The sequence below is a fragment of the Euprymna scolopes genome, chromosome 11 (genome assembly GCF_053919585.1).
Source record: "Euprymna scolopes isolate OS-2025 chromosome 11, ASM5391958v1, whole genome shotgun sequence".
In the NCBI taxonomy this organism is placed as follows: domain Eukaryota; kingdom Metazoa; phylum Mollusca; class Cephalopoda; order Sepiida; family Sepiolidae; genus Euprymna; species Euprymna scolopes.
The window spans coordinates 50,107,277-50,395,634 of NC_136492.1; positions in this window are offsets into that span (position 1 = coordinate 50,107,277).

Genomic DNA, 288,358 nt, shown 5'->3' on the forward strand with positions numbered 1-288,358 from the left:
CAGATATTTTCACAACAACCGACTAATAATTTATCAAGCATCTAGAAAGAATGTATGCATATGAAATGCTTCAGGCACATCATCGCTATTAGAATGGCATATGTTTGTGAGAACTATATGTATGAATTTACGAAATTATTCATCGGCCAAAACCAAACACTACGTCTTCTTCACAACTAGTGGTATATGTTGAAGGTTGAGCTTTGCATACAGTATCTTCTTTTACATACCTGGGCTCTGTTGTGTCTGATGATGCTAAATTTGAAAAGGACATCCAATGTAGAATTAATAAAGCTAGTGAGGCATTTGGTAGGTTTCGACACAAACTCTGGAAGAGCCACGGTGTGTCTCTAAAAGTAAAGGTGGCAGTCTACAAATCGGTTGTTATGACTACTCTTCTGAATGATGCCGAGACGTGGACCTTGTACCGCAAGCATATGAGATGCCTGTGTTTTATTTGCAATGTTGGATGGCAGGATTGTGTTCCCAATAGTGAATTACTGGAGAGATGTGAAATCACTGGTATTGAATCATTTTTGATCAGGATAAAAATGCGGTCGTCGGGTCATCTTGTAAGAATGGATGACTCAAGAGTTCCTAAGCAACTTTTTTATGGGCAACTGACAAATTCTTGCCATCCAATAGGGCATCGCCTGCTTCGTTACAAAGATAAAGAAAAAGACAATCTTAAACGTTGTAAAATTTCTCTGAGTTCCTGGGAGAGTGTAGCAGCGGATCGCAGAAAATGGAAAAAGATGTGTATCCTGAGGACCAAAGAATTTGAATCTAACCGCCTTTGTCATAGGGGTGCCCTTCGTGCAAATATGAAGGCAAAACGCAAGAAACATCCACCTAAAAATGAATATGTATGCCATTGTGGTTTCAGAACATGCAGCAAAGCAGGGTAATCTGTTCACTAGAGAAGCCATCTTGGACCGACGAGCATATGAAAGTTCACCATCTGCGGAGGAGTGTGCCTGACCTCTACAGGATTGCAATTACCCATGTGGTGTCACAGAGCATGGGAGCTGCTGAAGATTGCATACTGAACCCTCATTCATCGTCTTCGATGAGAGAATCCACCATATATATATATATATATATATATATATATATATATATATATATATATATACATATATATATATGTGTGTGTGTGTGTGTATGTGTGTGTATACATAAGGGAAATTGTCTGTGTGTATCTGTTCGTGTACATTTTCCTACTGAACTACTCGATCAACTGCCAGTTTACAGACTCAAGATCTGACATAAAGGGGCATTGAAATAAGGGAAACATTTTTATCGCTTTTCGGCCAGAAATTTAGCTGTCAATGGGGACAAATTCCAATGATTTGATCTTTGAAAACTCTACCAAACTCCTTCACCAATCTGGGGTGTAAACACTTGAGATTTTACATGTAGGTCACTTAGAAATGAAAAGAAAAACAATTTTTTAACCTAAAACCATGAATTTAAAGGTGTCAAAATTGGGTTCAAAGTTTTAAAAAGGTTGGCCTCTACGGTCTTTACCAAATTACTCAGCCAATTTTTAGTCTAATCATTTGAAATTTTACATAAAGTCTAATCCAAAATATGGCAAGCGTGTTAATTGGTTTTTGGCCGAAATTTATTATACCATACCTGTTCACACTGAAACATTATCGCAATATTATGTGAATCTATATCTATAAAAAAAACTTGTTAAACTTTGTGACATATTTCCATTCTATGAAGCTCAGGCGCAAACGAACACCCAACATGATTTTATTATACCATATTTCTTCAAACTGAAACCTATTATCAAAGTATACTTACGCAGATAAATATGAAAAATCTTGCGCATATTTCCATTCTCTGGAGGTCAGGCGCGAACGCAGACTCCACAATTTTATTATACCATCCTTATTCAAGTTAAAACATACTAATCAAACTATTATTATGTTCATCTATATAAAAAAAAAAACAGTTTTAAACGTTTTTTTTTAATTTTACATTTTTTTATTTCCATACTTTGTGGACCAGTTTTAACGAATTATCATTAACCAGATCAAACATACGCGGGCATGTGTCTCGATATATCTTCAATGATTATATATTATCATTTTTCTATAATAGTCAACCACATAGGAGACTATTCGTGACCAGACATACACACAGAGATTCAGCTTTATATTATATATATATATATTTATATATATATATATATATATATATATGTATGTATATATATATATATATATATATATATATATATATGTATATACTAGCATGGGTGCCCGTCGTTGCCCGGGTGTTTGGAGGTGTATGCTGAGCAAAAAACAAAACAAAACAAAAACAAAACGGTCAATTTTTTTTCTTTTGATTTGACCCGGATTATGACCTCTTAAAATGTATTGTTTTGGGTTCAAATTGAATTATTAAGTTAGATCCATGTCTAAGGAACCTATATCTAAAATTTCCAGTGTTTAGACCCCAACTTTTCGGAGGAGTTTGGTAGAGTTCTCACAAGCCAAATCGTTGACGCCTTAACAGCCACATTTTGGCCGAAAACCGATCACATAGATTTCCCAAAATCTCAGTACCCTGTATATAAAATTTCTTGTCTGTAGACTGAAGATTAACAGAGTTATGGTAAAGGAAAATGTACACAGACACACAGACAGCCGGACAGACATACAGATACACAGAGAAGGTCGCTTTTATATATATATATATATATATATATATACATTCACATAAAATTTTGAACAGAACATATGCCTCGGGTAAAGACGTGCTGAACTGCTAATATATATATATATATATATATATATATATATATATATATATATATATATATATACTAGACTACCCGTGACCTGTTTGTTCAGTATGTTATATTAGCTATGGAATTCATGTATGAGCACAACACTTGTAAAGTAAAGAAAATAGTTTTTGTGACATAACACAAACATTTCTATGAAAGTATATTAAAAATGAAAAAAGAATAAAGATAGATTTCTATGACTCATTCTGTTCATAATTGTTTATTTTAAAAAAAAAACTTACAGCCATTGAATTATAAGTGGTTTGCTATACTTATAGATAAATCTACACTATTCCAAATTGGATTCATCGTTTAATTTAAACGCGAAAAAAAAAAAACAACGAGGACGCTGAAAACGTACCCACTAAAACAATACGCTGTAAAATGTTCTTATTTTTGTTAAAAGTTAAAGTAAATTTATTATTAAGAAAATTGCATTACAATAGCTTAAACGTAATACGGAAATGGACGATGTAACAAATGCAGAAAGTATTAACAATTATTTAGATGATAAACCCGAAAAAAAAATGGGACGCAGAAAACGTACACAGTAAAACAATACGTTGTTAACGGGTCAAAGTTGATTTATTTTTAAGAAAATTGCGACAGTATACTTGTAATAGAGAATAGTTGCAAAATATCCTCACCCTTCCCATATTAAATAATACTTTTTAAATAATAACGTTAATATTTCGGTCCGCAGGTCAAACTCTGCAAAAATTGCGATTTGTGTTTATTTGTGTACGTTGTTATGGGTTAATGCTTATGTGTGCATGCGCAACTGGATGTCGATTTTTGATTTTTCCAGGGCTATACTTCCTCCCCCACTACTGACCATTTCAATTCAAAATCTTTATTATTTTTATTAAGTTCCCTGACCTTATGCAGTTGACTTCCTCCTTGTATTTCTAATGTTGTTTCTTGTACTTTCCCCCCTGCTATCGTTTACGCTTTCTCTACTAGTTTCCATTTCTGGTTCCTTTTTAAAGGATACGACATGGTTTCTATATATTTCCTTAAAACGCATTCCGTGACCCCAAGATATATCTTTCTAGTACTGTCTTTCTTAATCTCGCATTTATACACTATTTCTGAGGTTAGGCATTTCCCACCCAACGGATAAATTCCAGGTATTCTGTAATTACATTTTCTGCCTAAGCCACATTCATTCGATGCTAACTCGTTATTATTCCTTATTTTGCTAATTGTCCTATGGTTGGAGCTGATTATAGTGTAAGTTAAGTTGCTTGATGTCGAGAAAGATCATTTTACCTAGTTTCTATTGGTTATTTTGTTTTATCTATTCTCCGGAGGGATGTTTTTATCAATTATTCCGTAGAATTCCCTAGGTATATTATTTTTTATATGCTCGCTGGACGGTGAATTGAACCAAACCTGTCTCTTGCGTCTATTTCTCTTCTTAATGGTACCCCCTCGTCATTACCTGTTTTACTGTTATTAACAGTTTCTCACGCTCACTATATTCCAGACCTAACACCATGTGGCTTTCGCTTTTGCCCTATGCTGTAGGAGAACCTTAGTGTTTGTCGTCATTAGACAATCAAGTGGAGATAAAAAAAAGGCTGTGCTGGGTGTAACTGCGTTGCTTTCACGAGTGTTCTTTAATGGATCCTTACAGAATTTGTTGGAAAGTGACAACAAGTGTATTGATTCTGGATTAGGTTAATTCAAAGGGGATAAGAGTTGTAACCGTGTAATATTAATAAAAATACCCATACGAAAAAAAACGTCTATAACTTTATTGCAGACACCTCGTATATTATACAAATAAAGAAATCACTAGACTAGATACACAGTATAGAATATTTTCTCATAAAGTAACAGGTTTTGTAAAGAAAAATAGGTACTTTACTAAAACGTGGTGATCGTCAAGAAGGCCGTATTGGTTAAAGTTCATCTTATGTCAGGGCACATGTGGTGAACCAATTTTCATGTAAAATACGATCGTTGGAATTCGAAAATTCAAATTAAGAATGTGTTTCGTTGGCCAAAGAAGAAATAAAATATAAAAGAAACAATGAATAATGAAAATAAGTTAATACCTTCTTCGTTTTGTTACATCTGTCGATTGTAATGGAGCAAGCGGTTGTGACGCTGTGTTCAATTAAGTGCAATGTGTAATAAAATTTTAAAAAATAAGAATAATATTGCTTTTAAGACGTTAACTGCTGTAATAATTTGCTTTAACTCATTGAATACTTTAATGTAAATATAGCACTGGAACTTACAGGTAAATGTCCATTACAACTAGATTTTTGGTGTGTTGTACAATCATGAAATTCGACGAGACACCGGTAATATAACATAAACAGTTTAGTAGTATATATATATATATATATATATATATATATATATATATATATATATATATATATATATATATAGATATAGAGAGAGAGAGAGAGAAAGAGAGAAAGAGAGAGAGATAGATAGATAGATAGATATATACATCACACAGGCACATATATATATATATATTTATATATATATATATCTGTGAATATATATATATACTAGCGGGGTTACCCGGCGTTGCCCGAGTGTTTGTTTCCGGGACGGGGGGAGTTAAAAAAATGTTATGGTAGGTAAGTAGGAAGGATCAAACCCGGAGTCATGAGTAAAAGTAGGAAAATAAAGTGTAAAAAAAACAAAAAACATCTGCAACGTTAACAGTTAGGCCACCAAGAAAAGTCCATTCCAGTTGGTAGGTCGGCGCCAACGTGATAATGTGAATTGTCCAGCACGCTAACCACTACGCCACAGAGCACTGCAGCTTAGTTTAGTGATTTTAAATAACTTCACATGAAAGAACTACGAAGCCAAACCGGTGTTCTCTTCTCAACTGTTCCTTGTGAACGATCCCCAAACGGTGTTAAATGGTGGCAGGGGGAGGAGGAATTTATTAGAGAGAAAATATTTTACCACTACCATTGATCTTAATCGATTTTGGCCGTGACTTCTCAGCAGAAAAAGTATAGAAATCTAAGATTATCGAGGAATTTGAGAAATAATGAGCCTATAACACACCTCAGATATTTTCTGCCGTTTGTGCATGTTATATTTGCATGAAATATCTTGATTTTTAATCCTATTAAGGTCAAAATCAGACGCGAAAAAAAGAAGTTCATTTTATTTTTATAGAGAAGAAGAAGAGAAGATATATATATATATATATATATATATATAATTTAGGCTCCTATATGGTTGACTATTTTAAAAAAACTGATTACATATAATGATAGAAGATGTATCGAGACACAGGGTATGCTTTATCTGCCAAACGGCGGTTCATACAAAATTGTGGGGTATGCGTTCTCTCCTGGTCCACAAAGTATGGAAATAAAAAATGTAAAAATTTAAAAAAAAAAGTTTACAAGTGTTTTTGATATAGATGTACATAATAAGAATAATTTAACTTAAATAGGGGTGATATCATATAATTGTGGAGTCTGCGTTCGCGCCTGGCCTCCATAGAATGGAAATCGGCACAAACTTTAATAAAGACTTTTCATATCTATCTATGTAAGTATACTTTGATAATTATGTTTCAGTTTGATGAAATATGGTATAATAAAATTAGGGGGTGTTCGTTCGCGCCTGAGCTCCTTAGAAAGGAAATATGTCACAAAGTTTAGCAAGGTTTTTTTCTATAGATCTATTTTATTTTTACTTTCAATATATTTTGCTTTGGTTTTGATACCCCAAATTCGAAGGTATCCCTTTACACTCCTTCCTTTTCATAATTCATCATCCTTTCATAAATTATAGTCTATTTTCTGTAGGCTGTTCTTGAACGCAGTCAACGACGGGTACTTTTGCTCGTATATATATACGTATACATACATACATATATATATATATATATATATATATATATATATATATATATATATATATATCGGACAATTTCTTAGGTCTTTCCTATTCAGATACTACACCCGATGTCCTCTAAATTTCCGATTCCGATACGATTTCCGATTCCATTTGTGTTAAAGTTAATAAATTATTTCATCAAACACTTTTTTATAAGTCTAATTTTCATATATCGTCCAAAACACAAATGTTTAAAGAAAAATATTATTTCTACAATGTTATCTAGCGGATAAACATCAAATTACATATGAGAAAACATGTTTATTATTTTTAAAACATCCAACACCGGAGCTGAAGTTTTATTCTGAAACAAAATAAACTTTTTTTAATAAATCTCTGTTTGGCGTAACGTGAAAATATTTTTCTAACGGAAAAGGTAATAAACGTTTTTACTAGGAATTTGATCTATTGATCTAGCCAATAAACATAAAATTACATATGAAAAACACATGTATTATTTAAAAAAAAAACAAAAAAAACAAACACATTTATATTGCAATACTCGAAAAAATTGAAAAACACGATTTTCTATTTTTAGGCGGTTACATCTAAACAACTTGAAAATTTTCATGGTAAAAATGAAATACAACACAACCAATAAGTTTCGTATATAACTTTAACGAATAATGATCACATCTTGTTGATCAGAAAATTATTAAAGGATATGTAACCTAACGTATTTGTGTTTAGTCTAAGGAGTGTTAATGTTGGAAAAAAAATTCAGTATAAAATATGTTAACGTTAAAATGCATAAACACACTTCTAATTTCTTACTACTAACTGTGAGTTTGTGTGGTAGTACGAAGAAATAAAGCAATTACATATGAGTTTATGATTTTGCTGATCTGACTTAGAATTAGTCGTAAAAATTACTTATTGCTAAACAAGTTAGAATGTTCCGTAAATGGGAACATTTTGCCTCATATCACAACTGAGCCTCAATTCTAAATTCTAAAAAAGGTTTCAGTGTATTCACATTTACTCCCCCCCAAAAAAATCCCGAAGTATCTCATATGTTTTAGGGGTGTATTAAATGTAAATAAAAGTATGTGCTTTTTTTTGGTAAAATACTACTACATTTTGCTCTTTATGTATTCTATCCAAAGTTTTTATAAATTTGGAAGATTTTCATCATAATTTTTCGGTTGTGCCGAAACCAAGCAAACTATAAGAAAATATGAAATATTTTAGAGGATGTGGTGACCAGACCACACCAAGGTTAAAATATCGCTGGGAAAATGCCCAAGCATTTAAAATATTTTGATATTAATGTATGACGTCTGTAATAGGCAAAATATTGCTGTTTATCAAATAGGTGTGAACATCTTTTTACAATCTGTGATATTCAATAGAAAAGTGAACTGTAGGATATTCATTTTGCTTGCCATAAAAAACTAATAAAAACAAATTGAATTAGGCTTGTGGAGTATATCTACATATGGGAATGGGATACCCTTTTCGCAGTTTTTCTTCAAATATAATTTGAATAACAATTGACAGAGTTGCGAAGGATTTCCCGCCATTACGTTTGTAGTCATTCTGTCTATCGTCTTTTTACTTTGACACATTTCGACTCATTTCTCATCAATTATTTATCAATTTTCTATCATTTTTACTTCAGAAATTACCACTATACCACATTTACTCCATGAAATATCCTGCTTTAAATATCCCAAATTCATTTAATTGAATTTAATTTCATGACAGCAGGGGATCACTAGCACTGAAAAAAACCTAAACAATATCCTACATCTATCTATCTATCTATCTATCTATCTATCTATCTCATTCTCTCTCTCTCTCTCTATATATATATATATGTATATATATATATATATATATATATATATATATATATATATTAAGCAAAAATGATCATAAGGAAACCTGAACAGAGTGCTCTATACTATTGCAGAGCAAATATGCGTTTTATTTTTTATTACCTTTTATGTATTACCGTAAATATGGTCCGGTAACCGAAACATACGTAACTGCACATATCTGTGCAGTTACATATGTGCAGTTACATATGTAACTGCACAGATATGTGCAGTTATATATGTTTCAGTTGCCGGACCATATATACGATCCAGCAGACTCGGCAGACCTTACAGAAAAAACGTTTTTCCGTAAGGTCTGAGGGAGGCTGCTAGATTGTAAATATGGTCCGGCAACCGAAACATATGTAACTGAACAGAGAAAACGGTAAAAAAAAATAAAACGTATGGATATATATATATATATATATATATATATATATATATATATATATATATAAGATTTAAAATCTACTATCCTTAGCAGTTCGATATCTTTCGACTGTATTCGTAATTGATATTATTCATCTGAGTGTTTCTTTGGTTTTATTATACAATGCTTCGAGTATTTTTAATCTATTAACATTTCTGTCGACATGCAAACCCTTAAAATGTTCTACCCCCCCCCACACACACACACATATATATATATATATATATATATATATATATATATATATATATAGCTGAATGCGTAAGAGGACGAGAGAGAGAGTTCAATTTCACAAGAGGAAACTTATCTTGATAATACCCAACTCAACAATTATTATTGGAGTTTATACAATAAGACCACAAGAGTAGGAAATGATGACACAAAACTATATATTGGTCGGTATAGAATGGATCATTTATTGAATAATGGAATACAAGCAAAATTCGGGGGATAGAAGGGTCTCTTTATGCCAGGGCATTTTGAAGCCTTATGCTTATCATCAGAAGAGTAGAGAAGGTGCTAGGTAGCATGGGGAAGATTCGGCGTCTAGCGTATAAGATAACAACAATTATTATTGGAGCATATACAATAATACAACAAGAGTATAAAATGAACTCACAAAACTATATATTGGTAGGTATAGAATGGACGCCGCATCTTTTCCATGCTACCTAGCACCTTCTCTACCCTTTTGATGAGAAGCATTATGTTTCGAAATGCCCTGTCATAAAGTGTCCCTTCTATCCCCCAAATTTATCTTGTATTATATGATTCAATAAATGACCCATTCTGTACCTACTAATATATATTTTTGTGACTTCATTTCATACCCCTGTTTTCTTATTATATATATGTATATATATATATAAATATAAATACATATATACCTATATATATATATATATATATATATATATATATATATATATATATATATAATGGTATTTACAGGAACCAATGTCTTTTTTATTACGATTAATCTGTTCAAAATAATAGTACGGGACCTCTTCCCATATTACTATAACCCAATGTTACTAAATTCATGTTTAGACTTCCAATACAAAATTAAAAATTCGGGCCGGTCTTAATTATCATACCAATCATCATGACGGAGTATTCTTTTTACCTCTATCCTTATATGGTACTTGCACTTTTATATCCCTTATTAAAAAACATAAAACCTTATAGTAGAAGATTAGTCTAAATTAACATTTCAAGTTGTTAATTATTGGAAAGTTCTTATCAAAGCACCGAATTAAACTGCTGATTTAATAAAGTTGGACATTGATGCTATTTTATGCCATTATGGAGAAACATTGTAAATTCTTTCGCCTTATTTATAACGAGTCGAATCTGCCAACTTATTGCACGATTGCCAGAAGCGGGCCTGCAATTGTCTACATCACGGAAAGTAGCTCTGAATGAATACGCGAATAATACAAAATACAAAACAAAAAATTAATAAATAACATAAAAAGTAAAAAACACTTTATCAAATAGGATCGGCCGAGATATTGCGTCGTGATTCAAATTAATTTATCGATAGTTTTTATTTCATTTCGAACTATTCGATTTCAGATGCATCAAATGATTTTTAGTCACGAATGCAGATATAGAAAAATAATCGATTCTCTGTTCTCAAGATATCACGGCGAGATTACACATCCTGTACGAACGCAGTTGGAATTTACAATTATTTGGAAAGTGAATTCTCTAAATAACGGAGATAATTTACTCATAACCGCTCATACATAGCTACAAACAGACACACATTGTGAAAACATGAAAAGCTACTGCCTGCAATCATAGAAATAATTATTAATATTTAGGATTATACAATTTTAAAGATTATTATAGTTGACTTGTTAAGGAAATAAAAGACCAAAAGGTAATCAATTAAATGTATGTAATGTTAACGACTTCCATTTGTTAGATCACTCCTGATTATTTCACTATTTTGTTCGCATTTTATATTTACAGCGGTTTTATTTCAATTATTTCCGGTGGCTATTAATGCTATACCGGAGCGAACGTCATAGACATAGAAAGATACACATATCCTGAAGAGTTGTAATTGTCAGTACTTACTGCACTGATGATTTCTAAAGCATGGGACGTTTATACTAGTAAGTATAAATATACTGATTGACATATACATAGGCATGTATGTACGTACGTATATATATATATAAATATATATATATATATGCATATACACACATATATATATACACTTACCCCCCCACACACATATATATGTATATATATAAATATATATATATGTGTGTATATATATATATATATACATATATATATATATATATATATATATATATATATATATATATTAATTCAATAGTTGTTACTGCCCGACCAAGAGATGTATTTAATTTACACACATATGATTGTATTGAATATTTCGAGTGTTTCGTGGATTATCAGAATTTTACCAAACGATTTATAAAGGGACAATATTAGTCGTTAAAAACAGTCGTGTGTGAAAATGAAAAACATTACAATACAAAAAAAAAATAGGCTAAAATATAGTAGGGTGTTAAAAAGCTAAATGAAATTATAAGAAAATGAAACGGAAATATTCAACATCAACATCAACATCAACATGGAAGCATTTCGAATCGGTTACACTACTCAATTTAGATGCTAAGAAAACACGAATAATAAGAACACGTTTTCCCCATTTTTCAAAGAAAAGGCCATTTTACTAATGCGAGACTAAAGATTACTTATATTATGAAAACTGTTTCGTACTTTCCGGCTGATTTATATTCAAGTATGAAATGTCGGCGATTAACGTTTGAAATACACACCAGAATTGAGAAAAAAAAGAAGAAAGAAAATAATTATATCCAATATTTCAATTAACTGTAGTATTTTCAATTAACTTGAGACAAAAACTGTATATATATATATATATATATATATATATATAGATAGACAGATAGATAGATAGATATTTATATATAGTAGAAATGGTAATTAATAAAAAATAAAACGTATATATATATATATATATATATATATATATATAAGAGCTAATAGTTAATAAAACATGTTAAACATACTTTGTAAAAGAGTTAAATACACATGCAATCTGAAAAGGAAACACTTAATAAGTGGATAGTCCTTAATATGCGGAGTTTCGAAGAAATACTTTCCTTATCATCAGGGGGTAGGAATTAGCAAAATGCGGGATCGGATGTTGCATACAAAAGTATTTCATGAAACTGCAAGTAAATCAAAGATCTTTCTTGATAAAAAAATTGAAGCAGAGCGAATATGATGAAGGAAAATGTGATTACACGTGAATGGATAGTCTGGTGAAAGGTAAAGTATCCAATGACGTTAAAATCCAAAAATATAAATCTAAGAAAGTAAATTAAATTTCCATTTTCATAAGTAACATCCAAGGGAATCACCTAATTGGAAGATGGTCCAAAATAATCCAAAAGGCCAAAATCCATGGAATAAATCACACATATGTATAAGGAAAAGGGGCAAACATTCCAATAATATTAATAAACGAAAAATAAGATATACGTTTAACACGGCTGCTGAGAAAAAATGTAATTAATTTGTTTAAAAATTATATATATATAACTACTTAATTTACTCACATCAAATTAATATACGGAATAAGTATAGATTTATGCGTAAACTTTAAGTATTTACTTCAAAAATGGTCAATACGTAGGTAGAGCTAGTTAGTAATTTATGAAATATATATGGCGATTAAGCTACACTGAATATTCCACGTATTATCCACTTAACGACTCTTCAGGCTTATGCCCGAATTCTGTGATTTTATCGTTTTTATATGCCTCCTTCTATTGAGATTTTAGTTAGCCGATCAGCTTTGTAGTATCCACCGCACCCTTCCTATCAGCCAATGAGCATGAATTTATCGGACAAAGGCTTTATCGGCCTCTTGTTGACCTGTTCCTTTGTGTGTGCTCTATTTAGTTCTTTGATCTGTTTTAAAACTAGGTTAATGTTTTTTTTGTTTTTTTAATGTTAATTTATATATAAATATATATATATATATATTTACATACATATATACACATATATATACACACACATATATATATGTGTGATCGTTTATGCATCTTATTGTTTATATAATTTATTTATTTGTTTATTTTCTATCGTTTTTATTAGTTTAAAACTATTTTGTATTCGCTCTCCTAGAGTAAATTTTATCTTATGAACACAGTTGTTTGCTATTTCTCTTCTACAGTTTAATAGATGTTGGCGTTCTTTAAAGTACAGGATAATAACTTTTTCATGAAGGCATAATCTACATGGGTCGTCTAGGTCCCTACACGTTGTAGCTTGTCTTATTATTTTCCATTCGACTACCGGACATTCCGTTACGTCCAATACATTCAGTTTTTACATACTAGAAATAATTGATTTTTACATATATTTAGGATTTTTAGATTTATAGATTTAGTGTTTAATTCGATTTGAGATACATGTAATAAATACTGTTGTTAAGGTTTAATGTTATTTCCAAAACATCAATATTTTACAATTGCAAACTAATGGGCTTCTTTAACTCATAGATGTTTCTATTATTCGATCGCTTGAATTTACTAAAATCATATATAACATCTATATAGCTCGTAATTTAAACCGGTATATTTAATGCAACTGTTAAGTTTGTTATATAATGTAAAATATTTGTCGATAATAATCATAAAAAGATAATATTAATACAAAAAGAATAACGTAAATTATATCTAATATCTGTATTATTATTTTAGAATTTACATATAACATTTTTAAAAACTCTAAGTAATAATAAAAATGGGGATATATATATATATATATCAATTTATTAAATAGAGTAGATAAATTATGATGAAGGAGAAATAACTACTAGACATACTAGAAATTGATACATTTTTATCAAATTATTGATAAATACACAAATATATATTATTTTATACTGAAATGATTTAAATGTGTACATTTAATTTTAATATATAATACAATTCAATGCATAGTAAAAATTGTGTTGATAAAAAAATTATATATAATGAAATTATAAAAAAAAATGATAAATAATTTGTAAATCGATGTAATAAAAATCGTTTCATATAACTCTGTTGGAAGAATATATAGAAACAATTCATTTTCATGTAAAAGTGAATTGTTGATCTTTTCACTGTACCTAAACAAATTACGGTAAAATACTTAGTAATTAATCGGAATGATATATGGATATATAATTCAGATAAATCAACAATTGGTATTATCAAAAATAGAACATAAAAACACTTTGCTAATAGTTTCTTAAAAAGTATATAAATATATAGACACATGCTATATATATTACAATGTTAAATATTATCTAAGTAAATATATGTAGATAAATTACAAATAATGAACTAATAAACTATTAAATAGGATATGTTTATGGTATATCAAAAATAATGCAATTTATTAATACGTATATTTAAATTAGTTGACTTTACTTGCAAATGAAAAATGGCGATATACGAGAAAAAAAGATAATTGCAACTATTCTTATTTAGTTTATATTAGCATTTTTCTTTGTACCTATATTCTACATTCAGATTTACTTCTATGAACCGACTGTGAGTTGTTTTGGAAGTCGATTTTCATCAATGCAGACAAGCAGAACTGCCTTACGAAAATGGTGATCTTATTAGAAACGCTTCGAAGCTAAATATATGAAACGCCTAAAATAAATGAGATCTGAAAGACTATCTTTTCGTGTTTAACCTTATATACTGTGCGTGCCTGTTTTTTTATTACATTTCCACACCAAACACGGCACATTGCCACTTTGATGGTGGGGGCTACTGTCAGGGACATAAGCATCAGGGGTACTGTATAGGGAATTAGACAGCAAGATGTTGGTTCACGTTACACTTGAACTTCTGCATATTAGTACAGTTAGGGGAAACAGGGACCCGGAAGGGAATTCCAAAGTCTAGCGGTTGTGGGGAACAAACTACTGAAGCAGAAGGCGCTCTTACATTGAGGGATATGTAGTGTGAAGGGGTGGGATTAAGCTGCTTGTCGGGAGTATTTACGTCGAGGGGGCACAAGTCTTTGCAGTTCGTCAGAACATTCACCGTTAAAGTACTTGTAGAACAAGCAGAAAGATGGGTCTACTTAGGAACAATAAAAATTAGGTATATTTATCGTTAAAAATCTGGCTATTTTTTTTTTAAATTCGCGAGGAAATCAGGCATAATGTTCTTTTAGGGATTACAAACCAAAGTCTTAAATCCCAGACGCTCACACTTGATCACACACCAATAATGGGAGCTTAATTCTATCGTCGGATATCAGAAGATGATTTTTTTAGTCCAATACATTAATCTCTACAGCAGTTTGAATCCAAACGTGGTATTAAACTAGAAATCAATGAAGAAGAAAAAATCAGATGTGCAACAAAATGTACAAATTATTAACGCTATTTTGCTTTAGTGGACAGAAATCGCATGGCAACCTTGATAATGTTCGTTTTGTGTAACGTTATTTCAATTACTTGTAGCCTTGAGTTAAACAATACATTACTTTATATTTTACTATATTATTATATGTTATCGTTCACATTATCAACGATTCAAACTCTGATGATTATGAAAATCAACACTAAGAAAACAACCTCAACATGAAATCGATAAAACTGAATTACAAGCTGATAACTGCTCGATTATTAGCCGTATTCATTGTGAATATTTACTTAGCGATCACCTTATATTTTTGCTCTTGGCGTCTTAAAATATAAATAATACTTAATAACATTAAATAAAATAGAGTGAACTAAACTCGTTTAATATAATTTCAGATCATATATGGATATAAGGAATGCATAACATAAACACAAGTAAAATTCTTTACTGCAATTGAAGTCCTTAAAATTAAAAAAAATATATTGTAATTGAAACTATATATTAGACAATATTAATTGTTTTAGATGTTGAATTAGATAAGTGGAGTAAACTTTTATAATATAAACGCATTTGCCATTAGGATGCATATGGATATTTAGCGCAGATCGTGTGTGACAGTGTGGGAAACCTATATGCACCTATAAGTATACACATAAACAGTCACATGTTTACACACACACACACACACAATATATATATATATATATATATATATATATATATGTATATATATACCAAGTTATAGATGTTCAAGACAGAAAACTTATGCATTTAAAAAGGATATTAAATGTGTTGATTAAAAAAAGGCAAAATATATTTTTATGATATAGACAAAATTATACGATCGCGACACCGTACTTGCCAATATACATAACAGATTTACGGTCAATACCGCAAGTTCTTGTTGGGTGTCAGGTTGAAGGCAAATTTCATTAAATCGCCTGATGAGGACTTGTGGCCTAGAATGCTATCTGTCCGAAACAATAGCTTGTTCTGTCGTGAGTATGTAATTTTGTCTATATCAATAATATATATATATATATATATATATATATATATATATATGTATATATATATGCATATATATATATATATATATATATATATATTATTGATATAGACAAAATTACATGATCACGCCAGGACATGCTAATGTTTCGAACAGATGGCAGGTCTATGGCACAAGTCCTCAACAGGCGACTAAATGAAGTTTCCACCAAATCTTATTAAAAAACTTTCCCTGTGCCGTAATTCACTTCATGTAAAATGCCGAATATTTAAATAAAAAATTGGCTGAGAAGTCAACATTTTCTAACTTTGATCCCAATTTTGACCCCTTAACATTTGTGTGTGTTTTTTTGGCTCTAATTAAATTAGATTTGTTTGATCCTTGCCCAAGTAACCTACACCTTTAATCACTACTGTTCAGACCCAAAATTGCCGGAGGAGTTTGGTACAGTTTTCTTAGGTCAAATTGTTGAACCTTGACAGCTAAATTTCTGGCCGAAAAACCATTAACATGATTTTCCCAAATCTTTGTACCTCTTATGTCAAATCAGTATGTAGACTGAAATTTGAAAGAGTAATTTGGTAGAGAAATGTGCACACACGGACAGACACACTGGCAATTTAACTTATATCTACAACTATATATATATATAAATATATATAATATATATATATATATAAATATATATATATATATATATATATATATATATACTAGCAGTTCTGCCAAGCTTTACTCGGGCCCTATTTACTGTTCATTACTGTATAATCATATGTATATGCTAAAAAGTTTGAATATATGCAGTAATGTCATTCTATATAATAGGCTTCCTTACCTACTATAGAGATAGGTTAGTAAAGACCGCAGACGTCATTTTTTAAACTTTCACTCCAATTTTGACCACTTTAACATTTATTATTTGGGGGACAAATCAAGTTAACATGTTTGACGCATGCCCTAATAACCTACACCTAAAATGTCAAGTGGTTAGACCCAAAAATTGCGGAGGAGTGTGGTAGAGTCTTTAAAGGTCAAATTTGTAAACATGGACCTCGTTGCAGTCAAATTTTTGCGCAAAAACTGATTAAAAATGTTGTTGCCTGTCTGAATACCCTTCATGTAAAAATTCAAATACTTAGACACAAAATTGTCTTAATAGTTTCCTACAGACCGCAAAGGTAAAATCTTTTGAACTTTGACCCTTAGGAAGACAAATATTCAGCAAAAAAAAAAACGATTAAAAAGATAGCCCTATGTCTGAATAAACTTAATATAAAATGTCATATGTTTAGACCAGAAATTGACTACTTCATTGAGTACTTTAGTAGAGTCCGCAGATGTCAACTTTTATTAAACTTTGACCCAAATATTTACTCCTTAACATTTATTGTTTTGGTTTCAAATCAAATGTTAATTTTACATCCATGTCCAAGTAACCTATATTTAAAATTACAAGTGTTTAAACTCAAAATTGACGGAGGAGTTTGGTAGAACTCTAAAAAGTTAAATCGTTTAATTTTGACCTCTTAACAACCAAATTTCCGGCCGAAAACCGATTAACAAACTTTCCCAAGTATCAGTACCTCGTATCTCAAATCTCAAGTCTGTATACCCAAAACTGACAGAGTTATTTGGTAGGGAAGTGTACATAGACAGACACACACACATACATTTTCACTTTTATATATATATAGATATATATATAGATAGAAAGAGATAGGCAGCGGCAGAGTCAGAGGAGAAGTGGAGATAGGAGAGAGAGAGAGAGTAGGAGAAGGAACTGCAGGATTGAAGTGTTTTTACCTGCTAAGCAAGAAAATATTTGGATAAAAATTAATTGTATTTTATGCTGAGAAGCTTTCTTTTTAATTTTGGCAAAACAACAATGCTTTAGTTTACGAAGAGATAATGTCTTCAAGAATTAATATAATCATCTCATGAAATGAATAAGCAAGCAAATTCAGTGAACCCACGTCTATAATGTAAATATCTTATTTCGAAACATTGTATTGGTTTTAAGCATTATTTCTTCTTATTAATTAAGGATATTACAATATCATCATGAACAGACAGTGTTTTTTTTTCGTAATTAAATTGTTTTGACAAATCTCTTTAAATCACCGCGACTACGGTCTTAAAAAATAAACTAAAGAACAAAATTTTCCCCTTTCAATGTGCAAGAAAATCTGACCGTTATGTCGATGGCGACAATCACCATAGACATTTCTAATTACGATAAAAACACTTTCTCTCATTATGGATAATTTACTATATGAAATCATAATAGAAAAACATCTTAAATAAAATTGACAATGAAAGAAGACACTCATTTACACACAAAACATTTTTTTAGGTTCTGTAATAGTTCCTTATAACTCTCTCTACCGTTTTAATTTCTTTTTTTTTTACTCAAAGTTTCCGCCTTATCTGGTATAGTATGAATGCAGCATTCTCTTTTTATACTAGCGTTCCGATGCATTTGGTCATCTAATGGCTAATACAAAAAAAAACAGAATGCTTTCCCGAGGTAAATTAGAAGCAGCCGGTAGCAGCACATACAGTTTCTCAATTACATTTCCTTTAAAAGACGATCAGATTCCCTGCTCGCCTCTGATATCATGTAGAACCTCACATATCGATCTATAACTACCTATACTATGTAAGGCTTGCCAAGCTGATTCTTATATCTTATTTTGAAATGCTTATTAAACTTTCACCCTTAAATTGAAAAGCTGTTGCACAAAACTACAAGATAATTTGCAAAACTAATGATATCAATCAGGCATCAGATCAATGACACCTGAATAAAGTAAGATGTGTGTAATTCCAGGTAAACAATGTGTAAATGGATAGATTAACTGTACACGACGCCATTGAATGACATATCACTCGGAAGATCTATAACAAACTACAATTCTACGCAATTAAGACTGTACAGCTGGCATTGTCTTAATTCAACAGGCGTTACCACTATGGAGCCGCAATAAGCAAACCACAACAGGCTGAATTTATAGAAGCTATAACTCATTACAATAGTGAAACAGCCAGAAATGATATAAAAGACCATTTAATTGAAGAATCTAGGAACTCACAATATCTAAAAAATGTATGTTATAATACAAGCCTGTGTGCCTGGCGTTGCTCGGGTGTTTAGGTAGGTGCTGAGCAAAACAGAAAAAAGTTGCAGTAGGCAGGCAGGCTCGAACCCGTAGCGCGAAGGAGGAATAGAACTTGGGGAAAAAAACGTAACACGTGTTTGCTGCTGCGCCCATCGCTAAGCCGGAAGTGACATATGTTTAAATGAAGGCTAGAAAATCGAAAAGAGGCGATGACTTTCGGAAATATCGACGAAAAAAAGCAAAGCCTATCTGTAGAAAAGTGCTCAGTTGAAGGTGAAAAAAGTAATGTTTTGAACGAATTTTACAATATTTTTCGTCCGAAGGATCGGGCATCAAAATGATACAGATTGCGTGACAATCTGTCGCCTCTGTCAAAGGTTTTGCGAGACAGACATACATATATATATATATATATATATATATATATATATATATATATATATATATATATATATAGAGAGAGAGAGAGAGAGAGAGAGATTTAAACAGACAGGTTAGATTTACATCACAGACGAGCATTGGGGCCTGGCGTTACCCGGCTGTCTTTAGGTGTGTGTTGAGCAACAAAAAAAAAGTGATAGTAGGCAGTCAGACTCCAACCCATACCGCGAAGGAAGAAAAGAACGTGAAAAAAAGATATGTGTTTGCTGTTGCGCCCATCGTATAACCGGAAGCGACGAATATTTAAATTAAGACTAATCGATCGAAAAGAGGGGGTGACTTTCGCAAATATCGGCGAAAAAAGCGATCCCTCCCTGTAGGAACCTGCCCAGTTGAAGAAGTAATGGCTTTTAGCCAATATTCAATATTCCTCGTCCTAAGGGTCGAGTTCAAAAAATTTCGTGATAATCTGTCGCCTCTGTCAGAAATTTTAGGCAGACTTATAAACATACATACACACATAGATACATTTAAACAGACCGGTGAGATTGATATGACAGATTACGGTAATTATATTCATGCAGGCATTCTACTTGTATAATATTTGCATAAAAAGCTTATAGTAAAAATATACCTCTTTCTATATATATTTATGTATGTGTATATACTTTTGTTTTTACTTTTTTTCCTACTAAAACTTCTTCGTCAGATTTTGGTTGGTTGGTAGATGGTTGTTTGTTTTTGTTTTACGGCATGTCAATCCTTTTCAGGTTATTTAATGCCGAATCCAAAGATTTTGAAGAAATTTTTGTTTTAATAGAATATATTTTTTGTTTTCACGTCGGTTTCTATTTAATCCATAGTTGGGACCCTAACAGGTACTACCACTCCGGGCCAGAGTGGGCCTGGGAGCAATGGTAATTAAAGGGTGGTTCCACACTCCCCAAATCCCACAAGCTGGGGCCTCACCACTGGATATAACTTAAGGTCATATCCAGGATTTTACCCTCTGCAGGGGGGCAGTCGGCGTATTCTAATGCCCCACCGACAGGGCCGTCAGATTTTGGTCTACTTACATGAAACTTCATGAATAGCGTGTTCGAACCCATGCGAAAATTTGTATTTGGGTTTTAGCCAGTAAAAATCCCTGCAAAAGTGTCAAAATTTCAAAAAAATAGAATTGGCCAGGTTAAGGTCCAACGATGACATTAGGAATACGCCTGCGTTACGTAATAGGTACTGGATCATTTTTTTGAGTTTTTTGCTCTTATGCCTTTATACTAAACGGCAAAAAGTAACTCGTAAGCTAAACGTTTTGGTTTCAATTCTCGATGGTTGCGCACAAGTCTTTTTTAAAACTTTTTAATAATTACAATGGGTCCGATATATTATTATAATAAATGCAAAATATGCATTTATCAAAGTATCATAGTTAAGCATATTTTACGACTGGGCAATGCCGACCGGTCCGCTATTGTGCATATAATTTGTAATGTTATCTTTACCCATATTGTGGGGCAGTTAATACTTAAAAGAGACAATGCTTCTGTTGTAGTTTTTTTCTGTACACTGATTATTTTCATTCATATAAGAACTAACTCACAGCAAAATCGGCATCTCAACATTATTGCTTGTGAGAATGAAACCAGCACTGATGAGCTGTAAAACAGCGAAACATATATAAATGGTAGCATTAATACTTGAACAAATTAATACTTGAACAAATACAATAGCATATATAGAAGAGTTTAAATGCAAAACATGATGGATTCAGTTTCTTTAAATTAAGATATGAGACAATGAAAGGTCGAATACATCGAAGTTCAATTAAAAGATATCTATATAATTATATGATAGTGCGTGTGTTATTAACTCTGTCACGCTTACATCAGTGACGTTTAATTGCTATATTCTTTCATTTCTCGTCATAAATAATTTTACCAAGAATTCTTCATAAGTTTTGGATTCGGTTTCGATTATAGCTTATAGCACTTAATCAGCTATTCTTTTTATAGATGATTTTATCAAGAATTCTTTATAAATTTTGGTTTCGGTTTCGATTATAACTGACTATAACTCCAGTAATCATTTTTTACAAATAATTTTATCAAGAATTCTTCATACGTTTTGGTTTCGGTTTCAATTATGGCGGAAGGAACTAATCTTTTTTTTTGGGGGGGGGAATCGTAACTTTATAATATTTAAAAATCGATAGAACACTTACTCTATAATAATATGTACGAAATCTGCAAGAATTAAAATATCATATTTAAGCGTAATTTACGACCGAGCTTTGTCGGGCGTCCGTGCTCGCCTAGATAAATACATTTGCAGTTTTAACAAAAAGCTACAATAATATCAGAGCGTCTTAATTTACGCTGAACATCTTTAGAATGCCAACATGAATATATTACATATGAATTAGTCCCCTGTGGAATTTTCACAGGTCCCGCTAGTTTTAATTTAAAGCTAAGGAAAATGATGCCCTTCTAATATTTTAAGAATGATTGGGTAACACGTTGAAATGCAAAATGTTGTGTAGTGGTATTTTTGCGAATTTGAAAGTGGTGTTTATTCCGTTTTGCATCCGAACTGTTCTAGAATGAGAGGCAATGTTAAATCTTTCGTGTCATTTACAAGAACTAACCCTATTTGTCGAAATGCGTTTAACCAAAACACTGCCTTTTTTGTTATCTGGTCACTCAAGAAACAAAAAGATGATCTATCATAAGGAAATCCATTCTAATTAAGAATACCAAACTAACAACAATGTGTGGGGTGCTTTAGCTAGTAAAGTGGTGGATTAATGCGTTCATCAAGGGTGGCTTACGAGTTACTAACAACAAAATAATTGCAACAAAAAAGACAAAAGAATACGAGTGAAGTTAAGCGCGAAAAGAAGAAGATAAAGAAATATTATGCTATGGTGCAAAGATAATGTCGCTTTGACAAAAACTATATATATATATATATATATATATATATATATATATATATATAAACAGCAATATTTATTGCACTAACCTAATAGGTGGTCTAGGCTATGAGAAATTAATAGAATCTGGTAAAATCCGGGTTAAACATGGAATAGATTCTTAGTACAACATAATTGATTCGTTTTAAAATATTATTAATAGCCGATCTCCATGATTATTTTGAGTCCGAGATAAGTATGTTTGCCGTTGTGACTATATATATCCAATATATAGGAGTGGAAAACAAATGTATACATAGCCAATGCAATATCTGCAAACTTGTTAAATAAGCTTATTTCTGTAGTGGAATATGAATATACGAAATTTGATATTTAAAGTTCATACTTAAGTACTTTATGCCTATGTTTCCTTATCTTAAAACAACTGGAATAATACTTTTTATAAATGTCAAGTTTAAATGTTTAGTTATTCTGCTTCGAAGAAGACTGCCTGTGTCTGCTATCCACTATTATAAATCTTTCAATCTAAATTTTTCTTCAAGGTCTGTAACTTTATAATAGGTACTAATTATCTTTTATACTAACTTGATTATTTATAACTAACCATGTTGGGTCTTATATACACAGAGCTTTCAAACCGAATGCTGGGTTAACCTTCTTGGTGCTGCTGGACCGTGGATTTTGTCAGCTCATCCATCTAGAAGAGGGTAAACTCCGATATTAAACCGGTGACACTGACGTAATACGTCTTAGCACACAAAAGGGAGGGGGTCCTCCCTCCTAGCCCTGGTGACCTAAACTGCTTAAGAAGTATATAAGTTCTGTTAATCGCCCAGCTTCAATACTCCTTAGCCAAGAGCAGAAATGCTACAACAGGGACACATTAGAGACGCCTTATACTTGGCATGTTTCTGACTGGGGCAATGAACGCCGCCTTCCACATCCGATTCATTTCTCTGCCACTAAACTGGACATATTTGAGGTGCTTGTTTACTTTGTATGCTTACATGATTGAACTGGACCTCTCTTGTCTGACGATTTTGAAGGTACCGGTTTAGCAGTTTGCCTGGCTGGTGTATTCGACTGAGGGTACACGTGCCCTAACATGAAGAAAAGAACCTTGCACTCATCTCCGCTGGTCATTTTCTAGGCAACACTCATGTTGTCGAGGAGTCGCCTAATGGTATATTTGTGTTGCATGATGGAGGTTATGCACATTAAATTTTTATATAACGTCTCATCCTAAACTGACACTATAGAATAAGTGAACAGGCAGATAAATACAAAATAATGATCAAACCAGACGCACATTCTAACATCGATTCGTCTACTCGCTTAAGTCTCATATTTACAAATTTCCATGGGCTAAGAACAACATTAGATACTGTAGAATCATTTCACTAAGCGAATTGATATATTAGTACTAAGTAAAACTATCTTGCATTCCTCAATTCCTTCTAACTACTTTAACACTTTGTCGTAAGGAATCTGGCATACACAAGCACGGAGTTGGTGTCCATATTCTGTAACATCCTCCCTTGTCTAGAGAACCTAAACAAGAATCAGACTCCAGGCTGTCATGTGTTTTAGGCTAATATTACAATATTGCGTTAGCTACTTAAATTTACTTCACCGCACTTCCTCGACACAGGACTGTATTTTTATTTCGCACATCTCTGATAGCATAGGTGTAGAATTTCCTTAGACACTAGCACTGGAGTACATGTATTAAGTTGCGTTAATGTCCATTACATTGGTTGGCTTTACTTCTCTAACTACAGAGATTACGCTTAGAGTATCATCTCTAATTTTTCTATATTCCATTCCCCGACACAGATAGTAACGCTCCCAGCGTGTCTCCCAGATAATCAGGACCAATTGCCCACATTTCTGGACCTATTTCTGACTACAGTTCCTGTGGATTTTGTAACAAATGGCCACTGCCTTCTCGGGAATGCTGATAATCCTGTGATAATGGTAGCCATTTCTATAAACCCCGGACCTGAAGTTGAAGATCCATTGCTCAAAACTACAAAATGCTGAAATAAGGCTGAATAAGATGCCGTCAGAAAACACATGAGGGATACTTTATGGAAAATATATTTCTTTTCCTGTAGAACAGTGAGCAAATGAGACCACTGAAAGGTTCAAAGCTACAATTACAGCACATCATCCCACACGGAATATCTATAGCAAACCTCACTCTTCTTACTTCATTGTGTTATTCACTTGTGCTCTTTTACTTAAGCAGTTCCCTTGGTTCAAAGTCAGCATGCATACCGCAGATTGATCCAACGTACATATAGTAAAAATAGAAAAAAGTGTATAGAAGCTAGAAGATACTGTAAGAAGGAAACAGCTACAACTAAGAGAGAATATACCGATACCACAAGAAACCGCATTGAAGCAGAAATTAGGAACTCATAATTTCTGTAAAATCTAATGTCGTAAATAATGGGTAATCAACAATTACCTTACTATCCAACAACCCTGAAGTTGTTTGCAGGGATACCAAAGAGGCTAACATGCTTACCCTTCAGTTTGCTTCTAACGCTTATTTAGTCCCAGCAAAACACTCCCTCCAAGATTTTCCTTTGTTGACAGAAACCACACTGGAATGTTTGAAAACTACCCTTCTCAAGTACATGATATCATAAAAACTGATCTCCCCCCGAGTGTACGTTAAAAGAGCTCCGATGACGGTGCCCTAGTTCTCTCTAAACTTTTTAAAAATTGCCTAACGAATATTGCTTCCTGCCTGCTGGAAATCTGCTTTCGTGTAGCAGTTTACAAAAATTCTGGTGAATAAACTGACCAATTCAATTATCGCCCCATTGGTCTCCTCCCTCTATTCGCAAACACATTTGAGTCAATTATTTATCATTCCTTAGTAAACGACCTCACACTATCTAAAAGTCTGTCCGACCAACGGTATGGATTTAGGCAAACCAATTCTACTACAGACATTCTGACTCTGATTTCTAAATGTATATGCCATGCACTGGATAAGGCAGAGAAAACTATGGCAGTAGCCCTAGATATATCTAAGTCTTTTCAAAGGTATGGGACGGTAGTCTTCCCTGGAAAATCAGATCATATTGTACTACTAGACGACTACTATATATAATAAAATCATTCTTATATAAGAGAAGAATCCAGTTTCCTCTCTGAAATACATTGTTCAAACTCCTCGAATTAACATTCACAGCCACATTAGTTGAGACAGATACATCGATGACATTGCCAAGGCTGATGCAAAGTCGCTGGGCTCTCTCAAACGTTGTATACAGTTACTTACGCCATATATTATTCTGTACTTCTACAAGATAACCATTCACCCATATAGAGATATTTGTTTCCACATTATGGCTTATACCTCTGCTACTTAGTATCACGATTAGGTGCACAAGATGAAATGGTGATTCCATCGATATTATCAGAAGAATAACATCCATTTTTAAACTATAACAAATACGGCACATTTAAAGGCCGGACAATTACAACAGTCTACTACCAGAAAGATAACACTGCTGGCTGTGTAAATTAAACAGAAATATTTAGACTTACAAAATAAACATATGCATTTGGTGGGATGGAACAGATACACGCATTATATGCTATGATTGTCGGAGCATTACCACATTTAATGCGCAAGCGAAATGCCGGAAACAAGAAATGAGCGTTTAAGAATGTGTAGATCTTAACATATTGTTTAATCATAAATATTTATTTAAACAATACGAAGTAACTTCTATCGTACAGTCTTGTTTTTGTAAACCAATACATTACTGATCTTCAATAATTTCACGCCTTCGTCCTACTAAGAAAAATAATGATATAATGGCATCTGTGTTCACTCAACAATAATTATATTGTAATTTACGCACATACACCGGTACAACAATAATAGATTAAATGAATTCGAACTAATATGTGTGAATAAGCGTATAGGATTTGTTTTTAATACGGCCAAAAAAAGCAATTTCGAAAACTTAGTATACATATTTTACTGTCTAATAACTTAAATCACGCTAGATATTATGTGCTATATTGTCGGTGTTTTCGTACATTACATATAATAAATTACTTTCTGTATTAGCTAATATATAAAATACTATATGTCTGTCTGTATGCCTTCATATTTTCCAACTCAATCTTTTCCGTAACTAAAAGTCACAGAAGACATTTTTAGTGGTCATTAGCTAGTTAAAATAGTTTTTGAGGGATCAATACTGTGTAAAATTTGAAAAAAATCATTATTGCTTCTGTACATTCATCTTAGTTTATTCATTAGTTTTAATGCGTTCTATAATGAGTACAAATCAGACAGCTGTAATGTCATCAGCTTTGAATATTTCAGTTTTGCTTTCGATTTCGATTTCAGCTTACTGCACCTAAATACTTTTTTAAACTTTTGAAATAACGACTATATAATCATGTATACGAAACCGGGACGAATTAAAATATCATATTTAACAGTACAGTGCAACTCTGGGTGTCACCTTTAGGATTATATATATATATACACATATATATATATACATATATATATATATATATATATATATATATATATATATATATATAAAATTTTTGCATCACGCACTTATCTGAGGACAAGAGACAACGTGTATTGTAACGTTCAAGAGGTAACAATTAAGAATATGAACGATATGAAGTATGATTTAAGGAAAATAATACTTTTCTTTATTTACAATAATAACGAAACAAACGAAAAGGGGTAGTAAACAAAATATGCAGTTGGTTAAGATTAAGAATTATCAATGCTAAAAAATAATGACGTCTTAGTGAAATTCAGTTAAAAAATAAAAACAGGTCGACGGAGTGAAGGTTACGAGGGAGAATGAAGGTTAGGCAACATTGATAAAAACCAGCAGGCAAGACTTTGAGTGACTATTACCTCTATTAATAACGAAATCCATTGACAAGAAGATTCATTTTTTGTTTTTGTTTTTTAAATGCTTGGTCAATGAAACAAATTCTAAATCCCATTTACGACTGGTCCAGAAGGCATTTGTTGCAGACGTGGGTTGAGGGCATGTATTTTCATTTTATTTGTTTTGGATTCTTTCGGCTGGCCTTATCCCCGAATCAGGGACCGGAGTTACCTTATCAGTTTCAAGCAGATAACTGATCTGCTTTCCTATTCCACATCTATTTATCTGGCACCACAGCCCATTCTAGGTTATTGCAGACACCTTTGGGACCTTCTAGATTATTCTAAAACTTCTAGATCCTTCTAAAATTTATATGACTATATTCTGTTTTTTTTCTTTAACTATTTTCTGACTGAAAAACTTTTGGAATTTGATTATTAGAATACCCAGAATACTTTAGAACACATTTGAAACTGTTTTATTTATTTTTCATTATTATTTAATAAAACTGCTCCCTCGTAAACACATGGAAACCAGCATGCTAAGCATAATAGATACTATTTAATTATCCTGTTAGCATACTGATCATTTATATATTAAGCATTAAGCAAATATTTACACATTTATAAACAAACAATGCTTACATTATAAATTGAACAAGAAAAGAAATTAAATAGAATGTCCAAACTAGAATCCCAGAATATGCGTAGAGCATAAGTTAAAATTAATCAAGTTCCTTGAACACGGCATGAGGTGCGAAGTAACCTGATACAATTTTAACTATAAACTTAGATATGCATTAGAAATTACAATGATTACATAACTGCAGATCGATGAACTAACATTGACCGTTAAAGAGATTTATACATCAGACATTTGTAAGTTTCTTTGCGCATATTCGGCTATAAAGTACATTTCATGAGAGAAAGTGGGTGACAATCTTTGGAAGAGTGCTTATTTATTTCAGAATTTGCTGTGTCATAGTCAAAATCCATATCTTAGAATTGTTATATTGCAATGTATATTCTTTCGTTTGTGCATAGAGTATTGTTTTTAATGTATGATTTTCCTTTGCGGAAAGTCATGTTCTAAACAATGACAACCAATGCTACTATATGTATACGCAGAAATAAAGACAGCAAAACTATTGTTATAATATGAAAAAAGTTTGAGTTCAATTAAATATCTTCGGTAATTATTGATCTCGAAATCGCTTATAGATTGATGAAAACAACTTTTTGTGAGTAAATGATGGTAAATCATAGCGTAATCTTCTATTGATAATAACGAACAAGAACAGAAATATTGATATAACCCTGATATGATCCATCTGATGATTACATCTTCATGAACTGTACTTTTCACCTTAATGTATATTAAACTCATGTACCATACTAACTGGTAATCAACTTTTTAAATTTTGTTAATCCCTCGTCGATAATGCCTTATTGACATACACAAATAATTCCATATATAATTCCACAATCTGATCAACTGCTGGATATAAAATAACCGCTAAATCCAATAAAATAGTTTTGTATATATATATATATATATATATATATATATATATATATATATATATATATATATATATATATATATATATATATGATGATGAAAATAATGGAAATAGTACTCTGACAAAGTAGAGAAATAAAAAGGAACAAACCGTGGTGTGTTCATCAACTTTTCGTCTCAACCATATATCACTGATAATCTAAATGTCGTAGAACTTCAGACTTTCATTAAATCTTGATACGCATTCGAATTATTGATTTTCTCAACGCAATGCCAGTATCTTGCAAATTATTAGTACTATTCAATTATCATTTCTTAACCATATACCACTGATAATCTAATCCTTCTTAAATGAAATTATCACATATAAACATTTTTAATTTTTGAACATCGGGGCGACATATTTCTATTCTATATTTGAGATATACGGCAAGAATATCACAGCAAAAACTCATCTCGACTCATAAACATCCCAATATTCTTATCCCTAACAACTTCCCTTGAGTAACTAAATAACGAATATCACCACTGTATCTTGGACGTCTTAATGACGAATATGACTTACTCCAAACTTTGACAGATATGCATATGCTACTATAAAAACTGTTATAAAAGGTAATGTATCTATCTTAGAAAATAAATTATATGCTTTACATTATTTATATGCATACATGTTTCATCTTTATTCTCTTATTTACTGTATTATTCTAACATTCCCCCTATTTTGAATACGTTTTCCTTGTTTTTTACACTCGTTTTTTTCGTTTTTCTACCCTTCCTTGCCTTCAAATATCAGCATGCATTATTCAAGTATTATTTCATCCTATCTCATTCCTCGCTTCGCTCCCGCTAGCTACCACAACCGCTCAGTTATATTAACGCCATGCCATTTCTGCTTTTTGAAGGTTTACTTCAAGATTTATATGTTAGATTTCAGTCATCCTCTCTTTATTATATTTTACGTTTTCATCATAAGATATCCTAAGATGGATGTCACATTTACTCAGCTTCATGCTCTTCTTCCGAATGGAAGCATTATGAACTAAAAGCGTTTATTATATGACTTTCTATTTCATACTAGTTCTTTATGGAAATAAAAGTCATATAAAGATTTCATTTATTTTGTCTTAAATTTTTTAATATATATATGTGTGTGCGTATATATATCATTATATATATGTATATATATATATATATATATATATATATATATATATATATATATATATATATATGATGTATTCCAAATTTATAGGAATTGTTCATTCAACCGTTGAGTTTTTCGCGATGTTAAAATGTTCAATTACTGGCATAACCTGCTTATAATGACAAAGACAACCAGATCATACTTGTGTCCATATTTTAGTAATCTTCGCCATAAGTCATTTAAAGAGTTGTAACTTATTAACTTTGAAAAGAAAAGAAGCAAGAAATGCTATACCATCCTAGTCCGGGATAAAAGCTACAACCATCTTTTTGCTAATCGGTAGTTCTAATCTATGGGGTCAAGTCTAACCAGATGAAAATACTGAACATTCAATTTAGACAGTGCGTATGAGAAAGGGTGTATTTTTGGTATTGAAAACATTTCATTTTGCATTTAAAACATTTATCATTCTGAACAAGCGATAGAGATTAGATACTTTTCTTTGCTTACGTCGTATTTCAAAGTATAGATCTCATTTTTATGGGGAAATAGTTATGTAAACTCCATGAATATTTACTAGGTAAAAGTATATATATATATATATATATATATATATATATAGTGATCCACATACAGTACTGTTTCGCTGTTTCACAGCTCATCAGTGCGGCTAGATATATATACATATACATATATATATATATAAATATATATATTTATATATATATTTATATAATACATACATACGTATATATATGCATACACACACACACACACACATATATATATATATATATATATATATATATATATATATATATATATTTATGTCGCATGTGTGCCCGGCGTTGCCTAAATGTTTGTAGGTGTGTGTTGATCAAAAATAGTGGTTCGAAAATATCGGCGAAAAAGCGCCCCCCTCCCTGTAGAAAAGTGCCCAGTTGAGGGTGCAGAAATTAATGTTTTAACAAATTCTTCAGTATTTGTCGTCCGAGGAGTAGACTTCAAAACAATACTGATGTTGTGAAAATCCGTCGCCTCTGTCGAAAGTTTAAGGCAGCTATGCAACCATGCATACATACGTTTTTATATTGGTAGCTCAAATTTTCTACCCGAACCGATTAAAAGCTTACCCCGTCTCTAAATACATTTATGTAAAATTTAAAATGTTTGGACCAGAAATTGTCTGAGTAATTTGGAAGAGACCGCACAGGTCATTTCTTTTAAGTTTGACCTCTATTATGGCCGCTTAAAATTTATTGTATTGGCCAGTTGTTAAGTAAGAGTAATGTCCAAGGAACCTTTATCTAAAATTTCCATTGTTTAGACCCAAAATTGGCGCAGGAGTTTGGTAACGGTCTCAAAGGTCAAATCGTGGAACTTTGCCCTCTTTACAGCCAAATTTCCGGCCGAAAACTGATTACAAATATTTTCCCATATCTCCATACCCTGTATATGAAATTTGAAGACTGTTGCATGAAAATTAACAGAAATATTGCGTAGGGAAATGTTAACAGAAAGACAGACAAACAGCCAGACAAACACTTTCTCGTTTATATATATATATATATATATATATATATATATATATATATATATATATATATATATTTGAACATTTTTCGTGGGGTACAGAATTTAAGATTGGCTAAATACAGATCAATAACCATGATGATTAAAAACACAAAAAGTGAAAATAAAGGTTAGCTAACTAGGTTTCGTTCCTCGCTCAACAGAGCTAAATCGGGGAAAATACGATTTAAAAATCATGAATATGACGGGGGGGGGGTAAGCGAGAAATAAACGGTGGAAAAATTACATAGACACTAAATTAAATCCTAAAATATTTTATTATTGCTTGCAAAGAGAATGTCTAAAATACTTTAAAAAATAATCTCTAGAATTTTTAAATGAAAGGGCGAGTACGACTTACTCAAGATCGTAAACATGGCAGCACTGAAATCCATGGCACAGCATGGTTATTTATAAGGAGATCGCAAATCGCAGAACCATACGTATTATTCAGAACATCAAATGGGGAATATTATCATAACTAATCTTCCATGGTGCATATTGTTTCAAACGGAAATCCAATCTTTGCGATGTTCGCCCAACATAGTGCGCACTGCAACTACATTTAAATATATAAATACTAGAATTATTATGGGGGGTAGAACATCTTTGCCAATGGATCACAACATAGGTCTGTCTTTAAAAAACAACACATGCATTCGATGCAAAATGACACCGTTGGGTGGATAAAGAAATTTGCTTCGCAAATCGGTCACTGATATGAGCTAGCCAAGGTGGACGTAGGTCAACAGGGCATATATTAACTATAATTTCTTAAGGTTTATAAAAATTGAAACCTTTCTTATTAATAGTAGTTTCAACAATATCTAAGAAGTAACCATTATTACAAAGGATCTTAGTAATAAATTTAAGCTCGTCATCCAGATTAACTTTAGAACAAATCATCAAAGTCCTATGTGCTAAAGTCTTAATTAAATTGTAGTTTTGGTTTGTAGGACAAAAAGAGTTCCAACGAGTATAGAGATCGGTAAAGGTTGGTTTACGATAAAAAGAATGAGAAAACACGATGATGTCTATATATATATATATATATATATATATATATATATAGAGAGAGAGAGAGAGAGAGAGAGAGAGAGAGAACGAGAGAGAGAGAGAGAGAGAGAAATAGAGAGAGGCATCCTCGTGTTTTCTCATACATATATATATATATATATATATATATATATATATATATATATATATATATATATACTCAGGTTTTTTTATTCAAAAGTAATGGACTAATGAATTCAACGAGGTTGTTAGATAGTGCTCAATAAAAAGAGCTGATAATACTTGTTTATTGTTATATAAACATGGTCACATCCTGCTGCTACAAATAGCCACTTGTTTCAATCAAACAACAGATATCATCAGGCAGCGACTTGACTATTCAAAAGTTCAATGAATAATGGATTTTTATTTTAGGTAGGAACTCTTTAAAAGTTGGAGTTAAAAAAACTTACAACACAGAACTTTAATTATAAGATATAAAGAGGGAAGGGGCAATTTAATTAAAGTTAAAGATTATAATGGAGAGAGAGAGAGTGATTAAGAAGAGAAAAAAAAAGAAATAGAGAAAGAAAATAGAGAGAAAAAAACCTATACATTATAATCTTTTAACTTTATTTAAATTGTCCCCTCCCTCTTTATATCTCATAATTAAAGTTCTGTGTTTTAAGTTTTTTTAACTCGAACTTTTAAAGAGCTCCTACCTAAAATAAAATTCATTATTCATTAAAGTTTTGAATAGTCAAGTCGCTGCCTGATGATATCTGTTGTTTGTTTGAAACAAGTGGCTATTTGTAGCAGCAGGATGTGACCATGTTTATATAACAATAAACAAGTATATATATATATATATATATATATATATATATATATATATATATATATATATATATATATATATACTAGCATGGCTGACCGGTGTTGACCGGGTATTTGGAGGTGTATGTTGCGCATTAAACAAAGAACGATCATATTAAAAAAAAATGATCCCTATTATGACCCCTAAAACTTTTATAGTTTTGGTCTCAAATCAAGTTATTAAGTTAGATCTATATCCAAGAAACCTATATCTAATTTCTCAAGTCCTTAGACACAAAAATGGCGGACGAGTTTGTTAGAGTTTTCAAAGGACAAATCGTTGAAATTGGACCCCTTAACAGCCAAATTTCTGGTCGGAAATGGACTCCAAAAATTTTTCCAAACCTCAGTACTCTGTATATCAAATTTCGAGCCTGTAGACTGAAAATTTACAGAGTTATTGCGTAGAAAAATGTACACCCACAGATAAACACACACAATGCACGTTCACTTATATATATATATATATAAATATATATATATATATATATATATATATATATATATATATATATATATATATATATATACTAGTATGTGTGCCCGGCGTTGCCCGTGTGTTTGGAGGTATATGCTGAGCAAAAAAAAACACACAAACAAACAAAAATAAAACGGTCGATTTATTAAATTTTGACCCCTCTTATTACCCCTTAAAATTTTCTCGTTTTGGGCTCAAATCGAATTATTAAGTTATATCCAAAAATATTGAGTGCTTAGATCCAAAATTGTCGGGGGAGTTTGGTAGAGTTCTGAAAGGTCAAATCGTTGAACTTTGACCCTTTAACAGCTAAATTTCTAGCCGAAATCCAATCACATCGATTTTCCCAAATCTCTCTATCCTGTATATCAAATTTCGAGTCTGTAGACTAATAATTACCAGAGTTATTGCGTAGGTAAATGTACACAGACAGACATACACACACACAAACACGTTCATTTTATAGATATATAGATATAGATATGCGTATACATATGTATATATACATATATGTGTGGAAATAGATGTATATATATATATGTATATGCATGTATATATATGCGTATATATATGCAATTATATGTGCATATATATGTGTATATGTATGTATATCTATATGTAAATATATATGTGTGTGTATATACATCTATATATATGTATATATGTGTGTGTATATATCTGTATATATATATATAAATATGTGTACACACGCACGCACACACATATGTATATATATATATATATATATATATATATATATATATATAATTATACAGAAGTTTAGAAAACATTGCTATCGTCGGATTCAAGCCCAACATAAAGGGGACGAGTTATGCTGGGCTTTAAACCGACGGTACCGATGTTTTTTCTGAACTTCTGTACAATTAAATAAATAAATATTAAGCTCTCATATCGAAAAAGTTTGTCTTTACTATCGAGCACATTGTTGGAATTTTTTCCCCAAAAAACAGTAAACAAATATATATATATATATTTATATATATATATATATATATATATATATATATATATAAATATATATACATATATATATATATTTATATAAGGCACTTTGTGTGTATGAGTTCGTCCCATATGAACCCCAAAACGGTTGAACCGAATTTCTTTTATTTACACAAAAAATATACTTGTTTTATAGGCCACAATTTGAGTGGGAGGCAATCATTCAGTCTTTGGCAGACTATGGATACTCACGAAGAGGTGTCTGCTCGTTAAATTTTTGCATGAGGAAGTGTACAATCTCCAACAACACCTCTTTAGTCGACATTGTGAAATACCAGTGGTAAGTAAAGTGTATTTACAGGATGACTGGAAATCAATGCTTAGATAAGTGGAGAGCCCATACAGCGCCTTGAATTCCCAAATGATCACCAATCTGGCACGAACCAGGCTCAACGTTGATTACCATCGGTGATCTGATGAGAACCTATGTGTCAAGGCGATTATGCAGTGTAACCAATAATGATTTATATAGAAAAATCGATAATCGAAATGGAAAATACAATTAAATAAGAGACCAAAGTGAACATTCTGATACAGCCTAACATCAAAAGTGCATTTTAGAACTTTTAGCACCGCCCAAGCGGAAAATTTAAGCATATAAAATCAACAGAAGGTTCTTTGATAAGACAAGGGCGCGTTCGAAATGAATGTTTCAGTATAGAGCACCATTTAATGATGACGACTTTTTTTATTTTAAAATTTAATTACAGCCATTCTATTATCAAAATTATAAAACCAACAGTATGTTCTCTGCAGTGTAATGTAGACTATAATACATTGTAAACTAAGGTACTGCACGGAGGCATGTGTCTCAGTACATCACGGTGGGTCCTCAACTGGAGTAGGAAATCAATCGATTCGATTGAAAAATGGTCAATTCCACTGATTTCGATGACACTAAAAGTATGGGAGAGTAGAAAATGTGTTGATCCTTATTCAATCCTGTGCAACGTCGTGTCTCCCTGCTGTATCCTATTACTTCGATTCTAATGTACTCATTGCTGGACGTCACATTTCTAATCAGTATCCTAGCACCCCTCTCTTTTCTGATTAAAAGCACTAGTTTAAAAATACCTAGGTATAAAAAGCATATATGTTCCGTACTCCTAATCAGTTAATCTCTCTTTTGATTGAACGATAGATTTATAATCATTAATATTTATCTATATATTGTCATTTTTTTCCTTCCGTATATAATGGTACCTAAAATGTGCAGCTTTGTAGTATCCAGATATGTCTCCTTTTAAAGAATTTCTCTAATTCTTTCTTATTCCATATATATATATATATATATATATATATATATATATATATATATATATATATATATATATACATATATATATATAATTATTTACTATAATAATTATCAAATACCTACACACACTAGTGTTTCATCCTTTCGGAAATCTTCAGTGCAGGGCGTCATGATTAAACCAGTCGATAGGTTCGAACCCGGCAACAGAAGTTATCTCTAGCTTCTTTAGCAAGGACTATATCCATTCGGCTACCGTTAACCGCCAGAAATGTTGTTGAATTTTAAGCATTTAATTTATCAAATATTTTTCATGTAAGTGATCAGAGTGATCTGATCATTATATGATGATCAGCGCATAAAAACAAAAATAACACTTAAATAAAAAAAATCCGATTTTGACAAAAATTAACTTCTACAACAAAAGATCAGAAGTGCATTTGAGAAGTGTTATCACCGCACGATAAGAAGGGCCAAGTGTATAATATCAATAGTAGTTTTTTGATGAGACAGAGGTGCCTTCGAAATGAATGTTCTGTTTATAGTGCAATAAAATAATGGTACTTTATTTTGCCTTTTAAGATTTTTTTTTCATAAAATTAACCAAAGATTCTTTACAGGGCAATGTAAGTGCAATGTATTGTGGAATAAGTAACTGTGGGGAGGCATGTGAAGCTTCCTTCTGGTGCACCGCGATGGGTTCCCAACTAGAGCAGATAATGAATCGATTTGATTGAAAAATGGTCGATTTCACCGAGTTCAATGACAATAAAAGTATTGGAAGTGTGGAATATTTGTTGATCCCTATTCAATCCAGGATAACGTCGGGTCTCTCTCCTCGTATATATATATATATATATATATATATATATATATATATATATATATATATATATACAGAAAGTTGTTAGTTGAGACAGATCATTGGTACCGTCGGTTTCAAGCCCGATAATAAGGCCCGTTTAAGGTATCCTTATCAAGCTCTCTTCAGCCAATATTCGTCTATCTTATAACCGGAAGTGTGAAGTATATATACCTCGCGAATTTACGTTCAAATCTCGTTTTGTTTATTCCACCCCTTTTTTTATATATCGGATAATGTAATACCCAATTTTAAACTTGGAAAGATTATGGGATCCGATTTCGGCCAGAGATTTGGCTTTTAAGGGGGCAAAGTTCAACGATTTGACCCTTGAGAACTCTACTTAACTAATCCGAGAATTTTAGGTCTAAACACTTGAAATCTTAGATATCGGTCTCGTGGACATGAATCTAACTTAACTTAATTTGAGCCCAAAACAATAAATTATAAGGGGGCATAATAGGGGTCACATTAAAAAAAAAATGACCGCTTTTTCTTTTTTAGCTCAACATACACATCCAAACACCCGGGCAAAACCGGGCTGAAATGCTAGTATATATATATATATATATATATATATATATATATATATATATATATATATATATATATATATATATATATATATATGTATATATATATATATATATATATATATATATATATATATATAGCCAGTAGAGTTTAGTTTCCTAGAAGTACATCCAATGAAACAACACGTGTCTACCAAAATAGTGCTCAATGAGTGAACAGAGCATGTATATTAATTTTATTTATACAAACATTAATGGCTACATTATGAGGATAACCCTATGAACTTCATGCTGAATTCAATATAAATTTTTACGTAGTGTCAATTTTTACGGTAAAAACCTACAACTTAAGCAAGTGTAACAAGCAGAAGGGGCCATGAAACATAACTAGAGATGTGGAATTTGATAGAAAAAGTGAATTTATACAGTAGGTGTATTCATGTCTGTTTCTACTTTAGATGTATCATTTGGTGGCACGGTACATGTATGCATGTCTATATATATATATATATATATATATATATATATGTCTATATTTGTGTGACTTTGGATATATAGGTGTATTTTACGTATGCATGTATGTTTGTATGTTTATATATATATATATGCATATCTGTATCTATGTATCGGTGTGTATGTTTGTATGTGGATGTGTCTCTGTGTCTATTGTATGTAGATGTATGTATACACACGTATATTTCTGAACTATTAGAATAGGCTGCCTCGTATAGAATTGTTGTAACAATATAGATTACAAAAATGTATGGATGTCCGAATGTTGTTTATATATATGTTATATATGTATGTATGTGTTGATATGTATATGTATGTCTGTTGTGTGTGTGTTTATATGTATGTATGTGTGTATATATATATATATGTATTTATGTATGTATGTATGTGTGTGTTTGTGTATATATGTGTATATGTATATATATATGTATATATGTATGTATATGTGTATATATATGTACGCCCGTCTGCAGTCGGGTAGCATAATATTGCATATACGAAGATGTTACCACGCTGCATAAGTAAAGAAAAATACTATTATTTGTCTCTGTATGTCTGTAATGTGTGTGTGTATATATGCGCGGGTGTAGATAAATGTTAGACATTTATAAGTGTATTGATATACGCATATAGGTACATGTGGGGTTTAGAAAACTTTCGGGTTTATATTTATTCACATTTTGTTGGTTTATTTGTTTTAATTTAATTTTATTTTATTCTTATTTATTTATTTTTTATTTTTTATTTTTTTTATTTTTTATTTTTTTATTTATTTATTTTTTATTTTATTTATTTTTTTTATTTTTTATTTTTTATTTTTCTTATATTTTTTATTTATTTTTATTTATTTATTTATTTATTTATGTATTTTATTTTTATTCATTTATATTTTTTTATTTACCTTAATGTAACTTTTACTTTATCCTCTATGTAGTTTCAGAATCATTGTCTAGTTTCAGTAAATAAAACAAAGAGTGTTCAGCATGGATTCGCTTTTGAATATATGGATTAATGTGTGTATGTGTGTGTTGGCAGTGTCTGTGTATGGATGTGTTATGTGTGTATTGCGTGTATGTGTGGGTGGAGGTAGATTAAAAAGGCACCGGTCAGTACTTGGTTGACCATAGCTAAGGTTATTAACTTACAGACTCTAAGACAAGAAAACTAAACTCTCAAGTACCCTATGCCATAAAAAGCCAAAAGTTAGGTTAGATGGGGGAAGGGGAAAAGAAAAAAGATGTTTATCATCTTCAAAGACCTCACTCATCCTTTTACCGTTTTTTGTTTTTTTTTTTACTCCCACCCAGGTTGTATTTTTAACTTGATAAACGAAGTAGAAAAATGTATTTGGTGGAAATGTCACTTTTGAAGGTAGTTCTTGGCCTGAAGACGTAATTCCCCAACGTGGGTGATTACAGAAACATGTATGCACATATGTAGTCATTAATGTTTGTATAAATAAAATTAATATATATATATATATATATATATATCATAAAACTATTGGCCTACCTTGAGTGTTTATCAACCTCAACTCTGCACCATTTCAAATTTTACAGGCGTTTATCTTTAATATTGCTTTTGTGATCTGAATGAAATGGGCTTTTAAAATGCAATTTCATATTTAATCTATATATATTTACCTCCGTTTACATGGTGAATTAGATAGATTTATTGAAGAAGCACGAGTCCGTATTTCACTTACAAGATTTAATCTTCTGTGTAATACGAATGGTGTTTATTAACCACACACCGTTTTGAATAAAAACTTGAAAATAGCCGAAGTATAATGATCAGTGTCCTTTCATGCATTTCTTTGTGTTGTTTACGTTTCAATTTAAATTTGTGTTTAATTAGCCGTATACGAATATCTTTAACCATCATCAGCGTTTAATTAAATACACCAGACTATTTCATATCTAAAAACAGTAGGGAGTGATCATCATCTGATGTGCTATATGTGTTATTTTTTTTAATAAATGCCGCTAAGACTGATAATAAACCAGGAGATTTAAGATTATAAAGCAATAAATATTTGTCGATTTAAGAGAATGTAAAGGATTACGAAAATAGGCATAGCAACAATATTATGCAAAAGCTAATAGCAAAAAAAAGATTCACTTTCATTTTATGCACAGGTCAATTGGTCTTCTAAATCCCAGACATGGTTAAAACGCAGCCGTATGATTCACGAATAACATTTTGATCACGATATTAGCCTTCTTAGAAAAAAATAAGAAAACATTACGAAAAAAAGTTTTTTTTTTTTTTTAATTTAAGCTTTGGACATACCACTCTGTGTACGAAAAATACAAAACATGCCATATATATATATATATAAATATATTTGTAGTCATCGACATATATTCCTGTTTCGTTGTATCACAACTAACTCATCAGTGCCGCTAGACTAGCATCTCTCCAAAGCCTAGGTTGAACCGAGAACCGTCGTGTTGACAGTCGACAGTTCTCCCACTCGACCACAGAAGGGACGCCCGCAAATAACTCGTCGACATGTCTATTTAAATATACATCCGCCACCACTCTTACAGTGCTCAAACCGCCCGTTTGTAAACAAATACAACAACGAGCTTCGCATTTTTTCAGCCTATTAAGTAGCGGGTGTGATTATTTATGACAGTACTCTAATATATATATTTGTAGTCATCGACATACAGTCATGTTTCGTTGTATCGCAACTCATCAGTGCCAAGGATGGAACCGAGAACCGCTGTGTTGACAATCGGCAGTTCTCCCACTCGATCACAGAAGGGACACCTGCAAATAACTCGTTGGAATGCCTTTTTAAATATACATCCGCCACCACTCTTACAGTGCTCAAAGCGCCTGTTTGTAAACAAACAAACAACGAGCTTCGCATTTTTCAGACAATTAAGAACAACTAATTCACAAAACATGTTAAAACACACACGAAAAAGAGTTAAAAACATGCTTGATTTTAAAAGGGAAGCACAAAATAAGTGGATAGTCCTTAATCCAAGGAGTTTCGGAGAAATATTTCCTTCTCATAAGAGGGCATGATATAGCAAAATGCGAGATCGGATTTAGCTTGCAAAATATTTAATGAAACTACAAACACGTCCTATATCTTACTTGGTAGCACATAGTAAAGCAGTGATCGTCTACAGAGATGAAATTATTAGGTTTTAAAACAAAACTTGTGAATCGTAAAAAAATAGGATGAGAGATAAATAGAATAGGTGAAGTCATAAATGATTGTGTTAGTGAGGTAAACAAATTGACCTCAACAAATTAAATCGAAGGAAGAAGATCGACTAAAAGGGTGAGGAAGAGAAAAGAAAAGGGGAAAGGTGAAGAAACTTGAAGTACTTTTCGCCGACTATTTCTTCACCGTTCCCCCTTTTCTTTTCTCTTTCTTCCTCTTTTAGTCGATCTTCCTTTTCAATTTATTTTTCTTATTTTTAGTCGATCCTGTTTCTTTTTACATTATAATCGATCTTTTTTAATAAGGTTTAAAAAAAAATGTCCCACTTCGCTTATAATATATATATATATATATATATGTATATATATATGTATATATATATATATATATATATATATATATATATATATATATATATATATATATATATATATTCGGTGCTACATATTTTCTAAGCGATGTTCTTTAGCCTAATAAACTTTCCTTAATATGTAATGAAGAAAGTATATAATAAACAGGATCACAAAGTAGAGTTCTAATCCCCCAACCTTTGTCGAGTCATTGTGCCTGTCTTACACGTACATGAAAGGAATGTGTTTCGATGAACCATGACACGTGTGTCGTATCGTTAATAAGAATAAAGCGCCACAATCTTTCTAATTAAATATTTCATCATTAGGACTTCGAGACTTTGAAAAGCCGTCCATATTTTCTGCATTCTGTGCTCTAATATCTTACATTCGGTTTGTTGTAATGTGTACAGACATCCCGCTTCTAACCTACCAGGACTATTAGCTTAGTGATGATCATAATCTATAGGCTCTAATGTTCCAAATGTCAATATGTCTTATTTAAGTAAAATAAAATTGCATGACTTATTATAAACGCTAAAAAATAAGAAATTGGGAAAGAATCGACGGACACATAAGCCATTGAGGAATAACAGTTACTGGAAAGTTATTTACCACTGAACAGTCGTCATATTATTTCGGTTTTCACATAAAGTTCAAGTGTTAGTGAGACTAATTATTATCTTTCTATACATTGAAAGAAGTGTGAATATGCGTGAATTTCTTAACTTATATTCACATCAAATGTTTGAATTACATACTTGAAATTTGATACATAGATATTCATACATCATTCTTTTTTTCTCTGGGTTAACGGGCTGCTGAGGGATCAAAATTGTAAAATCGGTACTTGCAAAAGTGATCTGTTCGTCAACTGTTTCACGAATGCGCATGCGTGTATTTATCACCTGACAGATTACTTATATTAAGGATAAGTATGTTTCAAAACACGTTTAAAAGACTGTGTCAAGCATGCCTAATCGTTATCGTACTTGACTCACATTCGTTAGGTTTTGATTTCGATCTCATTCCGTATATATATTTTTACTTACAAGAAGTGAACAGTTTAGAGAAATCATAACATACGCATCCACGTGCGTCAGTTTCCATTCGTATTACTTTACTTCGTTTTTAATAATTAAGTTAACGTTACGTTTAATACTTGCAGTATTTCTGTTTATAAGGCATAAGAGTCCTGCATAAATAAGAATATAGTATTAAGTTCTGTTTTACGATTGGGCGACGCTGGGCGACTTGCTAGGTATAATATAAAAGACTGCTGAGATGCATTATTTTGATCGCTTCCTATTATTAGACGAATTTAATTAACTATTTTCTGCGGCTTTCCTTTAAGTCACCCTTCCTAGTCCGGTCTTTCTCATATTCTTTCTCACACAGATTTCGCACGCATAAACTTGCTAATTTTTCCATGCAACTTCTTTTTGACAACTATAAGAACGACTACATATACTTTTTAACCGATATGTTTTTTTATATATTTAATAAGAAAATTAATTAAATAATTTCGATTTCTGCGGACAGAAATTGATCGTTTTTTTTCTCCCCGTAAAACGCCGACGAAGATTTAGTTTCTTTAGAAAAGGTCACAGAACGATCACAACGCTATACAACATACGCGTTTTCGGCTATTTTCTTTGAAAAAGCAATTTAATTTCACACGCCTATATCAGCGACGTTTACATCCAGGTGTTGCTATAGAACAGCAATGCGCACGTGGGCACGAAATCGCACTCGTTCACATGCATTTATATACGTCTCAATCCTATTCATGCATACTAAGATACACCTGACTGAACGCATAAAAGAAAAGGTAATGAGAGTAAAAAGAGGAGATCCCATAGCTTTTTTCATTTCCTAGTAATATAATTAGTAGATACATCAATAAATGTCTATAACATCTCTAGAAAGAATATTTTTACTCGTGTTTTATGTATAATATTATGATATATATATATATACATGTATATATATATACATATATATACATGTATATATATACATATATATGCATATATATACATATATATACACATATATATGCATATATATACATATATATACATATATATACATATATACATATATATGTATACATATATACATATATATACATATATATACATATTTATACATATATATATATACATATATATACATATATATGTATATATACATATATACATATATATACATTTATATACATATATACATATATATATATATATATATATATATATATAAGCGTTATGGTCATGTATCATATACTTACAATTGATGCACCTGTTATTCATATACGATCAGGCATTATTTAGGTGTTCACGTTTCTATAATAACTGTCATTTTTTTATCTTAGTGAGTATCATATTATCAAATCCAAAAGCCACTTGAGGGTTTATTTGATCATCAGACTGTTACGTAGTGCAGCTAGAGACGACTAATAACCTTGCGTTAAAAGGGTGAATACAACGATTAAACAAATTCCACTGGATATTGTGCTTGCAAAATGTCTGTAATAACCAACAATAGCAATTTTTACGAATATCTTGTCTTATTTAAGACAGCCAGAAGATGTTTCTTGTATTCATGGTTTCTAGAGGATATATTGAAAGGATCTTTTTTACTTGCTTGAATTGTACGATGCATTAAAATCCAAATCAACTATGTGTCAAGTTCCAGTCGTTTGAGACAATGAATATATTGACGCTTCCAGAAGAACAACAAATGTTGACAAATAATTTTGTATAGTGTGTTTTCTGATCGAGTAGTGAAGAGTGTTAACACATAAATCTGAGCTGGATGATATAATATGAACATCAATATCGTTTATACAGACTATTTTATTTTTAAAACATGAGAAAATAATCGAAGTTATGCAGCGATATAAGATATATTGTAATAAATCTCTGTGGTCGGAATTTGTGTGTATATTTTAATTTTTAACATGCAAATGAACTAAAACATATGCTCTCCATTATAATGTGTTTTATTAATGTTTAGATCAAAATAATACATATACAGTCCTGGTCCAAATCATACGACCACAAAAGAAAGTAAGCGTTTATGCATATTATCGAATTTTTAATCAAACAAATGGTCGAAACCATTGCCAAAAGGAAAAATATGATGGAAAAAAAATGAAATCTGCTTCAATCGAATCCTTAACCCTGATCTAATAATTATTTAAAAAAAAAAAAAAACATTTTCACCTGATCAAAATGATGAGACCACTTTAATAAAATCGGCTAGTTTTGAAAAAATGAATACGAAAAGCTTTCTATGTTACTAAAAGCAACTTGTTAGTGGATAAAAAACATCTTACGAAATTATAAATGGCAAAAGGGAAACCATTATCAGAGTTTGAGAGAGGAAGGATCTTTGAGCTTAATAGGAGTGGACTCATAAATCCATTGCAAATGAAGTGAATCGTAGCAAAACGGTCATCACAATTTTTTTAAGAAACCCAGATCAATATGGGCACAAAAAGAGTCCAGGTCGACCAAAAAATAACCCCATCAATGGATCGCCGTATCAGAAGAAGTTTTTAAAAATCCAGTATGAGCTCAAGTCGATTGAAAATCCAAACAGCAGCAGAATCTAGTCCTAAAACCATCAGAAGGCGTCTGAAAATGAAGGGTTTCAATCATTTAAAGCGACTGCAGAAACCACGTTTTCTTGAACAGCCCAAAACTAACCGACTTAAATATGCCGACAAATACCAGACTTGGGATGAAGAGAAATGGGAAAATATAATTTTATCCGATGAGAAAAAGTGTAATCTAGATGGTCCACGTGGATTTCAACACTATTGGCATGATAAAAAATTGACCAAAGAGACTTTTTCAACTCGGCATAGGGGAATAGGGTCTTTAATGATCTGGGGTGCTTTCTCGTCAGCTGGGACCCTAAAGTTGCAAGTAGTGAATGGTCGGCAAACATCATTGAATGCTTGAAAATGCTTCTATCAGGAGGTCCACGTCTGTGTGGAAGGAATTGGATTTTCCAGCAGACAACGCTGCGATACAGACTTCTCGACAAGCACGCGAATAATTTTCTTCAAATAATATAGAATTGTTAGATAATCCAGCATGTACTCCGGACATCAATACTATTGACAATCTTTGGGGATAGATGGCTAATGAAGTGTTCAAGGATGGAACCCAGTATGATTCGATAAAGGAACTTTCTGATTCAATTTTCAGTACATGGGATAAAATTCCTTCGCAACTGATATAAAACTTAGTCGCAAGCATGCCGAAGAGAATTTTTGAAGTAATTCGTGATAATCGAGGATATACTAAATACTGAACCCCGTTTTAGTAATTTATAATTGCCTTTCGTTATATAAATTATCAGTGGTCTTATCATTTTGACCAGGTGAAATTCGATAATATGCGTAAACGCTTACTTTCTTTAGTGGTCTTATGATTTTGACCAGGACTGTATTTCGTTATTAATTATCCCTCCCCGCCTAAGATTTTCAGATGGTGGACTTTATGGGTTGGAAAATATCTACTTTCATTTCTAGCAATCGTTTGATTCAGTAAAATATCTAGGTTTATTTATTGGCGCCTCGATATTATTATCAATTACGTGAGATCGTAGCGGTGCTCCTTTTCTCAGTTTTTTAGTCGGGTGCATGCGCCTCTATAAGTTACTCATTCAATCCTCGGTCGGTCGGTCGGTCGGTCGGTCTATCGGTCGTTCGGTCGGTCGCTCTGTCGGTCGGTCTGTCCGTAGCACTTTTGTGCTTGGCCTTTTTGGTAAAGATCAAAGGTATGTTGTTAATAGATGCTGTTCTTAGCTTTTTAACTTTCTCTTGTTCTTTTTGGCTAAGGTGAAAGGGTAGTATCTGTTCACGCAGATACTGCAAGCAAAGACCATATGTGGGGGCAATCCCACATATAAGACCTTGGTCAATGTAGGGGACACCCTTCATATCAATTGTCACTATCCAGCTCCTCTACATCCCGGGGAGTTGGTGCCATATCCCCTTCACTCCTCACATTAAAATTCGGCCTTTTGCCTAATTTGCTCGGTGGGAGAGCAAATAAATATTCTTTTCTTGGCATTTTGTACAAGATAAAGTGTAGTATATGTTCCGGCAGATAGTGCAAGCAAGACCATATCTGGGGGCAACCCCACATATAAGACCTTGGTCAATATAGGGGAAACCCTTCATACCAATTATCACTATCCAGCTTCGATACTTCTCACATTAAACATCGGTCTTTTGCCTTATTTGTTCTTTGGGAGAGCAAACAAATACCAACCCCAAATATATATATATATATATATATATATATATATATATATATATATATATATATAGAGAGAGAGAGAGAGAGAGAGAGATAAATAAATATAGATATATAGATAAATGGTAATATATAGTAATAATTAGTAATAAATAAGGATATGTACAAAAACCCCTTACGAAGTGGTGAGAATACTTGGTAAAATCTATTGTAAAATGTGATATTCTCCTGAAGGTTGTAGGTATAATCCTCAGTGTGGGCGACCGAGAAGTTCAAATGCAACTTACTATCCAGTCATGGCTGACGAAACAAGAACATGCAATCCCACTCGAAAATTCCGTCGTTTGACAAAATACACTAAAATGCACAGAAGTATGTGACACAAGGGCTTTTAAAATGTTATAATACTATTTTGTACATGCCTTTTGAAATGTCGTAGACTTTTGAAAATCCAGTAGATTATTTCTATACATCTTATGAGATAAGTGAACAAATTAAAATTGAACGCTCAAATAAACAGCTACAGTAAGCATTGGAATACACACTACTAAGTCTAATTGTCACCGCTGATGAATTTCAAAAATGCAATCTGAACATAAGGACACATTAGAAGAAGAATATGCAGTAAGGTTTTGTTTTTAATGTTTTTAAATGCTAAGGAAATGTAAGGAATGCTTCACAATGCTATTAGATATTCTTGCATGAATCTAGCATCAGTAATGAGTGGCATAAACGATTCAAGGAAAGCAGGGGATCTGTGAAGACAAGTGTTTAGGGGGGAGTAAGGAAGATAAAAAACTAGAGTTGATTAAGAAAATAAATAATTTGATGGATAGGGACCGTTGTATGTTTATAGAGGCCATAGTCTAACCGTTTGATGTCTGTGTTGGAACTGTACACACAATTATTCGCGCGTAATTGGAAATGCGTAAGAGTGGCTCGATGTTTTTTCCAAAGGTTGCTTCATTTTTCTCACAAACCATTTGAATAATATGGGCATCAAACAGTTTCTCACTCCCCACACAGTCCAGACTTTGTTCACTAACTTTTTGTCATTTCCTAAGATAAAGGAAAACCTTAGAGGCTTTCGTCATAAGAGCAAACAAAATATGGTGTGTCGAAGGTTATTTAAACGCTCGCACAAGATAACCTGCATGGAGCTTTCCAGAAATTATCTGCACGGTGCAACAAATGCATATTAAATCTATATATCAATGAATAATTAATTGATTTTTTTTCCTTTTAAATTAACAGTGAAACATTGAAATAGAAGCTATAAAATATGTACTACAGATCATATTCGCATTAAATATTGACCTAGGCGACGAAAAATGAGTAGAGAATTTACAAGAAATAATAATTGAAATAGTATAGGTAGAAATATAAATACATCTAAATATATATTGGCAAAATTACAGAATAAAATAAATTGATGATATTTATACGCAAATTGTTTCTTTTACGGTAAGAAAAGATCTCGTCGATTGACTCTTATGACTTATCTGTGGTAAATTCCGCTTCCTTACTACAGGCAAGTTTCAAATCTTTGCAAACTATATCAAAGGTTTATTTTCTGTACGTCTGGTTCTGTTATGTGCAACCTCCAGACATATCCATCGTATAATCTTTCCCGCCGCGTTGACACAAGACAGTGGTCACTGATAATTCAGAATTCGCTTCTTTTATGTACAAATATTTCATGTGTTTATGTCTTTAAATACGTAGGATGAAACTGAACTTTCTAGCTAATATCTGGTGACATAGTTTATTTAGACTTACCGAGATATTTTATATATATATATATATATATATATATATATATATATATATATATATATTACACAGGCATCACCAAATTATCAAGACAAAGATGCCACTCGAGGATATGGGTTAAAAGTGTGTACAGTGGAAATTGGACAATATACTAATCATTAGTAATGAAAATTCGATAAATTTGTTAACTTATATGGAACGGCTCATCCAGAACTTATTTACATTAGACTTGAAGACAACCATATTGTAGTCAACCGGAAAACAGGAAAACGGAAGACGATTCCACAGTCGTGCAGTTCTAAGAAAGAAGCTTTGATCATGGAATCTCCGTTTAGGTTTAGGCACAGATAAAGAGTGGGGGGAATTATTGATAGTGTTTTCAGCTAGACGAGTGTTTCTTGTGAAAGTTTGGCGAAGGGGGACCATAGACTGAAGCTAAGTCGAACACTTTCTGTGACAATAACGATACATCAGAGACAAACTCGCAAGTGAAAGTGTCTGTGTATCTGTGTATCTGTGTGTCTGTGTGTCAGTGTATATTTCCCTATGCAATAACTCTGCCGATTTTTAGTCTACAGACTCGAACTTTGATATACAGGTTACTGTGATTTAGGAAAATCGATGGGATCCGTTTTTGGCCAGAAATTTGGCGATTAAGGGGTCCAAGTTACAGGATTTGACCTTTGATAACTGTACCAAAGTCCTCCGACAATTTTGGGTCTACGCACTTGATAGGGTATAAGTTCAACGATTTGATCTTTGAGAACTTTACCAAGTTCCTTCAACAATTTTCAGTCATAACACTTGAAATTTTAGATATAGGATAACTGGACATGGATTTAACTTAATAACTTAATTTGAGCCTAAAACAATAAATTTTAAGGGGTCATAATATGGCTCAAATATTAAAAAAAAAACTTGACCTCTTTTTTTTTTTTTGCTCAACATACATTTTCAAATAGCCGGGCAGCATCGGGAACCCATGCTAGTCTATCTATCAATCTATATATCTATAAATTTGAAAGTGTATGTTTATCTGGGTACCTGTGTGTGTACATTTTCCTACGCAATAACTCTGTCAATTTTTGTCTACAGACTCGAAATTTGATATACAGGGTACTAAGAGTTGGGAAAATCTATGTGATCAGTTTTCGACCAGAAATTTCGCGATTAAAGGGTAAAAATTCAACGATTTGACCTCCGAGAACTCTACCAAACTCCTCCGACAATTTTAAGTTTAAACACTTGTAATTTTAGATATAGGTTCAGTGGGCATATATCTAACTTAATAACTTAATTTGAGCCAAAAACAATAAATGTTGAGGGGTCATGATATGGGTCGAAGAAAAAACAATTGACTACTTTTTTCTTTGCTTAATATACATCTTAACTTATCCGGGCAACGCCGACCACCCATGCTAGTATATCTACAAAAGTGAACGTGTCTGTGTATCTGTGTGTATGTGTGTCTGACTTTGTGTCTGTGTGTGTAAATTCCCTACGCAATAACTCAGTCAATTTAAAGTCTAAAGACTCGAAATTTGATATATGGGGTACTGAGATTTGGGAAAATCTCTGTGATCTGTTTTCGGCCTGAAATTTTTCTGTTAAGCAGTCAAAGTTCAATGATTCGACCTTTTAGAGCTCTACTAAACACCTCCGACAATTTTGGGTCTAAACACTCGAAATTTAAGATATAGGTTCCTTGAACATGTATCTTACTTAATAACTTGATATGAGCCCAATACAATAAAGGTTAAGGGGTCGTAATAGGGGTCAAATTAAAAAAAAAATTGACCGCTTTTTTTTTTTTCGTCAAACATACACCTTCAATCACCCGGCCACGCCGGGATTAAATGCTAGTGTATATATATATATATATATATATATATATATATATATATATATATATATATATATATATATATATATATATGATTAGATAAGCCTAGTTATTTTTTGTGTGCAACATCTTAACACTTAATTTTCAGCAAGTGTAGACTTTCCTTTTCAATTTCATTAATTATATTTTGATTTCAATGTGCAATATATAATATAATTGGTATATGTATAAATATAAGTTCTATTATCTGTTGGATAATCTCTGGGTCAATTTATATTTTTATTTTAATAATTGTGTTAACGGACCAATTCCCGAAAGATCACCAGAGTTAAACAACATTTAGCGTAGTGGATAACAGATTACTGAACATTTTAAAATGCCAAGGATGTTATTTGGAAGAAGACGACACTACCTACAAAAACTGAAAATAATCTAACGTTGCATCTTTTCCTCAGACAAGAAATTAAATACTATTGAGGATTGTCTGTGAAATACAATTCCCTAGACATTACACCGAAAGAATAAAATCAGTCTAACACGACTATGATGAATGACGCTGTCGTAATTTATATTCATCTCAATCTCTGCCTAACTCTCTCTTCTTCTATCTCTCTCTTAGTCTCTTTCTCTCTATATCTTTCTATCTATCTATATATCTATCTATCTCTCTCTCTATATATACATATATACACATATATACACATGTATATACATGTATATACATATATATGTATATTTCTCTATATATATGCATATATACACATATATATATACATATATATATACATATGTATACATATATATATACATATATATACACATATATATATATGCATATATATAACTACTTAATTTACTCACATAAATTTAATATACGAAAGTATAGATTTATGCGTAAACTTTAAGTATTTACTTCAAAAGTCCTCAATACGTAGGTAGAGCTGGTTAGTAATTTATAAAATATATATGGCGATTAAGCTACACTAAATATTCGGCGTTTCATCCACTCTAGGACTCCTCAGGCTAATGCATATAAGTTTGAGGAGTCCTAGAGTGGATGAAACGCCGAATATTCAGTGTAGCTTAATCGCCATATATATTTTATAAATTGCTATATATATATATATATATATATATATATATATATATATATATATATATATATATATACAGCCGAAAATTGCCAATATATATATATATATATATATTGTTGCCATATATATATATATATATTTATATATATATATATATATATATATATATATATATATATATATATTCAGCCAAAAATAGCAAAAATCGTCTTTATATGCTAACCTGCATTCTGTATTATCAAACGTATTCTGACCAATCGCAGAATCTGAATTATTGGAGGTAGGGTTAATGAGAGTTTAATTTTAATTTAAATTTTTATTTGTATTTCGAAAACCTGTACGTACATGTTGCCTGATTTTTGTTTCAAAATGAACGATGGTTCGCCACCTATAGACAGCATAAGACTGGATTGGAATATGTGTATATATGTATATATATATATATATATATATATATACGTATATATATACATATATATATATACATATATATATATCATATTGCTAAGTTTTGTGTGAGACAAAGTGTTTTTTTTAAAAAAAGAAAATGCACGTTTTGTATTGAAAAGTATATGGCGTAAAACGAACGGGAAACAATTGTTAAAAGTCTGTTGAAGTTAATTAATGGGGCGAGCACATATTTCTCGAAGTAACGGCAATTGACAAATAACAAATAACCAAATTCCTATGTACTAATGATTGATGTAAATCAACGCCATTTATTATATGAGTCTGTGAAGGTTGGTTTTCTAGATGAATATGTACGAAATATGGGTCTTGAAATTTCGACTAGAAAATTGAGGAGGGAGAATATTATCCTTTTCACTTTTATAATCAAATACAGAGCGTGATGTGACGAATTTAGATCATCCAAAAAATTCTAAAGCAAAGTCCAAAGAAAGGAATGCTACAAACGTATATTCAACATAACGGAAAAATAAAACCGAGATTTTATGTAGTTATATTTAAAAAGGTTTTAATTCATAAAACCCGACAGAATCCTCACTGAAAATATAGAGCGCGATGTCTCTATCCTTGGAAACTCCATCAATGTGTTTATATATCATATTGTCGAAACTGAACTCAACGGACTTTGTGCAGAAAGAAAGGAGTTTATTATTATTTTTTCTTGTAATGATGGAAGATAAAGTTGATTATGATAAAATGCGTTGCAACAAATAGCAATAGTCTTACCAATAGCAACGTTAGAAATAAACTGGGAATGTCAAACGAGCAAAGAAATAATTATTTAGGTTAGAGGAAGTATGTCTAATAATTTTAGAAAAGTAAGGGAATCAGAGACACAATAAGTATAATAAAATGTACGAATAGGTAAAAGTGACTCAGTGAAATATTAGGCGAGTGTTTGCTTAGCGAAAACAACCAGGGACAAAATAGGTATTCATGAATTTTCTGGAAGCTCATAATGTTGAGGTGTTACTGATTCAATGGTCGTATTTTCTGATAAACTTCTTTATAGAGATAGTTTTTAGTAAATTAAAAGTGCAAAATGATCTAAATCTACATGGACTCTGAAAGAAACAAACATTATACCTTTTGTGATATGAGTAACTGGCTTAATAAAAACAGATTCTTCATAAATACTTAGAAGCAATCCCTGGAAGATCAAGTTGTAACGAAATACAAATAGCAGACATGAAGGGAACAGTATCTATTCTGAAAAGAGCCCGCGCATATAAATCTAAATCATAACAGAATCAGGTGTTCGCTCCAGGAAGGACCCCCTTGATCTCTAAAACTTACTGGGGTAAAATAAAAAGAAGTGTTTTACGTGTCACTGTATATTCTCTCAGCAACTACGGTGTGGATGGGTATGGGCATTGAGATGGCATGTCTTTGTTAAGACGAAGCAATGGCCATACGTATATATACACACACACCACACGCACACACACATATACAAACACAAATATGTGTGTATATATATATATATATATATATATATACGTTTGTGTGCGTGTTCGTGCATATTAATGTAAATATATTATGTATATATTCATATACTTGTAAATATATATATATATATATATATATAATACATATTTATACGCACAAACAATACATCTATAAAGTATAGCAAAACCACTTTGTTTACTCAATCTGCAAGAAAAATCAATGATGTAGGACACGTAATAGCATTTTCCATATATTGTCTTTAGGCTCATAAAACTATTTTCATATTCTTTACTATGTATTTATATACACATTAAATCAAACTATTAACGAATACACTATAAACAAATATAAGCGAGCAACATAGAAACCATTGTAGATTAATTCAATGTAGCAATTAATATCTATACTTGGTTTTTGTGTGTATGGATATTCATATTAATAACCCTATTTTATTTATTTAAAAAAATAAAACTTTGTTATATATGGATAATGGAATTGCATGATTCTGCAAAAGATCTAGTTAATTTGCAATTTTTTCCAACATTTATTTGAAATAATTCTATTTGTACTGTAGGTTTTCTGATCGCATGACCATCGTTAGTTTAATAGTACGTGTAATTATATTCAAGCAGATGTTCTACATTATTTATACTTGCCTGATAGTTGCGTAAAAGATTTCTAGTAAACAAAAGCCTGTATATATATATATATATATATATATATGTGTATATATATACACACATATGTGTGGGTGCGTGTGTGTGTCTGTGTGTGTGGTTGTATCTGTGTATGTCTGTGTGTGTATGTGGGCGTATATATATATATATATATATATATATATATATATTTGTTTAATCAATTTTGCCTACCAGACTCCTCTGTCGGTTTTTGGTCAACAGACATGGAACTTAATATGTAGAGTATTTTACTCGATTCGAAATATTATATTCGGCTCTTACCCTGGTAAATTAAGTGCAAAACAGTTAACACTTTTTAGAAAATGGAATTTATCAGGTGAAGGGTGAACGGCGGTATTACGATTATGCATGTGTAACGTAATGACTATTTCATTATTTAATTTTTAGTCTTGCAGCTAACATGTTTTATAGCTCAATCTTTAACGTCATAAGCTTAAAGTATTATTTTCAGTTCTTAGAGGTGATCCACGAATATTGTTTTAAAACTTTATAAGCATTACTATATATTGGACCCAATAAAATATAATAACGGATATGAAAGTTGCATTAATCGAAATATCATATTTAAGCGTTTTTTTCGACCGGCCACGATATATGGGCCGTTATCATTAAATAGAATACGAATAAAAGTTACACAGACTTTTTTTCTATCAAAATATCTGTAAGGAATGAACTGAATCAAATACTAAGAAAATATATATTTAGGCTTTAACTATTCTCAAAGTCAACTCCCGCCATCAAAAGAGGAGAATGACCAGCATTATACAAAATATGAGATATAAATATAATATGCGGAAAAACATTTGCATTAAAAACGAACAATGTGTCTATTGTTTAATCCAAAAATGTAAAAAAAATATATTTTTATAAAGAAGGAAGTGGGCACATGTGAATATGGTATAAATTAAAAAAAGAAGTACATACATATACAATAGTAAGAAAATATTTAGGGAAACTAGGAAATAACAGGGAGTCTTAAAAAAAAAAAAAGAAACGAAAGGAAACAGTAATGAAAAAAAGAAGAAAAGGTAAAATCTAGAAATAAAGAGAACGGAAACAGTAATAAAGAAATATAGAAATATAAATAAAATTGAAATAAAGATGTTAATAATAAGAAGTACAGAATACTATTTCTAAAAAAGAAAATGTACAAAATTAAGATCCAAAAGTTATATATAACCAATACCTAATAAATAAAATAATATTCCGGATAAAAATGTGTACGTGGCGGCGACAGCGACTTTGAAACAACTACTGGTGCATTGGAATCGTTTTAACAGTAAGCAGTGTGAGAAGATTTGTAAGGGCATGATATACGATAGGAACATTAAACAAGATACACTACTTGTTAATTATTCTAACTTTAAACAAAATAAAGAACGATTTTGTGACGTTCAGTCAGCTGCAGACATAACACGTAACTGTGGACTGCAGAACTGTTAATCGACACGAGACAAAATCAGAGATGCTACTACTGTCCTCAGTTATAAACGTGCCAGGGGGTTGGTTATGAAATAACTGTTTTTAAATGTATTTTCCATTTACGGATCAAACGATTTAGTTGAATTATTTTCCTTTATTTATTTGCGAAACGTTTATACACAGCGTAGGATGCGTGTTGAGATGTTACATCCACTTTAAATAATTTAGCACCGTTAAGACGATGCCTTTTGCGTCACGGAATTTCCAAATTGAAACTCACGTTACTACGATGTAGAATAAGTTGCAAAGAAGGATGAAACAAGCAACATAAATCATTTCAGTAGCTTGCGTGCCACTGAAGATGGAGAGAGGATCACTAATAATGAGCCGGCAAATGCGTTGACATTTTTCTTTTAATCACATGTTCAGTTTAGCATATTCACTAAAACGGTATCCATTGGGGATCTTAGTTCACCGTTATTAATGTTTAAGAAAAACATTCTGCTATTACGAATCTGTTACACACTATAATAGGGAAATAATTCCACTGTATTTTACGTATCGTATACCTTATTTGATTCAAAATAAGTAATCTTAAACACATCTTATACTTTTGAATTTCTATTTTGAGACTGCAAATCATATCGGACTCCTTTTTGAGAATGCTAAATACATCAGTTCTTTTGTACGGATTATTAATTTCTTAAATTTAAGAAACAACAGACTTGTCCAATTCTTAGCACTGTTATGGTGGGTCCCTTTTCTTTATAAATTTTCTGTGATATAAGTAAGTTTTTACATAGTATTTGGTGCGTTAATTTTCTGAGTTTTGTAACTTGGATTTAAAGAAATCTAATATCGACCATAGAAATATTCTTCTTTAAGTCATTTTCAATATTAATATTAATGGCAAGCAAAATAGCTCGCCGGTCAAGTAAGAAACTTCAAGTAAACGGAATATTATTGTTTAATTCTAGAACTAGGACGTTTTATGACAATAATACGCAGCTATTGTATCACGGTTGTGGTAGAATGATAAGTATCCACCAACCATTTAAGGCGCTTACAGTCCTCGGATACCGAAAATAAAAAAAACAGCGAAAATTTTATCATTAACAATCTGAATGTTGCTGAGCGAATTCATGCAATGATTATTTTTTCACAATGATGGAACGTCGTACAGTTATGAGTGATGAAAGGGAAATGGGAGTTAGCAATTGGATTTTAAAGGAAAGGTTTACAATGATGCTTGGTGAATAGTACTTGAGCAAATAGATATAAAAAGTGAATAGACAAGGCTCTTTAATTGATTAGAGGACTTCCTAAAAGAAATACTTAAGTTTAACCCCATAACGGCCAGGTTGTTCTGAAATGTAGTGGCAATGTAATGACAATGTAATAACTTTTGCATATGTTGATATCCAATTAAGTCGAGGCACTGGTAATGCCTCCGGTACTTAAAATCGAATTCAGCGGATAGGAGACAAACTGGCGCAAGACTAAACAAAATTTAAGATTAACTAGTGTTTTCTTTAATAATATTGACAAAAAGGAGTCGATAGGTAGGAATGATTACAGTGTCATGAAAAAAACCCAGAAAATACATAAAAACACTTATTCGACCGAAAAAAAAAATATGAAGAACAAATGTTTGGGTATATTTAACAGAAAAAACATATCTCTCGTGAAGACTGTCAGGATAAGCGACAAAAATGTCTACTGAGAGAAAAAAATGTACCCCGTTTACATTTGGGGAAATTACAATCGCAAGATCAATACAAATCAAATACTATTTAACAGAACTCGGTTTTGCTCCTGCCTCGATTTAACTGGCAATTACATATGTTAACATGCAAAATAAACATTATCTATGAACAACTAATCTGAAATATTTTGGCGTTGATAAAATTTGTTGTTTTGTTTCGAAGGCAGAGTTCACTACACTCTCGTTATTTAACAGTTAACTAGGTAATTTCCCCCTTTCTAAATATAAACACTCTGTCTTTTACTATTTAGAACAATGAATAAAACAAATAAAAGGAACATTTACACTAAAAATAAATAAAATAAACAGGGCGAATGCATAATATACCAATATATGTTATTTATGTTTTTTTTCTGATGCACCTTTCGATTTTTTCTTGTTTAATTACCTCAGTGCAGGGTTTACTGAATTCTTTTTAGATGTTTTGAGGGAATGGGAAATTTGTACAACAGAGCAAGTGACACGTACATATCGACAGCGACGTCTCGTGTATGCAAGTGACCAAATCGTGGCAGGAGGCTATGTCGCAGCAAAGGAAAATTAAGAAAATAACATTCAAGCGAGTATGAAACACGTACCAGCGCGTAGACATTTCTAACCACTTGAAAGCATGAGAAGACTTTTTTGTCGGTGTGAGCGGAACTTTCAAACGAGATGCAGAACTTGTAAGTTTTCTGATAATTTAACAAAATTACATAACGACTATTCGCTGTTTTGTGAGCTGCAAAAATATAAACGGGTTTAACTGCAGACTGGAAAATAGTTTAATGACCCCGAGAAAAAAACTTAGGAGAGGACCATAATGTCGCTTATGGTGAAATACGTGCCAGATTTTTTTGCGATAAAATAAATTCTAATCAACATCCATGCCTTTAACTGAAAAAAATCTCAAATCGTACTTCTTCTCTAGAATTCTTTGTCAGACATTCATGCACAACGTCTGGTCCGTGTTACAATTTAAGACTATTGAACACTTGGAGATTAACGTCTTATTTTGTCTGCTTTTATTTACTTACTGTACTTTCGAAAAGGGGTATTGCGTCATCTGTTTTGCTCCAATCTTCTAAACATGCGTATTTGTCCGTATAAAAAATGCGACCATTTAGATTGTTTTTGAATCTTTTTACCTGTAAAGTTTACCCGGATTTCACTGTTTGCTTACCCTATCATTTAATATAATTTAAAAGAATTACTGTAGAGTTTTCATAAAGTTAGGACTTTTATTCATCATTTTTTTCTTTACTTATACGTACATTATTTGTAAACTCTATATTTATTTCCGTATTTCTTTATCTAATGTATCTCTATTCCGAGTGCTCATACTTTCTCGTATTTATTTTCTGCCATTTGTTGTTTTATTTTGGAATATCTAATGCTTTTAGTGGTTCGGCTACCTTTTTTACAATTAATTACTCATATAGGTCATTTTATTTTTTTCATCCCCCTATTCGGTTGTGCTATATTCCTTCTCTTGAGATATTTTTTGTATGAATGTATTTGTACTTTTCAATATTTCTAAATATATATAAACTATTAACTTTTAATTTAATTTACTTTTACAAGCTTTAATTTGTAAATAATAAAGCACCATGTAGCTGTTATTCCTTATCATTTTATACTCCAAAAATATTTATATGCGTGTATATTACACAGTGCAGTTAGATAATGCATTTTTATAAAAAAATAATCATAATCATACCAGAGCCGATAATCTGACATAATCCTAGTTATATTGAACACTATTTTTCACTTACTATTTGACAGTCTCTTAATATATATATACACTGTTATATAATACAGAATTCACTAAAACATATACACATAGTATCAATTTATACCACATATCAGCCCAACTCGTGACTAAAATGCGTGCATTATTTATTCATGAATAATGCTGAATTTAAGATTTTTAACAACGCTAATAATATGGAAACGTTTCGAACACTTCATTTTACTGAAGTATCGAAAAAATTATTTTGTCAACGAAGTTTGTTTCTTTTCAGCATTGAACATTTTGAATTTTAGTCTTTGAAAACCATTTTGAAAAGTTCGTCGATAGGAGAATTTTTATTTAATGCACATACAAATCTCGTTCTACATTTTCTCCTCCTCCTTTATTTTTAATTCTTATTTTTGTATGTAGCTATCTGTGATTCTGTCAATTTCAGACTGGCCTCCAGTGAGATTTCAAATAACTATTTATTAATCTGATTAATTAACATTTTTATAACTTGGAATTTAAAACCGACGATTTTACATCCACATTTATACTGAAACATTAAAATTATTAAAAATGAACTAGGTACAATCACAACTAAATTCAAGTATGCATTTCTAAACATGAATGGATATTGTTGGTTGTTAATATAAGACGAAAATAGTTATAAAATATATAATTTTTAATGAAAGTGATACATAAACAAATGTATAACTACAAATTAAAAACTAAAAAATAACCATCAAACCTGGTCAATATAAATTATGAACATTATGATAATTTTAAGTATGATTATAAGTATTTTTATGGTGGAATCTCTTTCATCTTTTTCCTTACCATATATTTAATAATTAATAAGATAGTAAAAACATTTTTTGCGTATTGGAAATGAATATAACCTTTACAAGACTAATAGTTATTGTGCATCACAAGTATAAATTAAGCTACGTTATATATGAGGACACGTAATAGTACAATCAATATTTAAGTATTTATATTGGTTCGTAATCAAAATTATTTTTGCAAATAGCCAACAAATAAATAGCCATTAAATAAACAGTGTGAATAATAATTATAATTAAATAATATTTTAATTATAGTTATGAAAAAATTAGTATGACAATTAAGGATTACTGCTTTAACTGTAAAAAGATGGTTTACTTAATCATAGGATCCATGAAAATATTTTCAATTCGATTGTAATTTTAATTGGTAGAAATATTTATATCAAAATATTGGTGGATAAATCTTAGATAATGTATTACAAGTACGGGATATTTCATCATCAATTTATATAATGAATAAATAAATTTATATAGTTTGTTTAGATTAAGAAAGTAGCCATGTTTAAATAAAAGTAATTTGTATGAAATATATATATATATATATATATATATATATATATGCATCAATATATTTATGCATATATATATATATATATATATATATATATATATATATATATATATATACAGAGAGAGAGAGGAGGGGTGGAGAGGAGTGAGAGGGAGAGAGAGAGGAGCGTGTAACTGTCCCAAATATACATAGATAAACGCAACAGAAACTGAAAGGAAAAACGTTGTGAATTCATAAGATACATAAAAATAATAACTATGTATTCTACTGTCAGGTTCATTACACTATTTTTTTCTAAATCTTTATCGGAGAAATGAATGAAACGCGTATTATACAACTATCAACAAAGTCTTTTATAATCTGCACACCTCAAACACTGAAACTAAAAAATGGAATTCACTAAATACATCGGGAAACTTACACGGAAAATCTGGGACTTACGACAAACCACTCTCAGAGATCAAGATCTCATTTTGTTATTTTTACGAAATTAACAACAGTTAAACACATAAATACTTACAACACATCCGTACATGGTTATAGACCAGAATACGTAGCCTTTACAAAGTACTTCTTACTTCAAGCTAATCAGTAATACTGAGAAAAATATAGACATTTTCAATTTCTATCAGGTGGCAAATATTTCACAAGCTGATAAACGCGAAGACATAGTAATTCTAGACAAAAGCTTACATGTCGGAAAATCATACCCTTTTATCAGATGTAAATATGTACAGGTGATCCGACTCAAAAAGTATATATAAAGGCATTGATACATTCAACAAACACATCAAACTTTGTAAACATAATAAACACGGGTATACTATACCATGTAAACATCATTATTGCCACATTATACAACCTTTAAAAACCGGGTATATTCAGCACATGCCGATAATATATGTTTATATTTGATTGACGGGAATGTTCTTGCGGATTTTTCATATTGATCTCCAAATAAATAATACGTTTAATTTACGTATAATTCAAAGGAGCGTTTTTTGCTCTGTCCAATTGTTTAAATTACAATCGTTTTCAAAAAGAATGTCTTCTTTTGAGATCGTTGAATGCAAGATTGAAATAAAAACAACGTCTAACAATTTTATTATTTCACTTCAAGCTAGGTGGCTCATGAACTACTACTGAACGCATAGCAAAATGGGGGTTTAAAATATTTCGTGGCGGCGACGAAAATTTTGAAAATTATGAGTAAGTGGTCGGTAATCGGATGTTGACAACGATTAATTAAGATGCTTAGGTGAAACCAACCGACGAACAACTATTCGAGAACTTGTATCTGAATTCGATGTTACTTATACCACGATACCACTTAACAGATTAGATTTACAAAAATATTTTTAAAATGGTAGCATAAGTGAAGTCCTGGCGGAGAGTTCGAGCGAGTCTTAGGATGAAGAAGATCCATTTCTTTTATCCTTATTGTAAGGACGGCTGTCGCATCGAACGGAAGAAACAAGAGAGGCGCTTCTTGGCAGGGTTGAGGGGGGCCAGAGAGAGAGAGAGAGAGAAAAAGAGAGAGAGAATGAAGGGGAAACGTTGGACCCGTAAATTAACTCGGATTATACCCCAGTGAGGCGAAATGCGGTTCGCTCATGGAAATAGTAGGATAAAATTAATGGAAAAGGGGAGAGAACTGTTGACGTCTTATTTACAATATGAGTTGAATGGACTTCATTTTTATTTAAGACAATATGGAACATTCATTCCTAAGTGTGAAATTACGAACATCATTACAAAAAAATAAATAAATAATCGATAGAAATAATAATAATTGAACAAGTAAAAAATGAAAAGATAGAGAGAATTATTCTAACAGGTTTGTAGAGATATTAAGTTGAGAATTGAATTTATTTTAAAAAAATTGTCTTTCTCTTTTCTCTTCCTTCTCAGTCTGGAGAGATTTCTCTCATGAAATTGATCAAATTTTAGTGTAATTCCGTTGAGAATGATTAAAGGCATTTATTTCCGTGTTTAAATTTACTTTTGGAAACAAATAGAATTGTACTTCAGTCAGGAAGTATTTCTTAATAGAGAAATAAGAGTCAATAGACCGAAAATTGAATGGGACTAATTTAACCTAATTATAAGTATCACTCAGTGAAGTAATAAAGTAATTGTAGTGCACGAAATTTAACTCGAAAAATGATTTATATTTTTTAGATGAAATTTTTTATAGAATTTCTTCTGCTCGGCGTGCAAAAGCCGTTCAACATTACGCATTTTAGCATTAAGTACAGGTAGGGGATGACGTCGGGAAGGGGTGTATGCTGTTGTAATTATTTTCGGGTGGCTCTCGGTTTTGTATCCGGCCGGGGGTTACCTGATCCCCTTCTGTCCTTCTGTGGTCATTCATAGGTGTGGTGTACGAGAATGGGGTTAGGAAGTAAGCATACTATGAATGATATGTATGATACTGGTGATGATTGTAGGTGTTGTTGCTTGCGATTATATAGTGTATGAAAAGAACGGATGTGATGATAAAACAAGGCTGGTTGCACAGATGGCAAGACATAATATGGTCTGAAACCGTCTGTGATTCCGGAAAAAGCGATTCCTGATGCTGACATAACGAGACCGATGCTGAGATCCAAGGGAAATAAAGACGACACGAACATTTCTCTTCTTTCTTTTCTTTTGTTTTCTTTTCTCTCTGTTTTGTCAAAATTATTGCAGGACGCTGAGCTGTAAATTTTCAAAAGAACATCTCAACAGTAGCTTGAATAAGGTGAGAAGTCTTACAAGATACTTACAAAAACCTGAAATGTGAATTATAAGTTGAAGTCTCAACTGCGACTGCTTAAGGTGAATGAGATAACCACAGCTTAATATATAGCTGGTCCTTAAGTGTCCTGATTAGTGACTTATATCCTCTATGTTAGAGATTGAAAGTCTGTGAACAAAACAATCTTGTAAAATGGTGACTGACTGTCTGAAAAAATGCTAAAAGAGAAATAACTCTTATGCACTCTTGAAAAAATTGAGTAATATTAAAAAAAAAAAAAATTTTAAACAGGGGAAGTAACTCTTATTATTAAAAAAAGGAATGACAATTTATTTAAGGTAACTCCTGCATTTTATTGAGTGACATCTAAAAATAGTGATTTTTTAGTTATTATTGTAAATTTAAAAAAAAAAACAAAAAAATTTAGCATGACAAAAATAAAAAAAGACTTAATTACCTGATGGGTCAGTAGACTTCTGCATTTCATTACAACTTATGGGCATTTGATATTTTAAAACCAGTGAAATAACTTTCTGATGAATATTGTATGGAAAAGGGGGGACCCTGGTTGAAGGATGGCTATCAGACTGTGTATATATTATCTTTTATTGACAGGTAAACCAACGATGGAGAGAGGGCGGAGTTAGAAACCTGATGTCGAGCTGTGAAGAGGGACCAATTGGTTCTATCGAAGCAATGAGTTTAAAGGTGGCAAATGTAAACTGATCTTGAGGGAGCGATTTGGATGGATACCCCCTCAGACCTGAGAAACACCGGGTAAATATTCTAAGATTGTCTAATTGAATCCAACGGCAGATATCAAATCTATTGAATTAAAATATATAGATATATATTTTCTTTTATTTTCAAAGCTAGATACATATTTTATTATTTGAAAACTATATGACAGGAAATGTTAAGATAAGGGGTAATGACATTCGTCTGGCCTGAAGAGCATGGGGCAAGGTGTTCTTAGTTCTAGGCAAGGAAATTGACAAGGGTCAACTCCCGACGTCGTGTTAAATTGATTTCATTTTGGTGTCAGATTTCCGAAAACTCTAGTAATATTGCGGAATTGCACAAACACAAATCGGATTTGGGGTTTCTCCAGATACGGAGCTTGCTTTGGTTGGTTGGGTGGACCGTCCACTCCAACACGCGACCTTACTATAAAAGCCAATACCCGCTCGAAACAGATAGATTTGCGCCAATCTCGAAAGAAACAGCCCCTAACGCCTGATCCCCCTCTCCATCCACCTGAGTGATGAGAAAGAGATTTGTGAACATTAAAATGTGTTTATAACTGAACGTGTATATACATAAAAATAACTGTAATTTTTGTGAAATTAAGTCTTAGCAGATAGAACTCTGATTCGTCTGTCTTTCTTTCCAGTGCATGCAGCTTCGCGTTTTGCTTCCAGCAGAATTCTACACAATGACGTTTAGAAGTCAATGTGGAGATCTCTCGGACGACTAAATATCACGACCCAGAGTGTGCGAAGGAGGTCAAGGGTCAGCTGCTTGACCTGAGCAGGAGATACTGGCCACATATATTGAAATGTTTTTTATTTGTAATCGAACACTTTGTTGGAATGCTTTCCCATGAAACCGTAAACGAACACACACACGCACACCCACCCACACACACACACACACACACACACATATATATATATATATATATATATATATATATATATATATATATATATATATATATATATATTAAAATAGTTTATTGGTTGTACACAATTTAGAAATAATTTTTCCAGATACATCTGCCTTACTTTAATGCTAGGTTTATTTATAATGTCTTTTACATTAAATAAAAACCCTTTCCAATATTTGCTGAGGAGGAAACCTTGTTTAATAAAAAACTATATGTAATAATTATTGTCCGTAACTTGATGTCTACCACAATAAAAACATTGTTTTCTGAAACGATCGTACAAATAATTAATTTTGTTGTTATTGCTTCTTATGAAACGGATTTTTAATTTAATTATAATTTGTTTTTTAAATTATCAATCACATTACTATATATATATATATATATATATATATATATATATACACGTTAATTAATTTTACTTTGTAAATAAATCCTGTCAATTTGCATTATTAATTTTAATTTCTCCCCCATATTTTCTCTTTTAAAAAAAATCAACAATGCCATCATTTTGCCCTGATGAGGATGGTGAAAGACGTCTAGGGTCTAGAAGACTTTTTCTGTTATATATATATATATATATATATATATATATATATATATATATATATATATATATCTTCCCCATGCTACCTAGCACCTTTTCTACTCTTTAATGAGAAGCATTAGGCTTCGAAATGCCCTGGCATAAAGAGTCCCTTCTATCCCCCAACTTTTGCCTGTATTCCATTATTCAATAAATGATCCATTCTATATCTACCAATATATAGTTTTGTGTCTTCATTTCATACCCTTGTTGTCCTACTATATATGTTGTATTGGAAGTCCGAAGATTATTTATTATCATGTCACGCAAAACTTATGTCATCTTAATCACCAGATCTTTATCTTTCGGATTATTATGCGTGGAGGGTCGTTTAAATAAAATTTAACAAACATTTTTATAACAGCAAATCTTCTTTGACGTAAGCAATAGTCCGAGCAATGCAGAAAATAATATAAGACCACCTAGTAAAATTTTGAAGTCTCTTTCAGACTCGGATTGAGTCAATGAGAGAAACCGAAAAAGGATATATAGAGTGAAAAAAAAAGTAGAATAATATATCACATATCTGTTTTCTTTCCCAAAATTGTAATTATCCATGGTTTTACAGGTTCATGTTTCTCTAAAAGTATCTGGGGTGTCCTCAGATATCTTACGTACCCTGTATATACTTAGTGAAAAACCTGTTTGTTTAAAACATCGTGTGTCATAAATAATTGTCTCAATTTATCGACAACTAAATTGTTTAATGTGACTCTTAGGTTTTTGTAATTTGTATGTAACTCATCTGTGACATTAACTACGAGTGTAACAATAAACGCTTTCTACTTGGTTTATACGATTGTTTAATGTGCATTGTTTACATTTGGCATTGTTTAGTTTTTGCATTGTTTACTTTTTCCTCGGTTGATTTCGTTATAATAACAATTATGTAGATTATATATAATACCTTTCTTGTTCTCTGCTATACAAACATACGAGGGGCTTGCAATAAGTAATGCCCCTGACCAATTTCCCATAGCCGTAGAGCAACGAATATTGGCACAATTATTAGTCTTTCTCTACATAGGAACCACCCAGAGTTATGCATTTCTCCCATCGTTTGATGCAACTCAAGAGACCGTTTTTGTAGAACATTCCAGGTTAGTCCTCTCACCAAGACGTGACTTCAGAAATCAAGGCTGGGAAATGCTTTCCTTTCCAAAACAATTTCATGGCTGTGAGAAGTGAAAGTCAGAGGGTGCAAGGTCAGGAGAGTAGGGAGTATGGTGGAGGATTTCATAACCACACACCCGTGCTTCTGATCTAGCGACATGCGAGTTGTGGACCGGGGCGTCGTCCTGCAGGAGGAGGGTACCTTTGCTGATATTGCCCCTCCTCTTGATTTTGATAGCTTCTTATAATTTCCTCAAAAGTGAAGCATAATAGGCTCCTGTAATTGTGTAAACCTTTGCCAGGAAATCTGTTATCACTACTCCGTGCTGCTCCCAGAAGACTGTGAGCATGTCATTGCCAGTGGAGGGCTGCAACCTTGCCTCCTTTGGAGGTGGTGAGTCCGAGTACTTCCATGCATTAACATGGCTTTGGTCTCTGGATCATAGTGATGGACCCAAGTTTCATCCTGTGTAATCAGTCTTTTGAAAATCTTGGACTCATCTTCTTGGCATATCTCCAAATTCATCCTCGAGCACTCGTCGCGTTCTCGCTCCTGGAATATTGTGAGCAACCTGGAAATCGATCTGGCAGCCACCCTATGCATATGCAAATGGTCATGAATGATAGTTTCCACAGATCCTGTACTAATCTTGACATCTTATGCTATTTGGCGAATAGCAATGCGCCGATCTTCCAAAATAGCAACTTCAACTTGACGACATTTTAAGGTAAGGCGTCTTGTCTTTTTTGTAGCCTCATCAATTGCAGAAGGGGGCGACCACGTCTGGGAGTTGTTTCCACAGACTTTTGTTCATGTTTGAATTCACGATGCCAGCGTTTTACAAGGTCATATCGTTGGGCATTATCACCATAAGTTTCTTTAATTTCATTAAAAGTCTGCTGTGGTATGCGTCCTTTCAAATACAAACACCGGATCACTGCTCGACATTCAACAGGATCCATTTTACACCTGACTCAGGTCAAACACCTCTAAAACAGAAACAACAATTACTTCAGATCTGTAATTTACCACATACCTCGTAGAGATATAATTCATTCAACATGAACATTTTCAGCGAGATCAGACGATTGAATGTTAGTCAGGTGCATTACTTATTGACCGCTCCTCGTATTTTGTATTCCTATATATTAAAAGCTACACATATAATAACATTCTCACTTAATTTTTACTAATTTTTCATCTGGGTAGTGTCAAGGAGAATCTACAAAATATTGGTAAAAAATAATACTTCATTTATTATAATTAACAAGCTCTAATTCACTCGGAAAACTAAGTGTTTATTCCAATATCTGACCTAAACACAAACATCGTAAAAATACATTATCGGAAGTAATATACATGTACCCCTACATTTTCATGAACAGGTCAAACTTTTGAAAAGTTTTCATAAATCAAATAAATGTATATAATATTGAATTATTGGATTTGTCTTTTCGAAATGTGAATTTAGTATGGATGGATAAACAAATAGAAATGGCTGATATAAGGATAAGTTTTTGCAATTAATGTCCGTTTTTATATCAACCATCTTCGTTGACTGCGAATTTTATAGCGAGCCAAAAGATCATGGATTAAGCGAATGACTGAATATGGCGGTTTCCATAAATATTAATGCTTACAAAATTATCCACAAAATATCTTTCGACAAAGTATTGCCCATTTGTAGTAGCATGAATATATTACACGTATACAGAGAACGTTTTACACATATGTGTATCTATATTAATATATTTATATATCTGTATATACACACACCCACACACACACCCACACAGACACATATATATATATATATATATATATATATATATGAATGCATTTTTTCAACACATAATAGCGAACAGAATCACATAGACTAACACATAGATAAGTGTTCACTTTCTATTTGTTTAAGTGCTTCGTGTGTTGCCAGCTTATAATTTGTTTTTTGACATAACTATTTTGTGCACAATACATTACATTTTAAAATGCATCTAAGAAGGTTTCCCTTATTCTTAATCGTTCTTTGGAAAACAGTGAACACCAAACCTACCAGCGCATTATATATATAAGGTCTGCGTACGCTAAGTTTAAGATATAGCATATTGTCAGAAAAACAAACACTTCAGCTAGCACCAACATGTTCGACTGCGCCTCCGAATAGCAGGAAAATAAAACTCTCTTGCAATATCGTCCTATTTAATTGAGGTTCTACATTTAATATATTAAATACTGTCATGGGGGTATAGCTACGTATCGAACCGGACACGAAACAGTATATAAATGAGCTACTATCTTAAGGTAGGGCGTCTTGTCTTGTTTGTATCCTTGCGTCCTATCACTCGCGCGTCATACACTCTACAAGTGTATTCCGGTTAAACAAGCTTCCCAGGAACTAGCTTTTTGCTCTCACACGCTAAGGCCCCTTTTCTTTAATTTCAGTTACATTTATCTAGCTTCAAAAGAAAGTAGCCATTTTGTATTTGTATTATTGCGAAGTACTAATATACCTTTTTGTTACGCATTCCACTCGACGTATTTTGTCATATTATTATATACCGTTGAACAGGATATAACAAATGGCGAACGAAGATGATGACAGGGATAAATTACAACATTTAAAGGACTGTGCACTATTCAATGATTTTTCATAGGAATTTACAAAGATTTCGTTACTGGACTACCATTAGGATCACGTGCGACAAAGAACGATTCGCATTTTCCTACATAAATTCGTGGAAAGTAAGGATTTCTCCGATAAGAACTCACGGAAAGGTAATAAAATTGTACTTGAAATATATTGTCATGACAAATGCGAGGTCGAGTGAACTTTATTTATATTTTTGGCGAAAAAAAATTTGGGAAACGCAAACTGAATTCGAACCCGGCACCATAGGATTACGAGTTTTTCGAATTAAAAGAAAGAACTCGCACGATTCTTTTTCTCTAAACAAAACAGAGCCTATTGTCGTATTTTTTTTTTTGCAACCGTATTTTGTTGAAAAACAGTTTGTTCGTAATTGTTTCGTGTAAATTAACTAGAACTATGTGTTGTGTGAATTTAAAAAGTATTATTGTGTAAAATTACGTTTTTGAAGCAGTTTATTTTGCAAAATTTGTAGAAGTATTTTTGTAAATTTGCGAAACCGCATATTTACGAACTTTTGTAGAATCATTGTTTCAAATTTTGGAAAGACATTTTAAAGCTAAAATTGAACAATTGACTGAGTTGACGAAAGGGCTAACTCTTAGCAGTCAGGAACAGTAAAAAATGACACAACAATTCCTACAACATCTACAACACCAGCTACAACAACAGCAGGAAATGACATAAAAAAATTAAAGGCACACCAGAACAAACAAAAATACTTCAACGCCAAATGTCGGATCCTGGCAATTATGGAGTCGGACTCAAATATAAATTTACAAAAAGTTACCGAGGAATATCAACGCCTCATTAATATCAAGAGGGACAACACCCGCATGAAGAAAAAAGTTTTTACAAGGTACAGCGTGTAAAAGGCAAATCACCTCTAGAACGTACAAGACATAAGAACAAAAAACACCCAGAATGCAAAAATACCAACATTGTGAATGCTACAGAGTACGCGACACACCAAAAAGATCTGCTGATTCAGGAATAGAATATGTCACGAATGTGGATTCAGAGGCCACAAAGAAACGTACTGTGACCAGAAGAAAAACTGACAAATGAATTCACAAGGAAAGAGAAAAGTTGCGAAAGACGTAAGTATGTCAATGTTCACATAAATGCACATCGTTTAACATTACTACTGGATAGTGGTGCGGACATCAGCATCATAGATAAAGATATCTGGAGAAGGATAGGTCGAATTGAACTAAGGGAATCCAGCAAAATTGCGAAGAGCGTGTGCGGCAAAAAGTTGGAATTACAAGGAGGAACGGAGGCGCAACGTGAAAATTTGTGGTCAGACACGCAAGTCCAAAATGTACGTGGTACCAGGAAGGAACACAAGTCTAATTGGAGTTTATTGCTTTGCTCTGTTAACTTATGTGAACGCCCCGTTAAGACTTTTTGTAATAGGTTGAACAAACACAGAGAAATCGGACCGAGTTGAAGGCTTCCTGGACGATCTAAAAGCAGAATTCCCAAGAGTTTTTGCCGAAGGACGTGGACACTGTGTGAAAATAGAAGCCACATTTGAAGTGAAGAAAGATGACACCCCAGTGTTCAATCCTAAAAGAAATGTACGCAATCGATAAGGAGCTGAAGAGGCTTCAACAGTTAGATGTTATTGCAAAAGTTGACCATACGGATTGGACCATCTCGACTGTATATGTGAAGAAAAAGAATAATAAAATCAGAGTCTGTGCTGATTTCTCCACGGGCCTGAACGATTGTTTAAAGAAACACAATTATCCCCTTCCGTCGGCAGAATATCTATTCTCTAAACTAAACGGGTGAAAAATTATTTCCAAGATAGACCTCTCGGACGAGTACTTGTAAATCAAGGTCAATGATGAATGCTCAAAGTACTTGTGCATTAACACGCATAAGAGTATATTTAAACTAAAAAGGTTTCATTTCGGCTTAAATGTCGCCCCTGCTCTCTTCCAACAGATAATAGATACGATGCTCGCAGGGTTAGAATTCGCAATGGCATACCCTGACGATGTCTTTATAAAGAGCAGTAATTTGCAAGATCACAAGAAGCACGCCAGAGTAGTATTTTATTGAATTGAGGTGTTTGGTTTTACATTGAGTCCGAAGAAATGCGATTTCCTCATGAAAAGGATCAAATACATGGGTCAAATAATTGACGAAGATGGACGAACGCCAGATCAACAAACGACCGAAGCAATCGAAAAGATGCCGGCCACAGGCTCAGTACCAAAACTACAGTAATTTTTGGGATTGGTACAATATTATGCGATATACATCCCTTATGTGCATAATTTGAGAGCTCCTCTTAACGAGCTACTAAAAGTAGGCAGTAGATGGAATTGAACAAAGGAATGAAAATATGCTTTACATGAAATTAAGAAATGTCTACTGTCAGATCTGTCATCAGCGCATTTCGATCCAGAAAAAGGAGATGGTTCTAGCAACGGACGCCACTGATTACGGAATATCAAAGTGTAGTATCTGTTCTTCAGATGCTGCACTTCCATTACTTGTTCTCTTTCGGTGGAGGAGCGGTCCTTCACGACTGAGACAATTTTTTTTTATTTTTGTACCTTTTCTCCACGTTAAAAAACGACCCCGGTGTCTAACTCTGTCCCGTGAGGAGGCATTGCAAATAGGTACCCCATAAGTATGATGATGGAGCAACAAAGGCAATCGCTCACGCGTCAAGAACATTGATTGCAGCTGAAAAAAACGACAGTCAGATTGAATAGGAGGGTCTCTGCCTAATATTTGGAGTCAAAAATTAAACTGTTTTCTCCATGAACGGAACTTCATATTACAGACGGATCATAAACCGTTAATCACGATATTTGGATCGAAGAAAGGTATCCATACGCATACCGCAAATCGACTAAAGCGATGGACTGTGACTCTCTTAAACTGTCAGTTTAAGATGGAGCATGTGTCATCCAAAAAGCTAGTACACGCGGATGCACTATCAAGGTTGATTACAAAACGAAATGAAAGTTTCAAAGATACGGTAATTGCAGCTCTTAAAGATGAGAGCGAATGCTCAAATTCAATGTGCAATATGATCCGTAAACTCCCGGTAAAACTAGAAGAGATTAAAATACGTTTTCATAAAGAAAATGAAAAATCAAATAGGACGGACGGAAAGAAATAAAAAGGTTGGGCAAATTTATGCTGATAGAATCGTAATTCCACAGGTATTAAGAAGAAAAATGCTAAAGATATTTGACACAGGTGCTCCTGGCATTTCAAGGATGAACTCCCCAATTAGAGGTTACGTGTATTGGCCCGGTATTGATGAAGAGGTGAAAACTGTGCCAAAGCGTGCAAAGGATGTCACTTGCTCGTGATCTTCCGGTAAAAACGACCCCGTGGCCGAAGATGGACTTGCCATGGTCATGCCTGCATGGTGATTATCCCGGACCCTAGATGTTTTTTTTTACTTAATTGTAGTGGACTCTTTCTCCAAATGGCCTGCTATATTCAAGATCAGACATCCAACATCAAGGAACACTGTAAGTGCACTTGACGAAATTTGCAGCCGATTTGGTGTACCAAAGACCATAGTGAGTTAAAGTGGTGCAGCATTCACAGGTTACGAATTTAAAGAATTCTGCAACTCACTGGATATAAAACACATCACGACACCTATTTACCATCCTAGGTCGAATGCATTCGCAGCGAAATTTGTGGACACGTTTAAGCGGGCATTAAAGAAAAACATGAACATTGACACAGATGAGCGAACAAGACAAGCATTTCTAGCGATTTACAGAGTAACCCCAAATCCAAACAATGAATAAAATTCATCCCCTCTAGAGCTTATGTTCGCCAGAAAAATTAGATCCATTTTCGAGAGACTCCTACCGGATAAAAAGAAAGTTGCTAGAAAAGAAAACTTTAATGTAAAGTGCTATTCCCCAGAAGATAATGCTTATTTTAAAAATTTTCAAAATGGGAACAATCATTGGGTCGGCGGTATCATTAAGAAAAGAATTGGGAACATAGTCTATACTATTCAAGCCCCAAGTATTGTCTGTAAAAGACATATTAATCAAATCCGCTCCAGAATTTAGGAAAATACAGAGGATATCCCAATAGAAACGTCGTGTGATACATTTGACATTCCAAAACCGGTGTGTATACACTGACCCATGAATGCATCCCCTGAGCCTACTATATGGGCTGGAGAGAATTGTTTACCGCAGGAAACTCTGACCAAAAGGAAAAGCACACGTAAAAGGAAAGTCGTCACGCGTTTAAGCACTGATCCTAAACGGAAGCGGTATTAAAGCTAAAATCGGGAAGATAATGAATAAGGGACATAACTATGTATCGAACCGGGTACGAAACAGTATATAAAAAGCTACAATTTAAGATAAGGTGGCTTGTCTTGTTTAGAGCCTTGCGTCCTACCAGTCTCGCGTCTTACACTCTACAAGTGTACTCCGGTTAACCAAGCTTCTCAGGAACTAGCTTTTAGCTCTCACACGCTAAGTTGCTTTTGCTTTACCTTCAGTTACATTTATCTAACTTCAAAAGCAAGTAGCCATTTTGTATTTGTATTATTGCGAAGTACTAATACACCTTTTTCTTAAGCATTCCACTCAGCGTATTTTGTCATATTATTATATACCGTTGAATAGGATATAACAAATATTTTTAGAAAAACCTACAAAATTACCCTTCTATATACACATACAACACACGTACACATAAATTTTAAAAGTGCATTACTATATATCAATAGACAAACTATATGGTGACCGATATGATAGCGAAAACTAAGTAAAATTCTATCTACAATTGTTTTTGTTTCTATAAGGTTATGCAATGAATTTAAGCTCCAAACTTAACTATACAAATCCACATTTTATGTGGCGTTTTAACTTTGAAGTTAACTTAATGTTTGTTAGTATTTGTGTTCATTAAATTTTTAGATCAAAGTACAGAAGAGTGTATTATTCCTCCCACTTTTCCCATGTTAAGACTTGTTTTTCTTTGCGAATAAACACATTATTTTAACGTGCTTCTTCACAACACCAAATTTTGACATAAGGCCAACCTAAGAACACACTTGAGTGGGACAAAAATACACAAAAACTTGATTTTGTATAAATGTGTCCAAATATTGAGCTACAACACACTAGACTAAGTTTAGCAACAGAAGGCATTCTTTTTATTATTCCTAAAGAAAAGAATGTTCCTGATAAATATCACACCTCTCCGAGTATAACCTGATTCAGGGAAAACAAATATACATTTTTTCCATGCTTTTCTTATACTGCCTCGTTAACATTTCCTATTTTTTTATTTAGCTGTGAGAGCTAAATGATTCGGAAAATTAGTTTTGTACGTAGTGACTAAACTCTCTCGTATAAAATTTAATTTAATCTAGAATCTACACTACCTCGTAATTTTGATATTTTCTATGCTGAAGTGTATTTATTTCATTCGTTAATAAACAATAATATAAACACCCCATATAATAAACTTAAAATGATGATGTCACCGATTTATATGAAATATTGGAAGCTCTTATTGATCACAATACAAAAGAATGGAATTACATTCATTTACCAATATTGTATTAGCACAAAAATAGGCTCCAAATGATATTTTTCTGTGTTTACATGAACATTCAAACACGAACACCTTACAAATATCATACTTAATATGATTTTAATTAGCATGTCTTATTTCGACGGGCAACGCCTGATAACGGGACCCGTTCATATATATATATATATATATATATATATATATATATATATATATATATATATATGTATATATATATATATATTGAAACTAATTTATCGTTGACCTGTCTTTTATACACTATTCTATATGACTCGTATAATGAATTAGTGAATGCTCATACAACGACGAATCCGATTAAGTTATAATACATGCAACCCGACCGATAAGAATCTCTATTAAACAATGTAGGCATTGTGTTTAACATCCATTGAATAAACTAGTTGTAATTTATGACAAACTATGTCAGAATCAGTTAGTGTGTTTGTCACACATGATTTAACGTCCAAAAATTCTCGCATCACACTCCGTTTACATAAATAGATACTAATGAAACTAACGTGTAAAATTACATTACAACGCAATCACGACAATGAGAAACATTTTAAAAATGCACACTTTTATTCCCCTTCTACAAAAATAGTATAATAGACGAACAATAGACTAAAATGCTTACGAGTGCAGAGAACAACAGACTAACAATCAAACAGAGCGGCCATAAATAAATTATTCTACTAACTTATCTAAGGGGGTTTCAATTTTTTGTTTAAGATTAATATAATTTGATTAAAGTGTAGGATAATAAGGAAGTAGAAGTAACTGCAATAGAATTCCGACATTTGTAAAAGTTTTTAAATTTCAGTGACTTGTCATCATTTTATAAGTAATCTACCGTATAAAATATTGATATAACTTCCCAAGTGTTACTTGGAATTATATCTATAGTTGATGATTTAAAATAGACTACATCAACTTTTGGTTTCTCTCACACAATATTTTGCTTACGCCATCTTTGTTTGTATTTTAAGGGATGGGAAATAAAATTGAGATAAGGATTGTAGATTTTATTTATTTTACGATTTAATTTAGAGCTTCGTAATAGGATAAAAATTTTAATTATACTTCCCCGATTGTGTGTAATCTTCTAAACACTTTTACATGAAGTTGTAATGTTTAGATTTAGATTTAAAAATAGGCCCCCATAATTGTTTGTGGACTAAGCTAATTCCAAAAAAATTAATGCGTGGAGAAACCTAATAAGATATGTCAGAAAATGTTATATTAACTATTGCATGCATTGCTATGTAGCTTGTATAACACGCTTTAATTCCGCGCAACATATAATCTAATTATGCGTTAAATGACATAGTTGGCAAACAATCGTGTACGCTTCTGCAAAGCAGTTAATCTAGGATAAAAATAGCTCATATAAAATCTAATAGAAAAGATGTAAGTTTTTAAAGGCACTAAATTACATAGGTGTGTCCCATCGCAAGATGTCCGCTTCATCAATTATATTGAGAGGGGAATTATATATGATACTAAAATATGACAGAATCAGACTGTAGTCTTCTAATTATGTTTTGCCTTCTATATGAGTGTTAAGACCTACAGCGAGAGAAAGACAAAAGGGGGACTGGTACTGTACAAGGCTATGTCACTTAAATCCTTCGACGTACCGATTGATATTGACTGTCATATCTTTTACCATGTTATTATACTAAAATTATATAAACTATGCCTACGGACAGAGTGTTATGTATTCAAGTATACGCGATTGAAAGTTCAGGGGAAACAAACCTTCAACACGTAGTCAGCGTTTTTATAACATAGATGTTGTGTTTTGCTGTGACATATTGCCTTCGATATATTGTAATTAAGAAGACATGTCTTGATTGAACACTGATCACCCTTACTCTCGGTATGTTTCCAGCTAATTCTATGTTAACTTTGATGAGCTTCATACAGATAAATTAAGTTAGATTCCATTATGACTATAAAAATGTAAAAGTAATGCAATATTGCAAAAGATAGAACTATGGAATATAAAAGCATTGTTGCGCTTCCCACTAATACAACAAATCCTGACAGAGAACATGTCAGTTTAGCTTTTCTTCCCTCATGAGTATTCGTGGAAACCGTCGAGCATACACTTTTTCTGATCGTTTCCATTGCATTAACACATACATTGAACTCTACACGTAATTCGTATACCTTTATCTGCTGACCAGTTCGGATGGGGTGGTGGAGGCGCACAATATTTATTGGTGTGGTAGGTGTAGTTTTGCGTCCGGAGTGAGCCTTGTCACTCACATCTCTGTCGCTACTCTGATATCGATTAACCCATCTCCTAACTCTGTTGGCATCAATTGCATCGGCTTTGTAAACGTTTAATAATGTCCGGTGAATTTTGGTGTTGTTATTTTTTTCTGCATGGAGAATTTCAATTATATAGCTCTGCTGCTGATGCACGTCCACTACAGTGGTTGATTTTATAGAATCTCACAACGTCAATATATGCAGCAGCAACTTGAAACTTTCTAGTTCTGGTAACGTAAGAGCAGCCACCATAAGAATGCAATGTGCAAAGCTTTCTGATCATATCAGGCGTAATAAAAAGAGTAGAACAATACTTATGGAACGGACTTGATAGTAAGAATACTAACAGTGAACGATTTCCATTTATCCAAATAGCGTGGAGGTGTGATGACCGGATCGCAGGTGCTATTCTATCGGAAGTGTTGAGATTGTGTCCTTCTCTACAGAAAATAATTGGAATTGGATGATAGCTTATGCAAAGAATGACAAACATCCTTCCCTCAATACGATTATCGAAGAAGCCTACAGTTTCTCTAATAGATCGTAACCCTCTGATTATAATACTACAGAAAAAGTTCTAAACCACAGCACCCAAATTTAAAACAGTGCTTAATCATCTAAATAATTGTTAGATTCCTGCCGTAGTCTATCCACACTGAAGAGTTGTGGTACTGGAAACATGTTGTCTGTTTTTGACTATATATATAGTTGTATGTATATGTGCGTATGCGCCTATGTGCATGTTTATTTAAATTTTTTAACTCTACTTAACGCAATAAATCGCGCCAACTTCAATAGCGAACTTTAATGTGGGAGAGAAATTCCGTAAGCTTTTTGAGGTGCATGTGCTACTTTCATGCGATTATGAATTATTACGCGACCTTTCAAGAGCGACTAATTAGAAGTGGTAAGATGTGCGCTAAAAAAACTGAAAATATTTACATGTTTTAATAATATTCGTAATTTTACACAAAATGTATAGAAAATGATATCTCATTAAATTCTAATGTAATTGATTTGGGTATTTTTAATACTCTCTGCGAAGTGTTGTAGGGTGTTCTTACGTTATATCTTAGAGTAGATTCTTATTCTAGAGTAGGTGATTTTGCATAAAGTGTTATTTGTTACACATGATCCTATTTACGTATTTTCTAACGAGAGCTGACTTGCTCAGTTATAATGTGGGGAATACAGCTCCTCAAAAGGAGATTCTCGTAAAATTACCTGCTAATAGAATGATGATTTATTCAGTGGCCGAGATTAGAAAAGCTAAATCGTAATATCAGAACAGACACTAGACTTTGAATTCTTTATTTGTTAAATGCTATGACATAGTTCTTAGAAAAATAAGATTTTAAAAACTTTTTCCTTACTGGTAAAAAAGTTATTGTAAATTCCCTCTATTAATATGTTTCTTAACCTGTTTTATTATTATAAAATCTACATGGTATCCGATAAATGAAGGTATTATTTTGATCGTTTTCTTCTGTATGGATATATCTGTATCTTTACGCTATATTAAAGATATACTATGTCATAAAACACTATTTTTACTATATTAAGTTGATAACACTAAATGTGAAAAAAATTAGACGAACTTTATTCTATTAAGTCAATATTTCTTTAAACGGATATATTTCAAATTAAGCATTCCAATTTCGCATTTCCTTAATGGGAATACTCGTGGTACTCACCTCATTAGATTTTTGAGTAAGACGCAGCTGTGAACCGACACTTTCATTAATTAAGTTATTTTTTCGCAATCAACTACGAAAACTACGGTGAATCGTCGATTGTGCATGACGTCTCTTTCTTATAAAGAGGATGAGGGCATCTACTTCAACTAATCTCAAATGTAACAGTAGTGCTTATATTCTACAATTATATCAATAGACCGAAGATAAATGTGAATGAATAGAATATTTTCTTCTAGTATGACAAACGATTAGATAGTGAATAATCACTATAAGCCATGCACTTATTGTATCGACTGATGTACGTTTGTATCTAATTTGCACTGTTTCCTAAACTTGAACATGCCTACTTATTACTAAAGTGATGTATAATACCACAAAACACACACACTTTACAATCAAAATTTATTGTTCGAGTGAATACGCCCAAAAAACAGTTTACAAATTTAATTCGATGGGGGATTAAATTTTCTGTATATAAATAGTTATTTATATTAGTTTGACATTTACCATTGCGTATATCAGGTGAACACTACATCCCTTTGTTTTCATTATATATCTTTATCTATCTATCTATATATATATATATATATATATCTCCCTCCCTCTCCCTCTCTCTCTCTTTCTTTCTCTCTCTCTCTCTCTCTCTATATATATATATATATATATATATATATATATATATATGGATTTTATTGGATATAATATTTGTTTAAAAGTAGGTTTGTTGTTTGTTGCTGTTGCTTGCTTCTTTAATATCGCATGATTTTATTGTAAACACAGACTTCATAGAAATTTCTAATATGGTCGTCTTTTTCCTTAATAAAGTATGCGTGTTTATGGAAATGTATATCCAATTTAATTCAAGTCCATGACATCTCTACTTTAATTTCAACCTCACTAACACCTACAAAAAAGGAATACTTTGAGGATGGAAGTATATTTGACTCTGTCGAAAAAAACATAGTGTTACTTTAATACTAGTAACCGATAATACTGTTTCATTAAATATGTTAATAAGACAAAGCCGTTATTATTTCAGTTTTGCATTTAAGCATATTATTTTTACTGCATTTCATTAACTCTCGTAAATACGAACCCTCTCTTTTATGCATTCATTCTAACTTCAAACGCATTTCTATTTGCTACTATCAAACATTTATGCGGATAAAGGATTATGATTTTCGAACATTTTTATTACCATCTGGAGTAAAATACAACAGATTCATAATTAAACCACAGTTTAAATGCTTACTACACACACTGACATATATCAATTACGATCATTTACAAATATCCTCGCCTCATCAACACCGGTTTCGAATCATATTCACTCTAGCATTATATATTCATTGTCATAAATCAGAAAAATTCGTTTTTATATAAAATTAATATTTCTTAAATATCGTTGCGTTTACCATTTTTAATAGTAATATGAAAAGGATAATACATATTTTAATTAATTTATACTATTTTTATTGACTTCTTTAATACGAAAATGATAATGCATATTTTTATTTATTTTTTAATTGTATATACTTCTTTGTTTATTTTATTTACTTCTTATTTTTATTTCTTTCTTATTTACAAAAATAATTAAATAGTGCGTTTTCTTGCACAAGTATAACTACCTATGCACTTGTTTCCTATCTACAAAATAATTTCCAAAGCCCTTTGAATATTAAGACTATGATATAGAGTGAAGAATATGTTTCAATGTTTCAAATACAAAATCGCAGTCATCAAAACCTATAAATTTGGGTGTTGGTGTGTATTGATATACATAATAGAAACCCTTTTTCCTATTAATTTTAAAAAAAAATACAACATTGTCATATATGGGTCGTGAAATTGCATTCTTCTGCCAAAGATCTAGCACATTATCATATTCTTTTAAACATTCATTTTAATTAATCCCTAATTAATTTGTTCGGTTTTCTCATTGGAAGATCATCTTAGTTACCTATTATGTGTAATTATGTTCATGCAGAGATTCTGTATGACTTATACTTGCGGAATATTTGCAAAAAATTTGTTAGTAAACACAAACCGCTTTCTATATAGATTAATGTATGCATATATATATATATATATATATATATATATATATATATATATATATATATATATATATATATATATATATATATTTGCTTAAACCATTTTGCCTACAATACACCTCTGGCAGTTTCGGATCTACAGATATGAAACTTTACATAAATTTTATTCGAACCTATGCGAGATTTTTGTTTTCATTTGGGTTTCAGTCAGAGGATAAAACGGTTCAAAAGTGTAAAAATAAAAAATAAAGGAATTTGCGATGGAGGGCGGCATTACGAATATACATGTGTAACGGTGTTTGTTTTTATTTTTAGCCTAGCAGGAAACATGTCTTCATATATCAGAGACACACGTCAAAAGAAAAAGTTAAATCGTAAGTTAAACGTTTTGTTTTCGATTCTTGGTTGTGGCGCATGATATTTTTTTATTTGTAAATCATTACTATATATTGTGTATTATATATAAAACCGAAAATGTGTGCATGTATGTGTGTATGTCTGTTTGTATGTATCACAAAATGTGTCGACACGGGTCACGCATTTTCACGAGATAGAGATTATTTTAAAGCGCGATCTTTCCCCCGACAGATATCAAAAAATTGGCTAAAAACATACATTTCTTCACTCTAAAATCGTCAGTTTTCTACAGGGAGGGGTCAGCAAAAACCGTCCTCTCATGACAAATTCACTTCTACGCATGCGCAAATGACATCGGAACATAACCTAGTTTAAATATTAAAAAAAACTACCTAATTTTGCCAACGGCGTCTTAGCTCAGTTTATTAGAGCGCGTCCTCATTACCTAAAGGTTTTGGGTTCGAATCGTGGCGTGAGGTGCTTTTTTTCCGATTTTTTAAGTTTTAGTATTGGAACAGAGTAATTTAAGCTATTTTTCAAGTTCTATGTGTTTTTTTTGCTTTTTATTTTTCAGCTTCTTTAAAGAAGTTTTAACGTTCGTTTTTGGGTTTTTTTCATCACAATCGCGTTTTCTTTTTTTTTTTTTTTGCCTTACGTTGTTTTTTTATTTTTTCGCTTTTGTAAAGTTTTACATTTATTTTATATAAAATATTTAATATTTTACTATTTAATATTTAAAACTATTTACTTCACTTACTCTTATGTTTTATTAACCCCCCCCTACCCGAGCACACACACCTCTTAACACCCGGACAACGCCGGGCACCCCCCGCTAGTATAATATAAATGTCACCTGTCTGTTTAAATGTATGTATGTATGCGTGTATGTCTGCCTAAAACTTTCCATAGAGGCGATTGATTTTCACGAAATGAGTATCATTTTGAAGCTAGACCATTTGGACGACAAATATCGAAAAATTGGCTAAACATGAATTCCTTCACCCTCAACTGGGCACTTTTCTACAGGGAAGGGTCGCTTTTTTCGCCGATATTTTCGATTGACTAGCCTTTATTTTAAATACGTCATTTCTGGTTTGGTGATGGCCGCCATAGCAAAGATGCCACCTTTTTTTTCACTTTCTTTTCCTAGCTTCACGGTACAGGTTCGAGCCTGACTGCCTACTACGACTTTTATTTGCTCAACACACCTCCAAACATCCGGGCAACGTCGAGCACCTAGGCTAGTCTATAATATAAATATTACCTGTCTGTTTAAATGTGTGTATGTATGTATGTTTGTATGCTTGCCTAAAACTTTCGACAGCGGCGAATGATTTTCACGAATTCGTATCGTTTTTTAAATCGAACCTTCGCACGAAAAATATCGAAAAATTGGCCCAAAACATTAATTCTTTACACAAAAGTGAGCACTTAACTACAAGGAGGGGTTGCTTTTTTCACTGATGTTTTCGAAAGTCATTTCGTTTTTTCGATTGTCTAACTTTTATTCAAACATACGTCCCTTCTGGTTTGGAGATGGGCGCAACAGCAAAGACGTGACGTTTTTTACGTTCTTTTTCTCCGTAGCAGTACCAGTTCGAGCCTGCCTGTCTACCACCACTTTTTTTGCTCCACACACACCTTAAAACACCTCGACAATACCAGGAACCCAGGCTAGTCTATTATATAAATCTTGCCTGTCTGTTGAAATGTATATGTGTATCTATGCATGCATGTTTGTATGTCTGCCTAACACTTTTGGCAGAGGCGATACATTTTCACAGCACTGATATCCTCTTTAATCACGACCCTTCGGACGACAAATATAAAAAAAAATGACTAAAAAGATGTCTTCTTTCCTGGCCACTTTTCTACAGGGAGGGGTCGTTTTTTTCGGCGATATTTCTGAATGTCATCACCCCCTTCGGACTGATAAGCATTAATTTAAACAGTCCTCACTTCCGGTTTAACTATGAGCGCAACAGCAAATATGTCACGTTCTTGCTCGGCTCGACCCTGCCTGCTTACTACCACTTTTTTTTTGTTTTGCTCCACTGACACATCCAAACACACGGGCAGCGAATAATGAATTCGAAATTTGCATTAATCAAAATATCATATTTAAGAGTATTTGACGGCCGAGAAATTCCGGGTGGTCTGCTAGTTAAGAGTTATCCCCCTTGGGATTGACATTCATAATAAAAGTGCCCTCTGTTTCATTTTCCCGCTCGATCCTTTCAAGAGCGTACGTGTATTTTACAGTTGATAAAACCTTTCTAAAAGGCAATTCTTTACTTACTGATACTATTCACTTCAATTTTATTAACTGTAAAAAAAAAAAAAAAAAAAAAAAAAAAAGATCGAATCTTACGTCCCGACAGATTCGAGGTGGAACCTACATGCCCTAATTCCGAAAAATCCTATAGGCATTGGAAATTAACCCTCCAGAATTATATCCGCTCACATAATAACGGATTAATCGAAAACACTTCAGATAATTTCTTTGCCTTGATCAATTGTGTTTCAGCCTCTGTTTTCGATTTAATAAGCGATAAAACCGACTACGATAGTGCATTAAGAACATTGGACGCCGCTTATTTAAAACCTGAAAATATTGTTTATAATAGATATCGATTGATGACGACGAAGCAACAAACAACACAAAATATAGATGCCTTCATACTACAATTGGAAATGCTTGCCAAAACATGTAACTTCGAAGCGGTTTCTGCTGAAGAAAACAAAAATCAATACATTCGGGAAGCTTTCATCGGTGGAATTTCTTCTTCGTCCATCCGACAACGACTGTTAGAAAAACCCATCCTGACTTTACAAGACACATATGCCATGGCCAGATCTCTTGAACAAGCAGAAAAGCATTCGATAAGCTACGCAAATAACTTTACTGTAGCAGCTACAAATAATCCTTCGGGCTACAATCGTATAGCTGTGACTAAAGAAAATATGCATCCAAAAGGGGTTTGTTTTTTCTGTGGAAAATCACGTCATCCTCGATATTTATGTCCTGCACGAAACGCCGAATGTAAAAAATGCAAAAAAAATGGTCATTGGGCTAAAGTGTGTAAATCTTCTATTTCTAACACTCATACTGCTGTTCTTTATGACGACTCTGACTACCCCTCACTTTCTCTATCCTGACTAGGAACTAACTCCAAAGATGTCACATTCACTCAATGCCAAATTAACGGGCACTTCGTGAACGCTATGGTGGACTCCGGCAGTGTAAAAACATTCATTAATGAAAATACTGCTAAAAAACTTAAACTCTTCACAATACCTAAAAACAAAACTATAGCTCTGGCTGCTTCCGATCAACATGCTAAAATAACTGGCGAAGCTGTCGTGGATTTAATACTGAAAGATAAAACCCATTCTGGAATAACAATTGAAATCATTGAAAACCTTTTCATTGATTTAATAATCGGAAAAGATATTTTAAAAAAATATAAAAAAGTAACACTTAAATTCGACGGTCCTAGAGACAAACTTATAATTGGAGCTATAAACACGAATATTTTTTTTCCTACCATAAACGTTCCACCCCCTCCTCTCTTTTCTAATCTTTCTCATCATACTACTCCTATTGCGACAAAATCCCGACGTTACACTTTTGCCGCCAACAAATTCATAAAAGAAGAGACTGCTAGAATGTTGAAAGAAGGCATAATTGAACCTTCGATATCTCCGTGGCGAGCGCAAGTTCTTGTAACTTCGAATGAGAATCATAAGAAAAGAATGGTAGTCGACTACAGCGATACCATTAATAGATTCACGGAACTAAACGCTTACCCAATGCCTAATATCAATAAGATGAGAGACGACATCGCTCAATATAACATCTTCTCTACTCTCGACCTAAAATCTGCTTATCACCAAATACCTATAAATCATGCTGATCGTAAATTCACTGCGTTTGAAGTAAGTGGCACACTTTTTCAATTTACTCGTCTTCCTTTTGGCGTCACCAATGGAGTAAGTGCTTTCCAGAGGAGCATAGACTATATTATAGAAAAAGAAAATCTAACCGATACCTTTGTGTATGTTGATAACGTAACTCTATGTGGAAAAAAATCAAGAAGAACACGATTACAATCTTCAAAAATTCTACAAAATTGCTAAACAATATAACATCACTTTAAATGAAAATAAAAGCATAATTTCTTCTAGTTCTATTACTCTACTCGGCTACACCATAGAAAATAATCAAATAGCTCCCGATTATCAAAGACTAAAACCATTACTCGAAATGCCACCTCCGCTGAATCTTAAATCTCAAAAAAGAATAGTTGGAATGTTTTCCTATTACTGCAAATTCATTAAAAAATTTTCTGATAAAATTTTATTACTAAATCAAAACAAAGAATTTCCACTACCTCCATCTGTATTAAAATCTTTTCAAACATTGAAAAATGATCTAAAAGACGCCACTTTAATAACGGTAGATCCAAATAAAGAATTTGAAGTAGAAACGGACGCTAGTAACTATTGCATTGCTGCAACACTAAATCAAGAAGGTCGTCCTATTGCATTTTTTTCAAGAACTCTCAATACTAACGAAATTAAGCACCATGCAGTAGAAAAAGAGGCAGCCGCTATTGTAGAAGCTCTCCGTAAGTGGCGACATTTTCTACTCGGCAGGCACTTTAAAGTCATCACAGATCAGAATTGCATCAGCTTCATATTCGACAATAAAAGAAAATCAAAAATTAAGAATGACAAAATATGTCGTTGGCGTATAGAATTATCCCAATACAATTTCACTATAGTTTATCGACCTGGACCTGAAAATATTGCTGCTGACACATTCTCTCGCATCTCTGCTCTTACTTACAATCTACAAGATCTTCGTGATTTACATAAACAATTATGTCATCCTGGTGTTTCAAGACTAAGCCATTTTATAAGAACGAGGAACCTCCCTTTTACTTTGGATCAAATTAAGAATATTACTGACTCTTGCTCATCCTGTCAATTACTGAAACCCAAATTCGCCAATACCAATGGAGGGACTCTCATTCAAGCCATATTACCTTTTCAACGATTAAATCTTGATTTTAAAGGCCCTCTACCTACTTCTATACATGACAACACATATCTACTTACTCAAATTAATGAGTATTCCCGTTTTCCTTTCGCTTTTCCTTGCAGAGATATGACAAGCAAAACCATTATCCACTGTCTAAACAAACTCTTTTCAATTTTTGGTTTGCCTGACATAATACATACTGACCGTGCTTCTGATTTCTTAGCAAGAGAAATAAAGGATTTTTTACACAAAAAAGGAATTGCTACTTCTAAAACAAGTAGATATCATCCTGAAGGTAATGGACAGATTGAAAAACTCAACGGTACCTTATGGAAGGCCATTCAAACAACATTACATTCTAATCAAATGAAACTACCTTATTGGGAAGACATACTACCGGACGCACTTCATTCAATTAGATCATTACTTTGTACTGCCACTAATATGACTCCCCATGATAGACTATTTAAATATAGTCGTAAATCTGCTTCCGGAATTTCAATTCCTTCTTGGGTTAAACCAGGTCCAATATATATTAGAAACCACACTAAAACAAGTAAACATGACCCTCCTGTAACGCCTGCCACCCTAATAGATGTCAACCCCCACTACGCTTATGTTCAACTACCTTCTGGTACTGAAACCACTGTCAACGTTCGAGACTTAGCTCCAAACTCATCAAATGAAGAAAACTCTAATAATAATCCTACTACTTCAGAGACTTTATTTGAACCTTCTACTAATGAAAACATTGGTCATGAGGAAGACAAAAATCAATCGTCTGATCTTGAAGAAAATCAGATTTAACTAAAAAATAATACTGAAAATCAGCATTCCTGCCAATCTGTGCGGAGGTCGTCCCGAGTTCGACAATTCCCTAGTAAATATAAGGATTTTGTGACTAAATACTGAAAAAACTGCAGTTTGGGTTCATATGTTATTTGTAAATAAAATGATTCTTATGTGTCTATAATTAATTACCCCTTACTTGAATACTTTAGGACGGGGAAAATGTTATGATTTAATTTGTTGTTAAGAGTTATCCCCCTTGGGATTGACATTCATAATAAAAGCGCCCTCTGTTTCATTTTCCCGCTCGATCCTTTCAAGAGCGTACGTGTATTTTACAGTTAATAAAACCTTTCTAAAAGGCAATTCTTTACTTACTGATACTATTCACTTCACATACGTTGAAACGATGCTCGTTAGTAAGCTCGTTAGTCATTATAAGTACGTATAATTCGTTTGTTGAAACTATAACCTCCTGCTTATTCATATAGTACATGAGCAACCATTCCTCTTTATCGTTGAACTTATTAGCCGATATAGTGTTAGTGACATATTTGATCCGTCATTCATCCTTCTTTTGGTAAGGGGTAGCTGCACAGATATTGTTTTACTTTTATTCTTAGTATCAAGTGCTTAACATAATAAATATATCGTGTATTTGTAAGGTCGTGCAACAAGCAGTTATGATTTTAATCGGCGGAGAAAAGCCACAACTAATTCGTCATCTTATCGCTGTGGCTGAATCAGATTTACAAGTGTTCCGATGCTACATTTATATTTGATTTTCTGTGTGTGTAAACACAGTTTCGATGAGTAATAACTCGTTTGTGTTTTTTATTGGTTCTGTGTAGCATCCATACGTAAAAATAATAAATATTTTGTATAGAACTGATAGTAGCCTATAAGTCAGCAAAATCGAAATGTTCTAATACAGAAGATGCGGATTTAGAAAAGTAAAATGTCAATATTATTCTTTTTTTTACAAATAAATGACCACTTATCAAGTCCTAGAAGCCCCTCGACTATGAGGGTTAAAGAGTGTACAGTAGTCCTTGAGACAATATAGTAATAGTAAGTAGTGTAAATTTAGTAAATTGGATTACTTAATGGGAACGGCCCAAAATAGCGAACATTTCTGTATAAGTCTGAGGACGCTACAGGCGGCCAAAATACGGCCGTGTAGTCAAAACAATAATGATACTTAACAGAAAGATACGGTAATAAAAATAAAACGTATATATATATATATGTGTATATATATATATATATGTGTGTGTGTGTGTGTGTGTATGTGTGTGTATGTGTGTATATATAAATATGTTTGTGCGTGTGTATTACTTGCAGCACACGGACTGTTTCACTGTATAATAGCTCTGCAGTGCGTCCAGACGCCCACACATCTCAGACAAGATTTAAAAATTACAGTCATCAAGTTGCTAGTCAGAAGTCTTACCCTCTAGCCCAAGCAATCGGTGCAAACAAAAATATTCTCCAATGTAACTTGTTTATTAACATATTTAACCACCGCTATATACAGTGCTCGCTGGTTTCTATTGGTTTATAGACAAATAGCATTGTTTAGCGCAAAGCAAGTAGCGAGAAATATAACTTACAATAATACTCAATGCCGACAAAGAATGTTTATCATTCCGTGATTTATTTTTGTTCTGAATATAGAATTTGAAACCTATGTAGATTATAAATAAAATTCCCTCTCTTTTAGGGCATTCTGTCAAATGAAAGTAATGCAAAAGCAGATAAACTTTCTCTAAAATTTGAGGCTGATAGAAAATGTTCTCCCCAATATACGAAAACTGTTTTATTCAATAAAACGCAATAAAACAAATACACGTGTATATATATATATATATATATATATATATATATATATATATATAGAGAGAGAGAGAGAGAGAGAGAGGTCGTTATATGTATATATGTGTGTAAATTATAAATATATATTTCTATTCTTAATATGAGAACGTTACTAAAACTATCTATCAAAATATATGCGTCTGTATCTCATTCGCTATATCAACGTTGTGACCTTATTCAATTGTTTTGTCTCATACGCACTGAATAAAATCAATGGAATTAAAGCATGGCAGAACGGAAGTTACTTACATTACCTGAATTTCCTGCCCAACTTCCGGTAAGATTGCATTCTGTTTTCGAGTCAATATTACATTCAATTATCTCTGGGTTCGCTTTTTGTAGTATACACTTACTTTCGCCGTGTTTTCTTTTCACTCATTTAATCTTCTATTTAGCCTCTAGCAGAAATCAATATACATCTGATTAGGATTGTTTTTATTATGTTGTTTATATATCTTTACACTATTGAAATTACTATTTTAGATACACGGAAACGAACGGTGCAAACTCATTTTGAGATGCTATCAAACTTAGATAAATGCAAGCACGGTGTACGACAAGAAGACATAATAATATTTCATCTTCGTTTTTAAAATCTTTGTATTCGTTCGCATAACATTTGTGGCGATCGATTGGCTCTCTCAGATTAAGTTTGTGTTGTGTTTATCGACAGGCTTATGAATGCATCTTCTGTATTCACACCTTCTCCAGCTATTTCATATCTTAACTTAGGTTTAACTATTTGTGAAGAAAAATGAAGGAAAGGGATATTAGCATGCACTTACCTAATTTTATAACAAAATACGATGCACTTGTTGTTGATTTAAAGTTATTTTCCAGATTATGAGATGGTTAATCATAAACCGGTGCAGTTACATAAGATGATGTAGTCTCAAATGTTGGTTGAATTTCCAAGATAATAGTTATACTTTTTCTGTGTATTGGGAAATTCGTATTGATCTATCAATTATTCCCAAACGAGACACTATATTGACCTACTGTCACGTCGCGGATTCAGAGAATTATTACGCAACCCAAGGTAGGTTCACGCCACTTTTTTTCTCAATAGGGCATCCATAAATTCTTTCATGGGCGAAATATTTTCTCACATTTGCAGAAACAAGACACCTACTAGCATTTATGATCTCAAGTCGGATTTGCAAAAAAATAATGTCTCTTATATGCACCCAAATAATAACGATTCTTGAGATGGCGCACCAAGACGATTAACCCGTTCGAAAACCATTATTTGCATTGCAGAAATATGTTTTAGCTATTTGACACAAGTACGTATATGCGTTTGCAAAATTCAACTTCAATGTTTTTTAGGAGGATGGCCGGATGCAAGTGGAGAAGAAACTCCTTGAGCATGGCCTGCGATTTCGAAGACAACTGGAGTATGATCAGTTCAATTCCCTGCTTGTTAAGTTCAATGTTACCCAGAAGTTTAAAGGAGTGTGTCCTTATTTACGGTAAACCATCCTCAGATTCATATTACAAAGTCTACTTTCAGTGGGTTTAATATGTAATCAACCGCTTGATCTTCTAGATATTTTGTCAGGACTCGAGACCTGCTTAGACGGCATGATCAATGCTGCCTTAGGGGAACATTTTATGAACTGCTATCTGGTACAAAACTATTGTTAATTAACCACATTATCATATACAACAGAAACCAGTTGTGAAAGTGAAAGTACTCCAATAAAGATAAAATAAATAACATCTTCAGAACGTATTGAACTTCTCTAGTAAACAGAAATAATAATGTACTACTTTAACTAGCTTGATATCAAACGCGGTTTTACTTTTAGCGGAGATCGGAGGATTTGGGGGCCTTCATTCCCAATTATTATTCTTCTGGGGCTCACCATATAGCAAATATATTTTTCCAAACTCCCCAGATAAGTAAGGGGAAAGTTGATTCATAGTATTGGTTAGAGAATTGCTACATTATCGATCATTTTTCAAGATACGAAGAGACTGTCAGACGTCTATTCATCAATTTACACGGGATTACTAGTTCAGCATTTACAACTAATTAGGTGTCGTTAGCTAGAGTTGGGGGAGTATATACTTTTTATAAAGAGAATATAGCAGCTCCCCCAAGTATAGCATGTTTTTCTTATTATATCGACAAACAATTCTATGAATATTTATACATGGTTTATCTTGTCTATAATGCTCTCTGTCTTTCTTTCCCCCCTCTCTCTCTCTCTCTCTCTCTCTCTTTCTCTCTCTGTCTCTGTCTCTGTCTCTGTCTCTGTCTGTCTCTCTCTCTCTCTCTCTCTCTCTCTCTATATATATATATATATATATATATATATATATTACTGGGGGAAACAAATAATCGTGCATTTTAAAATTGTAATTTCATGTATGAAAAACGTAAAGACACAGATTAAAATATATTTTATTCATAAATATATGAAACTATTTCAAATGATAGTGAAATTAATTTATTGTTTTGCTAATATTAATTAATGCATTTATTTTTACCTGGCAAAATGCATTAGTATAGTACAATTCAATTTTGAGCGAAAACAACCCGTATTGCCTGGAAATCTATAGTTGTTATAATTTGGAATGTTCCAGTAATGTTATCAGTAAATATAATTTACTCTGAAATCTATTGTCATAACATTCTTCAGTCGGTAGTTTTGCGAAAGGTTCTAAAAATAACACATCTATTATAGAAAACAATACATTGGGTCGTGTTGGACATGCGAAAACAGTTACAGAATAATTTCAACTAACCTGAATATTTCCTTGGCTACAATTGTTTGTTTATTTTGAGTTTTACAACTCGAAAAAGCATTTAAATCAAAATAAGTGCAAGTGTTCAGAGGAAATTTTACTAAAATTAACAAGGATATTAGATCGACAAAGTCAGCTAAATCCAGTTTTTTTTTTCTCGAAAAGAGCTGCAGAAATATATGCATGCATAAGACATTGAAATAAAGAAGCGTATGATAAGTAAAAAAAATCACGATCTTAAGAGAATACTCCTCTCCTCTTGAAACAACATGGAGACTGGGCTAATATTTGTAGAAATCATAAGGATCAGGAATACATTCATTATGAAAAGTTAGTACGTTCAACTTGATAAAAAATGAAGATGTTGGTGCATAATTACGGACATTATGTCTGGGGAAATATGATGAAGCATACTTCCAAAGGAAGATTGTACCTATTGTAAATGTGCTAATATCAGTATCATGATCTGCGGCATTATTCAAAAATCTTGGTAAGATCTTAATGATGAAAGATAAGATGAATGCTAATAAAAAAAATACTGAGGGAAAAATAATGGCTTCTATTAAGTAATTTATTGCGGACTATTATTCTCATCTTTATTAGTTATTGTTTCACGACGTTTCGGCCATCTATTCCCCCGGCCTTCGTCAGGTGGTAACCGCGCTGGATAGGAACTTCGAATCTCCTAACTGCATTCTCAGCAATCACAGCCATCCGTACTTGTTATCACACCGTTTTGGGCCAAGTACGCCTCTAGCCGGCTTTTGGTAGGATTGAAACCGCTATCTTCAGACAATCATTATCTGGAACCGTAGAGATTCAACGTCTCTAGCAACTGCGCCACGGGACCCCCAAGGCGATCAAGTTTGGATTTTTGGATTTTATGAATGCACGTTTATTTAATATCTGATCTTCTATGGTCGGATCCCTACCGAATGGTATATATACAGGCTTATTTGGCGCCAAAACGTGGTGAGACGATGACAACTACGGATGACAGTGATTGCTGATAATGCAGTTTGGATAATCGAACTTTCTATCCGTCCGGGTTATCTCCTGACGAACGCCAGAGGAATAGTTGGCCAAAACATCGTGAAACAACAATTAATAAAGATGAGATTTACAGCCCGCAATAAATAAATTAATATAAATAATACTCATGTCAATAATGGATTCCAATTAAAATAATATATATGAGGGCTTCTGTTGAAAAACTTCGACTACTTCCTGGTTGGAACTTCTAAGAGGATGATGATCGTAACCATACCGCTTGATCTACAAGTCTGCAAAGAAATTGGATGTCTTGCAATGATAAAGTAAGTCTGCATGTTAGAATCATACTATGAATTATAAGAATTTATGAAAATTCGAATTAAGAGAAAATCCCCAACCAATAAAAAAGAAAATATACCAAGTATAATGAAACAAATATATCTTAATGTGTGCCAATCGTTACATATACATATAGGAATGAATTCATACCTGATGGACTCAATTACATATATTCTGAAAAAAGTATAACATTTAGATAATATCCTTGTCATTTAAACAATCATCTATTTTGTAATTTCCGGTTTCCAAAAATATTTCTGCTTACCTATTGCATGCCCGCCCCATCTAAAGTCCGATATTAAAAGCCACTCCTGTTATTCAAAGCATGCACAAGGTCAACAATATTTCTTTGACTTATTTTAACATGCTTCCCTTATAAATACATGTAAGTTAATTCCGTTTAGTAAAAAATGGATTTTAATATATCTATCTATCTAGCTAGCTAGCTAGCGACATAGCTATCTATCTATATAATTTTAAAACTCAGATCAGCTTGCTTGCTTGGCGATTTAAACAGTCCATCCGATTTGTGACTTCCAGTTTCAGAAAAGCTATCTGCTTGCCACCTTGGATTACGTATAATATTAAAATACATTGCTGCTAAACAAAACATACACGAGCTCTAAAATATTTTGGTTTAAAATTGTTTTAACGTGTTTTCCATACAAATGAATGCAATTCACCCCTGTTAAGTTAAAAGAAAACTCATTTAATATCTATCCACATTCATATATATATATATATATATATATATATATATATATATATATATATATATATATATATATATATATATATATATATAAATCTCAAATGACCTTGTAACGAGTGATGTTACCCATATTCTGGTTTACGATTTCCCGTTGCCCGTGCAATAACAACGTAAACAAATAAACACAAATGGCTTCTTTTTCAGATGTTGACCTGAGTACTGAAATATTAAATATATTATTTCGAAATTATTATTAAACATAGGAAGCGTGAGGGTATTTGAAACTATTCTATAATTAAAATTATACTGTCGCTATTTTCTTACAACTAAAAAACCCGGTGACAAACATGAGAACACTTGTAGTAAAACCAACATCATTACTACTACTACTACTACTACTACTACTACTACTACTACTACTATTACTACTCTCTATCCTTCCCTTTTATTTCCTTCCTTCCTTCTTTTTTATTTTTTGTTTACATTTCTAGATACAAAATAGTTGTGTGAGAACGGTGAATTTATTGACACATTTACTAATCTGTTTCAAAATTAGTTTTATTTTATTTCATTTATTTAGATTGTATTCTTTTGCTTCAGGTTTTATTATTATTTTTTTAATTTTAATTTATTTCTTTTAGATTTTAAGTTTCTATAACTTGGTTTAAGCATCCCAATATGGGTTTTTCATTCTTATATTTCTCATCAGTAGGTTCCTGTGCGTTTTTGCTGCTAAATGACTTTCGTCGGCGTTCGATTCGTAGAAAAGTCATTCTTAATTTTATATTTTTGAGAAATTATTTGGAAACATAGGAAACTTTTCACAAATAGGGAAGATTTTTTTTTCATATTTGAGTCATCCGTCCGTGATTTTTCATTTCAATATACTTTCATAGAAATGTTGTTGTTATCTAAGAAAAAACTATATTCTTTACGTCACAATTGTCACGCTCATAGATGAATTCCATAGCTAATATAATATACTAACCCAACGGGTCACATGTAGCCTAGAATATATATATATATATATATATATATATATATATATATATATATATATATATATATATATATATATATATATATATAATATGAAGCTGAACGTCTGTGTGTCTGTCTGGTCACGAATAGGCTCCTGTATGCTTGACTATTATAGAAAACTGATAACATATAATGATAGAAGATGTATCGAGACAGAGAAATGGGTATGTTTGATCTGGCATAATGATGATTCGTTAAAATTGTGGGGTCTGCGTACGCGCCTGGTCCACAAAGTATAGAAATATAAAATTTAAAAATAAAAATAAAAAAACGTTTGCAAGTGTTTTGATATAGATGTACATAATAATACATTGATAAGTATGTTTTAACTTAAATAGGGATGGTATAATAAAATTGTGGGGCCTGCGTACGAGCCTGACCTCCATAGAATGGAAATAGGCACACACTTTAATAGAGACTTTTTATATCTATCTGCGTAAGTATACTTTGATAATTATGTTTCAGTTTGAAGAAATATGGTATAATAAAATTATGAGGTGTTCGTTCGCGCCTGACCTCCATAGAATGGAAATATGTCACAAAGTTTAACAAGGTTTTGTAAAATAGATCCACAGAATATTAGTATAAATGTTTCCCTGTGAACAGTTTTGATATAACAAATTATGGGGTTTATCTATTTTATTTTTACTTTCATCATATTTTGCTTTAGTTTTGATACCCCCGAATTCGAAGCTATCTCTTTACAACCCTTCCTTTTCATAACCTATAATACTTTCATAAATCAGAGTCTATTTTCTGTAGGCTGTTTTTGAAACAAGTCAACGACGGGTACATTGCTTGTATATATATATATATATATATATATATATATATATATATATATATATATATATATATATATATATATATAAACCTCAAATCATCTGGCTATTTAGTTTAGTTTGGTGTTTAATCCGTTTTTTCTGGTTCCGGTTTTATAGTCCTGTTTTTTATCCCCGGTTTCACGCAAACACTTTATACAGGCGATGTGGGCGACTATAGTATTAAAAAATACACAACGCTAAGACAATTGTTTAAAAGAAATAGGTTTTTTTATTATAAATTTACGCGATTTTAAAAATACATATTTCATTTTCTAATATATATTTTGCGTTATTTAAATATACTTCTTCTCCGGTTTAAGTGTTTGGTTTGGGATCGGTTTCGCGCAAACACTCGATACATACAGACGATATTTATTAACAAAAAATAACATTAAGACAAAAAAGGTACTTTTACACTCAACCACCCTCGCTAAAATATTAATGTTATTATTTAGAAATCTGTTAATACACATGGGGGAGGTAGCGTCTTTTTATCTATTCTGTACTTTCAACTAACAATTGACTAACAGTGATATCGAAACATGTGATTTACACTTGAAAATAGTATTGAAAACCAGCACGAGTCGTTAAATACAAATACAAATTTAATAAAGTTGTTAATAAATAAATAAAACTAATGACGTGAGCGAGTGGGAAGAGACCGAACTATTCTTAAAGTAAAAAGTCGCAACACAACATAAAGATAATGGCGCGGATGTTAAAAAGCCAACTTTAAATCGGGGCGGTAAATCGGTTATGAAAATGGGGAATCGATTTCCTTGACCATTGTCTTTTAAGTTGAACCCCTTTCCAAATCTTTAAATATTGATATTTTCTATTTTCTTATAATTTGGGTTGTTAGTGTCCAATTACCCGCAGAAATAGTTGGCAAAAGACAGAAAGGAAAACAATTGTAAAGTGTACCGATTGTTCTTGTTCACTTACATATAGTTAAAAGCATTTTCTTCATCTACGTTGTACGTGATCAAAACTAGAACTTGATTAAAAAAAAAACTTTTTTTCTCTCTCCTAAATTATGATTTCCGATTATTTACTATTTAATTTGTATTTTACATTGAAAGTTCGAATAGTTTTCAAACAAAAATAACGTAAATATATGTTTCTAACATTAAAATAAAGCACTTAACCAATTGACATATTTAAAATAATATATTTCAGTTGTTTTTTGACCCAACCCATCGTACATTCTCTCCTAAAAATAAATAAAAATCTACTTTTGTTTGGCTAATACTTTCCAATGGCATTTAAAGATAATCTGACAAAAGGAGTTTTTAAATAATAAAATTAAACATTTCCGCGTTGGGGATCACATTCCTATATAAATTAAACGTAAAATGAGACCCCACTTTCTAGCGACGTACTGAGACATATAATCATAGAATTTATAAAAGTGTAGTTACGGAGGTGTGGACAAAAAGAAGGAATGCGATTGGATTTCAAACATTTTACAATATACGTCGAAACACTTAAAACGTGTGTGGTGGAGACTCTCCATTTAAAAAAATACTTTGAAAATATCTCACTGTTAAATATTATTATACAGTTAATTATTATTTCCTGATACTTTTATGGCTGTTAACACACACACACACACACACTCACACACACACTCTAAGACACACACAAACTAGGGTGGGCATATAAAATGCACACTCGCTTCTTGCATTTTTTCTTTCCGATTAAAAAAAAAATAACAGATTACACTCCTTTTTATGCACAGGGTTTTTCATTTAATCTAAGAGCAATGATGTTAAAAATGTTATTATACAAAGCATTACGTATGGTTTTCGGTGGTCGTCCTGTTTTTTCAAGCGTGCGTACATTCAATTTTTGCATGTTTATACATTATTTATTTATACTTACTTCCACTTTTATACATTATTCTGTATACTCACTATTCCATAGCTAGCTATAACACATAATTACCCAACGGATCACGGTGTCTTATCTAGTGTATATATATATATATATATATATATATATATATATATATATATATATATATATATATATATATATAATTAAGGTAATTAAATTTGTTTACTTCATATCAAACCTAAATAGGAACAAAGGCTACCATATCTCAAGGGCATATTTCCAACTAACTACTAGTCGCATATTTTGTCCCTCTTCATAAATTATATTATTGTCTCGGAAAACACTACTCTAGAATACCTACTCACACAAATAATGTAGCATAGAGTTAAACGTTCCTAAAACTTGATCCGCAAATTTCTAGTCACATAAATAATGGTATTTTCTGAAAATGTAGTATCGATATTATATAACTGTTTAATTTTTTTTTTATTTTAGTTTTATCATAGTTTCCGTAAATACTACACCAGATTTCTAAAATAATTAAGAAATGGTATTGAAATTCTGCTTATAATTTTCTTACAATTCAGAATGTATTCAAGGAATACAAGAATTTCGGACTAGTTATATTTTAGTTGTGCATCATTGTGCATTATTGATCAAATCACATCGGTGTAAATTCTTACCTATAAATTTCACCTCTATTTTATTACGTTGTCCAAACCTAAATTACAATACATATTTCTCAGGTTATGCTGTAATAATTAATTATTGAAAGTATATATGTAATTCATTATGTTAAAAAATGTATGAACATGTATATATACTTTACCATATAAAATTATATTATCATGCAAATTAAACTAATGCATATTAATTCTTTCTTACTTTCTTCTAATAGTATGAAATTTATATAAGTAATTTTAGAAAAAATGTATTATTGTAGTAAATAGGTATGATTTATTTACAACGTTATGGTTTTCTATTTACTGCTGTACTTTTTTTTGGCCGTACTTTCTTCGTTTGCTTATATTCCATTAAGAGGTACGATTACGAGAAATACAAGCCAATATAGATTAAATTACACTCACATGGTTTTCTTCGTGGATAACCTTTTGTGAAATAGCATTGCCCAACGACGAATCATCATGTAACTTCGACAAATAGATAAGAGCGAGACATTTTCAAGCTTACAAAGAGCGCCATTGGGATAAAGCTGGCATCATTAATTTGTGTATTCAAACCCATTATACAATCGCAGACATACTGACCGCATAATAGATTGATAAATGTCTAGCGTTGAGGATCCAAAATACCACGACATTGAAATGGCTGTTTAAAAGGTAATGTGAACATTTGTATATCTGAAATAATGTTTTCTGCGCTCAGTTCTCTCTCACAGATGATCGAAAATTCAACTATTATAGGTACATCGCGGAATATAAAACTCGTTACCCTTATAGGTCAGCGAGTTGTTAAAGGAGAAGGCCGTTTATTTTATGGAGCAAATAAACGACGTATGAAAGGCATCAACATAGATAAAACGTGGTCAACTGAAGCTGACTTTATGGTCATCTATGTAGAAAAAAAAACTACATCTATGTAGTCATTGAAAGAAAATTGTTGCATTAAGTTCTCAATTAATATAAAGAGTTTACGTGCTAACGAATTCCATACGACACGGAAAATAAAATAATAAAACCCATACGACGTACTATAATACTTTTACGTCGTAGAAATTCTGTCAGATACAAACTATAGCTCAAACGTTTCCCAATCTTATTATATACTATAGCTATCAATATATCACGTTCTGAGTAAGTTGAGGAAACATGTCATATGCTTTCGTGTAAAAAATATCGATTGTAACGTTAACCAAACCCGAAATATTCATGCCTGTATACAGAATATTGCCAGGTATATTTGCAGAATTACATGATTTTTTTCTAAAACAGGAGTAACCTATTAGTTCATTTACTAGGCATAATAACAATTCGCAAATTACAGTATCTAATATGTATCACCTTATCTCAATGTGACTAAGTCGATTTGTATTCCATTTTTATGCATTTGAATGGAATTTAATCGATTGCAATATAATATCACTATACAATATATGTGCCACTAAATTCACCATAATGCTATAATAGTAACTCGGATTGAATTAATCTTTTACAATAGGTAATCGTGCGGTGAATATATCTTCTTACAAGCATTATAACATACTAGAAAATGCCTATCTATTAAAAAGAAATTATCGTTCTGAAGAACACAACGTTTTTAGAATATCAATTAAACGCCCCATTGTTCAGTTGTGGGCATGAATATTCGTTTTCTTGTGTGTGATACTGGTTTATTTTGTCTTTTCAATATTATGATACCGCCTCTAATATGAAGTAAATCGGTTGTCATCAAATACATTTAATGTGCTTACTAATGTTATCTTTAAAATACGGAAGGGCTTATCTAGTTATAGTTTGTAGATGCATGAACAAAGGGTTTGAAAACATTAGCAGGCCACTTTCAATAATATTAATCAGTTGTATATCATATTACAAACTTTAGTATATGCTGAGCTTGAGCGTATGCTAGTGGTAACCTACTCGTACTTTTTGTATTGATTTAAACAGAAGCACAATAATACCAGAAGAGGTCCTAAAAGTAATGCCTAAATTGTTCCTCAAGAATTGCGAGATCAGTATGACGGCACTTATGCATATATGATATGAAATGTTCATATCACAGTTGACGATATTGACGGAGTGATAATCTCAGAAAGAAACTCGTCATAGATGTAAGTCAGAAAAACGTTTACATCCGTGAATCATTCTGTGCAGGAAAATGTAGACCGAACAACATTCATCGGCGCCTGTTGAATATTTGAATGTGTATTAATTCAATGTAAATTATGTCACCGCTGTTATTAGGTGGGTCTATCCAGTTCGAATATCGACAGATGAAACATATTGCATATGAGCCCGTGGCAAATACCAGCACCAGCTAATGAAGGCTAGCGTATGAAGAGTTTAGAAGCAGTAGCCGATAAACGCGCATATGCAAATTAGGAAATGTCCGCTAAAAGAAAAAGAAATTAATAGAAAAAATGTACCACGTGTTCGGACAAAGATATTTTATCATATATTATCAGTAAATAGAATTAAAAAGAACACATTACCACGGAAAAATGCAATCGTTAAAGAAGGACGCAAGAAAAGACCAAGAACAAAGAACGTAAAAACCGAGATATAACACTGTTCAGTGAGTACATTTGCTTGCTTCTATTAAAAACCAGCACACAAGAAGAAATTATTGTATGCTTTTTAAATATACTTTTCTAGCCTGTCACTAATATTGTCTTGTTAAGTGGGGATCGTGGTTGTTTTAGTCTTTAATACTAATGTTCAAGTCTTACAAGTATGTTAACATTATATTAATGATATGGTCTCTTACTCCTTTTACGTAACAAAGACCTGGTTTTATTTAAAAGAAATTTTGAATAACCAGTTTTGACTTGAATATACGTTAATAAATGTGTGTTTAGAGTATTTAAGTGGTATCTGCATTTCTATTGTAATGAATTACTGAAATTTAAAATTTGAAAAAATGCCTAGAGGTTTTCCAAGACTGGAATAAATGTTCCAACGATCATCACGCGTGGAAAAGTAAATATAAGTACTTAAGTATGTACTAAAAATAAAATAATGTAAGTTAATTTCTATAAAGTGAACTATATTTGCTCTGAGTTTACAGTTTAATCATTGGCTATTATTCCTGCCATTGTGAAAGATGATTATAAAATACTAGGAGGGCCCGTTAATCGGTGTTGCCCGTTGGAAGCATATCCCTTCTTAAAATGAAACAACGGTTGTCGGTGATGGGAAATACCAAACAGCTTTCGGAATAGACACCTTCGTACCTCCTCATAAAGAACGTCGTATGGAATCTACACGTCCAACCTCGCCATGCTAACGACGGTTTTAAGAATAGATACCCCATTTTATGTGGGTGAGGAGATTGTCAATGTATTTGCACATATATATATATATGTATATATATATATATATATATATATATATATATATATATATATATATATATATATATATATATATAACAAATAACTCTATCCGTAACCAATGGAATGCAGGAGGAATTTGTACTTTTCCGGTGTAAACTATTTTATAGACAAAAACAGTTTTTAAATAGCGTGTGTAGTCAGATACAGCCTGAATGAAAATTCATGAAAAGCAGAATTTTTCGTGATGTAATTCAGGCTTGGAGTGGAGAAATGTGTTTTTGCTAATAAAAGATAGTTTGTATTATTTGCGAAACATCCATAGTCGTATTTATTAATAGGAAAGACAGAAAAATAAAATCAAATACACCCCCGTAAAAACACAGGAAAATAAAACCAAAAAAGAAAATATGACCGTTTAAAGCTTTAGAAGACGCTCAATATCGAAAAATACTTTTTTTGATTTATCACCCAAATCTAGGCGCTCCTTTGATGCAGGGGGTTTTTACAACTCTTTTATTTAGAGATTCGTTCATATTTGAATCTCATGAGTTCAGACGTATCATAAAACGATATATTTTATTAAATAAAAACAAAAAGGAAGAAAGCTGGGGCAAAACGAAGAAACCGGATTTGCAATAGATATAAACATTCTTAGAACATGCTGCACTAACTTATTTGTACCAAATTTATTCGTGTAATTTAAAAGTAAATATTATGGTAAGTTGCTCGTTTCATTAGTCTGTAATATCGCAGAAAAGGTACGATAAAAAATTATAAGTGATAAAAATAATCCGTGCCTATAATGTGTTTGTGGTAAAAAGTGAGGGTATAACTACGTAAATTTAGGGACGTTACCGTGGTAGAATTTTTTTTTTATTTGGTTCAATGTGCATAATATAAATATTTACTCACCACCAACAAATATCAAATATAGTGTAAAATCTGTCATCGTTTTAGAATGATTTTACTGGTTTTGTAAAATTGCTTTTTTACATTTGAAACTTTATTCTTGCACAACATAGCTGAGACAATTCAACACTGTTTCAGTGAAATACCTGACTTCCTCGCCCAAATTCCTCGATTTTTTAACAGTTTACTGAGATTTTCCCCGCTTTAAATCTAGTAAAACGTTGCCGTTTATTACATATAGAATACTTTAGAATGGGTGTGTTTTTACTAAGAAAAAATAATTAATAAAACATGAAATTTCTGACGAAAAAAGAACATAAAATGAAAATAAAAATCCGAGTATTTGGTTTTAATTATTCACGTTGTATTATGTACATTTTTTAATTTTCTTTCCTTGTTTTTTTTTTATTCAGGCAGATTTAATTAAATTGTCGTAAACGTTTTAGGGGGAAGGAAGGATGTGTAACATATTGCAAGTAATGTTATATTGTCTCTAATAAAGGGTTGAGTGTTTGATTATCTTATCAGTTTAATATCGTTGTGTGTCTGATCGTCTAGTGATCTTTCTATTCCATATGTTCATATGCTGTTTAGTGTGAATATGCGTGTTACATTCATTTTCACATACCTCTGCTTCTTCGTTGGTCCATCTGGAAATTCTCGTCTGGGAGGGAGACTTGATACCTGTTTTTTTGGGACGAAGATTTATTTCACACCAAGACAAGAAATCGGTTCTATAGTTTATTTCACTTTCCCAGATGTCTTGTAGAAGATGGAAAGTGAATTTGGTCTGTGTTGTCAGCGTTCTTTCCGCACCCCCAGCGAAGGCAACGGCGAAGCCGTTCCTTCGGTTCTAAGTCCAAATCAAATCTCATAGATTCAGCTAACCTAGCCACATGACTCACACGCAATCCAATCAGCTGATCTTAACTTCCTGTCAACGTGTCTACACTATAAATCACCATCTCCCCCCTCTCTCTCTCTCTCTCTCTCTATCCATTCTCTAACAGTAAAAGCGTGGGAAAATAGCATCAGCATCGGAGGATGGATGGCTTACGAAGAGATAAGCAGCCGAACAGCAGTAGCAAAAAAAAAACCGCTTTTAAAAATTAGGAGGTGTACATTAGATGAAAAAGAACTAAAGAAGGGAAAATGCACAACCTGCTCGGCAGAAGCAAAGCTCGCGTCGAATAAATGGATGTGAAAACAGTGGTTTTGACCGGTGTGCGATCGGGGGAAGGAGAAACCACGAGGTAAATAAACATGTTACAATGGAGTATATTTTAGTGGTTACGGAAGTAACGCTAATAAACGCTTTTGTAAAAAAGGAAAACATGCCGACCTGGAGTTTTATTTGTTTATTCTCTTTGTTAGTGTGTAACAGCAACTTTACACAGCAATGAGAGTGTCAAAGGGCGCAACAAACTTATACGATCGATGCATCAAATGAAGTTGCAAACATTGTATTGAAGAATATGGTGACTATGTAACAATATAAAATTCTGAAGCACAAATAGTTGCATGTTCAATTCTATCACATTCGTCGTCGAGGCATTTCATTGTTTTGATTTTGAAGTTAACAAATAGGATGTCTTGCTGTTTAAACAGCTCTTGTCTATTCAGTGTTAGAACTAATAAATTCAGATATGTTATTTACATAAACCATCATAACTTATTAAAGATTGCCCCATTAGTATATAAGGTTAACTGGCGTTACCGTTTGATTTTTAATATGAATTTACATAAAGAACATAAATGCAGTTATTCGTTAGATAGAAACAAATAGTTAAAATATTGTAAAGGGAAATTTACTACAGTGTAATTAATCAAACGAAATACATGCTAAATGTTACAAATTGACACGAGAAATAGTATATGAACAAATGTAAAATTGTTTCGTTTAAGTATAGGGTGTCAAAAAAGTCGCTTCCAAATAAAGAATCTATTTCAGTTTATAACACTTCAGTGTTTCTGTTTTTTTTTTTACACCCTGTACTAAAATCCTTTAAGAAAAAATGCCTGGAGATAAAATATCAAATAAAAAACTAAACGGGCCACGTGGTAAATTAATACATTATATATGTGCATGCTTTTATTTCTGTAAATACCTATGGAATAATTACTTTTAATAAAATTGGACTTTTAAATGTATCGCTAATGTATTAACAAACTAAAAAAATAGTATCGCTTACATAGATCCATATAAACTACCTTTCCGCAATAATTCTCTTACTTTATATTTGAAATTGAAAATTGTAGATATTCATGCTTCGCAGATAAACTCCACTTAAAATTAAGATAGGGGAATTCTTTAGCGGAGTAGTTTATATACTCTAATAGCATTTCAGCCCAACGTTGCCCGGGTGTTTAGTGGTGTATGTTGAGCAAAAAAAAAGCGGACAATTTTTTAAACTTTGACCCCTGTTGTGACCCTGTAACATTTATTGCTTAGGATTCAAATAAAGTTATTAAGTTAAATCAATGGCTAAGGAACCTATATCTAAAATTTGAATTGTTCATACCCAAAATTGTCGGAGGACTTTGGTAGAGTTCTCAAAGGTCAAATCATTGAACTTTGACCTCTTAACAGCCTAATTTCTGGCCGAAAACAGATTACAAAGATTTTCCCAAATCTCAGTACCCTTCATGTCAAAATTCCAGTGTGTAGGCTTAAAATTGACAGAGTTATTGCGTAGGAAAATGTCCACACACAGACACGTTTACTTTTATATGTCCACACACAGACACGTTTACTTTTATAGATAATAGACTGCATTTAAATTATTATTTTACAAACGGATAATTCCAAAAACCCATGTTTCATTTGCACATATTTATAACTAAAGCGAATACCATTATTACTTATGTACAATTATATGAACTTAATGCAGTTGATCGTATCACAGATACACTATATTTGTTTCTTCTTTGTCTCTCTCGAAACATTTGCTATTAATATGACCTAACTCTGTTTACGTTTCTACTGATTATCCAGATTAGTTTAGCGACGTACAAATCATATAACATATTTCCCCTTCTTAAAAGATGATATATTGAACAATCTATGATCTATCTATATTCATCTGGCCGGCACCCTCTCTCAATATAATAGCTCAGTATACGATACATCACTTTCTTCCATCACTTTCTTCCATCAGCCGCCTCAGTTCTTCAGTATCACAGTTAGCGTCATGTGCAATTCGCTGAATCGTCCTATATCAGTGCAACTATGCCAGGAGTCCACCGAAATACATCTCTTAAAACTCTTGCTTGCTTCTCTGGCAGTGACTGGCAAATCGGAGTCGTAGTCTATGAACTATGCAACTACATTATACACTTAAAATCTGATTCGAAATATATATATATATATATATATATATATATATATATATATATATATATATATATATATATATATATATATATATATATATACGGTGATGATCATATTTATTGGCACGGTAAAATAAAAGTTAAATTTTGTCTAATAAATTCTAAAAAAGGGATTAAATTAAAGAAAATAACAAAGTATATTATGTATTTTTAACTGGCCTTTCCGATGCAGCAATCGGATTTTAGAAAAAATAAATAACAAAGGAACAACAAACATAATTGCAAAAAAACCCATGTTCAAAATTATTGGCACGGCTTTGTTTTTCTTTTAGTATCAGTATAATATCAATCAATTTCCGGTTTACGTGCTTTCTGAACTTTTTTATAGCCATATTATGCTTGTTTAACGCTAATTCAGTGAATAATTTTTTTTTCAGATAATTTTTAGATAGCGATTTATTTAAACTATTATAAGTGACTAAACTATAATTTTCAATCGCCATGGTTAAAACTAAGGAACACAGCGAAGACGTCAGGAAGCTTGTTGTAGCATGTCATACCAATGGGGAGGGCTATGATAAGATTTCAAAGAAGCTAAACCTTCCCAAATCCACTGTTAGAGACATAATAAACAAGTTCAAATCGCAAGGCCACGTTATGAGATTAGAGGGTAGAGGGAGAAAAAGGATTCTTTCCCCAAGAGATGAACGGAAAATTGTTCGACCAGTAAAACAAAACCCAAAGATCTCTGTTGGGGAGATTGTTGATGAACAGAGCACCTCTGGAGTGAATGTATGTCGACATACAGTTGGTAGAGTTTTGAAGAGAGCTGGTTTAAAAGCATGTCGTCCGAGAAAGACTCCCTTATTGAAGCCTATGCACCTGAAAGCAAGGCTAGCCTTTGCAAAACGTCATATTGATAAAGATGTTGCATTCTGGAAACGTGTTCTATGGACTGACGAAACGAAAATAGAGTTATTTGGCCATAATAAAGTGTCTTATATTTACAGAAAATCTGGCGAAGCTTTCCTGCCTAAGAACACCATACCCACAGTGAAGCACGGTGGAGGCAGTTTGATGTTTTGGGGATCCTTTGCTGCCTCTGGACCAGGGCGACTTGTTAAGGTCACAGGTAACATGAAAAAGGAAGATTATGTTAAAATATTGGATGAAAACCTGAAAGACTCTGCTAAAGAGCTCTCACTTGGTCGTCGTTGGTGGTTCATGCAAGATAATGACCCAAAGCATTCGGCTAAACTGACTAAGAAATGGCCTGAGGACAATCATATTAATGTTTTGGAGTGGCCATCACAAAGCCCAGACCTTAATCCAATGGAAAATTTATGGAGAACATTAAAATTGAGGGTAATGCAAAGGAAGCCTAAGAATCTTATTCAATTGGAGGAGTATTGTCAGGAAGAGTGGGCTAAAATTACTACTGAAGAGTGCAACAACTTGGTTGTAAACTATGAAAAGCGACTGAGGAAGTTAATCAAGGCCAAAGGCTATACAATTGATTATTAAATAAATCGTGCCAATAATTTTGAACAAGGGTTTTTTGCAATTATGTTTGTTGTTCCTTTGTTATTTATTTTTCTAACATCCGATTGCTGCATCGGAAAGGCCAGTTAAAAATACATAATATACTTTGTTATTTTCTTTTATTTAATCCCTTTTTTAGAATTTATTAGACAAAATTTAACTTTTATTTTACCGTGCCAATAAATATGATCATCACTGTATATATATATATATATATATATATATATATATATATATATATATATATATATATATATATATATATATATATATATATACATACATACATATAGATATAGATATATATAGGTAGAACTAAGGAAGAGGTTGTTAAATAGTGATCAATAAAAAGAGCAAAATATTTTGTTATTATTTTGGGTAAACAGTTACATATGGTCGCTACAAATAGCCATATAATAATAATAATAATAATAATAATAATAATAATAATAATAATAATAATAATAATAATAATATATCCATATATATATATATATATATATATATATATATATATATATATATATATGGATGAGTGTGTTGGCATTTGTTTTGTGTGTGTATTGATTCAGAGTATATCTCCATGGAAAATATCAAGAGAGCGTTTACTGTATTTTTCTACAATTGTACTATAACAAATTAATTATTTAATTATCGTAAAGTGTTTGTTTTGTTTTTATTTATGCAAACAGTATGTAAGTACACATTTAAATAACAAGGTCTTCTTCTAAGGTTTTCCGCGTTTTAAATGTAATGTTCATCTATTAGTATTAATCCGAAATATAGCACACGGAAATACTATTTTAAATAAATAAGTTGTTTGCTGCATACTGTCATGAGAAATGAAATGTTTAATATCTTAGAAGATTATATGATTAAATTTAATGTAAAAGTAAAATATAGTTTATTGATGCGTATGTTAACATTTCTTTACAGGGTGCTTTCTCTCTACATTATACGATTATGTTAGTGGAATTCGGTTCGCTATAATTTCTATATGTCATCCCGATTGGGTCAGAATATCTCTTTTCAGACTCACCCGTGCACTATTAATATTTGATAAATTATATTGACAGTGTGTGAGTTTTTGAAACTTATGTAATAATGTAGATTCATGTAGTGATTAAATTATTTATAATGTGAGCTAATAGTAATTGTCTGTATTTTCGAGATGAGGTGTTTTCATTGATTGAGATTGTCGGACTGACTTTCTCATCTTGGTTGTTATTGTCACAACGTTTCGGCCGTTTTGCCCTCCGGCCTTCGTCAGGTGTTTTGTATCGAACTGGGGAACCGTTTGTTAGGAGTCTCGAACCCAACCCTTTATTATTATTATTATTACGGGGGCATGGCCGAGTGGTCCTAGACGTTGTATCAAAGTTTACAGTTACCCAAAAGGTGCTGAGTTCAATCCTGAACGAAGGCAGTGAAAAAGTAACATTAAAAACAAAGAATCAGCAACTATGTCCCAAAGCCTAGCTGGAGTCCGAACACTGTACCCCCGTAATAATAATAATAAAGGGTGGGGTTCGAGACTCCTAACAAACGGTTCCCCAGTTCGATACAAAACACCTGACGAAGGCCGGAGGGGAAAACGGCCGAAACGTTGTGACAATAACAACCAAGATGAGGAAGTCAGTCCGACAATCTCAATCAATGTGAGCTAAATAAGGTGTAAATACAACACTTTTCTGTGGTCAAATCTATACTTTAAAGCCATTGTTATTATACTCGCAGGAGCAATATTTTGTTGGGAAAAGGTTGTATTTATTTATCTACTAATATTTGTATGAGTAAAGTTGCATAAAAGTGTGTACTAGTTGTACGTACTCTTTACATTCAAAGATTTCTAGTTGTTAAATGTAAAACTCTTTTTAGTATGAATTTTTTTATGTTTACAAAAATCGTTGCTGCAGCAGTCTTGTAGATTTTGAATAGGTAAAACGCAATTCTACCACGCCTTATTTATATTTGCAGGTAAAGGGTTAACAGAATTTAAAAATATAATATACCTGGTCGAAAAATGCGTTGTTTTATGCGTTTTCAATGGTATAAAAATATAAAAAACAGAAGTAGTTGTTTTCAAGTAGCAGGAAACACAGACATGCACGCAAGCCTATATGTTATTAAGTATCTACATATATAATTATATAAGAGTATATGACGATGAATATTGTATATATGCATATCTTATTGAAATATATAGATATATTTTTTTAGTAATCTACACTTACATACTAAACTATGATTACCAATACAGTGCTAGATGTAAAATGTTAAAAATGTATACATACATATATCTATAAGTATATATATATATATATATATATATATATATATATATATATATATATATATATATACTTATTTATTATTTATTTAAAAAACGACAGAAAGAAAGAAAGTGAGATAGATGGATGAGTAAATTTATATTACTTTTTACCCTCATTAGAAATCATCTCTACTTTCGCTCAACGGTTTCTTTCCGTTACTTAGCAAGTCGCAATAGCAACCTCGTTTTCGGAAACGCCCAATCAGCCTCTGTATTTATCATTAGCGAATCTCGGTATATACCGGCAATCATCTTCATTCTGATGTGAATATCATGTGTCTACCTCAATCAAGCATAAAATTTAGCGAACTCAAACTGGTATTATATAACCACCCGCTATTGCCGCTTTCTATTATACTTCGTTGTCTAGTTTACGCATAAAAACTAAACTTACCTTCCATAAAGTTCACTGAATGAGGTCTCGAACTTACAACTCAACTACACACACAGCACACACACACACACACATGTATATGTATATATATGTGTGATGGAGGGTGTGTTTATGTGTATGTGTGGGTGTGTGTATATGTGTGTGTATGTGTGTGTGTCAGAAAATCTGACTTGGGATTCTTAGGAATTTTACACATTCATCTTAAACCAGTTTTTCTTTTAAAACATTGTTTTTTTGTTTAACACCGTACATGGTGCAAACTATATATGAGGTTATAATGTGGGGCGTCACAACAAAATATTCTTTTTTTTTTTTTTTTTTTTTTTTACAAAGGCATCACCACATTATCAAGGCCCAGATGCCACTCAAGGATAAGGGTTAAAGAGTGTACAGTAGAAATTGGTCAATATAGTAATCATTAGTAATGAAAATTTGATAAATTTAATCACTTATATGGAACGGCTCATCAAGAACTTATTTACTTTAGACTTGAACACAACCATATTGTAGTCAGCCGGAAAGCAGGAAAACGGAAGACAATTCCACAGGCGTGCAGTTCTAAGAAAGAAGCTTTGTTCATGGAATCTACGTTTAGGTTTAGGCACAGATAAAGAGTGGGGGAAATTATTGATAGTGTTTACAGCTAGACGAGTGTTTCTTGTGAAAGTTTGGCGAGGGGGGACCATAGATTGAAGCTCAGTTGAACACTTTCCATGAAAATAACGATACATCAGAGACAAACTCGCAACATCTCTTCTGTGAGATAGAGGTTGCAAGGAGGAGAAAAGGACATCTCCTACGAGGCTGCGAAGTCTATTTTGAACTCTATCAAGGCAGGACAAGTCCTTTCTAGCAGCTCCTGCCCAGATGTGGCAACAGTATTCCATCCTTGGACGTACCTGGCTCTTATATAGGTAGAGAATAGCATCAGCAGTGAGATATCTACTGGATCGATAGAAAGATCCCACCATTTTTCCAGCGGCATTGGCAACAGATTTGATATACGTGTTCCATTTAAGATCAGGAGTAATGGTCAAGCCCAGAAGCTTGTCAAAACTTGAGGCCTCCTGAAGACGAGAGCCATTCATTTCAATTGATGACAAATGTGGATTAGAATGTTGATGATGTAAAGAGAGAAGCTTGGTTTTAGATGCATTAAAAGTAACCAGCCACTTCTTTCCCCATTGTACTACGTGCTCAAGATCAGAGGAGAGAGAATTGGAGAGAACTTGGTCGTTTACTGTCTTAGATGTGATACCATAAATGGTAGTGTCGTCAGCATAAATGTCTACAAATGATGTAAGGATATGATTTGGAAGATCATTAATGTAGATCAGGAAAAGAGTTGGGCCCAGGATGGATCCCGGAGGGAGACCGGCATTAATACTGTGAGCTTCTGATTTTTTCCCCTCAACTACTACTCTTATGAACCTATCAGAAAGAAATGATTTAATAATTGAGAAGACTTTTCCAGCTATACCATAGCTAGCGATCTTATGAAGTAAACCTTTATGCCATACCCTATCAAAGGCTTTAGATATGTCAAGAGCAATTGCCCTAGAAAGATTGCCACCGTCGAGAGATTTGCTAATCATATGCGATATAACTGTAAGGACATCTGCTGTAGATCTAGCAGAACGGAAACCATATTGAGTGTCACTAAGAAGGTTATTTTTGTTGAGATGTTTGATTACTTCTGTATTTAACACAGATTCTAGCAACTTACTCATGACGCACAGGAGACTTATTGGCCTGTACTGAGAGGGGGATGAGCGATCACCTGAATTCTTAAATACAGGGCATACTGATGAGATTTTCCAGGGAGATGGGAAACTATTCTCCTTAAGACAACGTTTAAACAGTTTTGTAAGTATGGGCGCTAATTCAGGTTGAAGTTTTTTGAGTACTATAATTGGAATACCGTCAGGGCCAGTTGCTTTACTCGAATCAACGTTTTTGATTAGCTTCACAACATCACGTACAGATATACGTATATCATATAGCGTGTTTTCTGATACAGGAGGAAATATTGGGGGTTGGCGGTCTTGGTCGCAAAGGGTAGAATTAGCTGCAGAGTTCTTGACAAAGAGTTTGGCTTTGTCTGATGCTGACGAGATTACCTCAGGTCCATTGATAATAGTTGGGATGGAGCACACGCTTCTCTTCAGGATTCTGTTTGCTATTTGCCAAAACTGATCGGAACCAAGCCGCTGCTCAGCTACTTTGGACTTAACAGATTGAGCATACAACACTCTTGCGTTCCTTATTACTTTCTTACAATGGTTGCTGGCAGTCCTGAAAACGGCTTTAGTTTCCATACATCTATTACGTTTGAAGCAGTGGAAAAAGTGATTTCTGTGCGCAATGGCAGCAGCACATTCTGGAGAGAACCATGACTGGCTGTTAGGTTTTTGCTGAAACATTTTAGAGGGTATGAAATGGTCAATACCTACAATTAACCATTCAGTTAGGTCTAATACTATAGAGGACACATCCTTTTTAAACATGGAATGCAGAGGTAGATCATTGTTTTGGCTCACAACTATATATATGCGACAAAGTAATACACAGTCAATCAAGATATAAACGGATATATACTCAAGAGTCAAAACAATGAAAATAATATGCTGTTGACTGTCCTAAATATAATATATACCTTAACAATATGTTATATCATATATGACGCATATTGCACACACAGACAAACAAACAACAAACAAACACACTCACACACACACACACACACACACACACACACACACATATATATATATATATATATATATATATATATATGAGAGGCGGTAGCACTCTCTATATAGGGATGGCCCGTACACGCCTATATACGCCTACAAAAGAAAACTATCCAAATCTCAACTAATATATATATATATATATATATATATATATATATATATATATATATATATATATATATATATATATATATATATATATATATATATATATGCTAGACATCATATGGCGCCAAAAATTAATATATGATGTATATCATTCGTCAGGTTTGGAAACTTTTGGCTATGACGTAGACAATGCACTATATAGCCTCATCACATATGCCACCATTATATATGATGTATCCTTTACGGATAGTATGTAAATATCATCTACTATGACGTCATATCTGAAGACATCGGATATTGTAAACAAAAAAAGTATGCAGTTATACGGTTACATATATATATATATATATATATATATATATATATATATATATATATATATATATATATATTAGAAATTAAAAACATATTATATGGTATTAACAGCTTGTCTTCTTATTTTCGGATTTTAATCATGTAAAAACGCACTTTATTTCCTTTCCACTTATTGATTGTGGCTATTCCTTCTGATGAGTTAAGGGCAAAATAGATTCACTTATTGATATAATAATTAATAGATTGATTCTCCGTTACGAAACAGATACGCGCAAGAATAGTAAATTTGCACTGAATTATAGAAATAATTTACAAGACGGTTAACATCATGAACTTGGAATATAGTCTTCTGGCATTTATTCACTATATATATATATATATATATATATATATATATATATATATATATATATATATGTGTGTTTGTGTGTGTGTTTGTATGTATGTATGCATATATATATATGCATATATATATATATATATATATATATATAACTATTAACTATAATAATTATAAAATATGAAACGCTAATGTCCCTAGGTATTCAATAATTATTATAGTAAATCATATATATATATATATATATATATATATATATATATATATATATATATATATATATATAGCCAGTAGAGTTTAGTTTCCTAGAAGTAAATCCAATGAAACAACACGTGTCTACCAAAATAGTGCTCAATGAGTGAACAGAGCAGGTATATTAATTTTATTTATACAAACATTAATGGCTACATATGTGCATACATATGGGTTACGTAAGTCACTTAATATTCTACTTCATCGAGCAGTTATGGTATTACTAGCCGAAATAAGTACCTGTATGAAGGTATATTTGAACTAAATGAGTAATAGATCGTTTTGAGTGAAGCTCGTAATAATGTATGCATATGGATATTTTTGGGTGTGTGCATGTATGGATATATGATCTTTATATACCCGGGTAGGAAAAATAATTTATTAATAAAAAAAAAAAAAAAAAAATAGATGAAAGAAAGTAAGGAATGAAGGGTGAACGGAAGAGAAAGGAATAAGGGTATTAGAGTGAATAAGCAAAGATGAAGGTAAGTACTACAATATATAAGCTTATATACTAGGTTTGTATAACCTAAATACTCTGATTTATGTCATATGTTATTATATATTATTATTGTGTCGTGATACATCTTATGTATACCTGCCTTACCATCGAAAGAATCTTTGTTAAATATGAGGATAACCCTATGAACTTCATGCTGAATTCAATATAAATTTTTACGTAGTGTCAATTTTTACGGTAAAAACCTACAACTTAGGAAAGTGTAACAAGCGGATGGGGCCATGAAACGTAACTAGACGTGTGGAATTTGATAGAAAAAGTGAATTTATATAGTAGGTGTATTCATGTCTGTTTCTACTTTAGATGTATCATTTGGTGGCACGGTACATGTATGCATGTATATATATATATATATATATATGTCTATATTTGTGTGACTTTGGATATATAAGTGTATTTTACGTATGCATGTATGTTTGTATGTTTATATATATATATATATATATCTGTATCTATGTATCTGTGTGTATGTTTGTATGTGGATGTGTCTCTGTGTCTATTGTATGTAGATATATGTATACACACGTATATTTCTGAACTATTAGAATAGGCTGCCTCGTATAGAATTGTTGTAACAATATAGATTACAAAAATGTATGGATGTCCGAATGTTGTTTATATATATGTTATATATGTATGTATGTGTAGATATGTATATGTATGTCTGTTGTGTGTGTGTTTATATGTATGTATGTGTATATGTATATATATATATGTATATGTATGTATTTATGTATGTATGTATGTATGTGTGTGTTTGTGTATATATGTGTATGTATGTATATATATATATATATATATATATATATATGTATATATATATATATATATATATATATATATATATATATATATATATATATATATATATATATATATATATATATACACCCGTCTGTAGTCGGGTAGCATAATATTGCATATACGAAGATGTTACCACGCTACATAAGTAAAGAAAAATACTATTATTTGTCTCTGTATGTCTGAAATGTGTGTGTGTGTATATATGCGCGGGTGTAGATAAATGTTAGACATTTATAAGTGTATTGATACACGCATATAGGTACATGTGGGGTTTAGATAAATTTCGGGTTTATATTTATTCACATTTTGTTGGTTTATTTGTTTTAATTTAATTTTATTTTTATTCTTATTTATCTTATTTTTTATTTTTTTTATTTTTTTTATTTTTTATTGAATTTTTTATATATTTTTTATTTTTTATTTATTTTTATTTATTTATTTATTTATGTATTTTATTTTTATTTATTTATATTTTTTTATTTACCTTAATGTAACTTTTACTTTATCTTCTACGTAGTTTCAGAATCATTGTCTAGTTTCAGTAAATAAAACAAAAAGTGTCTAGCATGGATTCGCTTTTGAATATATGGATTAATGTGTGTATACTGTGTGTGTTGGCAGTGGCTGTGTATGGATGTGTTATGTGTGTGTTGCGTGTATGTGTGGGTGGAGGTAGATTAAAAAGGCACCGGTCAGTACTTGGTTGACCATAGCTAAGGTTATTAACTTACAGACTCTAAGACAAGAAAACGAAACTCTCAAGTACCCTATGCCATAAAAAGCCAAAAGTTAAGTTAGATGGGGGAGGGGGAAAAGAAAAAAGATGTTTATCATCTTCATAGACCTCACTCATCCTTTTACCGTTTTTGTTTTTTTTGACTCCCACCCAGGTTGTATTTTTAACTTGATAAACGAAATAGAAAAATGTATTTGGTGGAAATGTCACTTTTGAAAGTGGTTCTTGGCCTGAAGACGTAATCCCCCGACGTGGGTGATTACAGAAACATGTATGCACATATGTAGCCATTAATGTTTGTATAAATAAAATTAATATATATATATATATATATATAGCGTCCAAAACTAAGGGACACAATTTTAAAACCTAATATTTGTTAAAAATAACAACTGGTAAAAGCTGAAATCTTCACAACTGGAAACCGTTATGATCCATAATAACATAGTAAAATTTGGATCATTTGCAAAGCATAGAAAAAAATTATAACAATTTTTTTTTCAAAATAGGAGCGTCATGATAAGTTGTGATACCAGGAAACGGGACTGTATGTCGATGACTACATATATATATATATATATATATATATATATATATATATATATATATATATATATATATATATATATCATGAGTGCTAACCGTCATATACATATTATAATAATAGAATTAACATTTTAATAGAAAATCAAATCAAGATGGCATGCATCTGAAAGAAACGCGTGTATATTCTGCCGGGTATGTTTCAGTAATAGTGAAATGTCATATAATTCATTAAAAAACAACCGTTGCTCCACAATACTGTATTATTATAATAGTAGTATTATATAATAGGAAATGTGCATGTTGTCTGCGTATCGGTGAGTTCGTGCACTATGAACCAGAATCAGCCGGGTTTTTATGACATTTCATAATCTGATCCTGGCTGTGTTCTTAGATAGGTTTTCTGTCGAAATGTATTCGACATATATCGATAGTCCATGATTAAAATACCTCGATGAAAGACAGAATAGATGATTTTGACCAAAGTTAACATTTTACACAGCCTAACATCACAGGTTCATTTGAGAAGTGTTATCTCGAACAGACCAAAAGGCCCAGCATATAAAACCAACAGTAAGTTCTTTAGATATGACAATGCCGTGTTCAAAATGAATGTTTCAATTTAAATAACAATTTCACAATGATACTTGATTTTTCTTTTCAAACTTAAATTTAATAATTATTAATAGACAACCAGTAAGCCGATGATTCTATCTTACAAGCGACGTTCGAAATGTTTGTGTTTAGAGCTAAAATCGAAGCATGATACTTTACTTTTGCATTTAAAACTATAATTAATATATATTGTATATAGAAAATAATTTAATAAAATCAACAGTCGGTTACTTATAATGCAATGTAGATCATGGTATATTGTGAACTATGCCACTGCGATAAACATGTAAAGATTTCCTCATGTACATTGCGATGCCTCGTCCCTTATCAGAGCAGGACTCAGTCGAAAATGTTGAATTTAATCGATTTAGATGTCCATAATAATATGGGAGAGTCAAATATTCGTTGATCATTAAGCAATACCAGGCAATGTCGGGCTCTCCTGCTAGTTATGTATTATTCATGATTTTAACTAATTGAAAGATTTGAAGTACACCCGTTTAAAAATTGTTTAAAAAGTTTTAAAATAAAAAAAAACAGTGTGGAATATGCTATAAAATTTCGATTATACCTTCATTAGCAGTTTTTCAAAAGCGACCGGAAAATATAGTTACAATACACTATTTTTGGGGGTATGACTTTACTTGTTACGACGTAACTATTGTATCCTGCACAACTTAGAAAAATATACCTTACTTTAGTCAACATGAGCAATTGATCAAAATCCAAAATGGATAATAATACATTAGATTTCTTGCGCGGTAATTTTTTTTCTAAGATAAAAATGAACAATTCTGCGAAGTCGTATAAATCTGTGAGAGGTGCTACATTTTAATCGTGATTGTACTGGTGTTTTCTTGTATTTATATTCCATTTGCTTTACAGTTTCTTTTCAACTAAGGAACATTATCATTTATGACTTTAAAGGGCCGAAATAATAGCTAATTCCAATTTTTAAAGTAGGTTACCAGATAACAATTAAACAAAATTTTCATACGTATTATAACAGTCTACTCCCCATTTACCGTGTTACAGTTCTATTTATATACTTTATAATACGAGACTTTTTTCTCGAATATCACAGACTGAATATAAACTTGTCACATCAGACAGTATTACCGTACGTTTCTAAATCGATAGGATAAGCAAGGTCCTTTGTATTATAAGCAACTGTTCAGATTTTGAGTGCTATTTTCCTAATGCCTAGGTTCCTAGCAACTCAGCCATTCGTAATGTAGGCCGTCGCATAGTAGATAAAGTTATCGGTGAAATTTATATGAAAGTTACATTATTTTGGATGTTTAATGTTCAATCTTACCCCTTGTATTTAATCTAGGGTTCCGTTTGAAATATTATGCAGATTCACGAGTACGAGAGAAAGATTCCAAAGAAAAATACACTTGAAGACGGCAATAGTATACATCGATAGAAAAATTGTGAAAATAACTCTCAAAGTTGCTTGGAGGCTCCAAATGTTACGGATCACATTACATACTTAAACCAAAATAATCAAGAATTTTATCCCAGAAACAGTTTAAATATGTCTGCTAATATTTATACACGTAAATTTTAGCTTGTTATATAAAATAACTATCTAACCTGTCTAATGTGTAATGCAGATTATCTGAAGGCAAATATTGAAATAGTAAGAAGATCACGGCACTATTTATAACCATTTGTGAATATTATTTCAATAATTTATCAATACGTAATTTACTTATCCATTTATAGAATCCTCTCATAAACGGTCATACTTAACTAATTGTATTTTTCAACTTTTTTTTATACCTTTTTCTTACAATTATCTTCCTACCTACCATTTATATAACTATCTCCTATACTGTTAATCTTGTATTCACTGTGACTAATGTGCTCCGCGAAATGTGGCGTATTACAGCTTAGTGGTTTTATTGAGTATACCACAAATAACCAAGCAATAGGAACAAGACAGACCACCAAAATGTTATCATATGGAATCTTGAAAAAAGTTTTAAGCTCACGTCTATTTTTCAAGAATGAAGAAGCGTATGATGTTACGTCCAGAGTTGTTTGTACTAAAAAGATAACGGTCACAATTAGTTTGCTTTCGTCTTGCTGCTGCCTCTCCAGAGAGTTATTTCTATTCTATATCGGTTAGGCGATAAGATATCTCTCAGATGGGACTAAACCCGGCGAGCAGTAATTCTATGTATTATCCCAAGTTGTTTTTTAAAATAAGTTCTATTATTCTCTGATTTATTTGAAAGACTTATCCTTTAAAATAAACAAAACCTCTAGAAAACTAATTACATCTTTCATGGAAAATGGCTTGTTTTTGCTTTATCTATTTGTTCATTACTATTTGTAATGGAACAGACAAGTAAACAATCGTTCATTTTACGATAAATGCTCAAGGGTTGCAGAATTGTCGACTTTGTATTAGATCTTTTTGGAAAATGTGATAGTATTTTCGAAGATATTCGCTGTATATCTATTTCTGACAAAATATCACGGTGTGTACATGTCGACAATTTTCTTTCCCAGATACAGTATGATATCAACTGACTGAGTTTGATGAGAAAACACAACTCTGGGACAAATATAGCACTCATTTACGAGAAAGTCGTTGATGACGCTAAATGCTATATGTACCTCATGCAGTGTTCATATTTCCATTCGATGTTCATTTTATTTTCTCAGGAAGATGGAAGTGCAACAATACAGTAGAGTACAGCCTAGTCCATTCCTTACAGAGCTGTACTTTTCACTACAATCTGTCTTGCATCCACACTTTTTCAGTTCGCGACAGTTCTTATAGATCATTTCCAGAACTGCCTATGAAATAAAATATTCTTTTTGACCATCCCATTCGGAAGTGCACTTAAATACTGGCTGGCATATGGCACATTCTCCTCAAATATCATCTTCTTAGTAGACTACTCGTTTGGTAAGTAACTTTACTACATTAGTGTCGGTGAAAGGTCATATGATTTCAGCTTTCATGCAAATATATCTAATCGCGTCTATAGAGGAAGTTGCACTCGACCAATTATACGAAAGAACTGTATACTTCTCCAGAATTTTCAAGTCCGACTGCATAATTTCAGAGGGACTGCGGATAAGCTTCCCAAAGATGTCAGAGGGATCATTGGAAATATTATACGTCTGCCAGAATGCATTTTCCCATTTATCAATAAAACCTGAGAAAAGGGTACGCCCAGGAAAGGCATATAAAATCGAATCAAATAGTGTTTTTATGATCCTTAGGTAGACACTAGATCATGGATCGAAATCCCTCTAGTGTTTCTTGTTATTTTCCTAATCTAAGCTACATTTGCTTTAGGACAAATATTTTTAATGAGACATCAGCGATTTGGTCACTTCAATGATGTTCGTGCAATTTGCGTCCCTTATTAGAGAATGATGGTCTTCCTGGAACCAATTCCAGTAGGATTATGTTAGAGAAATCGGCCCTTGTACGGATGTATTTTTCCGTTGTTATGATAACTAAGATGTAACCAACTTGGACACTGCATCGGCAAGAAAGTGGAAAAGTTCAGTTTCATTTGCACCATCTTGAAAGAAAATAAGGCGATTTATTCATCCTATCTTCATGCATGATAATGCTTTCATTCACTCACCTGACAATGAAGATCATAATATTCCGTATTTAATTGGCCTGCAAAAGCGCCGGACGAAAATCCTATCGAAAATGTATGAAAAAACACAAAGCAACAGCTACGCATTATGGGATTCTCTCTCACATGAGTATTTTGCAGGCTATAAAATTGCAGGAGGCCAATGATACTAAATATAAAATATTTCATTGTCTTTTTGTTGTGTTATATATATGAAATTATTATTCATGAAAGTATTTACTTTATGAATAGTTGCGTTTAAATTAAAATGAAAACATTATAGCTAGTGTGTGTGTATATATATATATATATATCAATATATATATATATATATATATATATATATATATATATATATATATATATATATATATACTTGTTTATTGTTATATAAATATGCTCACATCCCGCTGCTACAAATAGCCACTTGTTTCAAAACAACAGATATAATAAGCAGCGACTTGACTATTCAAAAGTTCAATGAATCAAGTGGCTATTTGTAGCAGCGGGATGTGAGCATGTTTATATAACAATAAACAAGTATTATCAGCTCTTTTTATTGGTCACTATCTAACAACCTCGTTGAATTCATTAGTCCATTACTTTTGAATAAAAAACCCCGAGTATATCAATATATATATATATATATATATATATATATATATATATATATATATATATATATATATATATGTATATATACATATGTATATATACATATATATACATATATATATATATATATATATATATATATATATATATATATATATATATATATATACATATAAGGTGACCTCATCGGTGTTTGTGCGATATATCTGTAGATACATATCTATACATATTTAATCTACTGGGTAGGAATATATATATATATATATATATATATATATATATATATATATATATATATATATATATATAACAGATAATCGACATAAAGCAAACTTTCGATTTGTGTTTTTAGCTAGCATGCATTTTTTTTACTAACTGGTCAAAATTGAAAATATAACATTTAACCTTGTCAGTAGTAATCCACTTTTTGCATGCACAAATATGCGTTCCTAGATTAAGCAATATACTTTTTGAATTATTTATATAAATATGGATGTGACTCAGAGTCTTAGACATCAAGATGATTAAGTGTTTTATTGGTTTTAAAGTCCAAGTGATGCCACCATGTTATTTTTTTTTATATAAACTACAACTTAATTATCGATGGAAAACTGACAGAATATTCACAATACGAACACGGCATGAATCAAAATATCATATTTAAGCTTATTTACGAGCGGCAATTCTTGGCGACCTGCTTGAAAATATATCTATCTACCTATTGTATATATATATATATATATATATATATATATATATATATATATGTATACATACATACATAAATACACATATACATACATACTAGCAAAAGTACCCGTCGTTGACTGGGTTAAAAAACGACCTACAGAAAATGGACTCTGATTTATGAAAGTATAATAGGTTATGAAAAGGTAGGGTTGTAAAGAGATAGCTCCGAATTGGAGTATAAAAAACAAACCAAATGTAATGAAAGTAGAAATTAAATAGATAAACCCGATAATTTATTATACCATACACGTTCACACTTTAACACTAATCACAATATTATGTGAATCTATTTTTTTTTAAAAAACCTGTTAAAGTTTGGGACATATTTCCATTCCATGGAGGTCAGGCGCGAACCAGCACCTCATAATTTTATTATACAATATTTTTCAAACTGAAACATAATTATCAAAGTATACTTACGTAGAAGGATATGAAACGTCTCTATTAAAGTGTATACCTATTCCCATTCTATGGAGGCCAGGCGCGAATGCAGACCCCACAATTTTATTATACTATCCCTATTTAACTTAAAACATACAAAGTATTATTATGTACATCTATATCAAAAACACTAGTAAACGTTCCTTTTTAATTTTTTATTTCCATACTTTGTGGACCAGGCGCGTACGCCGACCCCAAGGTTTTAATCAATCATTATTATTCCAGATCAAACATACCCATTCCTATGCCTCGATACATCGTCTATCATTATATGTAATCAGTGTTCTATCATAGTCAACGATATAGGAGCCTATTAGTGACCAGACACACACACAGACGTTCAACTTTAGATCAAACACACACACACACGCACACACACACACACACACACACACACACACACACACACACACACATATATATATATATATATATATATATATATATATATATATATATATATATATATATATAAGAGTAAAGAAATTAAACCGTGAATCAAAATTTACAATTTAATATATTCCTGGACAGATTACTCCTACAAACAATGTTCAAATCCTGTTTCCACGCAGTTTAAATAAATGCTGTTCTTGCTATTCATCTCATAAGAGAACAGAAAGAAATAGGCAAATTATAATGTTAGCAAGGCTAGAATTTGATGAAACTACACTTTATGGTTTTGAAGTTTATGATAGTCATAAGTTGTAAACTCATATATTCAGGTTTCGTCTAATACCCCAACAAGAAAATTCTAGCCTAGCTACAATTATGGTTTGCTTATTTCTTTTTGTCATCTAATTAGAAATAGCAAGAACAACATTTTTGAAACTCCAGGGAATAAGAACTTTGAACATTGTTTGTAGGAGTATTCTGTCGAATAATAAATTTTATTGTAAATTTTAATTTACTGCTTAAATTTATTTTCTCTTTATAATAAGCGCTATTTTCGGTTGAATTTTAATTGAGCATATTTACTCGTGCTTGTATCAGGTAACCACCGCATTCAATTTGCTATTTTCTTATATATATATATATATATATATATATATATATATATATATATATATATATATACTAGCATGGGTTCCGGCCTTGCCCGAGTGTGTGGAGGTGTATGGTGAGCAAAAAAAAGGTATTTTTTTAATCTGACCCCTATTATTATCCCTTAACTTTATTCTTTAAGGCTCAAGTAGAGTTATTACGTTAGGTCCATGTCCAAGGAACCTATACCTAAAATTTAAAATGTTGAGATACCAAAATTGTCGTGGGAGTTTGGTAGATTTATCAAACGTCAAAGCATTTAACTTTGATCCCTTCACAGCCAAATTTCTGGCCTAAACCGATCACATAGATTTAACAAATCTCAGTAGCCAGTATATCAAATTTCGAGTCTGTAGACTTAAAATAAAGTTATTGCGAAGGAAAATTTACACAGCCACACGGGCAGACTAACAGAAACACAAACACACGGACACGTTCTCTTTGATATATATATATATATATATATATATATATATATATATATATATATATATATATATATATATATATATTAAGCTCTTCCTTACGAAAAGTTGCTCATGGATTTCTTTGTTTATAATTATGTAAAATACTTTCTTGTTTAAATATACTCAGGAACAAGATTGCCATTTAAGATTCATTTGTAAATTAACACAGTTCAATTTATAATGAGGTTTTAATAGAAAACCAAACAAACATACATAGAAAGTTGGGAAAACAAGAAAGTGAGAGGGAGAGGGAGAGAGAAAGTGTGTGTGGGTGTGTAAATAGGATGGTACGGAGGGTAGATTTCCACTAAGATACACTATACTTAAAGAAGTGTTTTGCGGTTTTGTAATCAAGAAGTATTTCTTATTTACTCATAGTATCTGAATATGACAGAAAACAACTGAAAGCTGTTTTGACTAAGACGAATCAATCAATTGTATTCAAAAAGTTTTATATAACTTGATGTTCGACAGATATGTTGTACAGATATGCACGACTTCAAAACCAACGGGCGATTTAGTAAAATCTTGCGATGAAATCATTTCCAAACAAACAATCAAAGTAAAAAGGAAATATAACAGAATACCGTAAAGATATAAAACCAAGAAAAGTCATTTGGGAAATCAGAGGTTCAGTAATCTTGCAAAGACAGTACAGGAGATATACATTTTTTATTATCTTTATATATGTATATATATATATATATATATATATATATATATATATATATATATATATATATATATGTATGTATATATAAGGATAATAAAAAATGTATAATAATAATATATATATATGAGATATACATGTTTGTATTATTCTTATATATATATATATATATATATATATATATATATATATATATATATATATATATATATATATATATATATATATATATATACAAGGGTAATAACAAATTTATATCTCCTGGACTGTGTTTGAAAGATTATATATATATATATATATATATATATATATATATATATATATATATATATATATATATACGTATACATGGGGATCAGCACTTATCAAGGCCCGGAAGCCACTCGGGGATAAGGGTTATTTTGTGTACAATAATCAATGGGATAACATCGTAGTAATAGTTGGTATTGGAGATTTGATAAAGTGTCTTACTTAAGGGGGGCGATGATTCAGGAATTTGTTTATGTCTGACTTGAAGACGTCCAAGTTGTAGCCCGCTGGGAAACAGGCAAACGCATGAGAATTCCACAGGCATGCACTTCTCAGAAAAAAAGCTATGCTCATGGAATCTACCTTTTGATTTACGCACAGCTAAAGAGTGGGGAAATTATTGACAGTGGTTTTATCTAGACGGATGTTTATCATGAAGGAGTGGCGAGGGGGGATCAGAGATTAGAGCTCGGACGAGCACTTGCCATGGAATTAAGGTTAAAACAAAGATAGGCTCGCAACGTCTCTTCTGTGGGAGAGAGGTTGCAGGGAAGAGAAAAGGGGATCCTCCAGTAAGCCACGATGTCTATTTTATAATTGTCAAGGCAGGATAGGTGTGTTTTGAAGCTCCAGCTCAGATATGGCAGCAATACTCAATCTTTGGGCGTACTTTGCTGTTATAGAGAAAGAGAATTGCATCAGTAGTGAGATATCTTCTGGAGCGGTAGAAGGATCCCACCATTTTCCCAGCTGGCAGGGCTACAGACTTGATATACGTGTTCCATTTCAGATCAGGAGTAAAGGTCAAGCCAATGAGCTTGTCAAAACATGAAGCCTCCCCAAGACGACGGCCATCCAGTTTATTTGATGCCAGATGGGGATCAGAGCGTTGATGATGTAAAGTTAGGAGCTTGGTTTTAGATACATTAAAAGTAACCAGCGATCTCTTCCCCCACTGAACCACGCGTTCAATATCAGAGGAGAGGGAGTTAGAGAGAGCTTTTACGGCCTTTGATGTGTTGGCAAAGATGGTCGTGTCATCAGCACATATGTCAACGAATGATTTAAGTATGTGTTTTGGGAGATCATTGATGTAGATGACGAAGAGAGTTGGGTCCGGGATGGCCCCCTGAGGGACTCCAACATTAATACTGTGAGCCTCTGAGAGCTGCCCATCAACCACTACACTTATGAACCTATAAGAGAGAAATCATTTAATGATTAAGAAAACATTTCCAGTTATACCGTAGCTGGAAATCTTATGACAAACCTTATCAAAGACCGTATGTATGTCAAGAGCAATTGCCCTAGAAAGGAAGCCTTTGTCGAGAGATTCACTAATCCTATGGGATATATCTGTTAGCACATCAACTGTAGATCTATCAGAACGGAAACCATAGTGCATGTCACTAAGGAGGTTATTTCTGCTGAGGTGGTTGACTACTTCTTTATTTTATATGGACTCCAGTAATTTACTTATGACACACAAGATACTTATTGGTCTGTACTAAGAGGGAGATGATTTATCACATGAGTTCTTAAATACAGGATATACGGACGAGGTTTTCCAGAGTGTGGGAAAGCACTTTTCCTTAAGGTAACGTTTTAACAGTTTTGTAAATATATGGCACGTTCTGGTCGAAGCTTTTTATACACTATAATTGAAATGCCGTCTTGGCCAATAACTTTACTAGTTATTATTATTATTATTATTATTATTATTATTATTATTATTATTATTATTATTATTATTATTAGTTTGGTGGCCTCGTTTGTATGTTGGATAGTGTGTTGTCTGTTGTAGGAGGAAATACGGGGAGTTGATGACCTTCGTCGCAGAGGGTACAGTATGCTGCAAAGTTCTTGGCAAATAGTTTGGCCTTGTCTGATGCTGACGAGGTTACCTCAGGTCCATTGATGATGGTTGGGATAGGACGCACGCATCTGTTCAGGATCCTGTTTTCTATATGCCAAAACTGGTGGGAAGCAGACCGCTACTCAGCTACTTTGGATTTGACGGAATGAGCATATAGCTCTCTTGCATTTTTTGTATTACTCTCTTACAGTGGTTGCTGGCAGTCCTGAAGACAACTTTAGTGTCAGTACATCTATTACGTTGGTAGCTATGGAAAAAGTGATTTCTGTGCGCGATGGCAGCAGCACATTCTGGGGAGAACGAGAATGGCTGGTAGGTTTTTGTTGGATTTTTTTTGGATGGTATGAATCGGTCTACGCCTACAATTAACCATTCGGTCAGGTCTTATACTATAGAGAACACAGCCTTTTTAAACATGGAATGCAGAGATACAGCAGATATGAATGTACAGAAGGTACCCAGTCAGCCATAGAGTATCGATATGTAGTACGGTGGAGCGGTACATCTGAAGACTTATTGCATTTCATTTTTATCTTAACTGATACAACTGTGTCGTCGGAGGATCCCAGGGGAGATAGAAGAGAACATCAACATAGCTCGAAGTAAGTTGTGAGAGTTCTATAAAGCTTGCATACTGACCAGTCGTATCGGGCACCCGGGTGGGTTCGTGAACAATCTGAGTGAGGTCATAGGCAATGGCAAAATCACGGCAGAACTTCCACTCGTCATCTGTTTTATTTGGGTAAGTCAGCCATTCCACATTATGGACATGTAAATCACAGCAAGTGTGAATGGTAGCCGAAGGATGAGCAGACAGCATGTGGTCAATTTTCTCAGATATGCTTTTAAGGACAGTAACCCCGCTGTTGTCGGGGCCATAGAGGGCAAATATGAATGTGGTGGTGTAAGAAAGTGCAACTTGTAAGCACATATTAGGTAAATTAGGGTCTTCTCTGGAGATATATCTACCACTCGGGAAACCATCTTTAATGTAGGCGCATATTCCATGTCCATGGCGATCTTGGGGGTCAGATTTAGATGTTAAATGAGAGTATCCTTTTATTATAAACACGTCTAGGGAAGTGGTCGGCCCTACGCCAGTTTTGCTTAGAAAGAGTGTCCGGTTTCATCTCCTGTAATTTGGTTTCAATCTCTGAAAATTTGGAACGTAGACGCCTGATGTTGCAGAAGGAGACATGGTTGTAGGGGGCTACGTTGGAGAATGGGGTTCTAAGTTTATTCGTGTTTTTTTTTTTTTAGATATTGCATGTTGAGTTTTTGGGGTTTGTGGAACAGGTCGACAGACTTGGTTAGAGTAGGACAGAGAGGGAAAGTAAGAGAGAGCAAGAGAAGAATATGTTTGTAGCACAGGATAAGGTAAAGCCCTAACAATTACCCACAAGTATGGCATCGAGAGACCCCACCAGAAACTACTGCCTGGTCCAGAATCCATTCACCAAATGGATAAATAGCATCCCTAGTATTTTACACCTGCTGATAGGATAGCCTCCTTAGTGGTTAACCAAAATGCGGGTCCCTGACTCTCAGGCGGGTAACGTCAGCTTAGATTAAACGTTTACTTCCAGGACCCTTACACGTGACATGACCACAATGATAGACATCTCAGGCTACTGTTCACGAAGTATTACTGACCGGGAAAGCAACTTTTCTTTCACTCTTTGTCAGAAAATAACTCATCGAAATGAGGACTGAGGGGCAAAAAAGGAGAAGCGAGAGTTACTGGAGCTGCCGATAACACAACCACAGTGTATTATCTACTCTCGATGAAAAAATGTAAAGACTTATTAATATCTACTTAATGTAAGTCTGTTACTCCGTTTCAGTTAAGGAGAATATTTAAAAATAATCTTCCCTCGCATAATTATGCGTGGATATTTGGGGTGGGGGCTTATTACAACCTCGATAGAGAATGATTTGAGCATCCAAGCTTTACCTTTATAAGATACCGTAATGAAACTTTCAATTTGTGAGGTCGTTTTTTTGTGTATTAATTTAGTTTGGAAGAACCCGTTTAAAAGCTGGTTAAGAGTAGAACAATTTGACTTAGGTACTAAGTTTAGACTGGTTAAGAAATACTGACTACTGCTGAGAAAAAAAAAAACATTTTTCAGCGTTTAGTTAATAGTGCAGATAAAACCTGGAGAAAAAAATACAACAGCAAAAAAGAGCAAAAGAAAGATAAGTGCAGTTGAAATGTTCAGAAATTTAGTCAAACCTGGAAAAAACAATAAATGAATAGAAAATAATGTCTGCAATACATAAGTTTTTGCGATATCAAGACAAGTGGATTTCAAAATTATAGATAACAAATGGCATAACTTAGCTTTGGAAGAGTTTGACCGTGCGGTCTTGAATTCATATTGAGGAAGAGGGGCGAATAAGTCGTTCTCACTGGTTTATGCCGGGTACTTAGAGGAAGTGTTGGGGTGGTAAGGGGGTGAATCTTGGGTTCTGTTTATTTATTTTTTATAATTCAACAATGCTTTTGTTTATTTTGTTTTTGTTGGCTTTAACTACCTCGATAGAAAATGTTCGAGCATTTTAACTTGCTCCTTCTCAGTTTAGGAGAATATTTGAAAATAATCTTCCCTCACATAATCATTCATGGATATTTTTTTGGCTTTATCTAACCTCTGTAGATAATGATTTGGACATTCAAGCTTTACCTTTATAAGATACCGTAATGGGAATTTCAATATATATATATATATATATATATATATATATATATATATATATATATATATATATATGTATATATATATATGGAAATTTTAATATATATGTGTGTGGGTATATATATATGCATATATATATATATGTTATCATTATTTTTTCATATCGTTTCGAATATTTTCTTTCAATGTGTCGAATATGCCTAGCTTATTGTCGTAAACTTTATATTTTACATATATTCAAGAACTTATTTAATAGGATTAAATCGCACGAACGAGAATATTAGTTGACAAATGTATTTTGTTGAATTATTCTTTCCTAACCTTTTCTCTCTCAGTAAATTGATCTTCACATTTTGCTGGCCCTTTTTTATTGTTTTTCATTACATTTTCACACAAAACAAGGCACATTGCACATTTGATGTCGGAGGCTACTATTAGGAAGCTTCAGGGGTACTATGTGGGGAGTTGGGCAGCAAGACGTCGGTTCACGTTACACTTGAACTTCTGCATGTCTGTACAGTTGCAGAAGAAGGAACTCCAAAGTCTAGCAGATCTGGGGTAAAACTACTGGAGTAGAAGGCTCTCTCTCATATCTAGGGATCTCTACTGTGAAGAGGTGGAAGTTTACCGCTTGTCGAGTTTGTCGGGGGTATTTACGTCGAGGGGTACTAGTGCTTGCAGTTACTCGGAACATTCACTGTTAAAGTACTTGTAGGACAGGCAGAGGGATGCAACATTTCGTCGATGGGACAGAAGCTGAACTTGGATGACATTTCAGGGCCTATCAGGTTGGCGACTCTCTTTTGAACCTTGTCTAGGAGTGAGAGACTAGTAGCAGATGCACCGGCCCAAATATGACAACAATACTCCATAAATTGGCGAATTGTGGCCTTATAGATGTGGAGGATACTTTGGAGCGTTAGTACCTTTCTAGCACGGTAGAGAGAAACCACCTTTTTCACAGCAGTGCTGGCAATGCTATCAATGTAGTTGTTCCAACTCATGTTTCCTGTGAACTGTAGGCCGAGGAGTTTAAAAGATGTGCTTTCAGATAAATAGTCTTTGACAATTGCTACTGGTGGTAGAGAATGTTTCTTGTAATTATTGAAGGAAACATGTTTAGTCTTGGTAGCATTGAATGCGACCATTCATTTTTGTCCTCATTCCACTACAGATTGGAGGTCATCCTGTAGTGTGTCTGCAATTTCTTTAGATATGTGTTTAAACTAAATAACATTATGAGGCCCCAGACTGCCGTATTTGGGGAGTGTAGAGCTCCTTTAAATTTCCATTGCTCCCAGGTCCACACTTACCCGGAGTGTTAGGGTCCCCACTATGGGTTAACCAAAACCGACTTGAAAAAATATATTCTAGTAAAAATTGTCCTTCTAAATCACGGGGTTCGGCATTAAATAACCTTGAAAGGTTTGGTATGCCGTAAAACAAAAACAACCGACCAATCACATTGTGCACCTGATAAACGCTGGTTGGTGTCATTATCTTTATGATGAATGATCAAAACAAGTTTCACTTTAACAACAGATAGTTGTCAAATCTATAATTGAATAAAATGGATTGGCCAATTAAAATTTCGCCGCCTCTACAATATATATATATATATATATATATATATATATATATATATATATATATATATATATATATATATATATGGGACGATTAATACGAATCGGAATGTGATAAATTGGAACTTTTGGGGGTATCGGAATCGGTATCGGAATCGGAAAAATATAGTCTAATTTCTGATTCTAAGCTGATTCTTTAAAATGCTAAAATAAAAAATTAAACAAGCAAATTTTTTTCTTTTTAAATTAAAATTCTTCCTTTACAACATAAGACTGACAAGGCCAACAGAATGAGTTATAAATCTCATTTACAGATTTAACATTGATTTGCAGAGTTTAATTTCATTTTATTTATTGGTTATTTATTATTGCCTATTGCCTTTGAAATCGTTTCGCATATACTCGCTAAAATGTCTATATACCATCATACGATATGATTATGAAAACGTCTTACATACTATGGCGGGGGGATAAATTTCGTTAGCGCCGGCTGTACATTGTTTCCTCTGAAATAATTAAAGTTTAATGACATATTTTTCAACTACATGGAATTATCAAATTATCGTTAAGTGTTTAAATTGTTTTTTTAGCTTTTATTGTAAACAAATAGTTCACTTGCCAATGTCGAACTTACCTAGAGTTCACTTGCCTAATAAATATCATAGATTTTAATAAAAAGCTTGTTGCACCTATTCGATTAATGACCATATGGCGTCTGTTAGAGACTTCAGACTATAATATAAAAGATTTAACATAATTGAGATTGTTTTTCTGGTGCTGGTTTTGTACTATAACCTCATTTTTTAAAATATTTCATGCTTCCTTATATTTTTCTTGGTTTCAGCACAAGTGAAAATATAGATAAAAATCTCACAAGTTTATTTAAACTTTGGAAGAGCAAATATTGAGAAGTTTGTTAACTTAAAAAAAAAAAACTTTCATTCACATTTAAAATACCCAAAACATATGAGCTTCTAACTTTTTAGGCGATTATGTGTGAGTCACTGAAACGTTTTATTAGAATTTAGAATGGGCGTTCAGTTTTGCATATAAATATAGTGGAAACTGATCCCATTTCGGTGCATTATAATTTTTTCAGGACTTAAGTAATGTTTACCACTAATTCTCAGGCCAATCAGTAAAATCATAAAATCACATGCGATTGTTATATTTTCCGTAGTGCTTAGGGTTAGTAGTAGGAAGGGGGCGTGTTTTTTATGACTTTAAACAATACAATATATTAATACGATACCGTGTGTGTTACTTATTTTATGTATCACGATTACTTCCGAGTGACTATTGTTTAATTATGGATTCCCATTGTTTATAATAAATAATTTTGTCAATAATTTTTCATAAGTTATTGTTTAGGCTTTGATTTTGATTGTAGCTGATGCCACCAAAGTCATTTATTTTTTTATAAATAATTTTGCCAAAAAATTCTTCATAAATATTTGTTTTAATTTCGATTATAGGTGATGGAACTCCAGTGATTCATTTTTTTTAATAAATAATTTTATCACGAATTCTTCATGAATTTTAGTTCGATTTCGATTATAACTGGAGGAACTGAAGCTAATGCACCAAAGTCATATGAATGTTTTTTTTTTGTTTTTTTTTTTGGAATCGAAATTGTATATTACATAAAAATCGATAGATCATTAACTCTATAATAATATATACGAAATCTGCAAGAATGAAAATGTCATATTTAAGCGTACTCAACGAATTGGCTACGCCGGACGTCTTTGCTAGCTTAGATAAATACTTTTGCAGTTTTAACAAGAGTTACAATAATATCAGAGCATCTCTATTTACGCTAAGAATACCAACATTACATATGAATGAATCTCCTGTGGAATTTCCACACATCCCCCTAGTTATTATTTGCATCTCATTTTTGTTTTTGTTTTTGTTTTTTTACAGCAAACAAATCAAGTTAATAACCCACCGAATTTATAATTAAAATATAATTTAAACATTCATAGAAGGAAGACACATAATAACTAACGAACCCCAACGCCCTCTCCATGGTAAAAATTGTTTTCTAAATATTAACCTATATATATATATATATATATATATATATATATATATATATATATATATATTAAGATGCGTTTACTTTGATAAAATGATTTGCGCAGTAAATGTTACGGACCCCGTTAACATATTTAAATAAATCGCTCTAACAGACAAATAAAGCAGATGATATTTAGACATATGCCTTATAAGAGAGACCGACTTACGTACGTATTATATTCGAACGTTTTATTAACGATCCCTACGTAAAGAGAATTAAAACAAGCGATTCTATTTTCAAATAATTCACCAACATTTAGGGCAAATAATTTCTTAGGCTTTTATACTGGAGTGTAAAAATATTACCTTGTGGACCAGGAAACTGAACGCCATCAACATTCTTATATATTTATATATAAAAAACATCTGCTACCATCTGGTAAGTTATTTATTAATTTCTGCATTTATCTTTTATTAATGCATTTGTTCTCGCAGGCTAAATAATCGCCTGCTTATATTCCAAGGACAAACCTTAAAATGCACAATAAATGCATCTTAATACATAACGCACTGTGTACTGTGTTCAATGTATTCACAGTATTTAAACACATTTAAAATGTTCAACATATGTTACTGTATCGTGCTCCGATGAGATAATGTATCATTACACAGTTAACACGTGAGCGAATATTTGTTTCAAATATTTGGAATTAATAGCTATTAGATTTCTAATAAACTGATGTTTATAATGATGATTTTTTATTAAGAAGTTCAACTTATTTAAAACTGTTAACTATTGAAATACCGATATTATTGTTTACATTTTTTTTTGCATATACATAATGGTGAACAGGAAAACTTCGTTCCTTTAATGTGATGTAGATGCGATAGTTTTTTGTCACTCAATTTGAAACCTTGCATTGTATTTTATTTGTAATGCATATATATATATATATATATATATATATATATATATATATAAGTTGGTCTTATTTATTTTGCTTACTTGAGGAGTGCAGAAAAATTAAATGTATTACGTTATTATAAGGAAATAAAAAAGAAAGGAAATAATCTGGGGAGTAAAAAAACTTTCATATTGTTGTTGCTTTTTTTTATTTAAGTATGCCAGACTTTTGGAAACCGGAAGAGGTAAGACTGATGAACGATTTCAACACTGAACCAAAACGATTTGAGTTTTTATAATAATAGACACATGCACACAGATACACACAAACGCAGACACAGACACAGGCACACCCAAAAATACACCCACCCACCCACACATATATGCATTGATACACGCACACACATTATATATATATATATATATATATATATATATATATATATATATATATATATATATATATATATATTTAATAGCAGGAATACCCGAGACTGTCCGAGATTGAATGTTGATCAACACATATTTCACACTCCTATATATTTATTATCATCGAAATCCGTTTAATCGCCCGGGAGGAATTTAGTCCAAAAATATGTTATTTTACATTGCACTCTAGAGAACCTATTTCTTATTTAATAACATTATTTTATATAAACATATTTCAGTAAACGAAAAAAATACATTAAGACATTTAAGAAATTTACGTGTGGAGTTTGAACCTCCAGACCACGTCATGCAAAAAAAAAGAAAAAGAAAAAGAAATTAGCACCAACAACAAAACACCCGTTATCAACTTATCCACTTTAGAATGTTCACGGCCCTTTGTTCTTTCATTGTTGCTGAGCGATGGCATGAAGCATTAGGATTTGCCGATGATGGATAAATTAAAATAATGGTTTCGAATGGGTAATTATCGGCGTATTCTGAGACAAAACTGTACTAAGATCACCCTCAGAGTTATACACTACATTTCTGTAAATTTTAAAGTAAATCTATTTAGCCGTTTAGTATCCGTTTCGGAGTCTATAAGGAACGAACTCATACTGACAGACAAAGTTGTATTTATATAAGTTTAGAATATATGAGACACAGTTTGAGAACATAGCACTCTTATATTAAATAGTAAAATAACTCAGATGATAAAAATGACACATATTTCAAGAATATAACATCTATCACAAACCCTTTTCAGTCCGTATATTTTTGCTCTAATTATTATTATATAATGCCATGATTTCCTTGCGCAATTTCACTGGGAAAATTATTGAATGTACGGGTTCTATTTGTTGTTTTAACGACATCCTAGAGAATACCGAATATTTGCGACAGAATTTAAATATCAATAAAATATTTATTTTACTCAGAAATTCTTGTGAAAATACTTGATGTGTTTGGGAGGTGTATAAACTCACATATTAAATGTGTACATGCTCTTAAAAAACATTATGTTCTATGTATTTGTTAGCTCAACTTTGTTTATAATATTTCAAATCTATATACAAACAAGATACATGCGTCCTTCAAATACGAATTGAAAGGCAAATGTTATATGCATACATACATTCATGCATGCATACATACACACATATATATGTATATTAATACGAATTACTTAAAATACACATGAGAAAACTTTTCATAAGTTCTATTTAATATGATAATTTATTAAGAAACAGCAAATATTAAAACCTATGTATAGCATAGTACTTTTTGGTATTTGCTTAATTTTTCTATTATATAAATTAAAAGAGGAATAGCATACCAAGGTCAAATAACATTGATACTTACACATAGAATGATAATGTGTTCATTAGTGCTAAAAAATCATGTCGAATAAAAAACCGATATATATATATATATATATATATATATATATATATATATATATATATATATATATATATATATATATATATATATATATATATATATATAGAATACCACCACAAAACTTAGAGACAGCTACTGTCATAATTTCCTAGCGCAATTTCTACAAAATTTGTACAGGACTTAAGCTTTGGATAGATTTTATATCATATACTAACCGAAATTAATTTTGCTAGTCTAATTTGTTAACAATGACATTAGCTTCTATATTAGTGAAAATTATATCAGCTCACCACGATATTATATTTTAACTGTGTTTATTTTTCTTTGGTGTTAAATTTTAGAAATATAAAGGATTTTTGGTTTGATATATTAAACAAGTTGACTTGTTTCCAATTTTGTTAGAGTACATGTATATACATATATATATATATATATATATATTTGTGTGTGGGATGTTGGTATATATATATATATATATATATATATATATATATATATATATATAATTCATTGTTTGTTAAGATTCATTATTTATTTTTTTAATTTAGTTTTAGAGATTCTGTTATTAAAATTTTACCTTCACCTGAATGTCTTGAGATAGTTATCTACCCTGTGTGTATATTCGCGTCGCCCTTCTATTTTGGTGCGCATTTTTCGTAATTTTTCTCCATATATTAACTAAACATTTAAATAATATCATCTATTACATATATTGACATGCATAAATGTACTCAATGAAAATAGGAATTTTACATTGCTGATTACGGGTATATATATATATATATATATATATATATATATATATATATATAACTACTTACTTTACTCACATAAAATTAATATACAAAAGTATAGATTTATGCGTAAACTTTATGTATTTACTTAAAAAGTGCCCAATACTTAGGTAGAGGTAGTTAATAATTATATAATTATTACTAATCGCCGAATATATTTTATAAATTACTATATATATATATATATATATATATATATATATATATATATATATATATAAATATATATATATATAAAGAGAGAGAGAGAGAGAGAGATAGAGAGATAGAGATCTAAAATGTTCTCCAATATAACCCTTCACTTAAAAAGCCTTGGCATAAAAATATATATGAATAGAGCTGTATAAAAGCTTAAAACGTGTAATAGAAGTATTTTAAAATAAAAAAGGATAAAATGCTGGAAACCCCACAATTGTTGATGGCTTCACTCTTTTAAATATACATTTTTCTCTCGTTGAAACCACACAACCATCACTTTCTTTAAATATATATATATATATATATATATATATATATATATATATATACATATATACATGTATATGTATATATATATATTTATATATATAACGCACACACACACACACACACACACACATATATATATATATATGTATATAAATATAAAGGTACTAAACATTCCAAATCCAAATATATATTTTCAATTCATAACATTCCATTGTACCTTACATATGTTCCATTTAATCGTAGAAAGTAATAATTGACCTATTGTAGACAGTTTATGCTTTCCTTGAAAAAAAAAAAATTAACATGTGTTCCTTGGATGAACTTTGTGTAAAAATGTAAATTTAAAAAAAAACCATTACATAAAATAGGATACTGAGCAATTCAAAATATATACGAAACTGCTGAGGAAAAACGTATACATTTTAAACTGAAAATTATATAACAATACTAAATGCCCCACATTTAAACCTTTATAAGTATATAAAAGAGTTTACTCGCGATTTATTGCTAATCATTTCAAGACGAGTCTTGGTACTGCACGTCTTTTAATTGAATGAAACTGAGTATGGCTTAATAATGTATCTAATTGAATGTAGAAAATATAAATAGAAATATAATGCCATCAGTAAATATCAATTATACATTTTTATCAATATTGCACCAAACGAATCCTACTGTTATAATAATAATAATGCGTAACCATAAAATGTCTAAAACAAAATTACATATCAGAATTGCAACAGCATTATAGTAGTGTTTATGTCTGATATAATACATATGCACATTAATTAAAAAAAATTAGAAAACGTAAATATACTTTATTTGATGTGTTTTCCTGTAGGGCGGCAGGGAAAGACACACCTCAGTAATTAGTATATAAAATATATCTTGAACAGAAAAGCACATAAAATATGCATTATCTGAGCCAGTCCGACTGCCACAAGCGAAAATGTCGGGCATAACTGCCCAGAGACAAATCCATATATATATTGTGAGTGAAAGAATTTATTATTATTTGTAACCTTGGCTAAATTAATAAATTGATTTCAGACCTTATATCTGCATTTGTCGCAATATCCTATTATCTTTGTGGTTGGCATATTACGTTTTCCTTCTGAGCCCCGTTATTTTCCGTCTATTAGAGTAATAGTTGCAGTAAATGGTGATCATAATTCGATCAATATGTACCGAACGGTTGTGATGATCCGCAGAACGCTTTCTGGTTCAATTGGAAATGCTTTATATGGAAGAGGTGCTTTTATCTTATGAAGAAGAGTGTTTTCAATAATGATTATATTAACATATTCAAAGAAGATGCGTTATTTTTGCTATTTAAACAAAAATGCCGATGGTATCCCCTGCGTATTTAATAATATAAATGCTCATTTGTTTTATCGAGTTTTTGTTCAAACACCGATCTTATTTTCTAACTAAATACCCATTCAGTTGGGATTAACGGAGATAAAATGCTGATGTTTCACGTTACCATATACACTCTTAATATCTGTTGAACAGCTATTTCACTTGGCGTTCCGCCCGCTTATTATGTCTCCTTTCAGAATAGCGTTCTCCTTAATCTTGGATGGTGCAGGAGTCTTAATATTTTTTTACTCGGAATGGTGCACAGAATTCCTTAAAATAACTAGACGGATATTGGGTCATAATCTTGTGGAAAAGACAATAATCTACCCTTATGAAAAGACAGCAGTTTCTAATAAACAAGTAAAGTCCACATGTATTCTCTATCAAGGATAATCAATTTTAGCTCACGGGCTATGACTAATTTAATTCGGTGCAAACTTAGCATATGCTTATGTGTGTTTAAAGTCCTTTATCTATTTGTGAACAGTGCACATTGCTATATATTTATCTTCTAATTTTATTAAAACCCGGGCGGACCGAGATGAAACCCATTCGCGATTCGTTCCTGTAGACTTTTTAGAACGACGAATAAATCGTTGAATAGAAGTATCTCCCACGGTCTTAAATCGTCTGAAAAGCTGTGTTCCTTTAATCTAAAATTTAGTACATCCCATTTTATCCCGAATAATCACGTGGAGCTCTATTATTGCATTGTACACAATCGTATTCATTTCTCTATCAGTATGCTGGAAAGTGATGACGGACTCTTCTAACCATTCTCTATTATTCGAAACATGTCTAGATAAAGCATGATATATTCTTTCGTGGAGAGATGGTCCCTTTATAAATATTGTTTAGTAAGAACTGTCTCCCTCTTTTGCAGTTTATTTGCTGTAAATACTTGTATACGTTTTTTGTACCGATAATAAATAGTCACGATGAAGTATCCGTTTGTAAAATTCTCTTGTAAAATCTACAGATTAACTGCTGCCTTTTTGGTGAGTAGAAAGGGTTTATTTTTATAAGTGGGAACAATAACAGTGTAAGCAAATAAAACGTTAGGCAATAATATATCGTGCTTACGTGCCGGCATAAACCTTTTTTGTTGTTGTTTTTTAATGCTAATACCAGGCATATTATATAATATATACTAGCGTGAGTACACATCGTTGCCTGGGTTGACACGAAGAACCGTTTGAAACATACCTGCATACTAATCATTTTCATCATGGGCAACGTGTATACCCCCACAACAAAAATAAAAGAACGGATGAAACATGTAAATGTAATCACCCCCAAAAAGAAGGACGTGATACCCTCTCCATCAAATATTTCGGCAGAAGGGCTATAAAGAGAAGAAACTAGTCACTGGATATTGAGCACTGGATAGAACTCCCCTAATAATTAAAAATAAATCATTACAAGTTTTTTTTTTCAATAAAAAGAACAACCAATACCCGTACGATCGCAAAAAAGAAAATCTACCAAAAATTAATTCCAAAAAAAATCAAATTACATTTTCGTCATTTTATATTTCTAATGTACCCCCAACACCAACAAAAAAGTTAATTTTCCATATTTGGGGGTCCGTTCTGTTTATAAAATTGTTAGATGAATGTACAGAATGGTTACATAAAAATTATTAAGGTTATCGTTATTTTATGTTTCAAATGTAATTCCCGCCCCCCCAGCACCAAGAAACAATTTGTATTTGTCATGTTTTGCCCCCCTTCAATCGCCAAATTTAAAAAAAAATCAAAGATTACATGTCTTGTTGAACGCTTTGTGTCTAAAAAGTGGTTTCTCAGTTTACGTTAAATGTGTATAGAAAAATGTTCCCTCACACTAAAATGTTAATTTTCTTTTTTCTTCCAAATTTCTTCTTTCATATAATTTATAAATACTGTTTAAACGCATTAGGCCCCCAAAAGTAGGTCTTAATTTTTAGGGGGTAAAACGACGTTGGGTGACGTGTCCATTTTTAATTTAAGATATTAAATAGATTGTAAAGAAAATCTGTTTCGCAGGCAATTAAACACACTTGCTATGGTATAATTATTATAATAAATTCTTTGCAACACCGATCACATTTTATAAACAAAAAGTAAGCAGATAATGTAAGGGTTAATGGATTTTACTCATATGGAAATTGGCCCTGTGTCTGACTAACTCTGCCCTAGTTACGATGGAAGTAAATGAGGACATTAGTTTTAATTATTTTTCTTTAAGGTTACTTAAAAATATAGAATAGGCGAAAAAGATGTCCTCCAGATTAAAAATAAAAGTAATAATTCAGCTTAAAAGAATGTTTCGAAATGAAAACAAATCTATTACAGAAAATATTTAATAACGTGCTCCTTTTAAAACAGTTTTTCAATTAAACTATCACAGTTAGCCCCCCCTTCGGTTTCTGATTTGAAAAGGAAACGGTTTCAGATTTTCAGATAAAATAAGTTAAACTAAATATAAATTAAAATAAAAAGAAACTACATTTTTTTTAATTAGTACAGTTGAAACGAGGCTATTATGTCGAATAAGTAATATCATTGAGCTAATTATTTAAATAGATGTAATTTACTGTGATATGCTAATGGCCGTAACCCTATCAATGTAGATGTGGTTTGAAGAATGCTATATATTGAAATTATGTATAAAATACAACGTCTCATTTGACAGAAGTATCCTATCATAGGCGTTAATATTTCTTGACCAGGATAGGTGTAAACACATACGGTCTTTATATTTCTTTGATCATTGAGAGTTGTACACACAGGCAAACACACACACGAACGCTACTACTTTATATATATATATATGTGTGTGTGTATATACGCATATATATATGTAAATATACATCCACACACACGCACACACACACACACACACACATATATGTGTGTGTGTGTGTGTGTGTGTGTGTGTGTGTGTGTGTGTATAGTGTCACAAAAGAAGCTTTCGGTTATAAAAAAAGTCATAATATTTTAAACTTTTCATATTTTCCTTTTATTTTTTCAGATCATCTAAAGTAACCCTTCCGAGGTCACCCTGAGTCGCTACACTACCGAGGACCGAATATTTCTCGTAGTGTCCTATTTTCGGTTGAATGAGTCAATATCAGAAACTCAAAGAGAATTTCGACGAAACTTCAATACAAGAATTTCCCCTACTCCCCATGCAATCAAAACTCGATTGGCGGCTCGATTTCATGAAAGTAAGGGTCTGTATGTGACCTCACTAAATCTGGTAGACCCTGTACGGCTAGAAGTGATCGTCAGAGATTAGCAGAGAGTGTGGCCAAGGATCCATCTACATCAGTAAGAAGGAGATCAAGGCAAATTGGGGTCTCGAATATCTCTTCAAAGAATGTTTCATGAAGATGGCTAATTTCCATATAAAATTCAATTGGTGCAAGAGCTTCAGCGAAACTATCCTGAAACAAAGGCTGGACTACGCCATACAATTCTAAGATTTGGTCAATGGAGATCCAAACTTTCTCAAAAACCTCATTATGTCCGATGAGGCGCATTTCTATTTTTATGGCTTGATAAATAAGCAAGATTGCAGGATTTGGGGATCAGAAAACTCTCACGCAACAGCACAACGGCAATTAAACCTCCAAAAATGTACAGTATGTTGCGGAGTAACGGCGGATGAAGTAATCGGAATTGATGGACATTTGAATGACATAAATGTTCATAACTATAATTAGACCTTGTGAAAAACATACACTAGATTAAGTTTTATAAATAAAATTAGAATAAATAAACTATGATATCTTACTTAAAAATTATGGGAGGCTCAGCTATCTACATATGAAAATTGGTAAGCATACCTTAAATATTGAGGAAGTTAATCAAATTTAAAATCCTCAGTTTCTTTTGGGGCATCCTTTATATATATATATATATATATATATATATATATATATATATATATATGTGTGTGTGTGTGTGTGTGTGTGTGTGTGTGTGTGTGTGTGTTAGAGAGAGATGCTGGGAGATAGAAACAAAGATAGACATCAGTTGCGTATTTATTAATAAAGAAAGAACATGTGATATATCAATGAATGATATATGAGAAGACGTATTTTTATTGGAAGTTATGTAACACGTAATGAATATGCTGTGATGTTATTCATACGTTGTCAACTGATTTATTTACCCTGAGTTGATTTTAGGGCGTGTTATATTAAATTCTATTAATCATTGTTGCGTGCTTCGACTCATAGCGATTTAAAGCATTTATAACCGCCACAATTGATACTGTATTTTTTTGTAAATATGAATTGTATTCTACAAAGGTGACCTTGACATAATGTTTATTCAATCGAGGACCTGTGTATAAAACATTGCTAGGAGGAACCAACGTGTTGCTTTCTATTTTTTGCTGACAATCATTTTCTCGCAATTGTCATTGCGTTCGGTTTTGTTATATTACTTGTCTTTTTATAATCTCTCATATTATGGGTCCAGTTGTTTTAAAAACGGATAGGTCACAAGAACGTCTAACACCGTACATTTCTTCCGCTATGTCAAATCTATCTGTATATCTATAAAATGTAACGTGTCTGTGTGTCCGTCTGTCTGTCAGTCTGTCTGTGTGTCTGTGTACATTTTACTTCGCAATAACTCTGTTAATTTTCAGTATACAGACTCGAAATTTGATATACAGGGTACTGAGATTTGGGAAATATACGTGATCAGTTTTCGGCCAGAAATGTGGCTGTTAAAGGGGTCAATGTTCAACGATTTGACCTTTGAGAACTCTACTAAACTCCTCCTACAATTTTGGGTCTAAAAACTTGAAATTTTAGAAATACGTTCGTTGGAATGGATCTAACTCAATAATGAGATTTGAGCCCAAAATAATAAATTTTAAGGGGTCATAATAGGGGTCAAATTTAAAAAAAAATGATCTCTGTCATAATAGGAGCCAACGTTTAAAAAATTGACCCGTTTTTTTTGTTCAACATACACCTCAAAAAATCCGGGCAACGTCGGTCACCCATGCTAGTATATCTATAAAAGTAAACGTGTATCTGTGTGTGTGTGTGTGTGTGTGTGTGTGTGTGTGTGTACATTTCCCTACTCAATAATTCTCTCAATTTTAAGTCTACAGATTCGAAATTTGAGGTAAGAGTACTGAGCTTGGGGAAAATATTTATGACGGTTTTCGGCCAGAAATTTGGCTCTTAATGGGTCAAAGTTCAACGATTTGACCTTTGAGAACTCTATCAAACTCCTCCGACAATTTTGGATCCAAACATTTAAAATTTTACATACAGGATATTCAGAAATAGGGCAAGCTTTTTAATCGATGTGGGTCGAAAATTTTTAATTACCTACATATAAATGTATGTATGTATGTATGTATGTATGTATGTATGTATTATGTATGTATGTTTGCATGTCTGCGTTAAACTTTCGACTCAGGCGACGGATTTTACCAAGACCAATACCGTTTGTAAGTTCGATCTTTCAGACGACAAATATCGAAGAATTGGCTAACCTTCAACTGGGAACTTGTCTACAGATGGGGTCGCTTTTTTCACCGATATTTTTTAAAGTCATCCTCTCCTTTCGATTGTCTAGCCTTAATTTAAACATAAGTAACTTCAGGTTTGTTGTGGTCGTAACAGCAAAGATATCAGGTATTTTTCACGTTATTTTCTTCCTTCGCGGACTTCCTACTATCACCTTTTATTTATTTTTTGCTCGGGCAACGCCGGGCTGAAATGCTTAATTATAATAAAATGAAATAAGCGGAAATATTTACAAACAGCGAACACATCACCCCCAACATATATATATATATATGTATATATATATATGTATATATATATATATATATATAATGTAAATTTCGTTCGTTACAAGTGAATAAAACCATATTTACCAATTTATTTGAAATTTTCAGACAACCCATCTTTAGAGTCGAGGTATGTTTTTCTGTTATTAAAATAAATTTACCTCGCGAATTATTAAAATATTAAATAAAATAAATATATTTTCGTAAGCCGTTAGTGCGAATCTGTTCTGTTGATATAACTGAACTTCCGGTTCGATTCATTTCACAGCCACGAATTGATGAAAGAATTCGATTTCTGTTAACTCGATAAGTAAAAAAAAACATAATTCATTTGTTTATCTTCCAAATTTTTTAATTTACACATTTTTTCTTTATTATATAAGGCCAAAAAAAAGTTTGTCGCTTGCTTTTTGATTTTTTTGTTGTTTTTCGATATATGATTATAAATAAGTACAGCTTATTTTGTCCGCGCTATTTTTTAAATCGTATTTCCAGGTTTAATTACAGTTTTATTATGTTTTTTATTCAATTGTAAGGTTAAAATACACCCTCCCCTCCCATGATAAGAATAGCTTTTTAAATATTAACGTTATTATTACAACACGGATCACTCTCTGCATGAGTACTGTACTTTCACCTAACAGTTTAATAAACAACACATGGTACTTATGCAGAGAAAGTACCAGAATAATATAATAATAGAATAATAACGTTATTTAGAAAGCCATTCTTAACATAAGGAGGACGTTTTGTTACTATTCTATACTTTCACCTACCAATTTAATAAACAAAAGATGGCACTTATGCAGAGAAGATACCGTGCTGGAAGATCGCTATTAAGAAAGCCATTCTTAACATGGGAAAGGGGGCGATCTGTAACTATTTTATCTTTTCACCTTACAATTTAATAAACAAAAGATAGTACTTATGCAGAGAAGGTACCGTGCTGAAATAATACCGTTATTTAGAAAGCTATTCTTAACATGGGGAGGGAGTTTTGCATCTATTCTAAAATATGAATATTTTTTCTTTATTAAAGAAATTGGGTACTCGTGCACTTATTGATCCGTGCTGACATAATAACGTTATTATTTAAAAAGCCATTCTTAACATTGGGAGAATAGGGTGTATAGTAACCCCTTCCCCATCACTCAAATATTAATTACTAACTCACATTTTTGTATACAGAAAGAAAACAAAACACACATTTAGCGTTTCAACGTTAGCTTTATCCACTGATTGTTGGTCGAGCCCAAGCAATGATTGCCGGTAGTCCTGAGGATCAGGATCCAATTCTGCAAGAATACCATTTTTTTTCATTTTTTTCTTTTTTTTTAGAGTGGATTGCTGTACTAAGAATATAAGAAACATGCATTTTCTCTTTTTATTAGAATTTTCCATTACACCAAATTTAGCCACAGCAACGCGTGGCAGGGTACAGCTAGTATATATATATATATATATATATATATATATATATATATATATATATATATATATATATATATATATAGTGTCATAATGGAATAATTCCAGGAGGAAATCCGGGCATGAGAGCTCAATGGTTTTTTCAAGCATCTAAACTAGACAATTACATTTTTGATACTGAAATAAAGAAAGAAAAAGAATCAGGTCTCGATCGTCAAAAACCAGAGGGGGTGGTAGTAGCAATCCACTTAAAACATTTTATACAGAGGGTAGGAGGGATTTAAAAAAAAAAAAACATTATGACACTTATAACTGCTGTCCGGTAGCTCGACGTAACAACCGACACACACACACACACACACGCGCAACACACACACACATACACATACACACACGCCCCTAAATATGCACGTTCTTACACTTAAATGCCTTGACACGCGTTTACTAACCTAGGAAGAAGAGGGAGAAATATACGGATATAGAGAGAAGGAAACAAAACAAACCGCGCGCAAGGGAAAGAGAAGAAGAAAGAAAAAAGAAGAGAGCGACCATCCGCTGCCTGTCATATGGTTTTATCAGTCTAGAATCCCCGAGAAAGAGAAGGGATAGAAAATGGAGATTATACGCGCGTCATAGAGTCAATTGAGTAATGGAAAGCAAGTCTATTACAAGATAAATAATAATAAAAAAATTTATACAAAGTTTTAAAACTATCTGTGTGTTATCATGTTAAAATTAGTTAGACATAAATATTACCTGATCATACATTTAAATATTGTAATATATTACTATGAATTCAAAAAATTGAATCTTATTTAGTTAGTATTTTATATATTTTTATGTAATTAATTTTATTGGTGATTATAGCGGTCGTTGTAAATTTGCTCACTAATATTTCACTTCCTAATTGATTAAGATGCCGAAAATTGCATTATTAGTCACCTCCAATTCCATAGGACTATATAGTTTCGGTTAATATATACTTTTATTCATTCCGTACACAAAAGTACTTTCATGTATGCATAAAGAAATAAATAAAATAGTTATTATTTTAAAGTTTTGTGTTAATATATATTAAATCTAATAATGTTTAGTGGTAGTATTTGATCTTTTTGACTTAAATCAGTTTAATAACTGCAGAGAAAATTAATTTTCTTAAAGCTATCTCATTTACTCATAAGTACTTTGGATAAAAAGGTACTTCGGAATAAATACACCCAACTTAGATTTCGGACAACAAATATCATCAAATCGTTATTACCGAGTATATACCAGACAGCACTATAATTGCTAGTGGGGTGGGGTGGGAGGGGTTATCGTAAATAATCTTTACCGTTATGGAATTATCTGTTCGTCGGATCTGGAGTTATTGGTTATTTTAAATTTACATTTATGTCTACATCTGGGCATCAGTTCATCTCGTTTATTTAAGAGATTATTGTGTTCGTACTTCAGGATTCTTATTTTTTTCCTCGAGGCATAAACTGCAACTCTGCCTAAAGCCGTTTGGAACATCCTAATAACATAGGATTGACTATGAAACCACTGGGGATCGGTTCTCATTTTTTAATAACCACCATTGTTTAGCTAACTCGGTTTTGTTCTTAAGTTCTGGGTTATTGAAAGAATGTTTATGGTCATAAAAACGCTGTTTCCAGTTTCCGGCGGAGATACCGAAGTAAACTTTTTTGTCCCTGTTATTATCTTCTGGGTGGATCGTGGCCTTATAAACCACGCACTCAACTTTACAATTACCGTCCAGTGGGCAGTTATTTTTCACTTGGCAGTTACATCTGTCTACTGTAACCTTATTTTTATTAGAGTTGTTTAATATTTTACTATTATGAGTGCTAATTATTCTGTCAATGTTTTTAGTGCACGAGTAACTTATTTTAATGGTTTTTCTATTAAATATCTTCCTAAATTGATTATTTATGGTAAAATGCTTATCTATTAGGTTCAAAAATACTTTCCCTATGCTTATGTTGGATAGTTGGCAGTAAGAGGGATTAAACCATATTATTTTCCGGCCTCTATTCTTAGATTTATTTTTATTTTTATTTTCCTTCTTAATATATGTGAGTTTTTCACTATATCCGCTTATCTCTAGTGCTCTATTGTATAATTTTTTGTTTGCTTCAAAAATATCTTTGTTAGCCGAAAGTTCATTAATCCTAGTGTTAATCGTTTTAGGTATTTGTTTAATTATGCCACTTGGATGTTTAGATCTAGTATTAATATAAGATGGTGTGTTATTATCTTTATTGAACGGCTTGTATATCCCCTTTCTTAAGTCTAGAGTTATATCTAGATAATTAACTTCTTTACAATTTGGGGTTATATCTATTTTAAATCCAAGGTATTTGAAGGATCTTACTAATTTTATATGTATTTTCGATATCATATGGCCGTCACTATTAGGGATAACAATTAGTCTATCATCCCTGTATAATCCCACTAAATGAGGCTCTATAATTCTGCTAATTGTGTACATTATAAATATGCCCACTAGATGGGAAATCTGGGCTGAGTCAAAATCCCTCATCGGGACGTCAAATTCGTTGTTATTCGATTTGATTCATGTTTCCTTATTGTTTAAAAGGATGGATCTGCGACAAGCCATAATTAATTTTAGCTGATCTTCGGATACATCCACGAAATGCCTAGCATAATTGATGCTGTTCATGAGTAATTCCTTGGAAATTTAGGGATAGAAATCCATGATATCGAATTGGATGAAACAGACATTCCTCTTATTTTCAATCGATTTAAACCATTCGATAGTATCCGAAGAATCCTTCCAAAGATTGAATTTAGTGGCCTCCAGTAATTTTCCTGATAATCTCCCTAGATACATGGCCGTGTTCCGATTTAGTTGATTTGATCAGTCTAGACTGCTTCTGGATGTGGAATTTTTTCTTGTGGTCCTTGATGAGTATTATGCGTTTCTCTTGTCTATTTTTACCACTCTATCTTCTATACCCAGTTTGAGTGCAAATATTTTGGTTTCTTCATTGATTGTATTTTCAGTGTCGAGGGTATCCTTTTTGTAACGATTGCAGATTAAGGATTTGAGGATTCTAACTTCAAGGAAACCTATAAGTTCAGATCTCAGAATACCTGTAAACCCATCGAGGCTTTAAAGCCCATCGAGACTGATCTATTTGACTTAGTTAAAAGAATTTAGTTCCGGAGGTATTCAAACAAATTTCAGTCAATCCTGAAAAATGACATCACAGATATTAAAAAGTCTAACAAAGTGTGGGTGAAGGCTGATAAATCAACGAATATTTACAAGATGTGCCCATCTGAATAAAAGAAAACTATTCTGGAGAACATCTGTAAAAAAACATCTTCTAAAAACAACTTAATGGCTGGGAAGAGGTGCAAGCCAGAGGGTGCAAGGTCAGGAAAGTAGAGCGGATGTGGGAGAATTTCATAACCACACGTCCGTGCTTCTGATCTGGCGACATGTGAGTTGTGGACCGGAGCGTTTACTGCAGGAGAAGGATAGCTTTGCTAATCTTGCGTCATCTCTATATTTTGATAGCTTCCCTTAATTTCCTCAAAAGTGAAGTATAATAGGGTCCGGTAATTATGATACCCTTTGCCAGGAAATCTGTCATCACTACTCCGTCCTAATCCTGATATATATATATATATATATATATATATATATATATATATATATATATATATATATATATAACTCCGTCCTGATCCTGATATATATATATAACTACATCATTTACTCACATAAAATTAATATACGAAAGTAAAAAAAATTGTGCATAAACTTTAAGTATTTACTTAAAAAGTGCTCAACACGTATGTAGAACTAGTTAGTAAGTTATAAAATATATATGGCGATTAAGCTACTGGAATATTCCGCGTTTCATCCAATCTAGGACTTTTCGCAGAAGCCTGAACAGTCCTAGAGTGAATGAAACGCGGAATATTCAGTGTAGCTTATCGATATATATATATATATATATATATATATATATATATATATATTATAACGTACTCTCTCTCTTTCTCTCTCTCTCTCTCTCTCTCTCTCTCTCTCTCTATATATATATATATATATATATATATATATATATATATATATATATATATCATACGCTTTGGTTCCGGTGTCGACTCAAACTGATAAACTCAACTAATATGGATATATTTGTTATTTTAGAAATTGCAACTTAATTGTATATAAAAATAGAAAGAACATTAACTCTATAATGATATATACAAAATCTGCAAGAATCAAAATATCATATTAAAGCATAATTATGATAACGTCGCTGTTTGCTTAGATAAAAAAAATGCAGTTTAACAAAAAGGCTAAATTAATATCAGAGCGGCTGCATTTTCCCTGAACATTTACAGAATGGCAACATCAACATTTTACATAGGAATGATCCCCCTGTGGAGTTGTTACACGTCCCGCAAGAAGACGATGATTATATTACATTTATAGTTTCGTTTCTTTCTCATATTAGATATTTTTCAAATATTCCCTCAAATAAAGAATTAATAAACATATTGGTTTCTTCTATTTATGAAGCGATTTTAATATATTCAGAGCTTTTAGTTCCAGAGGTATATTTTTATCCTCTTAATACTTAAAATGGAATCGTATTTTAAGCCGGCATTTGGATTAAGTCGTTACATTGGATTTCAGAAACGTTACACTTTCTCTAAATCTAATCAGCGTTAGTCGACTGACGTTACATAAGCATAGCCTAATTATTTAAACTAATTTAATTCAATTTACTTAGCAACTAGTTTGTTTTCGTTGGGCAAGTCATCAATAGAAAATAATACTCCTTCTTTATAAGTTATATTTACATCGAATGTAAACATAATTCATAACGGATTAATATATCAGAAATAGGACGCACCTGGTAAACGCTGTCTATATTTTAATTTTAATGCCATAAAATATGCGATATATATATATATATGTCAGTTCACATTTATCGGTTCGGATGTGTTGCTGATATATATTCATTGAGAGCCAGTTGAATCACCCATATATGCAGGTGTCCAATCGTTGTTTCTTACACCCCCCCACACACACACTAACACACACTTACACGCACTCTATATTTCTCTAGTCCTCTCGATACATCAATAAGGCTAAGACTATTGCACTCATATCACCTTATATTATAGTATAATACTATTGCAGTTATGTCACCTTATGTTATGGAAATCAACGCAGGTTTGCGTCATCTGAACTCGGTTAAGCGTGTTGTTCTTGTAGCAACCAATGCAGGCCATCGATTCTACTATAAATATATGAAGAGATATTATTAATAGATTAAAAAGAACTGGACAAGAAAACAAAACGTGTCTACAATTTTTCTCAATACTTCAAATTAATAAGAAATCAATTTAAGACTTTTGGAAAATGGCATCATCAGATCATGCACCAATGCCTATGTAATAAGGATGGATTTATGTCCCTTTGAATATGTTTACATTTTCATTTCTTTTTTTTTTCTTTTTTTTTTTTTGCAATGTCACTTAATATTAACTGTATACATATTTCTGCATATCCGGGCAAATGTTCTGACACACAAAATATATTCTTAACACATTTTAAGGAAATTATTTAAATTTTAGAGACAATAATCTAATACACTGTCAGAGGGTTTCAGATACGTAACTTTTTATTATATTTATATTCTTATATCTTTTTTTTTACATATGCATCACCACATTATCAAGGTCAAGAGGCCACTCAAGGATAAGGGTTAAAGAGTGTACAGTAGAAATTGGACATTACAGTAATCATTAGTAATGAAAATTTGGTAAAGTTGATAACTTATATGGAACGGCTCATCAAGAACTTATTTACGTAAGACTTGAAGACAACAATATTGTAGTCAGCCGGAAAGCAGGAAAACTGAAGACAATTCCACAGGCGTGCAGTTCTAAGAAAGAAGCTTTGTTCATGGAATCTACGTTTAGGTTTAGGCACAGATAAAGAGTGGGAGGAAATTATTGATAGTGTTTACAGCTAGACGAATGTTTCTTGTGAAAGTTTGGCGAGGGGGGACCATAGATTGAAGCTCAGTCGAACACTTTCCATGAAAATAACGATACATCAGAGACAAACTCGCAACATCTCTTCTGTGAGATAGAGGTTGCAAGGAAGAGAAAAGGGCATCTCCTACGAGGCTACGAAGTCTATTTTGAACTCTATCAAGGCAGACCAAGTCCTTTCTAGCAGCTCCTGCCACGATGTGGCAACAGTATTCCATCCTTGGACGTACCTGGCTCTTATATAGATAGAGAATAGCATCAGCAGTGAGATATCTACCGGATCGATAGAAAGATCCCACCATTTTTCCAGCGGCCTTGGCAACAGATTTGATGTACGTGTTCCATTTAAGATCAGGAGTAATGGTCAAGCCAAGAAGTTTGTCAAAACTTGAGGCCTCCTGAAGACGAGAGCCATTCATTTCAATTGATGCCAGATATGGATCAGAATGTTGATGATGTAAAGAGAGAAGCTTGGTTTTAGATGCATTAAAAGTAACCAGCCACTCCTTACCCAATTGTACTACGTGCTCAAGATCAGAGGAGAGAGAATTGGAGATAACTTGGTCGTTTACTGTCTTAGATGTGCTACCATAAATGGTAGTGTCGTCAGCATAAATGTCTACAAATGATGTAAGGATATGATTTGGAAGATCATTAATGTAGATCAGGAAAAGAGTTGGGCCCAGGATGGACCCCAGAGGGACACCGGCATTAATACTGTGAGCTTCTGATTTTTACCCCCCCAACTACTACTCTTATGAACCTATCAGAAAGAAATGATTTAATAATTGAGAAGGCATTTCCAGCAATACCATAGCTAGAGATCTTATGAAGTAAACCTTTATGCCATACCCTATCAAAGGCCTAAGATATGTCAAGAGCAATTGCCCTAGAAAGGTTGCCTCCGTCGAGAGATTTGCTAATCCTATGAGATATAACTGTAAGCACATCTGCTGTAGATCTAGCAGAACGGAAACCATATTGAGTGTCACTAAGAAGGTTATTTTTGTTGAGATGACTGATTACTTCTGTATTTAACACAGATTCTAGCAACTTACTCATGACGCACAGGAGACTTATTGGACTGTACTGAGAGGGGGATGAGCGATCACCTTAATTCTTAAATACAGGGCATACTGATTAAAATTTCCAGGGAGATGGGAAACTATTCTCTTTAAGACAACGTTTAAACAGTTTTGTAAGTATGGGCGCTAGTTCAGGTTGAAGTCTTTTTAGTACTATAATTGGAATACCGTCAGGGCCAGTTGCTTTACTGGAATCAAGGTTTTTAATGAGCTTGGCAACATCACGTACAGATATACGTATATCACATAGCGTGTTTTCTTATACAGGAGGATATTTGAGTACTTCTATTATTATTCTACTTGAATCAAGTTTAGATTCTTTGATATATTAGTACAAAATTAGAATGCATTTATTAATTTGTTTGTGGCAGGTTCGTACACTTTTAGAAAATAGATGGCTATGTATCACAACTTACAAACTATTAGTTTTCACTTCCATGTGTATTTATGTAATAGCATACGTTTCAGATATCTGAAAAGTATTATATAAGATAAACACAAATTCTAAATAGAACAATAAACGATACTGAGTTTCCTCAGGTTGATATAAAATTAGTCAAGGCCAATGACAATGGGTAGGCAAGATCACTTACAATACACTGTTACCCCTCGACAAATGTGAAGAACACAATTTTCTTCACTATTGCACGTAAACGCGGCGTCACTGAGGTACAGGTTAGAAATATTACGTGAAGTACTGAATACAGGGCTAACCACAGAAATTTTATAATATTACATATGTTAAAATATCACAGAATTAAGCCGAAGGTATTAGAAATTCATACAGCATTTACAATCAGAGCAAGTATCGTGTACTTAGGGGCACGCTCTGTCGTTCCCAAAAACAGCTTGTGCTCAGCTGTCAACTTCTTCTCTTCTGTGACTTGTCGAAGCTAACAGATAAAACCGCAGTAACTTTCTGTCTAACGGCTTTTCGTACGGACTTAAGTACTTGAGAGTAGTTGCCGTAACTCTAACTTTCCGGAGCGTCTGAAAACAGTAAATGTTATCCCTAGTGCATGTGGATACTGACTTCCAATAGAACACACGGAAAAACTTATTGAGTTATCCGATTCGTTTGAAAGCGATGGTAGTATGCATTCTGGAATGGTATCGATTTGGATGCGGAATCTTAAGTAGGCCTGATAATCTTCATCTATTGTAGTCTGACAGTCTCTCTTTGTTACAGTTCTATGTGTCAGTGGATCCAGGATTTCCAGGCTGAGAGGCTAGAATTAATCTGATGCAACGATCTTTTCCTATAAAAGAAATCTGTTATCCCTAGCCAAATGTGCAGAACAGAACCTCTGCATGGCTACATCAATCTTTTATGTGATCGAAAAATACAAAAACACATGGAAAAACCTCGGGTCCAAACAGTAACCCAGTATTGTCCGTCACCACGATACCACTGAGATACCGTTTACTCACATCATGAGAGGTTCTAAATACGAGGCAAACCACATGAATTTTATGATATTACATATATCACAATCTCACAGACATACACTGAAGGTTAAAAACCTTCGGCTTATGTCTTCACTAAACATTGCACGGCTAAAAGATCCAGTTTAGCTTCTCAACTCCAAACAGCTTAGCGAAAAAAAAATGTTTCCTCGAAGAATAGTAATGCAGAATGCAAATCATTCAAAGAGAGATAAGGAGATTTTTAACAAAGATGGGATTTCATCAAGACTTGTTCGACCAGAATGATGACCAAATCATTGATGCCGTCAAGCAAGCGACAGGGACTATATTTAGTAACAAAATGATAGTTATTTTGTACCGAAGCGCAAAAAAGTTCAATACTCCGCAGGATAAAATACAAATAAATTTACGTAAGATACAAGGGAATAGTTGAAGGAAAAGCATCTGATCTTCGACAATACGATAACAGAAACAAATCCAAGATTCGTTACAGTAAGTCTATAGACTTTAGATCTAGAGATACACGGCCATACTATCTTGTAATGGCTTAACTTTGATCAAAGACTAAGACTAATTTAGTAAACACTCGCAAGACCACTTTGGTCATCTCCACAAAACAGCATCGTCAGTCAACAGTGAAGCACTCAATCAGATTCCTCAGCAACTAATCCAGGAATCATTTGTTAGCCAAGAAAAGTACAAAAATAGAAGCAAAAAAATCATATATTATTTTAATTGGAATTCGTTGATGAGATAAGTATTATTTATATTATTTTTTATTTATTTATTATAACCGTAGTGATTCAACGTCTCTGTCAACTGCGCCACGGGCCCCGAAGGGCGATCAAGGTTGGATTTATATCATTATTGAGATGAGTAATATTTATATTAATTTAATAAATTTTTAATACTTTGCCGAAACCTCGTGAAACAACAACTAATAAAGATGAGAAAATAGTGCGTACTCATCTCAATAATGAATTCCAATTAAAATAATATATATACCGTTCGGTACGGACCCGACCATGGGAGATCTGATAATGAATAAACGGGGATTTATAAGATCAAAAAATCCAACCTTAATCGCCCTTCGCAGTTGATAGAGACGTTGAATCTCTACGGTTCTAGATGAGCATTGTCTGAAGATAGCCGTTTCAATCCTACCCAAAGCCGGCCAGATGCTTACTTGGCCAAACACGTGGTGAGACGACAACAACTACAGACGGCAGTGATTGCTGAGAATGCAGTTAGGAGATCCGAAGTTCCTATCCGTCGCGGTTACCACCTAACGAAGACCAGAGGAATAGTTGGCTGAAACGCCGTGAAACAACAACTAATACAGATGAGAATAATAGTCCGCAATAAATTTAACAAAAAAAATGAATACAATAAAATCATATTTAATTAAATTACGGTAATTATCGCTGCGCAAGCAGGAAGTCAAACTCAACATGACAGGGACGCGTTCGAAATGAATGTTTCTCTTTTGAGCACAATTGAAGCATGATGCATGAAGTTGGAATTATACAATTTAATGCAAACCAATAAATAAAAAACAGTTTTATAAACTCAACAATAGATTCTTTACAGCTCAATGTAGACTACACTATATTGAGGGTAAAGCCACAGCATGGAGGTCAGTGAAAGTCTCTCCCGCTCCACCGCAATTGATCCCCGTCTTGAGAATGCATTTAATAGATTTGATTAAAAAAATAGTGATTTCACCGATTTCATGTCAATAAAACATGAAAGTGTTAAACCGCCGTTGTGATAATTCAGAATATTTTTTAAAAAAAAACAGAATAAAATTAACATATATTCACAAGAATAGTAGTGTTCACGTAGCGTACACACAATTTTAAAAAGCTATCGATATATACAGAGGTTTCTATCTAAATACAATGTATTTCCGGGTGAAAAGTGTTCGATACATGCAATGGCTCATTGGATTGTTTATATTTGTTTATTATTATTTTCGACACCCATCTAAATCGTGTGTGAATTTGGTTTTCAAATAAATTTATATGTGATTGATTAACTTATAGTAATTTTAGATAGCTGATTCATGTAAAAAAATCTAGATAAACACTTATTAAGAAACATCTAATTAAGAAAGTGAATATCAAATTAACTCTAAGAAAATAATTTGTAATTATATAATTAGCATATACATATGTAATTGAAATATTCTTTCACTGGTATTAAAAATACTCATTTGGCTCCCCAACAGACTGTAAATTTTATTTAGAAATGCAATTAAATAATCTATGGTTTTATAAAATATTAACTACCTGAAAAACCGGATTTAAATCAGCTTAGTGCTAATCCACAACGCAGAATCACATATTTTATTTAGAATTGTAATCATAGCATTAACCCTATTAATTCTACTTTAATTTAAAACCTCGATACTTTTTTTTACAAAAACTATAATGAATATTGACTATTTAAATTCTATGATGATGCTACGCTTTGTCAATTCTGCCATTAGTATGCAAAATAGTCCTTGTAAGCTGAGGTAATCTTTAAGGTTTAAATCTACTCCATGATGCGATATTGTGAGTTGGATTTACTCCGCATTTAAAACCGACGTTATTTTTAGCATTTTCTCTAAGGAAAAACGAGTAGAGAATACTTCTATTTCGAGATGATATATAAATCAAGCATGGAAAAAAAAGTAACAAATCCTAATGCAAATCCTGAGAACACGTATCCTTAAAGTAATAGAATTTGTTAAAAATGTTTACCAAAGTTATTTCTGAAAACTTGTTTATGATTGTAATTCTTTATAATTCATTAGTTTATCATTAGACCGCCATGAATACAATATCAAATACTGAAGAGGTATTTTAACTGTGCTCAACATATTGGTTGTGGTATGTACGTGTTTTTTTTTTAATCAGAATGGACGTATAATAATAATATTTTAGTAAAAAATGTAATTGTTATACGCCCTATATACACCACTCTATATATACCAAACACTGCTAAAACTTTGCTTGTTTTGATATCACTGGCATGAACTCCTTGTCAGACAATTGTACAATTTCCGCACTGTATCTCAAAACACTGACTGCCGAATCATTTACTGCTTTCATTAGATTTCCTCCATACCAGTTCGATTCGAAATGAGTTTTATTTTTATTTTTATTTTTTTTTTTTTTACACAGTGATCACCACTTATCAAGGCCCGGAAGCCACTCAGGGATAAGGGTTATTGCAAGTACATCACGTTAGTGAGGAGATTTTATGAAGTGTTTAATTAGGGGGGCGGTTCATTAGGAATTTGTTAACATTAGACTTGAAGACATCCAAGTTGTAGTCCGGAGGGAAGCAGGCAGACGGAACAGAGTTCCACAGGCGTGCAGTTCTAAGAAAGAAGCTTTGCTCATGAAATCCGCGTTTTGATTTAGGCACAGATATAGAGTGGGGGAAATTTTTCACAGTGGATTCAGCTACACGGGTGATTTTCGTGAAAGTTTGGCGAGGGGGGACCAGGGATTGGAGTTCAGACGAGCACCTGCCATGAAAATAACGATAAAACAAGGATAGGCTCGCAACGTCTCTTCTGTGGGAGAGGGGTTGCAGGGTAGAGAAAAGGGCATCCCCCACTAAACCACGAAGTCTATTTTGTACTCTGTCAAGGCATGATAGGCTGTTTTTGGCAGCTCCTGCCCAGATATGGCAACAGTATTCCATCCTTGGCCGTACTTGGCTTTTATATAGATAGAGAATTGCATCAGTAGTGAGATATCTTCTGGAGCGGTAGAAGGATCCCACCATCTTTCCAGCGACCTTGGCAACAGACTTGATGTACGTGTTCCATTTCAGATCAGGAGTAAAGGTCAAACCCAGAAGCTTGTCAAAACACGGGGCCTCACCCAGACGAGACCCATCCATCACAATTGATGCCAGCTGGGGATCAGAGCGTTGATGATGTAAGGATATGAGTTTGGTTTTAGATGCATTAAAGGTAACTAGCCACATCTTCCCCCACTGAACCACGCGCTCGAGATCAGAGGAGAGAGAATCCGAGAGAACTTCGTCATATACAGCCTTTGATGTGTTGCCGTAGATGGTCGTGTCATCAGCATAGATGTCAACGAATGATTTAAGTATGTGTTTAGGGAGGTCATTGATGTAGATCAGGAAGAGAGTTGGGCCCAGGATTGACCCCTGAGGGACTCCAGCATTTATATTGCAGGCCTCCGATTTTTGTCCATCTACCACTACTCTTATGAGCCTATCGGAGAGAAATGATTTAATGATTGAGAAAACATTTCCAGTTATACCGTAGCTGGAAATCTTGTGAAGTAGACCCTTATGCCATACTTTGTCAAAGGCCTTTGATATGTCAAGAGCAATTGCCCTAGAAAGGAAGCCTTTGTCAAGAGATTCACTAATCCTGTGGGATATAACCGTCAGCACATCTGCAGTAGATCTTGCAGAGCGGAAACCATATTGTGTGTCACTAAGAAGGTTGTTTCTGCTGAGGTGGTTGACTATTTCTCTATTTAATATTGATTCCAGTAACTTACTCATAACACAGAGAAGACTTATTGGTCTGTATTGAGAGGGAGATGATTTATCACCTGAATTCTTAAATACAGGGCAAACTGATGAGGTCTTCCAGGGGGTCGGAAAGCACTTCTCCTTAAGGCAGCGCTTAAATAGTTTCGTAAGTATGGGAGCAAGTTCTGGTTGAAGCTTTTTTAACACTATAATTGGGATGCCATCAGGGCATGTTTCTAAGTTAATCCTTCGTTGCTTTCTCTTTAGTCTCTCTGTTCATGGTGCCTACACCCTCCAACCCTTCCAAATATGTATACTCTGTATCTATTACTTTTATAGTTTCTCCATTTGGCAGCACTATTCCGTTCGAATAGACCTTTTCTCCCCTTTTCATCAACTGCTCCGCACATTTACTAATCCGAAACTCCATCTCGATGTCTTCAGAATATGCTCCGCTCTACCAGTTTCTCCATTTCCTTCTCATTTCTATCAGATATCTTAAAAACATAAACGTCCAAATTTATACCCTAGCTTCTTTCTCTTCAAGAGGATGCCCAGTGGCATCATTATCATAACAAACAGAAGTGGATATAACGAATTTCCTTAGAATATTCCACGTTTAATGCCAAGCTGCACCAGCACCTCTGTGTTTGCTGTTAGCACCGTTTGCCATTATGCCATACTTGCAACCATTCCTAGCAACCTTAATCCTCGATGGTGTTTCACGGGTCCATTAATGAAAAAGCAGGTAGTAAGACTTTCTGTAATCGATCCATGCGACACTCAAATGCGACACTCAAATTCCTTTTCTTCCTTTTTGCATCCTGCATTACTGCCTTATTACTCATTATTTGATAATAATAATAATAATAATAATAATAATAATAATAATAATAATAATTATTATTATTATTATTATTATTATTATTATTATTATTATTATTATTATTGGCCCACAAGGAACTTTCACGTAGGTTATCAGCCTATCTCCCCTTGAAAACATGTGGAGTTCCCTGGAAGCTAGGTGAAAACAAGTCCCTCTAAATTTTCAGTACTCTTCACTTCTTCTGAATACATTTGCAAATTAATTTGCGTTATCCCAACAGTTACTTACCATTGATTGCTCACTCGCAGCGGTCATTGTCTCCACTGAAATTTGAGTGGTAATAAGCCTCCACAATGCCCCATTTCTCTTCGCAGAGAAAGTCTGATTGTGGCACTATGTCTTTGTGTCACTGTTTCTAACTCCACGGCATGACCGGGTGGTTATTTGGCCATGTGCGTAGAGATACAAAGAAACACCTTCCAATAATTCCCTTTCCTAGAGCTCTCTCTCTCTTTCCTGCACGACCACAATGAAGTGAAGACGAATATTCTGTCGCTCCTAAATGGGGGGAGGATCACCCCTCCCTCAATACTATAGGTTAGTTAGCTTTGAAAAGCCGATTATCCAGTTTTTTTTAATTGTTAAAGTTTTGTTATATATATTTTGTAAAATAAATAGTTAAGATTTCTCATATATATTACAATTGTGTCACGTGCCGTCTTTCTTGTGTCTGCCATAAATGTCTCCCATACATGTCTTAAGTCGAAAGGCGGCCCTGAGGACAAAGAGATGAAGGTTTCCACCAGAATGCCACCAGAGATCATCTTCAGAAAAGAAAGGAGCCACACCAAGATCCATCATCTCAGGTATGATTTTCTTCTTGCTACACAGACCCTAATGACTGACCCTTCTTCATATCTTCATGAGACAGCTTTAAGACATTTACTATAACACGTATGTCGGTCACACCTCAGTGACCGGCTGATAGTGGTATATGATCAGCGCTCTCTCCTGTGTCATTCCTCCCTCCTTGACCCTTCCCGGCTATTTGGTTTCACTTTTTTGGGGATCAGTGATTGGGCAATGGAAGAGGATTTGGGAGATAATTGAGAACTTATGAATATACAGCTTTAATATTCTTGGTTCTATGTAACGTTTCTTCGTGTTTTGCCCCCGAAGCAATTTGCCTGGCCTGCGCATATGACCCATGTTTGTTAATCACTGCATTCATGGGTTTTACTTTATATTTTAGTTTTGTTATTATAGCTATCCGTTGTATCTTTGTAGCTCTTCCTCTGATTTCCATTTCTCCCATTCATTTTTCCAAGTTTTTCGGAACTGTTACTAGAGCCCCTTTTTATATTATTATTATTATTATTATTATTATTATTATTATTATTATTATTATTATTATTATTATTATTGTTATTATTATTGCTCAAAGGAAATGGTGCTGACAGCAAACAGAGAGGAGATGAGGCAGATTAGCAATAAACGTGGAATATTTCAAGGAGATTCGTTATCGCCACTTCTGTTCGTAATGATAATGATGCCACTGAGCATCACATTAAAAAGAGAAAAACTGGGGTATAACTTAGGATCTGGTAACAGACGCCCCGACCATCTACTGTTTATGGATGATATGAAAATATTCGGTAGAAATGAAAAGGAAATGGAGAGACTGGTAGAAATTGTGGGGACATACTCAGAAGACATTGGGATGGAGTTTGGGATGAGTAAATGAGTGGTACTGGTGATGAACAGATGTAAAGATTCATTCAGAATAAATAGTGCTGCAAAATATAGAAATAATGAAATAAATAGAAGATAGAGATATAAGTATTTGAGAGTGTTGAGGGGTGTAGGTGTCATGAACAGAGAAATGAAGGAGAAAATCAGGATGGAGTATCTTAAAAGAGTGAAACTGTATGGATGACACCTAACGAACGCAGTCAATGCATGGGCAGTCAGTGATTTGAGATAGAGTGCGGGTATTTTAGAATGGTCTGACAAGGATTTGCATGCCATGGATATCAAAACAAGAAAAGTTTTAGCAATTTTTGGTATATTTCACATTCGAAGTGGCGTAGCAAGGCTGTATCCAGAGAGTATTGAAAAGTGTAAAAGATTGTCTTAGAACCGAGGAGATGTCGTTGAAAGAGCATGTAGTTAGAAGTGAGGAGTGGATGCTTAAGTTGTGGCCAATGAAGTGGATGTATGTGAGACCAATGCTGATTATGTGAAACGCATGAATACAGAAAGGGCAAAGGAACTGGCCAGGAAGAAAATGCATGGACGGTTTCTCACGGATATAGCAGAAGTGTCGGATGAAAAATCATTGCAATGGCTTTGAGCTGGGTATCATGCTAAGACTACTGAAGCTTTTGTTTGTGCACCACAAGAGCAGGTATTAGGAACATGATTGTTCCAAAAGTTGCTGCAGAATGCTGGATTTCTTGTAAGACCTTAGAGTCAATTGTGCATCTCGCAGTAGGGTGTAGTGGATTGGCAAGGTAGAGTTATGGTGGGACAAAAGTGTCATAACGACCAATCAATTGGAGCATTATCGTCCGAATTTGGTCATCATTGACAATGTCTCACAAAAATGGCAGATTGTAGACTTTTCAGTACCCTGGGACAGGAGTGTGAGAGAGAAGGAGAATGAGAAATGGAGCAATTATGCTCCATTGGCATTGGAGATGAGGTGTATACACGGAGTTAAAACACAAATACTCCCGGTCGTAGTATGTCCACTAGGAGTAGTATAAAGTCGTCTGGAAGGACAATGGAAAAAACTACAAATCCCCGATGTTGTAGGCGGCTTTCATACCTCTGCAATTGTAGGTACCACCAACATCATTAGAAAAACCCTTATTCTTTGAAGCTCCTGTTTAGTCGCCGGGATTAAGGGGAATCCTCTGGAAATGAATCCATCCCTTTCCAGTGAGACGTTGATAAACGAAATCAGAATTATTATTATTATTATTATTATTATTATTATTTGTATTATTTTCGTCTTTGTTTGGTTGTAAATTGTTATAGCATTATTTGGTTGTGTTCATTTTTTTTTTTTGCTTGAATCAGACCCTTATTTATAAAAGTGTTTTAATAAACATTTGACATTGTTCTACGACGAATATTATTTGGGTTGTTGAGACTCCTTTGTAAATTATTCTCCTGGCTTTAAATCATAAATTAACATACCGATTTAAAGAGATATAATAGTACATTTTTTTAATATTTGCGACTTGTGAGTATCATGTAACATGCGGTACTAACATATATTACTGTCTGTTTGTATTACGCTTCTTAGGACGCGTTTCCCCAATATTAGTTAAATAAACAATAACATAAAATGTTAACTGATATTTAAAGAAACAATTACTACCTAAAACATTACTCTGTAAATTACAAACTACATTCCTTTTGAAAATCGGGGGCAGTCATGGTATACTCTACCAAGTCGGTTTAATAGGAGATGTAACCCAACATTTATATAACATATTTGAAAGGAGTTTTCATAATTCTCTGGGAATATAAAACGATCTGATAACAGCAAGGTTACCATTCCTTCCCCCACTCGAAATTTAAACAGCTTCAATCAGCAATTACGAAACTTCGCATGAATTTCTAATTTAAACAACTAGGTTGTTAAAGCTTATTATTTACTTATTGCGTAACTATGAGAATTGCACAAACTTACTTTAAATTTCATCTGCATCTGATCTGCCTAATCCATTTATTTGTTGTCCATCTGATTTCGATATCTTACACATGTTTTAAAAAAAATTACATCTTCCTTTTCATCAACACGTTTGGGATTAGCCTTACTTGTTTTTCAATGCTCGAAATCTGATCCCCCGCTATCATTGGTTACATCGTCATTAGTATCCGAGCAGAACTTTCCACTTTTTCCTTGATTAAAAGAAGGCTGCACCGAACACTTTTTTTATCTTTTACATCTCCTAATTCCATGGCAATTTTATTGATTCGCTCTGAACGTGATTTTTAGGCAGCATCCAGCTTTGCGATAAATCCATGTAAAGATAAAGCACAGGAAAAAGTAAAAGCAAGTAAATAAATGGGCGCATTTTTAAATTCCTCAGGCGGGGAAGATCTGAAACTAAGATCTATAAATCATGTATATTGATTTTTATTCAACATAATTAAGTTTAACCAGTCGTCATGGTTACAAGAGATATGAATCTTTCAACAGTACTCTTAACAGTATTTTTTTCATAGTTGGAATGATTCTTTTTTTATGTATTTTATATTTGGAAGAAGGGTTTAATTTGAGAGCATTTTAAAAATCTTGGAATATGCGCCTGACCAGTATTTGAATAATTCGCTAATGGCACGATTTAAAATTTCTTCTGTAATTTTGTCCAATCTTTTTTTTTTTTTTTTTAGAAATGAACTCCATTTTATTGACAAACGCCCATGACTTCATATATAATGAAAATCAATAAAACAGCTTGTATTTTAAAGAGATACACATTCTTTTTTCAAATTTGTGATAGAAAATGATTTTTTTACAAAATATATCTGATGCATTGGACATTTGTTTTGCTTTTCACCGTATTATTTTTATTAATCTCTATTATATTCTTCAAGTTCTAACAAAAGACTTTAAAATATGTATGTTTATATCACACAACCTCTGTAAAAATTCAGATACAACTTTAAAGATTATGTAAGAAGGGTAAGATACACAGAAACGTAACGAACCATGCTATTTATTTTACATAGAACATACTTCTCGTCTAATGTCATGTGCATTGCAGTTAATCTATTCACTTTTTATCAATGTTTTACTATCTTTCATCCGGTAAATGAAACCCACTTTAGTACCATATCAGAGTATTTTTTAGTTGTTTTCTTCTTATAATATACGGATTCTCAAATTACTTACAAGTTCATTTTTCTAATTTTTTGGAGGCATACTATTTATCTTATACATATATATAAGCCTAAAGAGTCCTAGAGTGGATGAAACGCGGAATATTCAGTGTAGCGTAATCGCCATATATATTTAATAAATTACTACGTAGCTCTACCTACGTGTTGAGCACTTTTGAAGTAAATACTTAAAGTTTACGCATAAATCTATACTTTCGTATATTAATTTGATGTGAGTAAATTAAGTAGTTATATATATATGTATATATATACATATATATGCATATATACGTATGCATGTATATATATATATATATATATATATATATATATATATATATATAGTGGTATATTATAGTAACGTGAGTATTCGATATATAATACACATATGCACCCACATATATATATATATATATATATATATATATATATATATATATATATATATATATATATATATATATATATGGAGGTAATATTCACTGGGCAATGTTTAAAGATCTGCTGGCCGACAATTATTATTATGATCATAATTATTAATATGTGTAGAAACAGAATCTCAGAATGAATGCTATCATAGTGAAATAAATATCTACTGATACTGTTTTGTGTTAAAATGTTTTAAAATAAAAGAATCTTAGCTTTTATAACTAGCACATACACAAATGCAAACTTCGTGTAAAAGAATGTTATAACATATACAGACTGGCGTAAATAGCTAAGAAATTTTCGTATCGAATCAGGCAGTGGGTAGTCAGAGGAAAAGAGATAGTCCAGAGACAATACTTGCTTCGAGTAGGAGTAAATGTCGATAGTTAAAAGATAGGTCCAGCGTTGCAGCAATATAATAGACGGTAAAGAAAGCTGCTATAAATACCACCAAGATTACCGGTTTTACGAATATTTATTTGCAGCTCTTCCGTGGATCAGTCAAATCAAGATCATGCAAAGATAGATAAAAATGCATATATATATATATATATATATATATATATATATATATATATATATATATATATATCCCATATATATAAATATATATATATATATATATAAATATATATATATACCCCAATGACCCCAAAATATACACATTCCCAAACCAATAAAAGCAAACACACACACGCGCACACACACACATAAACACACACGCACACACACACACACACACACACACACACACCCTACCCCACCCTAAAGGAAAAGAAAAAACACATTAGCAGAAAGAAATTGCGACTGACCTACTACAGCCAGGTGAACATCTCCCTTGAAAAAAAAAAAAAAAAAAAAAGCATACCAATGTATAAAAAACACTTACAAGCCTCCACCCCTTGGAAAAACTTCAAGCGCCATTTTTACACATTTGAAAATAATTTCTGACGAGGACGCATCAGACCGTCTGAAACGTACGTAAACGATTTCAATGACTTAAAAACATTATTACCATGATCCAAACATAATTCTCAATGAAAAACCAAGACACGGAATAATAAAATAATGTTAAAAAATACACATTGTTGGTGACTACTCCCTTATTTAAATATACATCTTTCTTTCGTTGGAATTTATTAACCCATTTTATATAAATATATATATATATATGTATATATATATATATATATATATATATATATATATATATATATATATATATATATATATATATATATATATATAGCACAATCATGTAGACATACCGATTCTCGCCAAATAATCATGTTAAGTAACTTGAGCCTGACCAGTACAAGATGTTTGGCCATTTGGGGAGTGTAGGCGCTGTATGTTGCGTGCCGAATCAGAGAAATTTCCAGGTTGGTATCTGGGGGCGCATTACTTCACTGGGAGATATGCACCCGCAGTCTTCGTTAAGACATGCATCTAGAAGAAGTAAACTGATGCAAAACCTGCGGTCTACTTTCCTGTGAAATTTATCTAAGCAGTAATAACAAAAAATATGGTTGATTCTTTACAATGCTTTCACCACAATAAACACATCATCTGTGTTGATTTTCAAGAAACTTAATTGCTGTGATTTAAGCTCACACAAACACACATACACACACATATATATGTGTGTGTATGTATGTGTGTGTGTGCGTGTGTGTGTTGTTGTGTGTTCGCATTTTCTTAATTATTTAGTTTTCCTTATCCTTATTAAATCATTACCGGGGGTTTTTGATCCCCATGATTTTAGCTGGGTAAGTTTTATTAAAAAATCAAATAAAGTAACTTGATTATGAAGTAAGGCTGAGAATTTTTTTTTTTATGACGCCTCCTTCAACTTCAATCAGGGCTTTCATAAGAGGCGGAACTCTGAGCGCGCCCTTTCCATAAGCACCGGCAGAAGATCGCGAATACTCGGCAGATGGCGACGATCAAGCTGGTTTTATTGGTTTGGGAGGCCATATTGGTAATGTTCCCGACGTCTGATTAAAAACAGTATCCAACAGGTTCAGGTTGGAGGAGGAGTAGGCAGTGGGTGAAAGCTAGATCTTTCTGATGCTAAACCTTTGTCTCTTTGGACTTGTGGACTGGCGACGTGTCTGTTGCTACACATGGAGTTTGCTAACGGCCACCGGATTGCAACATGGGATCAGCATACTCTACAGCATATTCAGGTTTTTTTTTGTGTTGACATTCGAAGATGTAAGATTGCATCATGTTTTTCTTATTTCCAACCACACCAAAGATCATAACCGTGGATCGTCTGATGCGGTGTGCTTTGTCCTGAAACGTAAAACTGTCCGGATTTGCATTTTGCATGTGTTGACAGAGGTTCTGGTGTCATTAGTCGAATCGGTAGAAAGAATGTGTTGTACAAGCGCTAATCCAGAGTCTAGTTCGTGGAACATTGTATCACTTTCAGACATGAAAGAACGTTCCTGTCCAGTTATGGTTAATACATATCTGAAAAAAACTAGTAGATGGTATGCAAGAAAAACAGAAAACTGATTTTCATCAAATGGAATTGGAATCATGCCGTCTTTTTAGGGCGACGATTTTATCATTCCGCCCCCTCTCTGGGTCTCTCTCTGGTCCTCTCTCTCTCTCTCTCTCTCCCTATATATATATATATATATATATATATATATATATATATATACATATAATAATTTACTCTAATAATTATAAATACCTATCATATATATATATATATATATATATATATATATATATTTAGTAGAAATGGTAATTAATAAAACTGAAGAAAGTGTTCAATACTGGAAAAGTCTGATGAAGCTACAGACGGCCAAAAACGGCCGGGTAGCTGAAACAATAACGTAACATAACAGAAAGATACGGTAATAAAAATAAAACGCATATATATATATGTGTGTGTGTGTGTGTGTGTGTGTGTGTGTGTATATATATTGTGTGTGTTCATACTTTGAATTATTATTTTATTACACTAATTTTATGTAATCTATATTCCTTTTAGAATATAGATGCAAATTATTTTTGGTGAAATGATATTTAAAATATGTAAAGTATTGAAAATACTTAGGAGTGCCTTTCTTTAGAACATTAAAAAATGTTGCTAATCGCCTGTTTACTTTTCATGTAGTCAGAGGTGCCCCCTTTAATCAAGTAATTCAGTCTACAATTTAACTCATATTGATCACTATGGTAGTGATAAGACATTCATTTGACAATTAATGTTGACAATACGTGTATAGGTAAAAGTGGGGTTTAGAACCCCATTGTTTTACTTGGGAAAGTATATCAATTCTTTGTTTGACAATATTTCAGTTCCCTTTAAGTAGAGTCAGGTTTTATGGTCACTTGGTAATGTATTTTGCGGATATTTTCTTAAATTGATGTTTCTTTCCCACGCTATTGTAGAATCTCTAATGGACGTCTTTATTTCTTATAAGGAAACCAACATAAATGCAGATGAAATGAAAATAACAGAAAAGATGATAACAATAATAGTGACAATCACAACAGTGAAGATAGAAACAGGACAAAAGTAATAAGGAAAATAAGAAAAGGTAAAAAAAAAAAACTCAACAACGTTAGTAGTATGGGTTAAGGAATTAACTAAAAATACAACTGAATATAAATTAAGATGGTCCATAGTAGATAGAGCGAAAAAATATAAACCAATCAAATCAGAAAGATGAACATTTGCACAGTAGAAGCATAGCATATACTAATATCAGAAGAAAAATTATTAAACAGGCAACAAGATGTAATTCCCGGATGTTAGCAAAAAAATCGATACTTCATTTCACGCATAAAAAACATAAACGGAAATGTAGAGCAAGTAACAGAAAACATGAAAAACACAGATCAATCGATCATACAAGAATAATGCTAACAAAAACAGAACAACAAAATGCGACGTAACAGTATAATTAAAAAAATTAGATAAATATTATTAAAAATAAATAAAATAAAATAGAAAGAAAATATTAAATGAATAATAAAATAAAACTAAAACATACAATAGAAGTAAAGAAAATGATGTAAGGAAGCAAATCTATCAATATAATATATTCCATGACAGTAACCTCCCCTTGAAACAAATACATTAATAAATAAATAAGAATACTAAACAAGACAAAATGAATATTATCATTAACACGCATAAACGTAGAAATAAAAACATTATAAAACAACAGAAAATAATAAATAATAGAAAAAATTCGAAATCAAAACTTGAACAACAAATAAAATATACAGAATTAAAGTTTGTAACAGAAAATTTGATTTGTAACGTATCCAAGATTGTCGACTTGTAATAACGTGGGTGTGAATTTCTTTTCCCCAACCGAAAACACCAGATTTATCATGTACAAATATAACTTTTTGTTGGTAACATCGAATGGCAATAACACTTGAAGAATCGATGAGAATTGGAGACTTTGTGAAAACATAAAATCATAGAATTGCTTCCCATTAAGAGCACGTCTGTAATGAAGAAATCTAAGATTAAATAAATAAAAGTTACAATAAAGAAAAAATGTATGTCTTTAAATTACAACAATGTTTTGTACTATGCATTCTCTGCTAGTATGAAGTAGATATTGTGCTTTACTCGAAATCAACGGTCATTAAATTTTCATCATAACAGTCTCCACCCGTTTAACGGAAACGGTAGGCATTGAAATTCACAATGTTTCAAAAATAAACACACACACGCACACACACACACACACGCACACACACACACGCATATATATATATATATATATATATATATATATACAGTATAACTGATATAATTTAAACATCCGCTTAGTTCAAACTAGAGGAAATTGTTCAAGTATCTTGATAAAAAAATGTGCTGCTGATAACTTACATTTCTAAGAATAAAGAAGTAGTAAATGAAATTCATTGCTATATGATATTTCAAGTATATAATAAATTAAGTTTACGATATATTACAAGTATTTTTTTAATATTATTACCAGGAACAGCAACATGTAAAATAAATTAAATCTATTCTTACTTGTTAGGTATTTATTAATTAAGTTACCATCTACAGAAATCATACATTTATGTAAAATACAATTTTTTTTCTTTTTATTTATTATGCGTCTCATTGTAGTTTCTATTTTCATCGATTGCGCTCTCGGGCAGTGCCATTGTATTCCGTAGGCAATCTCGAAAATCTACAATTTCTTGGTTCTGTAGATTCTTTATGATCATATCTCTTCGGAGTGGCATTGCTTGAAAACATAGTTGTCACTAAAGTAAGGATTTTTTTCTAGAAATTTTATAACCGTCTCCATAGACTTCTCTGCATCATTCAATTATATTGCTTCATCAGAGTGTTCTTGGTTATTTACATTAGGGTCAAGAGAATAGGATGTGTCGCTATTTTTTATCACTATTACTGCCTTCAGGATATTGATAAGTAGTTTCCTCATCTTGTTGCACCCACATTTCAACATCATTTGCATTAGGTGATTAAAGAACGGCGTGGTTGGTCGGTAACCGTTATGTTTCAAGAACTTTTTCTAGACCAGATGTATTTTCTGATTCTCTCGGTTAATTGTCATGGGTTGTTTTACACTATTTGAAATATAGCAATCTGAAAAAAATTACAGTTAGTGTAAATTAATTATCAATAGCCAATCTCCCTTAATACCAATATTAACCTTTCAACTCAATATCTGACTAAACCATGTAAATAGTTTTACTGCAACTCCGCAAAGATTAGAATATAACAAGATTAACATAATGAAATTAACAAGGGGAAATATAAAATTTATATATTATATATAGATTCTTATGGACATATTAATATTTGATATAAATATAAGTATCAATATTTATATGGACATCCCTAGAATATAAGGTCGTTCAATATACGAGACAGAGTTTGTTATGAATGAAAAATCTGAATTGTAAAGAATAAAATTCAGATTTTTCATTCATAAGAAAGCACTGTCTCGTATATTGAGCGCCCTTATCTGCAAGGGATTGCCGTATAAATAGTGATACTAATATTTATATGGACTCTAATTTTGGTGTATTACCCACTATGTAATTAGAACCTAGTTTTATATTTCAGTTAGTATATATTTTATTTTATATATATATATATATATATATATATATATATATATATATATATATATATATATATATATATATATATATATGTGTGTGTGTATGTGTGTGTATACTAGAATTTCTGCTCAGCGTTGCCTGGGTGTTAGAATGTGTATGTTGAGCAAAACAAGTGGTAGTAGGAAGGCAGGCTCGAACCCGTACCGCGAAGGAGGAAGAGAACGGGGGAAAAACCTGACCTTTTTGCGATTACGACCACCGCCAAACCTGAATGTCTTATGTTTAAATTAAGGCTGGACAATCGAAAGGACACGGTATCTTTCAAGAATATCGGCGAACAAAGCGACTCCCCCTTGCAGAAAACTGCCTAGTTGAAGGTGAATATATTAATGTTTTTAGCCAATTTTTCAATATTTGTCGTATGAAAGGTTGAACTTTAAAACGATAATAATCTTAGTAAAATCGGTCGCCTCTGTCGAAAGTTTTAGGCAGTCATGCAAACATACATACATACATACATACATACATACATTTATATATTGGTAACAAAACATTTTCGACCCAACCAGTGAAAAACCTTGCCCTATCTCTGCATACCATTTTCGTAAAATTTCAAATGTTTAGACAATAAATTGCCTGAGTAATTTGGTAGAGACCGCAAGATCAATTTTTTAAAACTTTGACACCTATTATGCCCCCTTAAAATTTATTGATTTGGCTCAAATCGAGTTATAAAGTTAGATCCATGTCCAAGGAACCTATATCTAAAATTTTAAGTGTTTAGACCCAACATTTTCGGAGGAGTTTGGTAGAGTTCTCTAAAATTAAATAGTTAAATTTTGACCCCTTAAGCAGCAAAATTTCTGGCCGAAAACCAATTAGTACCCTGTATATCAAATTTCGAGTCTGTAGACTAAAAATTGAAACAGTTATTGCGTAGGGAAATATACACGGACAGACACACATACAGGCACACACACACGCAGATACGTGCACCTTTTTAGATATATAGATAGATAGACTAAATATATACGGAAATAATTTTTTGTTTACTGTAAAGATTTTACGCAAATATTATGCAAGTATAAATCATGTAGAATATCAGCATGAATATAATTACACGTAATAGTTAACTCTAGATTATTATCCCATAAGAAAACTGAAAAAAACTAATAGGGAATTAATTAGAATGAATGTGTAAAAATATGTAAATTCGCTAGATCTTTTGCTAGTGAATGCATTACCACAAACCATATATAAGAAAATTGTATTTTCTTTTTAAATAAATACAAAAGAGGGGTGTTAATATGAATATACATACACACAAAAGAAAATGCAATAATAGGAGTAAAGAAGACACACACGCATATATATATATGTATATATATATATATATATATATATATATATATATATATATATATATATATATACGACAGTGCTCAATAATAGGCTAGTTCTTAATGATAAGAGAAATTTTGTACAATATACGTTGGAAAAATAGCAAAACGCTTATCAGGGTTGATTGTTCTGGAATATGAAATATTAATGTGTTGATAAGAATCTATACATATAATATAATTTTTATATTTCCCCTTGTAAAGATTCATAATGTTAATCTTGTTATATTTTAGCAACATCAACAAAATATAAACCTAATTTTACACACAGAATTATTCCGTCTTTTATCATTCGAATGAAGATTTGCCATGTAATTTACAAAACCCAGTTTACCTGCTGCCCTGCACCAATTGCAATCTATAATATGTTGGAAATACTGTAGTACTTCTGCATAAACGCATGGGTTTATATAGAAGCGGTACTAACTGTTGTATTTATGGTGTAAAAAAATTAATGGAATCAGTGGTTCATTATCTTTTTCAACGAATATTCTATAAATAATGATATAAAAGTTTTGGTGCTTCAGATAATGATTTACTAAAAATGTGTCAAGATAAAGAAATGAAATAATAATAAGAAAACGCGAGTAATTTATCCATATTGTTTAAATATTAAAGTAAAGAAAATTCCTAAAATGTAGGATGATTGCCTAGCTACGGTATTCGGGATAAGGGAATATGCAAATAGAAACAATAGAGAATCAGTAAGTAATTAAAAAAAAAAACTAAAGATATTATGATTACAAAATATATGGGTCTGTTATTTAAACTCGAGTTACCTCAATAATATATGTATATTATGAATATAATCGAAACTAAATTATATGAGATTCCGGTATTAAGTATAAATATTAATCCGGAAATGGATGTGTGGATTTGACGATAGAAAATTCGTGTAAAATACTTAATAACACAAAAATCATACAAATACTATCAAATGCATTAACGACACAATAACTATTACCAGCAGTTACATATAAACTATTTTTATTATCCGATAAATATGGAGAATGTAAATATATATGGTAAGAATACCATGCATATTCCAGAATATTTTATTTACATAAATGATAATAATATTGAAAATAGTCAAGAATGTAAATTTCCACCTTTTAATATTATAATGAGATGGGACATATAATTACATCTGAAAATTATTCGAATTTAAGAAAAACTTTTTTTTTATTAAAGATCAACAATAGAGAGGACCATAAATGCCCAAATTATGCTAAACGTGCCGAAGAAGTAAATAAAGCACTAGAGAGGTGTATTATATGCATAGTAAAAAATATAAATTATTGGTCTACATGTGATACATAGAAGAATTATATACTTGAATGTGTGAATAAATGTGTATAATTTTTTTCAATTTTAAACACGCTAAATTGTAATCCTCCTCTTAAAATAACAAACCTTTCAGGAACATCAAATTATTCAAAATACACCTGTAATATATTATATTGATGAATCAGTAAATAGTATTTTTTTCTATGTAAGATGCATGATATACGACGTGTATTGTTAGAATTAGGAATTAAAGACAAAGTTTTAGATAACTAAATAAAGCAATAATGGATTTCTTAACCTAGTTCTGAATAATTGCATTGTTTGTAAAAAATGGATTCAAATTAAATGTAAAAATTCTAAGAAGTTCCACGTATGCATTGGATACATAAAATGCACACGATGACAGTTTGCACTTGGATTATCTTAGCGTAAAAGATTTGCATCCGTAAACCTGTAAGTGAAGCTATATCTAAAGTGTTAAATGTAATTATTAATCAAATAATTTCAACCAGAAAAAATCTATCGTAATATAAATCGGTTTTGTATTGTAAAAAATTAGTATCATTAAAAAAATATTAGATAACATTAATCATCGAAAAACAGCAACGTCTATGGCAACTTTTTGTTTTAGTTATCCGTACACAAAATGCCACATGAGTAACTGATTAATAAATTAAAAAATATTGGCGATCAAGTTTTGCAAACAGTAAAGGTAAATACGTAGACTTTTCAAAAGTTAAAGCCGTATGGTATAAAATGTGTTTAGATCCTGCTTTTAGGGGCATGTCATTATTTACATGAATAATATATATATATATATATATATATATATATTATATAAATCCGTAATCCTGTCTGTTTGTTTGTTTGTTCACAATTTGATTAATATATACAAAACTTCCTGCTGAAAACGGTTATCTATATAAATTTTATTTATTATAAGATTTTCTATATAAATGAATAGCATCACGATCAATATATATACACTATATTGAAGGCAATGTACATAATAGCACTAATCTAATTTGCATATTATATTAAAGAAAATCTTTTTAAATAATTCGCTCAATTAAAATTACTGATTATAGTAATGTAATTGATGTAATTGTTCTATTTAAGAGTATTATTTAAAGTTAATTCATTTAAATTATTTTAATTCAAGTTATTTTGTACTATTTGCTAAACTGGCACATTTGAAGTAATTTTCACTGATATTTCACTTCCGGTTATGAACGGATATCGTTTTTAACCAAATCGAGAGATATGGTGATAAAATGATTTGTTTTAATTATTTATTTTCTATAAATGTAAAAGTTACAAATATTGAAAAAAAATAAATAATTAGGCTAAGGGTGATTTTATTTTTCGACGAAATATTTTAAATCTTTAGCCCTCTATTAAAGTATCGGCTATAAATATCGATTCATTGTAAGGTGTGAGCACGTTTACCAAAAGATTAAAATTTATTTCCTACGGATGATTTTCAAAACATTTTTCAACAATTCAATTGCTTGTCTGAATTTTATTATCGTTTCCATAATACTTTGAAAAAGAAACAAGGTAAAGTAATGCTTTTTATATCAGATATATTCCTACGCGTTTTTTTCACTTTTTTTCGATTTTCTTTTGAGAAAGATCTTATGTTTTCCTGTCTGGGTAATTGATTTAGTTGATGATATATATTTGTGTAGGGGAGTTTCCACGTAATTATGTTTTTTTTTTAGGGGAGGGAGTGTCGCTTTATGTCTCAGCGTCACTGAAAGTAAAATAATTGCAGAAGTACAAAAGTGCGGGTGTTTTAATCTGTTTAGTACTTCTGCAGTTTACGAACCGTGCAATTTTTGCCGCCTCTTATGTTTATAATTTTTATGTGAAAGTCCTTCCTTTATTAAAAATGGGGTACTTTTCATATACACAACCAAGCATAGTTTATCCGCAAAAATCCTAATTTACATTTTTGGGAGCGACACAAACTGAGAACGCACCCGTACAGTTTTTTTTTCTACGTAATGTAGAAGTTTCGTTTACATTTTTACCAGTGGTACAAGAAATTTCGTTTACCCAGAAGTTTTGGTTACGCACTTGTAATTACAGAAATATTAAAACAATACCAATTAGTATTTTGTAATACAAATATATCCGTAGTAAAGCTCGGGTAAATCGGCTAGTATATATATATATATATATATATATATATATATATATATATATATATATATATATATATATATATTTATATATATATATATAACTACTTAATTTACTCACATGAAATTAATATACGAAAGTATAAATTCATGCACAAACTTGAAGTATTTACTTCAAAAGTGCTCAATACGTAAAAAGGGCTAGTGCGTAAGTCCTAAAATATACATGGCGATTAAGTTACACTGAATATTCCGCGTTTAATCCATAAGCTTATATATATATATATATATATATATATATATATATATATGTATGTATATATATATATATATATATATATATATATATATATATATATATATACTCGGGTTTTTTTTTATATTCATTGAATAGTCAAGTCGCTGCCTGATGATATCTGTTGTTTGATTGAAACAAGTGACTATTTGTAGCAGCGGGATGTTAGCATGTTTATATAACAATAGAAAGTATATATATATAATATATATATATATATATATATATATATATATATATATATATATATTATTACGCTTATCGCTTCGTCCGTTATCAACCTTAAACCCTTAAAAGGAAAATGAAATATTCCAAACACCGAATAAACATTTTGAATTAAAAATTGAAACAAAGATGGCGGCTTTATCTTGTTATTTCAACACTGTACGTATTCATGTTTACTTTCATCATTTTTTTTATACTTACGACGTGTTGCTTCCTTTTTTAAACATAAGTATATTTTTTTTTTACAGGTTACTTCTATAAAATATTTGTTTATTTCTTCTTAATACCTTTCACCTGCTATAAGATAATGGATCCTTCCTAGCGTAAACCTTAAATGGACAAAAACGAAAATACGTCATTTGTGTGTGTACGTGTGTGCGTGCGTGCGTTTTGTAACTATATTGGACTTTCACCTATACAAATTCTATACAATTATCTTTCTGCAAAATATGGATCGTGTTGAAATAACTCAATCATAAAAATTGATGGTATTAACGTTTACTTTAATAAATCTGTTTATACTTACGACGTTTTAAAGATAAGTAATTTTTTTGTTTACATTTTTTACAGTCATTCGATCGATGTTTTTTTTTATTTTGTATTATTTTGTGTGTGTTTGTGTGTGTTTGTGTGTGTTTGTGTGTGTCCGTGCGTGCGTGTGTGCGTGCGTAGCAGAAAAAATATATAAATAAAGGATTTACTGACTTTTATGACGGGGAATTCACTTACACGCATTGGTCCGCCAAACCATTCGTTACATTATTTCTAATAATAATAATAATTCAAAATTGTATTCATGAATTTTATTTGAAGCAATAAAAGAACAAAGTTATTGCGTTTTCATTCATTTATTTACGTTATAAACTAGACAGATAATATATATATATATATATATATATATATATATATATATATTAGTTACAAAATTACAAAACATATATTTATATACATGGAGGGGGAGGGGTAAATTGGTTCAAATTAAAAATTGATAGTTCATTAACGCAGACGACACTGAAATAAGAAGTCATTTTTCGAGTAATTTTAAAGCGATCAACAGAATAGTGTGTGCCAATGTTTAATTGATACAACAATATATATATATATATATATATATATATATATATATATATATATATATATATATATATATATATATATATATATCGATTCAAATAAGATTAAAAGTCACAAGAATCAGAATCAAATCGATTAGATAGGAAAAAGGTTTTCCTTTTCAGAGAAAATATTTCAATATCACAAAAGCAAACGTACTATTTAGGGGAGATGGATTTTTAACTTTTTCTAGAAAATCAAAAACTTCTACGCAGGGAAAGTTGTGTGTTGGTATGATGAGTAATAATATAAAAAAATAGTTTGCCGTCTTTCATTTAAATATTGTCTTATTAGACGCGCTGAAGAAATCGTTGCTTTTTAGACAATTTTATAAAAGTTTACAATTTCAGTCCAAACAAATTTACTGGATTAATCATTTTAGTAAAAAGGAAAGAAATATATTAAAATAATATTAAAAAGTCTTCTCCCCCGGCTTCATAAGCTGAGGATACAAGTCATAAAAAGTAATTCTGGGTCAGAATCTTTGCATATTATTAGCAAGATTTTGACCTTAAAATATTATTTTTCGATGCTTACATAAAGTTGCTTCATGACTTGTCTGGAACGATTTCTATAAGCACATGAAATTAAAATTAAAATGTGAAAGGCCATAATTATTAATGAAGGAATATAATGAAATGTGCTTGGAATTTATAAGTGAATCAATTTTTAAAAACTACAATTGTTAATTAAAACTGCTCTAATACCTATATTCATTATAGGTAATATTAAGTTCAAATTTATGCACTAATTTTAAAACAGATTCATAAAAAATATGTCAAACCACACACAAATGTTAGCAATGATTATTGTTGCATCATTGCATAGTGTTTCACATAAGATTCTTTTGAATCAAAAGAAGGCCTCATTTCTCGACATAAAACTTTTGCAATAATATACTTGTGTCTTCTTTCAAATCTATATACCAACTGAGAAGCCTCTGTAGTTAACTTTACTGCCCTTTCGACACTTTGCGAATGTGCAGGTAAACCAGGAAAATCTAGTATCCTCACGCTCAACGATGAATCCTGAAGTTCCTCATCTGAAAATTATTCTGTAAAAGCAGGCTAACAGACTCCATTTTGGGATAGGTTTATTAAATGACCCCGATGTGAAGCTTTGAAATTTATTGTTTAAATTTGTTCAACCTTTTGTGAGATGATTTTGCACTCCTGAAAGAAAAAAAAAGCAATTAACTTTAAAAATGGATTCTACTTGTTTGAATTTTTTCTACTGATGTAATTTTAACAACATTTAAAAATGAACATATAAATCAATGTAAACAATTTCATCATTTTATATAAAAAATGTTTACTTACCTAATGGTTAACATTTTTATAGCTTCTTCCCTCACTTCTATTCCATCTGAGTTGACCATTGCATACAAAATATTTTCTCGCCATAGAGCAAAAGCATTGTATTAAATATTTTTAAATGCAACTGTTTGGATTTCTTGTGGCTGCTGCTTAATTCTCTGAATCATATTGACAATGTATAGTTGCTGGATATGAAATTTATTTTCTCTTTTAATTTCAAACCAACGAACTTCATACACTTCAATAATAAATTTAATCAATGTGTGCATTTTATCAAACAGTGTTTGAGGATAAATCTGTCGTGTCCATAAACACATTAGTCGAATTGCTAGAGTTAGCCATCTGGCTGGATTTAAAGACTCAATCTTCCATGAAGCATATTTTTGATCAAACTTTCCCCGTGAAATTCCTACTGCACATTCCAAAATTAGTGTTTGGTCGCCACTCAGATCATCAATGCCTACCAGTACAGAATAATTGATATCCAAAGGACTACTTATTGGTGGAAATTCAACCTGGGGAAATGATTGTAATTATTACCACACAATTTTCCAATTGGCCCAGTAAATGATGTTGGGCTTTGTGTATTACCATCGATCCATTTAAATAATGCCCTGAAAGGAAGCTCATTCTGATGTAGGGAGCAACCGACAGTGTGTAACTTCCTGTTTAATATTTTTTCTAGAGATGTGAACAGCCCAGATTTACAGGCAATGTTTGTATTGGTGTTGTCTAAAAGCACAACCTTCAATGTAGTCTCACTCTTATATTCTTTTAAAACACTTGCGACTTCTTCTGCTCAAACAACACCAGTTGCATTAGCATTAGGGATAACTCTATGGGTGAGATATCCTCCCTTTTATCACAGCCTATTTCCGCTGTTAATGTCAAATGGCGTTCTGATCCCTTAACTTTTCTTATTTGTGTTTTTCCATTCGCTTCCACCACCTCCTGATAAAACAAAGTGTCTTTGCCATGCCTACTATCCACACCAATACACACCAGATTCTCAATTTTTTCATTGTGCTTTTGAAGGGTATGCTCTTTAGTTTTTTTCTTTTTGTCTGTCTATTTTTGATCTATCCAGGATGATGCTATTAATGTTTATACTTGTGTTGAGAAGACCCATAGCATGTAAATCCAAAACGAAGGCATTTGCCAGGCTCTCTCCTAATTTTGAAGAAACACCACCGCGGATTAGTTCAATAGCATACCGTGGAATCTTTAATTGGCTTTAATCACTCTTACAATATCTGTCTGGCTCAAAATGTTCGTCTTGTCCATCGCTATTATCTGATTGGGAAGGGGAAACATTCTGGTCATAAGATGTTGAGGCAACAAAAGATGAACTAACTTGGTTCCCTATTTCTCCTAACACTGCACTCCTTTTATATTTTTTAATGGAAGCTTTATCTATAGGACCAAGTTGAAAAGTGACCTTATGTCCTATTTTGTTTCTTTGGTCTTTTAGATATTCTCTGTCTTCCAATGGAACCTAAAAAATCAAATTTGACACATATTGGATGCGAGATGTGACTCAGAATTATCATGCAATTTCACATAAAACGAAAAAGTATGAGATTTTTAATTTGTTTACTTAAAATACAAGTATAGAAATTCATTTACTTTAAAATGTGTATGACATTGTCTTAAAGAATGAAAAATAGAATAATAAACTTATCTTCTGTTTGAGGGGGCAATTACAGATTATGTGTTTCGTCTGACAATTGTCCTTTTTACATTTCACATTTTTGTCCTCACAAGATAAAATTGGCAGTCGACAACGGCAAGAAGAAATGTCAAACAATGTGCCGAGTTTCTTTATCAGAATGTCCTTTACAGATGATGAGAAAGATTTTCTTTTTATCTGTTTTACTTTTTCAAAGCAGAGGTTTTGCAATTTATTCAGAATATACAATTCAGTTCACATCGGGAAGCGTAGATTAACTGCTTTCCAAATATCAATTAATCACCGGCTATTAATTTTGAAAGCGCAAATTTTCTTGAGATTGGATGTATAGTTTCCAGGAAATAACTGTACTGTATGACTTGTCGATATGTGGGGGGGGTTCTGCTGTTTTATCAAGCATAGAAGGTGTACCAGCAAATTTATTAGTATCTCTACTGCAAGTAGAAATATTGGTTTGTTTCTCAACTATTTTAGAAAAAAATATCTGAAAAACGTATATAATATCGGAAATTGTCGAATTATGTAAATAAGTAAAACTTGAGAGAGAAAACATTCAAATATGATAAAATATAAAATAATAAATGTCCACTTACTTAATTACAAATCAAACTGCTAACGGCAAGATGTTAACGGCAATATGTTTACGGCAAGAGGCACGCAAAATAAACAACTTTCAAATGAAAAAAAATATCTTTATAATTATAAAATATATTTTAAATAAACAAATAATTATAAAAAATAATAATAAAATTGTTTTATAAGAAATATAAAAATATTTTGTTTCTTGCTAATAATGTATTAAAATGAAATGCAAACAAGTAAACACGTGTGTGAATTAGCGAACATTTTGATTTGTCCTGTGAAGATTGAAAATTGCACCAGTAAAAAAAAGACCGGATTTGCGTGAAGTTCATTGTAAAACAAATCAAATATTATTCAGTGTTAGCCTGTTTTTAATTTATTATTAGCTAACTTACTCAGAATGCCTCGAAATTAAGATATATATATATATATATATATATATATATATATATATATATATATATATATATATATTATTTAAGATATTGGCTTCAGATTTTTCAAAACCCCGGTCATAATTTGACCTATTACGTCTATCACTTAACACTGGTGTAAAATCAAAATATACGATTATTTCGATGTTTAAATTCATTTGCTCGTAAAACGGTAAAGTTTTCGAGAAAAATATTTTACACTTTTACTTTTTAGGTTAGTTTACATCTTTCCCTGGGTAGAAGTAACCGTGGTTCCAAAATCCACCTCCCATAATATATATATATATATATATATATATATATATATATATATATATATATATATATATATACACTAAATAGTAAGTTTGCTTTTGTGACTTTTTAAATATTTTCTCTGAAAAGGAATCCGTTTTTCCTATCAAATTTATTTGATTCTGATTCTTGTGAGTTTTAATCTTATTTTGAATCGAATTTTTTGTTATCAAAATTGTAAATTTAAAATGTAATGCAACAAATTTGAAAGTTTGAACTATTTCACAAAATTTGTTTACATTTATTAATGCTACTTTTATTTCTGATATTTGTTTATTTGTAAGTAATTATTTGAAATTTATATTTAACAGGAGGAGTTTAACATATGTACCATATACATATTCTATCACACATATGTTGTGTTTACTTAGGTTCTTATATTTTAGTTTTTAAATTCACAAACATGATTTGTAAACATTGACCTCTAAATAGTTGTTTTTATTTACAATTTTATATCATCTCTGAGGATTTATTTCTATCTTAGAATGGTAAATGAAAAAATATGCAAGATAATTGACATCTTTTAATTTATGAATATACAGATCCAAATTTATTTCGGAAATTATTTTGCAAAATTTACTATATATATTCCATGTAAAACACTAAAATATTATCAATTTGCAAACATTATGCATTTATTGCAGTGAATTTCTGTATTTTATGTAAGTATTAAAAATTTTAAACAATACAGATTGCAGAAAATATTATATTGTATTATTTTAAGGTATTCACTCGCCTTAGTCTCTAAAAGAACATCCATTATGAATCGAAGAATAGAAAACATCCGTGCACACATGCGAACTGATCGGCAAAGGATCAGGGATGAACAAAGACAACATGTAAGAGAAAGGGAGAGACAGCGAGTTCGAATTAGAAGAAGTACCATAAATGCATAGAACAAAACGAAGGAGATTTCAAAACAGAATGGAAATTATGAGTGAATTGGAGGGGGATAATAGGAGACGTCTACAAATGCAACGATTGCGCCAAATACAACTTAGGCCAAGGGAGAATAGTAATTCTGACACCGTGGTAGTACCACTTGATATTGGTCAAATTAATGCATTATATCTATATTGTGGAGCATTAAGATTTAGAAATGAGAATCTAAATTGTTGCCGTAATAGTAACGTACATTTACCCGCATTGCTACTATATCCAGCGCAATTAAAACGTTTATTTGAAGGGGTGACCATGAATCTGTTTCATTTTAACAATATTAGAAATTACAATTGTGCATTTTCTTTTACATCATTCGCTTAGAACATATTTATTCCTTCAGGGAGAGGTCCATACTGCTTTCGCATCCAAGGGCAAACATATCATAAAGCTACAACCTTGCATCCTGACCAGGGGCACCCTAAGTATGGCCAACTGTACATCATAAACGCAAATGAAGCTCTGCAATACAATACTTTACAACACGCAAAATGTTGTACACAGACAATGTCTACCATGCATGAAGTTATGCAGGAAATAAACCCTTATGTAAATTTGTATAAGAACATGGATTTAATTGAAAAGGAACAGAAAAATATAGCTATAGTGGAAAATAAACCAATGCCCAAGTGTGAGCTGCATTTCAGAAGGGGTAAAGACATAAGGAGATACAATTTCCCCACTTGCAATAAAATAGCTATGATATTTGTTGTTGAGAATGGTGCCCAACCAGAAAATAGAGTCATTGTATTTTATCCAAGGAAAATACCCTCTGAAAAAATATGTTACACCTCATGTCATTTAGATCCAATAAGCTATCCCATTCTTTTTCCACATGGCGAATTTGGATGACACTGTGAAATGCAGCATGCACAAGAATACAGAACAAGAATTCGTAATCATCTCACAATGCAACAATTTACCATTTTCGCCTTTCTGTTAGAGGTGGTTTCAGCATAATTCACCGGGCTGGAAAATTATTCCAACAATAATTGCTGGATGCTTATTTGAAAGTTGCAGGTTGCAATATCTCTGTGACGATGACTGGATACCCAGAATATAGGAGACGTAAGAATGGACTTACTGTTGGAAACCACATTGTATATAATAGTTATGTTGTACCTTTTAATTCTTACTTGTTAAAAAAGGTACCGTACCCATATTAATGTTGAAATCTGTTCATCTGTGCGGAGTATTAAATATATATTTAACTACATCTACAAGGGGCATGACTGTGCTTCGACTGAGGTAAAGAATAGTACAGAATTACATGATGAACAAAATGTATCCTAAAGCCGTTTCACAAGTAAGTCGGATTCTACCTTTTTAGGCGACTACGTGTGAAAAGAAAGAAGAGGCTTGAAGTTTTGTTCCAAGTTCTGCAGAAGGGCAGGTCCTGTAGAATCAGCGGAAAAGAAAGTCCTGTAAAATCAGCAGACGAGCAAGTCCAAAAAAATCACACACCCACTAAGGTACTCTTAAAGCTGCAGCAGTTCACCGATACGATCACACTGACGTCGATCCTAGAAAAGACACCCCCATGTTCCAAACACACTCCCTTTATCATTCCGGCGTTTGTCCTCGGCCAATCAGCCGCCAAAGAACGGTCACGTGGGGCCCAGTGATGATCGCACAATCTACAAGATGAGGACGGCGCCATTTTGGAATTTCTCCCGGGTTTCGGCCGTGCACGTACGCACACCGTAGGAGCGTTCCAAGGTAAGGCATGACGCGCAGACACGTGGGTGCTTCCTCCCTTCATTTTCTTCGACTCTACAATAACTAATTATATTGCATGTAGATATCTTTCAGCCCCTTAAACTATGTGGCGATTGTCAGAAATTAGGCTACATGATATGCCCCACACAGTGTATAGACTTGTAGTTCATCTTGAAGATCGGCATAGGGTGTACTTTCGTAGTGATAATGCACAACAAGCTGCGCATGCAGACACAACTCTTACAGCATGGTTTAAGCTGAATAAGCATGATGCTAATGCACATAATTATTTGTATCCTGACATTCCTCTTCATTATATCTTAGGAATATCTATATCATTAGCAGAATATATACTGTGAACCCTAACGATATAGAAAAAATTCCTTTGCGGATTTTACTATTGCATGTTCCTGGAGGAAAATTTGTTTAAAAAATTGCGATGTAGAAGGTGAACTTATTCCTACATTTAAAGAAGCATGCCTAAAACTTGGCCTTCTTTAAAATGATGAATCATTTGAAAATGCTTTGATGTAAGCCACTACATTGCAAATGCCTTCGCAACTTCGAGTCATGTCTGCTACAATATGTGCCTATTCAAATCCTAAAAAAAAATTTTGCTTTATGGAATAGCCACAAGAACTCTATGATGGAAGATTTTTATACCAGGATTTGCAATGAACCAGGCTTAAAATATGTCTTGCAATCCATCAATATACTCCTGATTGAAAATGATACTAATTGTTTAACAAGTAGCATACCTGCACATGTTAGCCTACAGCAAATGAAACTTTAATTTGTCTCAAATTACTCAGGCATAAACACACTGACTGATGAACAAAGACTGGTCAGTGACATTGTGATTGAATGAAAAGTGCCTAAATATTCCTGTTTTATGTGGATGTACAAGGAGGAGTGGCAAAACTTGCATGTTTAATATCATAATCTCACATCTTAAAAAAACTATGAAGGATGATGTGGTGCCTGGACAGGTATTGCACATACTTTACTTTTAGGAGGAAGAACAATCCACAGTTTGTTTAAATTACCTATGTCACTAACAGAAACTTCTATTTGCAATGTCTCTCCCACGTCTGATCATGCAAGTTATTTTAAAATATTGATTTGATTATATTAGATGAAGTTTCTATGATACCGTCATTTGCTTTGGAAGTAATTGACAACATGTTGAAAGGCATAAGCAATAATAATATTTTTTTAGAGGAAAAAGTATGCTTTTGGGGAAGATTTCACACAAGATCTATCAGGGGGAAGTCGTGAGAAAATAATTGAAATTTGCATTCACAATTCACCTGTATGGCTCTAGTTTAAACAGTATAGTTTGTCTCAAAATATTAGAGCAACACCTTATGAAAGTAAATTCCTCTACACAGGAGTTGGATAGACAAATATGTTTGAATAAAATCATAACAGTTAGATTTCCTTATATTTGAAAATTAGATTAGTACAAAACAGAACAGCTCCAACTGTTGACATTGCATACATGTTATTTAAGGAATCTGGATTTGAATGTGTTTTATGAGACTTACACAACCATTTATGGATTAAATATACAAGGACTTGAAACACATAACACATAGCATTTTTTGGAGGAAAATGCTTCTGAATAGAAACTTCAGCTAAGTTCTCTTTATATTATCAAGAAATAGTGAGGCATCTATATCAATATTTCAACTATTCAACTCTATTTCAAAAAATATTCTCTGATTTTCTAAATCTTTATTAAGAAATCAAAACTAAAGATATATTTTTGATGCATAAACACTTTTTCATTTATTCGAACATTCTCATTTTATGCGATACTTATAATAAAAGGAAAATGTATTCACGAAGTTCATTCTATTGAAATTTATATCTAAATATTGTTTGTTTAGTATATAGCCTAATGTTTTCTGTTGTAATTATTACGTGCAGAACTTTTTTATCATTTTTAACTTTCCAAATTATTCAGAGTTTTGAAATTAAATATTACCTTGCTTCAATGTAATATACGATTTTTGTATTGCTGATTATAATTCCAAGCAAATATTATGTGTTGATATTTCTAAAATTTAATTGATGAATTTTGATTGAACTTTGAAAAATAGCATATTATACCTGTTCAATGATTCATTGGATAACTTCAGACTGGTATTTGAATAAAAACTTTTTTCTCTATTTTGATCTTTCTATGAACATGGTTTCATAGGCGCTTTATTAAAATAATATTTAGAATGAATAAAAAACATTTTAGGTATTTTAATGCTTAACAAGGTTTTGCCAATATTTTGTAATGCTAATTGAATGGATTTATAACTCATAATTCAATGCACTTTTGTTCAATTTGAACATTTTTATTAATTAAATATTCAGAAAACATTTATTTTTCATTTGAACATATTCATTGAATACTGTTTCTGTCTGTGTTTCAAGATATAAAGACATAATATTTTTTAGATATCAAGACCTTTGTTTTTTCATAAAATATTGAAATATTTTATCTATGGTATGATTATAATTTATGAAAAAAATTAAATAATTTAGCGATATTTTCTCCTACAATTTACAAGTAAATTGTTTTTTTATTCAAAATGCAAGGAAATGTTTTCATTACCTAATCATTGTTTGTGTGGAGGTAATTTATTGTAAAAGTCAAATTATCAGATCTTTGCAAACAGATTCTTTACAGTATGGAGAGTTGATATCACTTTTTAAAAAGAGATGCCACTCCTGAATACTACCCCAATATAATATGGAATACAAATTCTTCAAATCAGACAAGCAATATCCATTTTCAAGATTACAATCAAAATAAGAGTAAAGTCAGAATACTTTGAATAATGATAACAATCAAAACTCATCTAACACATATTCCAACTATCAATATCTATTACACGATAACAATAAATATGTGAGTAGAAGTTTACATAACTTCACTAATGATAATGGAAATACCTAACAAATTCAGACATTCAATTGCATAATTGTATTTCAAGTTTTGCCATATAATCTGCCAAACACCTACATTTTTATTCATCAACCAAATCCCACCAATCCTACTACTTACTGATTTATTCCATCATTAAATCTTATTGCAAATTGACCCGTTCTCTTACCACTATGTAAAAATGCAAAAGGTTAAGATGTAACATGTTTCTATTAACATAATTATTACTAGATGGTTCACTGTCGTCCTATTTCGTGTAATAATCTCAACTAGTTCAAGTAGTATTTGTCCAAAAAAATCACCTTCTGATCCAAATAAATATTACATTGATTATTCTATTAAAAGACAGCCTCATATTAATTGTTTGCTTATGTCATGAGGTGTTTGCTGATACGAGGGTTGATGCTTTCAACTACCGTGGAATTTCCACGGGTACTGCTCGCATATATAAATATATATGACATTATTTATAAAAAAATGATATATTTGGAATATATATATATATATATATATATATATATATATATATATATATATATATATATATATATATATACCTTTAATGGTCGTATGATATTTATCAATGAGCTTATCTATATGAATAATAACAAAGAATTAGGAAAAAATAAATCACCTGATATATCCAAAAATGTTAGAATTCCACTCTGAACATAGAGGAGCATAATAAATATTACTGGATTCAGATATAAAATTATGGAAGGGAATATACTTCTATAAAATGTTTGATAAAAAAACCTCCTTTCCATAAAAACAGCACATGTTCAATGTATATAGGTTACGGGGAAATTAATTCCGAATTTTTAGAATAGCTTGCGCTACTTGAAAAAATATATTTTATACCCCCAGTCTTCAACAAACCTGCTGATAGGAATAAAATGTTTATAAAGTTAAATAATGCCTTAGTTTATAATCCAGATGTTTGAAATCATATAAAACTAAGTAAAGTTGATTAATAAGGTGAATGTAATATTACATTAGTCATGTAAAAAAATCATATATATATATATATATAATAGTTTACATCCTTTATATATTTCAAAGAAGGTAATAAATGTAACGTGATTATTAGTTAATAATAATATAGAAATAGAATATTAATAAGAAAGAAATCGGGAAGATAGGGATAAATAAAGGGGATTCGCGGGAAAATATATAAATGTAGTAGATTTGTAAAAAAATAAAATATAAATAGTTTATTTCTTTGAGGAGAAGGACGAATGACGCAAGTAAATAAAAATTAATAATATGAATATGTTCACTAAATTAATCTGGAGCAAAAATCGAGATCAATTATCGAGAACAATTTAGCTATTTTATTTAGGGTATGTGGGTGGTGGATCATTACTGCTGGGAACGATGATTTTAAATATGATTTTGTTCTTAAATGTCTGAAACAATATTTTATGGTAACAATTTGATAATCCATGAAACCCTGGACTATTGTTAATTTGAGAAAGCAAGTTTGTTCAGCGATAGTAGGAGTTTACTGACTTACTGACCAAATATGTCCTAATAGTTTGACCAGCAAAATATTAGAACATATTCTTTCATAATTTTTTTAATATATTTCTCAATATTATAGAGCTTCCGAGACAATATATATATATATATATATATATATATATATATATATATATATATATATATATATATATATATATATATATATATATATATATATATATATATATATATATATATACCTATACTCTGTTCGTGTCAGTTTTGTTCGGTAACAATTGCCGGATGCTATTTAAGTTTTGTTGTGATCTTTTTTTTATCATACGGTTCAGGCAACTATTATTATATCTTTTCGATTCAGAGTTAGGGGTGTGTAAATATTAATAGAGAATTGTCACCTTATTAGCATATTTAGTCAGTAATTCAATTCGAAATTTACAGTCTTGATAAAATATCGGATGAATCTTTGTTGTGATGAAATTTAACGAATGTAGTATTATGCTATCCGTTCGATGTTCGGTACGAATTAAACGGGATTCATATTAGTATTTTCAAACGATCCCGTCTGGATTTTCCATTGAGAACAGAAACCATACCAGATGATATAAATATCACCTTTTCTCAAGTACATACTATTATGAAAAACGTAAAAGCATCTCGGCCGTACTATTGCTCCTGTTTTGTCTTTACTAATCTATTTTCTTGGCTGCTGGAAAACTGCTTCTCTGATACCAGTTTATAAGAAATCTGACAAAAGAACTGACCCATTAACTTATCGCCGTATTTGTCCCTACCTCTTTTTACCAATATATTAGAGTGCTTAATTAATGAAGCGGAAATATAAGTAAACCATTTTACAGCTGCTGAGCTTCTGTCCGATACACGGTATGGATTTAAACAGACCCATTCTACTGCATATATTCTAACTGAAATATTTTAATTATATACCATGCTCTGGCGGGGGGGGGAGGCTAGATCAGAAGCTCTATGTAGATCTAATGACTTTTGTTAGCGTATTGTATGATGGTCTACTTATGACAATCAAGCCATATGATATTACTTGAAGAATAGTTAATGTAATTTAATTCTTCTTAAATAATACAAAAATCTCACTTATCCTTGATGGCTGTAGGCCAACGTAACATGATATAAATGGGATCGTGTCGATCTTTAGACTTTTATTATTTCTGATATTCATAAATGATCCGTTAATAAAAGTGTCGCCGACATGAGTACTAACGTCGGACACTCGTCTGAATTTATTGAGAATTTCCTTTGTTAATGACATCAGACTGTGGCTCTTTCATGTAAAAAAAATTCACGCGGATATTACATATTTCTGTCGAAACACTCTTTTGGCAAACAAAGAATTTCCAATTTTAATTGTTCAATATCTAACCTATTTTTAATCATAATCTATAAACTCACATTGTCCATTCTTTCAACTGGCATATTTAACATCCAGTTATTTAAAAAAGAATGGACAATCGGACATTTTCTGATATAAATAATATTTAGTTATTTCTAAAAGAATAAAAATCGACTCCATTTTTAGGATTTCAATTATCCATTATGTTTTACCATTTGTCTAGAGGGTTTCAGCCTTTTCCTAATATCATTTTTACTTATCTACTCTGCCTTCTTACTTACATAAGAAGAGCACATCCCTTCTTATATAACAATATGCCCCGCACTGACAGCTACGTCACAATAGTATTTTTTGTATTTTATACTAGGTGCTCCGAACAACAATAATTCTTTCTACGCCCTCGGAGTAAATACCTCGACACATCCAACCAGGGTCCCACTCCAAGACGGTAGAGATCCCCAGATCCAATACACCTTTCTACTTTAATAGATTATTCTCCCTGAAACTACTCATATTTGGTATTTACGATCGTGTCCCTGCTTTCTTAATTTATTGACAGACAAAAGCTCAAGTGTAATTTTAACAAATATCTTACTGCTCAGTGGTAAAGATAGTAGCCACCTACATCAAGGTAGCACTGCGCTTTATTTAAGGGAGAAAAATATAAACATAATTAATATTTAATGAATTATTATAGATATAAGCTCATTCAAGAAGATTTACTTTTAGCATAATTAAACTAAAGCGGCCAATTTGCATCATCATGTTAAACTTTCTGTTTGCGAAATATTTTTATCACCTTTGATTCTGAAAAGTCCGATCAAATGGAAACATAATAATTATTAAACTAACAACTTATAAAAATCACTTTTTCTTAGCACCTATTGAACAATGATAAAAGATGAATTCAATCGCAGTTCAAATAAATTGCAAATATTATGAATTAGAAACATAAGGTATTAAATTGCAAGAAGTTTCCATGAATTTTGGCAAACATTTATATATATATATATATATATATATATATATATATATATATATATATATGGGTGTGTGTGCGTGTGTGTACGTTTTATTTGTTATTGCCGTTATCTGTTTAGTTACACATGTTTCGGTTGCCGGGCCATATCACTATGGAGATATGGCCCGGCAACCGAAACATGTGTAACTAAACAGATAAAACGGCAATAAAAAATGAAACGCGTATTTGCTCTTCAATAGTATAGAACACTCTCTTCAAGTGTTTAATAATTACCATTTTGGCTATATGTATATATACATATATATATATATATATATATATATATTAACATGCATGTATGTGCGTATGTATGCGTGCATATGCATATATGCATGTTAGTATAGGCCGAGTATAACTGCATGTTTGTATAGGGTGAGTATGTCTGCGTTTATTTTTAATGCTATGAATATTTAAGATATGTGTTGGCATTTGATATACACTTACATTAATATATGTTTTGTATCACAGGATACAACCATTCGACAAAGTCAGATAGAAAACATTGAATGGTGTGAGGTTATAATATTTACAGAATTCCGGTGAATAATACTCTTAAAATATGCCTGATGAATCCTTATATTTGTAATAACAAGTGATAAGCCAGATATTTACTAAGCTGGGAAGTACTGAATACAAGATAATTAGTGTTTCACAGTAATCACTAAGTTGTTAGGTTTCACTCGTTTTTGACCAATTAATTAGTGGCTTTTGAGTAATTGCTTTTGTGATGGAAAGATTGCTTAGAATCATACAGAATTGGAAATTTCCTGCTGTTTCTAGTTATCTTTCAAGCATTCGGGGAAGTATAATATGTTGTAAATATTGCATATTAGATGAAGAAGATGAACTAGACGTGGTTCTATCTGTGATAACCATCTCCTATATGATGTTAATCTACCCTCTAACCGCTTCTTAAACATTTTTTTCTGAAATCAGAAGTCAAGTTTTAATCAATGGCACTATGCGAAAAAAGGACTATCAAAAAACTTTCAAGTAATGATGATGTCATCACCTGAGATTTTTATTCGCTTTTGTCGCAATTTTAAGCTCAAATATGCTACGAAATTTTGTAAAGCTATTAAATAGAATGTCCACAATGTAACTCATAATAATAATGTAAGGCTATCGTAAGACTCATGACAAACACTCACACATACACACACATATGTATATATGTATGTATGTATGTATGTATGTATGTATATACAGTTTAATTAACGATTTTATTTTGTATATAAATATGTTCTTTTATATAAGGAATGCACATAGGAAGTATTTGAATTCGTTTAAAAAAAGGAATAGTAGCCTTGAGTAATTTTCATTCTCCGTAAATTAAAGTTTTAAATATATCGCTTTGAAATTAAAACTTCATTTAAATAAAAGATGTAATGACAGGATTGAAATCTATAATAATAATAATATTCCACAATCCATTACAAAATAGTCATGTTCTGGCCAATTACGGGGGAATTATTGCACAAGTAATCCCTTCTAAAAATGCCGGTTTATTATAAGAGAATAAGCCGTTCCGTGAACAAAATAACTTTTCGACGTACTGTGAAATAAAGATAATTATTTTATATATATTATTTATGATATAATCCCATACAAATGTATCTTAAATATTGCTATGTAAAAATCATTCCCGTGAAATATTTAATGATTCTAGACGTGCTCCTCAACTTTTTCCGAGATACATTAGCAGCTGAGAGAAATGTAAACGGTAAAACATATGAACTGTTTTCCTCTGTGAACGAATATATGATATATAATCCAGTTTAACTCAGGCCGGGAAGCATGTACTCAGCAGTAGAATACCACTTTTAATGAGCAATATCCATCTTCGATGAAGTTAGAAAATACATCCAGGGTGTCAAACTATCAACATTTGACATGGGACACCCGATCGTTTTTTTTAATTATTGTATTTATTCCTTTTAATGATTTCATGTTGAATTAATTTATATTATTATATATTTCTATATAAAGTAAATCCCGACTAATGAGTTGCATAATTCCAAACAGAAAACATAAACCGTAAGCTACTAATGTATTGCTTGTATTGGAGAATAATGTAATATATTTTGTTAAACGTGTTTTAAATGTATATATATATATATATATATATATATATATATATATATATATATATATATATATATATATATATATATACCCGTTCGCGCCTATGTCGGAGCACGTCACTAATGAGATGCAGCACATCGAGACGCACTTTGTGTCTGGCGCTGTCCGTTGTCGATGCAACTACTCGATTCTATCTAATTCTGGGTTCTATCTTTATCGTGAAAGGTGTATGTGAACGGGTATATATATATATATATATATATATATATATATATATATATATATATATATATATATATATATATATAACGTTTGAGCCCTCTACGAGTAGCGGACGGATGTTTATTTAAATAGGCATTCGGACAGTTTAATTTCGGCCACCGATTCCGTAGTCAGGGGGTAGGACTGCCGACTGTCATCACGACGGTTCTAGGTTCGATCCTCGGCTTAGGAGAGGTGTTAGTCTTGCGGCACTGATGAGTTGTGAAACAACGAAACAGGTCTGTATGTCGATGACTAAAATATATTTTATATATATATATATATATATATATATATATATATATACTTAACAAAATCAATACCTCAAAGTATGGATTGATAGCAACAAATAGTGTATTTCATCGTTCGTTACAATTGTCTCAAGACTATTCAGACAAATTAAAATTAATATGTATATATATATATATATATATATATATATATATATATATATATATATATATATATTTATTTATATACGCGCATGTATATATTGTAATGGAAAACTGATAATTTTTTATTAGGAAAGCGTCGCATACGAACATAACATAATGAAGCCCTAACATAACCAATGCATTAAAACACGCTTTTTAATAAATGTTTATTGCAGAAAGAACCTTGTTGAATTACTGCTTATATATTACTTAGGTCGCTGAAAGTCTGGCAATAATGAATGTGCGATTAGCTATATTTACAATTTATAAGTTTTCAATAAATGCATGAGAATGCATTTTTTTACAACAATCAAGCCATAAAAAGAGTAGATTGATAGTGAGTATAAAATATGTATTCACAGATTAATTCCTATCTATAAAATGTTTCTGGCATATTTTCTGTGGAGTATATTGTGAATATGTCTTGAAGACACTTAGTATTAATATGCTGTCTTCGATTTTTTTATAGAAAATATTCACTTGACTCATACGATTATTCCATGAATAAAATCCCTTCAACCACTCTCCACTCCCTTACTTGCAGTTAGATTATTGGATTATTTTCAAACCTTAATATAGAACTAGAATTGCCAAGTATTTAATGGGTAATATAAAACAATGCATCAACAAATAATTAGGTAACAAACACATTATGGTATGACAACAATCGTGTAAATCTGAGAAAAACAATTCCCCAACGACGCAGTCTCGACGGGTATCAAGCAAGACGGAAAAGGGCATGTCGCCGTTCCCTAGTTGAAAAACCTTCGTAAAACAATAACAACTTTTTTTAAGAATGGCGTCGTTTTACAGATGATGACCTTTTCCCAAATCAAAATCGAATCATGATCCGTTTTGACAGGTGAAGTAATCTCCAGAATCAACTGTATTCTCGTTCTATCGTTGTTGTTACGAGAATGAAGCACGGAATATCCACCGCTGTGTAGAAAATAATGAACGAAGAATCTTAAATATTATATTAGAATGTACAGAGAGACAATTGAAAATTAATCTTATTCTGGTGTAAAAACAGATTAGTATACTTAGAAAAAGTACATACAGAGCTCCATATTTATATGTTACAGAAATCTGCGCTCCAAACTATCGCACTTGCTAACAATGAAAGTCGCAATGATTACTACGACCTTTGATCGTAAGTAATCATTGTGTTTTGGATAATTATTCTACGTCCTACATAAACTAAACATCAATAACAAATTCGAATCTACTATATGCATTCTCTTCTCGTTCTATCGTTGTTTTCTTTTTCTTTTTGTCGGTGGATATGAAATAAATATTGTGATACTTTGGTGATATTGGTAAATGTTGTTACTGGTTTGGTGCTTTTGTTAGGAGTTTCTATTAATAAAATAAACGGCAGAGATATAGAGATAGCATACATTTATATTTAACCGTACATTCAGCAAAAAAACACTTAGTTATAAAAAAAATAAGACATTGAGTGATGCGGCTTTATTAATGCAATACATGCACCCATTTTCTTCTAAAATTGACCACAGCCGACACGATAACCCTTTTAGCTCTATAACTCTAAAATTAACGAAATACCTCTGAAAATGTTATAAGTAAATTGCGAACATGGGTTACGTTATCAGACAAAGTATTAATAATCTTGGAGGCGGGCGTATTCGAAATATTTACAGTGTGTTTATTGGTTTCATATTCCCCCAACATTTGTACTACTATTGATAAAGGAATGTAACTAATATGACAGGAAAATACCAGGATTGATATGCTATTTCCAAGCTTAAATGTAAAACCGGTTATCGCTTAAGAAACACATACATTTTAGGATATTAGAAACGTGGAACGACAGTTTAGTTAATCAGTGCAGTGGGATTTTATTCATTCTGCATCCCTGCGTTTATTCCAACTGAGCTGGTGCCATTTTACTTCAGAAAATCACAATATCGCAATATCGCAATTGAATTTCGTAGAGTCACACAGCACGCCAATGCATTCTCTTATCTGGATTAACCCTAGAAGGTATCAATAACCAGGTCTGTTTATGTGCAATATGTTGCTAACTCTAGGTTTTTATTTATTATATAAATTATCAGTATTCTATTAGCAATATAATGCCATACTCGATTATATTAACAAATTTTAATTGTATATATATATATATATATATATATATAAATATATATATATATATATATATGTGTGTGTGTATATATACATTTATATATATGTATACATATTTATTTATATATATAAATATATATGTGTGTGTGTGCGTGTGTGTGTACTTATATATTGTATAAATGTTTATTTTTGAAATATTGTTAATTTAAATGTATACCGTTTTCGTTTAACGGGTGGAGAATTTTATAATAAAAACTGAACCACAGTTACTTTCGAGTAAAGCTCAAGTCATCTTCTTTATAGGTGCAAAGCATATATAATAAAACTTTGTTTAAATTCAAAAACTTACATGTTTTCCTTTTTCGAATTTTTGTTTATTTCATTTTGGATTTCTTCATTAAAGCCATTTCGTTAACTGGATGAAAATTTTATTATTTTATGTTTTTATAAAATCACAATGATTAATATACGAAGATATAATTTCATGCGTAAATTTGCAGTATTTACTTCAACAGTATTGAGCAATGTAGATATTTATGAAAATATATATGGCAATTAAGCTACACAGAATATTCTGCGTTTCATACTTCTGACTATTTGTCATTTGTGGTCACTTTGCATTTTTATATAAACACATGGTCCAGTTAGCCAATCAGCTTCTTAGTTGTAAGCATAACTTTTCGAATAAAAGAGGGAAACGCGGAATAATCTGTGTAGATTAATTGCTATATATTTTTTATAACTTACTATATATATATATATATATATTATTTATATTTATAACTTATTATATACTAGCAGGCCGCCCGGCATTGTCCGGTCGTAAAATACGCATAAATATTATAGTTTAATTCATGCAGAAGTCTTATTTATTACTGTACTAGCGGGGGTACCCGGCGTTGCCCGAGTGTTTGTTTCCGGGACGGGGGTGGTGTTTTAAAAAATGTTATGGTAGGTAAGTAAGAAGGATCAAACCCGGAGTCATGAGTAAAAGTAGGAAAATAAAGTGTGAAAAAAAAACATCTGCAACGTTAACAGTTCGGCCACCAAGAAAAGTCCATTCCAGTTGTTTAGGAAAAAAAAAACGACTACGGTAGGTCGGCGCGAACGTGAAAATGTAATGTGAATTGTCCAGCACGCTAACCACTACGCCACAGAGCACTGCAGCTTAGTTTAGTGATTTTAAATAACTTCACATGAAAGAACTACGAAGCCAAACCGGTGTTCTGTTCTCAACTGTTCCTTGTGAACGATCCTCAAACGGTGTTAAGTGGTGGCAGGGGGAGGAGGAATTTATTAGAGAGAAAATATTTGACCACTTCCATTGATCTTAACCGATTTTGGCCATGACTTCTCAGGAGAAAAAGTATAGAAATCTAAGATTATCGAGGAATTTGAGAAATAATAAGCCTATAACACATCTCAGATATTGTTCTGCCGTCTGTGCATATTATATTTGCATGAAATATCTTGATTTTTAGTCCTATTAATGTCAAAATAAGACGAGAAAAATGAGTTCATTTTATTTATATAGAGATATATAAATATATATATGTATATATATAAATGACACAACAAAAATTTCTCTCTCTTTCTCTTTCTCTCTCTCTCTCTCTCTCTCTCTCTCTCTATATATATATATATATATATATATATCTCAAAACAAAATGTCTATATTTTAAATTTCAATATGTATTCTATCTTACCGGTTTAGTTCTTCAACATGTTAACGTGTTGCGTTTACATATTTATATGTATACGCACATATATACATACATGTATGTATGTGTTTATGTATGTATATATTTATGTATGTGTATAGGTATGTATTAAGTGTGTATGTGGGTATGTTGTGGTATGATTTTGTGCCTATTCCATTACATCTATGATAGCTAGTAAAACAAATGTTGTTTTTTAGCCTTGAAAGAAAATATTTCAAGCGATGGAAAGAAATGAAAAAGCAAAAAAGCAAGTTCGACCGGCACTTAAATTTTACCTAGCTTCCTGTAATGTATTCACAAATGAAATACTCGATATAAAAGAAAATTATGTGTTTAGAAGTTTAATATATATACCCGGATATTATAATGATACTATTTTTATTTCTGTTGTTAACAAGTAATGATAATTAAATATATATAAAAATAATAATTGAACTACGTGAATAATTTTACGTGTGTAATTTTGAAATATCAAGTAAAAATTCGCGTGTGAATAACTGAAAAGTATAGTTTAATATCGTTTTTTTTTTCGTGGAGTGTACACTAGAATATATGCGTTTTATCAATTAATTATATAAATATTCAATATAGACGCTGTTTTTAAGGATGACATCTCATGTACACTTCTATAAAATGGATGGATAATTATATTTGTACAACTAGAACATTGTTCTCCGAATCTATAATAAAAATACAGGCATGGTTTTGAACATATTAGATTGTATATTTGATGGCTAAGATAGATATTTTCTATTTATGCTGTAAGCTGATATAACATATAAAGATTGTTGGAAAATGTTTTTTTTTACCAATATCCTATTATCGTGACTAGTATGAGAGGAAGTCTCAGATCGCGAACCTATATTTCATTTCCCCATACATAGCGTATAAGGATTGATATGAAGAAAACATTAAAGATTTTCGATCTTCAAATATATAAATTATAATCTTAAAAACGTAAACCGTGTTTGCTGTATAATATATTTATAATCTGCGAAGTAAATTGAGCGCGTGCAGTTCTAGAATGCATCTGATTTCTGTTCAATTAATATTCTTCATTTTAGCATATATCTGGTTTTTTATGTATTTTGCACTTTTATATTCTCTTTCCTGTGTTGATGATACCAGTATTTATTCTAGAACATGAAACTGCAAGTCAGAATATTCAGGAAATAGAGTTTGCTGTTTTGAACAAAACGATTTATTGTTATTGTATGATAGAAAGATATATAGCGCCGTTTCTGTGTGCATTTAAATAGTATTTCTTTTATGTATAAACTATGTTTTTTAACTGCGTGCGAGTCCTGTATAAAATGCAGGTCATATACAAACAGTACAGTACAAAACGTACATAAACTGATACTTATTTTTAATAAAAGAATAATTTTCTATCCTGAAAGGCAAATAAACGTAATATGCTTTCATTTATGGCAATTACGTATTTCATACATGATTATATTTAATTATTCGTTTGTATAGTATTTCATATGGTTTATTGCAAATGTAGTTCCTGTAAAATTAATTAAAGCAACAAATTATTAAATGTGGAAATGCAGATTTACTTCTCCATCTTCCTCAACCATCTTCATATATCTCTGTCTATCCCTCATTCTATTAGATTCTCTCCTGTTTCTTTTACTAGATTTTTCCTAAAAAATAGCGCAACACGCTAAAATATAACTTAGACTGATTGTAAAGCTGTTACGGTGATTATAATTCATATATTGATATTTTCATCATTCTTTATATTCTTCAATTTTACTAATAAATTCACATTTAATTTTGTGCTCCCTAAATATGTCAGAGTTATCATTTAATGTAAGTTATTGATAATGCAATAGAGCAAAGAGGAGCGGTCAATCAAAATCAACAGTTAAACATTAAAATATCATCGTACCCTTAGATTTATGTAGTCAGGTATTTATTTTTAACAGAGTTTACAAGAAATGAAGTAAACATTTTAACAAAAATATAGACAGTATCGTTATCATACGGTTTTGATACTGAATTTTCATGTTTAGAATATTTACTGCTCCATTGAGAATTAATGCTATACTTTTAAATGCGAGGCGTAGTTGTGTCTTAAATAAAATGAAACCAAAATATTAATTAATAATATGAAATGTTCTTATGAAACCTGTATACAACTGTTGTAGTTGTTCTGATAGAAACCAACATAAAATCAGATGTGTTTACCATATGTCTTATACGATAGAACTTTAGAATAGCCACAGTAAGCGTTTATATAAAGTAACTGCCACATTACCTTATTTTGCTGAGTAAAATATCTGCAACCACAACAATATATTCAGTATTACATGACACGCCGTTAATTAACATCCATGTAAAGTAAATGCTGCCAAGATTTGCCTAATTACAACATCCACGCTGGATGGATTGTTTTGAGGACTGTTAAACAGATGGGTTCCGCACTGCAGGCAATAACAGAGTATAAACCATTCCAAGCTTCTCAAAAACCGTACAGCTGATAATTAGCGAATGCAACCTTAGTAAACGTCGAAGGAACCTATGCACAAGTATTAAGTGCAAACTACTTATCCGTTGGTTATTATCATCCTTAATTCTAGCGAGATATAGAAATCGTTTTCCCCTCAGATATGTTCCAGGATTGGTTGAAAGATAACGCTACAAATGACTGCTAAATCAGATTTATATTGTGCAGGAAAAAGCCTAATATAGTGTCTCTCCATATCCCCTTCCTTTTGAACTATCTTAAAATGAGTTATACAAGTAAAGAATTCTTATAACTAAATTAAAGCCAGCAGTAAGAAAATAGGAAATGCATTCCGTAGCTCAGATCACATGACATCATAAACAGACCTGTATGATGCATATAGCCACATGGAGGCTTACCACTAAACACTCGCTAGATTGAAGATAAAAAATGCAAAAATTCATATGAATTTTTTACCTAAATATATGAGTAGTCAACAAGGTAAAAGAAATGTCCAACAAGGTCGTGGATATCAAGTCGAACAATGTATTTTTAGTTAAACGGTGTACATTATCAACCCGGATTACGGGACCGCTTTCTTATAACTCGGTAAGCCACTTGCGACTTCCGGTAATCGCTCTATATGCATATCAGTATTAATTGGGTGTTGACTAGTTCATTGGGTAGGTAAGTCTGTCTCTTTAACACTCCACTTACAAGCCTTCTCATTTGTAAAAGGTTTTTGTTTCTTTTAAGATAAGCTCCTTTATGTATGAATTGTTAAATACTCATTACATTTCTTCTTTCTCCTTGATTTTCGTATAATTAGCATATGTTGAGGGGGAGAGTGCAAACGTCTCCTAGACGATCTGGATCGTTTTTTTCTCTCCAACTTTGTATTGACGAGATCAATTTGATATCATTATTTTTTTAATTAGTTAATGTTTTGATGTTTGTATCATCTTCTTTGGATCCTCTACAAAATACCCCTAATAATCATGCCTTCCTTCAGTACGGCATATTCCTCCAAAAATAAAATAAAAATCTAACAAACGCGAAATCGTTTCATTGGTATTTTCTAACATTAACGTGAATATTCAGTAAAGCAATCGATTACTTTTCGTCGGTAGACTCACAGACATGTAATTCGATATTAATGAAACAACATAAAAGGCCACTTGTGATACTCTAACATACAAGCAATGATACTGCCCCTGGGGTTACCACTAGTGCCATACAGCGTGATTTACTATTTTTAAGTGATGCTGGAGGGATCTGACGGCGCTTTGATGCTGTGGAAATATGGTCTGAGTACTATTAATTTGTAAACCAAAATAGCTATTAATATTTTTACTGGCGTGGTATTGACTGTGGATTGAATGTTAATGTCACATGGGGGGCAGATTTATTTGAGACCGATCCATGTAACAGTATAACTGTATTTATAGTGCCCGGTAAAAAACAATCCAGAGTCATATGGCGACTTGAGACAGTGTTAGTTTTAGAATATATAATCACTTAAAACAAGCTATAGTGCACCCTGCCTGTTGCTTTTTTCTTGGTTCGTGGCCAGACGTTATTTTTAATAGCATAAAGCTAGATTTATTCTGAATGGAAAAGCAGCCGTTTGTATTCTGCTACTGTCTTTTGTCTTTGGCGACGTAGAACGAGGATGTTTATTTTTTTATTTTGCTTTTAACGTATTAGGCATCAGTTGTATTTTAAATCTTTTTGTAAACACTTTTGATACGCTGAGCGCACGTTAAACCATTTAAACTAATAAAATGCAAACAGACGTTCAATATTTCTATAATCGAAAAGTGCAATTCCTATGTGACGAAATTTAACGTTACTGATAGTGCTAATACACCTTCGGACTTAATTTTCTCTACCGTCACCGCATGACATGTGTGATTTTTTTTGTTTTTTTTTCCATTTTTGCCTTTTTAAAATATTTCTAATGTTAGAAAAACTATAACAGAGAAATTCAAACTTGTGTCTAGTTGTGAAATGTCGACAAAGAAATAGTTTCATATAATTTTGTCTGCTTTTATATTTGACCTAGCTTGCGGGAATGTTTGTATGTCTTGTTTTGGTATGAACAGTCGGCCCCCCTATGTTTTTTTTTTTGCAATAACGATACTACTTTGGTGGTAGTTTTTTTAAAGCGACGACTATAGTTCTCTTGTGAATATATACGCATTTTAGCTTTCGCTATCTTTCCCGGCGGAGTGAATCTTTTGCGTGTATTAATTCCGATAATATATGATAAACTAGTCTCTTCGATATGTCTGAAATGTCTTTTAGCACTTATCACAATATTTATCAACTTTTTAGATTAAGGTCGGATTCATTTTCTAATATCGCTTGCATTCCAATCTTATCTCCGTTTTTCGTAGCGGAAACAAGCCCTTGGCCGAATATTAAGTATCTAAAATCGTCTGCTGATGATTCTGTGAGTCGAAAGTCGTCAAAATGCTTCTGTACAACGGACACAAATGAAATACAATCATCGTTATCCCGTTTTGACAAGTTAAAACACTTCAATATTTTATGTAATATAATTTGTTTGGGAAATTAATATCACTAACAAAAGTATAATTTTTCAGAGAATTTTAATTGTCTTGTTTCTTTAGTAGAACGAAGTTGACGAATTTATTATAATCTACTGTTCTTAATTTCATAATAAAGTAAGCGACTCTTTCCTTGCATCGAAATAATTCTCGCAGTCTACCTTACAAATATCATCGTATCTTTTATAGAAAGATTCAAACGTTTATCCTCGTCTGGAGAAATTTGTGAATTGAATTTCAAATTATGTTTTGGGAAAATTATGTGTTTCAATTTTCATTTGTAGTTATTGACAATACATAGTTCTTCCTATTGATGTTGTAATTATCCAACTGCTCTTACTACTCTCGCTGACGTTGCAGTTTCTCTTCTTGTTATTTCTCTTGCTATAGAATGGGGTCCACGGTTGGGGCTAATCCTGCGTTTTTATCATTTTTCATCGCAAACTTCATTTCCGTTCTCTAGCGCCCGTCTTTTAGACAAAGCGCAATATGAAACATTTTTTCTAAAATGCGTACTTAGCAAATATTGAGAAGTACTCAAGCATAGCTTGGTAATTTTATATAATATCTCCTCTAATATTATATAACATAACGCCCAGTTTGGAGGTTTTCCATGTAAAAGTCGTTATCAGGACACTAAACGTACTAGTAAAAAGAAATCAATTGTTGACGGGAGCGCTATAATTACATTGCCTTGCATATAACGTACTCACAATCCACTGTCAAAGTCGGTTTAATAAGAATAACTACTTTTATAACGCGAGTTTCACAACTTTTAAATGAATAGCTTCTTTTTGTTCCCGATCAGTTATTGGTTTAACACCGTATATTAATATACTTCTTGACAAGTGTAGTTTCTATCGCCTTTCGCAGATCCCGTGAGTTACTTAAGGCTTTTTCCTTCACCGGGAAAGCGTCTAACGTTTTGTTGGAACGTGTGATAAATGATCCAGCGCCCCTAAGGGATGACTATGGTCCATCAAAACCATGTCTGAGTAACTTCGTCAGCATTCTGCGTTGAAGGCGCCTCAGAAAACAGGCGATAAACTTGTTTCCTACGAAAGTGAAGTAAGAAGGTCTCAGAGTCTGGACCTCTTATGGATACTCAGAACAATTGCTTCAGCCCGACAGCTAAAAATCACAGAAATGGGTCAGTCGCTGTAAAACTGATTGTGGCAGTGGAGACCGCGATTGATGTTCTACTCACTTCTGTGTTCTGATATTAACTTTATCCCACCGGAGAAGGAGTTGTCAAACGGTCCGAAATTGTGATAAAAATACCTGTGCCTTAAATGACGACGCACTTTTTCATGCTAAAATAAGTCTGATTAGCCCCGTCTACTTTCTCGGTTAGGGAGCCCAAGACAAAACGTGTGTGTCCCTGTTATATTGCCAAGTTAATAGCCGTACTTATTCGATGTGAACGAGTTCATCCGTAGGTGGATATCTCTTCAGAATAATAGGATACCATTCTTGTTCAATAACATTTTGCTATTTTTATACAGAAATACGCAATTAAAACAATAAATAAAAATAGGAAGTATATTTGACAGATTCTTAAACGATAAACTCTTTCTAGAAGAGCTAACCCTGCTAAACATAATATCGTCATAATTTGGGAGTGTATTCACTCATATATAACACATATATTTGTGCAAAATTGTTGAAGTCTTTAGTCACTACGCTTTGCAATATTAAAATATCAAATGAATATAAAACAATATTTTAATCTACAATAGATGAAACACATATAAAATTTGAGATGGACCGATTTTTGACAGATAATTGTATCTATACAATTATATGTGGAGTGCTGTTGCTGTACCCGCGAAGTTTGACATTATTATAGGCATATTATGTCTTAAAATCGACTATGATATATATATATATATATATATATATATATATATATTTATATACATGTGTATGTATGTATGTATATATATATATATTATTGTTGAGGGGAATGTTAAACTCAATGAATCGAAAGTTAAACTCTTCTGTAAAAACATCATATAACATCTCGGAAGTAATCTTCACATATAATTAGATAAACTTTCGCTCCCGGAAAGTTTTTCGACAATTTTATAAGCCGGCCCTCAGCATAAGCTACATCAGCCGTTAAAGAATTCGAACTGAGGTTCAGTGATCCGTGCTATTCTTCATGTTAAAAATACGAAGGATAATCAATGCTATTTAAGCAAAGCCGATCAGAACATTGCCTCTCTGTCTCTCTGTCTCTCTCTGACTCTCTCTCTTTCTATCTCTGTATATATATATATATATATATATATATATATATATATATAAATATATATATATATATATATATATCTTGGATATATATACATACAAATATATACATATATATGTGTGTGTGTGTGTGTGTGTGTGTGTTTGGGTATGCGTGCTATATCTATATCTATATAAACATATATATTGGATATATATTTACATACCCATATATTTTAAACTGCTCTCTCGTTTCTTAAAGGTTGGCGTTAACATTTAAGATTGTTCGATCATAATTCGTTGAAGCAAATAATCTTGTAAGCGAAAAAAAACATTTTTATGTCCTCCAAAAACTTAAAATTTTTCAACGGGAAAAGATGGCTTATCCACATAAAAACAAAAAAATGATTCTTCATTTTATATCATGTTGAGTTTATATGCAGTGATATATGTAATAAATAAGGGTTAAATGCTCTTAGCTTAGAAATAAATGATATTAATTGAATCTTCTAGTGCAAAACAAGCATTGGGGCATGAATAATAAAAGTATCAAAGAATAAGAGCAGCAATTAAAAGAGTACGGTGTAAACCGAACGAAAGTCAACGAAAATTCACATGCAAATAAATCTGCCACGGCAAAAATAATTCCCTAAGATATTAGGGTAGGGGGCAAAAAGAAAAAAATTCCAAAAACAAATATCGTTTAAGAATGCAATTTTCTTCATCGTCTAGCATATTTACATCTAAACATATCTAAATACTCAGAGAGTTTCGATAATCGAAAGGATAAAACGCACACACGCACACACACACACACACACACACACACACACACATATATATATATATATATATATATATATCATATCTATAAAAAAATGAACGTGCGTGTGTGTGTGTGTGTGTCTGTCTGTTAATCTGTCTGTGTGTGCGTCTGTGTACATTTCCTTACGCAATAACTCTGTCAATTTTTAGTCTACAGACTCGAAATTTTATATACAGGGTACTGAGATTTGAGCAAATCGATGTGATTGGTTTTCTGCCATAAATTTGGCTGTGAATGGGTCAAATTTCAACGATTTGAGCTTTGCGAACTCTATCAAACACCTCCAACAATGTTGTGTCTTAACACTTGACATTTTAGATATAGGTTCCTTGGACATGGATCTAACATAACTCAGTTTGAGCCCAAAGCAATACATTTTACGGGGTCATAATAGGGGTCAAAGTTAAAAAAAATGACATTTTCTTGCATACCCCCTCCAAACACCCGGGCAACACCGAGCCGAAATGCTAGTACACACACACACACACATATATATATATATATATATATATATATATATATATATATATATATATATATATATATATACATAATGACGATTAAACTACACTGCATATTCCGCGTTTCATCCACTGTCGGATTCTTATATGTAGGAACAGTGACATGAATTAGAACTTAGCGTTTAATTAGTTTAAAATTTAGTTTTTTGTTTCATTCGTTAGTTATATATAAATATTTATTTCAGAACGAATTGAACTCTTATTTCGGAGAAAAAAACTGTATTAAATACAAATATTTACCAACTTTTTGTGATTTTATTCAACACCCATTTAATTGCTTATTATTAGCATACACTTTAATTCTTTAATATTATGACTCAAGGTTTACCAAGTTTTTTTGAAAAGCCTTATTTGGAATAACTCCATTCTTGCCTCCGATATATTTACATGAGAGGTCCGTCAACTGTATGGAAATAAACCAGATTGGCCTACTAGCGGGATCCGTTAACCGGTGTTGCCCTGTGGAAGCCTGCGCCCCTTCGCGTAAAAAGCAAGGTACGGTTTTTGTATGTTGCCACATCCGTTCCTGAACAATTGCAGACACTGGCAGCCGTGGCCGAAATGAAATAATCTGGATTTAACTGGCGGTTAGTGCTGGTTTAGAGTGATAACATGCAGGTACTATTTTAATTTAGAAAAAGGTAAGGGAATGCATAAATCAGTATGAATTAAAAGATACGGAAAATGTTCCATTAAAATTATAATGGAAAATAAAAACTGAAGTTTAAAAAGTTAATATCCTCACTGCATATGAACTGAGTGATCGAAATAAGTGGAAGCCGTCCTAGCTGTTTCCGTTTGTTGCTCATGGTTTCCTCTTTTTTTCAACGTTTTCACTAATAGTATTAAATTAAATTCCAGTGTAATGTCGTCTTATTAAAGCAATTACGACTTTTGGCACTTCACTTTTTTCAGTATTGCAATTTAAAGAACAGCGTAGGAATAGACATTCCAAAACCCGTATTGTAAAATAGGCTTCCGAAATAGAGACCCACACCTTCCTATGTTAGGAACGTCTTTCAAAGTAGACAACCCCGTCTATTAGGAGGAAAATATTTCCCAAATGTAACCGTAATATTTGATGTCAGCATACGCCCCTACGAATGCTAAAAAATGAGTGGTGGTAGGAGAGAAGTAGATTTTTGTATTGTATGTGCGTACAAACTGGTAGTCAGCATAGTACAGGTCTTCATATATCTGTTAGGACTATCTCGCAAAATCTGAATGAGCTCTCTTAATCGCATATGTAAAATCCTAAAAAAAACAGTCATTCTAAAAACAAGTTGGAAGGTGGACCTAATGTACACATTTAACCCCTGCAACCAACAAGTTACAATGTGCGCAATTTCAGGAATCAGTCGGTAAAAGTTAATGAAATAAAATACTCCAAACAATTTAAAATTAGTGAAAACACAAGTATATCACCAATAATGAAAACACAATTATATCGCAAATAAATGTTTCCCGATGTAATGAAACGTGCGTTAAAAGTGTAGCGTAGTTAATCGTAAAAAAAAGTCGGGAATTGTTCAAATAACCAGACCTTAACTTTAAAACAGGCTAAGCAAGTCTTTAAATTGAAGTATGGAAGCACAAAGTGGACATCATACTTCAGCTATTGTTCAAAACTGCTTACTTATATTCGGGCAAAATATTAAAATATTTTTTGTTAGGATATTTTTTCAAACAGAGTGGCGTTTCTTTTTTTTTGTATATTTAAATATATTTACTTTTGTAATGTGTTAATCAAATATACTTTATTTAAATATAATTTATTTTAATCTTCACAATGTATTACGAACGTCAGCGATTTTAAACTAAATCTTTAGGCAATATCATCTACTTGATTCGTATTTATTATGTTGTTTAGATTAAATGTTTTAACATCTGTTAACTATTTATATTTGTAAACTATTTAACTATTTTCTGTTGCACATTCATTTTTTTAATTGCTAAAGCTGTAAATAATGTGATCCTTTCATCGTTTTCTTTTCATGTTTCTGTAAATAAATATAATTTTAAAGTATCTGAAGTGTTAGACTAAATATGTAACACATTAACTAAAATAAACATAGTTATTTGAACGGATATGCGATTAAACATTTTAAAAATCAATTAATCAAAAAGCGTTTACATATTTTTATATGTTTTTATTATATGGAGGTAAAAATAGACAGGAAATATAGTTTACTATAAAATAGTTAAAGAGGTTTAAAATGTGCATATATCACATATATTAAAAAAAACATAAAATTCAAATATTATAAGTACGAATCCAGTAGGTTATATTGCCAAAGCATTTATTTTTCAAATCAGCGAAAATATTAATAGATTGCACAGGCTTCAATAAAGTATAATTAGATAAAGTACATTTCATAAAATCGAACTCTGTTTTAAAAATATTTTTAAAAAGTATATGAATATATCTATATATACATATATCCACACACAAACACACACACACACACACCCACACACACACACATATATATATATATATATATATATATATATATATATATATATATATATATATATATATATTAAAAAAAGACCGAGGAGAGAAGAATATGGATAGCGGCTAAAAAATAAAAGTAAGAAAATAGAGGAAAAAAAATCAAAACGAGTCAATTGACATGATAAAATCTAAAAAAGTGACTGCAGCAACATCAATCGTATGGGGATGAATTTTAGAGGCTCATTTTAGATTTGTTTAAACTTCATCCCAATACGATTGCTGTTGCTCCCGTCTCTTTTTCAGATTTCATTATTAAGGGAAAAAAATTACTAAAAAATAAATCCCTCGATTCCAATTTTGATGAGTGAGGGCCAACCATATCAATTGACTCGTTTTGATTTTTTCTCTATTTCCCTACTTTTATTTTTTAGTCGCTATCCATTTTCATTTTTCCGTTGACTATTCTAAAATACAAAATGAATTCCGAACGAATACCTCTTCCCTTCATGATTGCCTTAATAACGTTTTGTACCCCCAAGAAAATCATGATATATATATATATATATATATGTATATATATATATATATATATATATATATGTGTGTGTGTGTGTGTGTGTATATATATATAATATGATCTGGTTGTTAGATATTATCGAGCAATATTTTCGTTATTAAACATTTGTTCCCCTCACAGTAATTCACTCTTCCGTTTTGCCTATTTATTTTATAAATATGATCTTGTTTGCTTATTTTTATAATGAATAAATATATGTTATTCGGCAAATATCACATTCATTTATATATAATCCTTCTAAACAGTTTTCCGACTACCATAGTAAATGCATTAATATTATTACTACCTTTTCTTTTCATTATGCAGGATATATCGGCATTTTTCAATCCTTTAAATACAAAAATAATGTGTATCTATTTTGACATTATGGAAGCAGCCGTCTCCCTTATTTTCCGAACTTATAAAGTAGTATATTCGTGCATATGTCTGCGTCTGTAATAATAAAATATCTCATGAATTAATATCGTATTTTACCTAGAATTTATGCGACTACAATAGATGAATACACTAGTTCTACAACTACATTTTTTCAATTCAAACTAAACATTTGCCTCTATTAGACTATATAGGCGTGTTATATTTTTGAGCATAAAATACATATATTATTTGATATTATATCGAGTTTTTACAATAAAAACTATAATCAAGTCATGTGTACAAAATTTCGATTTCATTTGTATCAATAAATCGCGTGTGTATTATTCTAACTCTTTGACTTCACATATATTTGAAAATAGAAGCTGGTTTCGATATAAACATATAGAAGTCTAGTCTAAAAAATAAAAGTAATTACAAATTGTATTCAAAGATTCTATACAATGGCATATCGTTTATAACATTTGGATTATATATATATATATATATATATATATATATATATATATATATATATATAAGTCCTTACCACAGTAAATGCAGTCTCCTACATAAACATGTTCTTCCTTTGTAGTATCTGTTCATCTTTGTTTTTATCATGCAGTTGTCCCATAAACAATCTCTTTACTTAGGGAATTCAGTCTACTATCTATTCGTTCGTAACGACACCAACAGCTACGGATATTGATTTCACCTTTGGGGTTGTTGTATATAGTATTTTTTCGTTTGCTGTTTGATAAGTTTTATGTTGCATAGAAAGGTAAGTGACACATATACCATGTTCTCAGGCAATTATCCTCCAAGAAATTTAATTAGATTATCAAAATGAAAGAAAGCAACATTTGCTTGTGATGGTGTTATTGGAAAAGGCAGATGTAGACGACAATGATATTTACGAAAGATAATGGAATAGATTACATTTCTTTACAAAACAGTTTTAACACTTTCCTAGCCGATTGCAAACATAATTTTACAAATGCCTACAGGTACAAAAAAAGGTTAATATTCCTTGTCAGAAAAATTGTACCTACACGATAATCACACAACGCTGAAAACGACAGCTAATATATATACATATATATAAACATACATATATATATATATATATATATATATATATATATAGGTACAATATATATACATATCTATATCTATATCTATATATATATATATATATATATATACTAGCTGAGTAACCCGTTGTTAACTGGGTTTAAAAAGAACCTTAAGAAATAAATCCTGATGTATAATAGTATGAAAGACGAAAGGTTATTAAAACTGTGTGTGCATGTAAAGAAATAACGTCGAACTAAAGCTACTTTTAATGAAAAGACAAGTTAAATTTTGTGGAAATATATATTTATATATCAATTGTGCTGCCTTCCTAGCTAAGAGTGACCCCTAAAGTACACATTTTTTAGAAAAGCAGAAAAACAGGGATTCTATTATCTTCGTAATTAGAGCAATTTTAATTTCCTAATTGCAAAGATAATGCACACGCATGCAAAACAATATAAAATTTGCCAACAGGCTCTTCATCAATAGTTCTTTCAAATGAAACTGAACTCGATCCTCTTCTTACATGACGAAGGAGTCTAAAAAAGAAACTTCATGGGCACGTTAGTGAACAGCGTATACTCCTCGAATTGAAGTCTCAAATTTTACACCTAGTGACACTCAGCATTATCTCCTCGGTTTCTCCCCTGCACGTGATGTTACTCCATGTATAAGTAGATGAACACTGGTTACAAAAAAGAGTTGTTTTTTTAATACCGTTCCTATTCACACAATTTAAAATATATATATGAAATAAAGTAATTTTGAGATCGATAATTGCTTCCGCTATTTCCGGACTGACTCCATATACTCTCCCCAATCTCGCTTTAATAATTATATAAATTAAAGTAATTTCAGATCATTAAGTGCTTCAGCCATTTCCGGGACGGATTTCGTATGCTATCTTCAAATTTATAAAAATATACACGAAACAAAGTAGTTGTCAGATCGTAAAATGCTTTAACCACTTTCGAGAGTTACTCTACATTCCCCTTCACTCCCTTCTTAAAAATATATATGAAATAAAATAATTTTCAGATCGTAAACTGCTTCAGCCGTTTCCGGAACTGATTCCATATTTCTTCCCGCCCCCTCTCCTTAAAATATATATGAAAAAATATTTTTCAGATCGTAAATTGCTTAAGCGATTTCCGGAACTGACTCTATATCCACTATATTTTAAAATACAATTCTATGAAATTAATTTTTTAGATCTCAAACTCATTCAAAATTTTCTGAGACCAACTCCAGATATCCTCTTCATCTTCAAAATATATATGAAATAAAGTAATTCTGAGATCGTAAACTGTTTCACCCATTTCCAAAACTGATTCCATACACTCCCTCTTATAAATATAGATGTAAAACGTAATTTTCAGACTGTAAACTGCTTTCGGCACTGACTAAACACGAAATAATTAATAAATAATGCTTGGGAGATTGATTTGTAACAACAAAACATACCCTACTTCCCTCACTACTGTCTAAATACAGAATATTTTATCAATTTACGTGATTTTTCGAATATGACAAATATCATCAAAAACTGTTTGATACTTGAAGAGAATTTTTCGAATATGAGCAATTATTTCGATAAACAGTTTTAGTAGGTCACAGGTAAAATTATTTCTGTTTTTTCATACAGCTATTAAACTGTACAAGTGGATTGGTAAAATACTGTGCGAATACCGTATTTCTCATTTAAGAATAACTCGATTATTTTACGTAAATGTTTTAATGCTAATTTTTTCTGTGCATCAAAGTAAGGGATAATTTATGTTATCGCTTGTTTAAATTATATGTACGCCAAAAGAAGTTTTTTTTTTAGTTTTTTTTTTTCATATAAGTACTATACTGCACAATTATCTAATTTCTTGGATAGAATATTGCACAAGTAGCTTATTTCTTATTAAAATAAAGCTACTTGATGTGTTTACATAAGTTTCTATTGTGCTAATTTTTCCGTTCTCACAGGTAATAGTTGGTTTGTTTTTACATTAGAGTGCTACAAAGTAAAGAAGCATGTTATTTACTTATGTAAATGTTATACTACTCGAGTATATTACATGATTTTTGGGTTTGATTTATTTTATAGATATCATAAAGAAAACGTTCTTTGCTTTTCATATCGGTACTATATTGTATAATTACTTTGTTTCCTGGCTAGGATACTGTACAAATACCTAATTTCTAATTGCAAATAGACAGAAGTTGATACTTTTATGTAATTTTATATTGTTCTAAATTTTCTGTACGTAAGGGGCAAGAATTTGGTTTTCATCTGAGTGCTATAGTGAATAAGCAACTTATTTCTTATTTTCACGTCATAATACCATAATATATAACGTTTTCTTTCATTTTAATAACTTTTGTGTACGTCAATGGTATTTTTGTGTTTTTTTCATGTGAGTGTTCTGCCGTAGCAGTGCCGTATTTCTTGGATAAACTATCTTGTATACACGAATATATAAAAATTAGGTGATCATTTCATGTGATTTTGCAATATGGAGTCAATGCAAATTTAGAAACATATACAATACTTAAAATTCATAGTGATCAGTTAATTATTTTAGTAATGAATCCAATACATACAAGTATATAAATACATACACGTATAAAATATTCCTAATAATCGGATAATTAGTGTATGAGTTAATCCAATACATATAGATATATAATCATATACACACACTAAAAATTCATAATGGTCGGTTAATTAGTTTAGGAATCAATCCAGGGCATATAAATACATAATCATATACACATATAAAAATTCATTATGATCGGTTAGTTTATGAGTGAATCCAATACATATAAATGTATAATCATATACACATACTAAAGATCCAGGATGATCAGTTAAAAAGTAGAGAAGTGAATCAAATACATACAAATATATAATCGTATACACATTCTAAAAACCATAATGATCAGTTAATTAGTTTGAGAGTTAATCCAATACATAAAATTACATAATAATATAAGCATACTAATAATTCATACTTATAGGCGAATTAGTTTAGGGTGAGTCCAGTATATACAACTATATAAACATGGACACATACATTAATTTCATAATAATTCGGTTAATTTGTTAGAGTGAATCCAAGGCATATAAATTTATGTTTATGACTTAAATGATTGTGAAAAATATGCATTCACCGTAACATATATATATATATATATATATATATATATATATATATATATATATATATATATATATATATATATATACTTGATTTTTAGAATCGGCAGTTTTTCCATGTAATTTTTGGAATATGACATTGTCAATGTCGAATATTAAAATATTTTCTGCATTTTTTTTAATAAGAGAAGACTATGTTTGGGGATAAACTACGCTAATTAATACAATATTTTTTTTGCTAAGATCAAAGTGTAGCATCTCTCCCAATTTTGTACTGACTACATGCCCTCTGCCTTAAAGAAAAGTTTTAGCTATTAATACTATGAGGACATTGCGGACGAAAACAAGAACAACATTACTTGCTCTATTTACGTGATATTTGGGATGTGATAAATAAACCCTCAACGTTATCTGATTTATTTATCTGATTATAAGAATCATCAGTTTTTCCATTCGATTTTGAATATGACATGTATTCTCAGTGTCGTACATTATATTTTTTATAGGAGAAGATAATGTTTGGGAGGAAAGCTATATAATATGGTTACTTGGTCTTTTGGCTTAGATAAAAGTGTTGATATCTGTTCTTCAGCTTTCAAGTGATATCTTAATTGACCCCTAAACAAAAAGAGTACGAATATCGTATTTGTAATAATACTAAAGAAAAATATACAAAAGACAAAGTGTAGTATCTGTTCTTTGCAATCAAGCGATCTTATTCGCTACCCAAAAACAAACTTAGAATATCATATTTGAACAAATGCTAAACAAAATGGCCACACAAGTTTTAGAGAAATTATGGCATTTCCGGTATAATTACAAAGCAGTTTTCACCAGAAATTAAATTCATTGATTTCTTTTTATAACATAGCGCCTCTATTTTGTTATTACTCGTACATAGTTGCATTCATATTTTTCTACCTTATCCAATGGAATGATTCTTGGATATTTCACTATTTGAAATGCGACAATCATGTAGACACTATTTTGAAACATGTAAATGCGTATTTCATTCGGTTTTATAGAGAAGAAATATGCCGGACCCTATCTGCGAGAAGTGAAAATTAACACCATTATAAAGAGATGGCGCTATATCCAACATTTTAAAAATGTACATAAAAAAATTGAATTCGTATATAATTACGTAGAAACAAATATAGAAAGAGTCTGCACTAATTTTTTTAAAGAAAATCTGTATAAATTGTCTTTTTTTTTATAAATAACTCGTATAAATTACTATCAGAATTAACGAAACCTATAAAAATAATGTGTACATATATATTTACATGGCACCACTACTTATGAAGGTCAAGAGGGCATTCGAGGATAAGGGTTAAAAAGTGTAAAGTAGAAATTGGGCAATATAGTAACCGTTAGTAATGGAGATTCGGTAAATGTGTTTACTTATATGGAACGGCTCATCAAAAACTTGGTTACGTTAGACTTTAAGACAACCATATTGTAGTCAGCTGGAAAGCAGAAAAAACGGAAGATAATCCATATGCGTGCAGTTCTTAGAAAGAAGCTTTGCTCATGGAATCTACGCTTAGGTTTAGGCACAGATAAAATTGGGGGAAACTAGTGATAGTGTTCTCTGCTAGACGGGTGTTTCTTGTGAAAGTTTGGCGAGGGGGGACCAAAAATGGAGCTCAGCCGAGCACCTTCCATGAAAAGAAGGATAAAACAGAGACGAATTAGCAACATTTCTTCTGTGACAAAGAGGTTGCAGGGAAGTGAAAAGGGCATCCCCCACAGGGCTACGAAGTCTATTTTGAACTCTATCAAGGCAGAATAAGTCCTTTCTAGCAGCTCCTGCCCAGATGTGGCAACAGTACTCCATCCTTGGTTGTAGCTGGCTCTTATATAGGTAGAGAATTGCATCAGCAATGAGATATCAACGGGAGCGATAGAAGGATCCCCCCATTTATTCAGCGGCCTTGGCAACCGATTTAATGTATGTGTTCCATTTAAGATCAGAAGTAACGGTTAAGCCCAGAATCTTGGCAAAAAATGAGGCCACTCAAGACGAGAGCAATTCATTTCAATTGACGCCAGATGGGGATCAGAGCGTTGATAACGTAAATATAGAAGCTTGGTTTTAGATGCATTAAAAGTAACCAGCCACCCTTTCCGCATTGTACTACTTGCTCAAGATCAGAGGAGAGAGAATCAGAGAGAACTTGGTCATTTACGGTCATAGATGTGCTACCATATATAGTAGTGTCATCAGCATACATGTATACGAATGATGTAAGGATGTGATTTGGGAGACATTAATATAGATCAGGAAGAGAGTTGAGCCCAGGATGGATCCCTGAGGGACTCCAGCATTAATAATATGAGTTTCTGATTTCTGCCTCTCAACTACTACTCTTATGAACCTATCAGGGAGAAATGATTTAATAATTGAGAAGAAATTTCCAGCGATACCGTAGCTGGAGATCTTGTGAAGTAAATCTTTATGCCATACTCTATCAAAGGCCTTTGATATGTCAAGAGCAATTACCCTAGACAGTTATCCTTCGTCGAGAGATTCGCTATCCTATGAGATATAACTGTAAGAACATCTGCTGTAGATCTAGCAGAACGGAAACCATATTGCCTGTCACTAAGAAGGTTATTTTTGCTGAGATTGTTGATTACTTCTCTATTTAACACATATTCCAGGAACTTACTCATGACGCACAGGAGACTTATTGGCCTGTACTGTGAGGGAGATGAGCGATCACCTTAATTCTTAAATACGGGGCATACTGATGAGATTTTCCAGGTTGACGGGAAGCAATTTTCTTTAGGACAACGTTTAAACAGTTTTGTGAGGATGGGGGCAATTTCTGGTTGAAGTCTTTTGACTTTATAATTGGAATACCGTCAGGGCCGGTTGCTTTACTGGAATCAAGGTTTTTGATTAGCTTGGCAACATCACTTACAGATATTGTATATCACATAGCATGTTTTGTAATACAGGAGTAAATATTGGAGATTGGCCGCCTTGGTTGCAAAGATTAGAATTAGCTGCAAAGTTCTTGGCAAAGAGTTTGGCTTTGTCTGATGCTTACGAGATTGCATCAAGTCCATTTATGAGAGTTCGGATAGAGCACACGCTTCTGTTCAAGATTCTGTTTGCTATTTGCCAAAACTGGCGGGAACCAAGCTTCTGCTCAGCTACTTTGGACTTGACGAACTTAGCATTTCTTGCGTTCTTTATTACTTTTTTACAGTGGTTGCTGGCAGTTCTGGAAGCGGCTTTATTTTTAGTACATCTATTACGTTGGAAGCAATGTAAAAAGTTATTTCTATGCGCAATGGCAGCAGTACATTCTGGAGAGAACCACGGCTGGCTGTTAGGTTTTGCTGGCATTTTTTCGTGGGTATGAAACGGTCTATACCTACAATTAACCATTCTGTCAGTTCTGATACTGTAGAGGACATATCCTTTTAAAACATGGAACGCAGAGGTAGATCTAATATAAATGTACGGAGGATATTCCAGTCAGCCATATAGTATCGATATACTGTAAGATGGTACATTTGGGGACTTATTGCATTTCCTTTTTATCTTAACTGATACAACTGAGTGGTCGAAACATCCAAGTAGAGACAGAACATATATATATATATATATATATATACATATATATATATATATATATATATATATATAAGTGTTATATAGCTGGAGTCATATTAAAGCGGCCGATACATATATAACAATGGTAAGAGGGGAGAGAAGACATTTATTTATATTACAGTTCTGTGGATTCGTATAACATACATCAGCGAGGAGAGAGGATGGTCAGTTCTTTTAACACAGAAGGGGGTCATTACTTATGATGGAGGGGGGCACATGGAAGGGTTCTATACGAAGTTCATATAAGATGATTACGCATTACCTTCAATTGTTGAATGACGACACGAAGAAAATAGTTACAAAAATCGATGATGTTCTTTATTCCATTTGACCGGTCGAAATGATGATTGCCGTCAGGAATTCACATTCGTTTCTACATTGTTAAATGGTCTCCCTTCGCTTCGAAAGGGACCCTGCTCTGACTGACTTTGCTTACTGCTCGAACCTATCTGCCCGAGTGTCTCTGTCTGACTAATCTCACTAAAACTTGCTCGTATATTGAGAAATTCCCTTTCTGCTATAACGTCATATGTATTGTTCAAAACATTATCAACTGGCGTGGCTACTCACGTGGCTCCGCACATATTGCCAAACACACACTTCTGCAGACAAAGAATTCTCACTAACCTATTTTTCAATATATTTTTAAATTGTATTTTTGATTATTTTATAGCTGACCTTTTTAATTCAGTTTCCATAAAAGAATGAACATTTAACTTCTTTTTACAAATAAGGAATATCTAAACTATTTCATATGGTATTTTACAATAGATAAATTCTAACATTCAGTTTTCCGAATCTATCTCCTAACCTTGCTTACAAACTTCTAGTCTCGGCTTATCCTAATCTCATTTCCCACTAATCTAAAAATTCTTCTTACTTACAGGAAAATGGGGCAGCCGTTTTTCCTGTAACATAAGAGAAAGAAAATGTAAACTGTAAGTTGAACTTTACAATAAAAATGCATTGTTCTACTGAATACTCCAAGAAAGAATTTACAATCTCTGTATTCCGAAGAGTTTCAAAGAATGCTATTCTTGTTATTTTTCTCACCAGAAGACATAAAGAATTCAGAAAATTATATTTGGCGCAGTGCTGGAATTTGCTAGTTATAAGATTACGTAAAACAGCAATGTATTGTAGTTATAAATTTCCAAAATAAACAAGTAGGAAAATGTTGGATATGTAAACAAAAATGTAAAGAGAAACCGCACACAATATTTCACCTTGCATGCAAATCCTCTCAAGGAGATCCGAAATGCGAAAATATTTCTTTAGAGGGAATGGAGTCCAAAATAAGTCCAGCGTGGCGATGCATATGATCCGTAATAATGATAAAATATAATAAAAATAATATAAAATAATAAATAAATTATGTGTGTGTATGTGTGTCTGACAAGACTGGTATTAGTAGCCGATCACGTTATCGATTACAGAAAAGGGGCAAGCACTTTGAAAGTGTTGTAAAATCACTAAATAAATAGTTGTCTGTTTTACAGGGCGTGCGTATGCGTAGAATGACACCATAGCGCTACGCTGGGCAAAATGTGATATTATTTTCAATGTTGACTCCTTTTTCACACCTCTAGCAATGACTTTTACCGAGTAAATACCCCCGACACAAATCTGTACCAAAGATGCAATCTTTTAACCTTTTGCGCGCCGTCCAGGGAGCTTCTGTCTTGAAAGAAGATACAATTTGATATAGGGAGGCAGACAAATACACAGACAGAAACACATATTGAGATTAATCTATTTGATTGGTTTTGTACATTTTTTACTACTGTATTAAATTTAAACAAGGCGAGCATGCGTGGTCCCCTTTCCACGAGTGAAAAATAACATTTTGCCATAACTAATGTTTGTGCACAATTTTATAACAACCCAAGACAGGGTTACTGAGAAAAGGTGAACAAAACATACGTAAGAAATGTTTGAGGCCAATTTTACCATATAACTAAATAAAGGTTGTGCAAAATTGGGACAAACATTACAAATCTTTGTTATTGAGAAAACTAGGAACAAACGGTCGGTCGAAAAAGGGGTGATTTACTTGGTCCAATCCCCCCTTTGTCGGTGGAAAAATATATTATTTCACATGTAATATCTTTATGAATTCAATTCACGTTCAATTTTCATATTATTACATACCTGCATATTGTTGCTATTCATTTTATCACACACATACGGTTTAAAATTGTGACGTACAATTCACAATGTTCTGTGAAACAAGTAATGCTCTCACGTTGAATATTCTTGCAATTCTTAATTCTTTGCACAAATCGATGAGTCGGCCTCTAAAAAAATATTATTGACGTGCATATATTTTCGGATATGGAGATTTAATGGTTCATCTTTATGGTTGGGCGTCTTCCCTCTTCGGTATTTATGAGACGATGAACTCGTTTTATGAATTCTTGGGAATAAAACAAAATACTTAGAACGGATGAGCGGACACGAATAGCTTTTTTATTTTAACAACAACTGCTAGATAATAAAGAATAAAGTACAATCAATTAGAACAGCACCCTGAATAATATACGTGCCCGTTTTTCCAGAATTGACGTGGGATGGAAACAAGGTTAAAGTGAATATACCTTTGCCCATGAGCTAATATAACTTTTTTTCTGATAATAGAAAACTGTTAGAAAATGTATATAATAATTCTAGATCGTCATAAGAGTATACATATTTGGTTCGCTTCCGTTTACTCAATTAGATATGCTCATCTGAACTTTTCCCTTACAATATCTTTCCTGCTGTAGATATTACATTTTATATAAACTGTAATTGTAATTAACTGAAAAAAAATAATAACATCTAAACAGGACGTGATGAAATTGCGGTGAATAGATTTACAAAAATATGGTATTTATTTCATTATGACAGTGATCTATTTTATAGAGAGAAATATTTTTTAGATTAATCGAAATATTAAACACATATTAAGACATATATTTAACTGTTTTATGTTCATCTTGTTTAAACCCACCAGAATATATATATATATATATATATATATATATATATAAGCATTTGTATATACATATATATATGTGAGTGTATATACATATGCACACATATATGCATATATATATGTGTGTGTGTATAAACGACAATTAAAAGAACTCTTCTGATTTTTCGTGTGTGTGTGTTTGTGTGTATAATATGTTAATTCCAATACATACGAACTGGTAATAGACTTAACACATCTATCTGTAACTTTAATTTGAAATACTAATTTTATTTCATAGTTCTAGTAAGATCTACAATTGTCTCATAAATTATTCAGGTTACTTTACTCTGGATTTTTGTTCTTTTCCATCCATCTAATTATAACTTTTGCAGATAAAACCTACATTCAAGGTCCATATACTTATTTATTTGCATATATTGTATAATAAATTATTATATACTATAGCGTGATCTGAATAACATGTATTCTTAATGTCTTATATTTAAACACATTTATGTTCTTATTTTATTGGATTGAGGAGTATTCTTATATAAACAGATTTCAAAGCAAATACTAAATCAATTCTCCAGATATAATTAATGTTGTATCTGTATCAATTCTACATATTAATTAACAACATTTACACGTATATATATAAACTTATTTCATGCATTGTAACATAAGGATTTGCCACGCGGATCGACCACAAATCACTCGGTATAGCTTATTTATCTGTACTATGTTTATAGCTTACTACCTTACGTATTACAGCATAGTAAATTATATATTAAAAATCGCTACACCAACCCAAACATTTTTACAACATCTAGATTAATAGTACAGTTTCAGCAAAAAGAAAATCCGCACTTGACATTTTTTCCAAAATTGCAAATTTAATCTAAATTTAATGTAACTGTTTAAACAACCTATACCCAACTTGATTCGCTTCTTATTCCTCTATGATTTTAGCCGTTCATATTTGACTTTTAATTGTAATGTTGACAGCAATATAAAAAATAACTTCAAATTGAAAGGCAAAAAGAATGTCCGTAACAAAATATTCGCTTAAAACCAGTTGAAATTATCGTCTCTAAATCAGTTAAAAATATTCACCAACAGGCAAACAAAGCATCTCTAATAGTAATTTTTGTTGTACGAGATTATACAACGTTACATTTAGACCGTATGCCACGACTTGCTCTTAGTGGTCGTCAGGAGCTCATTAATCTCCACCTTTCTGATTTATCCAATCGAGAAATCGGCCACTGATTGAACTGTGATAACATAACGGACCGAAAGACTGTGGAAAATCATTAAAACAGAGGCAGTGTTCGTAATGCTCCTAAATCTGGTCGTACTAGAGCTACTTCTAACAAGGAAGACTATGCTATAAATATCCACAGCCTAAGAAACAGATTTGAAAAGGCTCCCCAAATCCAACAACGGTGCAATCTTGTTAAAATTCTCTCTTTCTACTGTCAAGAACAGATTAAAAGAATTTAAATAGTGAGGATATGTTGCAAGACACAGATGCATCGTAAGATGTAATGAAGATCATGACTCTTCATATTAGTCAAAAGTGCTTTCTAGCGACGAAAGTAAGTTCAATTGGCTAGGCAGTGATGGTAGGCAGTATGTCCGTCTGAGGAACAAAGAAGAATGTAATCCTAGGTGCTCAGTTTCGACGCTGCAAAGTGGTGGAGGATCAGTTTGGGTGTGGGCATTATAAGTACCAATGGTCAGGAACCTATAGTTCGCTTTCAACGTCGAATTAATTCGACCAAGTACATTAATATGTTGACTGAGCATTTTCTACCCTACTTTGGTTAGTATTTGGATGATAATCTCATCTTCATTCAATGTCAAGAGATTCTTGGAAGAGCGTAATATTCCGTGTTTGGATTGGGCTGCACCATCTACAGCCCTCAATCTTATCGAAAACGTATGGCATTACATCAAGCAACAGATACGCAATGATAGATTTTGAAGAATTTTGGAAAAATTAAAGAAAAGTGGAAATCGCTTTCCCTGGAGTATTGCTGCAGTCTATTTCAAGGAGTTCCCAAAAGATTGCGGGCTGTCAAATTGCAGAAGGGAAATGCTACTTAATATTAACACTTTCATTGTTTCCTGTTGTATTTGTCTCACACAAATTTCTTAAATTACATATAAATAACAATTTTCCATTGTGCTGTCTTTCTTTGTGCTTCCTCAATTTGAAATTATTGTTTACATGTAGGTTAGCACTAGAATATTTAAATTAAAAGTCAAATGTGAACAGGCTAAATTATTGAAGAATAAAATGCGACTCAAATGAGGTGTACTTTGTTTTACCAGTTAATTTAAATTTACGATAATTTGCAGATTTGGAAAAAATTACAGGTGCGGACTTTCTTTTTTTCTCCTGTATGTATATATATATATATATATATATATATATATATATATATATATATATATATGTGTGTGTGGGTGTGTGTTTGTGTATACATATATGTATATATATAGATATATGTGTATATATATATATACACACACACACATATATATATATATATATATATATATATATATATATATATATATGGCCATCGCTCTTAAAAAAAACGCATAAATCGGGCGAAACGTTGAGCGTTACGGTCCTTTCACCTCCAATTTATTTTTCCTATATATAATATATTATCAAATATCTTTTAACCCTAAATATATTGTTTCTTGCTTTTACACTTTACGGTAATATATATGCTAGAATTTCAGCCAAGCGTTGCCCGGGTATTTGGGTGTGTATGTTGAGAAAAAAAAATTAAAAAATGTGGTAGTAGGAAAGCAGGCTCGAACCCGTACAGCGAAGGGGAGAAGAACGGGGAACACACCTGACTTCTTTACTGTTACGACCACCACCAAACCGGAAGTGACTTATGTTTAAATTTATGCTAGGCAATCGAAGGGAGAGGACGACTTTAAAAAATATCAGCGAAAAAAGCGACACCCCTGTAGAAAGGTGGCCAGATGAAGGTAACGATATTAATATTTTTAGCCGATTTTTCGATATTTGTCGTCTGAAATATCGATCTTCAAACAAATACGTATATTGTGAAAACCCGTCGCCTCTGTCGAATTTTTTAAGCAGACATGCAAAGATACATACATATATTTTTATTTTGTAGCTCAAATTTTCGACCCACACCAATGAAAAAGCTTGCCCTATCTCTGAATACGCTTTTATAAAATTTCAAATGTTTAGACCAGAAATTGTCTTTCGTAATTGAATAGAGACCGCAGTGGTCATCTTTTTTTAACTTTACCCCTATTATGACGCCTTAACATTTATGTTTTGGGCTCGAATTAAGTTATTAGGTCCATGTCCAAGGAACGTATATCTAAAATTTCAAGTGTTTACACACGAAATCGGCGGAGGACTTGGGTAGAGTTCTCAAAGGTCAAATCGTCGAACTTTTACCCATTAAAAGACAAATTACTGGCAGAAAACCGATCATAAAGACTTTCCCAAATCTCATTACCCTTTATATCAAATTTTGAGTCTGTAGGCTCAAGATTGACAGTGTTATTGCGTAGGGAAATGTACACAGAAAGACAAACCCTTTCACTTTTATAGATTTATAGATATATTTACAATAATTGTGAAATGCATCAGCTCTTTAGTTGGTTTGATTCGTTCAGCTTATTTAGTGTTAAAAGTGTAGAGATAACAGCTTCCCTGCTTATAACAGTGGATAATATCCCCAAACCAGTATCGTATACTTTTTATTCGTTGCCGTTAATTTCCACGGTGTTTGAGGCTATTTACAAAACTATACATATGAATTGTTTCCATATAATAATACATAACCCATATTGATGAATATAATTTGTATTATCTACTATTCTGTTTTTTAATTTGCCACTAATAATATTCACTTTCTGAGGGCATTAAAATGATATTTAATGGACTGAGAGTATAAACTCTTTCTCTGAATAAGGCACTACTGCGAAATTCTTTTTTCTAAAGTTATATAGGCCTGCAGGATTTTTCTGTGTATAATTTCGCTTTTTCTTTTTTTCTGATTCAATCATTTTGTTTTATTTCTATTGCACATAAAACAGTGCTTATATAAATCTGTTTAACACCGTCTATAGCTGTTTTGATGTGTGTATATGTATCATTCATACTTAATATGTTCCTATCTTATTATTTTACCATTAGATATATAGTACTTTTTGTCATTTTCATTATTTTTACCATAATATATATATAAATAAATCAATATTATTATTATTATTATTATTATTATTATTGCCAGTTTTATTATTTTTATAATTATTATTGTTATTATTACAAAAATCCTTATAATTATTCATATATTTATTTTATATTTTTTATGAAATTATATATACCTTAATAGATGCATATATATATATATATATATATATATATATATATATATATATATTATATTATATTATATTATATTATTAATATTTCCCGCAAGGAAGTAAACGAAGTAAGATAATTACTAAAAACACTGTTAAGCTATCTTTCGCAACGTCTCCTAACATAACTAATACGATAATTGGCGCAAATAACACACAATTAAACAAATTTTGGAAAAATATAGATAGGACAGAAAATGAATCTAACAACGTAAAATATGTAACTGTCGGAACCCTACAGAATGTCCAATGAGGGGACACTGTTTAACTTGAAACATGGTATAAAATGTGAAGATACAACAATAATGAAACTAAAGTATATCTGGTGAGCACAGCCACATGTTTCAGGACATATGTCGTAATAACCTAGCATCTTTTTAAATGAAACTGAGAAAGAAAATAATACTGCAATAACGAAAACAAGAACAATGTGGATAAAAATGAGAACAATAGTAGAGGGGATCATAACAACAGTGAAAATTATAATTACAATAACGAAAATAGAAACAGAACCAATGGTAATAACGAAAATAACAAGGAAAAACTAAGAAAACTGACCCACTTTAGCAGTATGGATTTAGCAGTTAAAGAAAAATAAAACTGACTATAAATTAGATGGAGAATAATGTATAAAGCGAAAAAAATATCAAACAAGCAAATCGAAAAGATGCAACCTATGTATACTACAAGCATACCTATACTAATATCTAAAGAAAAATTATAAAACAAACAACGGGACGTAAAGCACGGATGTCTTAACAGAAAACGATACTTAATTTCACACACTAGAACAAAATTCAATAAAAACAATTGAATGAATATAACTAAAACTGAATAATACGAAAAAAAAACAAATAAAGTAAGGCACAAACTAAACGTATAATATAAGGAAAGGAAAAGGTACAAGGGAAGTAAAATTAGAAATAAAAATATATACCATAAGATTAACCTCTCCTTGAAGCAAAGAAATTAAATAATAAATATGAGTTCGTTTAATTAACAGTAATATTTTGGCATAGTTTCATAGCTTCCATTGCTTCCAAGTTTCCTTTTCGAATACACAGCAGTGCCCACATACATTATGAATTTAATTTGGATATGCTTGTAAAAAATGTATGTTGTGTCTATTAGCAGCTCTAGTTTGTATTTGATTTGTTTTCCTTGTGTTATTCATTTGTTTTTGATTCAGTTATTTATCTAATATTTTTGCTATTTATTTGTTTTGTATTTAGTTATTTATCATGGACGATTTGGCTAAATGAAATCATACGGATGATTTTATCTAAAAGAAAAGCATCTATGTACATGCTTAGAGTTATATACAAAACAACCCATGTATATATGTACATATATATATATATATATATATATATATATAGTTGTATACAAAGAAAATCCATAAAGAAAGTGGGATAAATAGATAGATATGTGTATACATTTCTATAGATCAATAAACTGGAGTTTTTTTGTCGGATTTACACTAATGTCAATAGTTTACTTTAGTATCTAAAAGTATTAAAACGAATTCCTCGATATACTTTGTGCTATCAATGCAAGAGACTTCATGAATTGGCTTCTTATGTGTCTATTTAAAAAAAACGCTATTAATTAAGTTTTTATGTTTTATTTTCCTTGTAGCATGATTTGTTTCAATCTAATATTAAACCTATTCATGCATATTTTGCATAATATTACGATTTAATTAAGTTATAATCCAGGATCAAAGTCCAGCACACACACACACACAGACACACAGACACACACATACACACACACACATATATATACATATGTGTGTATGTGTGCATGTATCTATGAAAATATTATCTGCTTTGTAATTATTCTGGTTATAGAATTATTTTACGCCTGTGTATATATGTCTATTTCCACGTAGTTTTATTTATCTACCTTTTCTTCTAATGCACTCATATACTATTTTTTAGCTCGATTGCCATTATTTGCGCTGCACTGTCTTTTGTGTCTGAAATACTGACGTTGTCATTTCGTATGTATGTATATCTGTGTTTATTTTATGTGTGCTTTATCATATGTATTTTTTCCAATTGAAAATGTTTCGAATATCACTGTTGTTTTAACTCTCCTAGCCTCTTTTTAATCTGCGTTTTTACTGCCTGCGCGTGTTTCTTCTATTTCCCTGTTTATGTATTTTATTACCTTGCTTTTTTCTTTTCTTCCTCTTTATATTCCACTTGCTTTTTTATCTTTCGTTTGTTTATGCGAACAAGCCCTTTCTATATGTATTCTCATACATTTTATATTTTTATTATTATTTTTATTGTTCTTTTCTTTCCTCATTTTTCTCATTTTATACGCCTGGGTCACATCTTTTTACTTACTCTCATTTACTCCTTTCTACTTACCATTTAATTCTTTATATTTTATTTTAATAGTTTTAAATTCCCAGATTTATCCTTTTTTGTTCTTATAACATTTTTATTACATTCATTTCATATCTTTCTTAAAGTTATCCTGACGATTTATTATTTTAACTGGTTCATTTCCAACCATCATTATTAATATAAACCCTACTTTTAAAACTCGATTTTGCGTTATCTATAACTCCAAATTGAAAAGTTTAATTCTAAATATACAATATCCTATTTAGGAATTTAAGGTACTTTTCTGCTGGATATAATGTCTAAACATTTACATTGTGCATTTTCCTCGAATTGTTATTGTACTGTTAAAGTATTTTTGATATGCATGCGTATGCAATTTTTGCAGACAAAATACCATAAAATTATATTTTCATGGGATTTCTTAAACCAGGAACACCGTAGTGTATTTCACTCGGTCATTTTTCTGATAACTAAAATACATAATAACTACTTCCTGAAGATTAATGTATCTTCTTATTTTATGCTTATTTGCCCTTAGTTAACATTACTTATTATTCATTTATATTTAATATCTTTTATCTTGTATGTATTATATGTTTTTATTCCTGATTAGTTTAATATTCTCTTTCTATCAATTTTCGAATTTGCCTTTCGTGCATTTCTTAATTTCTCTTTATTATATCAAACCCCAATTTGTTTTTCATTTCTAATCTAAATATTTTGATATGCCGTTATCTGTTTACCCCTACCTTTGTTGTATGCTTGCGCTACCCCTCTTCTGACGGGAACATTCTGATTGAAATGCAATGATCCATTGATAGTTTTCGTTTTTCCTCTTTATTTCATAGTTATGCATCTGATAATGTAATAACGTTTCCATGTAAATTTACATCTTTATCCTTTTACTTTATTCTTTTTAACGTCTCCCTTACGCTATGACTCTCCCTCTCTCAACTTGTGCATCACTTACAGCTTTTTCCAAACAAAACACCAATATATAAATATATATATATATATATATATATAAAATGAAAACACTAATATATATATATATATATACATATATATATATATATAAATATATATATACATATATATATATATATATATATATAATGAAAATTACAAATGAATTTACCAAAATGAGCCAAGATGGAAAAATTAAAGTCAATTATAAATATTAAAGAATTAATATTTATAAAATTATCTCAGCCAGATATAAAAGCTCGATAAAACCAAATAAGAAATAGAGCTTATAATATGAGCAAACAGTTAATAAAATATGTTAAAAAACATTTTGAAATGAGTTAAAACATATTTAATCTTAAAATGAAGCACTAGATAAATGGATAGTCCTTAATCACCGGGATTTCGAAGAAATACTTTCCTTCTCATTAGAGGGTAGGAATTAGCAAAATGCGGGATCGGATTTTGCATGCAGAAGTATTTGATGAAACAACAAGTAAGTCAAAGATCTTACTTGAAAAAAAAAAGTGAAGCAGAGGGAATATGGTAAAGAAAAATGTGATTACACAAGAATGGAAAGTCTGGTGGAAGATAAAAATCAAGTGACGGTAAAATCCAAATGTAAAACTTCAAGAAAGTTTAAAGAATTTCCATTCGTACAAGTAAAATCCAAGCAAATCCCGTAATTGGAAGAAGATGGTCCATAATAATCCAAAGGCAGAAATCAATGGAATAATTCACAAAAATGTGTACAAGGGGGAAAAAAGATTCCAATAATATTAATAAAAGAAAATAAGATGTGCTTTTCACTCTACTTCCGAGACATGAATATATAATATATACATAATATATAATACATATATATAAATATAAATAAAAAATGACCTGGACCGAGAGAGAAGAAAAAAATGATGATAAAGTTAAATATAAAATATACAATAAAGGGAAACAAAGCCAAAATGACCCAAAAGGCGCGAAAAAATATATAGGGCAAAATAATATAGGTCAACTGAAATGTACAGGTCATCACTTAAAAAATGTCAGCAAGAGTTTTAAACGATATATATATATATATATATATATATATATATATATATATATATATATATATATATATATACATATACGAGTAATTTTGTACAGACATTTAAAATTGTCATAGACTCTTGAAAGTTCTGTATGTTATTAGTATACATCTTATTAAATGACTGGCAAATGTTTATGATTTCACATAAAAATGAACATCTACAGCAGGAATTCGACAAGACCCTACTAAAGCCTGATTGTCACAACTGCTAAATTTAAAAAAAAATGTAATCTGGACCTCAGGACAATTTAGAAAATCGATATTCCATAAATTTCCATTTAAACTAAAAAAAAAATGATAGACTTCTTTTGGACTATCTTGAATGGATCGGGCATCAGTTCTTGAGTAACATAAGCGATTAAAGATTGCAGAGCGTCTGTGAGCGATGATGATGAGAAGTGCTGGAGCAGTAAAAAAGTAAGAAAACCATAGTCATTCGGATAAATAAAATAATTTCATGGATAAATACCGCCGTGTGTCTACAGATATACTAAATGCAGTTTTATGTCAGTGTTAGAAGTGTACACATAATTATTCACCAGCAAGTGAAGATGCGGAAAATTTACAAAAAATCTGTTCCAAGAGTTCAACAAAGAACTTTAAGAGCTCAAAGATCAGAAATGAAGACGTTGTAATGTGCATTAACACACTCCTCACCCACTCTATCACCCAGATATAGTTCACTGTCTTTTATATATTCTCTAAGCTCACAGAAAGGCGTAGACAATGTGATTATGAAACAACTGAGGAAATTTAAGAGACAGTGATGATGGTAATTGGTACGTTGAAAAACGAGGTATATATTGGTATATAAGTGGGTTAAACGATATAGCAAGTTCATTGTAGCCAGAGGAGATTACTTCCAAAGGAACTATAGTTTCATATGTCTACTTTCAATAAGCGTGCCCATACGGAAACAGTAATGAAACTTATTGAAAGTACTTTGTATATATATATATATATATATATATATATATATATATATATATATATATACAAAGTACTTTCAATAAGTTTCATTACTGTTTATATATATATATATATATATATATATATATATATATATATATATATATATATAAACGAACTAGGTGACCGATTAGAGATCAAGTGGATTTCCTGTCAAATAGTGCATTGAGGTAATACTTGCAGGACGATACTAGTCAAAAAGGTTAAGCTCTATATATAAAAATAGAGCAATATATAATTTGTATGATTTAAGTTAAATTCCTTGATTAAAAATATATAAATATATTTAAGGTAAGAAGTTATTGTTTGAAACAAGGATTATATGGTGCAAAAATAATGCCATTGTTTATCAGATGTATATACGTCAAGAAACGACATTATCTTTAAACAAAATGTATATATATATATATATATGTAAATATATATATATATATATGTGTGTGCGTGCGTGTGTGCGTGCGTGGGTGAGAGTGTGTGTGTGTGAGTGTGTGTGTGCACGTGTGTATGTGACGATATGCCGCTGCACGATCCCTAAAGTTGATGGATGCTTGCCATGCGGCACACTCCTCACCCACTCTATCACTATCTATGAAATCTATTAAATGACAGCATAATCTATAAACATGCATATGCAATCTTAATTAATACCATATTATGATTTATTCGAAATCAAATCGTTGAACTTTGACCGCTTAATCGCCAAATTCCTGGCCGCAAACCGATCATATAGATTTTCTCAAATCTCAGTACTCTGTATATCAAATTTCGAGTCTGTAGGCTGAAAATTGAGAGAGTTATTGCGTGGGGAAATGTACAGGACTCTACAAAACTCCTCCGAGAATTTTGAGTCTAAACACTTGACATTTTTGATATAGATTCTTTGAACATGGATCTAACTTAATAACTTAATTTAAGCCCGAAACAATAAATTTTACGGGTGCATAATAGGGCTCAAATTAAAAAAAAAAATGACGCTTTTTCTTTTGCTCAACATACACCTCCAACGCCGGGCACCCATGCTAGTATATATATATATATATATATATATATATATATATATATATATATATATATATATATATATATATATATATATATATATGTGCGGGCATATCTGTACAATGTGTATTTTCGTGTCTATATGGGTGTGCCTGTGTGGGTATATATATATATATATATATATATATATATATATATATGTATATATATATATGTATATATATATACATATGTGTGTGTGTAACATATGTATGCAATCATTTAGAAACATAATAAATGCCGTTTTAATTTGTAATAATGCGTTGTTTTTGTTTTTAAATGTATATAATACGTATTTATTTCATTCAAACTCAACTGGCGATTCTAAGGAACAAGCTATCTTAACCTGAATCCCGCACCGTTCCGAGATTTTAAAAAGCTACCGGAAAAACAACAAAAGAACTTCTATTTTCTGATTATCTGCTCCAGCAATAACATGGCAAAAAGGAAAAGAAAAGAAAAACATACTGATGATAAAGCATTGTCTCGAAATATATATATAATATATTTTCAAACAAAATTAATGACTGTTTATTTTGTACTAATGCGTTGTTGTTTGTTTCAAACGTATACAATACGTATTTATTTTATTCAAACTCAAACGGCGCTTTTAAGGAACCAGAAATCATTATATATGTATGTATTAATGTATATATCTCTGTATATAAATAAACAAAATAAAATATAAAACTAAAATAACTACTATTTGATTAGCTTAAATATTCTTACTTATTAAGATATAAAAACATATTTAAATATCCAGTCCGCTATAACAGGAAAAATTTGCGTTAATATAATTTCAAAAGGTATAAATAAAATAAATAAATAAAACATTTAAAAAAATTGAATAAATATAAAATTAGATGAAAGACGTCGTAGTTTATTGATGGATCGGTTCCCCCAAATTTATTTACACTTTCTTTCTATACTTTAACTTCAATTATATAATAGTCAATTGAGAATAAAAGTACGAAATTTACATAATTTGAAATATATTTAAGCGTGATTTACAACCCGGAAAAAAACGATACCTCACCACAGCCACCGCTAGTATAAAATATGAGTATGAAAATTTACTGTAAATATTGGCCATGTATTAGTAAATATGCGGCAATCCAATTATGGGATATCTTCAGACAGTGCATTATACGTTCCGAAAATGCAGTATACGTTCCAAACGTTCCAGTTAAAAATGAGTAATACAAATAAGAATAGGATACTTGACTTGTGCATTTCAGATTTGATTTCCAGCAATTAAATTACAATTGGATTCGTCTCATTTTCTCATGCCTCGATGCCATTTGAAATTGCATAGTTTATCAACTCCTCAGATCAGAGTTTCCGTATGTTGTTAAGGAAATTTTTAAAAATTAACTTGACTGGGTGAATATTTTTATCTCACGCTGAGAAAATGTGACTCAAAGCCGGAAAAGGGAAAAAAGTGCCCTATTAGAAGAGTCCTCTGGTATAAAAATAATTCGTAGGTAGCTCAGTCAGAATTTCGTGATAGAGATGCTGAGATCGATAAGCACCAGATCATTTCTGAAATTGTGAGGAAGTAAACCATAGAAATGCATAAGACAATAATTAACACTGACAGAAAACAAACAATCTTACACCTTAACAAAAGCAAACATCCTCACAAATTGATTTTCGCAGTCAAAAATTCGTATCAGTAAAGACATTTTTTCATCAGAAACGCCTACAATTTTGAATACTTGGAAGTGATATGCATGGCTATGTCATATTTTCTTTCTTTTTTTTGCAAAACCGTAACATATGCGGTTGTGTGTGTATGACTTTTTTCTCTGTGCGTATTCAGTAGACTTTTCGTTTACAGACTTGAAAAATCACATAGAAACACGCATTTGTATATATATATATATATATATATATATATATATATATATATATATATATATATACATATATATATATACAGAGAGAGAGAGAGAGAGAGAGAGAGAAAGAGAGAGATGATATTTATTTTGCGATACGTTTTGAATGAATTCAATTATTTAGGAAAGTGCAATTTTGTTTATCTAAAGACAAGTTGGGAATATTTTTTCTTTAACTAATTAAGTAGTCTCATATGGGGAGCGCCATGTATATATTTCTTTTAAATATTATTATATTATTATCCACTGGTACCTGTTTCGTCGTCTTCGACGCATCAGAGTAGCTGAACTAGCGAGATTCGAAATCCTGACCTCAGGGTAAAGAGCTTAACGTGTTACCTCCTGCCCATCTCTCAGGACTGTTTGGATATATCGCGATATTGTTAGATGTGATGTGTTTTTTTTAATATGTTTTAAATGAATTCAATAATATACGAAAGTGCATATTTCTTACCTAAATGCGAGTTGGGAATAATTTTCCCTTTAAAAAATTTGGTACCCCTATATTGGGAGCGGGGTATATATAGTTTTTCTATTTTTATTATTCACTAACACGTGTTTCGTCGTCTAGGACTCATTAGAGTGGATGAATCTATATGTATTTCAGAATAATATAATGCACTAAATCTACTGGTATACAAATCCAGTGATTATCGGTTTTACAAAATATTATTGCCTATTATATTTTATAAAGCCAACCACAGATTAAGGAAAATTGCTCACTATGTCACATAAAGAAAACAAATTATAATTTAATGATCTAACTTTTATGATCTGAAATGGTAAAATTTCAAGAATTTTTATTATATGCAAGGCAAAGCACCATTTCAATATATATATTTCCTAAACCTAAAGGTTTTCGGTGTTTACGCATCTTCTCAGAGGAAAAAGGATAACAAATATTATTAATGGTGTATGCCTTATTTGCTTATTACAATAAACATAGAAAATTATAGTTAAATGTTTTTAATTTTTTAAATCATAGAATAAGGGAGATTATATATTGGTGCAGAATGAAAAGGCCATTGAACTTTATATCCAAATTGTAAATCTACAAGTGAGAGTTTTTGGTAGAAGGGCGGTAAAAAGATCCAATGCGTATCTTGGTTCTTCCACAACACAAGGTAATAATCCGAAGTAGGCATGATGCCTTGGTTTCTCCTCTGGTTAGATGTGCATTTCGGAAAATATTTCATTATATAAGTCCGGTGAAGATATTTTTTAATAAACATATAATTGCAAATTAGACATAAACCATTTATAATATTTGCTAATAGTGTTCTTATGAGGAGATTCGTAAGCATCGAAAACCTATAGGTTTAGGAGATATACTTATTGAAATGAATTCTTTATCTTGCATGAAATAACAATTCTAGATTTGAAGTTAACTATTTTACATCATAAAATTTAAATTACTAAATTATGATATATATATATATATATAAGTATGTAAATATGTATATATATATCTATCAATCTATCTCTCTCGCTCTCTCTCTTTATATATATATATATATATATATATAGAGAGAGAGAGAGAGAGATACAAGAAATAAATGTTAATAAAACATGCTAAAACACTTTGAAAGTAAGTTAAAAATATATTTAATTTTTAAAAGGAAGCACAAAATAAATGAATAGTCCTTTATCCGCGGAGTTTCGAAGAAATAATGTACTTCTCCACATCAGAGGGTTGGATTTAGCAAAATGCGAGATCGGATTTGGCTGGCAAAAGTATTTAATGAAAAGACATAAATCATAGATCTTACTTGGACACAGATAGTGAAGCAAAGGGAATAGGGTGAGAAAAAAGGTGATTTAACGTGAATGGATAGTCTGGTGAAGGGTAAAATGTACAATAACCGTAAAATCTTAAAATCCAAAATCCAAAATAATTGGTTAAATTTCCATTTCCACAAGTAAAATCCAAGGGAATCGCGTAATTGGATGACAGTCCTAAGTAATTCAAAAGGCAGTAATCCGTTGAATAATTCACAAATTGGCACAAGGAAAAAGGAATGCGTTCAAATAATATTATTAAAAGAAAGATAAGATGTGCGTAGAAAAAAAGAATTTAAAACGACTGTCAAGGCTGGGTTTATTTAGAAGAATGCGCGAAGAAGAAAAGAAATTGAATGGTGATTGAGCATATGTTAGAGTAGAAAATTAATGTCAATATGACCCAGACAAGTTGACGTTGAAATGGCGCCACATTTAAAGCAAAAAAGAGTCAACTGAAATATACAAGTTATTACTTAAAAATTAAATTATCAGCCGGATGTAAATGAATTAATGATAATTTAAATGCATACACATGTATATACATATACATGTATACTTACAATTGCACATATACATACATATATATATATACACAACAAACACACCCAGATACACACACACGCGCGCACAGACACACACACACACACACACATATATATATAAGTAAATAGATAAGTAAGTAAATAAAAAAGATTTTAAAAAATATAGGGGATAGTGGTACAGAGAGAATTTAGTTTTATGTAGCGATTTTTATTTTGGTTTAGCAAGAAAAACCAGCTGACAAAGGATCAAAATTCGAAAAATAAGAACTGAGGAGGTAAAATATATAGGAATTAGTCCACGCAAAAAAAGCAGTGCAGATTAATTCTTATATATTATTTAAATTTTCCTATTAGATTAGGTGTGTACAGAGCACTGTCAAAATAAATACTAAAAATATTACATAAAACTTTATTTAGATGCATAAAAACATCTCCCTCTCCCTATATATATATATATATATATATATATATATATATATATATATATATATATATATATATATATAAGAGGTTGGTGTAGTTTGCTTGAAGCATTGTATAGTATTTAGTTAAACAGAATTGTAGAAGGCGGTACAATGCAGAAGTAACGGAAATACACAAGCTGAAGCAGGTGAGAAATTTATTAATACAACTTATAAATACATGTGTACATATTCATATTTCATATACGCAGTATATTTATATTTGCACAGTGGTCACCTGGGAAACGTGCTGTTGTAAGCAGTAACTATACCGCAGCAAATCATCGCTTGGAACTTGTGGGTAGTATATGTTTAGGGTTTCTTGTTTTCAATTCTTATTTTATATTTCAAAATTATTTATTTTATTTTATATTGTATTTTCTTTATTTGTTTTTTTTTGTTTTTTATAATAGTTTATCTTTGGTTCAAACGTGTTGTTTTAAGCAGTAAACAGTAACAGTATCGGGCTAAATAATTGTCCGGACCTTGTTGGTGTCTTTTTAATTTAATATGATTGAGTTTCTTTGTTTTTGTTTTTTTTTTTACTTATTTTTATTTCTAATTTATTTATTTGTTTTATTTATTTATTATTTTTTAGAGATTTCTTCGTACACTATAAATATGCCCTCCCCCTAAAGCTAAAATAAGCTATGCGAGGAATGAAATAGTGCGCATCCGCAACAAATGCAGCAACGAACCGGATAAAAAAACACCTGCACAAATAAATTCAACTAAGTGCTAGAAACCAATGGATATCCAAAACCAACCATTGAAAACCGTAATAAATCTAGAAGCCGCACGCAAACTTCTTCGTCTAACACCTGCTTTCTAAAACTGTCCCACTTCAACGACAAGATCACAACAGCCATCCGCAAAGCTATACACAGAGAGGGTCTAGACATACAACTTATACACACTGGGCCATCAATACGACAGCATTTGTCAAAACGCAAAGCCCACCTAAGCAACGTACCCTGCACCCTAACTAACTGCCCGATGAAGACCACTTACATGTGCCACCGTACATACACAGTATACCGCATACAGTGCACCAAATGTGACCAATCATACGTCGGTAGCTCAGTGAGACACCTGCACATTAGAGTAAAAGAACACATACAAAGGCAAGCCTCTTCTGTTCGCAAACACCTTCACACATGCCGCAACACTAACACATCCATCAGAGTCGATATTTTAGCCACCGAACGCAATGTTGGCAACCTTCGTATCAAAGTATCAATCCTGATTGCCAAATTACATCCCAAGATTAATCGCCGACATGAATTAGGCTCTTCATTCTTAACTTAATGCACACCATCCCACCATTGTATAATACGATTAAAAAAATAAATAAACAAACAAAATAAAATAAAATAAAAAAAATAAATCCAAAATTAAATTAAAATAAACCAAAATAAATAAACAAACAAAATAATAAATAAGCAATCCCTATTCAAGATTACTACACATTAATAATAATAACAATGTTTAACAATTAAATAGCAAGCCTAAGATATATGAATTAGATGGTGCGAGCATGTGGGCTACACGGCTACATGTATATGACTCATGCAAATGTATAAGTTTATATGCCCCAATATGACCCAATTGATTTCTCCGAGTAAACCTAACAATATTAATCGCAAATAACAATAATACATAATACACCAAAAACAGAAACCCAAGTTAACTCAAATAAACAAATACATTATAAAAAAAATACTCAATCTCTCGAAATAACTTCTAACCACTTCGTCATAACACATTGCATATATAAATAAATAATTATAATTACTATATAATTGAATTAAAGATACAAGAATCCATAAATGCGTATATATATACACTACATAACGAATTAAATAAAATACTCCCCAGAATGAGAATAATATCACTAAAATAAAATAAATAAGCAAACAAATAAATACATTAAAAAGTAATGCAACGTTATACATCTAACTGAGAAGAAATATCGGTAACGATTCTCCCCCTCAGAACAACTCATCAAGTAGTCTCCCTTGACCAACCGATTTATTCTAAGTCTACGCTCCCACCACCCTAAACAAAACGCAGAAACACAAACAACAAAGGAATTAGTTAATTAAATCTCCTCAATATAAACATAAACTACTATATAAAAAATAAAGAAAGAAAGACAACAAATAAATAAATTAGAAATAAAAATAAGTAAAAAAAAAACAAAAAGCAAACAAACTCAATCATATTAAATTAAAAAAAAGGCACCAACAAGTTCCGGACAATTATTTAGCCCGATACTGTTACTGTTTACTATTTACAGCAGCACGTTTGAACCAAAGATTAACTATTATAAAAAAAACGACCCAAATCAATAAAATACAATATAAAATAAAATAAATAATTTAGAAATATAAAATAAAAACCCTAACCATATACTACCCACAAGTTCCAAGCGATGATTTGCTGCGGTATAGTTACTGCTTAAAATAGCACATATCTGACGAAGAGATCTTTCTCGAAATATTATATTTCACGGACATACCACTAGACCGACTTTCCCAGGTGACCACTGTGCAAATATAAATATACTGCGTATATGAAATATGAATATGTACACATGTATTTATAAGTTGTATTAATAAATTTCTCACCTGCTTCAGCGTGTGTCTTTCCGTTACTTCTGCATTGTACCGCCTTCTACAATTCTATTTAACTATATATATATATATATATACATATATATACATAAATATATATGTGTGTGTTTGTTTGTGTGTGTATGTGTGCGTGCGCGCGTGTTCGTGCGCGTGTGTGCGTGCGTGCGTGGGTGTGTATCATATGCTTTTTTCTACATATCAGCTTAAAACAATTGTTGTAATTTAATTCATGAAGAACACTGAGCAGCGATGTCACACTATTAATAAAATAGTAATAAGTGAATTATCTTTAATATATTGTAAATATATTTAATATGCACTTATAATTGGATGTATGCAATTATTTCGGATACCATACAATCTCGACCTCGATACCTATGCGCTTGTGTTTCTCTGATCTAGTGTATCATTTTGTTCGCAAAGCTATTATCTAATTAGTGAAATAAGTCAGTTATGGATCATGAAATTACACTTGCTTTTTTACATTAATGGTTTAACAAATTCAATATATTTCTCAATATAACATTACGATAAAAATCCAATTCATCTCTTTAGTTTCAGTAACATATCTCTGTTTACTATTAATAGGAAAGCTGTGTCCCTTCTAGACTCTATTCTGAAGTGTATAATGTCTCTCTTTGCATGACTTTGTTAACACAACCTTACATAATATGATTTAATACTACAAGTAAATGATGACTATATATTTTTTATTAGTAAAGTATGTGCGGCCCAAATAAATTCCTCTGTATGGTTAACCAATACTGTATTTTGAAATGAATAATGCACCTCCCGCAAGAGTGTTTACCAACGCAACAGCACAAAGGTAGATACTGATCCAGACTAGATAGATTATTATCTGGAATTCTAGTAAGATCAGCCAGAAGAATGTTTGAGTATAACATGTTTAAATGGCCAATTAGGGAGAGAAAAATATGTTCGCAAATATTTTACTAACTCAGTGTTTGAGAGAAAGCCGCAAATTTCAAATAATATTTCAATTTCAATGTATCTTATATCAAGACCAAGTAGCATCCCATTGAATGGGGGCTTTGTATTTCCCAGAAATCCGAGTGAAACAAAATAAAACAAAAGATAGAATAGGGTGACAAACAAATTTACTGAACATTTCATATTTGGCATCCAAACTATGTGTATTGCTTTATTGCAGGTCAATTATTTTTTTTTATTGTGAAAAATCTATGAAACGCAAAGGCGTAAAATTTAATACACTGGAAGGGCATTCAAAGGTGTCTTATATCCCATATATATGTGAAATATATATATACATATTTTGAGAGTTATACAAATTGTCCTATTTTCTGGTAGTTTTAAGTGTATATCACTTTACTGCAAGTCTCCCAAAATCCCTACAAAGGGTCAAATGACAGCAAGTTAAAAGGCACGTATTGGCGCAGACCTTCACCAGAGTTATCCTTCATAGATCTGGCCAAGCGATCGGTAAACATTGTCTTCATTCGAGGAAATTCTAAATATCAATGAAAAGAAGGACGAAAACACAAGAAAGTCAGTTTCTGCTCGTGATGTTAGAAAAATTCGCCGTCAACTTCGCAAGCAGTGGGACAGCACTGTACTGTTAATTTGACAAAGCTGGAATACATTCCCTGTTCAGAAAGCCACACTGCAATGTCTTAAACGAAATTGGAAGATGCATTAAGCCCACAGCAAAACCCGTTTTAACCAAACTCATTAGGAAAACGTGTGTTCTTTTCACCGATGAGGCCAGAACAACTCTCGGTGGACCAGATGAGTAGGCCAAAGTTTGGACCCCTTTAGATTTCCTACCCCTCCTTTATTCCGTCGTAAACAGGGAGGTGGAGATGTTGTGTGTTTGGGCAGGAATAATCTTCAATGAACTTATTAGAACCATTTTGAGCACCAGAAAGCGTCAAAATCACAAGCCAGTCTTATATTTATTTTTAAATTAGCAACTGTCACCATGCCTTGGTTATCTTTAATTGGCGCGTCATCGCAAATTGATTTTTTTTTATGCACAACAATACGCCAGCCCACTCAGGCAAGGCTACGACATCCTACATTAAGTGCATTGAGTCTTAAGGCATTAAAGAAGTAAAATAATATGACATGGCCAGCTTGTTCTAACCATATTATCCCAACTGAGCAGCAATAATTAAGATGAAATTTTATCAAGAAGTTCTTCAATTTTCCTCGAAGCATGAATGTGCAAGAAGATTTTGGAAATTCCCTATAGCATCACACTTTCTCAAATCAGGTGCAACAAAGTGATACGTACTTTTAATTACCAAAAATATAAAGTTTAGCGTAACTTTCAACATATTTATTTCAATTCAACAAAAATAAGGGAAATAATGCACCTTTTTATGCTCTTCCAGTTTAACAAATTTTACGTCTCTGCGTTTCATAGCAATTAAAAAATTATGTTTCCTGCAATTTAGCGATACACAGTGTGTATTTATAGTCGCATACAGATCTGTGAATACAGATATCTCTATATGTAAACCATTATATATTTAAAACGTCTATATGGGAGTATTGCATATTTTGACACCAATTGGTTTTTGATGAGAATTAAAATAGAATAATATATTGAAACGGATCTATTGTTAATGGGCACAAATTCGGATACGACATGATGCAACTTATTTGTAAAGCGCTAAAAATAAAATGGAAAAATAATGAATATCAATTCTATTTAAAGCATTCGTCAATATCAGATGTTATATGGTTAGATTTCAATACAGAAACAACACTTAGTACACTTTATCAAAAATATCGCTTAATAATTGGAGGAATGAAACGACAAAAAAGGAAAGCAAGGCGAAGAAAGTGATGAAAATTTTACAGCATCTATCTTCCACTCACCAAAACAGCCGGTATATAACAAGCGTATATAACGCGTGTATATATTTACGAGTCTCTTTAACGTGTGTAATGTGTCCTATAAAATATATGCATACTTGTGTCGTCTATAATTTTATGTTAATAGCATGTTATGTCATGTTATATATCGAGTATATAACACGTGCGTACTTAATGTGCTTGTAACACTCTAGTGTTCATGCAGTTTTTTGTCACCGTCTTTTACAGTCTTGCTATATACTTAACGATACGTGTGATGACATTTATGGTTTGCGCACATACTTTCTTCCGTCGTTTTACCTTACTTTTATACTTTACAAACGGTGTTTTGGCTGCAAGATTTTCTGGGGAACGGCAATCGACAATCGGGCTATTTAAGCAACTTTATTTTATGATACCTCGCCGATTTTGGAGGTGCAGGTTTCTCTTGGTCTCACATTATACAATGTGTCAGCTCTGCAACTCTAGCGACATCTGACTGAATCTTTCCCGGATTGCTAACTGGTCTGTCCCTTGAGCTTATCTTATCTTTTATCTGACTAATTCAAAGTGTATCAAATAAAACTATCTTTGTTTAGTTTTGTGACGAGGGAATATAAAATTACTGCTACGTAGCAGAAAAGAAGAATCTTATTGTCATAACGTAATCCATTTCTTATTCATGAAAGCTTAAAGTTCCTAAGTTCGTTTCCAACATTCCATAGTTGTTTGTCTTGCTTGAAAGATTATTTCTTCCACGACTCAACATAATAGTTTTTTTTTCTTTTTTCCCCTCATCCAAATTTCGTTTTTATAACCAGTATTACCTATTGCATGTTTACGATGCAAAATATAAAAAATTCTCATAACGAAAACCATAAAAATGATCGTTAGGTTATTTGGCGAAGCCCGGCCGTTCATAATATAACATTTAAACTCTTAAGATATTCGGTAGAAATAAGTAACATTTTATTACAAAATCAATCATATAACAATACGGTACTCATACGGACAATGATCCAGACGTAACTCAACGCACGCTCGGCTTTCCTCAGAACATGACGTCAACAGCCGGAGTAAGCCGAAGAAATTAAGCCGTCTGACGTAACAGTAAGCTTAACTAATGACAATATAGCGCGATAGTTTCCAACGCGACGCGCGTTCACGCGAGTTGAAAATTCATAGCAGCAGACGACTATTTAAAATACAAAAAAAATTAGTAAAAACAAACAAAAAAAGCACATTTGGTACTGATTTTTATAGCCTTAAGTGAGCAGCTAAAAACATCAGGCGGAGTCCTCGACATTTGTCAAGGAAAAAATTACTGGCACGGACGAAAACTTTTGCAGCATGTTGACACAGGTACAATCGTATTCTAAGAGGAATGATAAGCGATGGCTATGCCTGGAGGTGCTGGCTACCAAATGCCGAAACTTTACATCATCCGAACTGGTACCTTTTTTTCTTGCCATGTCTAGGATGATAATTGCCATTATAATTGCCATTAAACATGTCTAGTCTGATAATTGCCATTATAATTAAAATAATCTACGTGTAGCGTTCGAGCGAGCAACACAGAAAGATCTCCGGCGCGAATGTGGAATGCGATCTACGCGGATCGGTCCCAACGGCGTGAGAAAACACAACACAACTGTTTTAATATGAAACAAAAACTATCCCTCCAAGTTTTGTTTCAATTTTTCTAGTGTTCAGGGTTTTCCTTAGAAAAAAATACCCCAAAAAACAAAAACATTTTTTTCCTAATTTTTCTTGTAAATAAACAACAAAACATTACAAAAAATTCTTTGAAAGTATTTATTTGTCTTACCCTTGAACCTTTTCTCGAACAAAACAATCTTTAACATTTGTTATTAAAAAAAAAATATATATATATAGCAAAAACAAAAAAAAGTATTGTTATAACATTTTTATTTTCAGCTTAATTCCTCGGCGACGCTCGACTTACTCCGGCTGTTGAGCTCATGTTCCGGAGAAAGCCGGCCAGACTCTAACTTACGTCTGGATCACTCTCTGCATGAGTACCAACAATACTAAACAGACATATTTATTATATAACATAAATTGTTAGAAACAAGGTAAGAAACAATTACAGGTTTTTAGCTTCGAACGTAACTATTAGTAAAATATCGAATATTTAACTTACATACATACATACATACATACATGCATATATATCTTTTAAAACCATAATAGCAGTAGTATTTGCAGAATAAAATATTACAATCATACACTTTACTATTATATGTATTAAAATTAGCAATATACAAGTACCTAGTACCTAAATTTGAAAATATATATTTAAAATATGTCACAAGTTATTCGTAATTATTCTATTAATTCTTCCAGATTGAATTATATATCAGACAATATCGCACAGATTAGTTTACATTTGGAAAATATATTAAAACAGTACATATTTTACCAGTTTGACAGTAAAATACAACAATGTTAGCTTTGTATATTGCTTATGCATTGCATATTAATTTTCATGCCAGATATCACGTGATTTGTGAAGACGGTTAACGATAACTATGGTCATAATTTTGTTTATTTTTTTAATCGATTTTGTTCCAAAGAAATTAATAGGTTTTATTGCAAAAAGAAGATCTAAAATTTTGTTTGCAATGAATGCAGTGTTATTCACGATAAACGATTGCAAGCTGGAGTTTAAATTAAAGGAGAAGATAAACAAATTCCTGATGACCCGGCCATTAAGTAATAGAATGTATCAAATCTCCAATACTAACGATTACTACGATATTATCCAATTGATTACTGTACACTCAATAACCCTCATCTTCGAGTGGATTCTGGGCCTTGATAATTGGTAACTCCCATGTAAAAAACAAAACGATTATTTAAAATCCTAACAATTTAAAGGATAACGCCAAACAAGAATACTAATGTAAATTTATCACCAGCTGAAATAATGTGAACTGGAAAAGTACATTCTGTGTTCAACCGATTTATCTGAGAAAAAAAAAAGAGAAAAACTTATTAAAAATCATGCAAAGTACAGGGCGTATAAGGACCGTGATAAAGTTTTCTTTAAATGCTATCGGACAGGAAAGAGTTTATGGGAAGATGGAATAGGCTCAAACAGAATTGGGAGAATGGTTTATACCATAAAGGGACGCATATTGTCTCGTAAAAAGACATAAAAATTAATAAAAACTAAGATATATGGAAACGGTCGAAAACCGAGAGCTACTAAATTGAACATGTAATCAACAAGGAAATACCAAGTAACTATATATATATATATATATATATATATATATATATATATATATATATATATATATATACATGTATATATATATGTATATATATATATATATAACATTTACGATAGCATTTAAAGAAAACTTTTATATATATATATATATATATATATATATATATATATATATATATATATATATATATATATATATATATATATATATAAGAGCCACAGTTGTGGTTGTTAGTTGCTTAGGTGCATTCCCCCTGCATAACAAGGTAGGGGTTTGGCCGTAGCGGAGGAATACACAGAAATACAGCCCCGTAATTCCCTTTCCTTTATCGGCCTCTTTTTATGCGGACCCTCTCTGTAAATGAAGGGGGCACGCCTTCCCTTAATACTAGTTAGGTAGGTAAGTTTGTTTTGAAAAGCCTATTGTCAAGTTTTAATTGTACAAATTAATCATAATGTTTATATTGCATTGTAATATAGATTTTTAAAATAAATAGTTAAGATTATATATTATATATTGCCATTGTTTCGCGTGTCGTTTTTTTGTGTCAGCCATAAATGTTTTAGATCGAATGTGGCGGAGCTGAAGACGAAGGAATATGATTCCAGCCAGAATTACACCAAAATAAAGTAAATATACGGCCAAAATCTCAGGTATGTTTTTCTTCTTGATACTCATACCCTAATGACATCTTCACATGGGGTCGTTTCTAAGATATTTGGTTTAACACGTGTGACCGGCTGATCGTGTTATAAATAGTGCCCTATGACCAGCATATATTGTTTTCTAACATGGAAATAATTTCGACACTGCCAACCTTAAGTCGATTACCGCGCCACCTGTTATATATGTTGCCTTTGGACGACAGATTGAACCTGAAAAAAAAAAACTCCACGGCATATCCGCAGATTATAGCCACTAAACTAATAAAAATTATATTAAGATCCGCGGTTTTAAAACTGAACGAACTAAAGATATATTTCAGTGCGAAGAAAAAAGACTCTAGACGATAAACGAATATCTAAAAAGCAGGTTTGAAAAAGAAATTAAAAATTAAAAAAAAAATGGCAGGCCAATACATACGCGCGCACAAAAGCAAACAAAAAATGCACTCAGAACATTCAGAACTTGAAAAAAAAAGTTACATACAAAAGATCGATTCAGAATTTTAAAAATGTGTCCCCTTCCCACATCCACACACCTGCATCTTACTCAGATGAATTTGTTGAAATATTAAATGTCGTCCAATATTAGCCATCAATTATTTTTTAAAACAATGACGCACATGGGCATATGAGTTGAGATGACCAATTCGGTCACACCATTGTGTGATGTAATGGTGTTATGACTGAGGTGGGATGTATAATGGCGTCGCTCTTTCTCTATCATCTTATCTCCTTCTCTCTCTCCCCTCTCTCGATGTCTACCATTCAACTTTAAAAGTTTTGAGGATGAGAGTGAATGACTTTTACAATTGTCGAAGATTTGTTTCTTGTTATTACGGGATGTATAATGTTCTGGTGGGATGTTAGTGAAGGCATCGCTTCCCCCTCACAATCTCTTCTTTTGATTTTTGGTGATTGTATAATTAAAGTCACACAGCGGTTGCAATAAAGCATATAAAGACGAATTACCTTGGATTTAATTTTATTATGAAATTTAAAGAACTACATTTCTTATACTTCCTTAAAATTTCCTGAGTGATGTATTCAGTAGTTGGCAATTTTTTTTCTAAAAATGACAATTGTTCAAACATAGCACTTAGAGTGATTTTCTTTAATCTTTGAATGATTTGTTGGAGCCAATTGTTTCATGATTACGTGAAAATTTGTAAGAGTTCTCTGAAAGTTTCATAGTTTCTTAAAGAAAATTATGCTATTAAATGTTGAATACTTTCTGAACTTTTAATAATTTCTAAAGAAATATTATCTGACTAACGAAAATATTTTCCGGACTTCTTAAAGGTAATTAATAAAGAATTATTCGAACGAATTCTTTAATTGAAGGTTTATTTGAAATTGAGCAGTATGATAAATGTCCCTGAAGTGTTGACCGAGGAATATGTTCGAATAATTGAATTAATTCTTCAGAAGAAAAAATCCCCGGTGTGGAAGTATCTCTGAAGCTATTTAGTTATACAGAACTGGTGATTAACTTATGTAACTTCCAAGTGTGGCGGGAGTGGATTTAATTCGAAGTGATCTCTGTAGGTGATCTTTTAGGAAGAGGGTTGCATTTAACTAATGAACTAACTACTTTGAAAATTAACTTTATTTAACGTGAAAGGTTTCTAAATTCGAAAGGATTGTGATAATAGTCTATATGAAGGAATTATCTTTAAGAATAAATTAAATAAAATGGAATGCACACTGAGTAAGAAAAACTAATTACGAAATGAAATAAATTAGAGATGTTTCTCAATTTCATTGTGAAGTGTATATTGATTCAAAATGAATTTCGATGATGTTTTGATGAGATTAATTTTAATAAGGAGCCAAATGCTTGGGATAATTTTTGAATTTGACTGTGAAAAGTTGGTTAATTCGAAATTTATATTTTAAAAAAGATTGCTTTTAATAATAGATAAATTTCTTTGGAAAGAAGTAAACAAATATGAAATGTTTCTAAATTCGAAATTTTTAATAGTATTTTTTTAGGAAAAATGAATTTTCAAGATGAACTGAATACGTTAAAATAATTTTTAAATTTGGAGTAGAGAATTTTTATGATCTTATGTGTGTCCAGGTTTCTAAATCGTTTTTGATGAAATATTATTTTTGCCCTAATTGAGTATTCCACTCGTGAAGGCTGAGTGCCCTTATTAAATTTATCATTGAATACTAATATTGTAATTAGAAAATACTTAATAATTAATAAATATTCCGTGGTGGATGTTTTCTATTAGTCGTTTCTGCTCTAACATAATCAATATAGGTCGGCGTGGTGAGATCATGTAACACCGATTTATTAAAATTTGATGAAGACTAAATTGAAATACGTATAGGTCGGCGTGATGAAGCCATGTAAACTCTGGCTTGGTTAAAATACATTATATTAGTTGCTGGGGAAAGCGTAAATCCCACAACTGAAATCATACGAGAACCTGTAGTTGTAAGATATGTTATACAAGGATGCTGAAATTCCTGCGTTAATTTTTGTCTGCCCCGATGGAGGGCGAAAATGATTACCCTCCCTTGTATTTGAAGCAGAATACCAGCGGACAAGGATCCCGAAGAAAAAAACTAAATTGATTAACTGAGTTCCTGATGGAAATAAGGACATGGAGACATTGGTCGCTGACGACTGATTTAAGCGGCATTCACGGATAATTAGGGACTTCTGAAATGAATGAAGACTTATAAATTCAAGAGTGTCTAAGGAGGTATAGGGCAGTATATCTTAGTGTCAGGGTTGTGGTAGTTGCTTACGCACCCTCCCCCTGCATAGCAAGGTGGAGATTTGGTCGTAGGTGGAGGAATATATAGAAATGCAGAACAATAATTCCCTTTTCTTTCTGTGCGGACCGTCATGAGGTAAGAACGCATATTTCTGTCTCTTCGTAAATGAGGGGGACACCCCTTCCCTCAACACTAGTTAAGGTAGATAAGTTAATCTAGAAGAACCTATTTTCAAGTTTTAATTGTAAAAATTAATTGTAACTTGGATAATGTATTGTAATATATATTTTTGTAAAATGAATATATAAGATTATAAAATATGCATTGCAATTGTGTCGCGTGTAGTCTTTTGTGTCTGCCATAAATGTCTTAATTCAGATAGGGCGACGAATAATTTGAACAAATAAAATGTGATAACGCACACATTTTTAGTCCTTACAAAAATCTTTATCGCACAGAAACAAAAAGGATAAATATCTTACTCGTATTCCTATATCGAAGTGTGTGACGATGGTGTTCCTTACTCAATTACCAATATAGATTTTCAACCGGTACCATGGAAATACCTTTTTTACATCATTCAACAGATGGCACAAGAATGATAAAATGTTTCGTAAGACATAGGAAATAAAATTCGAAAAACTGAACGTGAAATCATTTCTATTTAAAGTGAGATAAAGAAACTGCACTTACACTTTGTTCAGCGTACATCATTAAACCGTCATTACAACAATTACAGCGCATATATAAGGGAAACTAATTTTTTCAGTTAAGTAATTGAGTTTTTAATAAAACATCTACAACATTGATGAATACGAGGTTATCATCAGTAAAGAAATAAAGCCTACATATAAGAACACAGTGGACGACCATAGAAAGCTGTAGAAACAGTAAGAGCAAAACGATTTGCATTAGCGTTTTTTTTAATGAAAACATAACAATCTCCCCCAGTTGTAAAAGAGATTTTAATAGTTTTTTTTTATAAATCTAGTCACTGGACTGGTCTGCGAATTCTGTTTGATCGGCGTGGAGGTAGTTCGCTATTCGAAGGATCGGTGGTCCTTTGGGAAGGTTGCTGCTCAGGGCACTGACTATTATAGTCAAATTCATTTTCTATATCAGGTGTAGTACTAACGGGACTTGAGTCGGGTCCGCACTCGCAATATCGGGTTGAATACTTTTAGCAGGATTTTTAGGTCTATCCGGGCGTGTAAGGCGAGCTAAATTTCCCAGTTATACTGGATAGTTTCGGTCATCATTATGTGGTATTCTTTGATGTGTAGGGTTAGCTTCGAGGACTTCTACTACCTCGAAAATCGGGGCATATTTGCTCCTGTTGCCAAACCGTTCATAATACGTCCCCAGGGCCACAGGGATAAAGCAGTACTAAGAGCGCTTCTTTGTAGTAGTGCACAGCAGGGAGTGAATAGGATTTAAAACATCCTGTAGAACATCCTGTCAAGCGCCAAGGGGTAATTGTCTAGATTCCAGGGTTAAAAACAGAGTGTTCCAAATAATGCTGTTGCAACGCTCCCATTGACTTTTGCCTCTTGGGTTGTATGCAGTAGGATCGCTGGATCAAATTCCAAGTCGCTTAAATTCTTTTTGGAATTCTTCCGACATAAACGAAGTTCCTCGATCGGAATGGATAAATGACGGGAGTCCGATTATGGAGAAAATATCTGTAAGGCAGTGTGTAACCCATCACTCCAGAAGGTGGTTAAGGATCCTCGTCTATCTGACTTCTTGGCTCGTGCAATCAAGTCTTCTCTGAGGTTTTTACATGAAATCTGGTATGCTGAAAGCGAATATCAAAGCAGCAGGCAGAGAGAAAGACAAACTCATGTTGTCTATCTACAGAAGCTTAACTTCGCAGAATTATGTACAAGTTTTTACAATTATCACTCAGTTTCTGTAAAGTCTTTTCACAGACTCAAATCTCTTCACTGACAGCGACAGACGGTTGGATGAGGACGGGGAGGGGTCACGTCCCTATACGGTCTGTTCTCAACAAGCAATCTCCAAATCAACTCCCAACTCTAACTAATCTGACTAATTTTCACACGACAGTCGTATATATAGTAAGGAATGTGGATGGGGTGGAAATTCTCCCCAGCCAATAAGATTTCGCCACGAAATCTCCACGAAATCCTAAGCACCAGGGCCCTGGGTGGATACCATTCCCATACCTGAAATCTGAATTACTCAGTCTCACTATTTCCAAGGTCAGATGTAAATTCTGACATCCAACCCTGAGTTCATTTAAGGCCAGACAATGTTATAAGTGACATTTCCTGTCATCAACTTTTAGCCGTCAAAATATACTTTTACATGAAATTAAATATATACATATATATTTATCTTCTCTATCTTAAATCTTTGGGTTATCTGGCGTCACCCGGGAATAAAAAGCTACCTCGGCGTATTTCTAACGCTCCTCAATGGGGGATTACGTTACAGTGGATTGCGGTTTGCGAAGAACAATCACGACACGAGAATGCAAAAGGAAATCGTCTGTATTCATCGACCACAGTAAATATTTAACGATATCCTGTCGAAGATACCTGGACAGGTCCTTTGTGGAGGCGCCGAAAAAGAGCAGTAGAATGAATCAGAGTATTATTAGTAGAATCAAAGAATTGAGTTTTTATTTCTACACACGACGTACATTCAAAGGTCACATGCGGGACACCATCAATTTAATATGGCATATTTCGTGATCTTACAAAATGCCAATAGCGCTGTTCTCCATGATGTATTAACGAATTGTGTAGTAACTTCACTTCTTCCAAGGGAGAAGCAACGACACAATATGCTGTCGATAATGTATCGGCAACGATGTTTTCACTTCCGTGATAGTGTTTTTTGTCGTATGACAACGGAAGAAGTTCAGTTTTCCAGGGTATAATTTCATTTTTTTTTCCTCGGTTAGCTGGTTAAAACATAAAAGATACGGCTTGTTGGTCTGTCACAATGGTAAAGTGCTTCCCAGCAAGGAGATCCCTCTATATTTGGACGCACCTGACTATGGCATAAGCCTCTTTCTCGACTATGTGAAATTGTACTCCAGATTGGTTTAGCGATCGAGAAAAGAACGCCATAGGCCCCTCAGCCTGTAAGAGAGTGCATTCAATAGCCTTTTCTGAGCATCGGTTTCAATAGTAAATGGTAATTCATCATCAATAACTTTTACAGACGATTCGGCAACGACTTTTTAAAGTCTGTCAAAGGAATTGATAACTATAAGACGCATGGGAAATTGTTTATTCTTGACCAGTTGACGAATTTTGTATGATTACTTAGGTATCCATTTCGCGTAGTACGCAAACATACAAAAAACATGGCATTTGTATACGAGGTTTCAAACGCCCGAGATTTGGTTGCATAGTTCCATTACAAATTTACTACCCAAGCAAACTGATCGAATCAAGTGGAAACTTTGACTTTTCTCAGTTTATTTAGAGGTTATATGCCGAGGCAGCCTTTAAAAACCCTCCAAATTGACATCATGTTCCTCCTGAGTTTTACCGCAAAAGTAATATCATTCATATATGAAAAAGTCCCAGGTAATTTATTGTCAGAAACGAAAGAATTCATGAACTATTGAAAAGCTAAAACTCCATTAGTGACACCCATAGGTATTCATTTGAATTGATACAAAGGATTTCCAGGTTGGAAGGTCGTGTAGGGCCGATCTTCAGGACAACTTTCGATCTGTTAGTATGTTTTGGATAAGTCAATTTTACTAAATATACGATATTGGGCTATTTGCTTAACAAGATCTTTAATACGAGGCAAAGGATATGCATCAAGTAAGATAAACGGGTAATAGTTTGGGTGAAATTAACTACTATTCGTTTTGGTTCATTAGGCGACGAAGTCACTACAATCTGAGCACGGCAGGGTGAATAAATTGTTTCAATTATAGGCACTTTTTACTGAGTGTGGACACAAGCAAAAATTTTTTTTTTGCTTAAGTACGCATGCGCGCAATCGTAAGTCTGCGGCCAAAAAAAAAGGCCGAAAAAAAGTCAAATACACATTGAACACATTGACCTCAACAGCGATTTTATCTCTCGGAACTCGCCAAATAAGTCTGCGGCCAAAAAAAAGGCCAAAAAAAAAGTCAAATACACATTGAACACATTGACCTCAACAGCGATTTTATCTCTCTGAACTTTTTTCAAGACTCCAAATTTGACTTTTAAAAATTTCATTTCACATTTCTTACAAATTTCATTTCACAATTCTTTCACTTAAAAATATCATTTCACATTCCTTTCACTTTTGAAACTACATTTGACTTTTAAACTTATAAACATTTCATTTCACATTTCTATCACTTTTAAAAAGTTTATTTCACATTTCGAAAAATGCTCACACAACTCTTTGAGTGGAGGAAAGATTTTGACTCCGCTTATACTTTCCTCAAAGAAAGGAAAATCCTTGCAGAAAAAATGGTATGCAGTGTTTGTCAACAGGAGATGTCTCTTATCAAAAATCGCGACACTAAATTTTTCCGATGCAAAGCCCATAAGAACCAGAAGGCATCGATAAAAAAGGGTTCATTTTTAGAAGACTCCAAAATAACATTGCAATAATTCATCCGAATTGCATATGTCTGGTCTAGACAGATAACTGGTATTGTCGCCTCTGACATGTGCGAGGTAAGCGGGAAGACCATTTGTTCATGGTACCAGTATTTACGCGACGCCACAAGCCATCATATGGTGATGAACCCATACCAAATAGGTGGACCTGGCCACGTGGTACAAATTGATGAGTCTTTGATCTGTAAACGGAAATATAACCGCGGTAGAGTACCAGAGCAAAGGTGGGTTTTCGGTGGGTGGGATACAGAGGATAAAATCGGATTTTTGGTTTTTGTCAGTGATCGCTCCTCCGACACCTTGATACCACTGATAAAAAAATACATAAAACCAGGAACTACCATACATTCCGACAGTTGGAGAGCATATACTCCAATTGACCAGATAAATGTCCACCCCAGGTACATCCACAAACAAGTGAACCATTCTCAACACTTCGTCGATCCAGTATCAGGCGTGCACACCAACAACGTGGAATGTTTTTGGAAGAACGCAAAAACGAAATTCAAAACAATGATGGGGGTGCACTCCAGTACAGTGGAGTCCCATTTGGACGAATTTTTATGGAGGGAGGTTTACGGAAAAAGTGGCAAAGACGCTTTTGACAATATGTTGCTGTATATATCGCAGTGGTATATTGTTTAAAATAAAATTTGACTTGTAAAAATTTCATTTCACATTTCTTTCACTTTTTGGATAAAAAAAAATCTCAACTTGTTGGTACATCTACAGAAAATCGCTGTTGAGGTCAATGTGTTCAATGTGTATTTGACTTTTTTTTTTGCCTTTTTTTTTTGACTTTTTTTTTTGGCCGCAGACTTACGATTGCGCGCATGCGTACTTAAGCAAAAAAAAAATTGCTTGGGTCCACACTCAGTAAAAAGTGCCCAATTATATCACACTCAAGCAGTTGTAAAATGTCCTTTTCAATGAATCGAGCATCCTTTGCACGGTAATTTCGGGATATAATACCATTAGGTTTTCAATCAGGGGTTAAGTTTCGAAAGAATTTCACAGGGGCACAGCTGATCTTTGTTAGGGTGCAAATTTTTAGCATATCCTGACGTCCACCAAAAGAAATAGTGATACCCTGGTATAGTTTTAAAGAAGGCACTTCCAGTATAATATCCATACAGGCATCAGGAAGCACTGAAGCCAATTTCTTTATACTTGTAACCATTGAAGAGAATTTCTTGGTGCAATATTCCGATAGTTTGAGAGAAACGGCGGATGATGCCATGGAAATTACGGACTTACGTTTTGAAGTAGACAGCTTTATTGTTTTAACAACACGGGCACTGATAAAGTTATCAGAACTGCCGGTGTCTACGAGGACGATTAATTTTTCCCCTTTTAATTCAACAATTTTAGTAATGGAAGAGAACCTATCACGACCTTTAGCATTGGCTACTATAATAGCATAACTAGAACGTGAAGGTGTGGGCATATTAGATCGGAAAACTTTGGAGAAATGGCCGAGTTTAGCATAGTTTCGACATACCTTATCGCGGGCAGCACAATGACGGCAATGATCCTTAAAGTGACGTCTCCCCCCACAGCTGTAACATTTTCCATGAGCAGGAACGGTAGCAGAAAATTGTACAAATTCACACTCCATACGAGAATCAGTAGAATCAGAAATTGTAGTAATAGTAGTGGCCCCTCGACAGGATCAGTAGACACATTGTTAGTTCTAGTAGTAGTAGAAGAAGTGACTGCTCCAATCGGGAAAGCGTATGGTTGGGCACGGAAGTGAGCTTGTTCTGACGCTCTAGCACATTGAATAGCCTCTTTGAAAGTTAGCGTATCAGTTTCAATTAGTCTAGTACGTGTTACTGAGGAACGGAGCCCAAATATAAATGCATAACGGAGAGAGTAATCCCTGTAAGTAGTAGCAGTAACGTATTTAAAGTAACAGTCAGCGGCAAGTCGATTACAGACCTGAATATATTGGTCGACAGACTCGTTTTCTTGCTCTAAACGCGTAGAAAGCAGATGCCTAGCATGAATAACGTTTGGAGACTTGTCGTAAACACCTTTCTGTAATTCAACAGCGTGTTCAAATCCAGAATAACCCTCGATAATGTTAGCAACTGTGTGACCGATCTGTAAATAAAGAATTTCGAGTTATATCAGGGATTAACGAAGCAATAACTAAAACTAAAGTTACGATACCAAAATCTCCAAAGTTGCTAGCCTGAGGGTCCGCCGAAGATACGCCAAATTTGTCCAGAGGAATGATCTTCACGATGAGGGAAATAAATTTTTGTTCAATAAATTGTAGTGTTGTAAATGAATGAAGACGTAAAACAACACCTCTTTCAAAGGCTTTATTGAACAAAATTCACAGCTACTAAAGAAAGAGACAAAATAACTGTCTTTTAAATCAAAAGGAACGCGTGCAAAATCATGTGGCAAGAAACTGAATGTGCATATCTAATATTTTTTTAACAGTAATAACAAAAAAAGGTGCATTAGCGTTTCCTTTAAATGAAAATATAACAGTAATATCTATATAAACATAAAACTGTTATTAACAGTAAAAACGAGAAGCTGGTCAGTATCCATTTTCATCATTTCCTAAGCAAATGGTGTTATATGGTATATATGACTCATAAACAAAACATGTTTCAAATATAATATATAAGAATTTATTAGGCAGTATCTAGTATCGATTTGTTACACACATTGTGCCTAAATAATGATATCTAAACGAATGAATAACATATATATAATATATAATGACTAAATAATGATATCTAAACGAATAAATAATATATATAATATTATATCATGCATAAATAATGATATTTTAACGAATGAATAATATATATAATAGTATATTATTTCTAAATAATGATATCTAAACGAATGAATAATATATATATAATGATATATTATGCCTAAATAATGATATCTAAACGAATGAATAATATATATAATGATATATTATGCCTAAATAATGATATCTAAACGAATGAATAATATATATAATACAATATTATATCTAAATAATAATATCTAAACGAATGAATAATATATATAATAATATATTATGCCTAAATAATGATATCTAAACGAATAAATACTATATATAATAATGTAGTATTCCTAAATAATGATGTCTAAACGAATGAATTATATATATAATATATTATGCCTAAATAATGATATCTTAACGAATGAATAATATATATAATAATATATCATGCCTAAATAATATCTAAACGAATAAATAATATATATAATAATATATTATGCCTAAATAACGATGTCTAAACGAATAAATAATATACATAATAATATATTATGCCTAAATAATGATATCTAAACGAATAAATAATATATATAATGATATATTATGTCTAAATAATGATATATAAACGAATGAATAATATATATAATAATATATTATGCCTAAATAATGACATCTAAACGAATGAATAATACATATAATGATAGATTGTGCCTAAATAATGATATCTAAACGAATGAATAATATATATAATAATATATTATGCCTAAATAATGATATCTAAACGAATAAATACTATATATAATAATGTAGAATTCCTAAATAATGATGTCTAAACGAATTATATATATATATATATATATATATATATATATATATATATATTATGCCTAAATAATGATATCTAAACGAATGAATAATATACATAATAATATGTTATGCCTAAATAATATATAAACGAATAAATAATATATATAATAATATATTATGCCTAAATAATGATGTCTAAACAAATAAATAATATATATAATAATATATTATGCCTAAATAATGATATCTAAACGAATAAATAATAAATATAATAATATGGTATGTCTAAATAATGATATCTAAACGATATAAATAGGATTGAAATAAATTCAATAATGATTTTAATTCCTTCATTCTGTACATTGTTGGTTTCGTAGTGCTGCTGACTCGAGACTAATAATAAAAAAAAACTATGTTACCTTTATAGTGATCATTAAAACTGGAATAAAACTTATAAAAACCTAAACTATAGGTCGATGCTATATGACTTGCTCGTCCGTGTGATATTAATTACAGCATTTCAACGATGATGTAAAATCAGTTTATAGCAGAATGTATCATAACATATGTCGGCATTGTGTTCTTACACGAAAGTTTTGTAAAATGGTAATAAATGTTTAGTATGCTATACGCAGGTAAATGGGATACCAAGAATCAATGCAATGCGAGATTATTTGCTACTTTTCATATACTATCAGGCGTAAAATAAGCAAAAACAAAAAAAAACAGGCTCCTTCGGCATTTGGTAGACTACGGATACCCACGTAGGGGTGCTTGCGCGTGAAATTGTTTGCGGCACAAGGTGTACAATCTCCAAACACACTTCTCCTGAGTCGGCATTGGTAAATAGCAGCGGCAAGTGAAGTGCATGTATAGAACGACTGGAAACAAATGCCGACAAAAACAAAGAGTACAGATAGCGCCTAGAATTCCCAAATTGTCACCCATCTGGTAGTGACAGGGCTAAACATTGATAAACTTCGGTGATCTGACGAGAACCGGTGTGTCTTTGCGATTATGCCGCGTCAACTACTCAAATAAACCACATTTAGTAGTTATTTGTTTTCTTCCCCACTGTGCAAATTAGGAACAAGACCGGTTTTAATGTGGAGAGTGAGATTGAGGGGAGTCAGTCCCTCCGAGAGGAGACTAGATAGTGACCATTGGAATGAATGGTTTCCGGAGATCTACCAAAGCTTATTGCTACAAGAGCAATGGTTAGATATGTGGGGTTGTCTCCACATATGGTCTTTAGTGCAGCATCTTCCGGAACAGATACTACAGCTTTGATCTTTGGACCCGGGCCAAGAATGGCCAAGCGTTATCATGTGCCAGGTAAAACATTCCTGGGCAACTTTAAACCTCAGCATTGCCGGTGAAACTTTGCCATTTTTCAGACTGCAGCAAGCGTATAGCGAGGAAAAAGGTAGTTTACATTCTATATAATACAATTTATCTAAAAAAAAATGCGAGGTTTTGTCAAGTTGTGATTATCATTAGAAATATTCCATACGAAGACTATGTCATTATTTCTATACATTCAAAAATCGACACAGATTAAATTCATCTCAAATTGCCAAATTAATGAAGTAGATTATTTTATAGGAGGCCATACATTTGGTATCTCTTAACGAAAAATATGGATGGATATGGTGATAAAAACTTTGGAGTGAACTCTTTTCACCATTTAAATTAATGTGGTATGACATTTTATTCGTATGAACTCGCCAGTTAATGCCGGGAATATGTCATTGGATATTATATAATAAGTAATTGTAATTTCAAACGTTCATATTTTAAATGACTTGGGTTCCATCAGCTTTAATCAAAATCGAAATTACTAGCGCTCCAACTTAGTGATAGGTAAGAAAAATGTAATACCAAACGCCTAAAGAAAATTAATTTCATTTGGGTATGTTCAGAAATATATATCCGTAATTTGAAATGAACATTCCTCATTTATACTTGCCGATATATGTCTGTACACGTTATTTATCCATACAATCAACGTTCTTACTTGTAACAAAGAACCTTTGGTGACTGATAACTATATATTTTAATATCTGTGTCATACTATTAATTTTTAAGAGTTTATAGGTTAAATATTTACATACATATTGGATGACATCTATATTCATCTACTATTTTATTTATATAAATCATACTGCTAGGCGTAACTTTGGTATCACAGGTTCCAACTACAGTCTTTTTGACAAAGTAAACACGGGAATATATGCAAAATCTTCGTATATGAAATACAGCCCATGTCATTTTATTGCTTTACAAAATCGCACTTATACAGGCAAGCAATAGTAGATAGTATCCATTTACGCGACTGATTTGCATATCTATTTACCATAGAATTCTGTACCCTCCTTATTCTGCTATGTAAATTAACCCGTGTTATTTATTTCAACGCTTAGGCAGAACTAAGACGTTAAGATAATTATAAAAACTGAGACTGATAATTTCATAAAAGGGTCTAACTTTCAATGCAGTATATCTAATCACATCTGTCAACATTTACGTTTGAAATATTAACAGTAAACCGCCCACCGAACCTCAAATGCAGGAAATATTCCACCAGATTCGAGTGTAAATATCAATATTCGAAAACCAAAGTTATAGCAGAGATAACTCTTTGCACTTTTTGAACACTTTCCGATATGTTAATTATAAATAACTTTAAAATACTTCTGTAACAATTCAGTTTATCTGGCGACAGTGCGACTCTATTTACACATGCATCATGGTAAAGTGTTCTATGCTAGAGTAATCAGAACTAAATTAATACCATCGCTTCCCTCTTATGATTCATGCATATGACGCTTAGCAATATGGATCCACTACAGAAAAAAAGTGGCTCGCCCTTAGTACATCAACATATAGACGTATTAATCAATAAGTAAGGAAAATGTAGTCCTTATGATAATAACTTTTGCAAAACTTTAAGAAGTTGATACTTACTGCATAGAACGTCGAATAAAAATGACATTACTAGTTTATAAAAAAAACAGCAAATGATTTGAGTGCTCCAACTGCGATTCGGATTTTTTCTGTTATACCATACTGTGTGTAGCATTCATCAATAATTTAATATGAATAATTGTGTAGGTTTTAAATATTGAGAGAATATGTTATACAATGCAGTTATGTTTTCAAGTAGTCACACATTTTAAATTATTTCTTTAGTAAAGAAGTGTATAGATTCTGGAAGCACATTGGTCTTCGGTTGCAAAATAAATAAATCTAGTTAAATAGTAACTACCCCTCTATTATTCTACGCCCTTCTATACTAGCGAGATTAAGAAATTGAAACATATCCAGTCGTAATACACAAAAAACATGTGAATTTTATAATGGATTAAACATCGAAGAGAACACACTCTAACGAGAAATATTATGAGACATGTTATGCGACATACCCCATGCTGATTATGGACAAACGTAACTGTTTTTTTGGCAGAGTTTAAAAAAGGTTTGCTGTTATTATGAAACAAACACATAAAGTAATTATTTCAACGTTCAAAATACAATTAAACAAGATATACTAACATGCCAATGCGAAAACAAACGATCGAATGTGCTATAAAGAAATAGAAAACTATTTGATTGGCTTAAGGAAAAAAAATCACTGTCTTTTATTACGAAGATTGATAATGTCATTAATTAACCATGCTAAAGAATGTGTCAATCGCACGCTATGTGGTTTTATCACTCTGTGTGTTTAATAGTTAGTTCCAGTGAGAATAAAATCTCGTGATATTTTAGCCCATAAAAAAAAATTAAAAAATGATTTTTGATCTGCCATTCATAATAATTAACGGTACACAGACCGCATGCACTTTATGTATTGTTAAATTCCTGAGCTGCGTGTTCTTGAATCTCAATCTGTATAAAATATTTCCCGCAGAAGATCACATTATATTAAATCATCTGATAATGATAAGTTTTGATTGGAAACATTGTACAAATGTTACAATATTTTTACACGATTAAGATAAATGCAAATGACAGAATACTATTTTTCCTGTAGGTTCATATATATATATATATATATATATATATATATATATATATATATATATATATATATAGGTAGATAGATATTTGAAGAATGTAATTTTCTGTTTGAAGCAAAAATTCAAAAAGTCGACTAATGAGGACTTAGGGTTTTAACGGATAGTAAAGCTGAGACATTAGCATGCCCAGAATACCGACGATTTTAATTTGTTTATATTAATAAAATATATCTTGCCTTACTTTTATTAAGTACTCTTACTAATCTCGTTTAATTCATTAGGTTTAAATATTAAATATTCTTAAGTTAGTATAATATATATATATATATATATATATATATATATATATATATATATATATATACAACATATGTGTGTGTTGTGTGTGTATTTAGGCAGCAAGAATTATCCTAAGCATATTTCATTAACTAATGAAACAATTCTATTTTTTTTTATTATATCGGTTGGACTAATCTATCTTCACAATAGATATAGGATAATTCGCAAGTACTCGGATATACAACAAAATACAGCGACTAACCCAGGCAGTTTCTGGCAAAAGTGGAGACGGTTATACGGACTTACCGTCAATATCGTGATCACATCAGGCAGGTCTTTAGCAGAACTGAAGACCGTAATTCGGAAGTTGGATAGGATAAAAAAAATCAGAGTTTATAGAAAAACAACGTGTATTGTATTTAATGAAATGCACCCCCCCCACACACACACATATATATATATATATATATATATATATATATATATATATATATATATATATATATATAAAGCTGAATGTCTGTGTGTGTGTGTCTGGTCAGAAATAGGTTCATATATGGTTGACTATTTTAAAAAACTGATTACATATAATGATAGAGATTATCGAGACACAAGACTGAGTATGTTTTATCCTGCAGGACGGTGGTTAATAAAATTGTGGGGTCTGCGTTCGCGCCTGGTCCACAAAGTATGGAAATTAAAAAATGAAAATTGTCAAAAAAACCTTTACAAGTGTTTTTGATATAGATGTACATAAGAATAATATGATAATTATGTTCTAATTTAAATAGGGATGGTATAATAAAATTGTCGGTTCTGCGTTCGCGCCTGGCCTCCATAGATTGGAAATAGGCACCCACTTTTATAAAGACTTTTCATATCTATCTGCGTAAGTATACTTTGATAATTATGTTTCAGTTTGAAGAAATATGGTATAATAAAATTATGGGGTGTTCGTTCGCACCTGACTTCCATAGAATGGAAATATGTCACAAAGTTTAACAAGGTTTTGTAATATAGATCCACAGATTATTGTGTTAAGTGTTTCAGTATTAACAGGTACGGTATAATAAATTATGGGGTTTATCTATTTTTTTTTTACTTTCATCATGTTTTGCTTTAGTTTTGATACCCCCGAATTCGAAGCTATCTCTTTACAATCCTTCATTTTCATAATCTATCATACTTTAATATGTCAGAGTCTATTTTCTGTAGCCTGTTTTTTTCAACCCAGTCAACGACGGGTACTTTTGCTAGTATATATATATATGTATATATATATATATATATATATATATATATATATATGTTGTTACATACTTTAGGATAATAATAATTTCTTTCAATTTTTAAACGTGGAGGAAATATTTCTTGTTTTGATTTGTTTTATTTATCATCTATGCAACAAATTTAAATAGAAAGAGAGATCATATAAACGAGGAACATATAGGAAGAATAAAATGGTAGAGGAAAGCGCAGAATAAAATGTTTCCGCAAGGATCGCTGCGAAAGAAAAGGGTATATTGGTGGACACTACACAATATATTGAGGAGAAACAGAACAAAAGTCCAAGTAGAAATATTAAAAAAAAACTGCAATATATATCGAAGCGAGATCAGTGAAGAAAAAAGAACTGAAAAGAAAAGTATTACTTGTTCAACAGTTGCCACGATAATAAGTTTAATAGATAGCGGCAATGTTCAACTATGGTAAACGCTAATTGATTAAATCAAAGATAAAATTCACCGAGGAAAGTTCATGAAATCGACAAAAATAAAAAGAGCGATTATTACGGATTATGGATGATACTGAAGAAAGGATTGGCAGTTTAAACACAAAAAGGCGAAAACAGGGAAACAAACGGATTGTAAGTTCATCTAATTTTTCTTATTAATTCTTCCTGTTATTTTCTAAAACCGATATTTCTCGTATTGGCTGAGTGATATTTTCATTAGTTTTTGCTTTGATTATGTAACGGATATATCCCTTACTCGGTAGACAATTAAGTACTATTCGATCCTTTTATCAACATATATTCTTTGATGTTATTTCCCTTTCTTTTTTGCTATTTATTTTACGAATAAAATGCTATTAAGTTTTCAGCTGCTTTTTTCTAGTTGTTTCCTTGTCTTCTTCTGTCATATTTCTCAGATCGGTGTCCTGGGAATTGCATTTCTTATGCCTTTCGTGTCGGTTCTATTTTTCAAGGAACATCGAGTACTGCTATTCTTTTTTTGTTTTTAAAAATGCTATTAAGTTATCATCTTCCATGATATTTACAGTAGATTTCAAGGCTTATACACGCGCGCGCACACACACACACACACACACACACACACACACACACATATATATATATATATATATATATATATATATATATATATATGTATATGGGGGGTGTATGTGTGGTGTGGACTTTTTTGTGTGTCTGTGTATGCATTTATGTCATAATATATATATATATATATATATATATGTTTGTTCGTGTGTGTGTGTGTATGTCTGTGTTACGATTATTAATATATAAAAGATAAGAATTGCTGCCTCCACACATACCTGAATCAATGGTCACACAACCTGGCAGTGCTCGGTACATGTTTTGTTATCATTCAAGTTTGTTCACTATCAAAAATTGATGCATCTTTTTCTAAAAGAGTGGCTATACGAAATAAGTAATAGCGCTTAGTTATAGGAGGATTTCTCATCCATTAAATAGTTTCTAATATGAGTTGCCCAGTTAGAAGGAGACATATAATTCATAGGTTAGTCTTACTGCAAATCGCCGAACTATTTTATTTATTTGTTGCGAGCTTTTACCTTTCACCTGCACTCATTACAACAAAAATAATGGACAACACATTTCTAATTTATTTCTCATTATAACGAAATTTCATTGGCTTTTCACACATAGATCTATTACACTACTTTCTATTTTCGAACACTACTGAATTAAATCGCTTAAAGTATACAGGGCCACATACGTGCGATTTTTTTTTATCCGTTTTGCGTTTCACTCTATTACAAACAACGCATAACAGCGCATTTAGTACCATTTCCATATAATCGTTTCATAAGTCGGTTACTGCTACATTGATATTTGTGAAATCGCTTTCACTATTAATACCATAGACTTCCTTTGTTATTTTCGACAGTCAAAACAAGACAGAGACGCAGAGATAGGGATATCGAGAGAGAATTGAACGAAGAGGTGAAAGAGATAAAAAGGAGTGAACAGAGAGAGACAGATATACAGTCAGACAGAGAATGTGTGAGTGTATAGTTACCTATTTTTTCTGTTAATGCTAGTATTAACAATGATTAAGGGACCCTTATTCCGCTGTCCTCAAATCTTTACTTAAAGGTACATCACAAAATATTTACCTCGGTATAAAGAGAGGTATCTTATAATTACAGAGAGAAACACTGAATGTTTAATTCCATAACGTGTTCTAATCATTATTTCTTTCTTCCTAGTAATACAATTTTTATAATACTACAGAAACACCTGGTACTGCTAATAACAATAAAGCTACTGCTGTTATAAATAATAGTAGTAGTAATAATAATAATAATAATAATAATAATAATAATAATAATAATAATAATAATAATAGTAATAATAATATTCATAAAATTGTAACATCTTTGTAAAAATGACATGAAAACAAACTAAACAGTTTCATTCAGGCCCGAAACAATGCGCTATATTGAATAATTTTGCCCCAACTATACGCGTCTTTCCTTTTTATATATAACTAGCTGGGGCGGCTAGCGTTGCGTGGGTGTTTTAAGTGTGTGTTTTAGGAGAGGGGTACAGCGGAACAAAATGAAAACTTAACCCTGTTTAAATATTAAAAAAATGTTAAGCTTCTTAAAAATAAAACAAAATCAGCAATTTCAATATTAAAACTTTTAAAATAGAAAAAAAATATTTTGTAGGTGTAAAACCAGATAAGGGGTTGGTGGCAGGTAGGCTCGAACTCGCAGCCTAGAGGCCAATAGGCTCACGCGATACAACTGCGCTACGGCGACGGAAGCAATATAAGAAGTTAAATTTAGCGATTAAAAAGTGAATGAGTTCCAACAGGTGCTTGATTTTATTGAAGTCAAACATCATGAAATCCCGCAGTTTACTATTTCTGCGAGAAATTTTTTTTTGTTTTATTTCTTCTCTCCCAAACTTGTTGTTGGGGGAGCGCAAATAAATAACAATTGTCTGATACGACTATTTTTACCGACAGTGATCAAATGTTTATTGCTTTCTGTACGTGCCGCACAAGTTGCGAGGTCTGTTTCAGTTTTACTTTTTTATACTGAAACGCCAAAGGTGCGTGTGTGGGCCAATAAATATGGCGAAAATCGCGCGCAAACGTTGCCCAACATTAAAGATACATGCCGAGTCGTTTCAAAAAGTTCAGATATAATCATCTCGGTAGCATATCAAAAGTTATAAGAATTGGGAACCAACCCAAGAACCACTCCGAAAAATACCTTTACCCGGCATACAGAAAAATGCACATACTAACACACTAATACATATTTTGCCTTGCCTTATATATAAATATATATATATATATATATATATATATATATATATATATATATATATATATATACTTTTTTTTTAGCAATTAAGTAAATACGTCTTTTATGAAATGTAAATCATAGTCTTTTCATTCAAGCTATGATGGTAAAATGTGTTTAGATAAATAAAATTGCGCTTAATGAGACTAATATATCAACGAAGCTGTGGGAGTTTTTTAGGATCATTCCGCAACAACAATTGCATTTCTTCTCGTTTGTTTTTAGGGGTTTTTATTATTATTAGCTCACATGGAGCCTTCTCACAAGTCATCAAAGATCCAAGTGGAAACGTGTGGGGTTCTCTGAAAGGAGCGTGACAACAAGTCTTCCCAGACGTCCAGCTATCTCCACATCCTTCGATAGCATTTTTAAATAAATTTGCGTCATCGCAACAGCCTCTTACCATTAATTTCTTGCTGGCAGGGCAATTAGTCTATACTGGAATTTGGGTGGCACTGACCCCCCGGACAAGCGCCAGATCTCTTGGCGCTTGTCCAGGGAAGGTCTGATCAGCGCTCTTTCCTCGGTCTTTTCATCCTCCTTGACCCTTCTCGGCTCTTTCGTATCACGTTTTTATATGGGGGGGGGCGGTGATGGGACTGTGATGGGTCTGTGATGGGAGTGTAGAACTTGTAGATATGCAGCTTCATTGTTCTTCATTCCCTGTAAAGATTCTTCATTATCTTGCATATTTGTAGTATTCTCCACATTCAAGGGTTTTCTTTAATATTTCAGCCATTTTCATTATAGTTAGCCGTTGTATTTTTGCAGCCATTCCTCTGATTCCAATTTCCCAATGCTTTTTTCAACGTTTTCGTATTCCTAGTGTTCCCACTATTATAGGAATTATTTCGATTTTTTTCAGCGTCCAACCCCTTTTTAACTTTCTAGCTAGCTCTGTGTGTTTGCTCCGTTTCTCATTTTCTTTCATACGTACGCTTTGGTCAGGTGGGACAGCAAAATCTCCGATTTGACAGGATTTTTCTCTCTTGTTAATTAATACGACATGTGGGTGTGTCCGTCTGTATGTCCATGTTCCATAACATTTTGTGGTTCTCATTTCGGAGTACTGTTGCGAGTTTATGCTTGTACCGTTTGTCTGTACGTTCAAAATGCAGCTGTTTGCACAATTCCCAGTGCACCGGCCTCTTCCCTTGGTAGTGTATGTTTTTTTTATTTCTTTTGGGACAGTTTTCTGCATTCACTTACTATATGGTGTATCGATTCGTCTCTTTGTCCACAGATTCTACATTTTTTTGTTTTCTTCTGTTTTATCGATCTTTGTTTTGATATGGTTGTTTCTTATCGAGTTACATTGTGACGCAGTTATTAGAGATTCAGTTTCTCAGTTTATATGTCCTTTTCGCATCCATGTTCAGGCGTTTTCGCTATTCCCATCTTTTGTCATGCTTATGAATCTTCCCTATAGGTGTTTCGCTTTCCATTTTTCTTTTCTCGTGTTGGTATTTGTCTCTCTGTTTTCTGTTTGTTGTTTCTGTCAGTGTTGCTCGCTGTCATAATTATCCTTCCAGTGTTTTGCATTGTGTATTTTTCTAGTTCTTTATTGTGTCATTCACACAATCTTCTATGCAGACCAGTCCTCTTCTGCCGTCTTTCTTTTTCACGTAGAGTCTGTCAATATCGTATTTTGGGTGTAGTGCATTATACATGATCAAGAGTTTCCTGGCCGTCTGATCGAACTGTCTCGGTTCTTTTTTTATCAACCCTATAAACGGTCCAGAGTATCTTACTAGTGATACTGTTTTAGTAGGTGTCCGTCATATAATTTCATTTCCATGAAATTTCTTGTTCTCCTGGGGTATTCCTTTCCAATGCTCTCTTTCATTTCTGTTGCTTTTATGTTGCCCCCTTCCAGAATTCCCGAGTATTTATAGTCGTCTTGTTCCTCTAGTGCTCTCATCTCAGTTGGGTTGGGTAATCCCATGCTTTCTGTCGTTTCCAGTTTCCCCTTTCTTATAACTAGTAGTGCGCACTTTTCTATTCCAAATTCCATTTGGATGTCTAGGCTGAAGATCCTGTAATGTTAATTAGTGTCTCTAGTTCCTTTTCGGTCCTTGCGAAAAGTTTCAAATCGTCCATGTACATCAGGTGGTTCCTTTTCTCCTCTGTATTGGAAAACTTGTATCCGGCTTGCTACATTCTCAGAATACTATTCAGGGGCATCATGGTTATGATGAACAGTAATGGTGATAGTGAGTCTCCTTGGATGATGCCTCTTTGTGTGTTAATTTCTGTTATGTGTTGCCCATCAGCTGTCAATTCCAGTCTCCATGCTTTAATTGCATTTTCTATTACGTTGATGATCCCGCTTGGTATTTTATACGTGTTAAGGCATTCTATTACCCATGATTGAGGGGCCCTGTCGTATGCATTTTTTTTTATCGATCCATGTCATGGCTAAATTCTCTCTCCTTCTGTTTACGCCCTTTAGGATCTTTTGATCTATATATAGCAGGTCATGTGTTCCTCTTTTTCCTTTTTTGCATCGTTTCTGTTTCTCGGGGATTACTCCACGATTATTTAGTGAGAGGTAGATTTGCTCCCTCTGTTGTGCTCTCAGTATCTTCCACATAGAGGCTAAGCACGTGATCGGCCTATAGTTGCTGGGGACGGTCTCTTTCTTTTTATCCTGCTGTAGTAGTATAGTTCTACCTTTTATTATTATTATTATTATTATTATTATTCATTTATTTATTATTCATTTATTTATTTACTGAGTCTTACTTCATAACTTACCGACCAATTTCCAAAAACAATATAAGTCTACACGGAGTCCTGCCTTATTGAAATTGTTTCAGAATTGGTTAAATATTTCTTGATTTATCCTTTTTTTCATGCAGGTTTTTTTGCTGCTGTGCACTTTTATTTGGCGTTAATTAACGTGCATTTTAATAATGTTTTAGTTGTGATAGATCTCGGTTTTTTAATTACTGACGTCTTAATGAAATAAAACAAACTCGGCTGAGTCTACGATAATGCGTTATAAAACCATAGTTTACTTGGATTGGAGTTCGGTCTTTCTGTTTTATCATCTTTCCAATGCGAGTAAATATAATAACTTGAGAAATCAGATTCAGAATATACTACATTCTTAAACAAGAGGAACAGTTTTAAAAGGTTGCACACAGCTTACGATTATTATGCTATGAAAACAACTACATACGTAGAGAACAGAGCTATTAAACTTTGCTGTTGTATGGGAAAAGAGAGAGAATGAAGCAATCTAAGAAGTCAATATTCTTAAGCATGGTGGGTCAAACAACACTGAGAAAATAACATATAACGAAATATAAATATATCATGTAAGGCATAAAAATAATATCTGTTCTTGAGAAAATTTCAATCATTTAAGTATTTATAGGGACAAGTGAGTTCATGAAAAATATATTAAAACCTACCTGGCAAATACCCGGTGAACCAATTGCAGTAGAGCTACAAAAAATATCACGTTAAAGAAAGATCTCTTGGTTTTAATGTATGATATAGCGAGTTAATTACTGTCATCATGTAAGATTCCCAATCGCATCTTTTAAACAGGAATTTAAAAAATACAAGACAATGGCATATATTAAGATTATCATTTATGATTTTGGTAGCATTCATATAGACCTTCGTTTATTTGTAAATATGTGAATTAAAAAAAAAACTCGAAATAACGCGTACGATTGTCTGCATCTGCGCGCCCCGAGGCAGTGGCAGATAAAGCCAAGAATAATCTCGAAACTAAAAAGGTTTAAATCTGTAAGAAAAGACGAAACCACTTCAGCTAAACATACTATTCTCAATTCGGCGTGGAATTTGCTGCGGTTTTGTTGCTGTCTTAAGGAGAAAACTAGTAAATAATAAAATGCTCGGACGTCCTGAATAGTCTTTTTCTATCTACAAAGAATAAGTTTTAAATTCTAATCTCCCGAAATAATAATGTACACATGTTTAAAAGTGCAAATAAGTCAAACCTATTTTCCCGAAAACTTGTCATATTTAAAATAAACAAAAAAAACAAACACTATTGCAACTTGTGATTTGTATAGCGAAAAGTACGTAGATAAGGCTTTAATACTTGTTTTTGCAGTAATTTATTAGACGAATCCAGTGATAATTTAAACATCCATTCGTATTCATTAAGTATTCTATGTGTATTCATTAAGTAGTTTATTCGTATTCATTAAGTATTCCATTCATATTCATTACGTATTTCATTCGTATTTATTAAGTATTTCATTCGTATTCAATAAGTATTCCATTCGTATTCATTAAGTATTCCATTCGTATTCAATAAGTATTCCATTAGTATTCATTAAGTATTTATGTCGTATTCATTAAGTATTCCATTTGCATCTCCCAGTAACAAGCTTCCATTTTCGAAACAGAGAACACTTACTATAATTTCACCGGACTCTACGTAATATTTTTCAGAATAAATTTTACGCAAGGGTACCATGCTATCTAGCATAGGTGTTGAAGGTCAGCTCGATAATTTACATTCATTCGGTAGTCCAATCAGCACTTATTGTTCAGCCTGCCCAGCAAAAATCCAACACTGCTGCCACAGATACTACACTATAACGCTCATCAGATATATTAGTAACGTTCATTCCACAACTTGAATTGCATCTACTCGGGATTAATAACGCCAAGGACAAAGCTTGTTCTGTTAAACCTTCCTGATGCCTTCTCAAAAAACAATTGCATACAAGAGATCCCCCTCTCAGTACAGGCAAATAAGTCCCCTGTGCGTCTCTGAGTAAGTTGCTGGAATCTGTGTTAAATGCAGAAGTAATCAACCATTTCAACAAAAATAACTTTCTTAGTGACACTCAATATGGTTTCCGTTCTGCTAGATCTACAGTTATATCTCATAGGATTAGCAAATCTCTCGACGAAGGCAACTTTTCTAGGGCAATGGCTCTTGACATATCTAAGGCCTTTGATAGGGTATGACATAAAGATTTACTTCACAAGATCTCCAGCTATGGTATAGCTGGAAATGTCTTTTCAATTATTAAATCATTTCTTTCTGATAGGTTCATAAGAGTAGTAGTTGAGAGACAAAAATCAGAAGCTCACAGTATTAATGCTGGAGTCTCTCAGGGGTCGATCCTGGGCCCAACTCTTTTCCTGGCCTACATTAATGATCTTCCAAATCAAATCCATACATCATTTGAAGACATTTATGCTGATGACACTAACATCTATGGTAGCACATCTAAGACAGTAAACACCCAAGTTCTCTCCGATTCTCTCTGCTCTGACCTTGAGCACGTGATACAATAGGGAAGGGAGTTGCTGGTTACTTTTAATGCATCTAAAACCAAGCTTCTTTCTTTATATCATCAACACTCTGATCCACATCTGGCATCAATTCAAATGAATGATCTCGTCTTGAGGAGGCCTCAAGTTTTGACAAGCTTCTGGGCTTGACCGTACTCCTGATCTTAAATGGAACACGTACATCACATGTGTTGCCAAGGCCGCTGGAAAAATGGTGGGATCTTTCTATCGATCCAGTAGATATCTCACTGCTGATGCAATTCTCTATCTATATATGAGCCCGGTACGTCCAATGATGGAATACCGTTGCCACATCTGGGCAGGAGCTGCTAGAAAAGACTTGTCCTGCCTTGATAGAGTTCAAAATAGATTCGTAGCCTCGTAGGAGATGCCCTTTTCTCTTCCCTGCAACCTCAATCTCACAGAAGAGATGTTGCGAATTTGTCTCTGATGTATAGTTATTTTCATGGAAAGTGTGCGACTGAGCTTCAGTCTATGCCGCCCCTCGCCAAACTTTCACAAGAAACATTCGTCTAGTTGAAAACACTATCAATAATTCCCCCGACTCTTTATCTGTGCCTAAATCTAAGCGTAGATTCCATGAACAAATTTTCTTTCTTAGAAATGCATTCCTGTGGAATTGTCTTCCGTTTTCCTGCTTTTCGGTTTACTTAAATATGGTTGTCTTCAAGTCTTACGTACATAAGTTTTTGATGAGCCGTTCCATATAACTTAACAAATTTACCGAATTTTCATTACTAATGATTAATATATTGCCAATTTCTACTGTACACTATTTAACCCTTACCCTTGAGTGGTCTCTTGGTCTTGATAATGTGGTGATGCCTGTGTAAAAGAAAAAAAAAGATAACCTATTAATGTTGAGGGAGCAAATCGTAAAGAAACACTTTGCCAACGTTTTCTATGACGTCAGATCGTTAGATGCAATTGTTGACCTCCTACATAACCAGTATATGTAAGGTTTTATTGAACAGTTGATATGCAATTACTAATTTGATTCACTCTGTGCCGTATTGCTCCGCCATTGATCTATCAGCCCTGCGTCTCTAATTATGTCTATAGAAACAAATACCTAATGTTTTGTCGATAAAAATGAGAGCATCATGTCGGAAAATAACAAATAATAAGTCACAAGAATAAAGATTTTGTATGTATAAAAAAGTGAAGGATAATATGCCATATATATAGATTCATAGACTCCTTTTCCCGCGAAAGTATGTTTTATTTACAAAATAAAACAAACACTTATAATATTACAATATAGTTTCTCCTATAATATATAGCTTTAATACTGTATATATCACCCGACTTCATTAAGAATGAAAAAGGCGTCCTTATTAAATAAATAAAAGTAGATGCAAAATGCCAACGCTTCAAACGCTCACATAAACGCAACAGACATCGTTTTATATTAAAATGAGAATCAAGAAAAAAATGAATCCTAAGAGCTTTTTTCCTAGTGATTCTATCGTAAACAACTAAGATCAAACGTTATTTTTACGAGTCATTTTTTTTTTTTGTTTCAATGAATTGACGTAGTTTTATTTTGGTAACAATACCCGCCACTCCTTCTTCCTTCGTGACAATAAACAATAATAAGCAATAAATTACAAGGCTCCATGTTAGTTATTTTATTTCTAGCAATGCCATCAATGTGGCAACAATACAGAAAACCAAATAAGAGTCATATTATACAAAAGAAATCCAGTGATCGCCATTATAATCTGACACTAGCAGGAAAATATGACGCTGCTCGGGATTGTATGAGGATCACACTTATATATTTTCACTATGCTTATAATCCCATATTGTTTTAACTTCCTCACTCTTTGTGTCTTTTCGCAAAATATAGTTGGAGCAAATACTCCTAAATTAGGGTCTGCATTATATATATTTTTATATCATTAAAGGAAATTAACTCATGCGAAGTTTTAAAGGAGTTGGGATCTTAAAGAAACGAAACATGTACATATACACTTATAGGGTGTAACGTGAAGATTACATTCCCCTACTCGATAGGTGACTTTGGTATAATGGTTAATGACACGAACTAGCGAACTTAGCTTACCAAGCTCGAATCCAGTTCGTTGCACAAAATCACTTTCACCAAGGACATTGGCAACTTTCACGTTTTCCGTCACATAATCCCCAATGTCATTCTAGAAAGTATTCTTATTGGAAAAGTATCAGGAAAACAATGCCAACAATACAATATTTGGATTCATGCAATATCTTTAGGTTTGGGGTATTTAGATATTCTAGACGACTTTAATTGTTTTAGCCAGTTACTTTCATGTTAGACTACACTACTACCATTTTTGAGGATTCTACAAACTTCTCTTTGTGTGAAGAAAATTTATTTAGTGCACACATATACATTGCATGTATATATATACGTGTACCCATATAGATCGATACACACAAACACGTGTCTAAACAAACACACACACACACACACACACACATATATGAATATTCCGCGTTTCATCCACTATAGGACTCTTCAGCCATGAAACGGGGAATATTCAGTGTAGCTTAATCGCTAAATATATATATATATATATATATATATATATATATTATAACTTAATAATTATCTCTACCTATGTATTGAGCACTTTTGAAGTAAATACTTAAAGCATAAGCATGAATTTATACTTTCGTATATTAATTTTATGTAAGTAAATGAAGTAGTACGATATGGTTCCATTACTGTTCGATGAAAATTGACTTTTAGTTGCAGATTATCTACTAATTCGCCAGTTGTTTACAAGTTCCAAGAGCGATGCGTCACAAAATATTATGTCTTAAAGTGGAACAATGTTTACCTACCCAGACCGGAAATGCGCCGCTGTACAACTCATCCACTTTACCAGTTCAAGTTATGACAACAGAATCATTGCCAACACCTGAAAAATGAATCACTGGATTAGCATGAATACTGGGGCATGCGCAGAGTTATGAAAGCAAAGTTTCCTACCACGGTTATGGTATTGCTGCGGTTGCAAGTTAGGCCCACATCATGCAACCTCAAATCTTCGAAGTCGGCTTGAAAGTCAATACCAAAGTGTGCCTGGATGTTCTGAAGGGTGGCGTGATACCCTGGTGACATTCGATTGCTGTTGGCAGACTCTGCATGTGACAGTAGGACGGCGCCAGTCCATGAGTCTAAAGAGACAAAGCTTGGATTCAGAAAGAAGTTTTATGATTTTGTACTGTTTTCTCAGTGTCCCCTTCTTTCTCGACCTAAACCTTCTGGACTATTTTGGGGGTTCATACGTCAAGAACATCACACACATGACCTTGCAAACACCAAAGCCAGCCTGATCGCCGTCATCAGCCAGTATACAGCAAGCTCCCGCCGAGGCTTGTGGAAAATTATGCTCAAATTCCGGACCGGTATCAAGACGATTATTAAGGCGGAAGGCGGCTACATTCGATAGATATCAGCTCTACTATATAATCAAGTTACGTGTATTGATCATTTCAATAAAAGTTATAAAATTATCTAGAGTGCTGTTTATTAGAGGGAAATTTTTATCGTCCTCCCTTATATATATATATATATATATATATATATATATATATATATATATATATGAGTGTTTCATTTAAAAGAATCATAAACATCGTTAAAAACACTGATGTTATGCTCTAGCTAATTATTGCAATTATCAATTGACAAAAATATTATTTATCTTTTTCCAGATTATACTTTCAAAAAGGAAAGATATGGTGTATCAGTTCGAATTTAAAAATAAAATCAATTTGTAAGCTCGAAGAATTATTGTCAAATTTATCTACAGGGTGGTCAAAAAGTCAGGTAACATTTTAAAGAAAAACGATATTAGCAATACACGTATATTTAAGTACCATACATTGAAATATAAAATGAAACAAACATGAAATATGTTTATTTTGTTAATTGTCGTCCATTTCTCTCTATCAATCGCTGGAAGCGATTAACCACTGATTGTGTAACACGTGTAATCATGTCAGCTGATATCCGCGCAATCTCTTCTTCAATAAATAACTTTAAATACGCTATTGTATCAGGCTTCTTGCCATAAACGCTATACTTTACATAGCCCCAAAGCCAGAAATCAGGAGGGGTAAGATCTGGAGATTTGGCTGGCCATTCAACTGGGCCACGGCGACCAATCCATCGTTGTGGAAAAATTTTATCCAAGAAATAATATTAAACGAATAGAGATTATAATGGATCATATTGTTTTTTCTACCTTTAACATGTTACCTGACTTTTTGACCACCCTGTAGTTATTAGTGATGTTATTTATTATTATATTACGCACTATATATGCTGTATGTTTCTGTATCTACATGTGATAGAGGTCTAAATAAAAGTACCGTATCAATATAGTGTGTTTTCCCAAAATCTATGTATAAGAAATCAATAACATATTAAAGTAATACCGATATACTTTGCGACTGCACAATAAAAATCCTTACATAATACAATTCCATGTATAAAGATGTAGTAATTATGTTTATCTTTATATAGTGTTATAATAATACTGATGATGATAATAATAATTATGGTGATAATCATAACATAAATAATAATAATAATAATAATAATAATAATAATAATAATAATTATAATGATATTCATAATAATAATATTGATAATAAATTATTTTGCTTACATCGCAACTACCGCATCATAGGTATACACTGCGGTGTCCACATACCGTAATAATCTTAATTATGATTAATCCACTAATATAACTAGTAACATATTTCTAAATTAATCACCTAAAATACATACCCTCTTTACTGCTTATCAGTCATTAAACGAGGAAGTCACTGTAAACAACCAGAATATGTTTTACCTTCTATGGCTAAATCATTATGCATTAGATAAGAAGTTACCTCTACAAGGAAAACATCTGAATTGTTCATATTTATGTAAGCGTGCATATATATATATATATATATATATATATATATATATATATATATATATATTCTACATGTATATATATATACTGTACATAGATATGTATATATATATGTATATATTCTTCATGTATATATATATATATACTATTTAGCAGATCTAAAGAATTAAACATTTTAATATAATATAAAGCCCCCCCCTTTATATGTATACTACGTAGACAATAAACCTATTTTAGTGGAAAATTATGTACAAATATACAAACTACATGAACACTTTCACAAAAACTCAATCCATATGTTTACAGTATAATTTAATAATAGCATATAAATTCAATTTTCGACGACTTATAATTAAAATAATACTTCAAACACATATGTGTATAAAAAAACAACCAACATGAATTCAAGCCAGTTGAACAGTAAGACTGAGTGCCTACAACAGCAAAAGTATAATTTGAAATCTATTAAATCACTCAAAATTGATCGCATCTACTAGAAAAGCATTACTCATCGAAATAAAAATGTACGGATAAAAATGTAAACATCAATAATCACTTTCTAAACTATAATGTCATGAAAAAATAAGACTGCCATTACACTCCCTAAACAAAACCCAATATGATAATGCTAACTGTATTAATATATTGTATCAAAACAAAATGTAACTAGATTTTAGAGTGGAAGAGACATAATAAACAGCATCGTTCATAGATACTTAACTTCTGATGACATTTTATTAATTAAAAGCGTAGCATTTACGTCCTTTTTATCTAATTGTAAAGGGGATAATAAGATAAGTCTATAATGAACTAACAATACTCAGTATAAGGTCTGTCTTATATATTTTTGTTACATATGGGTCAGAACTTATCAAGTCTCGAAGACAACACGAGAATAAGTGTTACTGAGTTTACAGTAGTTAATGGGATAATATAGTAATCGTAAGTAGTGGAAATTTTGAAAATTGGATTACTTAAAGGGGAAGTTTCATCAGGAATGTGTTTACGTTAGACTTGAACACAACAAACTTATATTCAGATAGAAAACAGGCAAAGAGAAGAGAGTTCAACAGGCGTGCAGTCCTAACAAAGAAGGTTTGTTCATGGAATCTGCGTTTTGGTCTAGACACATATATAGAGTGGGGAACATAATTGACAATGGTTTCAGTTAGACGAGTATTGTTCGCTAAAGTTTAGGGGGCTTAGATTGGAGCTCAGACAGCACTTGCCATGGAAATAACGATAAAGCAGAAACAAGCTGACAACGTCTCTTCGGTTGAAAAGAGGTAGCAGGGAAGACAAAAGGATATCTCCTACTAAGCTACGAAGTTGATTTGTAACTTTTTCAAGGCAGGATAACCTGTTTACAGCAGCTCCTGCCCAGCTGTGGCAACAGTACTCAGTCCTTGGACGTTCTTGGCTTTTATATTCAGAGTGTAAGATTTTTGTTTTTTCAAAAATGCAATGTTTATGCGTTAGTATGAGATAAGAAATAATAAGACGCGATATAACACTTAATGAACATATGGCCTCCAAAGACGAATATGATCCACCTGATTAATAAGATGAATTAAAATATGTCGAGAAAATGTAATAACTATGATGAAAAATTGCGGTTTAGAATTTTTTTAATGTAAAAAAAAAAAACTGAGAAAAGTAAATATTTTGATGACCCTGCTACCTTCCGAAGTACTGTCCACTAGGCTATAACCTCCTTTGAGATCTCCCGCACAGATAATCTGCGGGAGAAGTGCTGCGGGAGGAAGATTCGGGAAGCGTCAGCAGCCACACCTGACGTGAATTTTGACTGCAGCCACTGTGGTCTACTCTGCTTGTCCCGTATACTTGGGTTTAGACGAGGAACATTAGTGCAAGAAAAAAATAAATAAAATAGAAGTTATCAGGCGAAGAGTGAAAAAACAAAACACAAAATAGAAGTTGCCAGGCGAAGAGCGAATGCAGCATTACGAATATGCATGCGTAATATAATAGCTATTGGTTCGTGTTTTAATCTGCATAAATTACAATATTATATTTCAGCTTTTCTTAACGACAGGGCAATGCCAGGATATATATATATATATATATATATATATATATATATATATATATATATATATATATATATATATATATATATATATATATACATATATATATGTATATATATATATATATATATATATATATATATATATAGTCACAGTCATACATTCCTATAATTACAGGCTTGTTTTCGCTACGGAACTATTTATTACAGCGGCTGCGGCTTTGAATACACTCTACGGGGTGTGCGGACACCTCTCTTTCGTCCCCAAATTTTTGATGCCCTGACTTGAGCAAATGTAGCCCGAGGAAGCAAATGAGAGGTTGGCATTAAACCAAAAAACACGTTGAATTACTATTAAAAAAGGGGGGATTAAGAGAAAAATTCAGCTCTAACATGTTAATCAACATATGCACTGACAAAATGATAAAAGATTATTTATATGTGCACATGATTTAAAAAGAAATCGATGAATGTGAGCGATTACAAAGGATCACATAAAATGCCTTCTGCTTTTGTTTTGTAGCGATAAATGTAAGTTCATACATCGGAAAAGCATCGATCAATATTACATGTTTTTATCATAATCCTAAGAGCAAATTGGACGCGAGCGTTGTTGACTTATATATGTTCGTTTACTGAACGCCGACAATGGCGCAGACCAATTGACTTCCTTTTTAAACCTGCGATTCTTTGAAGTGCGTTCTATATTAAATGTTGTTTTGGCGTAGAATTTCCGGAACAATTTAGCAACGGATTTGGAGATGTTGCTAGATCAAAGTTACTATTTATTCGCCTAAGGAATAAAAAGCTGAAATATAACGCTGATCAGCGCTTATATTGTCCGCAAGAAATCCACATCAAATGCCACTGTAAAAGCACATGAAATTATAAAGATATCATAACATATGGCATTAGTCAAACGCTGATAAAAAATATTGAGATTAAAATATCCTCAGGAGGTTATAACCAGACCGGCTGTCCCGATATAAATACAAAGATCGCAGACGGTGTTAGTATAAATAAAAGAAAAACAAGAGACCATTTCTGGACGTAACTTTGATTGAAGATAAAAGACGTGAAACCAAATATAAACTTAAATAAGAACCAACCTAGAACCAAAAAAATGATCTGTGATATCAATGTCTCTGACTGCACTTTTCTATACATCTGTCTATGGCTTTCTCTCTCAGTTTCTGATGTACCCTTTTCTTATCATTCTTTTACCCTCTATTTCTATCTCTCACTCTCTCTATCTTTTTCTTTTTCTGTCTCTCTCTCTCTCTCTCTCTCTTTGTCTCTCTGGAATGCTATTGAAGCCTACATGAAATCTTAATAATCAATAGTAATATTAACGTTATGTTAAATTGTTTTCCAAAACATTGTCGGATCTTTATTCAGAGGGATATACAACATACAAATATGTTTTTTTCTTTAATTTAATTCAGACATTAAAGCCATACTCTGAGAAATATTAAAGAAAATACTAGTAGGGTTATAATGGATTCAGAAAGATTTGTACATTAAGTACATCTTATGTCCGCCGACTTCTAATTACACGAAATGCAAACAATGTGTAGATTGCAGTATCACATTTTTGTATTAACGCTGAACGCTGTTTGTGTTGAATAATGTGAAACAAAAAAAAACATAAAAAATACATTATTTTGGATCTTTTAGTATATTAGCAAACATTTCTATTTTTATAGGATCTTATCGGATAAAGAATATTGATGTTTTATCGTATATTATCAATTTAATGGACAGTTGTCTCAGTTTAAAATATTTTATGTAGATATGGTCTACATTCATATGTAAAAACATTATGTGCATTGAATTCATATGTTTATAAAATATGCAATTTATATGTAAAGTTCGCCCCGTTCTGTATATTCATTTTGGTCTTACATATCAAAATATGTGACTTTTGAGAATATTGCGTACTTGTATTGCTGTACTGTTGAAGTATTCGAAAATTGTTAAGTCCATTATACTTTAATTCGTACGATTTTAAGAAATTACTTTCCCAGAACATTACCTTTCTTTTAGGGGCAGTGTGTTACGAGATGTGTTTCTTTCAGGAGAAATGTTATGACGCTACAGATTTAGCAAAATACACAAACGAAACAAGCGCTCGCGGCTGAAGTTGTTTCTGGCATTTCCAACTAGATATATATGTTTTGTAAGCTATATATATATATATATATATATATATATATATATATATATATATATATATACATACATATATATATAGCTTACAAAACATATATATCTAGTTGGAAATGCCAGAAACAACTTCAGTCGCGAGCGCTTGTTTCGTTTGTGTATTTTACTAAATCTGTAGCGTCATAACATTTCTCATGAAATATATATATATATATATATATATATATATATATATATATATATATATATATATATATATATATATATATATATATATATGTTGCCGGGGTTGGAATCTCTCGACTGGCGTAAATCGTGACGCCCTGCACTTATGATTCCCGAAAGGATGAGACACTAGTATCCGTAGGTATTTAATACTGATTATATTAAATAATTATATATGTATGTATATATATATATATATATATATATATATGCATATATATATACATATATATAAAGTATAATTAGGATAAATGTAGAGAATAGGAGATAGACATCGACATAGTTGTATATATTGGCTGAAGAGAGCTTGATAAGGATACCTTAAAGGGGCCTTATTATCGGGCTTGAAACCGACGGTACCAATGATCTGTCTCAACTAACAACTTTCTGTACACAAAATACAATATATATATAGATATAGATATTCATGTGTGCATGTGTGTGTAGGTCTATACAGAAATGGTACATTTTTTTATATTTATACCAGAAAACCATTTATACAAGCTCGAAACCTCGTACCTATATTGTGTTTTGCTTATATAAATAGAAATCACTAGTCTTGCGGAATGCAATTGATATAGATGTTTTCAAGTGATGAAATAGGCGGATCTTCTTCTATACGCTGCTTATAATCCAGTTAAAATTTTACTGAACCTCAAACAAATTGATAACAAAGGTTTACAAATTGCATACTGAGCATGAAAAAAACTCGTCATTTAGATGAAAAACTTCACCACAATTATCCTTGCGTAGGGAACTAACGGTCACCATCTTCTAAATCCAATCAGACAATGTTAAAATTTCGGAACATAAAATTCCTGATATTTCGGGACAATTACTAACAAAAATAAACGATTTTTCCTGACCGAAAACTTTTATTAAATTAGAAACAACGTGCAGGAATCCCCATACAGGGCCAACGCCAATTTTCTTGGTGTTTTATTTTTTAAACAATGTTGAATAATAAATGTTGAATAATAAATGTACACCCGAAAATATAAATGGAAGGCTCTGAAGTAGTGCTCCACCATATAAGAGGCATTGTAGATCTCAATACTGTGGACGTACTTGTACAAAGGAAATTCGTTCCCATATTGCGTCTGCCAACGTCGTTTGTTGCCTGTCGAGCTAGTATGATACAATTAAAAAGTGCAGGTGGGTAATCACAAAGCTCATGCCTAAAATGTTCTTGCTGCTGCTATGCTAATGGTTAAAACGTACATAGCGCACACAGTCTCTGAAATAGGAGTTATGAATCAGTTGCAACTGCTTCATATTTGCCGAACGAATCTTGATACAATTGTAATTGCCTGATTTTTTTTTAAAGTATACTCGTGATCATTTTCTCCAATTATTAAAGCTATGATTGCTTCTATGGACTTTGCGCTGTCCACATTCATCTTTTTGTCACAAGTTACCCCACATTAAATATTGTGAATAGATAAATCGTCCTTTAAAAACTCATATCTCGTTAGAAATGTAAGAATGGTCTTTGTATCTCTCGCATCTCTCTCTTTACTTGCTGAAGTAACCTCCTGGCGCTGCTCACCGGTGCCATAACGCATGCATGTTAGTTGTGCATTGTAAACTTGATATTATTGCATGCTTACAGTGATAGCGTCCAAAACAATTGTCAGTCTGGTTGATAGCAATCCGGCTAATCAGATTGAATCCTTCAGAAATTTTCTGGTCACTTCAGATAGTTTTCGGCAGCCCTCCATTAGCTGCAAATAAAAATAGGCCGACTTTGCATATAGGATGAGTCCTGCTGCCGTGAATATTAGAAGCATATTTATTACAACGTCAAGGTGCAGTTCGCTGTTACCAGTACGCTCTGCCTTGATAAACAATTGCATGATCTTAAACATATCAATATATTTAATCCACAATTACGCTGTTCGTGGACAACCATCGCATCCTTCATATAGTTGATTCTCTGGACAATCGTTTTCAAAGAGGCTGATGACAGAACATGATCCAAATTTCAGTCCCATCAAGTAAACATTTCAATAGCCCTTGAGTTTCTTTTAGGTAGTCATTTCGAGGAAATATCTCTTCTGTATCAGTGTTAGATTTATCGCAATCAGTTACATGTGAAATGGGAAAAGTATAAGCTTTCGCTAAAAAAATTAGCATTCAGAGCAGCATCAACTAAGATGTGAGAGCGAATACTTCTAGTAATTGATTTGCCACTTAGCATATACTTTGTTGTGTTTTAATCATGCACAATTTCAAAAAGTTCTTGCAATCCAGAAACTGTCATTAAATAACTAATTGACTTTAGCAAGGTCATCAAATCTTAAGACAAATTGACTCCTACCATTGTACCAAAGTGACTGATCTAATGTTAGAATTAGTTTAATGTTGTTTTTTCCTTGCTAAATCACTAATATAACATAACGTTGATTACAGGCAGGTTAGTTTTCAGGGTCCATGTCGATCATTCGCAAAAAATATATATATTGTTCCATATGACTGCCTAAAGCCTGACTATTCGTCTGGACGGAGGGGAAATTAGTGAAAGCTTCCAAACGATATCAACATTAGCAATCGAATCGTCAAGTTTTTTAGAATGTAGCTCTTTAAATATCACGGGCAGTTCATTGGTGTAGTGTGAATCAAGGTTCTCTATATAGATCTATCGAACCCTTTTCATATTCCTATTGAAAGGACCTGTTTTTTTCTTTAACTTTCCTGTGGGTAAAATATTATATACTCCCTGTATAACACAATTGTGTTGAATCCATAAGAACTTACATTATCAGCAACGGACTGCACAAATTCATTTTAAACAGGGAAGAGAGTTTTAGCGCCATGAACAAAAGCAGCACTTCATTCGTATGTCTGGACTTCCGGGTAAGATGGACAGAAATTGTCAATTGAGAATCTTGATTCAAATTGGTTATGCATTTCCACGGCTAAACCAAACTGCAAAGGTGATATGTAAACTCTATGTTTAAAAGCTTGCATAATCGTTTGACCTAGTAATGAAAGTTTCAAATCATTGCCTTTGCCTGCAAATATCTTCCTGAGAAATATCAATACTTTAGGGACGATCATTGACAAGATAATCACAACTTTTCTTCATTCCTGTAGCCCTGTTTTCACGGCGGCGTATTAGAGTGCAGGAGAAACAATCGATCATATTCTTCCTTTAGTAAATTGATTGAGAATCAATCGAGTTTTATACCCGATTAAGTATCATTTATTCGATTTAAAAAATACTATTGCTAGTATTAAATTAGATGAAATTAACTTGATTTTAGTAAACAAAAATCACTCTCACAAAATCTACATTAATCTTCTAAAATCACTTTAAAACGGATTAAAGGCTTTTAGAAAAAAAACTGCTGGATGAGTAAATACTAGTTGACGAAAACATGCTCATGACTGTGTAGCAAAACTGACCATGGGTTTAGCCGCACCGTAATCATAAAACTGGCGTCAAGCAAAGAGGATATGCTTTCAGCAATTCTGTTCTGTGTTGGACTACCTACTGTTATGGTTATGACAGAGCATATTTTCCAAGGCGGTTTTTATTATAGGTGGCCACATCCTCTTCGACCTCTTCTACGCTGACGATATCGTTTTTTTATGAATGCACACATAAACTTCAAGTATTTGTGATTGTATTAGCAGAGAATGCAATAAGGATAGGATTAGATATACACTTTAAGAAAATAGAATGTAAGTCTACAACAAAATCATAGTTTTACTAAAACATGATTATTCACAGTAGACACATCAAAAATGTCACCCATTTCATTTATTTAGGACATAAACTGACAGAAACTGATCACGAGACAATATTTCCAGGAAAAAATCGGGCTTGGTTGGGCGGCGTTCCAAAAATACAGCAGCATTCTAAAGAAAAAAAAATGCCGATAACTATTAAAGTAATAGTGTGATTAATTTGTTTTCTGTCAGTTGTTTATATAGGCTTGATTGTATAACATCCACAAAAAAAAACTAGGTAATCGCATTGAAGTGTTTCAAAATTACGCAAGGCGTTTCATTACGGGACATCATCTGATAGACAAAAATAAAATATATCCACGCTATGTCAAAATATTTCTCTATTTTAAACGAGAGCAAATTGAATGCACACCCACAAGAAAAAAAAACATGACGGCCAGCTTACAAAATACGGAATACATTAGACAAAAAAGTCTTAACATAACTGCCCTTTGATCTAATTAAAAAAATGAAACTCTTTTTTTTTTAAAGGGGTGTAACTCGTATAATTTCTTTTTAAAAAGGCGAAAACAAAAAATACAAAGATAGATTGTGTATTATACTAGTCCATTCTTGCTTTTTTTTTGCATGTGTGATAACAGTGTTAGACATATAAGGAAAGAATATGAACTAATTATCTCATATTTAAGCGTGAGACCTTATCAAAGCTAACCATTAAAAAAATGAAAAACCCTTCCAACACCAAACACATACAAGGTTTTGATGTGTTTCCATTATTTTAAAAATGTTTAGAACTAATGACCTCCCCTCCATATATATATATATATATATATATATATATATATATATATATATATATATATATATATATACATATATATATATATATATATATATTTGTTTTTGCATTAGCAGTAGTTTGTTACTACACAGTTATGAGCATGTTTAGGTCTACTAGTATTTACTAACTAGAGACCTCATCGGGCAACAACCATTATTTTCGAATACGGAATAAATGAAGAGCGAAAATTTATCCCCGGCAAAAGAAGGATTTTCCTTTTTTATCATGGGTGTGAAGAACAGGGTTGAATTGGGTGCGAATTTATTAGTTTATTCATTCTCCTATCTGCTGATTTACTTATTTATCGGTGAATTTATTCATTTTCGTGTTGGTGTTAGGGGTTAAAGTTTTGGCTTGAGGGGATTTGGTTCTAAAACTAGGGCTATACAAATGTTATCTTTAACATGCGAGAGACTGCTGGTTTTTCCATGTCTGAGACCTTAAAGGGTCAATGTGTCATGAAATTCTCTTTTTTTTAAGTGTATTTCAATTTAATATGCTTATATCGGTGAAGAGGTTAGGAATTTACTTTATTTTTAATTGGTTTGTGTTACTTCAGTTAACTATATTTTATTTTTTTTGTTTTAAATAAATACTGCTGTTTTTTTATTTATTATATTTCTTTTATTATATTATTATTTATTTTTTTATATATATAATTTATATGGGAGGGGCGTGTAGTAATACCCTATCTGGATTGTGAGTTGGGTTGTGAGCGGTGTGCAGTGGTGTATCTGTTCTAATGGGTTATGGTTGTAATGGTAATTCTTAGGTGGGAGCCGTGTGTAGAGGTATATAATGAATGATGATCCGAGCTCCAGTCTGTTGTTGAATTCTGGCCGTAATTTGGATGTTAGTAATGATTCTTTTATGCGAAGATTCCCAATATTGCGTTCTGTGGTTATAATATCGACTTTAATAGATGTATTAGTGTTTCTGCAGGTGTTGAGATATTTGCGGAATGATGATGCTGGTGTTTGTGTGTGTTCCTTGACTCTTATGTGTAGGGGTCTCGTGATACTGCCCACGTAGAGTTTTCTGCAGGCAGAGCATTCTAGTCTGTATACTACGTGTGTACGGTCGTAGATTGTTGCGGGATATACGGGGCAATTTGCTAATGTGCATGGTTGTGGGTACTCGTTATGCCTGCGTTTAGAGAGTTTCTGTCTAAGGGATAGCCCAGACAAATAAATAAATAGAAATAAATAAAAATTATAAACATGTTAATTACCTAATCAGACCATACATACATCCCCTACTCACATTTGCTTTGAGGTCCCACATAGCTACCCAACTTCCGCTCCCTCATCTAGCATTCTTTGAATCTTTCTGTTACGCCCACCATTTAAAAAGATAATTTTTCCGAAATTAATAATGGATATTGTCGCAGACATAACAAGTAAGCCATTTTACCAATACAACTGAATAAATATATGTATATCTGAAAATATATGTATGTACTTATTGATTTGTAAATCTCCACTTGTTCTCGTCTTCTCTTACCAACAACGACTATATTTCATTCCTCGCATTGTGACAACCTTCTAAATCCCTACTACTACTACTACACACACACACACACACACACACACACACACATATATATATATATATATATATATATATATATATATATATATATGAATGTACTAATGTCCGATTACGCATTAACATTTAAGGATTAAGGCGATGCACATACATATCTTACTGTGTGAATTATATGCGATCTCACAATTACTCCAATTAAAAATTCACTGTACTGGTATCATATATTAATGTATAGTGATAACTTGCGATATGAACACTGCTCGGAAATTTCAGGATACCCTCTGTTAAATCAGCGAGTGGATTTGCACCAGTATGCATTACTCTATCAACCTGAATATTTTGAAAACGGTTTTGCAATATTGTCCAGGGAAAGACATAATAGTATACATTTAGCTGAATATGCTCTCTTTAAGATTATGAATCGGACGGGATAATAATAATTTCTAAGGCTAGAAAAAAATCGGATGCCTAATTATAAACATACTGGTTTTTAATTAAAAAAGAACATTCTCTCGAATTAAAGACAGAATACAAAATACAATAAGAAAAGTTAAAAAACGAAATTGTTTTCTCTGTTTTTATTAAGCTTATTTTATTTATTCTCAGCAGTCTCTCAGAGTTTTGAAAAGGGTCAGCGCATCCCTATATACTTTCGATCTGTCATGATACAGTTAAATATAAAGTTCTTCGTGTTTTATTTTTTAGGTATTTCAGTTGTTCTATCAATGATTTTTTCTGTGAAGAGTCGTGGATCAATCAGTCAGTAGAATTTTTCAATGGTATATAAATCGACAATACCGTAAACTTTATGACCACAATTTATAAATAAAGGTTATCGATTAATTATTTCCCTTTATTATAAAGGATTTACGAAATTCCTGTTTTAAAATCATCGATAGAATTGAAATATCATTTGAGTTCAGCAATGCCACGCAGCGATTTATAACATTTCTAAACAAAAAAAATGCATACATGCGTTAACAGCTATGTGACGTCTTAAGCGAATGAACAAGAATAACATAGTAGCAAGATGATGTTGGTATGTTTTTCTTTTCTAATATTTTACATTAAATTATATAAAAAAAAATTTCTTTGGTCTTCGTTAACGGCTTACTGCACGGAATATTCATGTATTACATGAAAAAGATTATCGGAATTTATTGGTTAAAGTATGGAAGCTGCGACATTATCAAGGAAGGAGGGTGTATACAGAGGGACCGACGCGAGATATTAAAGATGAAAGAAAGGACTATGAAAGATTAAAATAAGATCAATCAAAACAGAATAACATAACCACGGAAATATATATATATATATATATATATATATATATATATATATATATATATATATATAAGTAAAAAGGCCTTATATAGGAATTCTCATGAATCCAAAACAACAAGTACAAAATAAACGAGTGAAGGTAAGTAATAAGTAAAATAATTAGTCATGGGAGATATAAATAAAAAATGTATCAATAAAAGAAGATATAAATAATTTGACAAGTGCGATTGGGGAATTAATTACAGACAAGGAAAACATCGACAAAAAGCCAAAAATATAGTCAAATAGAGAAAATTATGAAACTAATGACACATAAAAAGAAAGAAATTTGAGTAAAATTCGAACTGTAAAATGTTAATGAAAGAAAATAATATAAAATGAGTAAGATAGATAAAGTTAATGTTCCAATAAAAAGCGTAAGTTATGGATAGTTCAGAAAAAATACTGAAATGAAGAAAAGTGGTCTACCGAAACGCACGTTGAAACATAAAAATAAATGTTAAAATATTAAGAACAAAATATATTTGTAAAAACGGCAGAAAGATATAAGAAAGATATTACAAAATAGAAACCAAATA